Raw genomic sequence first — 288358 nt, 5'->3', positions numbered from 1 at the left:
GTCTACCACAGGCCCATGACATCTTGGTGGCTTCTCACAGATTTCCTCCCTGTCCTTACAGGTATCTCCCAGGTGTCTCACAAATACCTTCTGAGATTTCCCTTACCATTCCCAGGAACCTGCTCCACTGCCACAAAAGCTGAAAAATGGCAAGTGCTGCCAAAGAGATTTAAGCTGCAAATTCCTAACATCATTGTAGCCTGGAGGCTTGCCCCAGGCAAGTTGGCCTGAAGAGTTTTAACCCAAGCTAACTCCAAAACAAGAAGCACTACTGTTTGACAGCTGTAGCTGTTTGAACCATGGAACCAAGTGCACTATGACTCTTCTCTACTACACTTCCTCCTCTCCTGCTGGGCACATACCAGATTATGAGGGACCTCAGGCATCAGCATCTGGAGATCCAGCTGATGAATTGCCTTTATTGCTTATCTCCACATTGCAGTACAGCTTGCACATTACTTGTATTCTAGAAATACCACAGATAAAATAATTAGACAAGCAGGTCTGCCATGCTAAGCAAAGAGCACTCTTCAGCTTCCCACAGGTCCAAGCAGCCCTAGGTAACATCTTAAACTACACCATCATGGTAGATAATGGCACCTCTCTGTTCATTCTCTGCACTCCATGCTTGTTCACTTTGGCTTCTCTCCATTGCCCTCTGCACTTCACCTGCCCTGTGGATCCTCTTGCATCTTCCAGCACTTGCTGGGTCCATTCCAATGCCATATGCCATTCAGGCTCCCTTCTCCAGAGTCCTTCAAATAACCTCAAAATCACCATGAAACAGCACCATGTAGACATTACAAGCAGAAACTAGAGGTTAAGATGCTACCAAGTGTTCCACACTGGTTTTTTTTTGGCAATCACACAAAGCCAGAGGCTGCCACAGCTCAGACTTTTCAGCATTTGAATTCTGCCTGATCAACAGCATGTGACACAAGTTTATATACGATACTTCAGCTGAAGCATCTCACAAGATGGTCCAGCAACACACTTCTCCACACACCCAACCAGCTTGTTTTGCTGTGCTTATTATTCCCACCCACACCTATAACCTGGTTATCCCTCTCCAGCATCTTATCATAGCTGATTTACTGATAAATTAAATTTACCTAAATTAATTTGAAGAGTAACACACACCCTCAGCTGTCTGCAGCAGATCACATCTTGGCTGTCATTTTTTAATGATGCCATATAGAGTTGCACCCCTTTCTTTGAGCAGCAGCTCACTTGCCACTTGTTTAACAGACGTTTTTCTTGCCCTGGAAAAAGTCATGTAAGATTCAGACAAATTATTAAGTGGAAACAGGTTTTTCCTTTCTGCCTCCTGCAGCCTAGACTGTCACATTTTTTAATGACATCTTTATAAATGCTCTGTGCTTTGGTGCTGTATGCTGTACAATCAGATATTGAACACAAGAGCGAGATACCAAAGCACTTGTGATACCAATGTGCCCATAATGACCCGTTTTCTCTTTGTTTCCCTCTTTTGATGTGGGTATTTGGATAACTTAGAAATTAAAATTATATCCTGCTCTCAGTGATCATTCTTATCAGGCAGAATGAAAAGGGTACTTCTTTCCCTTTTTACTACTGCATGCCTTGCTGTCTCCTGAGCACATCTCATTTAATTTATCTGTTATAAATCCTGGTATGTGCATTCATTATGGACGAGGGATTGTTTGTGCAAATGAGTTATGATTCCTGTGGAAAAACAAAACCAAAACAACACACCAATCAAACACGTGGACACAGCTCATAGTTAAGTAATGCTGGATTTACTCCAGGGGCTTCTGCTCTGTGTTGGGTAGGACAAGTTAACCCAGTAGCTTGTCAGTGTTCTGTATTGCCCAGGACAAGAAGCTGTAAATGCTTTCTTGCCTTGTGAGTGACTGATGATTCCATTTGGGTCCTTAAATTTGATACACACTTCTCCCTCATGCTGAATTGAATGAATTGAAAAGCGCTGTGTGCTTTAAAACTCCTAACAGAACACTTATTTAAAGGATGCAAGAGAAGTTGGTACCAGAGAATAGATATATATTTTTTATCTTAGAACTTAAAGACCTATGTAAATAGCACTAGAGATAGTCTTCTCTATCTACTCAAGAGTCAGACACAATTTCAGTTCTTGTGTTAAAATTATCCCTTTCCTTACTACAAACCTCAAATTCCACAGAAACTAGAGGAGAATGGCATTTTAAGTGGTTATAGAAAGGAAAACAGTCCTGTGCAAGCATGGTAGAGACTATAAATCAACTCTGAAAACCATGGAAGAGGATGTGTCATGATTCTACTCATGCCACTAAGTTGAAATCTGTCATGTAATAAGTGGGAATTGTTGTCTGACGGTGCTGAAAGTCTGATTTCCTCATCAAGTCCTCTATGCTCTAAATATACGTCCATTAGGAAAGAAGTGGACAATAACCACCTCTGCTGTTTTGCATTCTTGACTGGAAATAGCTCTGTGCTGAGCTCAGTAATCTTCCATGTATGCTAAAAATGCAGCTGCCTTCATGAAGTCATTCCACATAGGATTAAAAGAGTGTCAAAAAAATGGTAGGTGTCTGCATATGCTCAGATGATGAAGAGGTGATGAGTAGTTTATATGGCTTTGCCTTTTTGGAACATGGTGGTCAACCCCCAACTACATCATCCTCTAGTACCAATACATACATATGCATACCTGTAGGATCTAAGATTCATTGCAGATATTTTAGGCAAGAATTTATATTAAATGTCACACTGGTATTTACTGTAAGAGTCATCTCTGGACTTAAAATTTTATGCTAGTGATTGAATAATCTGTTTTTCAGGATTGTGAGGAGAAGAAAGACCACACTGAAATGTGACAGCTAACTCTTAAAAACAAAAATAATCCACATACTGGGCAAATCAGCTGACAAGCTTCCTCCTTTATTATAGGGGATTGTAAAAGGACATTTCTCTAAAGTTCCATACCCTTTATGGAAAATTATGCAGAGATTAATACTGCCCACTGACATGATATCACATCACATTATCCTCCATCCCAAATCTAAAAGTAGTTGCTCAAACAAACCAATACTTAAAAACAGACTTTGTTGTACATATAGACGTAAGTTTTGAGAAAAAATAAAGTAAAATTTTTCACTTCTTTAGGAACATTGTACCTAGGAAATACTACAAGGAATTCCCCTTTATGCCATTTTGAACACATTCTTACAGCCTTCTTTGGTGCCCCATGCCTTTTGATATGTGGAGCCAGCCTACTAACAAAGCATCAAGGTTGTGGTCGTTCAGCTTTATCACAACAGGAAAGCTCCAGTTCAACACCATTTTGGAAATGCTGATCAATAACATTCAAACAATCCTCTGAATCTCAGAGCTGCTAAATAACTTCTACAGTCTTCATAAACAGATCGGTCCATTCTGTTCTGCTCCCTGCTTTTCAGCACACAGGAGTTCACCATACTTGAATTGCAAATGAGCAGCATAAATGTTAAAAATGTTTCTGCCTGTTATTTTCATTGGCATCAGTCTCTGCAGTGTTTTGGAGACAGAAGAAAATGCGCAAGCTGCAGCAGGGCTGCAAGGAAACACTCATTTCCCCATCTGATTGCCAGAATGGAGAATGAGTTTTATTCAAGCCCTTGATTCTTCCCTGCAATCCTCATTGGCCTGACTAGGGACCTGGTCCTTAACACACCACTGAGTACCGCTGCAAACATCCCCTTTCTACTCCGTGATGGTCAACAGCATCCTGCGTGTTCCAGCAAGCTGGAAGAGACTTTTCTAAAGGCTTCACAGGATGCTTGCTGCAAGTGCTAACCAGGCAACACCGTGGAAGAAAATGATGTGGGCAACATACATGACTGAGCCCCAGTGCGTGCAGAGACAGCACGCACAGGTAACCACCTTCTGTATAACGCAGCTTGCAAACCAAACTGCAGCAGCCACCTAAGCAGTGCCTGTGAAATTAAGCACAGGTCTGCTTAGAGACTTGAGCTATTGGTGCTGTACCAGGGGAGGAGACTAGGAAGTTAGCTTATACTCTTAGAGAACTTTCTGTGTTGGAGGCATGTTTGATTAATCAGCGTTTGTCTGCGTTCTGTAATCCATAGCAATTCCTTCAGGCCGAGGAACCCACACCTGCATCTTCTGGCAGACTAAAGGCTCCCACAGGCTGCCAGGAGGGTTGTCAGGTCCAACACTCATGAAAATTGGAGCATTTTTTTCCTTCAGGAACGGTGCTGCCCATTACAGTTCTAGGGATATAAAACTATCTCAGAATTCAAAGTTTGTCTTGAAGACAGACTGAAACAACTTCCTAGGAAAACAGATGTGACAGTTAGCACTCTGTCACACCAAGGCCTGCTGGTGTAGCCTAACAGCAGTGAGATGTACAGAAATGCCCACAGCAGAACCAGGGCCACACTTCTGACACAACCTCCCATTTAAAGAGCCTCAGGAACACAGAGCTGATCATCAAAATTACTTAAAAGGTGATCTCATCCTTCATTCCATTAAAAGAATCATTTGTAATGTCACTTCTAAGAGGAAAAGGTTAAATCTGAACAGCTTTTCATGCTGAATTCTTCCTTTTAAACACAATTAGTGCCCATTGGTACCTAAGACTAATTCAGGCAACAGCAATGTTTTGGTTTTTTTTTTCTGCCTGAGGAAAATTTACACTAAAATGTGGAATAAGGCCATGTAAAAGGTAAAATAAACAAGCCATCCTAGCTAATGCCTGCCAAGAAAATAAGATCCAGCACTGGAATTCTCTGTACTGCTCAACCACTCAGTCTCTGTTTTTCACATTTACAGCTTGTGCAGATTTTTTTTTTGTAAACTCAAATGTCCACTGGGACTGGGAATAGAAGAAAAGGTATGGCTAAACCCTTTTCCTGTCCTGCTCCATTCCTTGAGTAATTGGATGTAAAAGAAATAAGAAGAAATAAGAAGTCTCTCTCTTCCAGCAGCCAGAGTATTACAAAATAAATTGCAGTTAATCTATAGCAACAGAACTGTCCATTTCTTCCAGGCAGATGAAATATAAAATATGCAGTAATGCTCAGAGCACTTGCTAATTATTTAACAGAGGGATTTTCCACACAAAACACATTTAAAAATTGAAAAGCTTCACTAGTCCTGACCAGAACACTTAAAGTAAGATTTTTATTGGTGATGTTTTAAAGCAGAGGACTGCAGTGACCTCATCTTGTAGCCCGAATTCAGCTGAATCCTACACTGTTATAGACCCTTCTGCAAAAATGTGTTCTTAACAGGAAAAATGACACTATTATGTATCACTAGTGTGGAGCAGGAATGATTTCTAAAGATTGGCCAGGAAGAAGCAGCATCGAGACTGGGAAAGGATTTCCAGATGAGTTCTGCCTCATCTGAGCTTCAGCTACTCACTGGCCTCCTGCTTTCTCCGTGTCTCTGTTTACCTGGCTCTAGCAGTGATCTTTGCACACCCTTCAAAACTCTGAAGCTGAGCTACTGCTACACACTGTAATGTCCGGTGAGTATCATTTACAATAGCATTTTATTGCTCATCATTCAGCATCCCTCTCCTTAAGCCTGCTAAAATTTGCAGGTTGGAGGGTTTTTTTTTCCCCCTTTTTTTCAGTGGAGCTGCACCCAGCTGTCTCTACCTTTATCTTTAGAGCTGATGTCATCACTTCATCACCATCCATCCATCTTCCCCTGCAGCATGTGCTACTTTCCCAGGGCTGCAAATTTCACCTGCCATTAATTTTGCTAATTCACCATGCTTGTTTAGGAAGAAAAAAATAAAACCATGAGGAAATGTTGACATAACTACTGGCCTTTTTCTCCAGACCTTTCTTAAGCAGATGTGTGGAACTACGTGAGGAAGAGTCAGAGACTGCACTCCCTCAGGGTCATAAAAAGAGAACTAGACTGTCCTAAGCTAAGGAAAGCAGAGCACTCAAAGAGATGCGTGGGGAGGTTATCAAGTTTCATCCCTAAAAATATTTGTATAAATTGGGTATTTACCAGGAAAGAGATGGGGAGATTGGATCCTGCTTTATGATAGTAAAATCATGGGATAGATGAGATGAACTCTTCACATTCCTTTCCACCCCTGTAAGTTTATGCCATAGCTGTGAAATATCCATTTGTCTTCCATTTAGATATATTAACCTCTTCTGCTCCTCCCCTCTGCCAACAAATTTAAGGTTTATACTGCTCTAGGGTGAAGGCTCTGTTCAAAGGTTCTTGTCTCCAAAATTAACCACATTCCATCTTGCTGAGTGGGGTGGATTCTTCCCCCTTACAATTTTTTTTTTTTTTTTACCTCAAATGCAACTGGCCATATTAGAGAAAAATTTATTCTCAAGTCAGATCTCATCACTAGTTCTAAGCATTTGAGCAAGATGCATGTGTCAGGAGCAGGGCCACCATGAACACCTCTGCCCAGCTTTTCATCTCTTGCTAATGCTAATTTGATATTTTAGAGGAAGGTAACATTTCCCCAAGTCACCCTGGAAGTAACGGAGCTGGGAACCAGGGGGCGAAAGTGCAGTCAAAACAACAAAAAATGTTATTCCTGAACCTTGTTAATTCACAGAAAATCTGGAGTACAGTGGTACTGATGGACAAATACATCAACAACATGCTGAGTGTAGTGAGACAATCTTTATTTCAAGCAGCCTCCCAAATAGGGAAAACACGGAAATGTCAATGGGACTGAAAAGGCACATGGAGTCAGTTCCTGAAAGAGGCTCTTGCATTCTTCCATCTGACTCTCAGTGGAAGAATGTCCTTAAAAGAATATCAGAATCATCTTGAGGACCCCAAGTTATGATGTGCCATCCCTAACCTCTCAGAAGCCACCTCCATGATCAGCCTTCTGCTGTCCCCTGCTTCTGTTGCCATACCCTGCCACGGCAAAGAAACAAACACACTTGCAGTGACAGCCTCCTTCCTCCTGGCTTTGGTCCTAATTTTCTCATGGTAAATCCTCTTTGGCATCAACAATATTCAGCTTGGGGACCTCCTCTGCATTCACCTTCACCATACCACAGAGTTGCTTTTAGGGAACCACTTCTACGTGTCATCTCTGCATATATCTTTCTGCAGTCATGTAATTTAACACGTATTTTTGGGCAACCAAAATGCCTGTAGTTATATGGGCCAAAAAACTGTGGTCACAGCATACATTCATCTGCAAACTGAGAAAATCTTGCAGCTGTGTGCTCTCATCATGGGTGACACACCTTCGTGTAAAGTAAGATGCTTGCATTTTGGTCACATCATGAGTAAGTTTCCATCACAATTCCAGGGGCAGTGATTCCACCATGTCCCTTGGCAGTCCATTTCAATGTCTAATCACCATTTCTGTGAATAAATTCATCATGCTGTCTGAACCTCCCCTGGCACAGCTTGAGGCTGTGCCCTCTTGTCTTGCCACTGGTTGCCTGGGAGAAGAGACCGACCCCACCTGGCTACACCCTCCTTTCAGGCGGTTGTAGAGAGCAACAAGGTCAGAAAGGAAAGAGCCTCCTTTCCTCCAGGCTAAACACCCCCAGCTCTCTCAGCTGCTCCTCACAGGACTTGTGCTCCAGACCCTTCAACACTTCACTGCCCTTCTCTGGACTCGCTCCAGCCCCTCAATGTCCTTCCTGAGCTGAGGGGCTCAGTGTCACAGAGAGGCACTGCGTGCAAATGAAGTACAGCGAGGGTACCACCCCCCGAACAGCTGGCAGAAGCGTTTGTTTTCAGCGCGGAGAGCGGCCCTTCTGCTTTCTCCGCGAGCGAGGGCTTAGCGCAACCAGAGAGCGCACCCAGCACCCCGGGATTAACCCGCAGCCTCCAGGAGCGACGCCGCAGCAAGTCAGCGGGGAGGGGAGCGGGGCGCTGGCAGGTCCCGTGAGGCGGGGCCGGCCGTGCAGGTGCGCCGGGCCGCTCCCGGCGGAGGGGGCGGCGGCCGGGCTGCTCCTAACGCGGCCTGACAGGCACCGCCGCTCCCGCGCGCCCTCCCCACAACTCCCCCCGCGCTGACATCACCGGGCAGGATTTAAATAGCTCCGCAGCCGCTGCCTCCCGGATACAGCGCGCCCCATTGGCCGCCGCCGCGGCCAATGGCCGCGCCGCGCCGCTGCGCTCCGCCAATGGCGAGGCCGCGGCCGGAGCGCGCCTCCCCTGTCGCTAAGGGAGGGAAATACAGCGCGCGCGGCGGGCTGTCAGGTGCGCCGGGATGCGCCGGGAACGGGGAGCAGCCGGGGTGGGTGGGTGGGTGGGTTCTGCTGCCTTCGCCCCCCCTTGGTTTTCAGCCCTGCTAGGCGAGCTCCCCTAGCCAGCCGCGTTACTCGGCGCGGGGAGGGAAGGGAACAGTGTGGAAAGTGGCTGTTCTCCGCTTTGTTTTAAGCGCTCCGGCGGCGGCGTCTCCCGGGCGGTGAAACGCAGAACGAGCGGCCCCGCCGTGCTGTTTCCTCCTCGGGGAGAGCTTGAAACGAGAGGGAAAGAGAGAGAGAGAGAGAGCGAGAGGGGAGAGCGATCGGTGGTGACTCGGGGGCTGGCCGGGCTGCTGCTGGGGCTCGGCGGCCGCAGACGGTGGATTTGTGGGAAGAGGACGGGATGAGGAATAAACGCACCTGGCCGGCGGTGTTTAGGGGAGCGGGGGCCGGGTGCCCCCGCTGGCTGCCGGAGCCCCTGGACTCCGGACGCGGACCGCCGAGCTGCAATGGACGCTGCCCGCCGCTGGCCGCAGAGCGGAGCACACCCGCCGCCGCCGCCGCCGCCGCCGAGGAGCGAGAGCTGCCCGCCCGGAGCCGGCCCGCAGCGCGCCCCTCGCCCGAAGAGGGAGCGGGAGTTTCCTCTTCGGCATCGCTCCGGTGACCGCGGGCTGTGCCAGCCGGCCGCCCAGATAGGCTGCGAGGCAGCCACGGCGCGAGCGACTAGGTAAACGCCACCGTGTAGATGTGCTGTTTGGAGAGGAGGAGGAAAAAAAAATTAATTAAAGAATTAAAACATGCGAGGATGCGGTCATTGGGCCTGGCACAGGGGATGGGGCTGCACGGGGAGATGGAATAGCCTTCTCTCCCGTGCCTGGCGCGGCGGCGAGCTGTAGGAGAAGGAAAATGAAGTCCTTACGTAAGGCGGGCTGGCTGGATGGCGGGGTACCTGCTGCGTCCTGCATCGCCAGCCGCTGCCCCGCCAGAATTACCTGGGCTTCTCCCTGCCATGCCGCAGCCTGTCACTGCGGGGCCTGTCCTAAAAGCAGACTTTCATCCGCAGGAGCTCGCACATTTAAGGGCTGCGTAGCACTGTGGAAAAAACATAAATCAATTGCACTCCAAACTCAGAAAATTTAACCCATTTCACTTGTTACCAAGCTTACTAGCTTGGAAGAACATGGTAAAAATCTACTTTGCTGCCAAGCCATGATGGCATTACGTAAAACATTGCTTCTTGGTTACTGTTTACTGCTTCACACTCTACAAATATTTCTGACTTATATCTTTCCCGTATCTACAGTGTGTTAATGCATTGCCTGAATATCCTAAAGATGTCGGCCTGCACACTCAAAAGGCAAATGCATGTGTAAGAATTGTAGGAAAAACACGGAACAAGGCTGAGACCTTTTTATTTTTTTAAATTTGATTTCGGTTTCTGGCTCTCCCTGCATTTTAGTGTAGGGTGATAAACTTTCTGCCTTGCTGCTTTTCTTCCCGATCCATCGTCAAATTAAGAACACAGCTTAAGTTACAGTTTTGTTGGAGAGGGTTTTTTTATGTAATCAGAAATTCCTATGCAACATGAAACATTAATTATTGCAGGAGAAGCTGCAAATTCTTGCTGTAGAGGCCCCGGTAAATGTAAAACTAAAAATCCAATTAATGCTTAATCCTTCCCTGAAACAAACCCACTGAGTTATCAGAAATCTGAGGTGCCTACCTGTCTACATCTCTGTGACGTGATGAAGTTTGTGTCAAGGTTTCTTTTCCTTTGGAAAAGGGGAGCCTCTAAAATGAAATCGTTACCCCCGTCCTCCCCCATGTTTCTGTTTCCTCCTTCTCCTTACCTGTTATTCCTGTCAGTGAAAGATGAGGACTGTGAAGCCTTGTTTCCCCTTCTGTTGTTGCAGAACTCCTTGGATGCGTCGGAAGTAAGCGCCGGGAGCATTTTGTGATCTTTGTGGGAGGAAGGCACAAGCCACCCAGGCCCCGTTCCCTCCATCTTGAGCCCTCTGTGGTGATTTGCAGCAGCAGCACAGGGAAGTATGAAGCACTGAGGGGCAGAAGTCAGCATTTAAACCTGACTTCACTTCAGCATTAACGACCACGCAAGTTTCACATAACAGGAGGACCAGGGGTAGAATAGCAGAAGTACTTAAGGTGCCTCATTTAAAAGTTCTCTTCTGCATATCTGAAGATTAGGGAGCTGTTCAGAAAAGGTGATTATACAAGTGTTTTTATTTACTGTCCTAACAGAAGATGATGATCCACATTACCTTACATGCATCCTGTACCACCATATAGATTTCAGGGGACCTGTATGGATGTAAGTTAGTAAAGAAACCCAGTGAAGTTTTAAGTAATCAGAATAATATTCTCCCTCTCTTTCAGTCAGATTTGCCCTTCATGTTACTTGTGTTTCATAATCCTCCTAGCTCTCCATTTCGTCATTACAAGACCAGCATCTCTACTGTAAAAAAAAAAAAAAAAAAAAAAAACAGAAAGAGAGAGGATTGATCACCCCCCCCAGAAAAAAAAAAAAAAAAAAAAAAAAAAAAAAAAAAAAAAAAAAAAAAAAAAAAAAAAAAAAAAAAAAAAAAAAAAAAAAAAAAAAAAAAAACAGAAAGAGAGAGGATTGATCACCCCCCCAGAAAAAAAAAAGTCTTTTTACAAACTGCTTTTTATATCAGTGTTTAAATGAATTTAGGGCACAAAGTGATCCTGGTTTTTAATAGGCCTGTTTAGTTTCGTTTACTTACACAGGTATTTTTTTGGAACCAGAAGCTCTCAGAAAGAGAATGTGTTCGATGCACCAATACCCTTTAGGGTTTTGATAAAAGACATGATATCATAAGTATCATCACCACTTCTGTTATTCTTCTTGTATAGTAGCGACGAGATTGAATCACCATTTTTAGCTATTCTTCAGCAGAACTCATAATCTATCAATGTGTCAGCTCAACAGCAGTTTTCTCTTCACACTAATGTGAACCAGAGGGTCCAGCTATCACTGATTTTGACATTTTTATCTGAGATTGCGTGTATTGCAGAAGTTTGAAGCAGATGAATTATAGGGCCAATTACATTTTCATAAAGATGTACAAAACATAGAATACGTCACCTAAAACATTTCAAACTAATTTATACTGGATAACATTCCTATGCTTGGTGTTTCATAAGCTTTCTGCTGGAAGCACTATTAAATATTTGTCTGATAAATAACAAGAATTAGATCAAGTGTGAGTCCTGTAGTTTTTTGAATGCCTCACATTGCCCTCTCTGTTGTTACATAATGTATCATAAAGAAATACGTGCCTTCATTCTCTTTAAATCACTCCGGCATGGATAGTACTAAGCCTTCCTTCAAGTTCTCGTTATGCAAGTCCTTGCTACTGCTAATAGCTGTCAGCTCTGCATGGTTATTTAAAAAACAAGGTAACTGCAGACTTTTTGTGAAGCTCCTTGCATTTCTGGAATTTTCAGTGAGGTGATTCCAGGTGTGTAGCTCTCTTTCTCAGCTACAAACTAAGTTATTACGAACAAACAGGTTTTCCCCCATTAGAATAAAGTCCCATTCGTTCCAGAACATCAGAAGGTAACCTGTTTTTTTGTTTAGTTGCCTCTGTAAACACATTATGAGTATCTTAATGCAGTTCAGTGTCAAAACAGTGGAGTAGATCAGAATGCAGTAATATTTTCAACGTCTGTTGGAGAATGCAGACGTATAACTAAGTACTGAAAAAATACATAGCACAGTAAAAAATCCATGACCAATCTAGCAAAGCTATTAGGTAACAAAAAATCCATATGGGCATTAAGTACTATTATTTAAAGTAAAATCTGTGTTATAAGCAGCATTCAAGTGAAATTGATGAGACATCTATACAGAACAGAAAGTATCATTTTTTAAAGCTATGATACAACGTTCTGTATTTCTTTACTTGGAAAGTGGAATTTTACTCGTCATTCTGTAAAGGTATAAAATTAACAGCAAGCACTTCAGAGAATTAAGAATGCTGCCTGATTTGTGGAATTTTTTTTCCCTCTGTAAAACACGGAGATCAGTGGTGGCAAAAAATTGACATTTTTTGACCATTGACATCGACAGGAAAAACCTGTCTGGGTTTTCCAATATCATGTAGATCTTGTTGAATATTCTCTCTTTTAAGATGGCCTTCCTTTTAAAGAGACTGAAATAGGAATATTTCAAAATTTATCATACTAACTATACTTAAAAATATTTTATCTTCCTTTTTACTTGTATGATATGCAGGCAGTAACTCAGTGATGTGTCACCAGGAAAGGAGGGTTTGTTTCATATTCCATTAGCAGATCTATTAGTTTAATAATCCTTCATTGCACTTCTAAATTTCTTTACCTTTTTGTTACTTTTGTAAATTTGAGGTACCAGCTTATTTGTTTATTTCCATTTTCTCACTTCTAATTATTTTGAAAGGTTCAACTATAATTTGTTCAGGTTTTGGTATGACACATGGAAAATATTTTTTTAAATTCCTTTTGCAAGCAGTAGGTTGGTGGGAGGAGGTCTGCACTGTAAAATAGTGTACCTATGAAATTGTACTCCAGTGGGAGATTAAATAAGAAAGAACAGGATGACTGAGACAAGTCATTTGTCACAGATGTTCATGCAGTTCTGGTGTTTTATTTTAAGCTGGATTCATCAAACGTGCTAAGGAGTAATTTCTGTTTGATAAGAAGTTCCCATCAAAGGAGACTAAGTGGTTTAAGTTTAAACCATGGTTTGAAAATACAGGGAAATGTTACTGGACCGGTGACAGTTTGATTCGGTAGCCAAAGTGGACACGAGGAGCTAAATTGAAGAATGCTATTTTTGGCCTAAAATACATCAGGAAAATAGATCACTAATCTATTACTGTGGAGCAGTGACTTTACCTAGAAGATGGTTTTATCTATGAAGCACAAAGATTTTACCGCAGGCGTCTGAATTATGTAGATTATAAAGGGTACCGATGCCGTTGGAAAGCAAGCATGAAATGGTGATGTGTGAACCTCAGATATCTGAGCAACATTTACTCACCACTTTCACAGTATTTTGCAAGTTTATAATATAGGTTTAGAATTAATTTTATTTAGTGAAAATGGAGGAGGTAAGCACTAGTGTAATACTGATTTGGGGTTTTTTAGATAGGCCAGTTATCATATTTAGCAAAGTACAATACGAATGAGAAGGCCCAGGACCTTAAAAGGCAGATTTTTTAAAAAATCAGTATTGGACTTATTCTTAGTTTGTATTAGTTGCTCTCTCTTTTAATATAATATAATTTTTTCTTTTGTTAAGTTCATCTCTCTTCCTTCAGAAATACCGTGTCCCAGCTCCGAAAGGGAGAAATATAATGGCTACAATTAGCTTCTGTTTACTGGAGCAAAATGATTTTTTTTCCCAAACTGAAATACATGCATTAATTTGCTGGACTTCCAGCAATTTTTACGTATGGTATTTCTGAGAAAGAGATTGTAATGTCCATTTTAGTGCAGCTTACCACAGTGTAGCAGCTGTAATCGAGCACTTTTCTCTTTGGTAGTCAGATATACAGAATTGTCAGGCTGTTTGCTTTTAAGTACCTGAAAACTGAATCAGAAAAAAGTATTTTTGATACGATAAATTTGGCTTTCCAGTCTGTACTTTCTTTTGAGTTTTCTAGGTAAATGCTGCGCAGATTGATTATCAGAAAAATTGAGGCTTACGTAATCGGGACATACATTTTTCTACTGCCTCCCTTCCCCCACTTAGCTTTCATTTTACTATGAAAAATGAAAAATTTTGAAAAGAAAATTACTATGACATACTGATTATACACACTTTTTCATGAAACTGCACAGCTAAGCTATTTGTATGTATTTAGTAAAAGAAATAGCAAGTAAAACATTAAAACCTTGAGACGGCTAAACTTTAAAATTATCGTCGTCATTAAATACAGCTTTATCTAATATGCTGTACCTAGCTGCATAGCAATAAGTCTTTTTACTTTGCATAGGGAATTAGAGCACTTCTATGTAGTCTTTATTCAGAATAAGAAAAATAAGAACGTCGTACCCCATTTTTTCACTCGTCATAAAGCTGATGCTCCTTTGTAAGGGAGGTGGTATAATACCTAACTTTCAGAGCATAATTTTCAGTGATTGTTGTTGACAAAATATAAGCAAATTAATCAGAACTCTGTCCTGATAGATAATTAAAAACTGAACTAAAAAGGATAATATTAAAATTTTATCTAAATATGTTAACATGAGCTCTTACCCATAGGTGGCAGTCATCTTTCACTGTAGCAGGGATGCCAAACTTTTGGTTCGTGGTATTCACGCTTATGCTGAAATAATTTTGATGAGGTATGCGTATGTACATAAGAATATACATGACTGCATTTTGGAAGAGGGGGAAGGAGGTGAAATTAACCATAAAATTAAGTAGTAATTAGGAGGAATATAAATTGCTGTGTATAAGCAGTAAGATAAGAAATTATTGTATTCTGGAGAAAAGGTAGAGATATTTATAAAACCACAGAAACACATTTTTTTATCAATCCATTGCTGACGCTCCTCAAAACAAAGTAGTGATAATTCAGAAACCAGTTAGCCCTACAAATTGAGCAGAAAGGCAGAGATCTTGCCAGCCTTAGTGAACACAACCCTATATCATGCGCAGTCCTCCAAACCACATTTCTGTCACCCTTTATCTGTAAATTACAGAAGCACCACAGTGATGATGTTACCCTGGAAATCCCAGCAAAGAGGTATCTTAAAATTGAGCAAATACAGAAGAAGTGCTCTGGTGAGGGTGTCCTTTCAGTCATGGAGAGCAAGCAGAACGTGCAGGCTGCTGTGCCATTCTCTGTCTCTCTTTGCTGGGCTGCGATCGACACCCGTGGCAGCGCTGCGCAAGGGGAGGACGCTGCCTGCCCGAACGGAGATCTGCTCAGTTTTGCCATCAGCTTTTTTTAGGGATTTATGTGGTTTATGGGGATTTCCTTTTGCAATACCACTAAGGAGGCACTTGGGACCCCACCAAAACTGGAGGGGATAGAAGGAGCTAATAAGGCCAGGTCATCTCAGGCTAAAACAAACAGAACTCATGAAACTACAAATGTGTCATAGTGAAACGATAACATTCTTCTGAGAAAAGAAGACCGAAACCCGAAATTCCTGGGTAGGTGAAGTCATATTCTTTTTTCTATTACAGCTGCACTGAAACTCTTTTCAGTTAAGATTAATCTAATATTGTGTCAAGGTAGGCCACTGTACACATTCAGCAGAGGTCAGGAACTAGCATTTTACAAAATAGAGAATAGAAAAAATAGACAATTATGTGTTGCTGTTACAGTGTTTCACTGTGATGCAAGATTAAGGGCTCAGAATTGAGCAGAATGGTGCAGTATTATTAAAACAGAAGGACTAATTCTTCTTATGCAAGAGTCACAGCAACACACATCATTGTATAAGCCAAAGCAGGCAGTATGATTTCATAGTCACACAGGGTATTTCCACAGACAGACAACCACAATGTGACTAATTAGATATTTGCATATGCATGGCCCCATTTGCTCCCCAACTGTAATAATTAGGAGTATTGCACTCCACATTAATTTACACTCTTGTGTAACACTATTGAATATAAGAAAGTGGGTGGTGATAAACTGGCCGGTGACAAATGGGTAAATTTGATATGTGTTTTGAAAATCAGAGCTTTCATAGCCAACTTTGTCCTTGACAAAGTGGGCAGGGCTGGAGAAGACCTCCTCTGCTGTGGGGCCTGATCCTCTCTGTCGCAGGCAGTCGTGTTGCACTCTTCAACTTAACATGCAGAGACGCTGGACTCCATTTTGAAGCTGCCCCTGCCATCAGCTTGCCTCTGTTTTTCTGTTCCTCTGCATGGTTAAAGATTTCAGATCCTGTGTATCATGACCAGCTGAACCTCTCACATTCTGCAAGGTCTTCGACTTCAGTTTAAAGAACATTTCTCTCACCCGATATAAAGTCCATTCCCATCTGTCCTCCCCTGAGTTTTTCAGTTTACTGCCGAAACCTGCTCAGCCCGAGTTCAGCCAAACCAGCTGTGCCGTGCCTGTCACAGAGAAGGGTGCTTTTCCCTGACTGTTCTTCTAACCCTCCTTTTTACCTCCACTTCCAGGAAATCTCTTTTAATCTGCGGGGTTAGAAGTAAGCGCAGTGATCCAGATGAGATGTTGCCAATGCCTCTTATGGTGGCATTAATATCTTCCTATGCCTCCTGGATACAAAGAAACTAATATTTTGATTTTTAATGTATTTAGTTTAATATTGAAGCTACCTGCTCTCAACATCTCAAAAGCTGTAAGGATTGACTGAAACACCCAACTTACCCTTTTTTTATGGATACTGACAGCAGATATTCTTCATTCCTAGCTTGTGACCTTGACCTTTGCACTATCATGCTGGTATTGCATGACAAGGGTGTCAAAAGGCTTTTTTTATGAAAGGGTGTCATCACTTTCATACAAGCCACGGGCTTCCCCTGAATTTCCCGGCATGTCCAGATTTGTTTGGGAATCTCTGCGCTTTGCACGACTATGGACGTGAGCTGGCACACGCACACGACACAGCACAGGGCACTGCAGGTGAGCTAGCTTGGCTCATGGCACAGAGCTGTCTCTAGGATTAGGTTACCTCCAGCACATCATAGTGTGTTAGCTCAGGTAAGCCTTCCAGAGTTTGTACAGCACTTCTGACTCACTGTCCTGCATTGGCTTCATCTGACAGCTCTGGGAGCAAGACACCAAATTCTGAAATATTTTACAGGAACAACAGAGGAATGGACTTAGTGTCTCATTATAGTGTTTCTATTGATCTTGTAGGTTAATCTCCAGTTTACAGGTGATGCCTGTACAGTTGAAGGAGGAATGGATGTACAGTTGAAGGAGGAATGGATTGTGTGGTACTCTTGAATAACATCTAAAAATAAGAATTTTCTTTTTTGCTTTTTTTTAATAGAAGAATCTGGAAGATTTCGTTGTTGTGTTTGTGGAAGTTAGCTAACATTATGACTGTCTCTAATTAAACAAACAAAAATATGTTTTCTCTTTTATTTCTTTTTTTATTTTTTTTCCTTCCCTTGGAGCTGGCTGCATAGCCTTTGTATTGTGGCATTTTTATATAGCAATTTTATTTGATATATTTTACTTCTGTGCCTGCGGAAGAAGTAAGAAACATGACCATTTGGTTTGTCTTTATAGTGAAAATACCATACTGAAGAACTTTTCCACTTTTCCTAAGTTTGGCATAGGCAGAGTTCCAGGCTACTGAGTCAAGCTTATCATGTAAAATTACTCTCATGCCCGTTGTTATAAATATTCCAGCCCCACTTTGTGCAGGCAGTACCCCAGCTTTGAATCCTCAGTTGATCACTCCTAATTTAAAGTAGTCAGTGAAAATAACTAGTAAGATCTGTCTGAGATCATTCTTTGAGGAAGTTCACTATAAACTTTCTGCTAGCTTGAGACTTTCCCTACCAAACTGCTTTGCAAGCTTTTATTCATATTAAGAGTTAATTTAGCAACTGCTATCTTCCTCAGTTTATTTTTTTTTTCAATTAGCATACTAACAAATGTTTTCCTGAAATCCAGTCAGATTAGGTCAGCTCACTTCCTTGATGTAGAAAATAGGGTTTGGTTCATTTTTGTAAATGTCTGGCTAGTGTGCCATAATCTATTATTAGGAAAGCTTTGTAGTGTTTTTCTTTTTTCTATTTACCCAGTTTTATCCCATGCATCCTTGCATCCAAGTTTTTGATGGGCGGTCCCAATTTTTCCTCCTGTTAAACTCTCATTACTTCTAAAATCTTAGCTGAGGTGACTGCTCGTGTGCCTGGATTCAAGGACCAAGTTTGCCCACCTAGAAATAAAGAAACCCAGAACAAAACTTTTGGGTTTTTTTGCCATTTCACCTCCATCTAAAGGATTCATGGAGAAGCTCACTCACAGAGACAGTAGTAAAACATGGATTTTCTTGGAGTCTTCAGCATATAGCTGAGAAGACCATAGATATAAGAGTCTCTAAGTCCTGCAATTTACTCCTGCAAGTCTTTCACACTTCAATTCTTCTCCAGCCCAGGGCTGATCATATCTTGGAGGTTTTATAAAGTCTTAAAAAGAATGTGAACATAGCTAACCAACTTGGTCAGGGTTGCTACAAGTTATAAAGCATCCTTTAAAAACCTGAAGTTATGCCCGAATAGAGAAACCAGAAAAGAACATCTAGCTGGCTTGTTATTTATATATATGTGTGTGTGTGTGTATATATATATATATATATATATATATATATATATACATATATATATAAACCCACTATTAACTGTATCAAAAAAGTATTTTGAAGAAAACCAGCATGACACAGGGGAAGAAGCAGGCAGCTTTTGCAAAGGGAGGCGATGCCTCATAAATCCCTCTATGGGGAGGGGAAATCTGGACAACACACTTGAATTAAAGAAAGACATTTAACACCTTTTACCAGAGGCTCTCAAAAACCTTAAGCTGCGCAGACAAAGAGGCAGCCTCTCATGTGGACAAACATCACACAAATGAGAGGAAGCAAAGGTCAGAAACAAATGGTCACTTTTTGTGGTAATGGGAGTCCAGTAGCAGAGCCCCTCCACCAGCATGCTCAGAAATGTTCTGTGAAGAGGCAAGAATAAAAATGCAGAGATTACTGTGAGGATGAGGAAAGGATGAGGGACGAGGCCACAAAGCAGAGTGACCGAGCAAGAAAACAGCAGATGAGCCTTGCTGTGATAAATGCCCTGTGATACACAGAGGGGTCTTGGCTGGCTCCTACCCCTCCAGAGCAGCCTCGTGGGGCTCCAATAAATGCTGCCACAAAAACATCAATGCACAGCTTGGCAGTGGTTCAAAAAGCATGCAAAACATTAGGAATTGCAAAGAAAGGGACAGGGAACAAAATCTAAAAAAAAATAAAATCTCATTATTATGGTGCTGCGTGAAACTCTTTTACCACTTTCTAAGTGCTGCACATGTTTCTTTGGTCTGTCTGCCTTTAGCAAAAAGGCATGGCAATGCCTGTGTTTAAAAACATTGCAAAATCAAAGCTAGAAAGCCAATATCAGACGAACAAACAAAACCCACTGCACTAAAGGAAAACAACAGTTTGCTTCACAGGCTTCTCCCCCACATTTAGAAAAGCCAAAAGGAAAAAAAAATTCAACATAAGAGGAGATAGCTATGGCACTACTGGTAACATGATGAGGGTTGATGAAGGTGAGTATATAGAATACTCTGATAGTTTGATCTTCATTTGCACCTCTCTTCCCCTCTTTTATTCTCATTGATCAAATCTACTAATAAAGGTAAAGCAGTTGTTCAATGTCATGCTAAAAATCATTCATAAGCAAGATACCATTGGATCTGTTGACCTGTAGATGGACAGGAAGGGCATAGTTTTTTGGGGGACTTTTGTTCTCAGACTTCAACAGCCTTCCCTGTCGTAGCTGCTCAGGGACACATGGAAAACTGCAGGTGAGGAGAAGCAGGGCTGGATCCATTTGGCAGCTCCTCCACAAGGTGTGGAGGGTGATTGCAGGAACTGGTGTTTAGCCAAGGGTTCTGCCATATGCATGATGAATAGCAACATTTTTCACTGCTGTAAGGCAGCAGCAAATATTTTTAAGTGTGGTGATCAATTTTGTTCTCTAGCATCTAATTGAGCACCAGTAAATATGTTATTAAGATGCTTGACAGTGCTCTTTTGCAATCAAGGCCAAGATCTGGCCAGATACTCATCTTAATCTTTCGAGACACATTTCTAATGAATTTTTACAGTGCCTAGAGCAAAGGTCCCTGTTCTGAAGTGGAACACCTGGATGATAAAAGCAAATTTTAATTAATAATATATTTTGTTTGTGATGTCAGAGTGTCATCTAAAGACAGTGGTAAAACCTTGTATAGGCTACTGCCAGAACCCTATTAATAAAATCGCTTACTTTAAATCACTCCCAGGGCATAAGATATGATGTTCTTTTGTTGACGGTCCTTTTTCCTGAATATTTATATTCATGGTTATCAAGGAACCACCCAATACTGAGAGAAGCAGTATTTTGAAATAACTCCACTGTATTGCAATATCTTTGCTATCATTCTGTCCTATGAAGATATGGATAAACTTCCATTCTGCTTATCAGAAATATGGAAGAAGGTTGAGGCTCTATACCCACTGCGAAATGCAATTAGGGAGGTAAGCTTATAACTACTTAAGATAGGTATATACTGTCTCCTTGATTACATTCTGCTTATCAGAAATATGGAAGAAGGTTGAGGCTCTATACCTACTGCAAAATGCAATTAGGGAGGTAAGCTATAACTACTTAAGATACGTATATACTGTCTCCTTGATTATTCAGTCCACTATGAGTAATCAGTCCTCACTTCTACAATGGCAACTTTTTAATCTTCTTTTTATTGCTGTGCCGAAGGAACATTTAACTCCAATTTTTTGGAATAAAGTTTACAAGTTTTACTCAAAAAGTCAGCTAAATTCTACCATATACAAAAGCCAATCACTACAGTGATTTCTTCGGAAATGGATTCTAGTTCTGATTTAAATTCACATTTCTAGTCAACATAATTTGACTGCAAAAGGATTTTGTTTTACTTTCAACCCTAGGTTTCCTTATTATTTTTGAACCATTGAGAGAGGAAGGATGGAATCCTAGACCCATTGCAGTGCTGGAAAATGTGCAGAGAGCTACACTGAAATGAGAGCTCAAGGTGTCCAGAGCTCAAACAAAAGCCATTTGGCTATTGTAGTTGGTTTTGAGCAGTCTTCTCAACATTTTAGTTCCAAAACCTATGGAACCAATCTAAAAAATAAATAAATAAAAATCCATGTATCACCTTGTGCAGTAGCCACACATTATTTCAGTAATAGTAATAATAAAGACTGAACCATGAATTTTAGTGGCCTGCCTTTATTTTTTTCAATTATATACTTTTTGCCATTATTAGTTGGCTCCTACATGTGTGAAAACATGTGCATATTTTAGTTTGGGATGTGCTGTGATACTACTTCTGGACAAACAAATAGGTGTAACAGTTTTGTAGGCAATTATCTAGTATTTCACAATCTCCAAACTGCTCCTGGACAGCAGACCTGAATTAGAAAACATAAAAATTTCTTTCATTAAGGTATTTATCAGAAAACCTGAAGTGACATATTTTGGAGTAATTTGTAGCAAATCCTTATTACAAGATATGAAGTAAATTTCCCATTAATTAATTAATTAGTACATTCTTTGGACATTCATCCTTGATCTATAGATTATTTCACCCTTTTTTTAGGAGACAGCACAATGTGAAAAATTTATTATTGTGATAACATGTCAAAAAACAAAAGGCCATAACATGGCAAAAACCCGCCAGAGCTGTAATCAAGGGGGTAACAGGACAAGTCTATCTGAGCTGGGAACAGCCAGAAAAGCACAGCTTCTGTTCCATAAATGCTGGCAGAGTTCAAATGCATAAAAGCAGTGGTTGAACTAAAGCACACAGACCTCCTGAATAAATGGAATTCCTGGGATGATTGGAGAAGACCTTAAAAAGTACCTAGTTCCAGCCTCCCTAGCTTCCAGGCACCATTCTTCCCAGAGGGCTCTCTCAGGAGTTGTCCACTGTGTCCAAGGAAGCCAGCAGCAGAGCAGGACTCGTGTCCCTCAGCCCTGTCCTACCAGCCAGGAGCAGATTGAGTGTCTGGCCCTTTTGCCCAGGTGAAGGTGGGTGAGCACAATACGACTGAACTAGGCTGCAAGAAAAACACGTGATGTCCCTGTTCTGTCAGCCTGATGAAACTCCCACTTCCACCTGCAAAATCTGGAGGCCTGGACTATTTGAATCTGGAGGATTTGAACCTTTTTAACCCTGGGGCATGGCCATAGAGATAAAAGCAGAGAGTGGCAGAGTATAGTAATCTTCAGGATGTGTGGCATCATTATATCCAGATGCTGTGTGAGCCTGACACAATAGCTCCTATCACATCTTATTTGAAATTGAACTATACATTATTTAGGGCAGAGAAACATTTTCAAAATTGCCTGGACATCATAGAATTTTTTCGAGGTATAATATTCAGCTTTTCCATTGATCAATTTATTTTTTTTTCAAGTCACTAGTACACTTTCCCCTCATCTATTTGACTTTATCATAGGGATAGTTGTATTTGCTTACTAGCATGAAATGCTGGAGGGTCCTACATACTTTGTAGTTTCAGATTTTTGTTTATCTTGCCAAAAAATCTGGGTATGGGGATGAATATAGATGCATCTTGTTCATCATATTTGCCTTCTGCGTAGGGATACAAGGAAGCTTTCACTGGATGCAGAACATACTGTATTAATTTCGTAGATTTGCTTTTGCATGTGGTACAAGTATTTGTTTTGCTGGATTCTCAAAACTTCTGGAGAAAAGAAAAGGATTGTTGCCACATAAATGTCTTTCCAGAAAACAGCAAACAAACTGAAGAGCCAAGATCTCCATCGTGGCGCCGCTCAGCTGACCTCAGCCACTTTGCACGGGGCGGGAGCGTTGCCTGTATCTGCTGTAGTTGTTTCACTGCAGATGAAAAGCAAAGGCAAGGTTTCCTCCTACCAGGGTTTTGTCAGAAAGGGAAATCTGCTTTCTGTACACACATTAGCAGTGCCTGAGGGATGAGGCAAGTTTTACTTCCTGGTGGCATGTATGAAACACCCTTTAGTTGTGAGAAAATCGTGTAAGTTTTGAAGAAAGAAGACTAAGGGTAAAGTAGGGAGTATTAACTACAAATGAAGGGGACAGTCCTTAAGAGGATAATTTTCTGCTTTTAAATCTGGTGCCCGTATTAAAATTTCTCCCAGCAGCATGTGCATGACTGATACTTATTCAGCTGATAGCGCAAAGCAACAGTGACCCTGGCACCAATGCCGAGGCAATATTTACAAAAGGATGAACTATTTTCGAACAATGTCTTCAATGTACTAAGTACAAACAAGCTTTTCTTCAGCATCAGGCATGCATGTTGCCTCGTTCCAACGATTTTGTTCATGTACAAATGTATTCATTGTGGACAATGCAAGGAAAATGTCATTCTCTATTTATATCCCAGTTTCCCTTTGTCCTCTTTACAGTATCTTGGGGCAGTGATGCAGAGCAGAATCTTGTTCTAAACTCCTGCTATTTTCCTCCCCATCTTCTTCCGAAGCGCTCACAGTAGCAGAGCCACAGCGAGTTAAAAGGCTCCCTACAGCAGATTTTTTTTTTCTTTTGAGACACAAAGATCGGTCTCTCTCCCTCCGCTTCCCAGCAGAGAAGATCTAAGTCCTGCCTCTTGCCCCATCACTCGGAGCACATAATGGTCTTGGCAGCAGAGGATGTGGTGGTAGCAGCGTTTTGAGCCATGTAAGTGGATGCACCTGGCACAGCAGTGTGAATAAGTGATGTTAAGGCAACTCTCTCACAGCAATATATGAAACCATCCACTTCATGAACAGCCTCTCTGTGATAAAGGCTGCCTTTCTGTTGACTTGGATAAGTTCCCCAGTATGGTCAAAACAGAATAATGGAGGACTTTGAAAGAAGGGTCCTTGTACAGAAAATAATTAATCTTGCAGCAGAGGGGCAGGGAGAAAGATTTAGAGACACTTGAAAACAAAAAACAAATCCCCAAGTCCTAGGACTAAACTAAAAAGCACAAGTGCAGGCTCACACTGTGTTTTCACTGTAGAACAAATCATCTGTCCTGAAAGCATCATTCTTGGGCAGGTTGACCACCATTTCAGGTAGAAATTATGAACATTATTTTAAAGGACATTTCAGGGAAATTCTATTTTGCCTTTCAAGCATCGTCTGATTTTCTTCAAGGTGGAAATGTCCCCTTCACTCAACTGTGGCATTCCACTCTGATAAGCTTCACCTTATTTGTAAAATTATATGTATTGTCTTAGTGCTATAATCATATCTTTACTAAAAATCAAGTGATAAAACTCCTTACTTCTACAATGAAAATAATTTAAATTGAAAGCTCAACATTAAATAGAGTTTGCCTTTAATAGATTTCTGCACTCTTTCTTTGTATGTGTATACAAAGAAAATAGCCATGCATGCCTCAGATGCAACAGTGAAAGGAATGTAACACATTCCACATGTTCTAATAAATTGAAAAACTCACATTTCTGAAGGAAGAATATGTGGCTGTTTTCCATTGGGACACTCCTGAGGCCTGTGCACTCACTTGAATGGATCTCCCAGTAAAAAACATCCCTTATACACAGGATTCACATCCAATTCAAGCATCAAAACATTTACTGATGATAATGGATATTGTAAGAAAGTAACTCTTTCCCCAGATAAAATATCTCAATCAGGTTGAAGCAATTTTGTTCTCTGAAAGAAGAGTTTGAGACTCAATGAATATTACCAAATGAAAAAATTTTAACCACATAATACATTTTATATAAAGGGTATATAGAACACCAAATAAATGAACTCTTCTTGTAATTCATACTTCTAATAATACATGATTTCATATGCTTTAGCATATAAAAGATTAGATAGCTTGAAAATTAGAGCAGTCAAAATTTTAGCACAGTGTGAGATGAAGATAAGGAGTATTCAGTCACCAAAAACGTCTTTCCTTCATCACTGTCTAACTCATCCTTAAGGAATTTTTAAAATTACAATTGAGCAATTCTTAACTACTGTACAAAAATAACTTCTATTAGCTGGAAAACATTTTAAGATCTTTCAACTTTAGGGTATAGAGATAAACTGCCATGTGAAGGCTTGCCTTATCACTCCCATAAATTGAAGTTTGACAAAGGTTGGTAATTCTGACATTTGGAGAGATGATTAAACCCCCTAAATGACTGAAAGCTAAGCATAACCTTCAAGATTAAATGAAGATTAAATGATCATCTATTATGGATGTATGCAATATATATGATTTCAACAGTTAGCTGGCAGCAATCATTCATTCTCGTTTTTCATTAAATTTTTAGAAAGTAGCATCCCCCAGAGTTGATACTGGCATCTGCAACTAAGGATAGTATTGAAATACAAATAATTTGGTTGTAATCTAGTTTACTGTTTTATTTTTTTCAAAAAATTTCTATCACTGCTGCATTACCATATTGAAATTGCTCAGACAAATAACTGATCAGTCCCTGTTCAAATAATGAAAAACCTTTGGAAGTGTTTTAATATGATGTGAATCTTTAGTGAGCAGCAGGAAAAATATGCTCTCTTCAGTAAAGTTTTTGAAAATGTTTTCTCAGTATGCAATATTTGTCAATACAGAAGACCTTTTCTGCCAAAACATAATTTTATCTAAGGGCAAACCTTGGAAAATGCTACTTATCAGGTTCTTTTAATCAGATAATGTATAATGAATAACTGCAGCTAACAATATTTTATGCTTTTGCTGGTACTGAAGCAACTGGTATTACTGCTTTTTGTAATTTCACATTTCTTAGCAACAAAAAAGTTTAACTTCTGTTGTTGGAAGCTATGCTAGGATTATTTTCACAGTCTGCTCAATTTGCCTGCTCTTACATCTGACAATCCACCATAAGCAATTGAGAAATATTTTCTGCACAAGCTACGTTAAGCCTCATAACAATTATTGCTATCTTGGCTGATCCACTCAAAAGCGTTTCTCCACTTAATCCAAAAACCTAAAGCTCTTTCTTTTCAGGCAGCATATCCTGCCTCATGGAAGGCATGCTACCACTACAGTCATGGGTACAGATGCAATGGGAGTTATTAAAGTTATATAGGCTCAATGTTAGATAATAAAGCCTCTGATTATTCCCCTTCAGTGCTGGGTCCCACCCCTGGACACTGTGCTTGACCTACAGACTGAGCCTACAACAAAAGCATGTGGTCACCATTTTTAGAGACAAAAACATTTGCATATGAGATGTCTCTAGCAGCACTTCTTCTGGTGTCACCACATCTAGTCTGGGCACATACTGAAAATGGATCTTTTTACATTCAGTGATAGTTCAGTTTAGCAAAGAAATTTAGGATTCATTGGGCTTAAAGGTATATTATAAACATAAAGCCTGAAATGAGACAAGGGTTTGGGAAATGAGAGACTTCAGCAGAAACGTGTGAGGTTCAGCATCTGAGAAATCCTTTTGAGAGGGTCAGTACTCATTACTTCTCATAGTAGTCGTGAGATCTTTTTTTTGCTCTGAATGGATTCAATAATTTTCAGGCTGTGGTGTCACTTCAGTGTCTGAGCCAGTGCCTTGAACCTGGAGCCATCCCTGTTATTTCTATTTGGAGCAGGGTGCACTTCCAGGTAACACAAATACCCAGCACCTGGGATGTGTCATTTGACACATCCCCCCTTGCTGTAGGGACCCTTCCAGTGCTGTGAGGGCAGAGGAGCCCTCCTGACCCAGGTGGAAGCAGGCAGCCAGCACGGAAACCTAGCCCTGCATTCAGCCACCATGTGCCCGTGCTGTCCCTGCCCAGTGCCGTTAAATAGATGGATGTTCTTTATCTCCTGGCCTTCACTGAATTGGACACACATCCTACAGTTGGCTGTGATTTGTATTTCCTTCAGCACCTGTAGTCTGTGGTATGCACTTGGCCACTGTGATGTGTAAGTGTTTTATAACAACTGGACTTTGTGGGAAACTCGAGCTCTTGGACAGGTGGCATTTTTGATGCTGTGAAACAGATGCAAACTTCCGTAATACAAACTAAGTGGTTGATTTTACTGGGGCCATGAAGTGCAAACATTTTTAATTTATTTAATAATCCAACTTGTATTTTATACTTCAAAGTCAGATAACCATAATAATTTTGCCAGAAAGAAACCTTTTTGAGCTGGCTGGTTCTACAGATGAATGCCACACAGCTGAATTATCCATTCATAAGCCAAAGGTTTTCTTCTGCAACTGTAAGCACCAGAAGTGTTTGGGATCTGTGGGAGAGGCTACGTGACCCCAAGCAGGGTCCATAGCTCAGAAGCCAAGGAGCTGGGAAGATCCTGACCAGGCTGGCTCTGCATGGGGGTTGCCTGCACACCTCAGTCCCAAGCACTATATCTGCTTGGGTTTTTGTCACGCTTACACACAATGTTTCTTAGATAAATTGGGATTGAGAGATGAGATGAGACCTCAGTCCTTCAACCATTTGGGAGCATGTTCATGGGGCTGAAGGGAAACATCGCACCCTACTTCTAGTTTGGCAGAAGCTGAACAGCATCACTGACTTTCTGCTCACATCCTCAGGTGAGAACTCCCACTCTCTCCAGGCAAGATGTTTTAAGTGATGGATAAATTTAAAGTGATATTTACACCAGAGAAGCTAATAAAAAGGAGTGGAGTTTAGTTTTCATTTCAATCTTAAGTGAATTTCAAAGACTGTATAACATTTAAGCAGTAATAAACAAATGGCTAGAAGGGAGAATGAAATGCTGGTACAAACTTTGGAAGCTGGTAGTTTTTAGAAATTTGGCAACCATCTCTAATATTACCATATAGTATGAGTCAAATGTCTTCATACTGATCTTTTTATTTTTTTCCCTGTAGCAAGATGATTTGTTCATTCAATTGCTATTTATTTCAATGTATTCCTGGGAAATAAAGCCTCTAGTCTGTAACAGTGACAGGTCACTGAAAGGTGGCTTTCATGTACTCAAGCACTTCACACGTTCTAGGTCAGGCACCCTTGATGTGTGCCCTTGTGCAAAAGCTCCTGTAGGATGTTTTACTTCACTCCTTAGACAGAGGCATTAAATGTGACAGCAAAATTGCTTCCACCCTCTTTATATCAGTAACTACATAAAGGTAAGTTAGAGCACATGGTTTTAATTTAGCCTTTAGTGGTTTTATTTGGCAGGGGAAAAAAACTATTGAGCACTAACCTTGAATTAGAAGCTGACCTCTGAATTAGTCAGCCTTTTTCTTGTAAATGCGTTTTGTAGAGTATAAACATGAACCATCTATTTACATAACGTTAGTGACAGCCAAATGATTTCTTAGGAGCATTAATGCTGGAAATCCCAAACACTCCTTCCTTGCTGGAGGATGGTTTATAACTCCTGAGAATAATCTCTCCAGCAAGTAACTGTAAACAGAAAAGGCTGATCTTTTTCCAACCGAATTTAGGATTTCTCTAGTATTTCACTAAGAAACCCCAGATAATTATTATAAGCTGCTGTTAAATGAAATGCAGGTCACCTCCCAGGGTGCATGTGGAAAGCTCTGACTTTCAGTGCTGGTGGTGGTGCAGCCTGCTCCTGTACTACAGTGGTTTACAGGAGACGCTGTGAAAGAGCAAAGAAGAGCCTGAATCCAGCTTGGCGCTGGGGAGCTCTGGTGCAGAGTACCAGTGATGAGGGATGTCCAAGGACAGGAACCCTGTGGTATGCCTAAGTTTCCCCACCTGTCCTGTTCCTGGTTTGCCGGGAGCCAAGGGCAGTGAGGAAAAAGGAATTTCAGGCTGCCTAAAGCTGAGATCCTACTTCACCCCAACAGCAGATCTTCAGCCCCCTCTGTTTCCCAGCTGGAGCAGCACAAGAAGCCAGCCTAGCAATGGGTTCTGCCCATGTGTGCAAGCACTGCATCCTACCTGAGCTCACAGCAATGTCTTAGAGTTTTTAGGGTTTTTTCCTCAAATCCAGGTAAAGTGAAAGCCATGAAATGCCACCAGGCTTTGAAGTTCCAGTGTTTCTTTGAGTGTGAGCTTTACTAGTTTTAAGGATAAAATTTTACAAAATGAATATATCAACAATGATGGAAAACAAATCTGAAAAAGATCAGAATAATTTGTGTGAAGTATTCTTCAGGCCAAGGGGGCATTTAACAGGCTTTCAGAAGTAGAAAAGTAAGTTGGCTTGATTTTAGTTTATTTTTGCCAACTTTAAAGAGAGAGTATTTTGTGGATGTCATAGTTTTCCTCTTTATTGTTGAATAAACAGCAGAATGTCCTTTTTTTTAACAGTATTTTCAGAAGGTATTTTTATTACTATTATTATTATTATTATTATTGCAATAAGAGTACATACCCTAGCATAACACTTCATAGCACATTTGTGGGCATACCCTGCCGTAATATGCCATAATAAGTCTCTAAATTAAGATGGTATTTTTCATGCTTTCAGCAGCAGCAGCAAGGTACTCTGCTCTTTGCTGTGTGTTGTTATTATTAGCTCTCCCATGATCGAATTCCAGCCTCGGGCACTGGTTGTGTGATGGGGCCGAGCTCTGATGGCAGGTTTCAGCCCGTGTTTTGTCTGGCTGTGTTTGCCCTACCTAATTCATGATAGGGAACACAAAGACTGGGCTGAACAGAAGGGAAGTGCACAGCCATTTTAGGTATCCTCAAATTACTGCTTAGACTTGTCTCCAAACTAGAGTAAAGTGGGTTCTGTTTAACATAAAAGGTGGGAAGGGTTTCACTCCAGGCAGAGGTTCATCAGTCCCAGCAGCCTCTCTAGTAAAAAAGGAAGGATCTGAAGGCTTCTCAGATAACCAGCAGCAGACCACTTTCCCCTGCCCAGCAGTGTTTTGCTCACTGGCATCCTCCATGGGAGTGCCACCAGGCCACTTGTGCTTGGCATTTGGGGGCCAGGTTGCAAGGGGCACAGACAGTGTTTCTTTGTTTGTCAGTGTTGTGAAACACTCAGTTCAGCAACCCTGCTGCCCTCTTGTGCAGCATAGAGCCTTTCCCAAAGATTTGGCAGGAATACTGTCACTCACTGCCAGTGAAACAAGGCAAACACCTTCCTCTCCCACTGAGAGCAGGAACATTGACTCCTGCAGGTGTAGCTTGTCCTTTCTCAGGCCTCCTTCCTCTGCTGGCCTGCAGTGTGCAGCAGAAAGAGAGTCCTTGAATAGGCCAGCTCTCTCCAGCACTCAGGGGTGACATGCATAATGAATTCATTCAATAGAATCACAGATCCACAGAATGATTTGGGTTGGAAGGGACCTTAAAGATCATTTAGTTCCAACCCCCCTGCTGTGGGCAGGGGCACCTTCCACTAGACCACATTGCTTCCAGCTCCCTCCAACCTGTCCTTGAACACTTTGAGGAATGAGGCATCCACAGCTTCTCTGGGCAACCTGTTCCAGTGTCTCACCCTCCTCACAGTAAAGAATTTCTTCCTAATACCTAACCTACATTTATTCTCTTCAGTGAAAAGCCAATCCCCCTTATCCTGTCACTACGTTCTCTAGTAAATAGTCTCTCTCCATCTTTCCTGTAGGCTCCCTTTAGGTGACGGATGGTCACAATTGGGTCATCCCAAAGCATTCTCTTTTCCAGGCTGAAAAATCCCAACTCTTCTAGCCTTTCCCCATAGGAGAGGTGCTCCATCCCTCTAATCATCTTGGTGGTACTCCTCTGGACACTCTCCAACAGGCTGATATCCTTCCAGTTGATACTCATTGTGCTCATTTTACTTGCTGTGTTCAGACATTAAAGCAGTGTCCCTTCAAAAGTGGAAAAAGCAATTTTTCCGTCCCATTTTAGGATGACATTAGGGAATATAGCGCTGTGTGGCTGAGGTATGTGTCCTGCTGAGGCAGGGGGATATTTCTTAACTTCAATAAAGCCTGTAGAAATTCCATGTCTCCCCTGTGAACTGCCTGCTCCTGAGCTTGGACGCACCTGGGAAATGAAATTTTGCTGCCTTTTTTTCTTTAGCAGATCAGTCTTGAGCTATACAGGGAATTTCTGGCTGCATGCTCCTCTGCTGGTGAAAGAGCTCCTTGTCCAAACAAAAAAGGATTGAATGAAAATTTTAGTGTGATTAAAACACTCTTCTCATGGGAAAAGCCTTTGCCTGGCCAATCAAGGACATTTCTCTTCCAGAATAAGTTAGATATCATAGCAAAAAAAAAACAAAAAAAAACCACCCAAACTTTTCTAGTAGTTACTGATATAAATAAAGAACAGGAAATATTCTTGTCCTTTGCCTGGCTTGCTTTATGTCCAAAATTGAAGTGTTCTGCTTGCTCTGCTTTCCAGTAAAATCTCTAGTGCTAGCAATTTTCCTATGTAGGAGGGAAAAAAGAAGTGTCGGCAAAAATCTCTCAATCTGTCTCATCAGCACCATCATTAATTGAGCATTTTTGGTAGTGGATCAGTTCTTCTGAGTTAAGGAAGTGAGGTATCTTTGTTGTGACCCACATGACGAGCAGGAGCATGGCACAGTGGGGCCCAGGTGAGCTGGAATATCTGCTGCTGTGTTTCTCCCTGTGGCTTTGGAGGGCAGCAGTTGCTCTCCAGGATCCCAGAGCCAGGCCACAGCTGCCACCAGGGTGTCCTTTGCTTTTCTTTTCTCCTTCAGGTTACAAAGCTTTGAATTTTCTTCCAGCTCTGTGGTGGGCGACATAGATGGCAACTTATTTATGCTCCTGTTGTCTCTAGAAACCTCCAATTGGGTTCCTCCTGGCATAGATTAACACGCCTACTGCCTGCCAAATATTTTTTTTTAATCCTAAAAGCCTTTCTGTTGCTAGGTTGAAATTTTTTCTGCCTTTCAGATATAAAGTGACTAATGGGATACATTTCATAATACATCAGCAAGCATAATACTTGTTATTATCATATTTTAGTGCCCTTTAAAAATTACTGTACTGGGAGGATGGGGTAGTATGTAAATTGTACATCATAAAGACAGTAGGGCAAATTCTTTGTTCTTTGGTAATCACATTTTATAATTAGGGATTAGGGAAATGAAGTTAAAAAGTATTGGTGTGGGGTTTTTTAACCAATGTTTTTCAGGAGATGAACAAATGTCCAACAGTAGACATTAGGTGTTAGGACTTGTGTGGAATTTTGATGCTGTAAACTCATCCTGGTCTGGTACAAATCTCTCTCAGGTTTCCATGTTCACAGGCTGGGAACACAAGTTCTCTTATCCTGTCTGGACAGCTGCTGGTTTTTCTCCTCCTTCTGCTTCCTCCTCTGGTTCTGTATTTGTAGACAAGACAGAACCTCAACCCATAGGAGAGCAAATGAATGGAGAAGTCGTGCGGACCAAAAGGAGTAGTGGACACTGACGCTGGGTGACATCTTGGGATAGCGTTGAATGTACATTCAAAATAAAAATGATGAGGCCATTTAATCAATAAATGTTATTGCAATTTTTGTCTTTTCATCTTCTGATAACAACTCTTTGTGCCTGAGACACAAAAACAGTCACTGTAAGTCACTCTCAGTAGCACATGGGATTGTTCCAGCTCCTGAAAACCCACAGGAGCCATGCTGCAAGAATCAGGCTTGGAAGATTGATCTATGGCTTAACAAATAATTTCCACTTATACAGGCTCATGGATTCTAGAATAAATAAGACTTGTCTCCTGCTTGACTCCTCTGGGGACTGTATACATGGAATGGTGCGTTCCCTAAATGTGGGGAAAAGGGAGAGCCCAGCTCTGCACTGGGGAGCCCACCTCAACCTGCTCTGCCACACTTCTCTTTCTGTACTCTTAAAAGTTCCACTGATTGATAATATCCAGTGAGAAACTCATATTACAGAGATTTCTCCATGCAAGTATGTTTAAAACTCCAGGCAATTTCAGTTAGCTGCAGTGCAATGGTTTTGGGCAATAAAGACGTAAGGTTTTTGTTAGTGCATTGAAGCTGTTACAGAATAAAGCTTGGTTATAATATGATCCAGGACGTCTTGCTGGTTCTGTTATGCCTTCTTACACAGTAAGTGAATTAGCAAAATGCCTTGTGAAGATTCCTCTTGAGCCTTTGTTCACTCTTCTTAAAGTGACACCAAGAGGTTGTGGTAATTTTAAATTATTTTCTAGCCATCCAGTTGAAGGTAACAGATTTATTTATTGTAACTGATAATCATGAAAAGATAAATGAACTCTGAGCCTAGTTTTGATTTTTTTTTTTTTAAAGTGTTCAAATCTGGAAGAAGTCTAAATTCGCATTAGTCTATAAAAAATAGAAATTGTGATGTTAAAATATTTTATTTTAGCAACATGAAATAATTTGGGTTGGAAGGGACCTCTGGAGCTCTCCTATGGTACAACCCCCTGCTCATAATTGGACCAACTTTTACACTTGTTCAGGCTCCACGGTGCCTTGTTCAACTGAGTTTGAATATAACTGAGTTGGGATTTTTTATGCTTTCTCTTATTTGAATAATTTGCAAAATAAAAAATCAGTCTCAATGTCTAAAACAAGGGTTGCCTGACAGTGTAGGAATTTTGCTTTCAATGGCAACATTTTGTTTGCCTTTGAAATTCCTTGACATATCTCAATAGCAAAGAGCAATAAAAAAATTCTGTTTATAATCCTGAAGAAATAAAAGCATAGAAAAAGTCAAATCTCATCATTATTTTTAAGGCAAAATTGAAGTGATGATGACATTCTTAGCCTTGAAAAATACATTTCTAGGTATGATTTTAGTCACATGGGAAAACTTCTATGCAAAGTTATTGGGAAAAAAAACCTCAAACAAAAATCCTTGAAATATATTAAATGTACTGTGTACTTTCACAGATTTTAATTCTCAAACTCACATGTGCATGGCAAAACTGAGTGCCATTCAGTGGACTCCTTATGATGACTCAAATCTGCATTAGAAAGAGAACTACACAGAAGAAATGTTTCTTTCTTTGTGTTTTTAACAGTTTTGCCAAATTTATATTAAAAAAAAAGTTTTGTTGAAATTTTAAGTGTTTTTATAAGACACCAACAATGTCAGACCTCTCTTCAATGCTATTTAAAACAAAAGGATCTGAATTAGATTTTCCAGCCCTTTTATTTGTTTTTATTCAAGTTCTACAACTGTTAATATAAACATTTTTTCTCTTTTAACGAAAATATTTTCATTTTAGCTGAATGTCCTACTTCATCTTCAACACTCCAACACCATATGAATGAAAAGGATATTTATCAGCCAGCTTGCACATTCTGGTCAAGGACACAGAAGCCTTATCCAATGCTCTGGTCTTACAACTATCACTCATGTTATTCCTTATATTTTCCTTCCTACCCTTGTCTGTTATTTCTCCCACCTTTCATGACACAGAAAATGTAAGGTAAGTACTGCAAGGGAGATGCTGCGTTTTTTTCTGCACCATGTTGTCTTGCCCACACACATTTGGAAGGATGAATAAGTAAAAAATGTTTCAACTGTCCAGGCTTCCCATCACATATACATTTGTAGTACTGCCAAAAAGACATCTAACACGTGTTTAACCTCTGAAAACCAGAATGTTGCAGCTAAAACCATCTTTCACAACATTTCGATACAGTTCACGTCTTACAAACACATCCTACCCAGAAAACACAGAGGAATAAGTAGGTCTTGAACTGAAAAGCCATCTGAAGCATTTTCAAGGCTAGAAATTGAGAAGCAAGGCATGGGATCAGGGCCATCTCATGTGAGAGCTGAGGCTCAGTGTTGGACCAAATCCGTGCCTGCTACAAGCACGGCAGTTTCCACAGAGTGAGAGTGCCAGTCACCAGCACTCTGGTTTGGGGTCTGCTAACCAAAATGCAGGCTCTGGACTGCATCATTTCAACAAACTCAGATGCACAGCTCGCTGTACAGTTGGAAAGGTCTACGTGCCCACCTCCTGTTGTTTCTGCCACCTGTTTTGGCAGAAACAACAAAATAGGTTTTGTGTCTGTGCCTGTGTGTATTGCATAATTCACCACCCAAACTGAATCCAAAATATTTGGATGGCAGCCTGCCCCACATGTGCTTGGTGGAGCTGGAGAAGTGTGCCAAGAGCAGCACCAACAGCTGGCGGTCCAGGATGCTCCGAGCCCCGGGCTGGAGACACAGTCCAGAGACTGGGAAAGTAAAAAGGGTCCTGGTTTTTTAAATCAGCTCTGTAGGCAGCTGAGGTTTGTGGTGGTGAAAGCAAAGCAAGGGATCACTTTCAGCCCAGACACAGACCACCTCTCCTACCAAAGCTCTGCAGGTCATTCATTTCTTGCAGCATTTTATTTTGGTGGTGACCGGGAATAATTTCACAAATCACTGCTGTTGTACAGGTGGAAGCTCAGCTCAACCACACCTGAAAGCAGCAAGGTAAGGACTAGTAGTGTTTTATGCACAACTGTAAATGTTCTTTTGTCTTTCAGTGCTGCTTGCAATCCAAGATTTCATTTGAGCTGGTATAATATACACTTGCATCATTAACAATTACCAGTCATTGTTCCATTTGGATTTCTCTTGCTAATTAGATTCACTCCGACAATCTGTATGGCCCATAAACACAAGCCCAAAAGGAGTATCTTCCCACAGTGAACAGAATGGAATATGAATAATCAGTTTAATAATTGTATTTGACTTAGCTTCTCAACACCAGAGTGTTAACCAAGAGCCTGCCAGAGCTCCCTGGTGGGAGAGTCCTGCTCTGTTCTCACGAGAGGAGCCGGAGCTTGTCTGACTGCTTTGCCAAGGCTGCAAATGCTCTGTGGGTCTTACACAAGCATTGGGAGCCACCACTTTTAATTTTTGCAGTTTTGCATGAGCACCCAGCTCTTCTCTCTCTCTCACTTACTCTTCTTTCAGATTCTTGCCTTTCTCACCCCTCTCTTTAGAAAGGCAGCAGTGATGGACACAATATTAGCTCCTAGAGGAGCTGAAGGAATTCTGGAATGTAACCTTGCAGTGCCTCTGTGAAAGGCCCTAGAGCACTTCTGCTGACCTGAGTACTGGGGCAAGAAACCTGGGCTGGAAACCATTTCTTGGCCACTTTCTGGGCCGTGTCTGGCAGCTCACCACAGCAGCCCCTCTCCCAGTGCATCTCCAGCAAAGGCAGCAATGTAGCTTCCAGAGCCAGGTTGCTCCATATCTGACTGGCCTGAGGCATAGCCAGAGGGTCAGGTTCTGCTCCTACCTGTTTGGTTAGGCTTCACCTGGGGCCCTCCTGCAAATTCCCTTCTCCACAACACATGTATGAAAACTCTGGTAATTGCTAGGCAGAGCAAGATATAGTTGGTGGGTTTGGCTGTGAATCATGCAGACAGGCAGTTGTTTTTATTCATTTTTTCATTGCTTTTCCAAGCTTTAAGGAAAAACATTAAAACAAATGCAATTGCACGCCACTGCAACTGCTCCTCACAAAATGCCAGTGTTGGAGCCGGACCCCTGATGCTACAGCTCAGCTGCCAGGGACTGGGGGTGGAAGAGCTGGCAGCTCCCAGGACAGAGAGTGGAATGTGGCTCCCAGGTTCATTTGGTACCAAAGCACTGGGAGGCACCACTGAGCTTTTCTCTATCCCCCACCCTCCCCCCAGTTATGCGTCTTGTTCCAGGGGCTGCTTTTGACCCTAATCCAGAGAAAATAGATGTGGGTATGCTAGTGGCTGGCAACAATTGGGGGCTGGCCTTAGGCTGGAGCGGGGAGCACTTGGATATTTGTGACAGCAGGAGGGTGCCTGTTTCATGAAACTCCATCCTCATCACCACATGCATGTGCTCCAGTAACTCCCCATGGCCTCCTGGGAAAGAGGGTCTCCAGGATCCTGGTCTCCCTTGCAGATCTGCTCTGTTGTTAATACATCTTTCCCAAAAAGAGGTGTAGGAAGGGAGGAGAGTTGATCTGGGCACTAATACTTTCTCTATTGGAAATAGGTGCAACATCAGAATCAAGGTGGCAGCACAAATCCCCTGTGAGTATCTAATGCTGATTTTTCTTTTTCCTCAGTTCTTTTCCTAACCGATTCACTCTCTGTTAATAGCAAAAGCCACCTCTGACATCAGTTTTCACCTGCATGACTCTTTGTCTTTTACTTGAATGTCACACTCCTTTTATTACAGCCATTCTCCAAGTGTCCTGCTCATCCTGCCTGGCCTGCAAACCACCTCCTTGCCAGCAGTGCCTCATGGCTTGGTGCAGCACGTTTCAACAGCACAGTGCTCACATGCTCCAGGAGCATGCCATTAAGGCAAACAGTGAAACAAAATTGGTCCCAAAACTCCTGTTTGAAGAACTCTCACAGACAACTTCTCCTAACCTGAGATCTCCAGCCTCAGCACTCATTGTCTCCTCCTCTTACCAACAACACAATTTCTCTAATAATCTATTTTGTCTCCAGCAAGATCAGTGGTTTCTCACTTGACATCACAGCAAATACATTAAAGTAGTCTAGATAAAGGAAATCTGGCAGATATCACCTGTCTGGAAAAATAATTGTTTTATCAAAGAGAACCATCGGGTTAGTCTGGCAGGATGTGCCTTTAGTTGCATTTCATCCCATTTTTGATGTGCCTTTGCATTTTTAATTAACCTTCAAGGCATGTTCCAAGGCCCCGCATACCAGTGAGGTCAGAGCTACAAGGGCGCCGATGGTTGGCTGGATTATTTTTTAACCCTGCACAACTGAACACGTTGTAATGGATATCCTGAAGTCACAGGGTCCCTCTCTGACTTGGCAGATCTATAAAAACAGTTGCTAGTAGACGTGCCACCTCTCATTCTGGTCTTTCCAGAACTCCTGGACAGGCATGACCTGCCTTCCCGAGAGGAACACCGCCTGCTCTTTGAGCACAGTAACAATTCTATTTCCATATCCCTATTCCCATTAACCAGCCTTCTTTTACCCCTAGGATTTGTCTTCCTTAAACCAGAGCAGAGGTAAAATACTCCTTTGATTGCAGGCCATGCCTAAATTATCTTAATCTCATTTACTGCACAACAGTCTGACTTTGTTTTTCTTCCTTTCTTACACTGAAGAAGTTTTTCCCATATTTTTTCTGGAATGCTTTGCAATTTTCAGTTCAGGTTTGCTTCTGATGCTTACACTTACTATTTTTCGGCCTCTAAAGGATAAAGCCCTCTTTCTGCCAGGCTCTCCAGAATTAACCAGAGAACTGAGCATCCCAGTCATGTGGAATGAGCAGGCAGGGTGCAGGATGCCTCACCTCCACACCCCTGTCTGTGCCTCCCCTGCGCAGAAGCCTCCACTTTCTCCACTCGAGTCAGCTTTGCTGAGGAACATTGCCCCACTTGTCAGCTTGCCCACTGGCAAACTGAGCTCAGACACACACATATTTATGTTTATTCTCCCCATTTGCTTCAAACAGTGAGAGCTACTTAGTTCAAAGCTCTGCTCTGTGACTAGATCTCTAGTAACTTAATTGCACATCAAAACAGCATCGCCTTGTATGACTTCACTGATGAAGATGTTTGTTGGTTGTCAAATCCAAGGGTATCTGGGCCCTACCATTGCTAATTTGAAGCATCATTGAGTAATGGAGGTTCCTCAGATTGCCAAAGCACTGAATGAAGATATGAATAATTTCCAAAAGAGTTTTTATCTCAGCCAAAAACATGGACAGCAGCTAAAGGAGTCAAGAGAAAGTGCACTTATGACCCTGCAGCTTTGCTCCTGCTGAGTTTCAGAGGCCATGGGACAATCAGAAGTGCAAAAGCTACTCAGCAAAACACCCAGAAACTTCTTTGCTAGTAAATTTTTGCTTATCATCCTGAGGTGTTCTAAGGCATTTAGAAATGTCAGAAAATTCTCTTTGCTACCTGAAGAACAGCAGCAGGCCAAGTCCAAAGGGTAGGAGAAGGTTTTGCTTGACTGTTGTCTCCAGTGCAGATGTGTGTGTGTTTGCACCCTCTGCACAAAGGACTGTCTGGCCTTGCCTGCATGAGGTTGGGATAAGTGTCAACAGTGATTCTTTCAAAATCTGCTCCTAATTTCATCTATCCTCATCAAATACTGCTGTCCTCCAAATCCTGCTGTCAGCCTAGCAGTAAAAGAAAACATCTTTGCCTCAGGAGACTCACCACAAGTGCTGTCATGTAGAATTCCATAGAATCATAGAACGGTTTGGGCTGGAAGGGACCTCAGAGATCATCTAGTTCCAACCCTCTGCCGTGGCCAGGGACACCTTCCACTACACCAGGTTGCTCACAGTCCCATCCAGCGTGGTCTTGAACATTTCCAGGGATGGGGTTTCCACAGCTTTTCTGAGCAACCTGTTCCAGTGTCTCACCACCCTCATAGTGAAGAATTTCTTCCTGATATCTAATCTAAACCTGTCCTCTTCCAGTTCAAAGCCATTCCCCCTTGTTCTTTCACTTCATGTCCTTGAACAAGATCTCTTGTAACCCCTTTTCGGCACTGGAAGGTCCTGTAAGGTCTCCCCAGAGCCTTCGCTTCTCCAGACTGAGCAACTCCAACTCTCCCAGCCTGTCTGCATAGAAGAGGTGCTCCAGCTCTCTGCTCATCAAACTGTACAAGGGCTGAAGAAGAGAAGTCAGTCCATGCATCCTACAGCACACCCTATAGGGTGCCAGAGGACACCAGTCACATAAAACATCTGAGATGTTCCCATCTGAATCCAAGCCTTAGCAGAGACACCCTGGCATGGCCGGCTCCACATCCCTCATTCCGCACTCAGCAGCCGGATGCGAAACAACAATTACATTGTGAAATGTCATGGCTCTACTGGGAAGCACAAACACATCAATATTGTCTCCTGGTTGCATCGAGCCATGATGATTTTGCTTGACTGCATGCCTGGATGAAACAACAGAGAACACAAACAGAGATGGGGCCAGAGCTTGCATGTGCACTAGTTTATCTTCCTGCCTTTCCAGTGCTCCCATCGCAGCAGCGTCTGGGTGATAAGTCTGTCTCTTTGCAAAACAGGAAGACCGTGGGCTGGCTGGCTTCTCTGATGAGCTATAAATTACAGGGGTTTTACCTGGCTGCCAGCCTCGCTGTGCACTAGGTGAGGCAGGCGCTAATGCAGGGTGCTGCAGCGGCCGGCGATAGGATAATTACTGTTATTGCATTAGGAGAGAATAGCCGGGACTTAAGAGCCCGAGGGAAAAAGAGTCCCAGAAATTGGAGCACCGAAGGCATTGCTAGCTCCGTGCACACAAAGGCGACCGACCTATAAATAATCTGACCTCTTTGTTCCAGTAAAATGGCACAAGAATTAAGACCCCGGTTCAGGAAGAAACTTAAAATGCATGACTAAACTCGGCATAGCTGAGCAGACCTATTGACATGCCGGGGGCCCGAAGGCGTTTCTGCTCGGCGAGCCTTTGTGCTCACCTGTGAGAGTGGCTGCCGGAGGTGTCCCGCTGGCAGAGCTGCTTTCCAGAGGCTGTGGGGGGCCAGCTTAATTACTGCAGGTAAAGGAGCAAAAGCACCCTGCCAAATTTCCAGTGGGACTTCTCAATAGTCTCTGCTCTTCCTCTGCTTTCTAAGTTACAGCTAAAGAAAGAGACCTCTGTTAACCTCAGTTACCTGATAGTAGCTGGCAATTTGAAAATTAAAAGCTGACATGTAGAGGAAAAATATGAAGTGTTAGAACATGAGCCTAACAAATGTAGCCCTGAAATTTTCCAGTAAATCAAACCCAAAACAAATCAGAGGGGGAAAAAAAAAAAAAAAAGAGATTAGCCAACAGCAGGGCAGGTCATCTCTAGATTAGCTTCACCCTGCATGTATATCATCTCTCAAGTTTTGGGAGGAAACCCACCCAAGATGTGCTTGTTCAAATTAAAAGACTTGTCTCAGAAAGCCCTTGGAAGTCTTGATAAAGTAAAACTAGAAGTACTTTTGAAAAGAAATCTTTGATGGTTGCCTGCGGTTCAGAGTAGCACCATTTACAAATATTTGTACCGTAGCTCTTGGTCACAGACTTAGAAAAAGTATACCTGAAAATTATTAGTGAATATAAATATATTAGAAACCCTTCCCTGCCCTTGCTTTTTATCTTTACAGTAGAGGGAGAGTAAATAACTATTTTCCTCATGCTGGAGGTGGGGAGTAAGCATGGAGAAGGTGCAAGACTGACTCAGCATCACCCCCACCAGCCCCTGGCCTGGCCCCCCACGTCTGGGATCCACAACAAATACGTGTCCCAGGGAAGACATATGCAGGGTGGATGTAGGAGCCATTCTGTTCCTTGGGAGGTGAGTAACAGGGTTTGGTAAGCAAACTTGGGTCAGGTGGGGTGTCAGACTTGACTGTGTGCTGCTAGTTCAGCAATTTAGCAGCTGGCTGGCAAAACAGTAATCCAGCAGCCTTTTTCCCAGGTGAGGGGGAAACAGAAGTGATCTGTCAGATCACAAAAAGTGATCTGCCAGAAAGTTTGCAGTGGACATTTGGCCAAATGCAGGAAGTCCAGCCACTCTCATTTGTGCTGTGAACACCTGGACAACAGGGAGCTCTCAGGTGTCCCTTTTGCCTGTCCCTTTTGTTGCATCCAGGGACAGTAAGGGTGAGGAAAGAGCCACATTCTTCTCTTATGACTGCTTATCCCAATCCACAGCACCTCTCCACCAGCCTTCCCCGTGCCCCACACGTATCCACAGTCCCTAAAGCAAGCACTTTAAAACTGGAAGCGTAATCCAAGTCTGCACTGTAATTCTTCCTAGGTAGCTCAGTCATTAGTTGCTGTGGAGCAATTAGGAACTAACAGGTCTAGCAGAGAGACATGGTGTTTTCTGGTGGCTTTTTCCAAGCTCCCAGGACAATTTGGGCTGTCGTCCTGGGTGGCTCACAGCCCCATCACAGTGTTATCTGTCAGAAACTCAGCAGCCCAAAGCTCTGCAGCACAGGCTGTGTGTGCCCTGTGTTTGTACCTGTGTCCAGGCTGTACCCCGGGTTTCCTGCTGGGATCCATGGTGTTAGAGCTGTACTGCCTGCCTGTTTCTCACGCTCCTCCCGTGTGCCTGGCCCCGGTGTCCCAAAAAGCCGCCAGGCTGCCGACAAAGCCAAGAGGCAAAGTTCATCCTTTTGTTCCGAGGCAGCGCCTGGCACAACTATTCCTGGTCCCTGACTCAGAGCACAACCATCTTTGAAATAAATAAAACTAAGAAGGAGAACATCTCTGGGCCTATATTTGACACTTGTATTCCCACACCACTTGGCTTTATATAAACATACAAATTGGTATGGTGGTTATTTTGACTCATCTGCTTAGCAATCTTTTTATTTTAATCAATTTTTATTTAACTCACCAGCTAGACAAAAGCTCCCTAATTTCTTCATCTGATTTAATTGATGTTCCCTGACAGAATGAAGCTAGCCTGGGTAAGACAGTACAAGCTGTGCCAGTCTTCTTTGGTTTGCATCTCTTTTAACAAGTCCTGTGACTGTCGCAGAGCCAAGGCACATCTTACACCTCGCAGAGGAATTGGGGCCATACGTGGCTGTGTACCCTGGGACAAGGAGCAACAAACACACCAAAACAATAAGTGCTGACACAATAATTAACATATTGGTTCTCCATGCAAATTACCTCTTCATGCATTGTGCAACACTTTGCACTGTCAGAGGACTTCAGAGGAGTTCCTTACAAGCACCACAATAATTAAATATGCGTCTTCAGTTGTAACATTAAAATACAATTCTGGGTGAAGGATCATAGAAAGAAACATGCACATTGTGCAGATAAAAATGTATGAGATATGTCTACCTGACACCCCTACACCGAAACGGGCACCATAAATTATATTCCTGAAGGAACTTTCAGACCATGGATATTTCAGGCCTTCTTAGAAGAACATTCTGCTTTTTATTTGAAGGAAATGATCTGTACCTTATGTCACCTCAACCTCATGCCAAGGGTGAGGAGTGGCTGCAAGTTGAAGGATTGCATCACAAAGCTCAATCTTAGCCCAGTACTCCACTTGCCTGGAAGGAAAGGTTCACTTTAGCAAATGCTAAAACACACTGGCTTTCAGAGGAACTAATTTTTCAAGCTCAGTCACAAATGCAGGGGGAAAAATGAACTCTCACATTTACATCAGTGGAATCATACAGTAACTATGATCCTGAAGTCAACACGTGGAAAAGCTTAAGTGAAGCAACCTGTAACTTGCTGCCCAGATTAGTTCATGCTGAGCTCTCTCTGCCAGCATTTAAAGTCTTTGTGAAATGCTAAAGTGTAAAGGGTAGCACCGTCTCTCAAGGCCAAAGTCAACTGATATTAGGAATGGGTACAGTAATTTTACAACCATTAACAGCATTAATGACCCTGTGAGCCAAGACAGAAAGCTGCCAGAAAGACCCAGAACTGCCTCTGCAAGGAGCAAAAATTGCCTTGCCTCTATGAGCATACTGCACTGTTGTAAAAATCATGTAAATATCTCGACTGCAGGCTGAGAGGGCAGAGCTGTCTGCAGTGACAGAGACAGATCCCATCCAGAGACAAATGTGACACCACGAAGCACCCACCAGGACACCTAGACTTGGATGTAAGCTGAGATTCATCAGAGCAGGGTGGTGAGTCCTACAAAGGGAGCTGCTTCACCACTGCAAAGTTTTAGGAGCAGGTCACCACCCTCTAATGGAGGGTCCTGAGGTTCATTGAGAAGACCAGAGCTCACAGATGGTGTCCTTCCCTCTCCCTCTGGTAATGCCCTTTTTGTGTCCTCACCTGTGTTGCCACAAGCCCACACTACCACAGCCTCTTGATGGATAAACGCCAGCTGCCAGCACCTTCAAAAGCTGCAGGTAAGGCTTTGAAGGGGAGCTTGGAAAAGGTCATGGAAAGACCCAGACCCTAATCCTGAGGCCTCCAGGCAACAGGAGACAAATGAATAAATCTCATCTTCTCCAAAGGCACTCAGACCTGCTCAAGATTTGTTCAGGCTGGGTTTTCTACACAAGCAAGTGGTACAAGGTCAGACACTCCTACAGCAGCTCTTGAAACCATTGCCTGTTCTTGGTCAAGCATGGCAGGACTGAGGATCTCTGTAATCACCCAGTCCCTGAGAATTTTCATGCAAATGTTACCCTTTCCTGGTTTGCACAGGGGGGCAGGACCAGAGGAGTTAGGGGAGCTGGCAGAGGACATGGAAGTGCATATGGATTCACTGGGTGCCTGTTCCCACAGCAGAGGAGCAACTGATTGCAGCTGGAATCAAAAAACATGCCTGCTCCAAGGCCAAATCCTGGCTTCCAAGCCTGCACATCCAGAAATGAGGGGAGGTCCCAGCCCTGGGGGGTGGAGTGGCACCATTTGGAATAGCTTTCATTCTGGTCCAAGTGCAATCCAGCTCCTCCACTCTGCGCCCCAACAAGTCCTGGCTGTCAGCAAAAGCTGCCATCTTTGAAAACTGCCTGTAATTGCAGGAATTCTGGGCTTGGAGGGAAAGGGGAGGGACTGGATTAAAAAAACACCTTGGGTCTCCGAAACACAGAAACCATGTCCGAGTCAGTTCAATAGCCTTTCATGGACTCAATAAAAGATTAATCAAATCATCCCCAATGAAAACAAGTTTGGCATCCTTGTGCCTGGGCTAGTGGCAATGCAAAATCCTCATATGCAGTGTCTTGCAATTGATGCTATTATTTGGGAAAGGCCTCAAGTACTGTCCTGTGTGGGGTAATAAAAAACCCTCCCCAAACCCAAAACGACGCACGGGCAGAATAGTGATAGAAATTTGCACTTTTCCTGCCTGTGAACAATAATTCATGCAGATAGTGCTTTATCAGAACTAATTTAACCCAGTTTTTCATTTAGACTACAGAAAAGCAAGTTCAAATAGGTTTCTCTAACACGAAGGACATCTTTTAACCCAACTTTTGCTCCTGTTCACCCCACCCCCACCCAATGCTATTAAATGGCTTGAAACATGACACAAAAATACATGTCTTATCATATCACTTGACTTCTCTCACTGTAGCAGCCCTTATCAACATTCAGCAGCCCTATTAATGCAGTCCCCTTCAATCAGTATGAAAAAGTAGAGCTCCACAGATCTGTGATCCATCCCTTCCCAGTATCATAGTCCATTTCTGGATCCAAATAAAGAGCAGGAGCTCTTTTAACGCCAGCAGCTTGCTCCTTTACATCTGGCCTGCATGCCCATGGTCCCCAGCCCTCACAGCTTGCTCCTCAGCAGATCCCTGGGCTGCCAGTCTCACATGAAGCTGTCCTTCCCCGGAGGCAGCTGCTGGAGCCCTGTCCCACCTGGCTCCTTCCAGTGCCAAGGCTGGCAGAGCCCTGTGCTTACCCCTTTGTCCAGCACGTACCTTTAGGGGAAGGTTTACCTGTGTAAGTTTTACATGTATTGCACTGCTAAATGCAAACTGCTCTGAAAATATATCAGAGATTTGCCTTAATCCTGCACTAAATTCTTGAGAGGTGTGATAGAATAAAGCACTAGAAAACCATTCCTCATTAACTGCCAGGATTTTTGTAGAAAAGAACTGTGGAGACCCAAACCTACAGAGACTACTGCAAGAAGCAGTAGTTCAGGAACTGTTCAGAAACTGTTCAGGAACTGGGAAGTGGACACCCTCAATGGGCACTAAATCTGAATTTGAGTAAATTTGAGTTGAATTAAATCCCACTTACAAACCAGAGAAACCCAGACTTTGGCATCTATACCTCTGTTCCTTTTAGTAGCAACGTGTTTACCATGTTGTAGTCCTCACTGGATATATTGGCAAGCCCTTTACTAACATTTTCCCTTGGGTTATTTTCATTTCATGGGTGGTTGAATTTAATTTAAGATTCCCAAAAAAACTACCAAATAATGTGAACAAGTGTTTTCAAAAAGTGTTTGCATCTCTCCTATTCCCCCCATGGAACTGGGGTGTCCTTGAGATATTACACTGGACCTTAGCCAACAGACTGAGAAATAGGATTGGCAAAAACAGAGGAAGGATGTTGCAACACACCAGCTGAATCTTTTCCCTTGGGGTTTTGAATTTGGTCTGGCCAGAGAGGTTGGCAGGAGGTGAAGGGGACAACCTCTCCACTTTTGCTCCACATGAAGGCAGGTTTGCAAGGAGGAAGCCTGTTTTCTGCAAATGCCTCTTGGGCAGAGTTTACACCAGGTTTGAGAGGTTATTTGGGGTCCACAGGACACCCCAGGGCCGTGTTTTTCCCCTGAGGCTTCATGGCCCTCTTTCAGGGCATGCAGGTCAGGTAGGGAGACACAATCTTTGCAGACAGCTTGTGTTGCAACACAGAAACTGCAATGCATGGTTGCTAGCTATGAAAAACTATCCAGGGAGAAGGTTTCTCTCTTATGAAATGCACCTCCTGCTCGTCCTGCAGAAATCATCCTTGCCCTTGCTGGTGCTGCCATCCCTCAGCTTTTCAGTTCTACCTTTGACTTCCTTACAAGCTTTTAAGAATGTCTCCACCAAGGCTGCTGAGCAGTGCCAGCTTTGCTGCCTTTCCTAAAATGTGCACTTTCAGTTAGAGGAAAAGAAACCCCAACACCAATCTCAGCTTCATAGTACTAGTGCAAATGGTTTAAGCTTTACTGGGGCTTATCAGATAGAATTCTAGCTAATTTAAAGTAAATTTCTATAGCTAGAGTGTTAGTTTATTATTTTAGTGCACTGTTTGGTGGTATAATTGACACATTAAATGGTGAAATTAATGGTGGAATGATCTTCCCTTCAAGTATTTAGTCATGTGTATAAAAGCAGAGAAGTTTGTACTTACCTGACCATTTTGTGTCTCTATTTCCAACATCATTCTCCAGTGTCTGAAGAATTATTACACACAAGAAAGAATCATTCTACAGTTAACTACCTGTGCTTTTTGTAGGAAAGGAGGAAAAAGCAGGTATTTTTATATTGCCTTTAAGAACTGTTACCATTGTAGGAATGGATAAATTTGGACCTAAAGCCCAAACACAAGTATTGCCAAATCGATGCCCTTTTTCTAGACTTCTAGTTTGCATTAGGCTGAACAAGAAACCAATTTCTTCTTAAGGTTCTTAACATTAACCCCCCCACACTTGGTACAACTGCAATTCAAAAGGTGTAAATTGCTAACATTTATGGAGAGACACTTATTTAGCTGTTAATATAGGTAATCATAGGTTCTCAGTGGCCTCTTCATGAAACTCTTCTGTTTCTTACCATCTGCACACATCGTCATCATCAGGGCAATTAGTGGTGATAAGGAAAACTGTAAGAGAAAACTTCTTTCAGAACTTTTGACTTTGATGTTTACAAGGCACCCTGTCTGTCACATGAGCATTCAGTCCACAGAACTTCATATTTATGTGAGGTGAACAACATTTTCTTGGGGAAAAGGAGCAAACCCCTCTTGCCAGTCAACTTATTAGGTTTTTGTCATTGTTTTGATGCAGTGATTGAGGCATGACTGGGGAGCAGGCTCTTCAGGAGCCGTGGATTACACAACACACAAAAAGCTTCATAGTGTCATTACCACACCTCTGTTTTTTTAAATACACTTCCTCCTGCTTTTAGGTTGGGTCCAGTTATTCATAGGGAACACCTGGCTCTGCACAAGGAAGCACTAAATCCTTTGCCTTCAAAGCACACAGACAGCAAGGAAGGTCAAGTATTACTCAGGGATTTCTCACCAGATCTTCTGATCAGATCTCTTATTTTCTCAGTAAAATGCAGCACATCATTTTTGCACGTTCAGCTCTGGAGCTCTTGATTAAACCAGTGAAGCTAAACCACCTCCCTGAATGTCACTAAAACAGGGAAACATAAAAATCAGCATCTAAATGTACCATGGAGCAACTAATCCCACTTAATCCCACCAGCCCCTGGAAGTCCCTTACGGCACAGGATGGGCAGGGACCAGCCGTGTCCTGCAGCCATGGATCATGCCAACCGCTTCACAGCCAGGAATGGCACCTCCTCGCCCAGGGCACGGGGTCTGCAGTGCCACAGCAAGCCAGGAGTCCCCAACACCCCACCAGTGGGACCAGGAGAGCAGTCAGCCACAGGGAAGCTCAGGTTTGCTTGTTTGCTCATTCTCTCCAGAGACCCTGAGTTGCCCACCCCTCAAAATACCACCAGCACGAGGGAGCCAAAGACTAATTTATCATTATTTGGAAGGAACTGCTCTAGTTTTACTCATAGGTAAGGGCAGCTGTGGATGAAAGAGCAGCAAGGACAAGGACAGAGCCCTGGCAGGTTTCTCTCCAGGTCAGTGCCCTGGGCAGGGCAGGCAGATAGGATCTGCAGTGCCATAAATCACCTCACAGCAAAGGGAGAAGAGAAACGGATTGTGAAATGAACTGTAAAATAAACTCCTAATGTAAACATCGCACAGGCAGGGGGTTGTTTTTTCTGTCTGGGAGCCCGAGTCTGGTACAGTTTACTGGCTGACTGTGCTGTGCCCTTGTTTGGTGAGGTTGCTGCTGGGCATGGAGGCAGCCATCGCTCTTGTTTGCCAGCAGCAGAGGAGGCTGGTGCTGCCATGAGCATCTTCTCGTCCTCTGGCATAATTTGTTTGCTCAGGCACCAGAGCTTTGCCCACAGTTGCCATTATGGACTGTCTGGATCCTCCTGGCCCAGAAAGACACCCTCCCAAACACCTGCCTTGGTGGCCTGGCAGCAGTGATGGGGACACCCCAAAAGGCTTCAGCCTGCATCTTTCACCAGGGCCTGGGTTTTCTGATAAGCTGGCGCTCACCCAAAGCTGCCTCTCCCTGAAATGTCCGTGCTCACTCCAGTCCTGCTGCTCACAGTCAGTGGGGCTTTGCTGCTTGCACCTTTTCCTGGTCTGGCCCATTGTCCCTGCCAGGAGGGCCAACACGTGCCCTCAGCAGGGAAAGCAGGCCAACTCCGACACAAACCTGACCCACTGCAGGAATATCTATATTTTCACCTGTATTTATACCTCTGGTCCAGAAGGAGTCAGGCTCCATGATCCTGGAGGGTCCCTTCCAAGTCAGCAGATTCCGTGATTCCGTGATTGTGCTACATCAATACCTCCCTGGGGTCGGGGGCACACCCTGCCTCATGCGTCAGCACAGTGGGACAACATTACCCAATACCTGTTACAGGCAAACCAGCAGAAAAGATAACACTTTGCTACTGTACGTAGAGACCTGTGCCTTAGGTAGGAATGGATAGAAGCCTCTGTGCTTTTTAAAATTTTTTTTGTCTTGTTTTAAAGCCGCTTTAAGTCCTTAAGGCAAGTCATAGGAGGTTAGAAGCGACCTCGGGAGATCACCCTCCTGCTCTGAGGCAGGGCCGTGGAAAATCCAGGCAAACATTTTGCTTCCAAAAAATACCCTTAATGAAGAAAAGTCCACACCTCTAGGAAATGTGTTAATTATCTTCATAGCTAAGAGAACATAACCTAAATTTCCTGTAGATGAAACACGGCTGTGTCCTCTCCTTAGTGGCTATGAAGGGTGGGGGGTTTTAAGTAATTTCCTTCATGAAGTAATGCATGAATGTGTCCCCTCTCAACTTGTTCTAACAAATAACATCAGCCTTCTCCCACTGGTCCCCATCCTCACTGCCCTGCTCATTCTTGCTCTTCTCCAGCCTGGCTTAAACATCTGAGGGGTCCCAGTGCCACAAGTCCACAGCAGCAGCTCAGACAGTTTCCACCTCATTGCTCCCACAACACCTTTTTTCCAGGGATGCTGCTTGAGCCCCACTTGGCGTTTGCCAGCTGGTCTCTCTCCTCAGCACAGCATCTTTGTCTGCTGAGTCTCACCTGGCTGATTTTCCCTCCCAGTTCCCCGTGCTGGCATGTGGTGGCAGTCCTCATTCTGCATGTGGCCCTTGCAGGGTGCTGGGCACATGTCCTCCAGCTGCTGGGCTGCCTCACCCTGCACCAGCACTCGGAGGCTGCTGCCAAATTTTGGGTTTCCAGGGCCCCGTGGCCATGGCATCCAGCCAAGGCTGGGTGGGGCAGGTGGCAGGAGGAGCAGGGGGACAAGTGTGGCACAAGATTAGGCTCACAGGAGAATAGAAGGGACAGTTGGGAGGGGAGATAGCACACAAGTCCTACTTTTAGAAATGCACACAGGCAAGCCAGTAGATATTGAAGTGCCTCGGTGAAAAAGCAGTTGTTATCTCCAAACTCCTCTTCTCTGGTCAAGCACCTGTGGTTTTCCTGCCAGGTGAAAGGTAGAGGGGCTGAAAACTGACAATTGGCCAAAAAGTTTGTGGGACACGGCGGAGAAATCCCCAAAATGTAGGAACTGGTCATTGTTTCCTAGCATAAGAGTCTGCATCCCATAATGGCCTACCCAAAATCTGGGAGTAAACTGCTTAAACACAGAGGGCTTCAGCAGTTTGTCATAATTCAGGTTTCAAACAAGAGTGGTCAGAACAATGTAATTTGGCACCATTTCTTTCTTCAAACATTTCTTTTGTCAGACTCTTGTGTTTCAGGTGCCAGATTCAACCCACATCTAACACTTCTAGTACAGCTTTATCCTGATACTCTGGCACGTGGGTCATGTCTGGGACAAGGCTAGACCAAAAAAAAATGAGTGTGACCTCTGAGTGTGTGTGTGTGTGTGTACACACACTGATGTTAGACAAGTCACCCTTAGATGGTCTTTCCTCAACCATGAGCTCACCCAATCTGCCCGTACGGTAAATTTGACCTTTAAGTTAGTCTTGAAATGCTGAACATGTGCCTACAGAGGGCTGTCAGTTATTGTGGAAAAGAAACAGATAAGCCCTTTGTTAGCTTATGGATGAGGTGATCAGCATTAAATGTTCAAATTCTGACAACCTTCAGTTGGAAAAGTTTGCAGATTCTTGACTCACTGAAATAGAGAGAATCAAAGGTTTTCAATCTTATTTTGCAGTTTATGGCCCAGGGAAGTATTGCAGGTCGCACGTGCAGCACTGCCAGAGAGCAGACACCCCTGTCAACTCTGCAGCTGGTTGTTCTGGGCTGCACCTGAACTGTGTAAAGTTACTTCACAATATTCATTTCTCACAGAAAAACCTGGCAGAGCATGAACAAAGAGAGACATTTCCTAAAAGAACATGGCATTAATTTCTTTCCCATTTATTTGTCTGTGGGAGTTTGCTGTGAAGTGGTGGGCTGGGGTCCCTTTGAGCTGCCATACCTGGTAAGAGGTCCACAAACCATTTGTAGTCTCAGCTCTACCTCTCCTTACCTTAGCAGACCTGTGAACACAGCCACCAGACCACACTGGCTGCAAGCTTCACTATTCCAGGTGAAGAAATGTCCAGGGTTTCGCCTGTGTTAGGAAAGGGTGGCTGATGCAGCTAGAGCAGCAAACTTTGTCTTCAGACTCAGGTGCTGCTTGAAGCAGCAAAACAAGGAGTGTTTCTTCCTAGTGTAGCTGGAATGGTGCGACTTGTGCTGGCAGTGAGTTCTTACCAGGTAACTGTGTTACCTGGGCTTCTTGCTTTAAAAAAAATAACCATGTCCACAATTTATATAATTGACCCAACAAACATTATAATAACTGGCCTTAGAAAAACAGAAAATGTAAAAAAGAATAAATAAAAGAAAATTAAAAAAAAAATAAGAAAAAAAATTTATTTACAAAAAGGGTTCATGAGGACTAAAAGACAGGAAGATCATTGCTGACAGCAATGAAAATCACTGGTGACTTTAGATATGGATTGAAGAATGACCAAAGGGAACGAGAAAATGGCTCAGATGCCCCCATGGCATTGTATCATTTAAAGAGTAGTATTTTACTAAACCCTTTCCACTTGTCACCTTGTTTTTCACTCCCGTGGGCTCACATCTCTTCACATTTCCTCTGCACCCAAGCAGAAACCCCCTTGGATGCATGGTCCATGAGATCCATAAGGTGGGAGCTGCCCACCCCCTTGCTCCTTACACATCCCTTTGTGGGGGAAAACCAAACCTTGAGAGTCTCCTGCCAACAGCAACATCATCTTGTCATCCCAGAGGCGCTCTCTTAATAAGGGAACAAAGCCTTGGCAAGGAAAGGGGAAGACATTGTGGAAAAGCAAAGATGTTCTGGTAGGAGATCTAAGAGGCTGGAAATGCAGCCACATCCCCCAGGACCCAGCAATTCAGGGCACTTTCTGCAGGCAACTTCTCACCTTGATGTCCTTTGGTGAAAAACCAAGTGAAATGGGCTCACCCTGAAGTGCTTGTTATGGGTGAGAAGGGAAGAGCAGCTCTGCATTGGTGTTACTCCAGGGAAACTTCCCACGTCACCACTCCCATCTGTGTGACTTGGCTAGTGCTGGCCCTTTGGTGACAGCCACGTGCCCAGGCTGCAGAGCAAACACAGCTCCCTGCACATCCCCTCTACATCCATGCCTGACCTCCCCTCTGCTGCCTTCCCCAGAGGCAGAAGCTTCAGAGAAGACACCCAAAGGTACTGCCTTGCTCAGGAAGAGACTTTGTCCTGTTCTGAAAGCCACTATAATTTTATAACTGCTATGACAGAGTAGAATTTTAACTTCAATTGTAGCTTTTCCATGGGAGTATGCTAGGCTGAGTGACAGTGCATGGCAAAATCTTCTGTATAAACGAGGCAGCCTCGCCATAAATTCTGACTAACAGATGCACGCTGAGGTTGATAACAATTTGATATTGCAAATATGACTCTCCAGAGAAGTGTGAATGACAATGGGTTTAATTTAATGAGTAAAAGGACTTTGGTTTTTTATTGTATGTCTTTTATGAATTGCTTTATTGCTTCCTAAGCAGTGACTTTTCTCCAGGACATTCATCCATGAATTAGTTAATGGTGTACAAGCCTGGTTAACCTTAAGTAAGAGAAGCCTAAGAGAGATTTAAGATAAAGTGCTGGTGAAGTATGAATTTTCTTCTGAAAGAACAAATCCAAGACAAACACCAGGCCAGTCATTCACAGCAGAGGCTTGGAATGGCTGGACTTCTCCCTTCTGGAGGGGAAGGTATCAGGAGCAGCTTCCTCTGCTGCTCTCCAGGGAGCACCTCTGAGGTGACTCTGCCAACTCACAACACTTTGTCTCCATCTTTTGCTTTGGGGGTCAGAGGTAGAGTACACCTGTATTTCTTAACTAGCACTTTGTAACCAATGCCATCCTTCTCCAAGGTGGTTAGGAACAGCAGAAGGAACCATTGTCCATGCAGCAGGTGAATCTTTAGAGAGGTTATCACACACCAGAGCAAGGTGCTGGTATCTGCTGTGTTTGCTCCCACTGATGTCCTTCCCATCCTCCCGTGCTGGACCTCGCTGCACCAGCCATGGGACAATTGAGGGTTTACAGTGGCCCTCAGAGCATGAAATAGAGCCAAACTCTGACATTCTGCGCTGCCAGGGTCCACAGGTGCCAGCAGCAGCCTCAATGCCCATTGCAGAGAGCACTGCTGGAAAGCTGATCCCCAGGGAAAGGCAACACGTGGGAATTGCTCTGTGCTTTAAGTTTCAGCAAAAACAAAGTTCTAAGGTATTGCCTCAAAAAGAGTGAAAATTGAGAGAAAATACTCCTGATCAGCATTGTATTTGTCTTGGAAGTTGGAAATATTTTTATGAGATGTCATGTATTTTTAGTTTTCCCCCATTTCACCATGTCACTCATAGGACATAGGCATCTTTAAACCTGCATGGCATAATGTAACATTAAAAGAATGTTACAACAGTTAACCTCATTCATGCCAGCTGTTCCTACTGAACTGGGACATTTTATCTCATTTTCTAGATTAAATCAGGTCCTTGGTATGCCATCAAACCATCAAAAAATAAAAGCAGGAAACACTTTGTTCTAGTAAGTAAATGTTTTGACATATGCAAAACTGCTCATGTCATGAGTATGCAAAGAAAATCCAGGTGCAAAAATAAAAATTCCAATCCGGAGATTCTGAATTTTGCCAGACAATTCCAAAGTTTCTCAAAGATTTAAACCACAGTAAAAAAAAATTTAAAAAAGCTTACTTGGTTTTTTTGTTGCTCTAGTGGAATTTTCTATGCTTTGTACTTATGTGATTAATGTATTTTCATTTTTAAAAATTTCACAGGCAGACCCAGTGGGAAAAAAAAGCTCTGTGGGCTGGGTTGGGCAGAGAGAGATGCCATGAGACAGCGCAGAAGCCGCTGGCAGTGGGATGAACGTGTGTACCAGCAAGAGCAGTATCTACTCCATCTGGCTTGGGCTCCACTTCATCCAGGAAGACTTCCTTTTGAAGGGGGAGATTCCAGCCATGATGGCTCCAACCAGTAAAAGAGGTAGCCTCTCAGATTTACTTATCTCAGCCTTCTTGAAAGCACCCCTAACTTCCTTGGCAGCCGTAACCAAACAAGAGCTGTAAAATACTGTTTTCCCTGGCCTGGCTGAACTCACGACTCAGCATATGCGGTGGGGAGCTCCCAAAATAGCTCTCTGTTGCCTCACCAGCCTCAGCAGCAACTTGAAAAGTCTTTTGCCTTCTGGGATAACTTGGAGAAGTTTTAAAATGTTTGGACTTATTTTGAAAGTACTGTGAAAGATAAGAATGATCTATTCCAAGGCCGTGTGAACTGAAGGTCACAGCTAAGGCATTGCACAACAGACCCAAGTAGGTTCAGCACAAAACTTGCTCAGGAGCTGATCAGATCATCTTCGTTGCTGTGGCCACCCCTGCCTAAATTCAGGTTAAAGCTGAGTCCCTTTGACTTGGCACCTCACTAGGCCAAACAATCACAATATCAGTGTCCCAAATATCAGTGCAGCAATACCAAGGCAGAGAGCCCGAGTCCTTCCCTGGCAGAGCCTTGTTGAAGAAGCCTTCTGAAAAAACAAGCAAAACAGCTCTGTTTGTGATGGGAAGCTGTAGTTGCTGCAGGACAAGTGCACTCTCACTCTGGCAAGTTTAATGCACACTTTCTCCTGGTCAAAGGCTATTTACTCTGTCTGGATCTTGTCGTGTTTCAGGCTATCTCTAGTTAGAGCAAAACCTGAACAGCTCTTGCTGTGTTTAACAAGGGATATCCCCAAGCTGCTCTTTATTGCTGCTTACTTCAGCGTAATGTTCCTGTGGGCTCTGCAAGGACACCATCACAGTTTGTCCCCCCGAAGTAATGAAAACCCCCTCCCTCCTGTGATGAAAGGCTCCTCTTTCTTGAAAATACAATTTCCTCCTGAAAAAGGAGTCAAAAAGACCATGTACATCTCTGGCTTCCCATCAGGGTGGGAGAAGAGTTTTTTTGTTGACATGTCTCTCATTTCTGAGCACGCTCTCCAGTGCCTCAGCCAGAGCCCTCAGTATAACTTCCTGCTGAGTCAGGCTGCTGGTTTCATGATCCCAAATCCCAAACGGGTGGTTTCAAGTACTCCAGGCATTTTTCAAAGACAGTCTGAAACCCAGCCAAGCCATGGTGGGGGCTGTAACCCTTCTCTGGACAGGTCTGTGGTCGGATGGGTTCTCTCCCAGCTCAGGCGAGCTGGTCTGCAGCTGCAGCGTGCAGCTGCCACCCCTGGGGACAACCCCCTCTGTCCCCAGATTCAAGAGAACTTTGTGATTTTTTAGCAGTAGTAAATGATCACCCTGGGGGGTATTTGACCACCAAAACTACACTAGCTTGGCTGAAGGATTGAAGGGTTGAGGCCCATGTCAATATGGACTGACAGATATTGCTGGATGCAGGTTGGGGAGCCCTGCCCAGCCCCAAGCACCCCACCAGCCATTTTCACTTGCTGCTTGAAAGTCACCCCTTCTCCAGGTCCTGTGTGTGACACAATAAAACAGCAAAGGCAAATGTGCAATGTAGAGATCCATTATGCTTTATTTACATGCGTCACCATCTCTTTTACAAACTAGATTACAATTTAAAATGGAATACACAAGGCAATATCTACTAACACCAAGTGGAGTAAGCACTGCATCTCTACTTCATTTGGAAAGGGGCAGGTTTTGCTCCAAAACAAACTTCCTTCCAACCTCTGAGTAGCAAGGTAATATATTCCTCCAGGGCAGCATCTTTTTTCTTTGTTTTCTTTTTTTTTATTTTTTTTTTATATTACAAAATCCTCAGTAAGACTGCAACGTGAGAGTGTCTGCTTTCAAATGAAAGTACAAGATAGCCCAAATGAAAAGTATAAACTGTTCAGCTCTTCGGTATGTAAAGACGGCCATGCGCGATAAGGCTGTGGATTTAATATTCTTCCAATTTACATGGCTTGAAACAGAAACAGATAAAACAGTTTTACAGATACTGTATACATATTTTTTCCAATCATGCAACTTTTTAAAAAAAAAGTTAAACATGTGAAGCCAAATGTACAATCCATTTTTTCCAACCCATAGTTACGAAATGTATCTGGTCCCCCTTCGCATCTGTTGGCAATTCCAAAGGTATATTGTGTACTTGAAACACTTACAAGACACCAATTGCCAAGCAATGATATAATTTTGGAGAAATACATGACCTAAAAGGTAACTTTTTTAAGCAGTGGCACAAAAATTTCTGGAGTTAAGCAGTGTTTAACTATCTGATTATTCTTAGGAGAAAATTTCTTTTACAAAATCATTAAATCAAGCCCCAACCTGTGACTAGAAACTGCATAAATAACACCTTTTTAGACCTTTTGTTTAGACCAAGTGTTCAAAACACAACCATGTAATTGTGACCTTGACCTTCATCTGTTTTACATGATTTCACAAGGACAACTTCTAGGCTTAAACATTCAAAGACTCAAAGGCCAAATCTTCAAAATGTAGGTTCCCCAAACTAACTATTCAAGGCTTAATTCTGACACCTAAATAAGTGGCCCTTTGAATTCAGGGAGATTTATTTAGCACCTCTGGAGTAAAGGGCCTTTGCTGGGCACCTCAGCAGGTGCAGAGGGCGATGACCTTCCCTTGGGTCTGGGGGGACCTGTCCCCTCCCCTTCCTTCAAGAAGCCATGAGAGCAGAGCAGCTTGTCCCCTGCGACCACGCTGGAGTCCCTGATGTTTGGTGCCTGACACCAGGCACTTCTGCTTGAAAATTCTGGCCCCAAAACTGAGTAATAGAAACCAAACCAAACTGAAGAGGCTGGCCAAGTCCTTCCCTCTTCAGTGAGTGCTGGGATGTTCTCCAAAGCAGGGGTCCAAGCTGTCCCAGCCACGCCAATGGAAATGCTCCCCTTGACATTGCTGGGGGGCAGGTTAAGCCTTTCAGCCACTAATGCTTTTATTATTTCTTCTTAAAAAAAACTTCTCTGCCATTGATGGGCTGTCTCTAAACCAAGTGTTTTTTCTCCATTTTCTGAACAGAGCAGGCCATCATTTTGTCTCTCATTTCTGCCAGTAGAAAGCAGTTCCTCTGAACCCAAGCAGGCTAAGTTGCCGGAACAGAGCAGAATTTGCAGCCTTTTCATTTAAGTTTTCAACAGACCTTCCCTTGCCTTGGACAAGAACTGAATCTGTACCAAGAAAAAAAACAAATTATGGGGTTTGGTCACTTTGGCCATATCATCGAGTCAGGCTTTACCGATCTGTCAGTGTCAGTGGCTCTTTGGGCAGCACCACGGGTCTCACTGGAGGCTCATCTGTGTAGGGATCAAAAGCTGCACCTCAGCATGGGGAGCCACCAATTGAGCTCTGCTGACAGCCAAAACATGGGGCTGAGGCACCAGTCCAGCCACAGGGCAGCAGCTGCAGAGAAGCCTCAGTGAAAGAAACACCAGAGGGAAGTCCTTCAGCATACACTCAAATTTTGGGGTGCACCAGGAAGCTAAGAGCTAATGGCACACGCTCAGGGGAGGCCAGTGATGAACTCTTGACCGATTTCAGTAAAAGGTGCCTGCAACTGCACTCGGTTAAGCAGGGTGCCCAGCTGTGCCACACAAGTATCCTGGGAAGCTGGCTGGTGATAGACATGGGCAACGTGCACCAGCCAGCTCCAACGAATGCAATAAACTAGGCCACGTGCTAACAAATAAAACCCCTCAGTGTAAAAAGAAAAGAGAATGTTTTTTAAAGGCAAATGATAAACCCTTGGCTGCTTGAAAGAGTTGATATGCTACAGGGCTATGCTAACCACAACTGCACAGAGCCTACACAGTCGTAACTGGGGGGAGAAACCAAGAGGTGCATCTTTATGGGAGAACAGCATGGGGGCTACGGTACAAAACCAAAACTTCCATCACACTAGGAGCCGTTGTTTCACCAAAATCACCTCAGGGACCTGGAAAGTAAGGAGAGAGGAAGGGCCCACGAATGCGTGTGAGTGTTGGTGCATGACTGTGCATGTGTGGTGGCAGTGGCCAGAGGGAATCACTCCACATTGCATGGGACACGGGTCGGTGGGAACTCATGCACTGAGACCTTGGGTTAAAATGCTAGTTTTGTTTTCCTAACATCCATGCATAATGATCCATTTCTGTACATAATAAAATATATTTATATATTTATATGCATAATGCTTTTATGCAAAGGAAAAAAAAAACTTCATATATCGCTTTGGAGAATTATGTATACACTGTCCTATTCAGAACCTCTTCATACCAAATCCTTATGTACCACTGGTGTTTTCCCCTCTTTTTTTGTATCCCTCCCCCCCATATACTAATAAAAAGTAATCAAACTTTCCAGATTATAGAGAGGATCTATACAGCACCATACCTTTTATTCATTATTATTATTAATTATTATTCATTTTACAAAAGAAAATCTTAGAAGCAAAATATATAAAACTGCCTTGTCTTTCAGTGTCATTTATCCTGCTACAATCTACGCTCATATGAAAAGCCATTTGTATGATATTGTGCCATTCCCACTCCTGCTTCTGCCACAATGGATTATACATAATGAGAAGGAAAAAATAATCAAGGATATGTCCAAAACAACAACAACAAAAATAAACAGGATCACTAATGCCATAACACACCCTGCAGTGATCTGTGCCTCAGCTCCTGGCATTGTCACTGCAAGTCACCTGCCGATGCCCAGCCGCTCGGTTTCCTTTAATTTCTGTGCTTCCAAACACATCTCTACAGGTGACTGCATCCACCTCGTGCAGCAGCTCAGCCCGTAACTCCTCAGCAGCTCCCCACGGCAGTGAGGGCAGCTTTGCCAACCTAAGGCAGGAGGGCAGCCTGCTCCAGTGGGCAGGAAAGGGGCTCGTGCCTCGGTGCATGTCAGGGCAGTGGCACCCGCTGTCAGTCCGTCCTCGTGAGCCAAGAGGCAACACTCGCCAGCTTCCCTTGCTTTGCAACCAGCTCTGGGTTGACCCTTACGGAAAACAGGGGTGTACCATTAAACTTAAGGAAAGAATAAGAAAGAAACAAACCAACCAACCCAACAAACAAACAGGCCACGCATATCCCCTCTCTGGAATCCAGCTGGCTGACAGGACTAACAAACGCTGTGCCTTCAGAAAACCCTGACACCTGAGCAGTGCTGGGTCACAGTCATTTCCATGCATGTGCACAGTGCCTCAGATTCCCCAGGGAGAGAAAGCAAAAATGGTTAAAAATCTACAGAAATCAAACTGGAGGCTGTAGGGGGGAGGGTGGGCAGACAGGGAAAACCTCTAAAAAGAAAAGCCAACTTAAAACATCCCATAAACCATTAATATATTGAAACACCACATACTCATTGACAAGTAACTAGTGTAAAGGCTACACAGTGTGTTCTCAACAGGATGGTGCTGAACATTGTCTCCACAGCAGGTGCTTGGCCATCCCAGAAAAGGAAGATTTTGCATACTTCAGAATGAGTTCAATTTTCAACAAAAAAAGAAAAAGAAAAAAAAAAAAAAAAAGAAAAGGGGAAAAAAAAAAGTAGGTTCTCCACTCCAGTAAAGGGCCTATTAACAGTCTGCTTCATTAGGAAAATAATGCAGGGTTCACAAAGGTCGTAAGCTGTAAACAGTATCACTGTCCACTTGCTGACAGCAGATTTGGCAAAGGGTTCTCTCTCTACATCTCGTGTCAGTTTGAGGGCCTGGAGAAGAAAAAGAAGAAAAGACAGTGAGATTATTGCACAAAGGGAAAAAAGAACCACAACAAAAAAGGCAACCAAGCAAACATCCAAACGAAACAACAGCTTACACTGGGGAACATTGCAGGCACATGTTTGCACCCAGGAGCTTCAAACATACAGCAAGGAATAAGATGACCCTGCCTGAAAATACTTTTCTCTTGCCAAGGTTCATGTGTTTCTTTGATGGCTTAGCTGCTCCCAAACAGGACAGCAAAAACCCTCTCTCCAATGAAAAATGACGGTCAAGTCTGATTTACAGAAACCCAGTGCACTGTCTATTTGTTAAACGTATTTCCAGGTAGAAGCAATGAAGGATCTTCCAGCTTTTCTCCATTTTTCATGATCACCTTTTCTCAGCATCACCAAAAAGCTGAATAAATCTGTAAGTGTTTGACATCCACCACCACCCTTGAAGGACAGATGAAGAGAATGCTTAAGACAAACAGTAAGGAGTCACGAATTTCAGTGTGGACTTCGGAGTTTTCCATTTTCCTGCTCACACAACACACCAGCGACAGACAGGGTCCAGTTGGCTTTAAAAACTGGGTTAGGGTCTATCTTATTCTCTAGCCAAGAAACTTCTCTGAGGAGAGAGAAGCATGGGGAAGACACCTTGGATACACCATGGAGATGACTATGAAGAAACATGGTAAGTAGGTAAAACACTGAAAACAGATGAACATTTCAACCAAGGGGGCCAAGGGGACAGAGTTTTAAAGGTACTCAGTGGCTTAGAGATATAGGCAGGCAGGACACAGGGGTTTTAAAAAGTATGTACATTTAAACATTCCCATGAAATCCTCTCACTTTCTCAGAAAGCTCAGTTGGTAGACATCTGTATTGCTGGGCATGTAGCTTCTGGCTCTGAAAAGGCTTCTGAAAACAGGGTTTAGTTCCCTCACACCTCACACTTACTACCTTTTGAGGATTTTCCCCAAGACAAAAGATTGATGACTTTTTATACAGTGCAAGAACAAGGGGACACTGCCTGAAACCAAAAAGCCACTGAGTTGATTACAGGACTGTCTTTACTTTCAAAAGACCCAGCTAGCAGGCACCCTCACGAAAAATGGTGGATTTAGTGGAACTGCTGCTTTAACCAGGACAGGCATCTCCTGCAAGGAGGATCACTCAAACTGTCTCCTGTCTAAGGTACAAGGCACTGATCCTATGATAACAATTTATTAAAATGATCTATTCTGATAATGCTAAATGATTGATGGAAATTTAATCATTTTGTCTCATGGTTATTAAAGCAACAGCGTGACAGCTGCTCCCTGTGCCATTGGGGGAGAACTTCATTCAGCACAGCTTAGGGAGCAGACAGATTGTGCATTTCACCCAAACAAAATTTGGCTTTAGCCTTAATTATGTAGAGGGGTTTGGGGTAGACTGTTTTGTGAATAAAGGGATTTCCAACTGGATCAACATATTGATTTCTTCATTTTCAAAGGGCAAATTAACGCTGGCTGTTGGTTAATGTGACTGCCTGCCGATGACTCCATTTGCTGTGCCCCGATGGCCGTAACAAGGTCAGCAGAAGATACCCAGACAGGCCTGGCAGCCCCCAGTAAAACCTGGCTAGTGGCTCGTAAGCGGCTCAAGCAAGTTCAAGCCCATTTCTCTACTTCTTAAAACCTGAGCACCAGAGGGGGCTGGAAATAAGTGACCTCGCAAAGCACAACATCCTCTGAAGGCAAGGCTCGTGTCCCAAATGCCACAGCCCAGCAAGTCAGCTCCCTCTCAGGCAGCTGCCAGTTATGTTGAGCATGGGCTTAACTGTGGCATGTGTGAGAAGCCTTGCTGACTTTGAATAAAGCTATTGATTTAAAGTAAAGGAGTACAGAAACTCCCAATAAAGCACCAGAGTATTGCTTAACGTTTAAATTAAAAATCTATGTGCAGCATTATACTATGAAACCAAGTGATGAGAAAAAACTCTGGAGGATGGGTTAAGTTGACCATCTTTTGTGGAAGTGGCACCGCCAAATATTTTTTCTTGTGTGACCTGTACTTCAGACAGTGCCAACATTTTGGAGACAGATGCACAGCTGAGGTGTGCATCATATAGCAGAACCAAACTATGTTCCATTTTCACAGCTCTGCTTACATGGACTTTGCAAATGGATTAAAAATGAAAAGAGCTAGATCAAAGTCTTAACCTGCCTACCTTCAAATTACCCTGTTAAAGTCTGTAACAGACTCACACAGCCTTGCTTTCTGTCTCACCACAAAAAGCCTATTTACCCTGACTTAGCAGCCAGCTACCCCACAGAGATGAAAACTGTATCAAGGCAGGGAAATGCGTGCTCCAGTTACATCTTCATTTATCACAGAATCATAGAATTGTTTGGGCTGGCAGGGACCTCATAGATTGTCTAGTCCAATCCCCATGAAGTGAGCAAGAACATCTTTAACTAGATCAGGCTGCTCAGAGCCCCATCCAACCTGGATGGGAGCAGTTTCAGGAGTGGGTCATCCACCACCTCACTGGGCAACCTGTTGTGGTGTTTTACCACCCTCATTGTAAAAAACGCTTTCCTTTTATTTTATCTGAATCTATCCTCTTCTGGTTTAAAACCATTACCCTTGTCCTACTGCAACAGGCCCTGCTAAAAGCTTTGCAAACAGTCATGCAGGAGATGAGATGCCCGTTTCTTCTGTCCTATTCTCTGCCCTCCCATCCTCTACCTTCCCACTGACCAGTTACAAATGCTACTCCCATTTTACTCTGTGGCCAAGCTGACCAGTTCTAATTTCCCTCCAGCAACAACATTTCTTTACCTCTGCCTCACATCATTCCACCACTTAACTGGACTCCCAAGCCCCAAGCCACCTTGTGCACCATCAGAGCAGCTCTGAAGAATCATTTGCCACCTGTTGCTTTCTCCCTTTGATTCCCAATGGTGCCAATTATGAAGCACTGGAAATTTCTTCAGAACAGAAAGGTGATGTGGCAATGCTCCCCAGAGCAGGGCATAGATAATGTGCCCTTGGTTTATCAGTGAGCCAACACAGCCACCAGTACATAAAGTTTTCTGCTGGAAGAAAAGCTGTGTGCTCCTTTACACAGTTATGGTATGAGAATCTGCACTGCCAACACACAGCTCCTCTGTACAGCAGCCTAACATGGATCTCCTGATTTGGCTTGTTGAGTGGACCTCATCTTGGAAAATATCACCCTTTAGAGGTCTGTAAAACAAGCGGTCTCCCTGGGCACCACTCTGCAACAACTCTCCAGGGACAGGAAATCCCAATAACTACTTTTACTGTCTAGACACTTGGGATGCAAACATTTTCAAGGAAACGTGTGTCCTTTAGTGACAGATGTGCATTTGTTCTGGTGCCTCTGCCCTTCGATTTGTCATCACTTCTTGCAACAGAGCTTCTACTCCAAAGTGGGGGTAGGGTCAAAAAGCAAGACTTGATTATGTGTGGTTACAAGTTAATATTCTGCCTCAGGTTTCACAGCTGAAGACTGAAAAATACACAGAATTTGCTTAAAAACAGCTAAGAAAGATAACTACCGTGGCCAGTCTTTCTGTAATGACAAAATTACAGCACGAGATTTGTATTTCAAGCACAATAAAAATTGCAAATCCCAATGCCACAGCAGGTATGCCACAGTGACACCATGCCACAGGATGGCCTGGTGCTGAGGGACAACACTGAGGTCAGGGGACAAAGCCCACGGACAAAAAAAAAGAGTTGGCAACTTAATGTGGCTTTATTTCCTGAACTTTCAGGCATGTTGCAATTTCGCTTTTTCTCTTTCAATTCTGCTCACAAAAATAGATTTTTCCCAGCTCAGAACTGGGGGCAGAGAGTAAGGGTTGAAGGATGGAAAGAGGAAGAATGCCAGCAAAGAACCAGGACTTATGGGAGCTAAAATGTTGCAGTGCTTGTAGCCGCATAAGCATGCAAGGCACAAAAGTGTCTCTTTTCCTTCTGTTGCTGCTCTTCTTCCAAGGAACACTGCAAACCATAGGAGACAACCAAGTATTTTGGAAGTAAATGTAACTTAAGACAGCAGATCATTCTCTCATCCTGTACTAGTGCCCTGGGAAAGGCCAGAACTGTAGTGAGGTGCCACAACTATTTCTAAGCAGGTTATTCTGATATCCCACTGCTCTACAGCACCATATAAAAGTCCAGGCTGGAAGGGATCAGCATCATCTGGTCCACCATTCTGTTCAAGGCAGGGCCTTAGGTAAGATTATTCAGGATCCTGTCATGTATGGAGCATTCCCAGCACACGAGGATCCGCTGCTCCTCTGGGCAGTTCATTTTACCCACAAAGGTGGGAAAAATCCCATCTACCCATTTTACAGTTGAAAAGGAAACTCTGAGCCCTGCTGACAGACAATTACTATTGAGAACCATCACATCTGGCTGGGTTTAATCCTCTGCCCTGGCTAACGCAGGAGAGCTTAGATACAGGACAACTTCTCTCCACAAGGTCATCAGGTTTCTTGCTTGACAACTTTTTGGTCAATTTTATCCCCTTTATTTTGCTCAAGGAGCCCAAGGAGTGGGATGGAAATCCTGCCAGTTATGGGTGACACTGCCAGTGACTGAGAGACATCAGCCCGGGTGTTCAACACAGCCCTTTTAAGGCAGGATGCTGCTGGACTAGATGAAGAAGGCCAAAAAGATTTAAAAAATACATCTTATTTTAAGGGTAAAGCCCATCAGCTGGAATAACTGTGCTTTCTTTAGGCACTTGGGAGCACTGGGAAGGAGATGTCTACTGTGGATCACAAAAAGATGTGCAACTACTGCACCCGTGCAAGACCAGAGAAGCATTTGCTTGCATTTTTGAATCTGAAGAAAAAGAGTCACATTTTAGAGTGAGAGGTACCTGCATGGCTAGAGACATCCTGAATTATGGGTTTATAGTGCTATGGAACATGCTATGTACCTGTTATTCTGAATGTGCTCATAGACAGCTTCTTTTTCTTTGCCAGGTACCAAGCCTATTTTAAAAACATCTTCCATGCTACGGAATCTTCTTGTTTTTCTGTGTGGTAAATTGAAAATGAGAGGCCAATACCATGGACATCTTCTGTCATAACTTACAAGTGGGAGAAAAGACAAGAGAGGAAAGGTCCTACCTCAAACCCAGATTTTATCTACATTTCTATGTAGATAAAAGCCAGGAGATGCAGGCAGTGCAAGGGAAAAACAATGGGCAAGACATTCAGCTCAGCTGTAGAAGTGCATATGCACAAGCCATTCTCTGCAGCATCATCTGGGAAAAGTGGCCTTTTTCCTGGAGGAACGGCAGACAGCCACGGCTGCACAGTGGCTTCCGCTAGCCGAGCTGTGTCCTTGTCCGATTCCTGCTCAGCAGATGTCCCTTTTGCCAGACTCCAATAACTGCCACCCCGTGCAGCAATCTGAATGGAAAAGCTGATTAAACAGCCCCGGCAGACGAGACCAGAGCAGGGCATTCCCACCACCCACCACAGGTACCTGATTTAACGGGGTCAGCATCCCCACACACCACTCGGGACTTGATCAGGGACAGTGCTGATGGGAACATCCTGCTGGAGATCCTTCACCGTTGGCACCAGGAGCCCAGGGTGGCTCCTTCCTTCATCCCCCTTCCCCAGGCTAGGACAGAAAGGCTGGCTATCAGTACTACTCAAACGTGCACTCCCACTGCCACACTGTACCTGGGCTTTTTGGCTGGCATCAACACAAGACCTGCACCTCTCCAGCTGTCAGCTCATCACCTGGGCCGAGTGCCCAATTGATATGAAAAAAGGATCCTGACCTTTCCTCAGCTGCGTGACGCTATGTTTCTAAAAAGGAGCTCCTATTACGCACTTCTTCAAGAAAACATGCTTTCATGGGGGCTACTTAAAAGTCTGGCTCAAAGGAAGGAACGAACAAAGAAAAGCCACCTGTAACCAGCCGAGTTATCAGGCAAACCACATACCGAGGGACCAACACTGATCTGCAGCTCTAAACAATCATTATGGCTCATTCACATGAGACAGACGATTTGCGAAGACTCATTCTGTAACAAAACCTGTGCACTGCTGATCCAAGGAGGAAAGCACTGGGGAGACCAGTTGATGTGGGCTGTTCTAAAAATATCAGTTTGTGCTGTCATCTGGTGAGAGTATGTCATCCTGTAATCTTAGCATCTGCAGGGACAGCAAGTTTCTGCCTAATTATTGCTGCTGAATCACATGACAAAGCATGAGGTTCTAAAAAATACATCTATATAAAACACCAACAGAAGAACACCCAAACCACAGGATAAGACCGCTGTCCTGGCTTCAGCTGCTTTACACTCACAACACAAGCCTGTGGAGCCAATCCTAGTTTTTACAGATCTCTTCTCTAGGTTAATAAAACCCCAAACAATAAACCCAGATTAAAAACATACCAGAACAAAAAAGCCCTACTCCCAGAAGGAGTGAGCAATTCATTTGTGTGTCAGCTCCTGCTGTCTTCACACAGCAAAAGTCACAGCATCCCTGCAAGCCCAGGACTGGCCTCTGTACGCAAGGGGCTTTGATCAGCTTCAGTGGGACCTCATGGGGGGCAGTCCCAATGGGGTTTGTCCCAATTTCCCCTCTCCTCCTCCCCAGCAGCCACAAGCACAAAGTTTGTTCCTGTGCCACTGATGTCCCCAGCCACTGAGGAGCCTGCTCAGGGCAGGCCCTCCTTGGAGATGAAGGGATCCCTATTGCCCACAAAATACATTTTCTACATAGATATTTTTGTTCAAAGAACAAACTTGGCATGTGTGGAGTTCAGGTAGTCACAAAACCATCTTTCAAAACTTGGGCTGGCAGAAACAACATTTAAACGTTACAAGTGCCACCACCTTAACCACTAGCCTACTAGAAACGGAGCAGAAGAATGTGCTGCTCATGAATTTCCTTTTATTTTTTGAAGGCAGAGAGCCCCACCTTAGCTCTGTGTAAGAAACCTGGCAGCCCTATCCCTAAGACCTCATTTTTGAAAATAAGAAAGAAGGCAGAGCAGCTATGATACTGAGGCAGTCACAGGTCATCACGTAAGAAATCCAGTAATTCAGCTTTCACGGGCAGACGTTTTCTGGCAGAAAACAAAAATCATTTTCTTTGTGGCAAACTGTACAGAACTCTCTGATTCAAAACTCCACCCAAATGGAGATCTTTGACTACCTATTTTCACTTTTAAGATGGTGTTGTAAACGTGAAGTCATTCTCAGACCAATTTGTCTTAGGTATGAATTGTACACAGAAACAGGCTGAACACCAAGTAACAAACTGGCAAGTAGTACAAGCTGATATGGACTAATGAAAGACTAACAGACATTTTGTTAGGTTTCCTAGGATTTTTTTTCACCAGAGATGTTAGTCACCAAGTGTGAACATTACACGACATTGCTGTTTGCAGCTTGTGCATTCTGCAATAAGAAGATGTGGGACCTAGATGATACTAGTGGAAAATGAGTGACTTTAACTCACCTGTCAGGTATTTTACATGTAATTTTCAAATAAGTCAACGTGAGTCCAGCACAGCTCTGTTACAGAGCCCAGAGGCACCCTGATAAATGACACATTGAAACCTCCTTCAGAAGATGCACCTCAGATGAGTTTTTCAGCCTATGACACCAACTCAAGAAGTTCCTGCCCTGCTCGTGCTGAGCCTTTCTCCACCCTATGCCTAACCCTGGCAGCACTGCTGCCTACATGATGCCATTGTAAACTGGATTGATCACTGAACATCACTGAAACAATCCAGGTAAAAGCAACGTCTTGGATGGGTTTTGGTGCTAGAGAAAATGTTTGCCCATGCAGCAACTGCTCACCAGCTCCTGACCTTCCAGGCAGCAGCACATGTCCTGAATAGTCTTCCCTGATGCTCTCTTTGGGGATTATTCTTCGGCAAAAGCCAAGTCTCTTTGAACTTGCCAGGTGAGACAGACCCCGGAGCAAAGTGCAGAGTTGTGGGAATCCCAGACTAAGAGAAGGACCCATTAATTTCAAAATAAAAGGTATTATAGAGACAGGTGAGGGAATACTGATGTCTATTTATTGCTAAAGCCTCTGAAATACCAAGGTGATGATTATCTGAGTGGGTGGAGGGCATTATCCATTTTATTTTGGAAAGCAGGTAGAGAGAGAGGAACAGAGGCCCCAGGCAGTATAAGAGGGAAAAATTATGACTAAGCGAACAAAGCAAGAAAAAAAAATTGATTTTCTCTATTCCTTCTTGTAAGAGAAAAAAAACCAAACCAAACCCAAATTCATTTATATGTCTCAATGAGGGCGCTCTGAAAGGCTGGGCCTGGGCAGCCTCATGGGCACAGGTTGGTGGGGTGGGATTGGCCAGGGTTCTTTGCAGGGGCCATGCACAGGCTTGTGTGCAGCAAACGTGCACAGCCACTAAACCTGCAACAGTGGCATCTCCTGCAGGGTTTTTTAATTTCCCTATGAAGAAACTGTAGTTGATTTTCTTCCAAAGTAAACCTCTCTCTATACTTAAGTATGTATAAATTAAATACCTGTGTATTTGCCTTCTTTCTTTTCTTCCTGAAAACTGACTCCAATGTTTCTCTTATTTTTAATAGAACACAGCACTCACTATTCCTAGGTATACCAATAATCCATTGTAACCGCTTTTGCCTGCCTGCAAAACACACCTGTCTACCCTCGTGAAACAGATTTAGCGTAAGCAATTGCCAGGCTGTTCTGCCAAAAGCATTCCCCAGTCTTTGGGCTTGCAAAGATTCATTACTGGGGTCATGAACATTGCCGAGAGAAGATTTTAAATCAGGGATCCCTACTGGAGAAGTAACCAAGAAAAGCAATTCAGAACGATGGCATCTGATGTCATGTGAGAAGCCCCTATCAAAACACGAGATGCTCACAGGGAAGCAAACTCTCAAACAGCGCTGCTTAACAGATGAGGAAAGGTGCATGATGAACCAGCTCAGCAGAAATCATCTGCGCTTGCACCTGATACCAGAGGCACCCCACAGCAGCCGGTCCACTTGTCAGGGAGAGGGAGAGAGTCTTCCACAGATGACTGGACAGCAATCGGCCGAGGAGAGCTGTCTCGTTAATAAATCTGTCCTCTGCAATGAGACTCTGCTCACACAGATGTGTCAGTTCCTTTATTCAGAGGGAGCAGCCTGAAGAAGATCATGGCAGCTCTGCTTTCCATGGATGCCAGAGACCAGGGTGAAGAGGCAGCAGGGAGCATCAGTGAGGTGGGGTGCTGTGTCTCCTCCACACTGCCCACACAGGTCCCCCTTGGTGGCCGCTACCTACATGCAGCACATGAAGCTATGGAAGCAAGAGGCTGCCTTATTTGCCTGTGTCAAGCAAAACCGTCAGTAACATCATTTTTCAGGCCCCATTTGACAGACTGTACTGCTGGATGTTGCACAGCAATAAAGTCCCTACAGCCTTTTTTTTTTTTAAACTTCTGGCAAAGAAGGTTTTTAAATCCAAGCAGCTCACGCACCTGAAGGAAGAGAGAACTGGTCAGCAAGCATGATCTGCTGCAAACTTTTGCTTCCTCAATTTTGAATCAAGTCTCTTTTTCTCCCCCCTTTCTTTTCCTAAATTCTCCACTACCAGAACTGAAGAAACCCCAAAATACATGTTTGGCCCTGGCATTGCCAAATTGCTGCCTTTCTTACGGCCCGTGGGACACAGTGTCCTCTACAGCCCTTCTCTGCAGCCTGTCTCCTGGCTGTGCACTGCAATGCTCCTGCTAAGAGTGAAAAGATGTGCAAGAACCAGAGGAAATCCTTGCACTGACAGAGAAAGGACTGTGCACACCAACAACTCCATTGGAGCACAGCAGCTTTGCAGATCGACTGAAAGGAGGCTGCCTGGGCAGCGTTGTTGTCCCTCACAGACAGCAGATCACAGCACGTCTCCTGAGGTGCTCCGTACGCACAGGAAACAGGAGAACATTCTCCAGGTTCACCACTGCTGCTCACCTACCACAAAGCTTCCCCTTGAACACCTAACTGTGAAACAGTGAATGAAAACACAATTAAAGATGAAAGGGGCAAATTAGGCACTGTGAAGTCAAAGGACACTGACTCCTTTCTGTCCTTCACCTGGAAAAGAAGAAAGCTGGAAGTAAGCTGTAAACAGAATGGATGCCTCATTTAACCTCACCACTGAGATGCTCTACATACTATTCTGAAGTTAATAGAACACTTTCAATAATTTATAGCTAACCTTTTATCCTACTACATTTTGAAATTTACTCCCTTAAACTAATAAATAAACAAAGGAGAAAGGGCCCTTTGTGTGGCACCTGCCCTATGAGTCAGGGAATATGTATGTGTGAGCAGGCAGAGGTATGGGCAGGATCCCGAAGAATCACAAAAGAATGACAGAAACAATGATTACAAGTCCCCGGCTGTGGAAAATAAGCAACGGAAAAAACCACATCAATCTTGAAAAAAAAATAATCTGAAGAAGCTAACATTTGAAAAACACCTATGTCAGAACTCAAACCTACAGATATTCTCTTGGAGGAGTCCAAAAGAAAAAGACAACTACCCCATTCAGGGAGGGGGGGAGAAGGAAAACAGTTATTTCATACTTAAAACACTAAGTAGGCCAGGACATTCCTGAGACCAGGATCCCACCAATATATAACTCCTCCATTTGATACCTTTTTTTAGCCAAGACACATAATTTTACGAAAAAACAAACCCAAACAACTTTGCTAGTGCTGCTATACCACAGCAGCAGCACAACACTGATTCTGTCCAGATCTGTCCCACACACCTTATCCCAAGTGAGTGCTCTGATCTTGCAAAGACACTCTTCCTCCTCCCCCACAGCAACACTGCTCCACTGACTGCAGAGCCCCTCGCCCATCCCTGCGTAACACAGCTTGGCTACACGTGGCATCGGCTGCAAGAGGGAATCCATCTGTTGCAACTTCAAAGAAGACGAGTTAGAGCTCTGTGATTCCTAGAAACCACAAATATTCCACCTTGGTTTGCCTGATTTGTCATTAACATTTCGCATGCCTAATTTAAGAAGGGCGCTGAACACCAGATGCGTGCTGACAGTGTTGCAGTCGAGCAGCTTTTATAGCTTAGCCTCGTTTCCCTCCACACCTCCATGTTTCTTGGTTGTGCCTGTTGCATACCAACACACAGCAATGCCATCACAAGCCAAATTACTATTATTAGTGTGCACTAACTACTAAGGGTTCGGTGCAAACTCCAATAAAACTAAGGAACCAATTATTTTACCATGTCTATGGGGCACTGACCTGTTTGCCCGTTTTCCCTGTTCTCAAAGATTCTTCAGCCTGGTACCCAACTCTGTGATGAAGCCTGTTTAGCACCAGTGAAGTTCCCCACATTCAGACTGACAACGTTCTGAGCTGAGATGAGGGAATCAAAGTTAAAATCCAGCCCATCGGCATCCATGAGTTCACTGCGGATAATGGACTCCATGTCACACTCCAGGCTCCCATTGAAAATATCCAGGTCCAAGTCACTCGGGAACTTCTCATGTCCCATGACCGGGAGGTTCACGCTAGAGGAGTACAAAGAGGAGCCTGACAGCGGGTCAGAAAGTGTTTGCATAGACTGATTGACAGGTGACTGCTGATGTTTGGTGGATCCCAAGCTGTTGGAGTCACTCAAGCCTATGTTACTGATGGAATTGGACAAGGCACGGCTGCCACTAAGAGAGGAGTTGTGGGACTGGTGCTGGTGATGGGACAGGTTCTGATTGACCAAACCGCCCTGGCTGGACTGCGCGGCGAACGACATCATGGGGTCGTTGCGGAGCATTATATTCCTGCGGGAATTCTGGGCGGACACAGCTGTGCTGGCTTGGGACATGAGTGGGTCAGACTGTGTCATCATGACATCGCTGTGACTAAGCGCATCAGAGGTGAGGAGATCCTGCAGCGTCTGGTTGTTGTAATGAGAAATGGAAGAGAAGGTGGCCTGCTTGTTCTCCTGAATTGTCTGCATGGGTGACTGGCGGAGGGAGTTCAGGGACGATGGCCCAAACACAGCGTTGTTGAAACTACTTGACGGGGAGCCCAGCCCTGAACCTTTGGAACCATAAGGAAAACTGGAGCTTCTCTGCATTATCCCTCCTGTGGGTGACTGCTGGGAGGGAGGGAGTGTTATATTGTCCAAGAGATCATCCATGAGGTTATCAGTCAGTCCATCATTCAAGTTCATTGTCCCAGCCATATCAGTCAACCTAGGCAACTCCACAGTACACGGTTTGTTTACCGATGGGGACAAGCTCGATGGACTGCTGTACAGCATGGGAGAAAGTGGAGCATCATCATCTTGAACATCATCGAGCTCGGTGCTTGCCAAAATTGGTGACAAGCGGCCACTGATCGTACTGGCGTTTGAATTAGTACGGGAGCGAAAATCTGTCCACGCATCCAGCTCGTCGCTGCTGCGGGAGGTGGGACTCCCTGGCCACTTGGAGAGCTGGGAAGGACTGTCCTCACTCGTCTCCTGGGCTGTCTGCAGGGCTGCCTTTTTCTTTGCCGCCCGCCCTCTGCTCTTGGTGTACTTGTTGCTGTTGTCCATTGACACAGCACGTCTCCGGGGCGCCTTGCCGCCTTTTCCACCATCTGGATTGATCATCCACCAAGAGCTTTTCCCGGTGCCTTCATTCTGCACCCTGACGAATCGGCTGTGGAGTGACAAGTTGTGCCGGATCGAATTCTGCAGGAAAGGAAGAAAATAAAGCATCAAGACCAGCACCCCACTTCTTTTACAACCCACATCTCAATCATTAAACTAACATCCCATGATAACAGCCACATGAATAAAATCACTGGACCCTCCTGGACATCTTCATGAATTTCTCAGGTGCTGGATGTGGGAGAGCTGGAGTGTGACTGTGGCATGGTAAAGCAAGCCTGTCCTGCTGTAAAGCAAGCCCCAAATTGCACTAGCTGTGCATTCCTTGTGCCCATCTCCACACTCCTAAAAGCTTCATCCTAAGAAAAGACAACATTCCTAAGAGAGTGACGTTCCTGCTAGAAAGGAGATAGATGTTTCTCCTTCACTTTTTACTCAGGACAAACTATTATTATCAGTAATCTTGCTATCAGTTCCTTGAAATAAGAAGTGTGAAGGCACAGCAAAAATCTGGCTGGAGGGGTAGTCACACTCATCACAGCCTCTGCAAATGTCTTTTTAATTCTTCATGGGCACGTGTGCTGTATATTTGTTATAATAATTCCTGAGAAAACTGCAAGTGCTGTTGCTCCTCTCCCACAGGCACTCTGTGCATGACTAAGCTGTACTTTCTCTCTTGATTAGAGGCACCAGAATTATGCCCATACGGCAGTAGCTGGCCAGCTGTCCCCTCACTATAGTATCCTCACCGTCTTCAAAACATGATGTGACACAGTTTGCAACGATATCCCTGTCCCCGTAAGCTGCTGGATACAGAGCTGGATGAAGCTGCTGTGCACAGCCGGATACTCCGTGCTGTACAGGATGCTATGGAACACAGGGCTCTCAGGGGAGCCTGCACACAGCCTGCTCTTGCGTTGTACCTGCTTGCACCAGTCAGCAGTATCAAACTGCCCAAACACCACATTGGCTCAAACCAATGATAATCACCCCAGAATCAGAAAGAGCCTGAGAAACCAGCCCACATTACCCCCAGAGAAACGGCACTGGATATAAACCACAATAACTGAGAAGAAAACCCCACTCCACTCATCCTGCTGATCTTGTGCTTAAAATATGGATCAAAGAAAGGAAAAGCAAATAGTATTTGTTAGTGTGAATGCTTCCAGGTCTGGTAAACCAACTTTTTTTTTCTCATGCGGAAATCCAAAAGATTTTTGGAGCTATCCCATATTCCTTTGAGAAACCCCTTGCGCTATTCCTTTAAGTTTAAAGCGTGTAGAGTTCTTTTTTCTTAAATTTTGGCAATTACCAGGTGTATCTATGAAAAGGATAAAATCACATTTGTCCTATCAACTTTTAAAAACACACAGTCAGCAAGACTATAACACAATCAAACCATTCAGAACAAGTGCCCTTTGTTTACAAAACACTGAAGAAACTCCAGATTTAAATGGGCAAAGAACGAATCAGTCAACAAATCATTCACCAGCACCTCAATATTTGCATCCTTAGGAAACACGGATGCTTGGCATAAATAAACTGGAGATACATATAAAGACGCACAGCCCAGCTTTTTTAAAAAACAATTATTTTCAGTATAAAATGCCTTTCTTTTCCCACTGTTTTGTGGTTTTTGTCAGATTGTGAAATGGAAAACATGCCTGAAATTCTCACACGCAGACAGCAGACATGGTTGTGATTCTCACTTAATGAAAAGAGAAATCATATGGACCATGCTTCAGAACAGCAACTGTTATGTTTTAAACAATTTACACAAAGCAACTGATCAGACTTTGCTGACATGCTCAAGAGAAGTTTGGGTCAGTGCCTCAGCTATAAACATGTCCATTCCTGAGGGACTACCATGCCATCAGAATATGGTGGATTGAGCTGCATCATAATAATTCTTCAGTTTAAGGAGGGAAAAAGCTTTTTATTGTTTATGATGGCATTTTAACAATATTTTGAGTCTGGCAACAGTCTAACTTCTAATAACTAGGTACCACTCCTTACTTTCTCAGGTTTCTCCCTGTAAAACCAGCTGGAGAACCAATGTTTTTTTAGAAAATAACCTTTCTTGATATTCCAGCTTGTACTGCATCTCTGCAGGTAGCTCTCATCCTCACTCCCTGTAACTTCCATGGACAACCACTTGTGAGAACATCTGCATGGGGATTTATCCATGCAAACTCCACGTCAGGTTTCAAAAGCCATACGAACCATGTTGTTCCCCACCTAAAAATGCTGGGTATAAGAATACATGGCATCATGACTCTTGCTAATGAAAAATAAATCTTAAGAGAGGATAAACACCTGAAGTGGCATATGCAGCGTGCCATGCACAGCTTCAGATATAAAAACACTCAGCCAAAGTGCCAGCAGCTAACAGTTTTTAGCCTACAGTATTCTCATAGAAGGGCTTATTTCTGCTGCTGGTATCCGTAGTACGAAAGTATTTGGCGTAAAACCATGAAAATCCTAAATGGTAAAACTGTGAGACTGAGGCACCTTTCAGGATGAGGACTCCTTCATGTGTGGATATGTATATGCACATGTGTAATTTTCTTACTACATCTTTTTGCTCAGTGTCGGTTTTACTCAAATAATAAAAGAATGTAATAATCGTTCTGCACTGGAAATTGCTAGCTATAAAAAATCCAAGCAGTTTGTTTTCCTTTACATTAAGCACTATGCCACTTACAATCCTGCTTCTGTTTTTCTTTGCTTTTCTTCTGCAGGAAGATTTTCTTAAGCATAATTGTGGGCTAATTTATTTTTGTGTACCCCATCTCCACCCTCTGTTCAAACACTGCCTTAAAACCCACTTCTTTCATGTAACCTCCCCCACTAACCTCTTCAGCAACAGTATCTGAGTTTTTTGGTTTCTCCTTCTGTTGGGTGCCCTGCCAAATCAAATCAGGGCTGGATCCTATTATCCTTTCTCATGCAAGTTTTGCTACAGAAGCCACCAGGATTGACAACTCACATCAGTGAAGGCTGTTGCACTGTGCTACCAGGTGGCCATCTGGATGGAAGTAACTGTAATTTCTACCTGTTTTCTGAGCTGTCACAAAATATTCCCATCTGCTTAAAAGACAGGAAAGTATATGGGGACAATTGCTGCTCACAACTATGGGCATTACTAATATATGACCATGCAACAAACCACAAAGGAGGTGTGGAAGCAAAGAAAATACAGTTTATCATTTGAACCCACTGCTGATGAAATTAATGGGGATTTGTCTTTGACTTATGTGGGAGATGAATTAGGCCATGGTGATGGAAACATAACACATTTTTGCATGCCAAAATGCAATGAGAAGCTTTAAAAAATCCATAAAGGAACTTCCATCATCTGTCCTGGAGACCATATGTAGATGGGAGAGATGCTAGCCAGGCTGCAGACAGCTCGGATACCACCGATGGGTACAACATATGGACTGTACTCGAGAAGAGCAAAAAAGAAATATGATGAGCTCCTCCCTTTATTAGTGTTACTATTTATACTGGACTTGAAGAATGTCGTGTGCTCTACTGAAAGCCAGAAGACTGAGGTTCCTGCAGATAACATCTAGAGCATCATGTACTGCCCTGAGGCCAGACCAGCTGGGTTGAAGTCCCCTTTGAAAGTGGTCCTGCAAGAAGAGGGACTGTCCCTGGAGACAAGGAAGACTCAGGGCAGAGGAACACAGAGACCAGGCAGAACTGGTGTGAGCAGAGGTTGGTGCAGTGCCACAGGCAAGCAGTGCTGCTGTTCTTCCTTGGCTTAGGCTGATGGCACCAGGAGAAGTGGTGAGCTGGGGGCCAGAACAGCCAGGGCAGCAACACCAGGCCTTATACCACTTTCCCCAAACTCAGGGACGTGTTCTCAACTTCAACAAATGTTGATCCACTGTACTGTGTTTTATTTGGTTAATACTCCGCGAGGGATCCAGCTACATTTTGCTCGCAAGAAAATCCCCCCAGATCAGCTAGCATGTCCTAATTACACGAGCCTCTCTCAATATTTTGATAAGATTGCAAACAGGCAAGCTGACAGAGAGGACACTCAAGCACTTCCAAAGTGCCCTGTCCCTAATCTGATACAAACAACTGAATGAGTCTCCCAAGGAGGCTGGGACTGTGTGTTATTTCAACACTCAGACTCGGTCAGACAACAGCAGCAAATGTTTGAGCTTTTAAAATGGAGAAAATTCCCCCTCCTTGTGCCCATTTCAGCCTCTTCCAAGCAGTGTTTACCTTGTGGAGCCCGTCCACTAACTCAGACACCAGCTGCAAGTGCTTCCACTGCAGTACAGAGTCTTTTTTGTCTGGAAGCAACATGTGGTATCAATTTATCATCCTCGACAACGCAACAAGGAATCCACTCGCTTTAAAAATAAAATGAGAGTTGTGTAACTTAACTCTTAAAAGTCCCTACCTTTTTTTTTTTAAAAAAAAAAAAAAAGGCCCGAAGATCAGCAAGATGAGGTGCAGCTGCAGCTGCTGGCTGATGAATCCAAGTTACACATTGGTCTGTTTTTCTTTCAGTGTTTTGTAGTGAGCAGCAAATTTGCAATTTCAGATATGGGCTCCTAAACTGTAAAGTTAGGGCTAAAAATCAAAAGCAGTAGTTTAACAAGTGGGATATTAAGACATGGTGGGAGAAAAACAAACACTATCTGCAGACCCATAAATGCTGCTAATGCTCATTCGGGAGAATTACACTTTATTTTATCCTGTATTAACATACATAATGTTTTCACTTCATCATATGAAGTTGTCTGGTAGCCATGCAGCAGAGAAAGGCATCAGATCTAATACCACTGAAAAGAAGCCACGAAAATAACTCCAGCTTATCAGCCTCCAGCTGAACAGAGGGAGTCCAAGTTCTCCATGGTTCTGCTTGCTCACTTGAATTTCAGTTTTCAGCTTATGTCATCTTGTTCAAAATGCTGTCACACAAGTCTCATTTGGGATGAACACCCCTAGAAACAGCTTTCACCAAAAAATTATTTTCTTTAAGAAAAGCCTACTTTTTTTGCATTCAGTGGTTGATGAAACTGGAGTCTGTTAATAATCCAACACATTTTGCCCACCTGTCCAGACCAGTGTCTGTGCCTTCTCATGAAGTAACTCAAAACTTGCTTCAACTACCAGTTTTCACAGAATCACAGAATCACAGAATAAGCTGAGTTGGAAGGGAAACATGAGAATCATCAAGTCCAACACCCAGCCTGCACAGGACATCCCAAGGGTCACACCATGTGCCCGAGAGCATTGTCTGAACACTTGAACTCAGACAAGTGATGCTGTGACCACTTAGCTGGGGAGCCCAACCACCCTCAGGGTGAAAAACCTGTTCCTGATATCCAACCTAACCCTCCCCTGGAACTGCTTCATGCCATTCTCTGCCACTGGTCACTACAAAGAAGAGATCAGTGTCTGCCCCTCCTCTCAACAAGGAAGTTGCAGACTGCAACGAGGTCTCCCCCCAGTCTCTTTTTATTCCAGGCTGAACAGACCAAGTGACCTCAGTGCTCCTCCTATGGCTTCTCCTCAAGGCCCTTCCCCATCCTTGTGGCCCTCCTTTGGACACTCTCTAATAGCTCAGTGTCTTTTTTATACTGTGGTGCCCAAAAATGCACACAGGACTAAAGGGGATGCTGCATCAGTGCAGAGCACAGTGGGACAGTCACATTTTACATTTCACATATTTTACATTTTGTTTGCTTTAAAGTCCCCAAGGAGATTCAGTTGCAAGTAAACAAGAAAACAGATGCAGTGGCTGAAGTTGCCAACTGTGTGCATGCACATAAGAATTCCTGGTGAAAGGGATTTGCAAGCCTAGGGAAGCTGATCTTTAGGAAGCACCAATCTATTGGTTCCATACAGTCCCTTGTTGCCTAGCTGCATAAGGCTGCAGTGCTATACTTCTCAAAGAACCTTGAAGTCCCAAAGTGGCCTCCGAATTTCTTCCTCCTTCCTATGAGTTTTTTCAAACCAGAAAAAAATGTATATAATTTAATAAAGTAGTGAGGGTGCTCTGCAGATACAGAAAAATCAAGAACTAAAATATAAAGAGAGTTCTCCCACAATATCTATGCAGCCATATTGTCCTGATATACCTATTTTCTATATTAAAACAAGTATTATGTGTTCCAGATTGTTATATTTTCCCTAAAGTATGGAAGCTACAGGGACAAAAAAAAAGCATTAAGAAAATTACACAAAGAAAAAGAAATCTTTCCTGACACCCAAAGTGGTTTTGATGCCTGATGCTTAGTATCATCTGCATGCTCCCAAGGCAGCTCTCAAAAATCCCACCAGCTGTTCAGCAGGAGCAGGCAGCCAGAGCACACCAGAGTCCTGCAGGGTACACCCCTTCACACCCAGCTGGCAAAGGCACCATCCTCACACTCCGGCACATGTGGGGTGACGCAGGCTCAGCCCTACCCAAGCACGCCCTCCTTCAGGAAAACGGAAAAAAAATATCCCACAGATTTAAGAAAGTCAGCTTCGCATCTGAAGCGTGGTTCTGTGGTTTCCCCTCCTCATCCTCTCTTCAGAGGAGTTTTCTGACCTTGGTGGTAGGGGAAGAACACCAGAAGATGCCTCCACTGTGATCAGCTCTGCCTGCACCTCTGCCCATTGTCCCCCACCCAGAAGAGTAGAGCCTTGAGGGATTTAAGCTCCTTGGGAGAACAGCAAGTCCAGAAAAGGTTTATTCCCTGAAATGTGCTCGGACAGGAGAGCAGTACATGGATCTGCCTCCTGTGTCCCGCACACGGGGCACTGCGCCGTGCCAAATTCCAACAGGAGAAAGTGATTAGCACAGGGAAAACAAACCCTCCCCGACACGCACACCACGCTTCCCCAGCTGCGCTGGCCACGAGGGCAGGCAGCGAGCCACCTGCCCACCAAGGGGGTTTGTGCCCTCCTCTTTCAAAAGAAAAGCATCTCCAAGCATGGACCTATGGGAATTGAGTCATGACTTAAAAGTTTTTCCTAAAAAAAAAAGTAAGAAAAGTAAAAAAAATTAATTCTAGTTAAAACAACCACTGCTTCACTCTTTGCAAACAGTGATATTGCAAATTGCTACGCTGACGTAAATAAAACTTAGCTGAAAATAATACACTGCCTGGAAATTGCCTCAGAGCACCACGCTTCCAGTTAGCAGAAAAATCTCCAGTTATTTTACAGTCAGACATGCTCTGACCACATGAGGACTCCAATAAATAACATTTGTTTTGCTGTGAGTAGAGCATGCTGGCTGTCATTTACACTGGGTGTTGGGAGACGGGAAGCAGAGTGCAAGGAAAACGCTGATACTTTAACGCAGCTGCGGACCAGGAAGGTCAGGCTCTGAAGCAACCCCCAGCAGTGTCAGGAGCCAGGTACCTCAGCACCCTTTGCTATAGGAAGTCCCCTAAAAAACAAAGTGTTATCCTCTGCATGCTGTGGCAATGCTTTTCCACATTAGAATAGGATTTGGGAATCAGGAGGCGGGCACTGTCACTGAGGTTACTAGGGCACCTTGTCAAGAGGCATCTTTTTCAGTCCCTTCCACCCACTTCATATTGTGGCTGCCCAAAACTCAAAACCACAGCTGATTTAAATAAAAGGATTTAACTTAATTATTACGCAAGAATTTACTGCGAGAAATTGCTCTTGTAAGTTGAAATCCCAAGGGAACTCATCACAGGCTTGACTGGGACATGAACAGAGTCAGCAAGAAAATGGGAGATGTTGCCCTTATTGAACTTAAACCCAAGGATTGCATACAAAAAGGCTGCAATGGACACACAGGGCTGGGTCTTTGCAGAACCAGAGCAAAACACTTGTAATTTCTGTTCAGGAGTGGTATCACCAGCAGATAACATCTTTCTTTTCTCCTATTGTTTCTCAATGGCAAGCCCCAGCATTTCAAATGTTTCCACTGCAGGAACTTTGGAAATAATACCATGTTTTATTTGTGGAGCTCCTTCAGCACAGCATTGCTGCACTTCTCCACACCACAGAGCTCCCAGAGAAGTGCAAGCACACACGAGTAATCATCCTGAACACTGTACATAACAGTAACACCCAAAAAAACAGCTACTCCTGTCAGCACAGCCCCAATCCACCAGCTGCTGAAGCTACTGGAAGAGTCCTCCCAAACCTCAGTGGTCACCCAGACCACTGACCTTAATGAAAACAATGCAATTTTCACAGAATCACAGAATAATGAGGTTGGAACAGACCTCTAAGATCACCGAGTCCAACCTATGCCCTAACACCTCAACTAGACTACAGCACCAAGTGCCATGTCTAGTCTTTTTTTAAACACATCCAGAGATAGTGATTCTACCACCTCCCTGGGAAGAGCACTCCAGAACTTTATTATTCTTCTGGTGAAAAATTTTTTCCTAATATCCAACCTACACCTTCCCTGACCTATCTTGAGATTGTGTCCTCTATCCTAAATTTTACTGCAAGGCAGACTTTCACCACGAAGGCTTTGGGTTTATATTGCTAGAAAGAAGATCTAGGGAGGAAAAAAAAAAAGCCTCTGTTTTTCATTTCTTAGATGCAAAGATCCCAGCACAACTCTCACGCATCATTGTGGAAGCCAGAGTGTTCAATTCTATTTTTACTCATTCTCAGCATATGGCTGTTACTATACATTGACTATTTAGAAACACGTATGGGCGTTCTTTCATGCCTTTATAAATAAATGTGAGTGATGCTACTGCTTATAATAATTCACTAAAAATAGCAGCTTCCCTTGGAAGATCACAAAAGCCTCTCACTGCTGAATCACCTATTATAAATCCTCATTTTTTGAAATCTTTTGCAGTCATGGGTTGATTTTTTTAACACTTTCTATGAAATGCAACTAAACCAGCAACAACTCCCACCACACAGTGGCAGGGGAAGAATAAAATCTATGTGCATGGAGACAGCATTCCAGGGCTCCTGGAAGCCAAGCTCAAGGCTGCCCTGCACACAGCTCTGCAAAGTGCTAGCTCTGAAATGATAGATTGTTAAACACCCAGCCTGGATTAATTGGAAGTGTTGAGCTGCACACACTAAATTGTGAATCTGGTGACAGTTACAGCAAACATGTGACTGATGAGAGGAATAGATCTGATACACTGTCGCCTGACTGAGTTTGATCAGGCTGCAGCAAGCCCTTCAGAAGCCAGCACAGGCACCTGAGACCTTCTCATGAGAAAGCCCACAAGCAACCTCCAAACCAGCCCCCAGCATTTCTGCTCTGTCAGCTAATCTGAAACAGGACCCCTCTCGTGTGCTATTTTAAGCACATAATTACTTTATTATTGAACCAGAAGATACTCTGTCATTTAAAAAAAAAAACAACAGCTTTTTAAAATATGATGTGCTTCTGCTGGTAGCTGAGGTGGCAAAGGGAATGGTCCTGCCCCACAGACCTGAGCTCTGGGGGAAGCTGGGAATGCACCTAAGCGTGGCTCTCAGTGGGTCTGACCCACTGACTTTTACAGGCAAAAAACCCTTGGGAGCCTCCCAAAGGGCAGCTGGTGTGGGAACACGCAGCTGTGACTCCAGATATCCTCCGAGTTATTGCAGCACTGCTGTGGACAGGGTGTCAATTAGGAGACAAGGGATAAGTGAACAGAACAACTTGAAAAACAGGTATCTCCTTCATGACTCCAAACTGGACAGCTACCAGTAAATACCTGAGCACTCTTCAAAACGTAATGGCAGCTGTAAAATATTAATGCCTTTCTAAAGTAGAAAGTGATCAGTTTTCCTTCTGATGTATTCTGATGTGCATTCTGCTTTCATCCTGAGAATAACACGTGTCCTCCCTAGCCTCTTGCTTACATAGATTCCTGTATTTTCCCCCGGCATTGGGGAACATGTTTTAAACACTGCACTTAGCAGTATTTAATATTTAGTATTTAAAGAATCCTACAGATTTGCATTGGGGAACATGTTTTAAACACTGCACTTAGGAGTATATTTAAAGAATCCTACAGATTGGCTTTCTGTATACATAAACACAGCTCATGCTGTGCCAGATGACATGGGTGGACAAAAATATCCATCTTCACACCGTTTTTACAAGAACAGCAAGGTGGGTTTACTCCAGCAGTCTTTCCCCAGCCCATTCTTTGATCTCACTTCCACTGATACATTGCATCAGGGCACTCAGTTCCAAAACCAGGTCTGCCCAGAAACTCACCACCCAAGGCACATGGCGTTAGTTTCCATGCTGTGATGACCTGGATGTAATCTCCAAGATGACAGCACTTGATTCTTTTTCTCCTCCCTATGGAAAAAGCCTTTCTGCAGACTTAAAATCTGGGCAGCTCCAGGTCAGACCTGGAGCTAGTGACACCAGCAACCCTTGGGAGCCCTGGGGAGAAAGGGGCACTTCCACCAAACAGGCCCACCAGCCTGTCCTCCTGTTTTCATCCAAGAGCACCTGACCCTCTCTGCTGGTGGGAGTAGATCTCATCCTCTGGCAGGCAGGTTTTGGGATGGTGACTCCCAGTGCCTCCCAGGGCATGGCAGCTTCAGAGAGCTCCTCTGTACGCAAACCAAACTCTACATCTCCACATTCATCCCAGCCTCACCTAACCCCACTTATGAACTGTTTTAGTTTTCATTGAACCTCACCTGACTCAGATGACTTGCATGTTACTGGTTCTACTGGATTTTTAAAATTTATTTTCTGTTTACTGCAAGGGCAAAATATACCCGAGGAGCTGACAAAAGGGAATATGACACTTATTACAATGCTAGTGAATCAGACCTTTGCTGCAGCAAGCAGGACATTCCGGTTTCGCACGTAACTGGCAGCAGCACCATCCCAGAAACCTCACAATCCAGGTAAATGCACAAGTATGAAAGTCATCTTTTTTTTTTTTTTTAAAGCTGTTTACCTAATTTGAGAAAATAAGACCACCGTCATCGATACAATCATAATCCCAAGTGCTGAATGTTGAGCCTAAAACTAGACTGCATCAAAATGCTTCAGCACTCGATGTTTTGTTCAAGCCCCACCCCAACACCAGAGCCTGAATAGCAGAATGATGAGTGGAGGAGCCTTTTCATGTTCTGGATTTGAACCTGTACACATGAGTAATCCCTCCTGAGGCCAGTACTCGGGCCACAATGGGGTCCTTGTATTGCTCCATACATGCCTTTTTCAGAGGCAGCTGTGGAGCCCTAGGACAATGGGTTTTAGAACCTCAACTGTGTCAACAGCAAGAGCCCTCACCAGGTAATATGACAAGAATTATCTACTCTATAGGATGCAGTCTGGTTGAGCTCCAAGTGTGGGAAGGACTGCACCAGTAGAAGACACTTGCATGTGAAAGTTTACAGCCTCAACAGGCAGACAAAGAAGCACTAACTCCATAAAGATTCTACAGAAAATAAAATCAAGAGACTTGTTTTGCTTTCATTTGCTAGCACAAACCAGCCTTGTCTTCCCTACCCTTTGGGACAGGCCCTGAGCCAACTTCACAGACACCATCTTATACCCCAGAAAATTCAAAGTTTTGACTTGCTGAATCAAAATCTACGCATTTTGGGGTTGCAGTAGCTGTATGCACTTTGAGATGCCCCTACAATTCCTCCAGATATATTCTCTCTCAGATAACTTTCTGCTTCTTAGAGAAACTAACCCAGATCTCACATGGGTTGGGTGGACACAGGCCACATCTGGTTTTTAGGGGAAAACTGATGTGTTTTATTAGTGGAACTACACTGCTTGAAATAAGCTCTTTTTCAACACCTACATGTCCAAGACACAGGGTAAATTTTAAAGGACAATGCCAAGAATGATGATGCCTTTGTACATCATCTTTTTCTTATGACACTGTTCACAGCATTCACAGTTCAAGAATGCAAGGCCTCCTAAGTATGCCAGGTATCATTTTCATAAGCAAAGTACACAAGAAACAAGCACCTTCAAGTTGCAGTTGAATAGATGTGGGCAAAAAGAAGGAGCAATGGCAAATACTTCTGGGGATATTTTCCCTCCTTTGGAAGGGGAAAGAACCCACTACACCAAGAACCCTGAGATGTTCTTACTTTATGACAGGTCTGCTAACACTTTTGCAACATGAGACAATATGCAAAATATAAAATGGGCTTACTAAGCTTTGTGCTTTTTCTTTCCTTCTTCTTCTGCCCCCCCCCACCCACCATTACTGAAGTTTAGAGGAGATGGGATATCTAGAAAAAAAGAAATGAACCAGCCCTTTTCTGATCAAAGTTAGAAAAAGGGGAATGAAAAAAATAAAGAGGTGGAAGAGTCCACACTCATCTCAAGTTTGACTTTTTTCAGAGCTAGTGGAAATTAATTCTCTTTACGAGGATCTGCTCACATGCCTGTTGCAAAGTGAAATTCTCACCTGCAAAGGCTTTTTTTGCATGTCTAAATGCATATGAACTACTTTGTGTGCTTGAACAGGAATGCCCTCAATGAGTAGGGTAAATGTGCACCAGCCTTTGCCGGACTCTGCCTTGTTGACAAGGATAAACACAAGGAGACATACAGAAATTTCCAATTTTGTTACACAGGGAAGCTTCAAAGCTTGAAAAAGTTAATGAAAACCTTCTAGTAGTTTTGTAACAGGCTCTTTTTGAGGTGAAAATGCACCATATTAATTATTTTCAGCAGAAATGGGTTTTTGGTGCCATCCAATCACAGCTATGACACCAGCAGCCCTTCCACAGGAGAGTGACAGCTGAGTCACTAGTGCTAAAACAGGGATAAGAAAAGGAAAATGAAAAAGAAACTAGGCTACTTCCCCTGAGGAGCTAAATACAGTATTTAATGGCATATTTCTATAAGGTTAACAAATCAAATGCTTCAGCTGTGAATTGTTGCCATCATTGTGACTACAACAGGATGACCCCGAACACCCTATCTCCATCTAGGTTTTTTCCTCCTGTGATACATAAATAAGGAAGAAGAGGCTGGGAGCAGCCTGGCCTTTCACCATACTCTGGTCTTTGGGGAGACAGGTTGTGATAGCCACACAGGACAAACAGCTATGCTGTCAACACGGGGGGAAGGCGCAGGAGGGAGCAGCTGAGTACTGGTCTTTTCCTGCATCTGCAGCAGCTGCCGTTTTCATCAGCTGCTGCCCCGTGGCACTCTGCCTGCACGAGCTGGAGCAGGCAGCACTTGGGGTCCTCTTGTTTAACTCACACGGAAGAGCTGTGTCCCCTCCCCACCCCACTACCCTTAAATGAGTGTGTCAAAAGCAATTAAAGTCAGGAATGCAAGAAACCTTAAGGCTCTGTGTACAGAGGAGCATCTTTTTACCAACACCACGGAAGTGTTGGGCACTTTGGACTCCATGCTGCAAGCTGCATTTTAGTAAGTTGCATTTTAGTGAAGTAGCTAAGAAATATATGCATACTCTAGAAAATATCTGTTCAGCAGAAAAGTAAGGACTGAAGCTAATTCTACACAAAATCAACTGACAAGGCCTTCTGTGTTAGGAGACCCTATATACAGTCATAAGGTTTTAGAACACAACAGGATGAAATTTTTGCTTGCTTACACAAGGTCATGTTTGCCAGCAATAGCCCTGGATCAGGGCTGCACCAGCAGAGCTGCTTTTGCACCTTCGGGCCCCAACAAATGGTTCCCACTGCAAGAGCCAACAATGTAATCACAAATGCAACATGATCATGGGGTGGTTCAGAACGCTGCCTCCTGATCTGATAGCCAAACACAGGAGTGCACAAGATACTGGCACGCAAGGAACTGGGCCACCTGGGCAGATAATTCCTGGAAAGATCATGTGCTAACCTTCCTTCTTGAGGGCAATGCCAGAGAGTGCACATTGGACACTGGTGGCACTGCATTTATATATTCTTTTTAGGGAGGCACTTTCTCTGAGTCCTAGAGTTTAGCCAAACCTAGCCACGCTTGCCAAACACACAAAATTTCTATTTAATTAATCCCATGCATGTCTTCAGCAGACTCCCTGTTGAGCTGGCTCAAAGCACCCCCTCCAGGCCTTATCACAAACTCTGTGTTTTTATGACTACTTTAAGCATAATTCGAGCATGATGCCAAATAGCAAATAAGTCGCTGTTCGTGCAGAATGTCTGGCTGACCTCTGCAGGACTCTTCACATGAGAAAAAGTTTGCAGGATTAGGACCAAAGCCTGGAAGCAGGGTCATCTCTTCCCTCTGCCCACACCCCCTCTCCCTTGGCTCCAGTATCCAGTACATGCTGTCCTCTTCATTACTTCAACACAGTCCTTAAGGCCTTAGACCTCAATGAAGAAAACGAGCAAGCTCTGCGATTCAGGATATTTAAAAGTGGAAAAAAAGGGCAACTGTTAGGCAGAATCTGCTAGGAGGAGGAGAAGGAATAGGCAGAGTGCCAAGAGACAAGAGTCCACAGTCTTCAAATTTCAAAGGTTTTCAGGATAGATGACCTCAAGATACTTTCACAAGCTAGTCTGAACAAGTCACAGTTTGGTAGTCTGTTGGTTTTTTCCTCCTCTTCTTTTTTCCACCTGGATAACTTTGGATTTTTTCACTTGGTGAAAGACAAAATAACTTTAATAACTTCAAATAACTTTACTCCCCCGTGGCGCTTACATGTCAGTTAGCTCTGGATTGCTGCTATATACAGAGACAGTGTACATGCTTGGGAAAGAGTCCCTGGGAATTGTGACACCATAAAATGCCTCGCTGCTTCAACCCTACCCCATCATTCTGGTACACCAGTCAGTGAACACAGAGTGCTTTCTTCTGCCGTGCCCCTCTCTGTCCCCCACTCCATCCACGGAATTAGGACATTGCTGCAACTCAGCACAATGCTATTTGCAGCCATGCATATTTGAAATAAAACATGAAGTCCAGGATTGTACCTCAGGCTGCCTGAGATTCAGCCCCCTTCTGCTGCCCAAAACCACAAAGACAGTGCTTGCATGTTTAGATAACTATAGCAAAATGAAGACTAAAACTGTAAGCAATCCCTTTTAAATGCAGACAGGGCAGGGAGTGAATGCCAAGACGCACTGGCACTAACCAGATGGAGCCTTATGAACATTTGACTTGTTTTACTTCCAGGTTTCCACCCAGAGTCCCAGGTGCATGGAAGTCATCTGAGGACACAGTTCGGTTTGTTATCAAAGAACTCCTGGACCCTCATGTGTCAAATGACAATGAGCTGTGCTCTTCTGGTGAGGTATTTTTAACTTCAGGAAATACCTAGAAAAAAGCTGGGGGGTGAGTCCCATAAGCCAAGATTCAGGGAAACTACTGATAAAAAGAAGAAAAACGTCTGGGAAATGTCATGGTGTCATGTCATTGTCCTTTTAGATGGATTTTTGGACATTGCCACACATGCTTCAGCAAGGTTTCCACCTCACAGCCCAAGCACTGCAATACAGGCACTGAACGGGTTAAATCACATCAGTCCTCCAGATTTGCAGTGGTTGATAGAAACGGTCTTCTTCAGGAACACGAAAAATCCCAAGCATCCTGCAGGACACGATCCACGCTTCTCCATGACTGTCCCAATGCATAAGGGTAAAATGAAAAGCCTGGAACAGACGTCAGCAGCTCCCAGAGGTCTGACAAGCACTGGAAAGGAGAGCTTTCCAGCACCAAGAAAAGGCTGGGAGTATCACCTTCCCCTGGGTACATAGCAACAGTTGCTAGTTTTGGCAGGCAGCGAGATGCAGTGCAAGACGTGAGGGTGACATCATTTGATTATCACCTCGCTTCCCTCAGATTCAATTGGATTCCAATAAGAAATTATTTTTAGAATCGCTACAGACAAAAGCCTTGAAAACTAATTTATTACAGATTTGGGTAGAGGAGGCTGGGGACTATATTAATAGCAGACAAAGCCTTAAAAAGGCCCAAGTATTTGGAACCCAAAACCACAGCAGGAATAGCGTGTACATATTAACACCAAAGGTAATTAACCTTCTCAAAAACACACTTGAAGATGGGGTGGATTCTCCATTGCCTTAAGCTTTTGCATTTAAGGCTGGATATTCTTCCAAAAAGTGGGATGAAGCTGAAACTGAATTTGGGATTTTTAATTGAAAGATCTGATGGGAGCTCTGATACTTTTACTCTGAAGTCCTGCCCTTAAAAATACCTAGAAGCCTGCTTGTTGCCTGTGCTTGGGAAGTTAAGTCCTAGTTTGCTGATACAGGCATTTGTAGTTTCAAAGGAAGTTAAGAATTACTAGAAGATATAATGACATATGAAGTTAACTCTCCAGAGAAAGCAGTACAGGGGAAAAAAAAAATAAGAGCTCTCCAAAATGTTAAACCTGAGGTTCATTGCTTTTGCCCTGGACACAAGAAATGAGTAACATCATTTCTTGTTACTCATGACACTGAGAGCTTGGAAGTAATTGATCTTGCCTCCAATTTCAAGTTAGCCAAGGTGTCTGTTTAGGAGAAGAGGCTCGCATGACAGGCTGGAGCTTCTGAAGGAGACCTTTCCCTGAAGTGGTAGCAGCTCTCTGGAAATAAATAACTACAGGGATTCCCAGGCAGTTGTGGAATTGTCAGCAGCAGTCCACTGCTTGGTGGTGCACATCACTTCTTTATGTTTATGCAACTACAGGTATTAGTATTTACAGCAAGAGGCTTCTTTTTACATCCCTTACTTTGAATATTTGATATCCTATATGAATTTTAATGGACTGTTGTACTGTCTTCTGTTTTTTAGCTTGTCGTTTAGTATGCTTGTACAGTGACAGACTAACAAACTACTGAGTGATGTGAGGAACCACGTGGTATGCCACAACTTGTTTTGTAAATTAACATGGCAGAGCTTTCTCTACTTTTATAGCAAGGAAACAGTCTCTGCTCTGCTTGCCCCAAACAGTGAGAAAAAGTCTTTTGAGCAAGAAGGAAGGAAAACTAAAAAGCAGAACAGAAGTGAAACTGCACTGTCAGGTTTTCACTCTGTTAGATCCCTTGCAATCAAACCCAAGAAGGCTACCCAGTGAAGGGAGGGCCCTGGGCTATCACATCATCCCCACCACAAAACTTCTGACTGACGTAAGCAATTGACTTGTCTGCTAATTTGATTTCTACAACTCACTGCATCAGGACGTGACTGATAAGAGCTGACTAGGAATTCCCACAGATAGGGACTTTGCAGAGCCTTGCACGCCGTACAGTGCGGCCGACTCCACCCATTTCTTTCTGCACATGCCAGTGTCACCCACAAATCTGAGGCAGACACACACGACTCTATCAGCAGGACCATATGTGTGTGCAGAGATAGCAAAAGCCAGAGTCTGCCATAATTTAGCCAAATAAACAACTTCACATACAAGAAATGACATGTGGCAGAAGAGATCCAGGAAAGGACATGGTTTAAGCCTCCTAAATTCAGAGGCTTTTTGCTTCAAGTAAGAGAGCAGAGGCAACAGGCAACCCAATAGCCAGATTTCTCTGCAACACCAATTTCTATCAGGAAGAAGTCAAGAAAGACAAACCATACCCAAAGGAGAGAATACAGACTTATTCAAAACTGATGCATCTAAATTGAGGATTTTTTGTGTGTATGAAAGGCATTGGATAACTATTTGGGTAAGAATGGGGAAATGGATAGGAAAATCAGACCAGTAACAGGAGTAATGTGAAAATATTTGGTGGGGTAAAGTGGGCAATAAATTATGAACCATCTGGCCCATAGAGATTTATGGGAGACTGTCTGCCAGTGAGCTCAAGCAACTCCTTCTTCTGGAGTGCGATAGGAGAGGAAGCACAAGAGCAAAGACTGAGACTCTTGTCCACTGGAAAAGTAGATTTTTAAAAACCCTCAGAGAATGCAGGAGCGACTTCAAAGCACACTGCAAAAGCTCAGGCCTCCTGAAGCTACAAGCCTTAAGCTGAAGGTACATGTCACCATGACTGCCCCAAACACAAGATGCAACACTGCTGCTGGAGGGCTGGGAGGTGCCTGACCTTATCTGTCCAAGTATCATTGCACCCTCCTTTTCAAGGGCCTGCAAGGATTTACTGCTTCCCCTGGGGTATGCAGGGGTCATAGAATCAGAGAATCCTTAAGGCTGAAAAAGACCTAAGATCATCAAGTCCAACAACTAACCTAAATCCAGCATGTTCAGCTCTAAACCATGTCCCTAAGTGCCACATCCACACATTTTTTAAACGCTTCCAGGGGTGGTGATTCCACCACTTTGCTGGGCAGCCTGACCAACCTTTAACTGAACAAAAAGGGTCAGTGTGCAACAGAGCACGAAGCTGCAACAGACACTCTCCAGTGAGGCTCCATCCTTTCTGCCTGTGCAAAAGTGCCCACTGAGGCTCTGCGACCACAGCTCTGAGGAGCAGCACTCAGAGACCTTGAGTTCTGTTGGCTGCTCATGACAGTGACCCCATGACCCATGAAACAGCTTTCTCAAATCAAGATATGATTTACTACTAACAGAAGGTAGTAGGCAGTGTAATGCTTTCTAAAACTGATTCAAAAGAGGGTATTTGTCTCTCCTAGCTTGGTCCCATGCCAATACATGTTCTAGGAGCTGCTGAGAAGCTGAGATTCCTGCAAACTTACAAGCAAGGTGTCTGATCCTGGTGAGTGGCTCTCGAACAACTGCCTATTTTCTGCCTGAAGAGTTTTTTTTTTTTTTTTTTTAACTCTTGGCAGTTCCTTTGATCTGCTCCTCCTTAACACTGGCAAAAAATCCCTGAAGCTGAGGAGGTAGCATTTTCCCAGTTAATAGCTTCAGCATTGTATCTTAATCCCTCCTGAGGCACCTTCCCGAAGTTATTTTACCAGCAGCTGCTGTCTTGCCTGTCTGGTTGTTCTTAAAACTACTTTGATACCAAACCAACAATACACACATCCCTGAAGCAACCATCCCAGTACTGGGGCATACACTCTCTCCATCCTCAGCTGGAGATGCATGCCATGCTGGGGATAGAGGGCAAGGAAAAGAGGGACAATCCCCACAGCACACCTTTAGGCATCCTGGATGTCCAAGCTGGGAGCTGAGACTAGTGAGGCATCCTGGCACTTGAGGTTTCTTTCAGAGGCCCCAAGATCAGATGTGCCCTGCTGCTCATGTGAGGCACAGAGACATCTGAAGCTGGACCATAGTGATTTTCTCCTCTCTTCTCAAAAAATACCTGAAGATATTTTTTTCTTTGAGTTTCTCCCTTTTCATTGCTGGGATTATAACAGCTGTGCAAGTTGTTCTCATCCTTGCATACCCAAAGAAATAAACCAAATCATAATAATAGCATATGGAAAAGCAGAAATTTATCTCAAGACCATGGTGTTTTTATTAAGGTGAACGGAGGCAAACACTTATACCGCAATTGACAGGGAAGGCAGGCAGGCAGAAAGGTATGGGAAAAGGAATTAGTAATAGAAACAATCTGATAATTCATCTTTACCAAAAAAAGGTGCTACAGACTCTCTTCTTGCCCTTCTCAAATAAATTACTTGTAACAAACAATAAAAGTTTTTCTAACAATAAAACAGACAAAGCACTTAATATCTGTAATTTCAGCCTCAGAGAATAAACTATTTAATCCTTCATTTTTAAAATTTCTTTTACTTCTAAAAAAGATCACTAGCTCCTCACTCTGGTGCTTCCACAGCAATTTAGCAGGCATCAAATGACGAGATAAGAAACTGATAAATCTCAGTCCAAAGGAGAAATCTGCCTACCCTGACTCAGAGGAGAAACCTTCCTATTCGACTCCTTCTTGAGAAAAGCTGGCATAAATAAATACAGTGCTTTCCTACCTTCCTCATTTAGGAAAAAAACACCATCACCACCATGTGATACAGCCTCAAGACCACAGCTTTCTAGAAAGAAAGGTCAAATGAAACAGTTCTTCCTAAAGAGCTTTCCTGACTGCAGAACCAGGATCACACCAAGCAATGAGCAGCAGGACAAGTGCCTTAAATCACACATCACAGGTCCTTCTCCATCCTCCGTGATGCCAGCATCATGGAGGACAGCAAAGGAGTCGGGAGGTGGGGAGGAAATACATGGCTGCTGTCACAGTTTTTACATTGACCATACTTTCGCCTGACAGGTCCTGGAAAAGGCAAGGCCAGCTGGCCACCAACAACCACCAGGCATTGGACCAAGCCAACAGAAGCCCTCAATCTCCATTCCACTGAAGTGGAGGCATGACCAGGTAGAAGAGAAGGCAGGAAGCAGTAATCAACTGGAAAACTACCACGAACAAAAACCCAAGCACTACCACAAAAACATGAAAACCCAGGGAAAAAAAATCCTAACAAAATACTGTAATAGGTTACCTTTATGTGAATGACTCTTCATGCTCGCCTAGACTGAGTCACTCTGGGAACTGCCTCGCGGTCCATCTGGCTGCCAACTCCTGGCTAAACTTGAACATCCTGTGACTGAAATGAATGCATCAAAGGCTAAGGCACCGCAAGGTAACAAGGTTTTCTTTGTCCAGCACTTCCAGATGCACCAGCATTCCCCTTCTGCTAACTCTCACATATCCTCTGGGTCTGTGTTTGGTACATTTCTGACTTTCAGCAGCTGTAAAGAAAGGGTAGACTTGAACTTTTCCTCTCACTCTAATTTCATGGACCTCCTCAATCCATCTCTGGCCATGTATCAGTGACAGTATAGTTCTGGATGTAAAACTGTTTACAATTTTTCATTGCTCTGGACATAAAATTTGGCTACCACCTATGTAAACAACTTTCAAATACTGGAGGATGTAGTTGCTGCAGACAAATGTAGGCATAGAAACCACTCTGACATGATCTTACAGAAAGTGAGACTGCACTGCTGGATACTGCACTTCCACAGACTTTCAACCCACTTAGTTGCAGTGGAAGGGGGAAGGAAATAAAATATATTAAAAAAGTATTCTTTACATTCCCAGCTTTCCTCTCCAAATCAGGAACACACTCCTATCTCTTAGGTGGCAATATAAACTTAAATAATCTTTCCTGCCCTCACTAAAACTATTTTTAAACCAGTAGTCAGGTACAAAACAAATGTCCCATCTAATGCAATGGGTATTACTCAGTGATGATAAACACTATACACCCACCTAGACTTTTCACTTGATGTGGTTGGAAACTGCTATGTAAGGTGGAAAAAGTAAGGCAGGCTGCTTTATTTTTGGCATTTACTTTAGAGTTTAGGCTTACTGCAAGAGTACATTTACACTGGCTCGGTGTGCTGCTTCTAGCCAACTGTGTAATGATATTTAGTGGCTATTTTTTTGTCATGAAGAAAGACACCCCCCCCCCCCCCCCCCCCCCCCCCCCCCCTTGTGTCTCCTACTTCACCACACTGCCAGGCTGCAAGAAAGGAGCGTGCAGGGAGGGGACCTTCTCCTTCTCATCTGACAGAGCAGAGCTCAGCAAGGTAAAGCTCTGTCTAGCCAACAAAGCTCTTTACCACGAATATCCTTATTAAACACAGCCTTATCAGAGACCAGTTTCTGCAGTCTGAAGCAGTCAGGAATTAACTCTGTCAATATAAAATTTCAAGCCAGGATTAGAGCCCAGACCCAAGGGGATGTGAGCAAGCGTTCAAGCCACAACAGAGTCACCTGACCACGTTCACACCATGGCAGGGGGCTGCCCAAGGGGCCAGGGCTCAGACTGTGCACCCACCACCCTGGTGCTACCCCAGCCCCCCGAAGGGCTCGCTCCCAGGCTGCTGCAGCAGGGGAAGGGGGATGCTGAAATTTGTCTGTCTAGCAGGATGGAAGGGAAAGGCTCTGCCAGTGCTTCCAAAAGAAGACAGGCTGAAGGAAGACCCTGGTACAGCAGCATCACCTGTGTGCAGAGGGCATGAAAAGCCAGCCTGGAAGGGGCAGACTGCACTCCACAAGTGTAGCTCAGGACTGCTGGCATGGAAGGTTCACCAGCACCTCCCAAAAGGTTGCCACCATCCAGCAAAGTGCATGGCCAAGATACAGATTCATTCAATATGCTCCTTTGTCAGCCTCTAATCCCCACCCACAGGATCAGGCTGTGTCTCCTGCCTTATCCACAAGATGAAGCTGTCTATCCCCGACACAGCCCTCAGGGCTGTGGCACCAGTGCTGCCTCTGCCTTTGCTCCAGGGCGAGCCTCCTCCACTGGCACGGCATGGCACGGCACGGCTGCCTGCCTGGCCTGCAGAAGGTGTGAGCTTTGCCCACAACTCCATGAGTCAAGGCCTCAATGGTGACCTTGCTTCTCCTGCTACATATTGAAAGCTGCCAATGCTATTGATGGGGACTCCGTGAAACATGTTTGTAATACCGAGCTAATAAGGCAGCAGTGAGCCTATAGTGCCCTGTCATTAGCAATCCCAGTGAAAAAGCCTTCATGCTGCCTTTCCCTATAAAATATCTATCCACCTCCCAGTAAAGCAGAAGTACATTTCAGTGCGTGCCTAAACGACAGTAATTTTTAAACTCTTTCCCTGAGCTTATTTTACAGCAGCTACTAAACGGTTAAGCTCATTACTGAGTCCAAATATGAACGCAGGGAAAATACTTCCATTGCTTTTGGCACAAAGTAAGTGCAAAAGTTGCCTTTCTGCTTGACTAAAAGCCTGAAAAGCAAACAATGCACACAGCATACATTGTTCAGGAAGGGAGTGCAAACAAGCCTAAAAGCAGATTAACTTTGAAGGTGCTGTGCGGGAGCAAAGCAGGCAGCATCTACTGTTCCCAGCCCAGCACCTGAGACAGCGGGTGCAGAATCCAGCACCAACTGGGATCCTGACTATTAATCTCCTTGTCAACACTGGGAAAACCAAGGTTGCACTTCAGAAAACAAGCAGCTATTAAAAGAAATTAAAATTAAAAAAAGAAAAAAAAAAGAAAAAAAAAAGAAAGAGGTACAGTCCTAAGAGCTTTAACAAGACAAGACCTTCACCCCCAAAGAGCAAGAGCACACACTCCTTATTTTAAGACTTATTCATCCTTTTCTAAACAAAGTGAATAAGCTTTCAGCTGGCCAAAACCTTTGGGGAAATTTTTAGTCACCAGAGGCAGTAGCACATGCCTTGATTCCTACTCAAGTCTGCAGAAATCAGGTGCCCAACCCATCCGCGCCTCTGAAATCCCCTCAGTAACAGCTTAATGCTACAAAAGGGAGAAACAAACGAGTTTTGTCTATAGGCTGCTTCTCAAACAAAGAATACAAATTGCATGTGACATGCTGCTGCACAAGTTTGACTGCATGTGTCTATGTGCAAGTGGAAGGGCTAATGGAGAATATGCCAGCTTCAGAAGGGCATATTGCTGCCAGTCATTTTTAATAAAATAAAGTAAAATAAAGTAAAATAAAATAAAATAAAATAAAATAAAATAAAATAAAATAAAATAAAATAGCATCCCAGAGATTCTGTATGCCCCATTATGCAAGACCACTGATTTGAGCAACTTGCCATTTGGAAGTAGCATGCACCACTGCCTGCGCATGGCCATGGACCCCATGGGCCACACAGCTCAACCATCAGAACTGGACTTGCCAGGCACAGAGCACCAACAAGACTTCAGCCTACTGTCCTAAGAGCTAACCCCAGTCAAGCCCAAATCTTCCTCATTTTCTTTGAAGGCATTTACCTCCATGTCACAATGCATCTGTTTAGAGCAGCACAGCAACTCCATGGCTACAGCTGTGCAACAACAGACCTGCTGCCCAGGCCTGCCCCTGGACTGTCCCCCTGGATTTTCTGGAGATGATTAGGTGGTTGCATGAGTGTATTGTTTTCCACCTGTAGCAGCTCCTTTGTCTAGGGAGCTGCCTACCTGCACACAGCTTCACCACCAAGATGAGACTGCAGGCTCATGTTGGGTGGCACTGCTCCAAACAGGGTTCCTAGAGTCCACTCTCTTTTTTATTCTTCTTCACTCCTCTCTGTGCTCTGCATCGTGCCTCAGTGAGCATGAGACCACCTTGGGAATTCACAGCCACAGCTTCGGATGAAATCAACGAAGCACTGCAAATTCAAGTATTTTTTTTAAAAGTTTTGGTTCATCTTTCAAAAGCAGAGAAAGAGCACAATTCAAAATTTAGATCTAATTTACCTATGTAGGATGCCAGGACTCAGGTGGGGAGCCAAGTCAGGCACCTATGAATTCGAGTTCTCACCTGGACCTGCTAGCTTCCAAAAGGTTCTTCTGCTTGTCACTTCACAGCACAGCAATTTAACTATCACCTCCCCCACCTTTTATCTTCTGCAAATCTCCCTGGATGATAAACAGTGAAGTTTGTAAACACACTGGCATTTTGATGTGGATTTTCAGTTCAAAACTATTCAAAGTGACGCGCACTTGGCAGTACTGGAGAAATCATATGCAGAAGGTTCCATCCTCACACTGAGCATCTGGGGAGAAACATCCAGCAAGGCGTTGGGTGTGCTAATGTGAAATCAGTTTGTAAGGGCCAGCACCTCCCTCAGTTGTTAGCATTTAAAAGAGGCCACGGCTTTCAGAGGGACCCAAGACAGACTCACAGAATTTCAATTAGTTCTTCTAAATCAAGGCCCTTCTAAAATCAAACCCAGTGCTTACACCTATAATCATACCTAGGTTTTGAAATACCTGTCTCCTTTTGTATGTGTGCAAGTCTTTATTGGGGAAAATCTTTTATGTGGATGGTTAACTACAATACTTAAGTATTTATTGAAGTAAACACAACTTAAGCTCATTTAGATTTAAGTAGGTGCTTGCCTGCTTTCTTTTCTGAAGGCAGATGAACTTAATTACATGTGTACCTATTCTTCTATAAATAAGGGCCTTTCGGACATCTAGCATTACTTTTTGCTATTTTTTTTTTTTAATCAAGATGTTCACGCCACACTACAGAGTTTATAAACACAGTTATATTTATATCCTTATAATATTCTCAGATTGGAATATGTGAGTACAGAATATACTTACTTAGAATACATTAATTTTCATCTGAAGAAAACCATTTACACATACCCAGTTTCACTACAAATTCAGGCAGTATACGATTAGCACTAATTGTTGGATGTGCTGTTTTACTGTGTAATAAACTGATCTTCTAAAACCTTGAATTGTAATGTTTAATAATCTTTCCCTAAACAGGGGTCTAAACTTGGCTTCTCCACATGTTTTGTCTTACTATATTTGACTTGTTAATTATCTGCCCAAAAGCAGCACTAAAAGGAAAATAAAATGTAAAGATCCATGTTAAGATAGGCATATTTGGATTCATCTCGTTGGAAATCAGTAATGCTAACTTTCACATTCTAAGTAATGCTTAGATGAAAGACAGGCACTAAGTACTTTCCATTGAAGTGTGCAGAAGTCCTTGACAATACCTTGTATAAGATTTTTTTTTAAAAGGCACAAGCACAGGAGACAATGAATGACCACTCTCCTACACATCTGTCGAATTTCTCAGGAACTTGTACCTTGAACTCGTACAAGCTTGTCCAGAGGACTGCTGGGAGGGCCCAGGACAGGTCAAGGCAGGGACAGTGACTGAGGTCAGCTCACTGGCTGTAACACACTCTGTTAAAATTGCAGCTGCGCCAGAGCGGAGTTTTATGCAGAAAAGGAAGCGGCTCTGCCCTTTTGCACATCTGCGATGCAATGCACTATTAAGCAAAATTAACTGATTATGTAGCAAACATGGCAAAATGAAGCCCTGACTCCTCTGACAGTGCTATCTCCTTTTTTAATGAGGCACAGAACAATCTGTTACCAGGGTTAGTGCTGCAGACAGTGTTTATGGTAATGGGCCCCAGCTCATCTATTTTTTTTTATAGTTCAGTAGGTACTGCAGATGCCAGAGGTACCATACATTAAATGCTGAGCCTACAGGGGCACAATATTTGGCCATGTCACTGGATATTGACAAACTTGTACAAAGGGCCTCCAACAGTTTAATATGTTCCATGACATCTATTCTACTCATCCCAATCTGTTCCTCCAGCTTGCCTCACTAACACTCGATCCAGTGCATTCACACCTGTATGGCTCATCCTCCTCCATTAGCTGGAACTTTCCTTGCCTCACGTACGTTGTGCTGGCCATGCCTAACTTATCAGGCTTTTGTAAGCCAAGGAGCAGCTGAAGAACATTGCTAGGAAACCCTACAGGCAACTGCAGAATCAGCTGAACTGTGCACAAAATAGGTCACTTCTGCATTATCAAATGCATTTAGTGCAATTACAATCATCAGAGAAATTTTAAAAATACAGTAAAGAACAGAAAAGGAGGGCAGGCCATCAACAGCAAGTGTGAAGTCTTGTTTCTTCACAAGAGAATGCCATCATCAGGTCACCCTCTCTGGTAAAAGAACAGACTTTAAATTGGACACGGTTTTTATCACATAATTAAAGGCTGCAAGAGGGCATATTTAGGTTTTTCAGTACTGTGATAAACATCAGAAGCAAGAGCATGGAATAAAGCATTAAAAATCTGTAACAGCAGTTTCTGGAAAGGAACCTGATAGGATCTGCTACCTGTGAAAGAAACCCACTGCCTTTCCACAACGCCTCCTCATCCCTTGCAACTTCTCAGAGGAGCATGTTGCAATGGGGAAAAAGGTACTTTGCAGGGGTTTTAGCCCATGAGATAAGAGTAAAAAAGCAGTTTTCAATTCCCAGTTCTTGAGAGGCCATGCATCTCTGAAAGACTGTCTCCAGAATTTTCTCCCCAGTGACCATCAACACCAGCTCTTCTGCCTGGATATCCTGCTTAAAATTCACATCCTGCTTAAAATTTGCACCAAACTAACTGTAATGAACAGCTCTCACTGAAGTGAGGCTGTTCCCCTAAGGAGCCAGAAAGCCTTGCATTTAACATACCCTGACATGTGAATGTCCTGCATTAGCAGAGCAGGTTGACACAGGACACAAGATGACAAGCGCTTCAGTGAGGATCCCTTCCTGCACAAAGCAGTCCACAGACTGCACTTCTTCCCCTTGCAGACAGAATCACCTGCAATCCATTACAGCCTTGAGTGTTTTCATTATTTGAAGTCACAAATGTAATTTAACACCTTTAAAAGCAGTAAGGGCTCACCTTGGAAGTTGGGATTCAAACCATTTTGAGTAACACAGTGTGCCATGATGAGTACAACTCTTGCTGTGGGCTCTGCAGACTGACAGGAAAGAATCACAAGGTAGGGGGTATTCTATGTCACCCAATTTTTTTCATGTCAATTATCAAATTATTTCATGGCAGTCAAAATGACTCTCCTCTCTGTTCTTAGGACACACTCCAGACAGGCCATAAGCACCGTATTTGTCAAGTGAAGTACTGAAAATAAGACACCCATTTTGTTTGCTGCATGATTTCTTGTGCAAGGTGAATGCTTTCATCACCTAAACACGTGGGTTTCATAAATGAAAAAAAAACCTAAAATGAAAATAAAACTATTCTGATTGCTTGGTTGTTCTCCATACTTCACTTGAGAAATACAGATATACAAGACAGCACTGATGCAGAGGGATTGTGACACCACACCAAACCATAATGAGACAAAATCCTCCATCTCCTCCTAATCCCTCTGAGAATGCAGGATATTTACTTCTATTATCACCATCACTCCACTTCCCAGCCCAGACTGCTGGTTACTGTAGTACAGTATGTACTCTTAGCTGCTGAGTCAAAGAAAAAACAGCCCAAGTAATTAGAAAACAAACAAACAAAAATAGACTTTTCCTTCTGTCACTCCCTTCCTCCTTAAATAAAGCAACATCATAGACTGTGAATCACATTGTGGCCATCATATGACCATATCAAAAGCCTTATATTTGTTATTTCTTTTGCTGTGCACGCAGACAAGATAAAAACGTTTTACTGAGAGCTAGTCATCATAAAGTACCCACTGAGAGAATCATTTATCTTTGCATGCAAGGGATCTCAAGATGTAGATTGCTGTTTACAGACTACAGATTTTTTGGAGGAGGGAATATTAACTAGGGAGAAGTCATGTCATATGTTTGATCCTAATATTTGCTGGCTTTGGAGCAGCATGGTTGTGTGGGATTTGTTCAATTTTAAAACAGAGCTGCTAATACTGAAAGTAAATGTCTTTTCACAAGAAAACCAACAAATGTACTGTGTATATATTATGTAATATACTCTCTCTCTTTGTGCCTCAGTTTGGACCTAACACATAAACTGGACCCCTTAAAACTTCACTTGCACTGAAACTTAAAATTAACAATGTGTAAGCATGCCGAGCGGTACATGAACAACAGTCACTATTTAAATAACACCAGAAAAACTGGAATCAATTTACAGTAAGTTTTCAAAACCAGCATTTAACACAGCCCTGAAGTCTCTAAGTGACACAAGAAGGCCTACTTCCAGGTAGAGCTATGCTATGGTTGTGCTGAAAGGCATGGGCAGAACGGAAAATGCGCTCACTTCAGCCAACCACTGCCACTTATTTCTCTCTAAATAAAGCAAATGACTGAATTATCAACTGTAAATGACTTCTGGGTCACAGAAGGAGGTGGAAGGGTTGAAACCTTGAACTACAGCTGCTGATGCCTAGTGTCTTTATCTCCCTGCTCCCTATGGCATGTAGTTGCTGGTTATCTCAAAGGATGAACGACCTGCCTGCAATGAATTATGCCTGCTTATCTTCCAGACAGGCAATACACCAAGTCATTAAGTCATCTAAGAGTATAACCCCAAGGGAATTACCAAATGAATGTGAAATCCTGTTCTGCTCTTAGCCCTTGTGACAGACTTCTCCCTGCTTCTGGTGCAGGCACCACAGGGAGCACGAATGAGACTCGAACATCTCTCACTGTTGGCGTGGCTCCTTGTTTTCTGATATTAACATTTTCTGCTTCAAAGGCTGCAAAGTTAGGTGATGTCAGAATAGTAATAACAGTCATTTCCTTCAGAGGAAGGGAAAACACAGCCCCTCTCTGACCACCAGTATTTCCAAACCTCCAATGTACCAGCTGAGACAAGCAGCCAACATGAGACTAGCAGAGAGCTTACGGCTATCATATTTGTGTTGGGATATAATGGATTTTGTCCAGATGAAAGGGTGCACTTCTCCTGAAGAGCAGCACATTTTTTTAATTAAAAGAAATTGATTTAGTGACAGGATTTACAATTGGTTATCTGACAAGCCCACTGACCTTCACACACATATAGAAACAACTGAGGCTTGATGCATTCAGATAAATGAATTCTCGCTTGGAACCACAAAACATTAAGAATACTGACTCCTACAGAACCCAAGGAACCCCTCTAAAGCAGAGTGTATCAAAGGAGACTTAGGGTAAAGATTGATCTGCACAGCGAACCTTTCCAGATAACATTTCATGAAGTCAAAGGGATAAATAACATCTTTAAACAGAGAGAGCAAAGCAAGTCTGACAAAGACTCATCCATGCTTTATTACAGCCTGGCAAAGCTTTAGCTCACCATTTGCCTGGGATGCTGTATTTACTGTCCCTACTCCCATTGTTCCTTGTACTGAGTAAGTTGTGCAGTAGTTAAATATCTCCTTTCAAGTATTCCCAGTGCCCACACAAAAGAAATAGGCTCAGCAGCACCCTTAATGAGAAGAGACACACTAGCACCTCCAGACAGCGCTAAACAGTTTGGCACCCAGCCTCTAAAACTGTTTTCAAGGGGCTGTTGCTCAGGTTTGTTTTTAGTTTCCTATTATCTGCAGCCAGGCTAATGAACACCCTAGGAGGTGTTTCCTTGAAAGTGGTGGTACCACAGCCTCTGTGTTCCACCCTGGCTGAACAGCAACCAAACCTGAGTTTTACTGGGAAGGAAAATAAGCAGGATCCTCCGTGAACAAACGAGCCCGTCAGAATGGAAATCTGCACCTTCACAAAGGGGCAATGACAATCTCTAACCTTCTGCCTGGTGATGCCTACAAAAGACATGAATGAATGATGCTCAGCACCATTTCAGGATCCCCTTCTAAATTTAAAATTATAGATTAAAAATAATTTTTTTAAGCTTGGTTTTCTTTATTTACAAGCTTTACTGAATGAAAACTCCTCCCAGCCTGGTCAACTTGATAGGTTTCTCTGAATGCTACAATATAAAAAATAAAACCTAATCCTTGCTTGAATGTTCCTGGGACAGGGCCAGGATATTTATATCTTTCCAGGGCAAAACTCAAACTAGGCCTTGTGCTGTGCCAAGAAAAGTCCTGCTAGGACAAGGAAAGAGGAAATTGCTCCCGTTTCCATGTGGACATCAGAAAATGTTGTCTGGAAAACAGAAGATGCCACACAGATGGTCAGAGAGCAACCAGACTTCCTTTAGAAATCTACACACAACACTCCTCCCAAAACTTTTTTTTTTTTTTGGAGGATGGCTCAGGCTTGTTCTTCTATGTGTGTTTTGGTTTGGTTTTTTTTTTTTGTTTTGTTTTGTTTTTTTGTTTTTTGTTTTTTTTTTAAATCAGAACCTTCTACATGAATAAAAAGTAATCTAAGTTTCTTTTTCAATCAGTACCAGAGACATACCGGGCAGCTGCACAAGTGTGATTTTAATCTTATCTTCCTATGCATAGTGGTTTATATAAGGACTTAGGTTTTCTTCTCTTATATAAACCCTATTTTTTCACACTATACCTCCAGCCACTGCCATAAAAGAGGAATTAAACTGCATGATGGTGAAAAGTTTTCACTAATAGACCAGCTTCTAAGCCTGCAAGCAGTCTGCTAAAGGAAAAATAAAAGCAACAGATTTTCAGTTTTAGTGGACAAGGACAGCAAGGGCTCCCCTGTTAGCTTCTATTTATGGTCCCACAGCAGATGACCTGAATCTCCTCCATACTCATCCCCCTCTACAGAGCCTATAGCTTAGATTATTCACTTCTTAATGAAAACACCACCTGCCAGATGGACAAGAGAATAATTACATTACACTTACATTATTAAAATACATACAAGTCCCATTTGCTGTGCACAGAGCAGTGCTATACATCTGGGTCTCTGTACAGTAGAAAGACTTTCAGAAATGGGATTTTCCTTGCTGTATTTTATGGTAATAAAGATCAGCATCTGATTCAAGCAATTGCCTGATGCAGATCTACCTGATGTGGGAAAGGCAGCTCTTGGAGTAATAAGCTGCCTTTCCTTACCATCTGAGCTGGCTGGGTTTTGTAGGCCAAGGTTGAACTATTGCATCCAAAACACGGTGGCATTCCCACCTGAAACCCCAAACAGAATGGAGGAGACACCACCAGGAACTACACAGAAGGGCAGAGTTCTAATGGGAGTCATACAGAGGTAGGGACCTTATCTGAACTTGATAAAAAAGCTTTGGATTTAAGTCTAGGGGTGAGCAGAAGTTCAAGCCAATTATGCTCCCGTATCCCTAATACCATCCATGGCATCAGCCAACAGCATGTCCTGCCCTGGTGGTGTGTCTCAGGAAGCATTTCCACACCTCTGGTAAAAGCATCATTATTCATATTTCTGGGAGCCAGGAGTAGAGAATTAGAAACCAAAATGTCTCAATGGGCAGTGTAGCACATAATAGTTTCATCATTAAAAAGATGGCCACAGAGTGAGTCACCTACTGTATGGCCACAGCTGCATCTGCATTGAACTGAAGAGTGCAGAAAATTGATTTCCCCTCCTGAGAAACATCCTGAACCTTTAATAGTGTTTATCCAGGAGGGCGAGGAGACCAGGGAATGCTTTCTGCTTGCTGAACCCATTTCTCTCTTCCCCCAAGAGAAGCTACATCGCCATGTTTTGTTAAAAACATGTTTTAAAGTTTAACATCCATAAATTGTGCTAACATAGAAAATTCGGTAATACCTTTTCTTTCTCCTGTCCCACTACTGCAAATACTACTCAGAAATCCTACTCTGGGGCTAATGAGACTTTTCCAGCCTATTCCTACTTTCTTGGCTCTTGTTCCTCAGATGGAGCACAGCTGTAAAAGACCCTTTGGGGACGTATCAATGCATATTTGCAGACACCCAAGGAAACTACTGGTTGGTTTGGCTGAATACATAAATTCTGCCATTCAGCTCAGTGGTATCAGAAATGCTGGATGGCTGTTGTCCTCACAGGGTGAAACAACAGGAGCACAGTGTTCAGTGTACACTTGCTTCACTGCCTCTGCTACTGGGAAAAACAGTAAAGTTTCTCCTTAGAAGGATGATCATGTTTTGGGTAAGTAAATAGGATGGAAGAAGTCCAGAGCTCACACTAAGCAATGCTACAAAAACCTTGTACACAAGCCATCCTGTCTTTCTGGCTGACAACTAAACACATATTTCCTTGAGGGAAGAAAACATCTCAATCAGTTTGCCTGAGACCCGAACTTCAGTCCTAGCCAGACAGCAGTCCTAATTTCACCAGGAGCCAGACTCCAGCCCTGGATGGTTTCCATCAGGATTCCATTAAGCCTGTGCATGTGCAGTTCTCATAATTTGCAAGAGCCACGTGTGTATTCAAGAGCAGATTTGGATGTTGTGTTTGTTTCTGGCTTCGTAATGGTTCTCATGCCCCTTAAGTAAGTCTGTTTTCTGGAAACTTAGTAATTTCTTAAATATGTTCACAAGTTTATCCCTCTTATCTGGCAAACAAGACTGAAATTATCAAATGTCTGTAGCTTTTGTTTTTACTTTTGAAGACAAAAGACTGTTTCTCTGAAGGAAGATGTTGGTTAGACTGCATAGTTTCCTGCTCAGGAATCTTTTTCCTTCACCAATACCAACGTCTGCACAGGTCTTGCCACGCACAGCTCCTAGTTTGTCTCCTAGGCTCCAGTGAGTCAGTTTAAGGTGTCATAGAACTAGACTAACAACTATTTTATGAAACCAGAAATTACCTCAGAACACAGAATACCCAAAGAAAAGAACAACTTTGCACAAGAAATAGTTCAGGTAGCCTGTGATCCCAAGCAATTCCCATTGTTCTTGGCAAAAGCAGGGTATAGATCTAAATTCCCAAACGCAGCAATGTTTATTGCACTAGCTTGGTGATTCACTAAGTACAGGATGTGCCCAATTATTCTGTGTATTTTTCCAATCCTATTTCATAAACTTCAGTTGCACAAGTACAGGAATACATTCTTTCTTTCTTGTCCATTAAAATTAATTTAAAGAAAGGCCATCTGACTTGAACAATAAAATCACCAACTGGCTATATGTGTGAGGCTTTTTTGTTTTGTTGTTGTAACCATGGAATCAAAAACCTTGGCTGTTAAGTGCATATATTCTGTGATACAATCACTTTATTTTTTGTCTCAACCTGCTGAGAAAAGTTTTGCTTTTAACTTAGGATGCTGGGTTTGTTCCAGATTCAAAAATTAAAAACAGCAGTTCTGAAGGACATGGATATCTAAGCCAACAACATTTGACTGTCTAACATAAAAATTAGCAGAATTGTTATTACTAAAAACAAACTATTAGATCTTTCCAAGATAAATAAAAACTTAGAATTCTGACTATCAGTCCACAAACAAAGCTTCTAATTTAGTTTGTTTGAACACAACACCATGGATAAAAGAGATACAACTTCAATTTTTGTATTTGTAGGTTAATTTCACTAGCTTAAGCAAGCTGGCTGTAAACTGAAGATTTGCCTCATTTTCCTTCCAAGATGTCATATTACAAGTAAATACAAGTCTTTGAATTATCATCAAGGTGACAACCATGCTCCATTGCCACACATTCAAGATTATTTTATGAATTAAGTGCGGGGTTTGCTGCAAAAGTGGCAAAGGCAACAACATGCAAGATGAATGCAGTGCGAGGTCCCCAACTCCCAGCACAAGGCACGTGCAGCGCTTATGAAAACCCCAGCAGCCAGGATGTGTCCATTCAGCTGGGATGAAGCAGGTTTCACCTGGAGAGCTCACATCATCTACCTGAAGCAGATGGGGCAGCCTGAGGTGCAGTGGCTTCCCATAAACCACATGGCTCCCTTTGGTACCACAGATGCAAAGGAAACCTGGGTTTCTTAAACCTGCAACTAGGATCACCCTGGCTGTGTCCACACACGAGGGTGGTCCGAAGCAGTTCTGAAGCAACCCCCATAGCCATCCCTCCCACTGCAAGCTGGCTTTCTTCACAGGGTGGCTCTGCTGGGCCCAAATGAAATTCCTTTCAGAAAAGACTAAAAAGGAAATTCAGCTCCAGGGATGTATCAAATGCCTTCACATCTTGGAATTAAGATTGAAGTATAGGAAACAAGTAGTGCTTTGGGCAGATTCAACCCACACATGCAGTGGGGACATTTAGTCCAAAGGACCAGACAAAAATCTAGTCTGGAATAAAATGTTCCGTTTGAATATCCTGTAGATACAGGAGCCTCTGTACCTGCTGCTTTGATCTACTCATCCTCTCCCACTGTGCCACACAGCAGGTAAAGCTCCTGTCTGTCTAGCATAGCAAGTTGACAGGCCAGCCAGTGCCTCTTGCCATGTGCGCAGGACAGACATCCAACATATTTTTCGTGAAAAGCCAAGTATTGCACTAACAAACCATTTTATACTCTAAATGTGAGGTACAACCTTCACACCCCAGATCACAAATTCAAAGGCAGATCAGAGTTCTGATCCAGCTTGTATGAACTCCTCTCTGACAGGACCTGCACATCTGTTGAACCCCATCACAGAAAGTGCACCAGAAGCGGCTCCTCGCTACAAACCTGAGGCATCTGCACCCCTGCACAAGGCCAAGCAACACCTGAATCATCACTGATGTGAGCCATGAATGAGATCACCCACTCTTGCCAGCAGCGCTCAGACAGCTGAGCCCAGGCTGCCCTGAGACACTCACATCTGGCAAAGCCATGCCATCCAAAACACGTCAGCCAGTCTGAAGCAGGCTCACCCCCGCTCCTGGCAGCAGAGGTTTACCTCCAGCAGCTGCCCAGCACTTCAAGGAAATAAGTGTCACCTCACCACTCTGTGCACACACCCCGCAGTTGCAGTCACTGGTCAGGCTTTGCAACCTCACTGGCAAGAGACACGAGAGTAAGATAGGCCAAATTAAAACCCTAAGCCCATTAATCACACCCTCATGACTTCAGATAATGCAACGTGCAATGTGCACCATATGCTTATGTAGGTCTTGCCCTTGGCCATAATCTAGATTACGGAATACACTCGGAGCAGGGCTGTGGTGAAAAAATGAAACACAAGGCAGGAGGGATGGGCAAGAGTCACGTGAATTCACTCCCTCGATGGAAGGCAGTTATGCAAAGAGTTCATACCTGAACTCAAATGGCTCAATTAACATTCCTGAAATGAAACTCATCGATTCTTTACATAAAATGAGACCAAAAGTGATGGCATGTACCCACTCTTCGACACCTCAGCGCTTGAAGTGGAGCTCAAATGGATCATTGCTGCTTTGCTAAGTTCTCTGTGAAGAACTGCCAAAAGAACAAAGTTATGTGAAATATCACTTTATCATTCCTATAGTGGAAGCAATCACAGGAATGGCAGTGGAAGAATGCAGCTGAAGTAGTTTCCTCTGGCCTGCTGCAAGGCACCGAGAAAGCTCTTCAGCCTCACTGGAGAATTGCAGGGATCTCTGCATTACAGTCATTTCATGCCTCTATCTGCAGACAATGTTGCATGATATTTGTAGAGCTGCATTAATAGAAGTTGTTTAAATAAACAACACAAGTGAAAATTGGACATACTCAAATTGCACAATCTCCATGCTATGCTAAATATTAATGCTGTTTGATATAACTGTAGACTACTTCACATGGAAAAAAACCCATTACTTTTGAGGGGGAAATGATCCATGTGGAGATATACAAAGATTTAAAATCAAACACATCAGAAAATGAGTATTCCTATTTGGACCAATTGCTTAAAGTAATTTTTTTTCTATAAAACTGCTATATTTCCAACACATACACATCTGATATAGCAGGTTTACAGTGGGTAGATGACAAGTCCCAGAGGGAAGCTGTCCCTGCAATCCTTTAACACTTAACATGTTACACAGAATCACAACATCTATTAGGTTGTAAAAGACTTTTGAGATCATTGAGGCCAACCTATGACCTGACACCACCCCTTGTCAACCAGACCATGGCACTGAGTGCCACATCCAGTCTTTACCTGAACAGCACCAGGGGTGATGACTCCATCACCTCCTTGGGCAGCCCATTCCAATATCTAACCACCATTTCTGTGAAGAAATTCCTCCTGATGTCCAAACTAATTCTCTCCTGGCACAGCTTGAGGCCATTTCCTCTCATCCTGTCACTGGTTGCCTGGGAGAAGAGTCCAACCCCACCCAGCTAAAACCTCCTTTCAGGCAGTTGTAGAGAGCAGTAAGGTCAGCCCTGAGCCTCCTTTTCTCCAGGCTAACAACCCCAGCTCCCACAGCTGCTCCTCACAGGACTTGTGCTCCAGACCCTTCACCAGCTTCACTGCCCTTCTCTGGACTCGCTCCAGCCCCTCAACCTCCTTCTTGTACTGAGGGGCCCAGAACCAAACACAGGATTTGAAGTGTGCCCTCACCAGTGCAGAATACAGAGGATGAACAGTCTATCAACAGCCCTATTCTCCAGATACAAATCACTTGATTTTTCATTCTATCTCCCAGTGTATTTTTTTTGCCTGCAGATAGTGAAAGATTGCTAAGTGATAAAACTGTTAATTCCTGCAACTTCACCTGGCAGAAACAGCAGGACACTTTAAACAATGTATTCTGCATGTAAGACATTTACCTTACAGGTGACTTTTAATGCACACAATAGAAAATGTCCTTCTATCTTCATCAGAAGTTGCTGTCAGCTCAAAATCCAATCAACTTAATAAAATAAAGGGAGGAAAAAAAGGGGGAAAAAAAAGACAGAGCGAGGTTGGCAAGAATAAGGGTAGGACAGAACCACCCAGGACTTCTTTTGTATCTGAAATCCCCTTCAGCCCACCTGAAAGGGCTTGTTTATACCTAGGTAGAAAGCCTAGACTGATGCTAGGATGGGGAAAGTATCTTCTTCTGACCTAAAGAGACCAAATTTAGACACCTGTGGTACCTAAGTGCTATAATGGAAATATGGGGAGTAGAGTGGGTTTCCTAAAGAGAATGATTCAACACAGCAGGTGTGAGCTGTGCTGTGAGCTCTCCTTGCCTGCAGAGAGCACCTTGGACACACAGAGCCATTGCAGTAACACCTGCAGGAGCTGGTGGGGGAAGGCAGCCCCAGGTAACACTGCTTCACCCTGAAAGAAGCCTGGAGTACAGCAGGCACAGTAAGAAACACTGCGGAGGCAACTATTTTGCCTGAGCTTTTCAGTTTGAGTAATCTTAGATAATATGAGTGGTAATAGTAGGTAATAAAAAACCACATAAATATACAACCTTGAGCCTCCTGAACTCCTTTGATCTCAACAAACCACGCTGTCAAGCACTTGCAATGCTGTAAACCTTGCCAGGATGGTGGGGGGAAGACACCAAAAACACACCACCAAGAATACCACGCCTCTGAGAGCAGATCAGTGCTATCTGCTCTGCTGAAAAGGAAGCTACAGAGCAGGGGAAAGGAGAGCACGCCCTCCACAGCCAGGGCTCTGCCTGGGGACAAACACCAGCTGGCATTCCCATTCCATGCACCCCCCAGCTGCCACTGCACAGCATGGGTGGGCACCCTGCCCGTCCAGCGGGCACGGGAAAGCCACATTCTCTTGTGCTTGGGGTAAGCAGACTTAAAAATCAAATACCCTTCTTGGACAGGAACTACAGGCACAAAAGCACAAGGCATGACTTTTATTAGCGATCCCTGTGCTGGAGTAAATGCTTTCTCTAAACATGTCGATATGCACCGTTGGAAGTGGACAATGCTTCTACCCCCACCCTACCATTCTTGTTGATTAAAACACAAAAGCATTCTCTTCAGCGACCTTCCTCTTTTAACTCCCCCTCAAGCCAAGAGTAGCCAACCACTAAAAATAAAGGTAAAAGCTGCTCCATGAAGGTTCCAAAGACAACAGCAGTGCTGCATGCCTCGAAGGAATCATTTGTCCTCTAACATTTCAGGCATTCAGACAGAGATGGACAGAGAGAGACACTTGGCTTAATGCTCTTTCCCCTCTCCCCTCCCCTCCTTCTTGGAAATGGTATTCTGTTTGAACAGTTTGCTCCGAGTATCCGTAGCCATTCTTGGCTTTAAATGCCTCCTTCCTCCAGGAGTCATTTCAATGTAGGCCACTCTATTTATGCTGCTCTTCTGTAATCAGGGGATGAAAGAATATCGCTTGCAAGACATGCCTGCCTGGTTCACAACCTATCTCCAGGCAGTGCCAACAATAGGACTGCTTACAGCTAATCCATTTACTTGGCTTACCTGTTATATTCCCATTCCCTTAATAAGCACTACACAGCAGCTTCACCAAACTTGGAAACTGCTAAATGACCCGTAGTAACCTCCCCTGCGCCACATACTTGGAAAGCTGTGGATTTGCATTTACACAGAAGCAAACCAAAATTGTCATGGAGCTTCTAGTGGCCTGCCATTGAGAGATGTCTTTACCCTTCCCTGTGTGGAGACAGTGCTGGAACCATTCGTGGATACAAGCACCTCCCTCTCCATGGCTAACCTTCAAGGAACAGAAGCCATGTACAACAAAAAGAGCAGCTCCCTTTTCAATGTCTGAAAAAAAAAAAAAAATCACATGATACTACCTTTTTCTACACCCTCATGCAGGCAGAAAAGGTTCCCAAAATGCTGCTGACTTCTGTGGTAAAAGGGCATTTAGCCTCCTGCAAGTAGCTCTGAGATGTTGGAACTCAGTTTCCTTTCTTCCTTTCAAGAAGTAGCAGCTTCAGTGATGCTCCTCCCTGAAAATTGCTGTGCAAGGTAACAGGCAAACAAAAAGCAGCAGAAAACAGAGACTGGAGCTCCAGTAGCTTCAGAAGAGCTGCAGCTCCTGCATCTACAAAAGCCCAAATTCTTCATCACATGCAGAACAAAATAGGGAAACGGATCAAGAATACATAATGGAAGACCCACATTATTTTTTACTTAAAACAAAACACTTAACCTATTTGGGTAGGTAAAGAAAACTATCTTTCCCAACACAGAGGTCTAGAGAGGGAAGTGGGGATTTTGGAACTCTGGCATCAGAAATGTATTCAATTACAATGCTAAACAAACAAAAATCCACAAACTAAATTCAATTAAAAGAAGGAAAAAAATAACCAAAACCCCCACAAACCCTGATATTGACTATAAAAAAATTATTAGCAGAAGAAAGCTTCTAACAGAACTGAATTTTAATGGAGACTCCAGCTAGGTGCTGCAGAGCAAATGAAGAGACTCATATACTATGAAGTGTGTTTGCAAGCACATTTCAGGATGCACTGAAGTAGCAATACTTACATAAATTTTATTAAGAAAAGGACTACCAGAGTAAAGCCCTAAAAGGTACAACTTTCAGGAGAAGCAGGAGGAGTCCAAGGATTCAGGTTATCTAAGAGAACACCTGGTCATTTGTACCTTCTCTGTGCAAAGTTCTCTGATATCAGACATCAGCTGATGTTAGCACACAAAAATGGAATACCAAGAAACCCAAACAGTGGCTTGACAAGTTCAGAAAAGAAAAGAAGTACCAAACTTCTTATAAAAAAAAGAAAAAAAAATGAAGGTAATTAACCACTGGGAGAAAGAATTCCAAAAGCTTCATCATCTTAAGTCTTTAAATCAGAACTGGATGCATTAAAAGTAACCTCAAGCTCAGACAGAATTCACATCCTTTATGCAGGAAGTATTAGATGAAATTTGATGTCCTGTATGTCACACAGACATCAGATAGATCATGAGCATAATCAGTCCCTCCAGCTTTAAAATCTATTAATTCTGTTCTATATGTGCTAGGAACTCAATTACATTTTGCAACCATCAAAACCTATACAAATATTATCACATTGCTGCAAAAGACAAGCTAAAGAAACAGTTCATAAATCACAAAGCATTGCAAAATGAGGCTTATTATCATGATGAAAGTGTATTAATAAATCAAAAATTTTTTTAAAAAGGTGCTTTATAAAACTCATCTAGACCTACGCCAATTCCTCCTCACACTATCCTACTGTTAAAACACATTTTTAATGTGTAAATGTAAAATTTCATGGTAAACAAATAGTATCAATAATCGTAACAAAATGTGTTCACCTATTTTCTGCTGCTTGACTGGAAAGAAAAAAAACAAACAAAAAGGGAGGAAAAGTCTCTTTTCAAATCAAACACCTGGACCCTAGCTGATAAGAAGTGCTCTCTTTACAGATGCTTCATTCCAGAATGGAGAAAAAAAATTCTTAAGAGAATAAAAAATACTTTGAGTTGGAACAGCAATTTCCATTATTAGCACTAGAACACATTAGCAGTTAATGTCTTTCTCATAGGGATGCATCCTCCCTTGTGGCTGCTGTGGATGAAAGACTCACAGTGCTGGGTGCTACCTGAACACAGAGTACCAAGAAATGTCTGCTCTTTCCAGCAGCTTGTTTAGAGCAAGCTGCCTTTTCCCCACATCTCAAGGAAATGCAGAAGGCAGGTGAGAGAACCGTACTTTCTGGAAACTGCAGCTGTACCTTGTATCACTCCAACATCTCTCTTCCCTGTCAAGCCATCACCTCCCATCCCCTCTTGCTAAGGCTGAACAGTACATGCTTACTTAGACCTGTGAGTAGATTAATCATAGCTCCTGATACATTAAATGAAGTAGATGCGGCTCTATCATATTTCTACATTAATGCCACTTTACTTAATCCAGTCTCTTTATTTCACTCAAACATTAGGCATAGTTTTCAAATTTGCATTTTATTATTAATAGAAAGAATTTTATGGTGATTTTTTCCCCTCCCTAACAAAACAGAAAAAAAAGAAAGAGGTCTAGTCCATTTTTTTGAGAACAGGCTTTTTCTTAGTAATAGAAAGGATCATATGACAACAGTTTTGCAGTGTATCGTGCAAGCTCTGCTGGAGTCAATCCAATTTCTATACAAGTGCTGCCATTTGGACAACAAAGCCGCCTTATTGAAACGGGCAGGCTTCATCTTAATTCTGGCACTACTGAATGGAGAATACACACTAGCTGGGGAACAATGAACCAAGAAAAGAGTTACAAATCTCTCGTGACAACTGCACGCCAAGGAAGAGAAGACGCATTATGATAGTGTTGTTTGCTCTGCTTCTTCCCAAGACCACTTTCAAACAAAGGTGGCTTTTTTGTGCTCAAAGCTGAAGGCTCTTTCCAGATTTTACACATGTACCTTCCGACCCTCATCACACATCCACTGCGACCCTCCACTACTGCGCCACTCCTCGGACAAAGGTGAGGAAAAAGAGGCTCCCACCTTCCCACTCCCCTTCTTCTCCTGCCTGCTTTATCTGTCACCCCTCCTATTTGGAGCCTCCCCTCCTATTTTCTCATTTAAAGCACATACAGCTTGACTGTTGTATTGTTCTGGAGAAAAAAGTATTTACCCTTTATTAAATTTACTTAACTTACTTCTCAGTGAAATTTAACTTCTGAATTCCTGAGATTTTCTGAAGATAGGCTTAGTTCAAAAGTGCCTGCCTTGACCTCGGCTCCTGAAATGAGCTCACACTGGTCCCCAGCTCACCTGGTGGCACAAGCAGAAATTCCCCCCAACATGATGCATGTTGATGAACCATTAAATAAATGCTAAAGTGTGTATGTGATATGATATATTGTGCAAGTGTGCACTACAACTCTTACAGAATAGTGTAAGAGTAAAAGCATAAAATCCCTTACAGAACAGGTCAGAAAATGCTGTGACCTTCCTAGTGTTTTCTCCCCACATGCATTTTTAAATGGGAATGTAAGAAACCAATATAACCCCATACAGGGGGAAAAAATAAAATTAAATAAAAGGTAGCAGAAGATCACATACACATCACTTAGTCCTGCCAGTGATTCTCAGGTGACAGTGCGTGACACTACCAGGGGAACACACACACCTGGGCAGAAAGGTGTGTGACTCCAAGCCTGGCTCTCATTTGTAGTGAAGTTTTCCATTTCTCTTTAGTTTGCATGGAAGAAACTGAGATTGCATCCATAGGAGCAGACCAAACCTCTTCCTGCAATTCAAGGCAATTTCACTAGCGTTTGCAGGAGTTTCAGAAAACCTGGCAATGGGTATTTCTCCTCACCACAGATGACTATGGCTCTTCAGGCTGCTAGCTTTTTGGTAGGGTAAACACAAGGACATATATACACCCATATAAACATGCACACACATAGGGAGATAGGCCAAAACCTTGTGAAACCTGCGAAACAGGCCAGCTCAGTCCATGAGCTTCACTGTAATGAGGTTCTTAAAACCTTTCAGGTATTTACTCTGGCAAATACAACCTGATAATACAGGTATTTGTAATATAAATCAAATGCAAGTAGGTGCATGTTTTTTTTTTAATTAAAGCAATTACAATCTTTTAAAGATTTGAATATAAAGCTTTGCCTAGTAATTCTGGTAAGAAGGATCCAGGAAAATACCAGCTTCAAAGACTCCTGGAGAGAAACACAACTCATCACAAAATGCTAGACATTTACAAAGAGATCTTTCAAGGACAACAGCACAGCTTTCTCTTCATATCCCACCAGTAAAGGCCAACAGGAGTTGAGAGACTAATTCTTCGTATACCTGAAAATATCCTCATTACTCTTCAAACTGAACACTGGAAAGCATGAATGACTTTAAATTAAAAGGCATTTAAACTAAAGCCTTTTCTGTCACACCTAGTTTCAGAAACTTGATGATTCTAATGCTGATTTGTACAAAATGTCCCATGGAAAGGGGGAATGGAGGGTCAAAAGCAGGATGAGTACCCTTGCCATGGCCACACATACGAGATGAGATGAGAAGGAGAAAGATCTGGCACTTTCTTTTCCTTATTAATAAATAGCTTTGGATTCTCACTCAGCAAAAAGGAATTAATTTTATCTCCAGTGGATTGCAGCATCTTGGCAGGAAACACAGAACAAGAGTTTAATCTTTCTAGACCAAGTCCTCAAGCTTGGCTGATGTGAACGAAAATATGCAATGGGAGTTTTACTCTCTGCAAATAATTGTATGGGAGGGAGATGAAGCAAGTCACAGACCTAATGAGCAGAATTGCTCAGCTCAGCCATTTTGCTGTCCTGCAAGAGAAGCACAACTTTTGTTTTCTTTGACAAATGGGAATCTTTTGAGACTAGGAGCCTGGGTCCACAGTCCAACAACCACTGCTCTCTTACCTCTAATATGGATTAATTAAAGATGGGGGGAAAAATAAAAGCCCAGGAAGCCAGGAAATCTTGAGAACATCAGAAAAAGGTAAAACAGTAAGAAGTCCAGTCACTCAAAGTACCTGGAGAAGACCTTGGAGCTAGAAGGAATGTGGCTTGGAGCACATGCTTCAGGCTGGGGCTGTCCTCCCCAGCTAGATGCAAAGGGTACAGAGAGACAATGACAGAGCTGGGCCATGCCTAACACGTCCTCCTACCAAAAGTGAATTACAAAACACAACGTGAAAGGTACCATAAGGAGACAACTACTAACCTGCTAATAAAGGCAAAGGTTGGCTGTGTTCAAAAAGCTGCTAGACCAGCTACATGGAGATCTCAACTCTCCATGGAACACTTCCCTTGAAGACCACAGCTAAAGCTGGCTTATACAAATCAGTCAAGAGTTCACCTTTCTGTCCATCAGAGCTGGGGCTCACAGTGCTTACAAACCTGTAAATATGGGTACAAGACACTGCATGGGGCATGCACATCACAAAGACAGCTGAGGTCCCCAGCAGCTGTCAGGGATCTTGAAAGCCTCACAGCACTCTTTGATTCCCAGGAAATACATCCATATCAAGATGATTTGCGTCCAAAGGCTTGGACTCCTCTGGGAAAAAAAACCTCCAAGCTGTCATCTCCACTGTGTCAATCTTGCTGGAGAAGAAAATGCAATTATCCAATCCACCACAAATTCTAACTGAGAAAAATTGCTGATCAGAAAAGATACCAGGTTACACATGAAGGATACAATGTGCTTTTGTTAAGAAAAATCTACTCACTTGCTCCCTAAAACTTTTGATCAAAGTTTTGAGAGGAAACTGAGTGCTGAACAAAAGAACCTACTTCATCACTGTTTAACACATTTAAATCCACAGGTAATAATTCTGATAAAATATACGAGATCTTAGACTCAGTTCTACCTCCCTGCTTGCAATTTCAAAAAAAAAAAACCAAAAACAAAAACCCTAGAAAATAAAGAGCACCTTGCAAATTTATCATAACAAGTCCCTAGAGAAGAAGATTCAGCATACAAGGTTACAGCTGCCACCCATCCTTCATGCAAAGGAAGACGGAAGGTGACTGCTCTGGCGTCTGCTCTTTTGTCCTCATTCAGGTGCCAGTGATTGAGAAATGCAATGCAATTTAAAAAATCCAACCAAGTGAGTTTGTGTATTCTATCTGATTATCAGGTGTTTTAAGATTACACTTGAGTAATTAGATTAACAATGCAATAGGAAAGAAATACAGCTTTGACATAGGGTGCTTTTTGGCAATCCTTTCTGTTAAAGGATTGTGGAAAGCACAGATAAATTTCAAGCATTTTCTAGCACAGTAATACTGGAAATGTCCTTCATCTGAGTCAGGAATTCCAAAAAGGAAAAGAGGGAGAAAAAAAAAAAAAAAAAAAAAAAAAAAAAAAAAAAAACTGAAAAAAAAAGAAACAAAAAAAAAAAAAAGAGGGAAAAAAAAAAAAAAAAAAAAAAAAAAAAAAAGAGAAACCAACTGTAAATAAGGAGACATTTAGAAATGCCCAGTCTATTCAAGGGAACTTTTAAAGTTCACGAACAAGCGCTTTTAAATCTTCTGCATCTGTCTTTGTTTCCAGCATTACAAATTCAGCCTAACCAAAGGGAAATTAACACAGACTCAGAAAGAAGTGCTGGGGAAATAAGATGAGCTCCTTTATGTTTCCCAAGTGAGGAAAGGTCACTCTGTAAAACAATGTAAAATATGGTATTCATTTCAGTTGGCTTGTCATAACTCACTGAAGGTCTGAGCCACTTTTCAGCAGCCCGCCAAGCCAGACTGAGAACTATCATAATAGAAGACCGACTCCCAAGTGACATTCCTTTTGAGCCCAGAGGCTCCCAACACAGAGTGGCAAGCGGCAGAGCCTTTTGACACCAAATAAGCCAGCTTTTGTGTTGCCTTAACAAAAACATTGGCCGCATGCAGACATGTCCGGCTCGGTTGCAAAACTGCCCCATGCCCCAGTGATGTCCTCTCATCTTGCCCCTTCCTGTCTCAGGAAGAGGAGGCTTTTGGGAAGGTGTTTATCATCCTTAAAGCACTGCCTAAACCACTCCCCATGCCCAGCCACATTGACTCTGAAGGAGCAATTATCATGCTAAAGCAAAAGTTTGTAAAATGATGCCTAAATGCGGTAAATGAAAAATCTCAGTATGTACTTTTATTGTCTGGGAAAGTTGTTCACAGTGTTCCTTAAGAACTTTTCACTCTTCTGTGAAAAAAGAGAGTTGTAGTCCAAAACTGATGTCACATTATGATATTAAATCAACTTTCATTCCCTCCTTTCTGAGTCAGAAGACACAGAAGAACATCTTGCATTAAAGCAAAAATATATTAAATATTTGCTACATATAAGACTTCTCTGGCATAATTCTGCAGCTGTATTCAGATAAAATAAAAATGACAAATATGAAATTTCAAATTAATTTCCTTTTTTTTCCTGCTTAGAATCCAAGTAACTGCTGTTGGGTAGCAAACTATGGCCACCACACACACTGGGCTAATGAAACAACCTCCCACAAAAATAATCTCTGGAGACAAAGAAAAGAGAGAGCCTACTGGAAGGGAAATAAACCTAACCATTGAGAAGTACCTAAAATAAGCAAAGGATTACAAAACTGTTGTCAAAACCATTCAATTCAATATGAATTCTGAAAATATTTCTGTTGAGTGGGAATTAGTTCACCTAGCATATTATGCACCAATATAATTATCAATACATCTTCATCCTGGTACGGAGAAGCAGCTGAAAAGTATCCTGACAAAAACAGTGATCCCACGACAACTGCAACCCTCTAATATTTGCTACATGAGAACAATGCAGAAAACACCTAGTCTGTTGTTTGTTTGCTCTGAGTACACCTAACTGCCTACAACAGAATGAAATTTTTAAGATCTTGCAAAGGAAATGCTCAGGTTTTTGAGTTACCTGCTGCACTCTGCAATGAACAGAGCCTTTGGGTCACACGGCTTTGATTGTGCCTGCTACCTCCCACCTGAGGGAGGACAGCTGTAAATCACACCCCACCAGACCATGTCAACATCCTCCACCTTCAAACAGCCTGGTAGGATCATCCCATACCTGGCAACACTTCCAGCAGCACATAGGCAGTTGCCTCACAACCTTTAGGATTAAAATGATTAAAATTTTGCTGGCCCAACATGCAAGGAAGACAGAAAAGCTCCCGAAACGTGCAGCCTCTTCTGAGCGAAACCACTTGCACAATGTGGAAGAGGCTGGAAGAGAGGGGAACATCTTTGGATTTTGCTCATCTTGCAAAATACTGAACAACCTTAATTGCTTCACATATTAGAGATAATAACAAAGGATCTGAGTTGACTCTATGTGGAAACACAGCACTAATTTGAAATGAACACTCGGGCTGAAAAGAATAAACACAACTCCCTCAGTAAAGAACTGACTGGAGGCGGCAAAGATAGGAAGGCTGGACAACCGTGTCCCAGCACTGTAAAGAACTATTTATTCCTAAAGAAAGAGACTTGCTTTCCCCAGGTGGTTGGGGAAGAAGAGGCAGAAGGTTCCTAAAGACAGGTTGCCTCTGATCCTCTTAATACACTAGATTAAAACAATTTCATTTCTTTTTGCCAGAGGTCTTGGAAACATCTATATCTTGGCTAGCTTCAAGATACTTAAAAAACAATTCAGTCCCATCTCTTGCTATTTATTTCTTTAAATGACAGCATGAGGTATGAAATACAAGTTCTTGCAGCCAAAAGGTATTTAAACACAGACATGCTATCAGATTGAAATATCACATGCATTTAAACTCTTCCCTTTCTGGCTCTCTAGTTCCTGACTCAGACATCTCCTCACAGGATAATGGGAGTCCTGAGGATGATGGGGAAGTCTCCACCAATGGATCCCCCAAATGTCTACAGAAGTCCTGGTGGACACAGCACCCGTAGCCTACGAAACCACCCTAACTCCAGCATAGCAGCACTGATATGTTTCACACAGTGGGGCCAGGCTCTCCTGGCAGCTCAGGGTGGGGCACCCCTGCCCATGAAAAGAAAAGAGATAGCAGACACCAATTATCCTTTTGCCATCTTAAACATTCTGCCACTGATTTGGCCAGTTTTAACATTAATGCATGTTTTAACAGGCAAGGACTCAAGTTCAAAACGGTGAGCAGTAAGAAGTATTTTCTTGGCTTTGAAGAAGAAACTTGGCCGCACAAGAACTGCATGGGGAGTGTGCCAGCCCAAGATGCCTCTTCTCCTCACACCCTAAAGGCTGACCATCATCTCCTCTTTACAATTCAACCCCCGCCTGTAGCAAGAGAGGGACAGATTCTCAGTCTGAGTGCCCCCCTAACCTTGCTGAACCTACAACTGCCAAAACACCTGTATGAGAGGGTTAGCCAGCAAGGGAAGGAAGTGCCTATGGAACTGGTAATGGGGGTGGATATTTCATACACCATCACAATGGAGCACTACATAGAGCAGTGAGCTGGCCCTCTCTATGCCCCTATTTGTGTTTGCAACAGCACGCTGGGGAGTACAGATCCTTTTCTTTTGGTTCTCCCTAGCAGAAGTGGGGAGACCCCACCAGAGGAGATGGAAAGTTGGCAGCATCCCAACTAAAGCTGCTCTGCCTGGCAGCATCCTCCCCAACAACCACGGGCAGCAGGGTCACCCCCAAGGTACCACAGCTGCTCCAAAGCAGCAGAGCAGCCTCCGACCTGGCACAGCCCTGCCTCGGCAGCCGGGCCTGCAAGAGGCTTGTATTAAAAACAGGGTGGTAACTGCAAATCCTCAGGATCTTTCTGGCTCTGCAGAGCCCTTTCAGAGGCATTAGGCAGGGAAAGGCTGCTGCCTCGAGGGACCTGGAACCACACATGGGCAGATAACCACACAAATCCACACACACAAATGGGTGCACAGCTAGAAAAGCCAGGGGTGAAAGGGAATCATGCTTAACGTTAAAACCAGCAACAAAAATGAAAAAACTTTCCTTCCTCCCCACTAAATCCTTAGAGGGCTTTGAATTCCTTCAGAAATGGCATTTTCACACAGATTCTCTTTAAGTAAACAAACTGCTTTTAATGAATTTTTTTAACCCTCGCAAGACATTCATTAAATGCACAGAAACTGCAGGATGCAGAGGTGACAGTCTTACCTAGAACCTTTTTTGTCTAGGAAGCTAGTTCACTTGCTGCTGAAAATCAATTTGCACTTTGGATCAAGACCACTACTAAAAACACTTCCTTCTTTTGGAATGAAAAGATCACAAGCTTCTAATTGTGCCTTTTTCAGAACCGAAGTTCAAAAATACAGAATACTAAAACTCGCTGGTTAACAACCAAAAGGGTTTCTATTCATCACCAAGATAACCACAGCTGCTTTTCCTAACCAAAGCAATCCAAATTCACCCTGTGTGGCACCAGCTCAGCCCCTCTGCCTCCTGACAGGCAGACAAGCTTTAGCCTTCATATGCAGCATCAACCTGTCCTGAAGCCCATGGAAAACACAGAGGCTCTCAGTTGTTCTTAAAAATGTTGTGAACAGCTGTTTTAATTCCCCCTCCCCTTACAATTACTGGAAAGAGGGGAAAACCACCACCCTGTGCGGCGCAGCCTTGCAGAGCCACAGCACCCTGAGGCACACAGCAATGTCTCAGGTGAGCTGGGAAGGTGCCAGATTAAACAAAGGCAAGCACGGGACTGTGCAGGGGCCGAGCCCAGGTTGCTGTGCTGACCTGGCACACACCTATCTGCACACCCTGGCAGCTGAGTGGGGCTCAGATCATCTGGGCATTATGCAGGGAGTAGACAGCAAAAACCTTCAAGCAAGCAGTCTGTGCATCTTAACACCAAATTTCTTCAGGTACACAAATAAAAAATCACATTCACTGAACAAATAAAAGCTACACCTGCATCAAGCTTGGCTTCACGTGGCATATTATCCGCCTCCAGCCTTTCAGAAGACCTCAAACACCAGGGGAAATGCTTGGGTTGGGTTTGATTTTGTCAGAAACCACCCACAAAGTGTGGCAATAGACCAGCGATGGGGAAGGGCCTTTCATTTCCCCAGCATCAGACCAAAATCCTACCAAGGTCAGCTTCTGTCTGACAGCTGTTAAAAAACCTCTGTGAAACAAGTTGGCTGTTTTAATCCAGTTTCAAGTGGACTGTGCGTAGATCCCGAGGTGGTAAAAGCTTTACCAATGCAGTGGACAGGAGCATACCCTTCACATAAAGCTCAGTACAACAAGTACTAATCAGGAGCAGCCATGCAGGAGAGGAGCCAAGGACGGAGAGGAGGCTGGAAATCCAGTTACCCACTCCATTCCTAGAAATGATTCAGCTAGATTGGACTTACAGCAAATGGGCAGAAGCACAACAAGTAGCTTGTCTTTGCTCCCTACACTTTATGAATAAGTATTTCAGCTCCTGAACCCTTGATCTTTCTTCCCATAAAATGCTATTGCAAAAGCCAACTCATATTTTCCACACACATGGAAAAGTATTTGCTACCCATTCAATTCCTTAACCAAACACACACACACTTAATATACCAGCAGCTTTCTTCCTCACCCCTTTTGCATTTTTTCCTTAAAAAATGCTTAAGTTTCTTCTTTTTGGATATTTCCTTTCAATATTACAATATTCTTTTTTGACTGCCATCACTAACTTTTGGGGGCAGTAGAAATCTTCAGGACGATGCAGTAAACATTAATACCAAGATTTCTGCTGTTTTCAGTCTTATCAGAGCATGGCGTTTTCCTGGGAGATTTTCAGTCTTTTAGAGCAGTCGACAAGTGAATGAAAAATTAGTAAATGCCTTGACTGCACTGCAATAGAATAAATTTAGGAAAAAAGTCTAAAACCCCCTAAAGCACAGAATATAGGAGGGGCAAAAGGGAGTGTTTTGGAAATTGAACATGTGCAGTCACGGTGCGTTACTTCCAAAAACATACTTCCAGCTGTTGTGTATAAATATTGGCTTGAAAATGAAGCCCTAGACGACGTGCTGGCACTTGGTTGGATCTGTTGGCTGGTGGGGCACTCTCGGGTGACACCACGTACATGCTGTGCTGTCACAGAACGTGCTCGTCCCTCCCGTCCTGGTGTGTCACCGGCATTGCATCACTGCCAGTGAAATAACGCAGCTGCCTCACTGCTTTTTTTTCCCTTTTTTTAAGTGACAGCAAATTTCAGTGCAATAAATCCCTGAGCCTGTGCCAAGCTTCTCTGCTTTGTAGGATCTTTCTTTGTCCCTCAGCATGGCCTCATTTGAGGAAAGTAACATTCTCACCACCTGAAAGATGTCGTGATTAAGCTTAAAGTTTGGCAGCCACGTTATTGCCTGTCGTTGTCCCTTAGGCTCCTGGGATTACAGCTTTCACTGGCCATTATCATTGCCCTCCCTGGAGCAAGTGAGTTAGATAGTCTATCCAATAACATCTACAATTCACCACAAACCTGAACGCTGCTAAAAGGCCCCAGAAGTCACTGACAAATCTCAGCAGCAAAATACACAAAACTTTCCTGGAGTAAACACAGCAGCAGCAATAGATGTGGTAAGTACTCTTACCAGGCTGCTGGCCACAGCCAGGTTGTCCACATGGCTTTCAAAGAGCACCTCACTGCCATAACCAACATGCAGAAAAGTTCATTTATCCAGCTTTATCCACTACTTACCCACAGCAAACCTGCCCAAGTGTCACGTTGTATAATGGCAGAGCTATCTGTAGCCACTACTTGTCATTTTAGTAGGACACCACAGTCCATCAAAACATCCTACCATATAGTTCAACCACAATTTTACAAAATCCACTCAGTTACCAGCAAAAAAAAAATCTTTTTTTTTGTATTTTGGCAGTGCAGGAAAAACCCACTTTGTGTGGGTCTCACTTTGTATGAGCTTTCAAAAGGGTTCCCAAATGATGGGCACACAGAAAACACTGCTGATCCCTCCAGAGCACCCTCTTTTCATTTTGACAATTAAATGCATGAGCATAGGGTTCAGCATCGTCTGCAGCTGCAAACACTCTAGCTGAAACCTGCAAGCTACGTACTTGTTCAACCAGATTCATGTTATTATCTTTTCCCTTTCCTTTCGTTGTGGCAAGAGTAACAATTTATGTAGACAGGGGAAGAAAAAAAAAAAAAAAAGCCCGTATTATTTATAACTATAGCGCAATACATTATTTTTAGCGAAAGGACTCTTGAGAAAGAAATAGTGCCCAGACCGATTTTCATGTACAACTTCCTGAATTTGTGATCCACAGTCAAATTTCAGGGACAAGTTTAATTTAGGTTTTGATCCTTTTGACCTTGGCACATTAGCAAGAGCTCTAGTTTTAGTGCCTGCAGCTTTGCTTCTTCTGAGCTCTATAGATTTAAAGCTCAACAGGTCCAATGGCTGCAAAACCAACAACACTTCAGAAAAGGCAGCCTTTGGAGAAACAAAGCTGTCATCCGACTGTGGCTCTTGGGGAAATTTGGGAAGTGGGGAGCATTCACCCAGGCACAATACCACACTGATAGGAGCGGGACGTATCCCATTACGGGAACTGCGCGTTCACAAACAAGTGCCAGAGTCACAGGCTGTTCTGTGCCACGCGGCAGAGATAGCACCGACAGGCTTCACCCTGCAAATCCACCCTCCCCAGCCAATTTTTTTTTTTTAACCTAAACTATATTTGACTTCACTGTCAAGTATTTCAGCACAGCTGCTATTCTCAGGTTCTCCTAAAATACACACAGTGGGTACTGTACTATTGCACATACAAACATCTACCTTCCTACCACAGCTATTTATGATTAAAATAACTTTTCTCCATTTCTGATTTCATTTCCTTTCCCTGGGCCCTGTTTTACATTGCACAGGAGGTGCTTTCAAAACCAGAACTAGCCTCTAGCATGTAATAAAGAAGTAAAATGTTAGCCTGGTTAGAAGTTTAGAATTTAATGTCCAGTTTCCCTTGTGGGTGACCTATAAGCAGGACTTACATCTGATGCCTCACAGATTAGGGAAAAGAAAGGACTGAAAGTCAGCAATTGGCTAGGGGGTGGTGGTAAAGAGGAGCTGCCTGTCATCTGCTGGTCCCTCAAATACCACCACTGCCCATTCCAGTCTCTGCTGGGTTTGTAACATATGTTCCTAGGGCTTGCACAGCCCAAGTCCTTTCTAAAGATCTTCCCCAAGTGCAGCCATCATTGTCAAAAACTGTGCAGGTGCACAACAGCAGCACTAGCAATGGTGGATCTTACTCTGTCTAAAAACAAACTTCTTGGGTAAAGAACACCACACATGCTTTTCAGTTGCACTGAAATAGGTTGAAATGGTGGCATGCAATTTAGCACACTTTTCTACCCTTCTGGGACACTTCCACGGTTCAGGGGTTCTCTGCTGATATGATGCAAGAAAAAGAGCCATCTTTGCATCTGGAAGATGGCCTCTCTGCATTGAAACCCACAGTATCACCTTCTAAACTCGCCCATATGGATTGGAAAAGCAAACACACCCTGTTTTCATCCCCCCTTGCACCAGGCAAGAGTGGAGGTAAAGCATTAGCACCACAGTTACAGTGCAGAGGAGGCTGTACACAGGAGCAGACAAAGTTTTTACTGAGTTCCAAGCAGAAGCTCTGTAAGTGGTTGGGATGTTCCAACAGATGTTCTCAGCACCTGGTTCTTACCCAAACCCTTTCTTAGAGGCATGTGTTCCACTCAAGACGACCTTGCTTTCAGTGCATGTATTCTTCCATAATTTAATGTGTTGAAGCCCAAAACTTCTTTACTCCCCAAAGGTTTTGCATGATTCATAACTTCAGCATGACATTAGCTCTGATGCTGCTGGAGGGCCAAGCAAAACCCCTCCTACTCCCTGAAATGTTACTCTGGACATAGTTGACCAGCCTCATTCCTTGTCCATGATCATCCTGCCTACTCAGCTGACTATTAAAGAATTAACCCACACTGAGGCAAAGGCTCCTTTCTGCCTTATGGAATGGGGCCTCAAGTTTTCAGTGTGAAGCTCCTTTGTACTGAACCCCGTACATCCTAGAAATCTTTTTGTGGGCAGCTGTACTCTGTATAAACAGTAACATAAACAACAGAGATTAAAGGGGTTCATCTCTCGCTGTTAAAGACAAACAAATACAACTGTTACAAATCATTCTGAGGTGATAAGGGATTTGGGGTGAGCAAAGCTGAACCCTGACTCCATGACCCTGTGGCATGTATCCAAGTGCAGTAAGAGGAAGCTCCCAGTGGTCCTGAAGCTGGGCCTACAAGCCATGCCAAAAGGCACTAGTGTGCAAGGCTGCACTTCAGCAGCACTGCACTCCACTCTGCCTCCCGTTTGGAGTCGCCTCCCCTCACTTACCAGTGCTTAAAGTTGGCTGCACCAACTGAACCTTAATCCCAGGTTTTAGCACAACCCAAGCAGTTGGATACCTTCATACACGCACACACTCTGAATCTGTCCTTTCCTTACACAATGTGGTAGTTTCCCCAAACAGCTGCTGCTTCCAAAGATCCTTAGCCCTCCTTCTCCTTGCTTTTAAATTCCCTTTTATTTAGAATTCAGGCATTTACAATTCTAGGATGGGAAAAGGACATTTGTGACCAGATGTTCAAGACACCCCTATACATGAGAAATCAGGGGACAGGAGTTTAAACTGAAATACCACACTACTACTGGTCTGTGCTGCCTATTCTTCCTGCTCCAAAGCCCGTTGCTGGAGGAGTGAAGCTGCTGCTCTCCCTGGTCTGGCACTGTCAGATCCCCAAGGCAGAGCAGGGTACCCTTCTTGACACCTGCCCATTTAAAACAACTGCTGGATTTGCAGTCAGAGAAAACCCCCTTTCTTTGTCCTGCCCTCAAGACCAGACTGACAAGGAAGGCTGTTTGAAGATTTTTTTTTGTCTTGACTTCCCAGCAGCAAAATACAGAAAACTTTCCTGGGATCTCAGTGAGATCCTCTGGATCATTTAACAGACATGCTGCACCTGCAAAGCCTTCAGTTTTTTCGGGTATCTGCACACAATACATCGCTGTTGTGGTCTCTGTCTTGTAACTACAGGACTTTGGTTTGTCATAAGGTGACAGAAAAATGCTTTATCTGACGTGCTGTGGGCCAGATTTCTGAGAGACTTTGGAAAAAGATGCTCATTGGCACAGGTGACTAGACCAGGCCCATCCACTTCAGGGCCTTTGTAGGCCAAAAAAGTGCACATTTGTTTTGCAAAAAAGAAAATTACCACAATGTCAGAACCCAAAGTAACATGGTTTTCTTTGTATTTTACTTACTTTTCATGTCTTTCTACTGAAGCAAGAGGTTTACAGCACGGAGAGTTGCATCAAACAAAACTCTGCTCAACAGCCTTATCTCAAACCCACAAAATGTTAATTCAAGGTTGTTACCTCTTCCATCTACTTTCCTTGCACACTAGCAAACAAACAAAATACACAAAGGGCCCATGGAGAAGCCTCAGTGCAGTACAGACAGGACAGATTTTCTGATTCAACTTCAATCTCTTCACTTTTTTTTCACAGACACTAAGATATATGTACAATTCTTGTATCTACCTAAATTGCCCATTTCTAACTGATGCAGGCTTCAATAGATGACCAGCAGCATGGAAAACAAAAGTTACTTAAACTCCTCTACTCTCCATAAATGCAAAGGAAAACCTCAGCTGGCAGCCAGCACGCTGCAGTACTGAAGCTGTTCCTAAACCTACAAACCAGTCCTCAGCATGTGTTGCTGCAGACACTTATCTGCACTTTAAATGTGTACATTTGAATGTGTTTGAATGTGCAGAAACCAGGCAAAGTAAATAGAAAAGAGTTTTAACATGACACAGAGACACAGGGTAACGCTCCCTCTGCATTACGCAGCTAAAGCTTCAGCCGACAGCACGGGCTGCATGACAGAAATGTTCCACCAAGCCAGAGCTACGGCTCTGCAAAACTGTAAATGATTACAGAATAACGCCCTGCAATCAAAGAACAAAATGTGTGCTGCAGATTAATTACTTTCCAAGATGGGAAAGGAAAGATAGGCTTGAGAGATAAATCTGGCTGGGGTGTTTATGCAAGCGTATCATGCTCCTTAGTACTGAATGTCCCAGAACTTAGAGAGGAAGTAAACAATGTGCTGGGGGGGTGTGCGGGGGGTGTGCGAGGGGTGTGCGTGTGCCCGCGCTCACAACCCCAAAGAAGACAGCTTGTGAAAAATGCTGAACTTTCAGCTATGAAACACCGGCGTTAGGAGTCACTTCATTGCCAGCTGTACTGCTCCTGCCTGGGAAAATCTAAAACAAGGAGCCCTTCAGACACAGCCAACGCTTCCCTCTGGCATTTCAAGCTTCCCTACAAAACTCCACAAGGATGCCCACGGACTCTTGAGCCCTCTCCCCCACGCTGCCTCAGCAGCTACAGCAGATGGGCAGTGCATTTGAAGGCAGGGACTGCGAGCGCTTCTAGTTGGGATTTACTTCTGGAAGCACACACTGGCAACCTACATTTTCAGTGTCCCTCTAGCATAAAATCACACCGCTTTTGGCTGTTTAGGCAATGCCAGCTTTCATGCATTCCTCTTTTCTCTGTAAACATATTTACATTTGTAACTCCTAACTGGCTTAACACTACACAGGCATTTCGAGGAAAACTCTACCAGCCCTTGAATTAAATGCAGCACATTGACAATCAATTACAAACACAGTAAACTTACAGCAATGGGTGCAGGAGAGGCTGGTGGTATGGATTTAGTTCAAGGTCTGCACAGGTTTGTTGGGAAGGCTTTCTGCAAAAGCTCACCAGAGGCCTACACCACAGTAGACTGGGTCACCAAAGTGACACATTACAAGAAAGTTAGAAAATCTTCATGCTAAGAGTTTTAGTTGTCATTAATGGCTTTGGAAGAGGTAGGGACACCATGCTGCAATTCCTCACCTGAAGATGACAGTCTTATACTGGAAAAATTTATTTCCACACAGGAGCAAATAAAAATTTCCCAAAAGCTAAAGTGAGAAAGAATGCTGGGGTATACACTGCATCAGTGCTGCATATAGTGAAAATACTCCACAGAAACCAACTACTGAGGTTCCTTCTCCCTGCAAATATCTGGCTCTGCATTAAAACAAATTAACAATATGCTACTAATAAGACTGTGATACAGCTGTGAGGTTCCCCTAAAGCAAAATCCTACCAATGCTAGTAATTGATTCAGCAATGTGCACCAGTGCAATGGCACAGGCGTCTCCAATTCTTGGGGAACATTACATCCACTCTAATTCTCCCCCCAAGGTCACCACAACCATCAGAAAATCCCCATACGTCATGACCCAGAGAGCTGTGTCTAAACAGCCATTATCAATAGCCTGGGAAACTGAAGCACTGCACCTGAAAGGCATCAGCCACCACAAGTAAATCCCTCAGCCAACCACCCTGCCAGAGTGGCTCAGGGAGCAGTGGCAGAGAACAAACTGTAGGGGAAGAAGCAGGGCGTGCTAGATTTGCCTTTGCACTGTTTGTTGCAATGTGTGCTTGCATACACTTTATTGCAATGGAAAGAGGACAGGACACCCTGTTAACCTGATTAAAGTTTCGAACTTTTATCATGAAGGAACAAGAGACTCATGGATGACACACTCCATGCCCAAGCTCTTTAACAGGTCAATACAGGGTTATTCACACCAATAAATTACTTGGACTAGCTAGCACCACATTTCAGTATGAGTTTCTCAATCTAATTCTGATAACAAAACCACTGTCATCAGCTTCCCTAGATGTGAAGGCATTTTTCCAGAACCATTAAAGACCAGGCATGAAGTCAGCATCAGAGGCAGAAGGTACAAAAAACCATGAAGCAATATTAGAAAAGGTCAGCTATATCACTGTATTTTCAAGTCTGTTTCTATTCATCAAGTCAGAGGGTCCTTACTGGAGGACACAGAATGACTATGACTATGGACTGTACACTTTCAAGGCTTCTATTTTTTCAGTGAGGAACTTGAATGTCTCCTCTCTTTTCACAAATATGGAAGGAAAAAGGAACAGCCCCTCACCATGGAAATAAGAGCAATTACTACCTAAACCATTAAATACTTTAGGGACAGCTCAGTAGCCCTGTGAACTGCAGAATTTCAGATGCTGTTTGGTGTCTAGGTCAGGCCAGAGAGAACTAAAGACATCCAAGTCTCTCTGAGGCAGGATCCTCCATCTCTTACACAAATGAGCAACCTCTCAGTACCCAGTATCGGCAGAAGGAACAGGATTATCCCAATGGGTAAGGATTTGCACATTGACAGCACCAGGACTGCTTACCTAAGGGTGGATCAGTTAAAAATATAAACAGTGTTCTAAATTATAGGTGGTGCTGTGAGCCCCACCTACACCTTGTATTGTCCAACACTTCCCACATAAAACCCTGTTTGTTCCTCAGCACTAATAACTTTGCAAACCTGAACTGAAACTGGAATTAGAAACAGGATAAGTGGTCCAGGATAGGCAAGCAAGACACAGGAAATACACAGTCCTGAGGCAGGGGGAAATGTGGAATGGGGAGCTGGACAAAAAATCCAGACAAGTTGGTCAAGCAGAACAGATATGAAAACTAGTGGTGGTGGGCGGAGGTGGGGAAGGTCACAGGAAAAGGAAGGAGGGATGCATGGAGCAAGACGGAATCACAGAAAAAGAGACTGGGATGAGAGAACATAGCAAGGAGCTTGGGGAGGGGAGAACATCTGGTGCTGGGACAGTGGAAGCCCCTGGATACTGAGGAGGCAAAAGACACAGACAAGTACACCCGGAAGGGCGTATTTCTTTACTCAGAGCCAAGTGCAACAGCTATGGCACAGGGCCCACACAGGGAGCACAGGGGATGAGCTGAAACCCTGAGCACCCCTTGAAGGATCCAGCCCACCAAGGAGAGCGGGGGTGGACAGAGCCTGTGAGCTCCTTACTAATAACAGCGTCATAGCTGGCATGAGAAGTAATTTCAAGTATTAGAGGCAACTGTATTTCTGACATTTTGTACTTCCCAAGTGCTTGACTTTTATATTGATACTTTTTTTTCCGTGTAGATTTTTGGGTAAATAAAGAATGCTCTTATATGGTACTTCTGCTTGGCCCTTTACCAAACAGTGAGAACTATCCACAGAGATACTCCAGTGATCTACAGTTTGTGGTCAAACCATGCAAAATCTCCCTGGCAGCTCCTAGAAAATAGGGAGAAATCATCACTGGCATTGCTCAAACCCACTCACTTCTAGGGAGAAAGCTGCTGACCCCCATAAGTCTGTAATCACCTAGAAGACTTTGTAGTCTGATACCTGATACAATTTCTTGTAAAAAATAAGGAAAATACCACCTCTGTGGCAATGAAAAGCTGGTTTTTTTTTGTTTGTTTGTTTTTTTGTTTTTTAAACCAAACACAACCAACAAGCACCAAAAAAAATGTAAAACCAGAAAGCAGGCACTCAAAGCTGGATAAATTTAGTAAGATGTCATGATTCAACTACAATTGAAGGAAATCCATACTTAATTTCTCAAACAACTGCTATCATACAATTCAAGCAGTGTTTTTCCTTCAGGCTGAGAAGATATGAAATACACACTATTTCCCAATTTACTACTTTTTCCCTCTTTTCTTACTTTCAATTAGAGAACATTGTCATTTGACATGCTTAGTACAAGCCTGAATAGAAATGACATGTGAGAAGCTTTTGCCAGGGTTAAGTCCTGACACAGCTGTTGGAAAAACCCAAAATGAACATTTCATCCTGGCCAAATCAGTGTTCTTTTCACTATTTATACTCTTGGATCCAGCAGATGCAAGTGACACTACAGGTCATGTTGTCCAAAATGGACAGGGAATCTGAAGACTCTCTCAAGTTTTGGAGGCTTCTACTTTTGGAGTTCCTACTTCTGTTCTCCCTCTCAGTGCTTCACAGCACTGCTACACCAATGCTAATTTGCTGCAAGTTTTAAGTAGAATACCAAACTCTGGTCAGAACAGACTTTTCAGCTAAAATTTCCATTCTTCATAAAAAAGTGCCTTTTTCCTGCTTTCATTTTTCAGCACCATAGGATCAACACTGGCTGCTCAGCTGATAATGCCCCTCTTTATTTGAAATTATTTTTCTCCTTTCACCACCCACATTCATCTGGGACTTATTCAGTATTATTCTGCCTGACACTGGTCCAAAACAGCAAATAATTTCTGTAACTGCACAATAAGCTGAGAAGACCCTAACAGAGCTGCTTCGTTGTCTAAGAACCCCCTTACATACTGAAAATGAGGCTGAAAAACTAATAAGGAGGCTAGATACAGCTGTGCCTTTAACAACACAACCTCTCTGGTATTTTACATTTGGCATCTGGCATTTTACAAGCAGGGAAACATTTCTGCTGTACTTTGGCCTTCTGTCATCAGAGAGAGGTGGAGATTTATGCCCTTTCTCCTTCTAAATTAGACTACTTCAGTGCCCTATTTTATATTCCTCCTGACAGGTCCCTATTTTGTATAAAACAAAAAGTACTACTGTTGCTGTGTTGCATGGCAAAAGCCCTTTCCAGCTGGAAGAGAAAACTCCTGCCACCAAGTTAAATAGCAAGATGTAACTTTGCAGTTAAAACTGTGAGGATAAAATAACTTTGCCCAGCAACATATTAATTTCCAGGAGGATTTGATAAAATTATAATTCATTGTCCAGAAAAAGTCTAAAACATTAAACATATTATACTGAGAAAGTCAAAATAGGTCATTCAATTGGCGTTATTCCCCCTTCATTTCACACATAATACAAAGCAGTTAAGTAGTTTCTCTTGCAATTAGCATCATCTTTGTCTCCTTGGTGTCTAAAATACACTGGAGAGATGAAGCTGCTCTGACTGTACTGCAGCCCAGGCCCTGCTTCCCACCATCACCAACTCCTCAATAAATACAAAGGTAAAATCCTGTCTTCAATTATTTCAACAATTATAATTTTCTTCTGTTATTCCAATTTCCTGGTCTATCATCTCAAACAATAGGCCTTTTCCCTCTGATTAAAAAGGAGTACAGGTGCACTCAGGGAAGAACCCCAGCATCCTCCAACTGCTAATGCACATCCCACTCCACCTTCCAACCAAGAGCACTTGTTACCTGGCAGAGCCCCGCAGAAACCGGGCTAGAAACAGCCTCCATGAGGAACGGCGGGGTTTTAAGAGATCTTTCCTGGATAAGAGAAGTCTGACATATGCTTCAAATGCATTTTAATTTAGAAGAATGTTGAAAAGATTTTATTTATGTTTCTAATTAGGTAAACAATATGCTTCTCCCACCTGCTTTGAGCTACCCCACTAGGCCCAGTAGACATCAGGTGCCCATGAACATACATCAGGTTGATTTACACCCTACTGCTAGCTCACAGAATCCTTCCTCCTCCCAGTCCCGTATGCCACTACCTTATGGACTACTCACTTCCCCTCTTCTTTGTATGGAAAATGGCCTCACTATTGATTTTCAAATACCCTCCTAAGCACCACAGCACCCTTCCCCATAGCTTTACATAGTACAGTTCCTCATAAAAGATTTCTCTCCTACCCCAAGCATGCAAACCTTCTAGCACATTTTAATGAGAAGTATTTTTGCCGTGCATGAATCAGGATGCAAGAGCACTGGGGTAAGAAATAAATCTCAACATGCCATGGGAAGTGAAAATCACACTGTCAACATCATGATGAACATAATACGAGGTCGGAGCTTTTGGCTGCTGCACAAACTAGGCTGGAAACCTCTGGCCCAATTCACGCAGAGCTCTGACATGACTTCCATTTGCAAATCGAAGATTTTAGATGTAGCCCACTTATACTGGGCTGAGGCTTCGAATTCAAAAAATGCTTCAGAGTTTTTACAGCTCCTCAGTGGCAGCATCATTATCAGTGCCAATGTTCTTGTCCTACAAAGGCACAGAAGGGTCAGCAGCCTCCCATTGTAGGTCTTGATGCATACTTAAAGAAGCACCATTCACTCTGAAACCTGACGTCTCACACAAACGGTTTTGAGTTCCCCCATACACTGAAACTCTCAGGCACAATAGATCATGTTGCACAAAAACAGAGACAGCAGTTCCACATGTCTCGGCTTACAAGCATCTCAGGACACGACTTGAACTGGCGTCACCTTCTTGTACAAATTCCTGAAAAAAAACATTCTCTGAAAATTAGTCAAGGTCCAGAGCAGTTGTGCAGAACAAACAGTAAGTTATAGGCTTTCAGGAAACCACATCACTGCTCTCTGCACAAAACCAGTCAGCAAAAGTGCTGATAATGTGAGAGCCTGTGAAACACTCACAATAAGACATTCTTCCTTGAGCACTGTTCTCACTTGTCAGATGCCGAATTTTATTTACTAAAGCATATCTAGAACTTAATACGTGAAACTGGTAAATCCTCCATGAAGTATTAGCAAATATATTTACACAAGATTGGGGTTCACATAAAGTCGGAAACTTTTGATCTGGATTAAGTCTCACATTTAAAGGTATGTTTACACTGCAAATTTCAAGTAAGAAAGTGGGGTTAACCTTGGTCACAATGTGTCTTTGGAGAGCTGCAATAGGTGTTTGAAGAGATAGCGTGGAGAGAAAAAACCCCAGATACAGCAGGATTTAAATGCACTGCTATGTGAGTACATATCAAGACAATTCAGTGCACATTCTAGACAAAACAAATATGGCCCTGGAGTTCGGCCTATGTCCTAAAATTATTTCTTTAGAATAATACATTTATTCTTCTGCATCCTATTTTGGAAAAAGCATAGAAACCAACATGATACAGCATGAGAAAACACTACGTTATAAGGGCAAATGGTCTCCAGAATCAGAGGTGCTGACTGTCTAGACTAGGAAAGCAGCTTGTATTAGATATTACTTGGTAATTAATGCATTCTTAAACAAAGCTTTGTTTACTTAAGTATGACACTGTTACTAATGCTCCCTGGTCATACTCAGTCCTCACAAGGGCTCAGGCTCAGCTGCAACCAGGATTCTGGCACTGCTGGCTTGAGTCTGTCTAGCACTAATGCAAATGGGTGTTCCTGCCTTGACACGGCCTTTAGCAGGGATGAGACTCAGACCTGCCCTCTTTACTTCATCTACCCATGAAAGTTGCACTGCCATAAACCTAAATCCATGAAAACTCTTCTTCATTCCCACTCCCCACTGAGCAGTCACAACAGCCAGGACGCAGAGCAAAGCCCCAGCAGACAGATCCTCATGTTTTTGGGTGTTCCTCTATCTATCCTCCCACAGCAGTCTGTCCTCATCAGTCTTCCGACTTATCTGTGGTCTCCCACTCCTCTAGGGCTGGGATAAGCAGATGTTACCTCCGCGTTCAAGTCCTGGCAAGAAGCCCAGACCTGCCCTTTTCTGCTCACGTGGCTCAGGAGCCAGCAAACCTGCTGGAAACTCTTTCCTAGCACTGAGTCCCACCCACTGATCAGAGTCCCGGGAGTGCCATGGCCTCCGCTGCTCCCTAGAGAGAGACAAAGAACTGGAAGGCCAGGGATGGGGAGTCAGGCTGGCCTGAAGACACTGCAGGGCTGAGGACTGGGTTATGAGGAGCGCCCAGGCAGACCCACAGCACAACACAGAGTGTGAAGGCAGCCTGAGAGGTAGGTGTCAAAGGAGAAAAATGGCTTCTTTGGCAGCACTCCTCCCTCCTGCCCTCATTCCAGAGCTCTCAACTGGGTCTTGGCGTGGAGACGTCAGCACGGACCCACCCTTCACCTCGGCACGGGCAGTGGGTGAAGGGACGCAGGAGTGGCATGATCCAGTGACTCACCCCATGGAAATGCACCTGACCACGGGCAGCACGCAGGTGCACGGCAGCCCCAGGCTGCACAGGCAGAGCCCTGCACCCACAGCCTCCTGACCCCCAAAACTGGAGGCACACGCTGCAAGGGCCCTGACAACAAGATGTCAGCGCCACACGGCATCATCCTCTCTTCCAGTGGTCCTTCCTCCACCAGTTCCTCCAACAGTGGTCCGTGGGCTGCCTCTACCCTTCTGTACCAGCATGCACCATCCTCACACCTCTCTTTACATGCAGTGGGTGGAAACTTCACCATCAGGGGAAAAATAATAAAGAAAAGCAAAATAATACCCTGCCAAATAAACATTTTCATGTGAAACCCAGCATTCCATAATTCAGCTGTAAAGTACGTAGCATGTTGTGATAGAGCAAGCAATCCATTTAATTTGTTAGCACAAATCTGTTGCAAGAGCTAATTTTCACAAGGCATTTCTTTACTAGTACAAATCCACAGAAGGATATTTCTCTGTCTGTGAAATCTTAAGAAGGTATTTGAAAAAGTATTTAAATAGCCTTTATTTTTAATAGGTACCAGCATACAGATAAAGAAAATTGCCCCAGTAAGCAAAGTCCAGGTAGGACACACACAGTTATTAACACACATCAATGCTACTAACTCCCAAAATCCCTCAAATTCCCTGCAAAATCATATCAATCTTTGAGCAAATGTGCAAGGTGGGTGGCCCAAAGAAAGGGACTCTGGCTTTGCAGGGCAAGAGGGGCTCCTCCTGAACCTCACAGCCAAGCACACCAGCAGGAGAAACCACTCTGGCAAAAAGCAATGCTCTTCTTCAGCCCTACTGGAAGATAGCTCCCTTGCTATCTCACACCAGGGATGAGGCAGAGCACTGATGCAATCACTCACTTGTTCCCAACTCCTCACACTGCGCTGGCATTGCTTTTCACCAGTCCTGTAGACGAATCATCTTTTAGCTGTATCCCCAACCAAAACTGCCAGCTACAAGCCAGCCCTCCACCTCTCATGGAAGTGCCACATGCAACCCTCCCACTGGTGTTACAAGTGGGAAGGATGGAGAAGGTGAAGTAGGATGTAACATCCCTGGAGTCTCCCAAGACAGGAATGAGAAACTGGGATATGGGGAATTGAGGCACAGAATTTTATTTTTTTTTTAAATACTGGTATTTGGAAATCGAAGAAGTCCTCTCTGGCTCTTAATCCCCTCACAGGTTCTAGACCAATCACCTGTGATAACCCTTACCCAACACACTGCCCAGGAGATAACCTGGATAATGTAGTTGAAGAATACAGCAAGACTCCTGCTGTTGTTGGAGATTACACTCTGCTCCAGCAGGGGCCTGTTCTCAATGGCTGCAGGAGCCCTAAGGTCCATCATCCTCCTCCACACAGAGCAGAAGATGACCTCCCTGCAAGGCACCATGGTGTGCCCCAGCAACTCCTACATCCCCTCTCCAGCCTTGCACACGTGAGCTTTTCCTACTCCTTCACCCCAAAGGGGCTGAGATCACATCACCACAGGACTCCAGATACCCCTGCAGTTCCTAGCAGACTGAGAAGCACGGCTCCTTCTCTGCTGCCTCAAGCAGACGAGCAAGAGCTGTACCCACCACTAGCAGAAAATGCTTGAAAACATGCTAATTTGCATGGGAAGCTAAGCTGTTGTCAAATAAATGCCAAATACACACAGGTAAGGAGTTGGTGCCTATCAGTGGTACAACTGTATCCCACACGCACAACTAGAACATCAGGAAGCTGGTACAGCCATGCAGAGAAGCACAGGATACCCCAACCTGACTTCATCTGAAGCAAGTTAGAACAAAACATCTCACTCTGAAGGAAAATCCCCTTCTGTAGACAAGCCACTTTTTAATAATAAGTGCTAAATGGACTATTCAAGCAGGTAATTAATGTTAATTAACATATGTCAGGCCATAAATTGGCTAAATGCACCTCATTTTCCAAGCTTGGTGTGTGGCAATGCTCAGGAAATTGTAACAGAACAATCTGAGTTTGTAGAAGCACAAAAAGAAGAGCAAATAAAAGGTTAAGCATAATCTTCACTTAACTCATGGTGTGCTGAGCCAGCAGTACAGAAAACTGCATGACTATGCACATTACTCGAACACTTCATTTTGCTCCTGAACCGCTGCGCTACGCACATATTGTCAGTCCCAAGAAAAGCCACATCCAAAAAACCCCTGCAGCTCCCTGAGTGCTGCTATCGGCCAGGCCTTTATCGGGATCGTCGCTATGTGCAGGACCTGGATGCACCTTCCGTTCCAGGGCCTGGCCAAGCTGTGCCCCTTTCCAGAGCCAATTTGAGAATAGCAGTTTTCCATGGCAAGGGGAACAAATGGATGTTCAGAGCCTGCCCTTTTCCAGACAGAGTACCCCCAAACGAGGAGGGCCCCTTGCCTCTAATGCAAACTAATATTGCCATTTTGTAATGCTGCCCTCGGGCACATTTTCTGTGACAGACAAAGTAGTACGGCTTTCTTAAAAAGTGAGAGAGAAACAAGAACATGCAGAGACTTTAGTCTAAGTAGCAACTTGCATTAGGAAACACTTTCAGTTTCTCGTTTGGCAATTCGCCACTACACCAAGACTGACTTTAATTGCATTGCAAATAAGAAACAATCCTCACAAAAGATTTTCCATACTTCCACGCAAAATAGCTGGCTGCTAAAAATCTAGTAGGGCACCTTTAGGAGGCTGCCACCTAGAGAAATGCTTTGGCTGCTTATCCTCAGTTTTCCCTATCTCCAAGGCAATCCCCTCGGCTCCCTCTGAAGCCAGCACACCCACTGTGGTTTTCTGGGGTGGTTTCACACTTGTTCACCCCGTCCATCCCAGGCGAGCTGGCTGAAACCCACCCAGCCACTGCAGGAGGGTGCAGGGGGGCTGCCCCAGAACTGCCTACCTTCCACTCCGGGCTGCTACTTTGTCCACATCAGCACAAAGAGCTTTCACAAAACCACACAGCTAACCCTAATCACTCGCCTTTCTAAATGCACCAGCACGTGCCCAGCCTCCCCTAATCTCCCAGGATTACAGCAAAGTAGTGTAGCACCACCAAAATGACCCGAATACAAAATGGCCTCGAGAGTAAGACACCGGTCGCTTCACCAGGACAACACCAAGCACAGGCAGGATGTCCCAGGGCAGGAGTGCCAGGACATTTCTCCTCCCCAGCCTCATAGTCTCAAACAGTGTTTGTTCAAGCCAGTACAATACATCAGATATAGCTGCCACTAAGGTGATTTAATTTTTACTGGCATTAACTGTGTACTTTCAAACACACAGGTAAGAGAAGCCAACCTCTGACTCTCAAGCTTCCTATTTTAAATATGCTCAAATTTTAAATATGTATAAATATTGACACTAATTAATCTATTATAGACAATGTCAATAGCTGCATGACTGTTTTAGGTAACCTTCTGTCTCTGAACAATGGAGGGACATTGATTCCAGCTTTTATCATGCAGTCTACCTGGCGGTGATAACTATCCAGCAATACCACACCATCACTGATTGGAAGTTTTCCATCCACATCAAAAGTTGAGTTTAGCAGAGCCTGTGATTCTTACCAGCTGAAGACATTCACCAAGGTGATGTGTTTATGTCTGCATTTAACAAGTCCTTCAGTAGAGGTGCTCCTCACTGTCACACTGTGGACCGAACAATGTGAGTGACTCTGAGAGAGCTACTTACTCTGACTGCTCTAACAGCTGTCACCTGCCTCCATGAGCCGGGGAAAAGTGAGATCTCTGATGTACATTACAGATATGAAATAACAATATGTGCTAATATCTACATATGGTTTCTTCTGGAAAGTTTAAAAAGTCATTTGTTATTGTGCTACTGCAGTATACTCCTCTTTGATGCAAGACATTTGTTATCTAGTGGTTTCAACCACTGGAACCACACATCTCTTTACACTGCTCAGCACAAAAGTCACTTACAAATGTTTCTGAGTATTTTGTTAAAGCAAACATAGTAAGGCTTTGATCAGGTAAGATGCTTAAGCAGCAAGTTTAAGCACACAAGTAATCCCAGTGAAGTCCCAAGGATCCATTCACATGCTTAAATCCATGCTCTCCTTGGTAGGTCAAAACTTAAAATAATCAGGCTGCAGCTTGTAACTTGAACCCTTCTGTAGAGATGAATAAGGCAACACAAAAATATACTTAAAAAAATATAATAGAAGGCTGAAAAAAATATTCCTACTAGGAGTTAATTGGGAAACAGAACCTTTAAAGAAATAAAAAGAAGTCTATAGGTCAATAGAGGAAAAAAAGAAACTGACACAGACTCCAGTTTTACGTTGCCACTCCTGATAAAGTCATTGTGTGTCAATCCAAGGAAGGAGAAGAAGAAAGAGAATAGTGTTACTTCCTCCTCACATCTTTGCAAGATGATAAAAAGAGTCCGACACATCTTGCGTTATCAGCATCTGGCTAACAGATTTAGACATCTGTCTACATCACTGGCAAATTTCTCAAGCCTTTTCAAGTCTCAGTAATTAGAGAAGAGACTCATGCATTTGCTACACTGAAGGGACTGCAGCCCTTTGGTACATACTGGCCAATGAAACATGATAAGAAATGTACAAAGTTTACAAAAACGTCCCCTTCAAAGTACATACCCCAGCAGCTAGTGTTTATCTTCTATGGGGAAGATGAATAAAACAGGTGGAAAACAGAATAGGCTTCTGATATGAAAAACAATTCAAAGCAAATCAGCTACATTTGAATTTGGGATTTGCTGGTATCTCTGTATAAAGGACAAGATTCATAGTCTTGCCATATCGCTTAACAAAGAGGAAAATAGTCCCCCTAGTGTACTCTCCATGTAGAAAAGACTGTTTCACAAGATAGTGCTGCAAGAAATTACAAAATAACATTGTGGGAAGAGGTATGGAATTACTTAAGCTGTAGTGAAACTGGGCATCTCTACTACGCACACGAATCAAAAGGTTTTCCAGTTTCCTATTTCAAGATTATTGAGGGAAGTGAATGCTTCACCTTAAATACTTGCGAGATAAAACTTGGTTTTTAAGTCAGCACAGTAGTTTTGTGACTGCAGGACTTCAATTGGGTAACAGATACCTGAATGAGGAAAGATCTAGTCATCAAGGAGCTCTGTGGAAGTACCTGGAACAGTTGCCTGGCACAGTGAATTTCACAAGGGTGAAACCAGCTCACCCTTGTATCTGTTCCCCCCTCCGGTAATGATGAACGTAATACCGACCTTTCCTAAGTATTCAAGACAGAAGCCAATACAGGAACATGCATGGAAACCCTCTCCAGTGGTTTGGAAGTGTATGGGATTGTACCAACCGGGGCAGCCCGTGGCACACAGGAGTGTCTGGAGTGTGGCACCTCTGCATCACTGCACCGTACACTACTGCCCTAGTCAGCTCCAGGCACTATTAGGTTAGCCAATGTCCCACCAGGGCCAGGGGGAGGGGGAAGCAAAGGAGATTGTTGGGGGGTGTATTGGGCAAACCTTATCCAAATTACCGGAAACGTAATATATGCCTTCCTAACCACATCTGAAATATTCACTTCTGCTTTAATGCCCTAGGCAGGGAAAGAAAAAAAAAAAGTGATAGTTGTAACTTTAATTTATAGCTCTTAAAATCATTGTTTGAGGAGAATAATCCTGGCTATGTTTACGGATTATGGTGTTCAGCACATCTCGCTGGAAACCGTATTAATATTTCATATACAATAATACATAAGGCAATAAGACCAAGGTATCTTTTTCCCTTTGTTTAAAATAACAATTTTCTCACTCACTGGCAGAGCAGAATATTGTTAAACGGGTTTACTGCCTTCAACAATTAACTTAGCTGTGTAAAAATATCCTAAATTATGATGAAAGCCTTCTAACACAGAAGTATCTTCTGTTCATTTAAAGTCTCGGTGTAACTAGCAATCTGAAGAAGTCTAATGTGAAAAGCTGACATTAATTCCTGAAGAGTTGTATTCATTACCTGTGAAGGAAACAAAGATGACAATTAAGATATAATGTGTTTTAACATCAGGAGACTAAGATGGAGTCCCCGTATAACAGTGTTGCCTCTGCACAAACTAAGCTACTCTCCAGCCAAGAAACTGAAGTAGTCCTCTTCTGAACATATACGCACTTGAAAAAGAAATCCTAGCCTTGCTAAGGAATTACATTTTCCAGTTTTAGATGCCTGGCAGATGATTAGCTCCTGACCTCCCCTTTGCTCCTTCCAGTATGCCCCTACACCCACACACAACAGCACCCACCTTTAGCGTGACCAAATGCCTTACCCTAACTTCAGAGACCGCTCACAATCATTAGAGGCAGAATTTGCTGCTACCAGTGTGCCAGCATCTCCTGAGAAAGGTCATCCTAAAGGCTTGTGAGAAACTTCTGAACTAAATTAAAACAGAAGAATCTCAAGGGATCCAAGTTTTTAACATTTTAATTAGCTCCAAGTACCACTTAATGCTGCTCAGCAAAGGAATCAATATCAAATTAACAGCATAAATTGTCAGAAAAACTGTGACGGTATTAAGGATACTAATCAATGTAAGCACTTCATATTATGGCCCAGATTCTGCTTCTGCAAAAGTGAAAAGGAGTTTTGCCACCAAATTCAAAACAGTGTCAGCCCCATTGTTAGCTAAATCTTCATCTGAATCAGATACTGAGAATTTACTGAAAATTCAAAGTACCAGATAAAAATGCTAGATTTGTCATAAGAACTGACATCTAAAGCCACTGCTTCTGTGTGAAACCAAACAACTCATGAAGGCACAGGCTGTCACTGGAAGATGTAACCCTTTATCACACTCTGCGTCACACTTGTAAAGTCAGATCAAAATTCAACACCTAATACAGACACAAAAGCTGTAAAAAGAATGTGTGGTTTTAAAAGCCTTGTCTTCAACTAGCTACGCCAGAGATAAACTTTGTGTTTGTATTTTCCCCAGTCTGAGACAAGTCTGTCAACTAAATGCTTCCTCTCCTGTGTTTCATTTGGAAGGTAAAAATCATACAGCCGCACTTCAAGTCCTAGCAGCAAGTCCTACTCAGGCACCAAAATATAAGACAGGGCTGCTAGTACAGAAACTGCCAGAAATGTTTCATCTATACAGTATTTCTGACCAATTTGTATACTGAAAGTTATCACCTGGTCCAAACCTAGGTAGATTCAAAGAGAAAATTTAATTTCTCTGTAAAAGCATTGAACTTGCTGGCAAATTCACCTTCAGCCATCCATACAAAAACTCAGCGTCAGATGCCGCTAGTATCGGCCCTCAGCAGCAACTGAACCTTGCCGGGATTTCCTTCTGCAAACAGCGTCGGCGTCAAGCAGCACCTGCATTTCTGTACAGCTGCAAGTACGTGACATTTTGGCATCCAACAGACGCTGACAGATGAACAGGAAAAAGAGAAGAAAAAAAAAAAAAAAAAAGCAGTTCTGGAAATCACTTCAAATGTGCTTTACGTGCAGTTCTGGCTCCTGGTAGGCCTTATAAGACTCTTTCTTGAGGGTCAAACCCTGCCTGCCTGCAACGTGCTTTTGCACGCGCTGAGTAAACAAGCCACAAAACCAAATTATTTTTTTTTTCCCCCCTGACTTATTAAAACGGTAGTACTCTTAGCTGCTCACTGTCGCAGTGCTGGACAGAAAATGCTGGGCTATCAGTAGACGGTGCTCTCATACACTGGAAACGCAGGAATCACAAACCAAGCATTCCAGGGGCTGAACAGCCAATAACTCCATGCTTTGATTAACTTTATGAAGAAATGTCAAAACCCGAATTTCCCTCTACTGCCTTTGAGGAACACATGGGCAAAAAACTGGGGGTTTCCTTGACAAAAATAATAAAGTCGTTCTGTATTTGAGCTTTGAGACTGACCATACATAAAAGCAATTCTGCTCGTTTCCAGCATAAGTTACCTCTAGTGTTACCATAACTTTAAAAAAAAAAAAGGCAAAACAAAACCCACACACTTTATAAATATTTTTCCTTTTGCTTTCTCTCTCTCCCTCTCTCTTTCCCTACTTATGTGCTGGTACATCACAAAAGCCAACTCCGCTCCAGCGTGTACTCTGCCCCCAGAGTCAATAGCCCTCACCGCCTGTACACAGCAACAGGAAAGACACAAAACTTTCCTTAATCTCCCTCTTAAAAAAAAAAAAAAAAAAAAAAAAAAAAAGCAAAGCAGACAGGGCGACCACCATCACCACGACCAGCACCAGCGGGCTGCTGTCGGGGCGAGCCGCCAGCACCCCGCTCGCGGCCGCATCCTCTGCGGGCAGCCCGCCCGTCGGGGCACCGCGGCGGGAGCGCCGCGGCCCCGGGATCCCGCCTCACCTTCCAGCCGGCCGAGCTGTTGCTGTCGCCCTTGTCCTTGAAGTAGGGCACGCAGCGGACCATCCAGTCGTAGATCTGGGAGAGAGTGAGGCGCTTCTCCGGGGAGCTCTCGATGGCGCGGGTGATGAGGTCGGCGTAGGAGAGGTTGCCCCACGCGTTGCGCCGCGACGAGCACTTCCTCGGCGCCGCCGCCGGGCCCCCGCTCAGCCCCCCGCCGCCTGCCGCCGCCGCCGCTCCCCCCGGCGAGAGGCTCGGCCCCTCCGGGCCGCCGCCGGGCAGCGGGGCCAGCAGCCGCGCCGCCTCCTCCGGCACGGCGGTGGTCGCCGCCGCCGCTGCTTCTCCGCCCGCAGGGGCCGCGCTGCCGACGGTCATGGCCGAGCCGCCCCCCTCCTCCTCGTCGTCCTCCTCCTCGGGGATCATGGAGGCGGCGTCGGCGGTCGACTCGCCGGCGGGCTTGGCTGGGCTGGCCTGCAGCTCGGGCCTCTGCAGGGGCCAGGTGCAGGAGCGGGGGCGGCTCTGCGGCTCGAACTCGGGGTCCAGCTCCACGTCCAGGGGCGAGAGCGGGGCGGGGGGCGACGCCTCTGCCATCTTGGCCTCCCCCGCGGGCGGCTGCGGGGCGCTGCGACGGGGCGGGCGGGCGGCCGCCGACCCCGCTCCTCCTCCGCCGCCTCCTCGGTGCCGACGGGAGCCTAGCAAGCGGGGGGCTGCCGGGCGGGCATGCCGCGCTCCGCTAAGGGCTGGCCGGCTCTCCGCTGCGCCCCGAGCTCCGCTCCCCGCGGGCGATGCGCACGCCGGAGCTGGGAGGCGGGGGGAGAAGGGGAGGGAGGGGAAAAAAAAAAAATCAGATTAGGAGCCGGAGCGGCCGCGCAGGGCGGCAGCACGGGCCGGGCGGTGCCGGAGGTGCCCGCGGCGCTGCTCTTCGCGCCGGCGGAGCGGCGGCCGCTCCCGCGGTGCGTGTGTGCGTTTGTTTATGTTTCACTCCATGCGGATGCCGAAGTAGCTCCAGCGGGAACCGCGCTATATCCAGCCGGGAGAGGACCCCCTCACGCCCCCGGCCCCTCCGAGCTCGCTCCTCGTCGCTTCCGCAGATATCTTGCCTTTTGCGGGGGGGGGGTGGTCCTTCGCGCCCTCCGTCGGCAGGAGGGCAGGGAGAGCAGTCCTTTGGGTTACGCCGAAGACTTTTTCCTTCTTCAAAACGCCCTAAAGGGAGCCGAAGTCTTAGCATACATCCAACTGCACACCAACGTAAACCTGTCACTTTGCGGTGCCCCAAAGCCACGCGCAAGCAACCCCCCAAAATCTCACAGCTGACGGACCAGGGGGCAGGAGAAGGCCACCCCGGGGGCTGGTCGGTTAAAAAAAAATAGTAATAAATCCTCCTTCTTGCAGGGAAAAAGCAAACACAACGGGAACAAATCAAATCGCCAGTCTTCCAACAGGTCCAGTAGCTTTAAGCCCTCCCTAGGGCTGCCAAAGAGAATAGGTTTTGTTCCAGCATCAACACCACATTCATAACCTCCTTGCTCCTGCTGCTGCCATCTTGACAGTTTTTCCCCCCTTCACTTAAGTCATTTAAAAAGCGCAGGCAGACGAGGCAGGGAAAGCCACATCGGGAGGGGCGGGAGGCGGCGGGGGGGTGCTGGATCGAGAGCCACCTCCACAACCGGCAGCAATCGAGATCCGAATTCACGGGAGGAAGAAGCAGCGCTGCTGCATGGTTCCTGCTGCTCCTGCGCCTTCAGCTCCAGAGAGCCTTCCCTTTAAAGGCGAAGGATGGGAAAACGGCAGAGCGCCCGCTCCCCCTGCGAGCAGCCGGCGAGAGGCAAGCGATCCGCCCGCGCCCAGCCCGTCCGCCGCCGCAGCCCGCCCGAGCAGCCTGTCACCCTGCTCGCCGCCGACTTCCACATCCCTCCTCCTAACAACCACCGGCAGCAACACAAAGTTATAGACACACGCAGGGAGACTCAACCAAACCGCACGGCTCGGCACGGCCCGCCCACGGGCGGGCGGAGGGCGGGCGGTGCCGCGCAGGAGCCGCCCCAGCGGGGCGGGAGCGCCGGGATGGGGGGAGCCGGACGGGCTGGAGAAGCTGCCGGCACCTGGCAAGGGCAGCGCTTTCCTGCTCACCGTCCCTGCGGCTCCAGAGCCCTGTCCGGCCGGTGCGGTGGAAAGCGCTCAAGCCTCTCCCAGTACCCGGTAAATCTTTCCAAGGGTTGTATTAGCCCTGTTTCTTTTCCGTACTTGTTTTCATTGGTCATAAATTATTGGTGCACAAGCTATTCTGGTAAACTTTAAAATATAGATTCTAATTTAGTAATTCTTTGAAAACTTTCACTCTTCTTGTGGGTGATGCCAGGAACATGTTCAGACATGTCCACACGTGAATACAGTCCCGCTGTTCCTCCTCCTTGAAGGTTAAAATATAGATTCTAATTTAGTAATTCTTTGAAAACTTTCACTCTTCTTGTGGGTGATGCCAGGAACATGTCCACACGTGAATACAGTCCCACTGTTCCTCCTCCTTGAAGTCCATGCCCTAGCAGAAAGCCCTCCAAAGTAGCTCACTTGAAGATGTTGTTAATTATGGGTTGAATAAAGGGGTGGCCCACAAAACCAGAGAACATAAGAGCTACTAATATGGATGTAGTTATAAATACTTCACATGGCAACTTCTATGTATCAGTTCTCACCTGGCTTGATAACGACCTAGACTGTGGACGAGATTTAGTCCAACAGTAGCATTGGCTCTGAGACAAGATACAGACAATAGCATGGACTGAGAAGCAGTGTGCTTCTGAAGCTTTGCTGGAAAGAATGAGCAGACAAATTAAACTATTCCTAATGAATTGCATTATAGACAAGTAGAGAGATTTGAGAACCATTCAATTTTAGAATTAGAAAATATCAAGGCCTTACACTGCTGCTAAGTAGGGCCTAAGGCCCTAAGGGTCTAGGTAGGTTTTGAATTCAAACACCACTGAAGTTAGGAATAATTTAGTGTGATTTTATTACAAGGGACAGCATTTCAGTATGCATACAATTAACCCCTGGTTATCTAAATATACCAGGAGACACTGAATTAATCAGAATGAATGCAGGTTCGAGTAATGTAAACAATTTCACTGCAACTCCATTTTGGGTCACAATGTTGAGTGCCTTGCCATGGCTTTTGTTGTAACATGGTCCCTACAGGAACACAAGACAGCTCAAAAAGACACCAGCCACTCTGCAGTTGTGACACCGGCATTCATGTATATGATATGATGAGCAGTTAGGAGGGAGGAAAACCACAGTGGCATTGAAGAGCCAGCCACCAAGTTCAGACAAATAGGCATGGTGAGAAGACGCTTAGTCCAACACCACATCTCCAAGGAGGCTTTTCTTGTGGCTTTCAGCAGTTAGCCATAGAAGGCCGCCTGCAAAACTGTGACTGGTGCTCAGCCCTTTCCCAAAACTAGCTACTGCTTGGGGCTGATTTTGATCACTGCAGAAACCTCCACATGGAGCGCATCCTGACGTTCCAGGGAAGCATAACACTTTGACCTTGGGCTGGGTTGCAAGCAGCAAATCTAGCCCTAAATGATATTATCATCTTCATTTATTTATTTAATTGGCATTGCATTACTCTACAGGCACTGCTATTAGGTCTCATTGCACTGGATGAAGGCCCTGCACGTGGTAAGAAATGCTCCACTCCCTGGCAGAATTGCAGTCTAAGTGAGGCAGAAGAGGGCGGGAGAAAGGAAATAAGTAAGTAGTAACCCTATTAAAAAGATGATGGACTGAGGCACTGAACAATTACATGACTGTACTGAGGTCATACAGGAAGCCCATGCCAGAACTGAGAAATAAAACTGGATCACCTGAGTGCCAGCCTTGAGCAAGATTATCTGTCCTCTTCAGAATTCACTGGTGTATCAGTTGCATGGCCTTTATCATACGTCATGGTACCAGTTCTTCACAGCTCCATGCACCACGTGTGTGCCCATGATAATGCAGTTTAGGGGCATAAATAAAACCACAGTATAATTTTTCCTACAGGTCTTGCTTATTAAAAGTGTATGAGCAAAACAGAAAGACACAGGAGCTCTGCTTATTGTGGTTCCATGGCTGGGCCCACTGAAATACACATAAAAACTGATCAAAATTGAATCTAAAGCCTTCACAAGTTTCAGTCTCTTCCTTTAAGTACTTTCATGCCCCAAGGGTGGGATTTTCCAAAAGGCTCCATTTATGGGAGTTTTATCACTGACTTCAACAGGAATAAAGTTAGGCCAGCCCTCAGGCCATTTGAAAGCCAGCTCACTTACTTTGCCTACTTAGACTGCGAGTGTTTTAGGGCAGGGCTGCGTCTTCCTCTGCCTCTCCTTTTATCTACTATGGGCGCTCAAGCTGATGTGGGGAACCTGTGCCTATCACGGTGTCTGGTTATATGGATCTGGCAGGGTCACAGTCACATGGCAGCTAGAGAAGTGCAGGTGACATTTCTGGCTTCACCTCTCACACAAATATCTTAACTGCACAAGCAGGGTTGGAGATAAAGTTGCATGGGGGGCGGGAGACCTGGAATTTCTTGTCAGTACAGCATTATGGACATCTCCTGTGAAGTGTACTGCCGCTCAATAAATGAATGTTGTATTGCACTTACGTTAAACAAAGGCTGCATTGTCTACGTGGACCTCACACAAACAAGCATATCATGGGTTGTTTAGCAAGGCACCTGCAGCCTGGTCTCTGAGCAGTTTGTCCCCTGCAATAACCCTGTGCACCCCTCCCATTCACACCGTGAGAGAGTGGCTCCCTTAGTGTGTTTTTGTTCTTCCCACAGTTCCCTACCGTGTCCTTTAAACACAGACTGGGCAACAGGCAATAGGCTGTGGCTGATTCAGAGCAACCCGGATGCTGATGATTAGGAAGAAATGTCATTTATAAACCAGCCAAACTCATGCCCTGAGACTTTAACTTTTTGGCTAAAACTGGCTAATGGGTTTCGCAGTTCTTATGGAAAGATGGGCTGACTGGCAGACACAGAACAAGGGTCCAAATTGTGCCATGGAAACTTGATGGGTTTGCCAAAGATGGCCACAGATTTCTAACTATAAAATTTTCCCTGAAGTGATGAACAGCAATTTAAAGATCGCTTCAAGTTGGACTCTCAGCATTATTTATGAGGCCTGCAATAGTGGTATTTCCCTGATATCCCCCTTCTTAATGTCCCATTGGAGGAGCATCTCAGCTTCCCCTTTAAACCAACAGCCAAAATCTTGATGTGCCATGGATGTGACTCAAATATGCTTTGAGGGCTAGGAAGAAAGGTTAAGAGATGGGGAAAAAGCAAAATCTAATTGCATATTTTAACCTGCTCTTTAGGCTGACATTGCTCAAAAGCTTGCTTCATAATTTTTAAATACTTGGGGGTACATGAGTTTATACCGTTAGGATGCAGTCAAATTGCTGAGATACAGCAAAAAATTCCACTTTTTTATTATTATTAAGCTTGGATTATATGAAAGAATTTTGACTTGTAAAGATAGACAGCTCTCTCCCTTAGCTTGGGCTGGTCCGAGTGACCAAACGCCGTTCTGCCCCGCCACTGACTCGTTGTGCAACGCGGCCGTGTCCACTTAAGCCTGTCTCGGTTACCCCACGTGGGTTAATTAGACCCACTTATCGCTTAATTGCTCCATCATTATAACTTAACACCTTCCTGCTCCCACACAGCGCGGGGAGGGGGAGCGGCGCCGCTGGCCCCGCCCCCACCGCGGTCCCGCCCCCACCAAGCTAGGCTGCGCCGTGCGAACTGAATGATGTCATGCTCCGGGGCCGCGCGTGACCGCCGGGGCCCGCCCTCGCCGCCCATTGGTCGCAGCCCGTCGCCCGTCAGGCCAGCGACGCCTCCCATTGGCCGGCGCCTCCGCCCCGCCGCCGCCCCTCGGAAAATAATAAACAATCGAGTAAAATGCGGCGCGGGGCGGGGGTCCGGGCGGGCTCCGCGCCCCTCGCGCCGGGCGCTGCCTGCAGCCCTGCCGCCAGAAAAGCCTTTCCTGAAGGTGCCGTGGCGCTCGCACGGAAATTGCCTTCAGCCAGAAGCTACTGCTGCACCGAGGACCAAGCAAAGCCATCTCTCGGCTTTCCCCGATCCCCTTGTCTCAAAGCTAAGTTGTGCCAGGCTGCAGGTGCCCTACAGATGTGGGTTCGAGGCGGTGGAGAGCTGTGTGCGGTGGGACGGGAAGGGACTGGGTGGGTACGTGTCTGGCAGCCAGGTGTGCCATTCCAGTGTGCCAAATGCCTAGAGGCAGGGCACCGACAGGGAGACCTGTAAGCCACACCTCTGAAACAATGTCAGTGTCGGCTGTCTTCACGGGACAAAAACGTCCCCGAGGTGACCGTCCTGTCCGCATGGTGCTGGGCAGAGATGCATCCTCAATCCTTGCTTCGTTGTGGTGGTGCCTACACAGCACAGCCCCAAAATAACTACCTCTCACAGCCCTGCTTCCCTCTACCTGCAAACAGAAGGCGCGCTTGTACAGCAGGGGATTTAATCGGGGATCAGGTGACGAGAATGACGGCTGCGGGAAAGGATTTACTTTTTGTCGGGCTCGCAGCCTGGCCTCTCCTTTTGACAGCAGGTGCCCAATACGGCCTATTTCGCTTCCTCCAAAGAATTAATTATTTTCTCCCGTACGTGGCCCCTGGAGGAAGAAGTCTAAGCACCTCCCTCATGCTGTCATCCTGTATTTCCAGTGATCAGAGCACTTGTTCAGGAGCTGAAGATGTGGCTCCTGGTCCTCTTCCCAGGACTTTGTGTTTTCTTCTCTGACAGATGTTTGATGTAAAGTACATAGAGCACACTTTCAAAAGGGGACTGAAATCCAAGGCTGCTCCCCTCCCTTCCCTATGGCAATGTTATTATTGCTGGGTCATGGCCTCTCCTTGATTGCTCCCGTGAATCCCGAAGCCCCACCCTCTCCCCCAAGCAGCAATACGGGTTCAACAGGCTGGTTGGAAATGGAGTGCGTGTCAGGCTAGCCTGCGTCCCTGGTAAAATACTCTTCGGGAAGGTCAGAGCCAGGCATCTGAACCCCGGCGGGCAGAAGGAGAAAATGACCTCGTGTTCCTGGTGTGAGGGGCACTGCAAGGCACACAGGGGGAAGGAAATCTCCCCCGGGGAGTTGAGGAAGGGTTCAAAGGGGCCGGTGAAGTGTTAAGCAAAAGCAGTCAGCGGCTTAGCACATGGTGGAGAAGTCGACTATAAGCATTTGCAGCTGGTTCTCTCTCTCCTGCCTCGGAGGAACTGGGTAACTGCTGACTCAGGGGCTGCATCGAGTCGGAGGAATGGGAAGGGGCTCATGTTTCCCGAGTGCCTGTATGCGCCGCAGAGCGATGGGATAGCGCCGGGCACCTCCTACCTGCTGTCCCGTCTTGGAAAAGCGATGCCAGCAGCGTGCTCTAAGAAGCCAGAGCCTGTTGGTATGTGTTGGATGTGCTCTGAGCAGGCTGCGCAGCCGGGGCCGTGGGTCTCGTCTTGCATGGAAACGTGTCCGAGCCACGAATTCCAGCGCTGGGTCCGGGGGAAAATTGGCACAGAGCTGCCCAACATGGGGTGGTTGTGTGTATGTGAAAGGCAGAATATCCTGTATCGTGAGATGCTGACAACCTAAAAATAGGACTTTATTGCCTCCAGGATTAGGCATCTAATTAGGAGCAGGGAATTTTGGGAGGACAGTTCTGAACTTTAATGCCTCGGTTCTGCCCCAGTACTGTTCTGCTGTTCAAGACTTTACATTCCTTGCAGTTCATGTGAGCGTCACTCAAACATGCCCAGGGCGTGCAGTTATAGCAACTGCCCTGAAAAATCTTCCTGGAATCTGAAAAGTTGAATTCTTCCGTTTGCACACACCCTTGCCTGCCTTGCAAAATAATTTCCTTCAGTTTAGCAAACCAAAACTTCAACTGAAGTAATTCACTGCCAGTTTACCTATGGAGAGGCAATGACAGCAAGAGTGAGACCTAATATTTTGTTCGTTTTTAAATTTTTTTTTTTTTTGGGTACCATTTCAGTGAGCCCATCTAATTGAATACATGCTAATCTGCTAAAGAGCTTGCTGCTTCTAAATACTGTAGCTACTCTTCATAATAGGCATATCTAGTTTAAAATATAAATAGAGGTATTATAAACCTTGTTTAGCCAAAATGGACTTTTTTCCTTGGAAGTAAACAGGGAAAACTGGGGGAGGAACTCTAGCTGAGGTCTGACAGATGTTCAAGTATGTGAAGCTTAAAGAAGAACGTGTGCTATTCAGTTTGCTCACGGAGCCTTTGTGACCTGTGTCTTCGCAGTAATGATGACACAAGCTTTTTTGAATAAAAGGAAGAAATTAACTGCCGTGGCTAATTGCACCCTTGCTAGCTTGCTAACCAAGGACACCATTTGACTGTGAAAATTGTTGGTGTACCCAAATCTCTCAGCTGGAGAGAATATCCAAAGTGAGAGTGTTCCCATGTCTGTGGGTTAGAAGGGCTATTTAAAAAACTTCCTTTAATTGGAAAATTAAACACTATTGCTTTAAAACAGTGGTGCACTGCTTTAAAAAATTAAGATCATATGGAATCATTTATTGTTTTTCAATATGTATTCAGTCTCTGGTGCAATTTTATGTCCTCGCTAATGGATAAAGTCTTTTGGAGCAGGAATAAAGCACCACAAAGCATGATTTAATGCTGTAGGGTCACCAGATCTGTTTCACATTACTGGATGTTTCAATCTGCTGAAAAGAAGGGGCTGTCCCTGAACCAACGAAACAATGATGGGGAAGTGGGGGGGAAGCCCATCAATCTGAAACACTTTGGAAACATAGTGCACATATCAAGAAAAACTTTTAAAGGATTCAGTGGGGATTTGGCTGCATAAGAGATTAAAATTATGTAAATTTATATTAAGAACAGGAAAGTTAAAGTATTAATAGTACAATATTTGGTTGCAGTTTAAGGTGTCTTAATAAATCATGTTTTCAAACAGTACAGGCCTACATAAGCATGTGACTGTAAGAGAAAATAAGAGCAAGTAATCCGGGAGTGCACAAAAAACAAAAGTGCTTTTGTTTTTAGTTCTGTGGTCACTGGAAGTGCCTATTCTTGTGCTTATTCACAAACACCTCTGGCTCCTTCTTCCAGAAATCCTATCCAAACGTTTTTGTTCTGACTTCGTTAGAGGACTTTGTGCTTCGGTTCTTTTCATATGACTTGTTCAGGGTTCAGTCTTACAATGCCTTTCCTCTGGCAAGGGACTGAGATGGGTCCGATGCCTTCGCTGCCTTCTTTTTTTGGTTGTTTGTTGTTTGTTTTTTTTTTGCCTTTTGCCTTCTTTTTCCCCCCCAGAATGACAAGCTGTGGGGCAATTTTTGCTCTCAGGGCCTGGGCATTTCCCTTTCACTGGTTCAGCAGGGATCAACAAGAAGAGGCCAAGTCTGACAAGTAAACCATGCATGGTTTGAGCCACCTGGCAATGAACTCTGCAGGCATGGGAGGCAACCTTTCTGTTTTTATCGTGAACCTCAGAGAAGTATAACTGGCTGGCTAGTTATAATTTGACAGAAACCCCACTTTTCATCTTGCTGTGGTGGTATGCTTTCTTTTAAATGTCATCTGTAGAGTCTCCCAGTGAATGGGAACTTCAGTTTTGCTTTGTATTTCCTACAGATACTGACAAAAACTAGTCCACCACATTACTGAATAAGAGCCGTATTTCTTCTTAGAGGCCTAAGCACACTAAAAAGAGTTTGCAGTAACTTTAATACTTCAATCAAAATATTTTTCACTACATATTTGTCATTTATAACCAATAGAATAATTGACTGGGTTTTTTATTAATTTTGAAATCTTATATTTCCAGCTTTATTAAGCAAGTAAATTAATCTTCAGCTTTCCTGTAGCACTGGAGCTTGTTCATCATGGCTGTGCCTTCCATCATTCTTTGGTAATAGATAGTAGTAATTTCAAGTAAGTTCAGCTCTTTTGTTGAAAATAAACAGAGTATGCATGTGTCTTCTGGATCAGCCCCTTAATGTGACCTCTCCTGTCTGCTCAAATTATAGTATCAAAATAAAAATCTTCAGAAAAATTTGAGCCAATTGAATGAATACATCATCAGTATTAAAACCAATACCATGAGGAATTATTGCTGTCTTCAATTAACTTTTGCCTAGATCCTGTATCTTAGCCATTGGAAAATCTTAAATAAAGTCCTCTTTAAAGTCCTTTCAAGCTTTTTCAAAAACAGTTATCAGTTTAGGCATATATTCCTACTTTAACTTGTGTGTATGTTTGTTAAGACTATTGCTTGTCTGTAGATGGCAATAGCATTACAGTGCTGAAGTAGCCCCCAGCCTGTAAAATAAGGCTGTGATGCTGGTGAGCATTAACTTTGAGAATGAAGAGAAAAAAAATCTTGCCTTTTTCTTTTCTGTTTGTTTTGTTTGTTTGTTTGTTTAATGTCTGCAGCAGTGGCAATGGGGACTGTTCTACTTGCAGGAATGTTGGGACTAATCATGTGAGAAAAGATCCTGGAGTGATGAGGCAGCATATTTCCCATGTCTGAGGTCAGGATTTGTTCTGTGAAGCTGACCTTTAAAACAGCCTGAAAATGAGGAACGTGGCACCAGAGAGCAGAGCAGGAAGCCTGAAATTATGTAAGATATGTTTCTTCTGCATATGAAATACTTTTTTTTTTTTTTTTTAAACTCCAGGTTTGTGATTCAGCATTTTCTGCCACTGAGAGATACAAGAAAGGGGAAAAATCTGTAGCAAAAAAAGAGTGCCTATTGTTCTAATCAAAACCTAATAAAATATTAGCCATCAGGTATTTTTGTTCCCTTCTGATGAACTGGGGTTGAGATTATATTTTTCCAAAATCACTCTCCCCTCAGCCTCCTGATCTGAGAACTCTGGAACTGAAGACAAAGTTTTATTTGGGCACAGCCTGGGCACCTTTTCTATATATAATCTGTGTGAAGTGCCTCCAGCTTTGTTGGCTTTGAATTCCTGGGTGACTGCTGTTTCAGCTCTGCCAAGCAACTGCAGGACAGGCCTGTGATGAGGAAGCTCCAGGGTGCTGGTGCCCAATGGATGTTTGGTGCAGGACAGGCAGGTCAGGGAGCCCCCAGGGCTAAAGCATCAACCTTGGGTGAGGTTGCCAGCCTGGGTTTGATCCCAGCTGCATGGTGATGCAAGCCCTAGACACAAGATCTCCTCTCTGAGCTTATGCAAAAGTGCCTTCACTGCCTTTTTCACCTTCTTGCCTTTTCGCCCTGTGCTCTTTCCCTTGCTGAGACGCATGAGGTTGCATTGAGAGGTTTGATGCAGCTGCTGGATGCCCCAGCCTGTTGCTGCCTCCCTGATCTTAGAAATGCTGCTGACCTGTTTGGAAGGAGAAAATGAGGGAGCCTTTTCATCCTTCTCCCTCCTTGGAGACTGATTCTGTGTTAAGATGGCATTTACCTCTCTTGATAAAGGAGGTGGCAGTGGTGTAGAGCACTCCCAGATAGTGGAGCTCAGCTGGGTCCCTGGCACAGTGTTGGCCTCAGGATACTAGCAGTTTCCCAAACAATTCCCAGGTATGGGCATAAAAAGTCTGCAGTCACTACCCTTTGATGGGTAAGAGGGTTTAACAGCCTGTACACAGCTAGTCTGTGCCCACTGGCTCGTTTATCCCTATGGATGTGGTCTGGGTGTGCCTGGGGCGATCTGTGCTCAGAACAGAACCCTGCACAGGGGCAGCCTTGCTTCCCAGTGTTGAATTATGTCACAGGGAAGAAGGAAGACAGCTTTGTCATGCTTTCCCTTTACCTGCTGAGATGGCAGCAGCAGCAGAGGCAACTGATGGCTCTTTTTTGGTTGCTCCAAATGCCAGACAGAAGGAAGCAGGCTTGCATCTGCCTCAGACTCTGAATAGATTTTTTTTTTTTTTTTTTTGTTTAAGAGTCCTAAGGGAGAAGCAAATGGATATAAGCACGTACTGTATTTGTGAGACCAGCACTGGGATGGCCTGCATGTTATAAATTGATGTTGAAAAATGGGCTGTGGAACATTAGAGCCACACAAAATGATTCAGAGCCTGAAGAAAATGCTTTGCAATGGGAGACATGAAGCACTTTGTCTCTTTAGTTTATCAAAAAAGGCTGAGCAGAGAATTGATTATGATGGTGAAGGAACTTCCTTGGAAGAAAAATATCAGGTACTGAAAGGCTCTTTAATCTAGTAAATTATGGGAATGTGTTTCAGCAAGCTGAAATCAGATACATTCATGTGAAAAACTGGTCACAAATTTATTGGAATGAAGGTGGTTAATCACCATAACAAGCTGTCAGGGTAGTTGGAACATTTTCCAGATGTGCCCAAGCCAAGACAGGCCTGTTTCTGAAGGGTGTGCACTAACCACAGTTAAAAGCATGAGGGACACTGCAGTCAAGTCTCAGGCAAGGTAAACAGGTGAGGTTTGAAGGACTGTGATGTGTGACAGGCTTGACTAACAGCTCCCAAAGGAGCTGTGAAGATCTAATGGTTCCCATCTGTCCTTAACCTCCCAGAGACTGAGAAAAACAGCACTTAGCAGAAAGTGGAAGGCAGGAATCAGAATGACAGCCTCATTGCTGGCACACTCCTGTGACCTCTGTTTCTGGAAGGACTGAGTCTTTCACCTGCTTGGGGCTTTGCTAATGTTTGCTCTACTGCCAACACAAGAACAACCTCTCTCCAGTCTGCAAGCTCTCTGTACAGATTGGCATCAGCACCTTTCATTTTAGGAGAGCATGAGTAAAAATTTGTCGTGCTTGGCAGCTCAGTGGTAGCTAGGATAAGTAGTTTCCTTTTTCAATTTTTTTTTTTTAATTCCATCTTCACAAGCTTTGGTCTTGCTTGTTCTTCACACCTCCTAGTTTCCCTAGTATTTCCTTGTATTGCCTTTGCCACCAGGCTCAGTGTATTTTCCTGCACTGGTAATCTGTGGTGCAGGATGTCTTGGAGGGTGCTTCCTACCTCTAATTTGACAAAATAAACCCTGTCTTTCTTGCACAGATTTACATGGGATGGGTATGTCAGTGATGTGCTGTGTAGACAAGAGCTTGTCAGGAACTTTTAAATGAAGTACCTTTCATCCAGAAGTACAAGTTTGTATCTGCTGTAGCTATTGACAGAAACACATTAAGGTGTCTTTGCAAAATACCTGCAGTCTGTATCTCGAGAAGTGCCCTAATCTAATTTTAAAAACAAGGCTCTTTTTCCAGAAAACCATTTGGTGGTGGAAATCAGGAATTTCTTATCTCCTGTTGCCTTTTCTGGGGTCCCAGTGCTTTTACACTTATTGCCCATCTGCCAGGGATGATGCAAGTATTTTATACTCTCAAGCCCTAAGACAAGTTTGCTCACTTTTTCCTTGCTCCAAAGGGCAAGGTACAAAGTCACAGCTGAAACAAGGCAAGCGATTTCCACACAGCATCCCTATCTTCAAATTGGAGAGGCACGGATTTGAAAGGTGGACTGTTTGGTAGATAAGGCATTGACTGGATGGATGCAGCCAGAGAGTTGAGGTCAAAGATTCTATGCCTAGGTAGAGGCTGGTGCAGAGTAGTGTCCCTCGAGGCTCTGTCTCTTTAGTATCTTTATTCATGACAGTAGGACCAAGTGCACCCTCAGCAAGTTTGCAGATGGCATAAAGCTGAGCGATGCAGTTGGCACAACAGAGAGAAGAGATGCCATCTAGGGGAGGCTGGACAAACCGGAGAAGTGGGTGCATGAGAACTTCCTGAGGTTCAACAAGTGCAAGGTGCTGCATCTGCATCAGGGCAATCCCAGACAGTACAGACTGGCAGAAGAACTCGTGTAGATCAGCCCTGTGGAGGACTTTTGGGTTCTCATGGATGAAAAGCTGGACAGGAGCCACAGTGTACACTTGCAACCCAGAAAGCCAAACACATCCTGGGCTGCATCAAGAGGTGTGGCCAGCAGGTCAGGGGAGGTGATTCTGCCCCTTTGCTCTCTGGAGTGCTGCATCCAGCTCTGGGGTTCCCAGCACAAGATGTGAACCTGTGAGAGTGAGCCCAGAGGAGGCCATGAAGATAATCAGAGGGATGGAGCACCTCTCCTGCCCAGACAGGCTGAGTGAGCTGGGATTGCTCTTCTCTTGATGGAGAAGAGGAGGCTACAGGAAGACCTCACTGCAGACTTCCAGTACTTAAAGTGGCTTATAAAAACGAAGGAGAGAGGCTTTTTACATGTAGTGATAAGGCAAGGGGAAACGGTTTTAAGCTTAAAGAGGATAGGTGTAGATTAAATGTTAGGGAGAAATTCTTTACTGTGAGGGTGGTGAGACACTGGAACAGAGAAGGATGAACACTGGAACAAAGAGGATGCCCCATCCCTGGAAGTGCTCAAGGTCAGGATGGAGCTTGAAGCAATCTGATCAAGTGAAAGGTGTTCTGGCCCCTGGCAGGAGCACAGGAACTAGATGATTTTTAAGGTCCCTTCCAACCAAAACCAGTCTATGATTCTATGAATGAAGGGATGGAGTTGTCATGCAGTTGTCATGCAGTTGTTGTCAATACCCACAATCCATTAACCTGGCTAATGGACTCTCTAAACACAGAAGTTAGAGGTAGAGCAGGGTTTTGAACTGACATCTCCAAATAGAGTCCTGAACTTACTTTTGTGCAGGGAAAAAAAAACCTTTGAAAACTAAGAAATGTTGGGTGGCAAGGGGGGTTCTGTTTGTTTTAGATTTGGGTTTTTTTTCGGAGAACGCACAAGAAGTTTTCCAAGTAGTTTTCCTGAAGCCCACATACCTCTGGAAAGTAGCAGAAGTATCTGCATGAGCAAAGAGCTCCAGCACAGGAAAGTACAGAGGATGTAAGAAGAATAGGGGTTTGACTGGAGAGATGGAAGTGGTGAAGTCCTGCAGCCACTGGTAGGCTTTTCTGCAAAGACTGCAGTTGCAAACAGAGCCAGGCAGGAGCTCACTCAGACTTTAAGAAACATTTTGTTTTAGAACTGAAGAACCCATGTTTTAGTCTGAACTGAACTCATGAGTCTAAAACTCCTTTAAATTCTGGATGAATGTTGGTTTTAATCTTGCCCTGTAGCTTGGATCCATTTGTTTAGTCATCGGCCAGATGAAGGTTATTCTTTGTCTCAGAGAAAAGATTTACCTTTGCTGTCTGTCTCAGATTAGCTTACTGTTGTCCCCACAGTTCATCTGCTTTTATATGCATATCCTGTTGCTAAATGTGGATAAAATTAGCAGATAGTCCTTTCACTCTCTTTCCTTTCAGCTTGTTGATCCAGGATTCAGTCATATGCATGGTAATGTGTAGCTGAAGGATGTTGGCCCTGCCCAGCTGGCTTAGACCTCACCTCTAAGCCTGTACTCAAAAAAAACTACCTATTCTGAGCAGCATGGGAATCTCTCCAGGGCCCAGAATGTGAAAATTAATCAATTCTTGTAGAAATGTTTCTGTAATGCTGTGGAATCCAGCCAACAGACATGATGAATGTGAAAACTGTTTTCTAGGACATCCAGTTTCATTTAAATTTGTCAAGCCCAGAGAACTTTTCAGCAAATGTCTGTATCCTTCCATCCTGCATCCTTTTGTGATGTGGTTACCCTGGCAATCCAGGTGACTTTCCAGAAAAGCCAGCTCCATCAAAGTTCATTGACTTGCTACATTAAAGGCCTTCAGTAGTCTTCAGCACCTATTGATGCCAGTTCTTCCATGGGCTTGGACTGTTATGAGAAGAGATCGGCAGAGAGGGTTATGCTCTAGCATGGTTGATTTGAGCTGATTTTTTCCCTTGTTTCTTCTTCACTCTACATGGACCAATAATTTTGAAACATATAATAATATGTTTAAAACCAATAAAACCAATAATTTTTCTGCATATCATCAGACTTCTGTTCCAGCAGATTCTCTATAGGGGTAAAGTGTTCCACTAAAGGTCTCTTCTTGTGTACCTCCCTTCAATGTGTTTGTGCAATAGTTTGACTTGAAAAAATCACAATATAATTTCTTCCTTTAGGCAAGCCACAGAGGGACCAATGTTTAACAAGTTTGTCTATATTTTCTACTTGAATTTAGCATTTTTTTAACACTTGAGATTAAGAAATAGAGCCTAAAAGGTACTTAAGTATGTAAGAACACTGAGCATTGAAATGCCTGACTCCCTGAGTGCCACATGGAGTGCTTGCACTTTATGAGGGGAAAGTTGGGTGCCTCAGAAGAACAGAACCTGAATGCACAAGGAGCTGCTTGCACCAATCAACAGAAGGATGAGCCTGGAAGGGGAAATCACATGGGGAAGACCAAGCAGACAAGAGCTGCTCTCATGATAAAAAACAAACAACAAAATAATTTTTAGAAACCCAAAGTGAACAACAACCCATGAAATGTTAAACAGAGGTTGACCCATCCCCTCTAGTACCTTCTAGTTTCTTTGCTCAAGTTTTTGGAAATGATACAGTCTGTACATTCTCCTGGGATATTGTCAGAGGGTAGGATTTCTGCAAGCTGAACCCTATGGGAGGAGGAGGAGGAGAAGTGGAGACACTGATGATGAAGGGGTGGAAGAACAGGACTAAAGGAGCTTATTGAAGCTCTTAACCATAGTAAGCCCAAGCAAGGGCCATCTTTTTTTTATAAAGGCCTGGTCCTGGGGGTATTTTTGAGGAGCCTGGCATAAGCTGAATCCTACAAATGCCCCGGATTTCAGAGCATCAGGGTTTCAGGCTTGTTCAAAACCAGACTCCTCTAAGTCTGTTCCAGATATTGTGATTTTTTGAGAACAGGATCCCAGCAAAAGACAACCACAATAGAGAGATTTCTTCACTGAAATACAGAGATACAACTCATCAACACAGCCGCCCCTGAAGTTATATGAGTCACCGTTTCTCAAAGGACGACCTGTATGTGCAGCAAGCATCCCAGAATTACTTCAATCCCAGGAATAGGTGGCACTTCCAGCTCCATTTGCCAAAAGGTCCCCACATGCAGGGGCAGTAATAACCCCCACCAAGAACTTCTGCATTCCACGTGGAGACAGCCTTCCATCACCCAGGCAACACGCTGCCAAATATATGCTAAAAATGATGAGTTGGAGACTGGGATCCAGGTGGATCCCTGTCACAAGGTAGCCATGCAGAAGCTTTCCAAAGGTTTATTGGGGGCCTGCATGTGGCTTTGCTCAGGAGCACACATGCCCTGTACCCTGCACCAAAGGATCCTGCTGGTGCTGTGACCGGGAGGATTCAGCCTGGACCACTGCAAGGCAGCATCTGGCCATGGGGAGAAGGCTGGGATAGGATCAAGCAACATGAAAGGGGTCACAGCACCAAGAGATTTCAGGAAGTTTGGACAGTACTCTCAGACACATGGTGGGACTCCTGGGGATGGTCCTGTGCAGGGCCAGGAGCTGGACTCGATGATCCCTGTGGGTCCCTTCCAACTTAGGTTATTCTGTGATACAAGGAAGCCCCAATTTCATGGAAGGCTTTGCTTCCCAAAATCAGGTTATAGTTGACTGGTTGTATATTGAAAACATATATGTTTAAAAACATAAATCATGGAAACATGGTGAAGGTTGGGTCATCCCTCTCCCATGGAAGGCTCTGCTGCCCACCTGCCCCGCACTTCCCTGTCCAGCAGCCACCCTGCAGTCCCTCACCACCCCTCTGCCCCCCAATTTTGTGTCCAGCCTGCCTGACATGGGACACAGGGCTGTATCTCATGCTCGGAGTGTGGGTGCTTGATGCCTTTTTTTTTTTTTTTTTTTTTTTTTCAGTACTTCACAGACATTTTTGAGTTGGACGGTGCCTCTGGAGATCATCCAGTCTGAGCCCTCTGCCAAAGCAGGGTCACCTAGAGCGGGTGACACAGGAACGTATCCAGGTGGTTCGGAGTCTCTCCAGAGAAGGGCTCTCCACAACCTCCACGGGCAGCCTGTTCCAGTAACATAAGGAAGTTTTACCTCATGTTGAGGTGGAACTTACTGTGTTCTAGTTCATGTCCATTGCTCCTCATCCTGTCACTGGGCAGCACTGAAAGTGCATCATCCTTTTGCTTTTGAAACAGACACCGAACGGAACTTTCTGAAAGGGATCTCAGCCCGGGCTAGTAGCGTGTGTTTGCCTGACTTCGTTCCCAGCCTGGCGGTGACACTCTGGGCTGTATTTTTACCCTCTCCTTGCCAGGCCGCCCCTCCCCGCGCGCCGCCGCCCGGCCGCGGAGCGCGCCCGCCATCTTGTGGGCTCTGCCCGCCTTGCAGGCCGCCCTCAGCCCAACCCCGGCGGCGGGAGTTTTCCCGAGCAAATTTAAAAAATGGAAGATAACTGGGACTGGAACAGGTTTCTCAGAGAAGTTGCGGATGCCTCATCCCTGGAAGTGCTCAAGGCCACGTTGGGTGGGCCTCTAAACAACCCGGTCTAGTGGAAGATGTCCCTGCCCATGGAAGGGGTGTGGGAACTTTAACGTCCCTTCTATCCCAAGCTATTGTATGATTCTGATTCTGTGATTTTGCAAACAAGGGTAGGAGAAAGCCGAAAGCAGTGTCCTAAGACAGGCATTCCCTTTTATTACTGGGAAGATTGCAGAGTGAGTGAATGTGTTTCCAGAGCCCCAGCAGGTGCAAGTCCTGTGGGGAACCTGGGCTATCTGGATGACTCTTGTTATCCTAAAGACAGGTATCCCCACAAATCCTTGCCAGTCTAGGATTTAATAGGCCCACCCTGCTAATGTTTTACCATCAGAGAGGTCAGCATGTGCAGATTCTGGGGAAGATGGGCAAAGAACAGTTAATGCGTTTTGACTGGAAGTGCCTCTGAATTACAGAAGCAATGAGTGTGGTTGATGAGAAATTGCCTGCTTGGCACTGCTACAACATCCTGCTGAAGAGAGAGCGATGCAAGTGCATGCACACTCCTCTAGGAAAGAGTGAGGAACAAAATTTTTCCTCCCCTGAGGCAAGAGAAGAGATCCCAACAAACAGTGGAGCCAGATGATGGCGTATGATGCGCCCAAGTACAAAAGTATTCCTACAGAATAGGAGCTGGCTTTCCTTTCTCAGTCAATCTTTCATGATAATTTACTGTTTATCCTGCCTTAGCCCGGACTCTCTGCTTTGCCTGGCTAATGGAACAGTGGTGTCTTAATTCACTTAAAATGCAGCATTGAACCTGTCTGTTGTCACTGATGGTAGATGCACCAAAGTTAGGGGAGAGGGACCCACAAATCCTGACAGCTTCCCTAACATCTCCCTTCAACAGGAGCATCTCAACCCAAGTGAAACAGTAAAATCTCCCCACAACCTGTAGCACAACAGGGCTTTGTACACCACCCCCGCCCCCCCATGCAAGGTGGGGGATCTCCCCTTCCATGGGAGAGCTGTGGAGTGAAGTTAATAGGAAGATGGAAGCTTGTGTCTGTTTTAAGCCAAGAAATTAGAAGCTCTGCCAAAACTCACTTTGCCCTGCTTTTACCCTCAGCTTACCCTGTTAATATGCTAAAAATATTCAATCATCTTTCTGTTTGAAGGACAGGAGCTATTAGGGTCCAGCTTCTCTTTTTTAAGGACCCATCTTCCACCCTAGTCAAGTACCTAAATACATTGGAGGATTTTGACCCAAAGGCTGAGACTTCTGAAGCTCATTTCTTATTTAGCACATAGGCAAGAGCTTGTGGCATTAACAGCTCAATGGCTTCAGCTCTAAATGAACTGGCAAAGGTATTCTCAGCCCAGAAAGATTCACTAAGAAAAATTTCCAGTTGTAGTGGTTGATCAGAGAAGCAGTTTCTGCCCCTCCTCTTTCCCTTTCCACAGCACTGTTTTCCAGCCTCTCATTCCCCAGTCTGTCCATGCATCCAGGGTTGCCCCATTCCAGGTGCAGAATCTGCCACTTCCTTCACTGAACTTCCTATCGTTGGTGATTGCCCAGTCCTCTGATTTGTCAAGGTCTCCCTGCTCTCGAGGGCTTCAGCACATCCTCCCAGTTTAGTATCATCAGCAAACTTACCCAGGATCCCTTCATACTCTGCATCCCAGTCATTTATGAAGATATTGAGGAGCACAGGGTCTAAGATGGAGCCCTGTGGAACCCCAGCAGTCAGGCCACCAGTCCAATGTCACCCCATTCCCTGTAGCCCTTCGTGCCTGACTGGTGAGCCAGTTGCTCATCCATGACATGATGTGTTTATTCAGCTCTGTGCTGGACATTTTGTCCAGAAGGATACTGTGAGAGAGTATTGAAAGCTTTACTGAAATTCAAAATGATTACATTAACTGGTCAGCTAGGTGGGTTCCCTTGTTGTAAAATGAAGTTTGACAAGAAGGACCTTGCCCTCAGGAAGCCATGCTGGCTGGGACCGATGAATGGTGGTTTCCTGCTTGGTCGCTCTCTCCTTGCAAACCTTGTTACTCTTCCAGACCAAGTCACTTATGACACTTTGCTTCTGATTCATCATTGGTGTCTCATTTTGGAAAACTGAAATAAATGCTGGACCAAACCAGGCAGAACTGCAGGGCTGCCTGGGTGCTGTGCTGTGGAGGAGGGTGGTTAAATAGCAGGCAGCTGAGTGTGACAGAAGGAAGAGCTGAGGTGGAGGAGTGGGATGGAGGGTGCCCAAGCAGCACCGTACAGCCCAGCAAGGGCAAGCAAAGGGATGGAAGGCAGTCCCTGTTCAGAGAGGGAACACTAGTTAGTCTGAACAGGAAAAGGGAATCTGGCAAGGACAAGGGCACAGTTTTGTAATGGTACAGGGGACCCCTGGAAAGACCGTGAAATGAGAACAATCAATTAACAAGCTGCTGTGGCTTCAGAAAAGACATTATAGACCTACTGGTGTAATGAGCACATCTGATGCACAGAAGCTATTTAACCTTCAGCCTCTTGCCTTATAAAGCACCTCTGGGGCAGTGGGTAAAGCTGTTAATTATTAAGGTCAACCCTAGCAGACAGAGGTGTCCTCAAGTATGGGTCGTTGTGACACACTCAGATAATTTCTCCATTATGTCAATAACTAATTTCCTGAATTGTTCAAGAATTGACAGATTAGCATCCATTAACCAAGTCTTAACTCATGGCTACGGGAGCAGTTACAGGCCACAAGGACAGCAGAACCCATTTGTAACTCCTCGAGCACATGTAATAGATACACACAGACAGTACTGCAGCAGCTTGGTGTTAGTAAAACAAATAACCAAGGTGTGTAAAAAGGCTGGGCAGGCAGTGACAGGCACTGGCTTGAACAGATGTCTTGATGTTTGCCCTCAGGTGCTCTGAGAGCACGGGATGAAGCCACTCTGAATTTTAAAGAACTGTGTATTGAGGAATTGTAAATTAGCAGAATCACAACTAAACCAAAATACCCATTATATTCACTACCAAAAGGGCTTTTTCCTTTTTTTTTTTTTTTTTTTCTGGAAAAAAAAAAATCCACACAGCAAACATTTCATGGATTTGAGAAGTGTGACTTTTTACAATGCTCATCCTTATGCTGCAAGACAAATCTCATTGCTTTTATTTATGCAGGCCATGTAATTTTGTGCCTAAATGCAAACTTTTTTTTTCCAAGCAGAGCCTAAGAAGAACCTTCGGAAACTGCAATACAGGTAGGTAAGAAATTCCTTTGCTTCACAAAGTGGTTTTATAGTTGCCTCTAAGCCAAGCACGACTGGAAAAGCAGCTGTCCTAAGTGGAGCTGTTGTGAAGGGACACGGGGGGCACAGTGCTGAGGCTGCCTGAGCCTGGCACACCGGCTGCACCCAGCTCCTGGAGGAGGAGGGAATGGCCGTGACTGCGCCACAGCGTTACCTGTGTCTGCACTTACCTGCCTGAGACTCTTCTGGCTGACTGCCTGGAGGCTGAGGAGAGACAGGAAAGAGAAGGAAATGAAACTATGATGGTGATAAAACCTACTAATACCAACATTCCTTTAGGGGATCGGTGGGAAGTGAGGCACTGGAATAACTGCTGCCAGCCTGCTGCCAGAAGGGTGATGAGCTGCTTTTCCAAGGCCAGCAATGAACACCAAAAGATATTAAACCCTCCCACAGCACAGATGAAAGAGCTGGAGACTGGGGGTATGGAAAGGAGGTCAGAGCAGCTTCTTAAGAAGAAACATTACTGGACTTGCAGCTGCATCTGGGTGTCCCACCAAAGCTGGGGATGATGGGCTGTGCGAGGGGATTTCAGGGGCTTGTCTGTGCTGCTGAAAAGGTGGAAAAGGGGAAGTTCCAAGCACCAACACTTCCCTCAGACTTAGGCTTGTCTCCTGGTTTGTGGCAGGCTTTTGGCTGTACTGCCAGCTGTTCTGCCCCAAAAGAAGAGTTTCAGCTGTCCACTGCAGGCTGTTTGGAGGGGAAGGGATTGGCAGGCAATGCTCAAATACAGCAGTCCTGTTTAAATGCCAACACAGGGAGTAGAGCGGGCAAGACAGGCAGGGGGTGCCAGCCCAGTCACAGGGTGGTGAACATGGCAGCAGCCCTCATCTCCTAGACTTGTGCCCGGGGAGAAATGTCAAAGCTGGAGTGGGTAGGGACACTGCTCCCTTACCTGGAATGATGTCTGGCTTTTTTTCCCCACCCCAGACATCCTCTACTAGACCAGTCACTACCACTTTTCCTCACAAGCCTCATCTCACTTGTATTCCTTAGGCTGCCATGACCGCAGCATCACTGCAGTACCTTTGTGCAAGGGGCAGGTGGCCGTGGGAGAGGCCACAGGGAGAGAGCAAGCCCAGGTGCACCACAGGCTGGAGCTGTCTGCCCACCGAAACTGCCCAGGCGGCTGTGACTGAAATTTAATTTGCCTGGTGCATTCCGTGGACATTTTAATCAGCATTTCCTACAATCTACTTGGCAAAGAGGCTCGATTGGCAGCTGCCTGACTGAATGGGCTTTGCACCCAGTCTAACCTTCTCCATTCGCAATTTCCAGTGCTGGAAAACCTCTCTGTCTCACTTTCAGAAGTTTCTATAGCAATCACAGCCATCCTAGTGAAGCACTGGAAATGGCAGCCCATTCAGATTGTAATTTCGCTGGACAGTAATTGCTCCTCTCTCCACTGGCCTCTGAAATGTTACTTTTTGGGAGATATCAACTGCAACTGGAGGAGACTGGTCCTCTGCCTGTGTTTCCAACCAGCTTTGCTCCCCCTGTCCCCTGAGGATCTTTGTTAGCTGTTTACAGTGTGTGAACCTTGATTAGCAGGGAAGTGTTGCTGGCACATCATACCTTGGCTACAGGAAAGACCTGACGTGAGTGATGCTCTTAACAGGCCTGCAGGAACAAACCTCACCACCCAACACAGCATGCTGTGACCTGAACATTATCCATCACTGCATGTAGAAAAAGTTACACAAATGTGTGTGCCTTTGCTAATTGTAAAAGACCAGAGCACTCAAAGGTTTTTCCTTCATGTCGGTGAGCTTACTTTTCCTAGATTTGTTGACTTCAGCTTAAACACTCACTTGATCTTTTGTTCCATGCTTCAGTTTTCAGTGGCTGTGATTGCTCTTAATTACTGTGACACTGAAGAACCATGCACTGAAAATACATTAAGTAACTTCTTGCAATAAGAGAATGTGGTAGAATTATCCCACAGCTTGTGAAGAAATCAGTTAACCATTTCTTAAGCTCTTGTAATAATCTTCCCCTATACTTTTATGGTTATTGTTGCCTGCTGGAAAAATTAGCTTAAAGCTGAGTAAGGGGAATTGTGGATAAGTGTTTGCAATTTGGCTTTGGACTGACATAGTGTGGTTGCACTCAGAGAATTTGAAGTCTTTGCTCTGGCAGCAGTACTCAAATCTGGAAATATAGGATTCACATTGGAAAAGAGTGGATTTTTATAACTATTTAAATGAACAATTTCAGCTAGAGAGTGGATTAACAGAGCCAACTAAACCCTTCACCCTGACAAAGAACTGGCGGGAGGACTATAGAAACACATCCAAAATTTTACCAACATGAATGCAGAGTACTAGGTCAGTGAGAAGCATTTCTGTATTTTAATGGCTCTCTTAGAAATCAATTCAATTTAAAACAAAAGTTGTTTTACAAATATGTGGAGAATGCAGAAGGCTGGAGAGGGAGCAAGTGGCCTGCATCTTCCATCTGCTCCATCCTCCCTCTCCTCTCGCACTAGGAACTGCTACTGCAAGTCCCCCTTCTGGGCAGACAGAGAAAAAAGCAGGCAGCGTCCCAAACCCGAGGGTCAGAAGTGTCTCCCATTCTGCAGGTGCATGGGTGCACCCCCAGACCCCACACCCTGTATTTTACATGTGCCAGAGCTCCTGAGGCCCAAAGCCAAGCAGCAGGAAAGTCTAAGCCCAGAGGTCTTGGGGAAGCTGAGACAGAAACCTGTGCTTCTCCATCAGAAATGAGGTTACAAAACAAGAGAATATTAAGTATCCCAGGATGAGAAGCAATCTTCACTGACAAGAAATGGACATGTTGGGGATTGCTTATCTGTGAGAGGAAATGGATCAAGATGACACAAGAGAAGCATCCACCGGACGAACAAAACTGCAAAGGCAGATTGGCAAAACTTTGAAGAATTTCAGAAGAGGCAGCAAAGCCTAGGGAATTTTTTTTGAGCAAAATTTCTAATTAAACCCTGACAGCTTACTGCTGCAGGATGTTTAAAGGGAAAACAGGATCTTAAATTGATCTGGAGAAGGGTCCAGTGTTTCCATGAGTGACAAGGCACATCTTGAACAGTAAGAATCCCAAATTATGGGGGGGAAAAAGCACTTTAATTTGTCTCACCCTCAAGTTGTTGGAGGAAAGTGGTGGAAAATAGGATTCCAAACCCAAAAATTATGGCTGCTGGCAGCAGTAACTGAGGGAGACAAGTTTAAACTACTTCTGGAGGAGGACCTTTCTGACAAGCCATGGATATTTCAACCAAAAAGCTGAACCATGTGTAGGGCAATGGCTACTGCTTGTGCAGGCAACCACATGCCCAGAAACTGGCACTGCTGCCAGTCCAGGTTTGCCCCCTGGATACAGAGATCTAAGAAAAAGCAATCACACCAAGTCATGAAGACCAAAGGGCTGGAGCACCTCTCCTGTGGAGACAGGCTGACAGAGGTGAGATTGTTCAGCCTGGAGAAGGCTCCAGGGATACCTTACAGCACCTTCCAGTACCTAAAGGGCACTGCAAGAGACCTGGAGAGGGACTTTTTACAAGGGTATGCAGTTACAGGACAAGGGGGAAAGGCTTTAAACTGAAAGAGGGAGGGCTTAGAGTGGCTATTAGGAATAAATGCTTTACTGTGAGGGTGGTGAGGCACTGGAATAGGTTTCCCAGAGCAGCTGTGGATGCCCCATTTCTGGCAGTGTTCCCAGACAGGCTGGATATGGCCTTGAGCAACCTGGTCTAGTGGGAGGTGTTCCTGCCCATGGCAGGGGAGGTTGGGATTAGATGATCTTAAAGGTCCATTCCAACCCCTTAATACTCTTATTATTCTAATTAACAGTGGGTCTGTCTATCCAGAACACATATCTAAAATTATCATGAGTAAGTGACAAGTTTATAAAATCTGGATTTATTAATTTTTCTTTATTACAAGATAAACTATTCTCAAATAACAGATGGATTTGACAGTGTTCAGTTTGTAATATACTAGATTCAAAATTATGTATTTAAAAAAATATTCTCTGTATACAAGGAAAATCCCAACAGAATTTACAAAGCCACTGTATTTCAAATGTATAGGATCTGAGATTGTTATCCTCTTATAGGAAATTTGTTATTACAAGTAAAAGAAAAACTACACAAATGGTTTACAGTTTTAATCACAAATCTCAATTTTTTTTTCTTTAGATTCTTAAAATAGATGCATTAATTAAAACAAAATCACTACGAAGAGGCACATGGTGTTTAGTGGATGACATTAATTCTGTAACCCAAACAAGGAGACTAATCCACTCTGAGTAGCTAAATTATTTTTTGCACTATTTACATACTTTACTGAAGTATTTTCATCCCAGAGCCTCAGAAAGCATCTTAGAATGTTAATAAGGGAAGCCTGGCAGCATGCCAGAGTTAACAAGTAAGAAAGTAACATCATTCCCATTTTATCCACAGGGAAACTGAGGCACCAGGCGTATTCAGACCCAGGAAACTGCAGAAAGAAAAATCCTGAATCTTAATTCTGTTAGCTGCGTTATGATGAAAAGACTGTTCTTCCTCCTTGTTATGTGGCTGGTGACCCTGCTGGGCACTGTTTGAAACCTGGTCAGTTGCTTTTATTCATGTTTAGATTGCTGCAAACTAGGTGACATCTATCCAGCTGTGTTGTCATCACAAACACCTTTACTAAAAGAAAAGCCATTAATGGTTTTCCTTGTTAGATCAAAAACCAGCAACAACAAAAAGTGCATCTTCAATCCCTCCAAAGCCTTTGGAAGGCTGTCTTGTTCTACCCAAAATACTGCAATTGTTCCCTCCATCTGCACAGTAACAAATACTGAAAACCAGTAACTCTGAAAGACAGAATTGCACTATTTATCATTTAAAAAAAAAGAAGTTAAATTTTTGGGCATTGTGAACATTCTTTGGTCAATCAAGTATTTGAAAGAAGTTAGTTAAGAGATTCTCAGCCAGGATGTAACCTTTAGAAAACATGAAGTGTTTCACATGGTCCATAATCCCCAGGCTTTTACTTCCTATGACAGCAAAATATTCTACCACATCAATAAAGGTCACTTGAAAAGACCTTTAAAAATAACTTGTCAATAATGTTTGCTGAACGACTAAAGGAAATAAAAACTTGTTGCAGATCTGAGATGACATGAATTCACAAGTTAAGGAAAACCTAAAAAGCCAGGACTTAAAACTCTGGATAGAAGCATCCAGCACAAATCCAGCAAATTTTAAGGCTATTATGGAGTGTGCATCATTTAGTCACAGGCATCTCATTGTTTACTTTTTGGCAAATACTACATCTTCATGTGGGAATAAAGTCATGGACTGTTGCTGTCTCACAGCAGCAGGAGCAGGCCAGGCAGCAGGGGACAGGACAGCTGGGAGCACAGGTGGCCCAGGACCCTGGGGCACAACAAAACCACTCTTGTCCATGGTGTCCACTGAGATTCTGGCCAGCACCAGTTGCCTGGAAGGTGTCTGACCCCAGAAGCAGCACCCCCAACTCAGCACTGGAAAAAGGCTTTATAAATGCTACAGCACCCTAAAATAAGCAAATAGGGCCTCACTTTCTTCAGGGAGGTAGATGAGCATAAATGTGCTGCTTCTGTGGTTACTGGGGCACCCTCTGCCCTGGCATCTGGCCTGGCTGAGAAACCAGTCCAATAAATTTCCCCTTGTGGACCTGACCCAAAAGTGGCAAACCTCCCTCTGCAGCACAATCACAAATACAGCACAGTGATTTAGGCAACTTTCTTTGTTTTCAGCCTCAAAACGCTTTTGGACTCTTCCCAATTTATTTTCCTTGATTATTGATGGTACCTTCCAGGGACTCCCAAGAGACAAATTCCTTGCTGGCCGAGGAAAGACTGCACTATGGTTTTATTTAGCAATATGTCCTGGAAGCAGTGCTGGCTCTGGAAGCTTTTGGGGGACTTCCCTCCTGTGTTTTCACAGAGCTCACCTATATCCTTAGAGGCTTTCAGTGGTACATCAGTCCCACTGCATTCAGGAGCTTCCAAAAACCTGGGGTATCTGAGTTTGGGGTGTGCATTCAGACTGCAGAAAAGCCTCAAATACCAATGGGCAAAGCAGCAGCAGTTTGAACACAAACAGGGATCCTGTGCTTAAAGGAGCTTTGTCATCACCCACACAGACGGTGGAGAAACACCTCACTTCCCTGGCCTGAAACAGTCTCTGTGGGAATGAAGAACCTGCCAGGACCTCCTCTCCCATATGTCCCAGACATGTCATCTGTGTTCTGCAAGATTACACACTTCCCCTATACCACCTGACAGAGAAGGACATATAGGCTAAATATATAAACAGTTTTTAAGCAAATGTAAATAAATATCCAGGTGCAAAGTGCCTTAGGTTATCTACCACCATCTCCCATGTTCCTACAACACATTCTGGTTCAAGGCAGGAGGCATTTGAAGGCTACTCAAAAAACGTCAAGGCTGAAGCTTCAGGAGAGTTATCAGCGCAGTACCAGGCTGATAAGTATAGAGTGCCACATATAAATACAGAAACACACACATTTAAATTATATATATTAGTTTTATCTAGATTTATATGTACATGTATAAATTAAATATACATATGTGTTTGTATGTACAGACACACATGCATGAATGTCAATAGTCCCTCAGATGAGACACCTAATCCAAATCTCTGAAAGCATACAACAGTTATTTGGAAATTCTTAAGTATAAACAATGTATTCTGATTGGAGTTTTCATAAATATGCATTAAAATTCTCCATGGTAGTCACCCTTGTGGGAATAATAATACAGTTCCATTAGTTGCAAACTATAAATATAGGCTTTAAAAAATAATTTAAAAAAAAAATTATTTGAAGAGCAGGTATAGCCAGAGTAAGTAACTTCCAGGACAAGCGGAAGGGATCAGAACAGAAAACCAGACCTGAGCATGGGTTCCCTAACAAAAGTAAGTGCATAGGACCTCTCCAGCCCTCTCTGCTGCCCAGAAGGCCCTTTTAGAAACTTTTTGTAATTGTGATGGGAGACAATTTGGTAACAGACAGAAAAAGGTCATGTTGCAAAATCCAACAAAACCTCTCAAAGCTGGGGACAGTGTGTTACATATCTCCTCCCTAGGACATGAGGGCAGTCTTTTCAGTCCATCTACATGTTTTTTTTCTACTCAAAGTTTCTAAATATGCTCTTAAGATTACTTTATAAAAATACACAATAAGCCAATACACACAATACCATGTTTTGTTTCAGTTAGATTAAAATCAAGAATGACACCAAAATATCTTCAACTAAAAGAGAGTTTCCAACTACAAACATGAGGATGGGTCATGTGTCTTGAGGTATCAGTTACTATCCTATCTTTTCCATAAAACACATTCCTATGGTACCATGATGAATTGCCTCAGTAGTACTGAGTACTGCTCCCCCCGGATCGGGGCAGATGTGTCAGCAGCAGTGGAAGGTTTGGTGTAGAAGAAACATAAGAAAATTCAGGGTAGAGATGTAACTGGTGTAGAGGCAGCCTATCCAGGCTTGCAAGAACCACAAAATTTAGGAAGAATATGAACTTGCACTTATTTGTTACAGCATACCCTGTCTTATCAAGGTCTCTTTTCTCATCCATTACTTAGATCTTAATCCTGTGCAGCTTCAAGTATCTTAAAGCTCCTCCTCAGGGTTCTCTCTTGGTTAAAACCATTAGCTTTCAATGAACCAGACTGATCAACAGTATGATTTAAAAAAAACTCCTGGAGCCTGAATGTCAACACATAGCTAGACTCAGAGAATAGAAAAAATAAAAACAAAACCAAAACACACTACAGAGGAGTTCCAGGATTCTAGCATGGACAATATCAGGAGTTTCTTAAAGAAGCATTTGATTTTTCTTTTGTGCAATCAGCATTGTACATGACAGAAGCAGTGCATAATCATTCAAAGTGCTCACTTCAATGTGACATCATAAAATGACTCTGCATAGCCCATTAACTTTGTTGGTAGACCAATTCTCCAGAAACATTCTAATCCCATCAAACTTCCTGAACATCAAAGGTATATTTTAGAGAATCATTAGGGTTGGAAAAAAACTCCAAGATCATTGAGTCCAACTTTTGTCCAAACCTCATCCTATCCAGATCCAAACCGCAGCTCTAAGTGCCATGTCCAGCAATTTCTTGAACACTTCCACGGATGGTGACTCCACCACCTCCCTGGGCACTCTGTTCCAATACTAGACAACACTTTCAGTGAAGAAATTCTTCATCATGTCCAACCTGAATCTCCCCTGGAGCAGCCTGAGGCTCTGTCCTCTCATCCTGTCACTGGTTGCCTGGGAGAAGAGTACAACCCTCACCTCATTACAACCCTCCTTTCAGGTGGCTGTAGAGAGCAATAAGGCCTCCTCAAGCCTCCTTTCCTCCAGGCTAAACACCCCCAGCTCTCTCAGCTGCTTCTCACAGGACTTGTGCTCCAGATCCTTCACCACTTCACTGCCCTTCTCTGGACTCACTCCAGCCCCTCAATGTCCTTCTTGTACTGAGGGGCCCAGACTGGACACAGCACTCAAAGTGAGGCCTCACCAGTGCCAAGTACAGGGGAACAATCACTGCCCTGGTCCTGCTGGCCACACTGTTGCTGATACAGGCTGAGGCTCCATTGGCCTTCTTGGCCACCTGGGCACAGCTGGCTCATGTTCTGTTTAGCCCCAGGTCCTTTTCCCCTGGCAATTTTCCAGCCCCTCTGCCCCAGCCTGTGGTGCTGCCTAGGGCTGTTGTGACCCAAGGGCAGGACCTGGCACTTGGCCTATGTAGAACCTCATACAACTGGCCCCAGCCCATTGATCCAGCCTGTCCAGATCCCTTTGCAGAGCTTTCCTACCCTCCTGCAGGTCAACATGCCCACCCAACTTGGCGTCATCTGTGAACTTACTGAGGGTGCACTTTGATCCCCTTGTCCATACACCATGCATAAAGATATTGAAGAGGGCTGGGCCCAGCACTGAGCCCGGGTAAACACCACTGGTGACCAGCCACCAGCTGGAGGTAATTCCATTCACCACCACTGTATGGAGCCAGACATCCAGACAGGTTTGAAGAAGAACGAATGAAGGCAAAATTTCACATATCCACACACTGGTGGTACAGACAAATAACTGAGACCTCATGTCTTAAACTCAAAAAACTATTGATGAAAGAAAACATGGTCCAGATGATAAAGTGCAATTATTATTCAAGTTGTGCTAAAAAGCTTTCCAGTGCTTTTCTGAAGCTGTTCCAATTTTTCTTCTTGGTGATTTCATGCTGTAGTTTTACTTCTTGGTGATCTCATTCAACTTTAAATTATGTTTTTTTGCTTCTGTCCCCATCATTCCAGTACTGTTCAGTTTGCATTTCTGTGAGCCGTGAAAGAGTACGCTGAAAGGCAAAGACTTCCTCTTCTCCTGTAAACATGGAGAGTTCTTTGGCAGAATCCTACATCAGTACACAAGAACAGTAGCACACACCTGTGAGACTCATGGCTGTACTGAAGTGCATCCTGTCTAACTCAGTGCTTTACAAGCTTTGACAAAACAAGACAGCAGCATGGCACCAAAAAATTAAAACCGATGTCTAAAAATTAAAGAAAAGCACCTATTTCAGCTACATCATCCCCTGAAGGAATACAGCAAAAAGAATAATTTGGTTTTAAAACAGCACAGTAACAGGTTAACCATCTATTTTTCCTTTTTTGTAGACTAATGGTACCCCAATTAAAAACATTATTTAAAAAGTCATTAGCAATAACTGAGCCACAGAGAAAAAGAAAAACAGAATAAACAACATGTAAAGTAGTACTGTTTGTGAGGAGTTGTGAGGCTGTCCTGTAGTCCAGCAACAGGTAGAACAAACTACCTTTTATTTCTGTATTTTAAATGTAGGTGCCAAACTTAAATCAACATTTTCATATATGACTGAACAGATACAATGATTAATATTCAAAATGACCCTAAAACTTCCACAAAATGGTTCTACATATAGTGACATTTTCTTTGACTATGAATAAGTAGCATAACATGTAATTATCAGCGTGACAGAGACACTGCAAAAAAGCAGCATATCAATAGTTAAGTTTTCTTGATTCCCCCTCTTAAAATGCTGCTGCAATTATGAGACTAAACCCAATTTTGTTACAAAAGGGAGACGATGTTAAAATCATGTACCTGGCTCAAGTCCAAATCATCCATCAACACTCTGTTGTCCTGCAGTTCACCACTGTCGTGTTTCACCTGGAACAAGCTTTGGAGAGGAGCTGCTGCAGAACAGATAATGCGCACCTGAGAGGAGGAGAGCGGGCAACAGTATCACCCCTTGGGCTTTACAGGAACGGCTAAAATACAGCGTCTATGCACAAACTTCAAGTTAAATCACCAGCGGTTTTTCCCCAATGATCTTCCTTTCTCTTATTAGCACAGCTGTTACAGATTTACCTGACTTAGATGAACTATTAATCTTACATGATCTTTTTCTCAGTAACAACTGATGTAACTTTTACTCAGAGAACAGAAGAACTGTGCTATCAAATACTCAGAATATCTGCTACACAGGCAATGAGCTCAATGTAAAGTTTACTTTCTAAAATAACAGCTGTATAGTAAGCAATGCTTAGTTTTCACCCATAGTGAGAGTCCTCTCAGTGGGTAGATACACTGCACTATTTAAAGAACACTTAAATTCCAAATTTCCCAGAAGACTGAGTGAAGCCTTTCTAGCCTTGATCTGTGCTACTCCAGTGAGTTATTTGCTAGTAAAAATAATGATGGTGTTTTCATGTCTGCTGGGAAGAGGCACAACATGCAGTGAGAGATGGGGGCTGCAATGAAGATAATTGAAATAAGAGAAATAATACTATAGAAGACTCTTGTTGAGAGCATACAGGCAAGATGTTTGTGTTGTGGACAGGCATTCACAAATATACTTAGGTATTTTTCCCAACTACTTTTGATGGCAGTTTAACCTCGTGTTTTTCCTATGGAGGAAGTAATAGCAAGTGACTGCTTGCAATTCTTAATGACAGCCCAAACACAGAGCAGACCATACCCCTATTTCTAACACATTAGTTTAATATTAGCATATTGTCTTAGCAAATATCCACTTCCCAACCATAAAGAATAAAGAATCTGGCTAATTTGAATGACGCTGATTTGAATCTGGCTGATTTGAATGAGATTATTCATACACTGAGTTAGTTCAACACCTTGCTGAGCTGGGGCCTTTCTGATCAACAACCCACACCAGAACATTCTCGATAAGAACCAGCCTCAACTGACACTTCCCAACTGCATAAATATTTAAGTGCGTGCAAATATAATCATATACAAGAAAGTATTTCAAACCTTCCATCACTTAAAAAAAAAATCCCCTTAAATAGGAACTTCCCTTTGTTTTAGTTATGCTGATTTTGCTTCCATGATTGAAATCTCTGTAAATCCACAAGAAGTGCTGCATTTATCATTATTATTCCATAAGCAATTCTGCAATCTAATGTAAAGCCTACAGTGACTGTTTCCTTTAAAATTTATGATGTAATTGTGCTATTAACTCCTCCTTCCTGATCAAAAAGGCACTGATTCCTGACCAACTGCCCATGCAGATTAAAATCTAAAAAACTCCATTTCACTCCAGCACAGTTGGCAGCACAATCTTTCATTATTAAAATAATGACATGGCTTCTGTTGTTTTCCTGGGTTAGGAAAGAACATCCCCATTCAAAAAAGGCAAATGAGCTCAGGCTTATATTTATGCTCATGCTTAATACTCACAGAAACTAAAAAAAAAAAAAAAACCTGTTTATTTGCCTTTATTGAAATGGGACCCTTTTTTTTGTGTGTGTGAAGCTGGAATGATGTTTCTTTGCAGTGCTACTTCATACTGCTTATGTTTTCCAAACCATTACTACAGAAAGCCTTATTTCAAACCAATAGTAACAGTCAGTTTTAGGACTCCCAATATTATTTCTATGCATATAGGAAAGGCTTAGTTCTCACCTTACGCTCATAAAAGGTATCAATAAGAGTAATGAAACGACGAGATTGTGTCCTTTTTGCTGTTGTAAGAAGTGGTATGTCACGAACAAACACTGTGTCAAAATGCTTTGATATTTCCAAATAGTCGCTGGCTCCAAGAGGCTGAAACAAAACAAACCATAAGCAATGGAAACCCATGATAGAATGACACAAACTCTGTATCTTGACATACAGTAACAGAAGAGAGCTGTAAAGTCCTGATTATATTCTTCTTTTTATTCCTTTGTATCTCGCTTGAGGAATGCTCGATTGCCCTTTAGGGACATAGGTACCTGTGGGTGTTCACACTCCTGGCTTTACATGAACAGTGAGAGTGAAAAATGTGGTTCTTCTGCACCCAGACAACATTATGATCTCTCTCTGACAACCTCAAATAAAATAATCACTATAAACCATAATCCATAGAAGACATGTGATTTCAACCTAAAGCATAAATAATCTGAATAGCTATTATCATGCTTTCTAGCAGCAAGATTTTAAAATGCAAATTTATAGGCTAGATCTAATCCTAACTAGATCTGCATTTAGTTCACCTAGGACTAACCCAGACCGAATAAATATCTTATTTTTTAAGTATGGAAAACAAGAGGAAACAGACAAAAATACCATTTTGCAGCAGTTTCTTTGTTCATGGTTTCTCCTGTAATGAGGAAATAAAAATCTTCAAGAAGAACTCATTAGTTTCTCTTTCTGTATCTGAACCATCAACAGAGAATATGCACAAACAGTAGTAGCTCATTCAAGTACATTCCTCTAAAACTACTTTTTCATTTCATGGAAGGTATTTTTTCTGCAAGATCTGTCCTATCAGTACCACAGGCAGTACTTTATCATGAGCTATTAAAATTTGTACTCCGGAACTCCTTCCATCAGTTTTACTTGTACAAATACTTCAGAATCTTGTCTGCAGCTACTGCAGAGAACAAGTTCAGCACCATTTTGCGTGGTCACAACTCCCTTCTCATGGGAGTAATCACATGCACCATGTGCTGTACCAACTATAATACTGTTATAAAGTAGTGCAATATTGCTATTATCTTAAAACCGGTAAATATAAAATATTTTCTTTAACTGAAATTGTGAGACTAATTTGTTGTAGGCCACATATAGCTTCTTAACTAGAACACTTCTGCAAAAAGTTATTTTAAGCAATTATCAATTATCAGTAGCTGCTCATGAACTGGACTTTATTTAGATGCTAGAATTAAAAAAAGGTGTAGAAATGGTCTCTACACAAGCACAGGAGAGAGAAGCCCTGTCTTCTGAAAATTAATGGGAATAAGCTAACCTTCCAGGTACTAAAGCCTGTCACTCTCCACCAGCTCTCCCACTTGCAGTCTCATGAATCACCCTGCTTTCCCATTCCCAAGCAGTCAGCTTCGCTGTAGCATCTATGGAAAAGAATTATTACAAAACTTTTTGATTCTTTTGAGCAGTGTTTAAGAGTAGTATATGCTGTATTCTCCCCTTGGAATTATATTTAATGCTTATTTTCTCCCTCTATTTCAGTCCCCTAGTTACTACTATGGACTTAATCAGTGGAAACCAAAAACTCATCATCATGAGGGCCACCAGCAAAGCTGCATGCAACACCTCTGGAAAAAACAAAATCCTGTCTGCATAAACCAGAGTAGCTGAACTCAAAATGTTCTGATGAAATAAAGCAGGAAAAGGTTCAAGAAAGCGGAAGGAACTGATGGATGGAAACAACACAGAGCAAACTCACTGGACACTTTGCCACCAGAGACAAGTGATACATCTGGACAGCCAAGAGTATCAAGTGCAAAAGAAAAACAATGGGAGCACTAAAAGCAACAGAATCAGGATGCTGCTGGAGATTTTAAGATTAGTGATAAGCAAATAGTTTTGGTACTGGTAATTTTATTCCATACTTAGAACTGAAATACTGTTAAACACAGAGGAGATCAAGTGTGCCTGTGTGATGAGTACCTCTGAGGGAGAACAGCAGTGATCTCATTGTACATGAGAAAGGTAAGAATTTCTCATGTCTCCCCTTAACTAAGAAATTACAGACATCACTACTATGCTGACTCATTAATTTATCACATGAAGAGCCCAAGCAGTCTTCTGCTGAAACCCAAAACCCTGAGGAATTATTCTGCCCTGTCCCAATGTGACACACTTTCTCACACAAATCATACCAATACACCTTCCTCATCTCAAAGTACCAGATATTAAAAGCGATTTCTAAAACAAATAAATATGAAACTAAAAATTAAAGAGTACAACCTTTTGCAAAGTGGGCAAACTGAAGTGCCCAACTAACGAGCTATACAGCTAAGAACTTGGTGGGTACCTTGTTTGGTGGATATCCAAACAGGAGAATAAAAAACTTGGGTAGTCAGAGGGAAGAGACAGGTGGAAGACAAAAATAAGGCTAATGTATTTCAAATGGGAAGAATGGAAGATGTAATACTTGTACTGCTTTTCATATAGACATAAAATCATGGTTCATAGAGGGTTACAATATGCATCTTTATCAGTCAAACAGGAATTCAATCTACTTCAGCAGTGCAAAAAGCAAGCAATTCAAGAATTCCTCTAATTAAGGGCATAAAAGGCAGAACGTTTCAAGCTTTAACAATAACTTCTGAAACATCTACACCAACACTAAGTGATAATATTCTGTGAATGTTGGTAGAAATGTGCCTTTGGAGACTCCAAAATCTTACACTCAGAAAGATCTGAGTCTAGCAGCACGAGTACTTTACTAGAGTAAATTTGGTACCTCCTTGACAAGATTCAAGTCTAGTGAGACACTACTGAAATGCCAAGTCAGCCATTCTGCTGTTACCTATGGCTCAGCTGATATCAGCTGTAGTCCCTTACACAGAGGAATTCTCAAACCTCCCTGCTTTTGGAGTTTAGAGACAGTCCTGGAGATGAAAGACAAAGCTTTTAATCTTGTTCCTAACATGACTTACTCATGTCTTGGGAAGCCCTGTAGTTTCCTTCTGTCTTACTCAGTGTAAAAAGAAGGAACAACCAGCCAGTTTGCAAATGCTCTGGTGATAGATTAGAGCCCTTTTTTGTGTACCTCTGTCCTTGCTATTGGCCCAGTTTCCATGCTCCCTGTAATTGCTTCAAAGTTGGTCTAACCCACCAGCTAACTCAAAATGCTCCAAATGCAAGAGACCATGACGCAGGGGCACCCTGACAGCTCCTCAACTCCCATTCTCACTGGCCTGGTGCCCCCCAAACCTGGCATGAGGCTGGCACAAGCACCCACGTACCACCTCTGCCACACAGGAACAGAAACAGGGAAATGGTTCAATTGCACCACTGCTAGAGGCTCTGGCTGTACAGTCCATATACAGAAGCTCCACCAAGGAGCAAATTTCTGCTGTTCCAGCAGCCCACAGCCCTCCCCTACCTTCACAGCACTGCCTTACTGCCTTCAGGCCCTTTTTCCCTCACCTTGCAGCAAGCACTCCTGATTGCCAGCAACACCAGCTCAGACTAGGTTACAAGACTAGAGGCACACGATTTTAGACACATAGCACTGTCCTCTGTATAACCCTCTGTATAACCCTCCAGGGCTGAAATTTATTTTGTGAATCTCAACCAATCGCAAAAAGTATTTCACTTTCGTCAGCAGCATACATGAAGGTATTTCTTCCTCTGAAGTTGCTAATGAAGCCACAAATCTTCCTAATACTGACACATATATATGTAATCCTCTTACTAAAAGTTTAGCCTGATTAATCTCATCCTCTGAATAACATTGTAAAAATAACTTCATTTGGTGTGTGTTTCTGGTACTGTCTGATCTCTTTTGTTTCATCAATTATTGATCAAAACTCAACAGCAGAACAATAAGACATCTATGTAATGACCATCACTTACCATTTGTTACCAGTTCTTTCACATACTACAATATTATTTTAAAAACTCAAAACACTAACAGATAAGAATCTTTCTTATGGTATTATTGTTCCTGAATGTGTATATACTGTAAAACTGTTGTGGATTTTTGTCATTAGCTCTGATGTCAAGAGTCAGTATTTCACAGGCATCATGCTAATGCAAAACACATTAGCCCTGACATGGGCTGCACTCCTGACAAAGTGTTTACTCCACTTCAACCTGCTTGACTGAGTTCTCACCTTTATTTGCTTCTGTTTCTCTGTCTACTTAATGCATTTTCAGCTACCATCATCTCATTTCAAGTAGGATGTTTATTATTTGGAGCTCTCTGTGTGCTGTTTTAGAGTTAGTCGTCTCCTGTTTCTATTACAGAGTTCATTTAATTATAGTATAAAGCCTCTTTTTTTCTTTGTTGACTCATCAGTGGCCCAGTATATCACCTTTAAGAGACTGTCTGAAGAATACAGAATGTTTTACCTATGATAGAAGAGGATATGTCATCTCAATATGTATTTCTTGTTGATGTTGCAAGATATTCCAGGACCAGTTCCAGACAATCCTGAAGACTTGTGATTGACAGTAACTACAATTTTGTGCAGACACTCTTAGAACTCCAAAACTTCCTATAGACAACACCCAGTTTAAGACCAGATAATATTTACAACTTAATCAATAAGTATAAACAAACAAAAGAACACTCTGTTGTTTCCAAATGAACAACACACTATCACTAGGTAAGGCTCATAAAACAGAGCACTGAGATAATGTGTCAAGATCATAATTTCAAGAAAGGAACAGAAAAACCCAAGGCATGATATATGATGCCACAGCATGCTAAAGTTTAAATAAAAATGGGAAGAGGTAGGGCATGGCTAACTTGGTAAAAAAATTTAAAGCTACTGATGGCAGTGCAGATCATTGAACCATAGAATACTCTGGGTTGCAAGATTCCTTAAATATCATCTAGTTCCAGCCAGGAGAGCAGGAATCTAAGATCTGTAAACTCTGGAGTGAAAGATATTTTCTGTACCAAGCACAACCCCTTGCTCTCTCAAGTTATCTCACCACAGAATCCTGCTAAGAAGTCATTTTCCTTGTTCTTACAACAAAAGTTTTATAGTCACATTTTTCACAGTGGAAAGTTTTTCAGATCTTTGATTTTCTGCTTAAGAAGATGCTTGTAATTTCCTGTTCTTTTATTTACTTATGTATTTATTTGAACAATATGCTCAAAGTTGGCTGAATACTGGAAGCATGGAAAAGGCATGTTTCTGCTCTAAAAGCTCTCACTGCTAAACTTCCAGTTCCAACTCAAAAGTATAGCATTATCAATTAAATGGGCTCCAAAAATAGTTAAGGCTTAAAAATATATAGGTCTATTTAAATATTTACATGTACTGTTAAGATTTCAAAACTATGATCAAAAAAGCTTTGAAAAAGAGAGAGAACTATTTTCAAGAATTTAAGAAACAAAAAAAATTTAATTGAAAAGGCAAACCCTTAAAACTCCAATGAGCTTCAAAAAGCTCATATTACTTGGTCTATAAAGTATAGGATCTAAACCCTCAAGGTTTATGCAGCTTTCATTGAAAGGAGTGCTCTCTAAAAATTAACCTCTGATACCCATAAAATATAAAACAGAAAGGTGGTTTGACTAAAAATATAACTGTATTGCAATATTTCCACCTGAAATAAGTTTCTTGAGTTATAAAAAATGTTTATAAAAAATGTTGAGTTTATAAAAAATGATTGTGAATAAGATAAGCCAAATTTTGCAGGGGGTAGAGAACCTGATTAAATCTTTAAAGCAAATGTAGCTAATAAAAGACAGACTCTCAGTCTAGAGCTTAAGCTGCAAAAGCTAATCTCCTAGGAATAAAACTAATATCACAAACTAAGGAAAACTATGATTTTAAAAGGTTACTGGAAATAGTGCTTATCTATGGTATGTTTATTTACACCTATACCTGACAATCCTACAAGCCTAAAGATGACACCAAATTATACTGTGGATACATTCATCAGCTTTTAATGATGATAGTTCCCTCAAAATTACTCAGAATCATCAAACCACAAATGGAGCTGAGTTATGTCATCATGTAGAACAGACGTTCAGCTCACTCAAAAACAGACACTTGCATTTCTAAATTGCTTGATGCATTTGAAAATGGTGAGTTTTTTCTTTTCTTTTCTAAAGGTTAGTTACATCTTTTCCTTTGAAGTGCAAGATATTCAAGTTAAGAACTAAGAACTACATCTTCCTCCCGGTTTATACAATGTGCCTATTGCAATGGAACAACAACCTAATAGAAACTGTTCACCACTTATTTGTTGTGTTAATCTACAAAAAAATTTTATTTTGCCAGTTTCAGAAACACTGAATAACTACTAAGAAAAAAAATTCACAGTCCGATAATCTTTTACAACCTAAATACTGATACTAAATTTATTTTCAGAGTTTTAACGCTATCATATGTTAGCTAATGGTTAGTATCATGCTAAGACACTACATTGATCGGTACTGGGCAGCGGGATGAAAGGATATATTGGATTCCCTAGTGGAAAGCCTACAGGATGCACGAACCACAGCAGCGGAGCCTGCGAGCAGCAGCTGCCACGGCCGGCGGTCCGCAGCTCCCGGCAGAGGGCAGCAGCTGCTGCGCACAAGGCAGGGCAGCGCCGGGAGCAGCGCCGCAGCTCCAGAAATTACACCGGATCACACCGTCACTATCACCAGTTTTCAAGGAAAATTTTTAAAGGGAAGTGAAGAAAGGGAACTGGTAGAGAGTGATTTTTTCAAAGATGTAATTCTAAGGTGTAATGAACGTCATGTGTGAACACACTAAAATGGGTAAGACTTACATTTGCACAATTGCGTATATGCATATATGTAATATATATATATATATATAGGGATTTTAAAATCAAGTTAATATATACATTTTATTTTTAAAGGCATCTGGTGGTCTTTCATTCACACATTTAACTCAACTAATTATGTTTTGCAAGAATCTAACAGCACTGGTAGTGTTTCCCTCATTGTATAGATGGAGAAACTGGAAGAAAGGAATTTAAGGCCCCAAAGAATGGGAGAAGTCAACGTCAGCATGAAAATTCGGGAACTGTACGTCCCTATTCTGCCTGGTGCCTGTCCCAGCCTCCTGTGGCTACATTTTATTTTGATGAAAACCAAGCAGAGTCCTCCTGTCTGATTACACTGGAGAAGCACATTCACAGGGCTCCGTTCTAGTACTGGTAACTGCTTCATGCCCATGACAAAGGCCACCGTGTGCCACTCTGCCACATAACCCCTGGTGTGTCAGGTCTGAAAAACTGCTTCTCCTTTGCTTTAAAGCAACCAAAATAGATCAGTATCCTCTCATCCAGTTTTTTGTTGGTTTTCCACATGTTCACATAGCTAGTAAAGAAAAAAAGCAAAGTGTATGAATTTGATATTAATTAAGTTAGCCAAAATTTGGGATTGACCTCATCTGGGAAACCAGGATTTACAAAATGAGGCACACAATAGCTTAGCAAGTCAACTGCATGTCATATCAGCATTGCATACAATATACTCTCTGTATTTTATTTTTACGAACATTAATGGACAACCAGTAATTACCAGTATCTGATGCATTATTTTAGATAGAAATAACTCTTTACACTCTTGACATGAAAAAGTTTGATGCTAACATATGAGACAAGAATGAAATATTGTAATACCAGAAAGGTATCAACTCTTAACTCCCAAGGTTCCAGGTATTAATTAAAAAGCAGCTATTATGAAAATTCTACTTAAGCTAGGAGATGTTATAAATAGTATCAAGTTACCAATTGCTGATTTGCTATTTTCATCTATTAGCTAACATCTCATTAATTGTGTGATATCAAAGTGGAATATGTTTCCACTTATATCAAAGTGGAAAATATTTCCCCTTAAAACAGAAATTTTATTTCATTTTAAAGGAAACTTCAGTGAAAATAAAGAAGTTTTACAGGCTGTTCATATGAAATATTGTATTACTAAAATCACTATGTAAATTTCAAACACATCTCCTTAATCCTACACCAGCAAATGTAGATGTTTAGGTCTGGATATTTATCCCTTGGAATGCATTGTAACAGTCACCCAAGACCAGACCAGAATTGCAGCAATGAAGTGAAAGCAGAGTCACTTGAGTGATAAGCTATTTTGCCAACACAACAAAAGCATCTATCATTTCACATGTTGATTCTTGCAAAACTTACTCTTTTTTCTGGAACCCTTCGGGGTAACGGATAGCCAAAGGAATCAATTAACCAAGTTTTGAGTACAACGTTGTTGACTCATGCTGCAATGATTACTGACACCCACATGAGCAGCAGTGTACAACAGTTTCAGAAAACTCAAAAAATACTTCTGCAACTCCAGGATAATACTGTAAATTGTAAGTATTTCCATGATGCAGACCAGATATGTCAAATTTGGAAGAAAGGTTGCTTGGTATGGTGGCAACATCCCATATACTTCCTGTGAAACCCCTCTCAAGCCCAAGGAAGTTATAAGCCTTGGAAAAACTCAGTCTGATCTGACTGCACAGATTGTAGACTAAAAAACACTGCCTACTCCCAGAAGTATGAAGGAGATAAGAGCTGGTTATTCCCTCAAGATGGACTCGGCACATTCCCCTGCTGGCTGCTGAACTTTTCACTGCATGTGCAGGCAAGTGAGAGCTGCCAACAGGCAGCAGGGACCCTGACTCCCTCACATCCCTACTTTCAGGCACTTTAAAACCAGGAAAGATCATGGGGTACTTCAAGTTCCTGCATTTTAGAGATGGCTAAGCCTAAAAACTAGCATGTAGCTCAAACCCAAAAGCCTCCTCCTAAAATGGCATCCAGTTTTGACCAATACACAGAAAAGGAGGCTGTGTCTGCTTGAATGCAAAAAAACCCCAAAAATGAAACAAACTCTCAAAAAAACCCCCAGAAAACAAAAACCCAAAAAAACCCACCAAAACCCCAACCTTTTCCCCAAAATATCAGTTCTGATAAGAAATAAACGGCACACAGCATTCTTGTCTTCATTGCTCCTCCCCCATACACACAGTACTCTGTATCTACAGCAAGTTTGTATTCGCATTTGTTATATTCAAAACTCCTGGGGAAAAAAAACAGTTACATCAGGCTTAGTATAAAAATGTGCTCATGAGAAATGCTACAAACAAAAAACCATCAGCAATATTTCTTTTTATAGGTTAATTAACTAACTTAGCAACCCATTTAAAAAATACTTTCTTGAGACTGCATAATGCCACTTTCCTAATAAGAATAGCATCTTCAAAACTCAACCCTTCCTATAAAGTCAGGGAGACTGGAGAATTAATTTCATTTCCATTCTTTAGTCATCCATTGTATGCATCCAGAATCAGCTTCTCCATTACCCTTCCTGGACTAAAATCTCACCAACAGCCTGCAGTTCCACCCATCATCACAAGCATGGGTGAATTTTACTTGTTTGTTTTTTAATACTGACACATAGAGCATTCTTCTAGTGACATGGAATTTCTCTTGCACTTTAACATTTATCAAAAATAAAAATCTAGTCAGAGATTTCAGCCTAGTTTTACAGGATTCCAATAATACAAAATGTATTTGCAGGCTATTTTTAACATATGTTAACTACATAGAGACTGAAAATTATTTCACTATCCTTTAGTAAAATTACTATTTCACTCTACTTCACCTAGAACACTTATCTTTTGCCAAACTTTTCCCTTTTTCCACATCGTTATTAAATGTTCATCCATCTCCAGCTAAGAATAAGCCAGTAACATTCAGATAATATAAAACATCCAAACTCCAATTTTACTTAAGTCTTTTATCTGACTGGTCATGTTTGCCCATGATCTTTATTTCGTCATTTTCCTGCACTTCATAACTAGTTGCCATTCATTCTGTATTATTTGAGTCTGTCTCAACAGTGACACAGGAAATACTTTCACTATCTTCCTCCTCAGTCCTTCTTGGGTTTGTGTTGCTCTTTTTGTTGTTGTTGTTTATACTTCACTTTCTATTTAGTCACACTTACCTTTTGCTTTTGAAAATTACTCTTCCTAAACACTCAAATACGCAACTTCGCTGTCTGGAATCTCTTTTGGTTTCATTAAACATTAGAAAATTAAGATTATTCCTACGTAACAGAAATTTCTAGATTAATTCATCACTGTAAACACCAGCCAAATGACCTTGTACTGGATGTAGTACATTTTATGCTAGAAAATTATCATTTGCTGTTTTCTAGCTAATTACATTTCACCTTTCCCTGTGTTTCATCTACAGTGTAGCATACAACAGTGTATTTTCTTCATATGCTTCTTATAGCCAAGTGCTCAAGGAGCAATCCACCTCATGTTCCATTTGCAACACATCCCTACGAGTACTTTCCTTACAGGTTTGTTAATTAGTAGACTGATACATACTCAAGAACCTTGCATTAATTAACTTCAAGGCAGGTACCAGTACCTTCAATGTTGCACACTGTTCTCCACCTCTTTTAGCCACTCTGTCTTTAAGCAGGCTGTAAGCACCCATTCTGTATTATTATTTTATGAATTGTCCCAGAAGGTTTCAATAATAGCAATTATCTCTCATTTTCCCCCATTAATGAGAATTTCCCATTTATCATGCTTGTCACCACATCTTAAAACTGTTACAAAACCAACTGCAAATCTTGTTTTCAGTTCTGTTACAAGTTTAATGAGCTCCTACAACACCAACTTTACATTTCATTTATCTACCTGGAGGCTTGCCTGAGCTGAATTAAGCTTCACCATGGTTGCAACAGGCTCCAGCAAGGAAGATTTCCTGCCCTATGTCGCTTTGTACAATCTGCCTTCGCATGGGATTTTGTCCCCATGTCATGCACAAAGAAATCTGCAGATCTGCTCCTCACAAATCCAAAAAATTCCCCTCCAGTATTTTCTTTTGTCAATCTTGCTTTTCATTACGTCTTTTTCAGCTTTCTGTTTTACTTTTTTTAATGGCAGCACTTATGATGCCCGCCAACCTATCTACCATTTGGCTTCACAAGAAGTAGCAAATACCTTGTTGCTATGTCCCCTACAGATTTCTGCTGTATCCCTCCACAAATCACTCCCACTACTAGCAAGCTTACTGGAATATATACAGAAGACTTTATACTTCCAGTCATGTTGAATGTCTCCTCATTTTGAGTAATTTTTTGCTATAAACCACCAGTGCACTCTTCCGGATGTTCCCTATGTCTTCTGTGATGTGTGGGAGCAATTTTCCTCTCTGACTGTTTAAAAAAGACACTGCATGTTTAAATTTTTACATCAAAAATTTAAAAGAATTCATGAAAAAAAAAAAAAAGAAGAGGGTTTAATGGGTTGACAGCTGCCTTTTTCCTTTTTTGAAGTTTTCCTTTTAGCAGATTTTAATGGCAGCAGGTCAGGCAAACAGAGCAATGGGGCAGTCAAGGTCCTAAATGCAGCTTATACTGAGTGAAATTTTCTATCATTGCTATGAATCATTTGCAAAAGTTTACAGTAATGAAAAAAAAAATCACAGTGGAGGCAACTCAGGCCATTCACCTAAATTTAATAGACAATTCTGAAGTTCATGACTATACTTTTCTGCTATGAAGGGAGCACACTGATACCCCTTACCAACATACTGATGTAATATTTATGAAGATACATCAGTGATCTAAAGAGAAAAATCAGTGATAACTGAGGAAGTTGTCAAAAGAAAACCATTTACTGTCTGCCATGTTGTTTTAGTTTTAAGCATGTGATTTTGCTGTAAGAGACTACCATAACACTTCTGCAGAAGGTATCTGAATTGAGACAAGATTTCCTAAGTCCTGGGTGATCCATGTAAGAATGATCTGAACCTCAAATAATTCTTGAACAGGATGAGAACCTTCAGACCACTGACATGTGAGCTAATCAGAGCACTTCTACTTAAAAGCAACTTATTATCCCATTTAAGTACATAAGGTATTTACTGGACTAAAGAATTGTACTAGTATTTGCTGACAGCATAGCTTCCCCATGCTTTAAGAGGCAGAAGGCAGAAAAAGTCTCAAAACCTTTAGTGAAAAGCAAACTATTCTACCCATGACACACCTCTACTCTTACAAATGGCTTATTGGTTTTGTCTGAAACTGAAAACCAACGGTCTAAAACCTGCAGTCTGAAACACAACCAGTGACATTTCTGTCCAAATAGTTATCAACTCCGTAGCTGCAAGGAAGTGAAAGCAAAATGTTATCACCAAAAGACTGGTCACCATCCTGAATCAAAAGTGCTATTGGCCCACTTTAGGGTTGTGATCATTTAACAGCAACTTCAGACATCAGTACAGAGATCACTGAAGTGCAGTGCAACTCCTGGGAAATTGTCTTCCAACCCACTGGAGGTCAAATACAAGGAGAACTTTTCAAGATTCACATCTCACATGTTTAAGCAGAGAATGTGCCAGTATTTAGCAAAATCTGGCATATTTTGAGAAGGCCTAGGATTAAACATTCCTTGTACACGCAGCTGAAACCAAAGCATGGAAGAGAGTGTTACTCTAGTGGTGCCAGGATCACTGTTCCTTTGCTTGAGTATCAAACTGAAACCCCAGATTTAAAAAACAGCATTTGATTGCTATTTACACATTGAGAAGTTACCACCACTCATATACCAGCAGTGATGTTAGGCCAGGCATATATTGCAGTAGGATTTTTGCAGATAATCTGTGATACACCTAAGAGTGAATTTACTATATCATTAAAAAGAAAATTAGTATGGTTCTTTTGAAAAAAGGGGCTTTTTCCTGTTAAATTAAAAATATTTCTGTTCTTTTAAAAAAGCCTTTTTAATTCAGTGCATCTTGGGAAAATAGCAAGTTTGTGTGGTTTGAAATTTTTTTTTAACTGTGAAAAGCCCGAGCATTAACTGATCTAGATTGGACTGGGTACTCACTCTGTCGCACAGCTCTTCAAACGTGAAGTCTGCAATGGTTCCACATGCTTTATTCAGCCTCAGCTCTCTGCCTTGCACTTTTAGAATCCTTGGTCTAGTTACTATGGGAACATGAACAAAGACTCAATCTTCTCTGGATAATTACTATAAAATTCATCTCTTACAGATAGGAAATGCATAGCTTCATGAATAATAGCACATGATTCAACACATAAATTAGACAAAATGCTGATACAATGACTGCCACTTGAGTGTGGCATCAACCCATATACAGCAATGGAACTTATTAATTGGTCAGTGGAGATTGGGCATTGTGTTCTAAATGTATTCTCTTTCAAGAGAAATTAACTTACGTACAATCATTTTGTTTCTGAGCCAGCTCATCAAACAACTTATCCATGACAGCCTCCACATCAGCTTCACTTGTGCTACAGTGAAAAGAATAATAGAATATGAAATTAATAACACTTGAAGCCAACATCAAACAGCTGCCTGAGCCTGCTTAGCTTTTTGCCCATAAAAAAAAGAGAACAGGATGTTATGCTCTAAATACAAACATTACATTTAGAATACACTTAAAAGTAGAGAATATTAACTCTCAGGTAGATGATTCTGCCTTATTTGCATACACTGAAAGACTTCTGTGTTTTGAGCTGTTTCCAGTAATGAGGCAATACAGGCAGAGCAGACCCATTAACACTATGTGTACACAATGAGAAAAAAGCTTCTGGCTCTATCTTGCATGCAAAATAAGAGCAAATAGACAAGGCAAGGCAAGGCAGTCAAGCACCTAAAGAAGTATCCTTTGAAATTTGTGAGAGGGGACTTTGTGAAATTAAATGTTGAAACAGATTTTTTTTTTTTTTGCGGGGGGGTGGGGGGGATGGTGCTGTGTTAAGTCAACCGATTATATTGACCAAACAATTTGCAATATTAAACTGTGAAATTAAAAATACCACTATCATCTCTGTATTAGCAGTTTTAGCAGTTCCCAACCTCTGTTCCTTATACTGCTTGGGAAAAGATCAACCACAGATGGTGAAATGCAAAATATCTGTGCTGATAGCTGAAGTAAAGTTTACATTCATCTTCTGGGCCACAAGAATTAAAAAATCAGTCCAATCAGAGAACTTTTTTTTTAATCACTGAATGGGGTAGAGAGCCAACCTTTCCATGCCTTATACATTCATCTTCTGGGCCACAAGAATTAAAAAATCAGTCCAATCAGAGAACTTTTTTTTTAATCACTGAATGGGGCAGAGCCAACCTTTCCATGCCTTTTTCTTAAAGATGAATAGATAGATAGAGAGATAGATAGATAGATAGATAGATAAGATTTCTAGCTGAGAATAATAAAATAATGTTATGGTAGGCAACAAACTAGAACTAGGATATATAATGTTTCACTGAAGTTTGTGTAAACTCTTCTGGTGTGAAATCTTATTTTATAGATCTTGATGCACTGAAATTACACTGCTGCACACAATTCTAGACATCCTCTTAACTGACAAATGAATATCAGCTTATTAAACAAATACTCTCCTGCTCATTAGTCCTTAAGCACCTTAAAAATGTTAACAGCAGAACTGAAGAAACTACTTTTCAGCTAAAGCTTAATGATGACAAACATTGTAGATACAAAGAATTTGGGAAAAAAATTTTAAAACTCAAAAACTTATACAAGTGCCATTTTGAAGATGCTAAAAACCTTTTCTGACTAGGAGGTTACATAAAATTCTAGACATTTCTCTCAAAATTGATATTGATGTGAAGCATTCCTCTGACAAAATGATAAAGAACAGACAACACCAGAAAAAAGAAGGCCATAAAAGGGGGTAAAGAGCGTGTGCATGTGTGTATAAATATATATATCCATATATCTGTATCTATCTCAGAGAGTATGTGCATGTGCATGCATGTCAGTAACAGAAATTTCAACTGAAAGGCTGCCAGAAGAAACAGGTGAATATGATGCTAAAGTGGATATTTGTACCTAATTGCCAAGAAAGTTTGTTTTGAAAATAGACACCTGAGACTGAGATCAATGAAGTTGCTTTGATCAGGCATCTTGTAATCGTGTTACACTGACTGCTCTCAGATGAGTATGAAACAGCTTTAAGTAACCCTCAGTTACATGTTTTAAATGAAGACAGGACTAGACAACATACGAAGCATCAAGAGGATTCTTAAAAAAAATGTGACAATGATACTATAGCCATTAATAGAAGAACATATACGTGTTGAACAAGAACATTTTCTTTGGGGGGACAAGATTGCTAATTAAATTTTAGAAATCTGTAGCAAAATAGTGTACACAGTACCTAATTTTAAAACAAACCAAACAAAAGGAATTCCCACATACTAAACTAGTTCTACAGGGTTGAAAGCTTCAATGAACCAGTTTGAATAGAAGAATGAATGAAGAAGAAAGGACAAAGAAATAAGTACCTAATTCCATTGGCAGCTATGGGGGTTTTTAATAATTTTTCACCCCACTGCTTCTTAATGATTTGCACATCAAGTTCTGAAGGCAACCAACATCTTCCAGTAAGAGAACATAAGACAGAATTATTGCCAATCTCTGCCATGCACTTGATCAGAAGTTTTACAGCAGAACACAATGAGGTATTTTGGCTGGGTACTACTCCTGGAACTTGTTTATATTGCTTCTCCTCTGAGAGCTGACACCACAGGCACCATGTGTGGCCTATTACCTGCTAGAAACCATAAACATCCTTTTCCTTTCTTCAGAGTACGGACAGTGAGATAACCATGTGGCAGGTGCTCTCCAGTGTCCAACAGGGTCACAGAGCGCAGCAGGCCCAGGGAGCAGCACCACGGCAGGGACAGCAGTGCTCAGAACGAGGGCCGTGATGAGCACGGGTATCGGCGGTGCCTTCAGAAAGAACTTCTGAGCAGGTGTGGCAAAGCACTGAGCAAGTGCAGCCAGGCAAGAATGCAGGACAAGAGCTGCTTTTCTCAAGTTCATATAGCCACAGTTTAAGGATACCGAACTTGCACTGGACCTGTTTTCCACATATGAAATTCTGTCACTTCCTTTCAAAAGCAGGAAGAGTTACCAGTTGTAGTTCTACCAAGCAGTATTCCTCCTTCCAGACAAACAGCTACCACATCTAACTGCATTAAAAAGTAGCATGGACATACTTGGTTTCAAACACCTGCCACACCGATGAAAATACCCCACGTTTCTTATTGGAAACATGATTTTTAAATCAGTATTTTAAAGATACAACTGCTTTAAATCTAATATTAAGCTATTGTAGTCTGCTTGGTTCAGGTTGTCACTGATTAAATAATATTACAAGAGAAAATACAAGATAGAAAAATGTTTGCATTGCAAAGGTTTCAAAGTATTTAAGAGGATGTTCCTACTAGGCAGATTCATGCTGCAAGCAGAAACACAACTGTGAATATATTTTAAAATATATTTATTTGCAAATATAAAGTGCTAAAGAAATTTTGTCATGATAAACAGAAACAATCTGTCAAAACAGAAGGGTGTTGGGTTTTTTAATCCACAGCATTGGAAACACCCAAAATTAAATAAATCCTTGTCATTGGATTTCTATAAATACTTAATTACTTAAATACAATAAAGATGTTCTTCTATTATAAGAGAATTGTGCAATCTCTTACAAGAGGATATTCATTACTTTCTAACCATCTGTCACTTCAGTTCTCCAAACACCACACCTCCCCAAAAAATCTAATTAGTTTTTATTCAGTCACACATTATAAATGATGCTAGTGTGGTTACCAAAAATGTAGTTTAATGAAGTTAATATCAAGGCATAATGGAAGGCGGTTTGCTGAACAAAATGGACCAGAAAGCAAAGAAAGGAAAAGTCACACCCTGCTAATTCTACCATACATTTTTCTTTTCACATTGAATAGGAATTTTTTGGCTAATAAGAAAGAAGAAGAAAGCTAATACAATATCATAGATAAACTTACAGGTAGTAAAGTTTTCCAGCAGCTGGAAGCACTCGTTTCCTGTAGTCTATTCCAGAATCAAGCTGGACTGTGCTGCAGTATTTCTACAGAGACAAGAAAGAATAGCTTTTCTTGAGCCAAAGCTGTATTTATTATTGTCTGTGATACAGAGAAGACACATTGCTGTGATAAACCACCAGCATGAATATAATCTGCACAACTGAAATCTAAGATGTAAAAGCTGGTCTCATTTGCAATTATTGAAGCAAAGAAATAAGCTGAAAATCACTCACATATGCAAAACAAAAAGGCCTATCACAAGTCCATAAACTAAAAAATTAATATAGATTAGAAGTACATGGGATGAAATGAGGGTGGATATTACTTATTCTCTCTAGGCACTGCTTTGTTGCAAAAATTATTTTCACAATAAAATATATACCTTTTGAAATACAAAATTAGAAGCACTAGAAGTTTAACAGAACACAAACAAATTCTATCAACAAATGAAACTATTTCTATTTTATAAGCTAAAAATAATTTTATCTTTTTCTTCTACTAAGAAGAGTAAAGATTTTATAATACAAAGATCAAATATATGAACCACACCAAGTTTTGCTGCAAAATGAACAACAGGGGAATAATCAAAGCTCTATAGCTAAAAGATTTTATTTCATTTGCAATGTCTGAATTAACTCAGAAAAGGATCTTTTTTGCTCCCCTTTAAAGAACCTGTTGAAATTCTAAGTGTGATACAGCTGTCCCTGAGTAGCTGCAGTAATTGCTTCTGTTAGAAAACTTAAACCCAGCTGTACTAAAGGGTGCTTTTTTTATTCAAGGCCTGAGGCTGAGAGCAAAATTCTCACTGCTATCAGTAGGATCAAGATTTTACCCCCCACCCTGACAAAGGGAATAGCTCTGCTTATCTGTTATGACTACTTCAAACACACTTAACTTCTGGGTGTTATATACAGCAAGAAGCAAAAGAAGCTATAGAAGAAAGAGAGGAGAAGTTTAAGCATTTTAGAAAATATAGCTCTATTAACAATTTAATTAAAGCAATAAAACTTTTTTAAATGTAATTCAACACCTGTAAAATTCTTCCATTTGCTAGAATCCACTAAACCAGTCTGCTTCCTCACTGCACCATGAACTATTGGTTTATCTTTAATATTCTCGTTAAGTGTTTCATATTCTGCATGTTTGAATTTTCAAGGCCTTCTTGAAGCTATTCAAATAACAAAATTGGAGATGTCAAACCTCAGTTACAGCAACTACATTGCAGGGAAAACATTTACAAGAACTACCATCAGTGATTTAAGGAACAAAGGCCCTTTTGAACAAATGTATTGCATAGGACACATCACAAATATCTGCAGGAATTACTGTGCTGACTCACTGCACTGATTTTTTGCCCTTGGCTATTAGTGAAGGCTCTATACCTACTTTAAACCTCCAACTTCTCTGCAAAGAGATACAGCTGAAGAAAGAAGGTAAAAAAAAAAAATCATCCTGAAAGCACAGAATCCCAGGAAAATCCATGTATTTTTAATTCCAGTAAGTGAAAAAGCCATGCTAATCAAATCATTATCTCGGACTAAGGCGACTGCAAACACAATAGCATTGGTGCTACAATATTATTATAATCTATTCCCTTTCTTTTCCTAAGAGCTCACAAAGAAAGAGAATAACAGAGCAGAAGAAAAAAGTTCCAGAGGCATGTAATAATAATATGCACAGGGGAGGGAGGATGTTTAAGCTTTTCTTCAGCATCTGTCTGGCAGCCAAGGCCAGAAGGAAGATTACTGAAATTTCACAGCAAAGCTAGTTCACTTAGCTTTTCTTTGCCAGCATCTTTCCACCTAATGGTTTATTTTTCCAAAGTAGTAGATTAACTGAAGTACTATTTTCTTTATGTTAGTAGGGGGAAACCCCCACATATTACTACTACAGCTTTGAGGACTATGAGATTACTTAGATTAACTTTAGATACTTGCAAATGTAGTAATGCTGTTAATCACTGTGGTTTGTTTCTTCCTGGAAACAAGAGATGGGACTTTTACATTAATTCAGCCTCATCTCTGGCCTTCAAGTCAGGTTTATAAACTCTACTGCTCCCTCAGGATGTTGTGTGGCACATAGTGAAAAGTGAACATAGACCCACATGCACTTGAGAGCATTCCATGGTTATGGTAGGGCTGAAAGAACAAAAGCACACCTGAACACCGTAGCTGGTGTCAATTTGTTCCCTGATATTTACAGTGGTGCTGGAGGCTCAGCTGCTAATGACAAGCAGGTGTCCTGTGCACTCAGATACAGACTTGTACTGGGCTATATTATGCAGGTCTGTGCAGCTTGATGAAACAGAAATGGGTGCCCAGTGCTACTTTGTTTTAGTCCACTTGTGTTCCACTTACCAATCTGTCACTCCTTACATGCACCGACAGCTTTTATGATTCCATGACATTACACTGAATGAGTTTTGGAGGTAAGAACCATGAAACTGAAGATGTAAATACCACCAATACAGCTAAAGAGAAGATATCTTTTTCTTTTTTTTTTTTTCCTTCCTTCTCTTTTCTCTGTCTTTGAAGTAATTTGTATGATCACTCTTCAGGAAAAAACACTATCATCAGTGACTCTAGTTAAAAAGAACTTGTGTATTCAAAAAATTATTTATGTTTTTGGACCCCTTTTAAGATTCAAGCATTGCCTAACAGAGATATTTCCTTCCCTATAAGCTTTGTTTGTATGTCTGTAATGATGTACTATTTTTGATTCTAATATGATACAATATGACATAGTTTATTTCAAAAAAACCTGTTAGATGTAAGCAGAATAGCAGAATCCAGTTCAGAGATCTATAAAATACAGTTAATATAGTCCTAGTGATTTTTTTGCTTCCTTAGGAGGCAAAGGTCAACTGAACCAAATGTAAACAAAATGAAAAAACACAGTTCTGATGTACAGCAGTTTTCTGTAATACACAGTGCAAGCATAAAAGCAGAGGACAGCTAACAGGAACTGAGAAATATGTAGTCCTTTTGAAAATATTTGGCATTTTACTCCTGGGAAGTTGCTAATTAATTGATGTGTTTGGTCTCTCCAGACTGATGGTCAGTTCAGGAAGGCACTATGGCCATTTAGATATCATAGTCTAAATACAAATAAAAGAGCCTCAGGAATTTCCTAACCTTTCTACAGGCTGAGGTGTCTATCCATACTCATTGCTAATTATTTTCACTGAGACACTTCAAAGCTCACCCACACCTATTGTGTTAAGACACTCTATGAATACACATAAAATGAACGGCTCCTGCCATTCAACTCAAACATCATAATCTGAATCACAACATGCTCTCAGAAAACAGCCCTTTAAGACATGATTCCTGCAGTTAGATTATAAGCTTTGCAGGGTAGGAACAACCTTTCCTTAGGTGAATATATGATGAGTACAGATCTATAGGTGCTTATGGAAAATAACACAACCAAAAAAACCCCAAACCACCAAACAGAAGTGGGAAATGTTATTTACAAAAATGAGCTCGGCACAGCAGAGGAGAGAAAAGGTGGGACAGCAGCAGCGAACCGAAAGGCAGTAGTAGGAGGATTGCTCGCGCTGTCAGAAAATAACACCACCGTGTCTTCTCCGAGTTAAGAATACACCCTTGGAGATAGTTCCAAGGGGAGATGCAGCACATGGTCACCTTTGCTCAGTCAGAAAGGTCACAGAGAAGTTATGTGCTGAGTAGAGATCCAAAGGTTTTCTTTTTGGGGTTTGTCTACAAGGGTACCCACCATGGTTCTTTGTTTCTGCACACATAAACATTTACTTATCTGTTTCACAGGAAAGCAGAAGAAAAAATATTCATATTTACAAATTTTTTTTTTAGGATACATGCTTTAAATGTTAGAAGACAGTGTATAATCAGAACATATAACAAAAGAAAATAAAGCACACCAAAATAATGTAAATGTCCAAGCTAAACACTTAAAATACTAGTATTTGGAAAAAAGAAAACCAGATGCATGGTTGCATGGTATGGAAAAACAAATCCTGCTCACAAGTGTAAGAACGAAATTCTAAACATCAGAGATGGTGCCTATGTGAGTATCACCATGCATCTTGTCTACCCTTCACAGGTATCAGCAACATTATTCTCCTGCATCATGGTACTAAAAAATCACTACTATAATTTAAAAACCCTGGAAGTTTGGAGAGGGGTGAAAAGATAGGCTTCTCTACTTTTAACTGTTCAGCTTCTTACAGCATGGGGAAAACCCCTCTAAGATTACATATAGAAGTTTTACTTTCTCCATCTTTGGACTTCCTCATCCAGCACGGGACTGATTACACCTAGGGATGTGATTGCATTCTCACACTTACTAATCACCATGGAATCCTAATCAACAGCCAAAGAACTAACTGGAGTGCTCAGGTTGTTAGCACTTAATTGCCAAACCCATAACTACAACAATTGGTTTCCATTTCTTAAGATGGAATTTTAAATTTTCAAATTTCATTTTGGGCTAAATTCCTTTTGAAATAAATACTTAATATTGAAGCTACAGGTAGTCTAGTGGAACCATCATCAGTTCCAACAGATTTTCTATTCTATTGAGAAATTTAAAGTCTGACTTACCCTATTCAATTCAAATGCATAAAATTAATTCGTTATACAATTTATTTTGAAGTCATTTATGTATTTATATATACAAAGAGCAAATACAATTACAGAATTGAAAATGCAATTACTAAGTTAAAAATGCAGTGTAAGCATGGACTCATTCCCACTGAGTGGCTCAAAAAATTTTATTTCAAAATGGAAAAAAAAGGTGAAGCCTCATGGCTCAACTCAAGACACTTAAAACAACCACCTTTAGACAGAATAGATAAAATTAGACTGTCAACAGACCTACTCTAGAAAGTTATTAAATAAAGACTAACAAATACTTTTTTTTTCCAGTAAGCACCTCTGATATTCCTTTATTGCTGCAATCAAGAATGGTAGCTATTAAAATATTTAACTGCTCAAGAAATTATAAGCACACGACAGGATAGATTATTATGAAGAAAGAAACATCAGAAAATTTCAAAAGGCAATCCAGGCTAGCTAGATAACCTGCAAGTTCTCAAGACATGTGTCACACGTGTGTCCCCTGTGTCACAAAAAGCCCTGAAATGCTATAGATGGCCTTGTGGTCCACAATAAACACCGCACTAAGTACCATGTGTCCTCGGAGCTCACTTACTGTGAGCAGCTTGTAACACTTGATAATGCAGGTTACTAGATACTTTTTAACCTTGAAGATCACCCTAAGTTAACCCAATTATTATTCTCTGTTCTGAATTTTAATGGTATTAGAACAAAAAGAAAAAAAGCCATATAAATCATCCTATTAGACCACAAGAATAGACAAACTAATCACCCCACAACTCTAATCAGCAGCCAAAGAACTAACTGAAGTGCTCAGATTAGCATTTAGCTGTCAAACCCACCCATCTGAGGACCTCCAAAGAAGGTGTAGGGGAATAGAGATACAAGAGTGCTTTAATTTAGGAGGATCATCACCTTAATTCCCACATGTGCTGAGTTTCCACAGCCTTTCAGGCCTGGGTCAAACCAGACACTTGGAAAATGCAGTGGCAGCACTGGAGTATCAAAAGCTCATTTTCCATATGAGCAAGGAAGAGTATAGTTCTTTCCCCAAGCAGACAAAGCTGCACAGTTCATACTCTTGGCCTCTGAACAAGCCCATTAGAACATCTACTATTAGTAACCATGCCTATCTAAGAAGTGCAACTTCCAGCCACTCTTTCTGAGGAAAAGGAATCACAACTTTCACATAGATCTCACCCTCCTTTTCAAATGCATCCTCTGATTTGGTCTCCATTTACAATACAATACAATACTCCTTTCCTCCAGCAAATCAGAAAATAATTCCATGTTCATGTGCAATCATTCTTCTCATACATTTACATTCAGCCTAAGATGTTCTCTCACTTCACACAACATGTAGACATGTGATGAGAATCACCAGCTAACAAGAGAAAGAGTTCCTCAGGTAAACAAAGCTCACTAGACTTAACTTTTTTTATTTTTCAATATTTAACTCCATACAGTGTTGAATTATCAACTAGAATATTATTTCTTTCTTAATATTCTTCCTCAAGCAATTTAAAGAAAAGGTTTCTCCATCCAAAAGATACCATTACAACTGGCATTTTCTACAACTATGGTAGAACAAGAATGATCTTAAGCAAAACCGTAGTATGTAACAAAAAAAAAAAAAAAAAAAAAAAATTGCTGATATACAAAGCATGCCCACAGGTTTTTAATTGAGTGTACTCTCAAAGTCACCAGCATGTGACAGTCACCAGAATGTGAAATTTCAGAATATGAAATTTCAGAATGTGAATCTGGTCCAGCTCATTAGCTGGACAGGTCTGTCCACGGCCTGCTGAGAGAAGTGTACAAGGGTAAGTGCAGTTTCCTCTGGTGCAGCTCTACAAGGAGTTCAACCAGGCTGTTAGTCAGGAGCCTGCACAGTACAGGTGAGGCACCTTCAAAGGGCTGCTTCTTTTCTCCTTTTGCCTTTCTTTAAAATAAAAAAAAAAAAAAAAAAAAAAAAATAAAAAAAAAAAAAAGGAAATTAATCAAGTTTGTAGTACTCCTAACTTTCTGCTCCAATGATCCATGGGACTGAGATGTCCTCAGGGAGAGGGGGAGGGAGAAAGGTATTTGGTGGTGAAGAAAAACTTCGTCCAAGCATTGTTGGATATACATATAGTTTTTGCCTCCTTGTTCAGATGTTGTTGAAACAGTAGACTTTAAAGAAAATGTCAATGAATCCTCATAAGCACTATACATGACCTCTGGGGTAATTAGCAATCATTCAAAAGCAACAAGACTAAAGTGTTCTATTCTTTATTACTGTCAGCTCTTTTCTTGATCAGCATTTTAATAAAGATGGTTCATTGCTAAGACAGTTTCATGAATCAGTCATAATTACATTCTGACATGCAGTGAATAGTAAAGCAAAACTAAGTATCACTTCATCAACCTTTCTAACCTTTGTGCAAGTATTAACTGTAAATAATTTTTACACAATCTTACAACAGAAAATCTGCATATTTCTTAGCTTTGTACATACTCTACCCTAACTGAATTTCCTGTGACCTATACCTGAAAAAAGCCCCCAACACTACAATCAGGAATAATTACTTATCTGGCATGGTATTCAGGTACTGCCTTTCACAGACCAAATTAACTTCAAGCAGAAAAGGCTATTTGTTCTACAAAATAGTGCAGTGCTTTACAGGGTTAACTAAGGGTTTTTTACAGTCTTTTCCCCTATATTCTTCTGCAACAATGAAATATGGGAAATTGTTGCAATAGCGTCAGATGATTCATGTTTATCCCAATAGCAAACATGGTTACAAAACTAAACTAAACCAGAAAAAAAAAATTAAAAAAAAAAAAAAAACCAAAAAAAAAAAAAAAAAAAAAAAAAAAAAAAAAAAAAAAAAAAAAAAAAAAAAAACCACCAAGAACCACATGAACAAATTTTGAGGAAAACTTTCCAAATGTCATCCAAGAATCCTGTACAATATCAGGGAAAGTAATCAATCATTCTCAAGCTCTCAAGTTGATTTGGGATAATAAACATTTTGCTTGTGAATTATTTTTCCATGGTTTTAGAGCAAAAATAGCTGGGAAAATAAATATTGCCAAATACAACTTCTTCAATCAAACTTTTTCTTACACTGGTGACAAGAACATTTAAACTTTAAACTGAAGAGTTTAGCAGAGATAAATTGAGAGGCAAAATTCATTCAGTGGAAGTTGCACAAGTTTACATTACAGCCTTCAAAACTTTAACAACTAAGAAACCCCACCATTCTTGCTACCACAAGGAACATACGATCTATTGTACAACTTTGCAGTAACTTATTTTAATGTCTAGCTACAAATCAGCTACCCCCTAAGAAGAGGAAAAATAGACAATTAACTTGTAAAATAATGGTGCATGAATAAAAAGAGAGACTCTTAAAATGTACTGTTCTGTGAATAGTATTTCAGATATTCAAACAAAAGTGAAAGAATTCAGGAGGTACAGATGTGGCTGTGCCGGCTCGGAGACAAGAAGCCTCTCCTTTTTCCAGTCAGGGAACAGAAGAATGGCAGAGTAAACTTCCATGCACTAAGAATTACACTGAACAGTGCTCCCCATTTCCCATCACTTCAGAAAAAATCTTCCTTGCAGAATAAGAATAAATACAAAAGAAAAAAAAAACCCACCTGCAAACCACAAATCACTGCATAACACCCAGTTTTGCTAAAGGACCAGTAATGACTGTAACTTTCAATCTCCTAATAAGCAAGCTGTGGCGTTCTGTGAGAAACAAATGCCAAGAGTTCACTCTGAATTTATAACATGATGTTTTGTAAGCTAAGGGTCAAATTCAACCCAATACATGTACTTCACTGGAATTATACCCTGGACAAAGTTATTTGTCTAGATTTCTTTTATGCTGTTGTTTTTCTTTTTAACATTTGATTTGTATTTCTTTTCCCCAGTATTAGCCTTTGCTCCTGCCAGAACTGTTGGCTGGCAGGAAAAAAAAAAGGAAAGAAAAAAAAAGTAGTCATGATTTACAAAACTGAATTTCCCAGAATAATAATAATAAAAAAAGCGATTAAGATCTAAACAAAGGCTAAAGATGGCTTACGCTTAGCTCTGATGAGGTCCACTACCTCATTACCCACAACTGAAAACTTCTGATGCATTTTGTTTCAAGGGAATCCAAAAGTCCTTGCTGCAAAGCAGGCTGGGGGGTGCAGGGTCCATTCACTCTTTCTGTATCACAACCATTATGTAAGAAGTATAAAACACTGCCTTTATGCTGCCAAACCACAATGACTCTTCTTACATCAAAGGGTTTTTGCCACTAGGGTTTTTTTTTCTCTGAAATTTATTCAAGGCAAGGGCAGGGAGACAACAATTCATACACGCTAATTACACCTAATTATCTATTCCTTTTTTTCCCCCTTTCCACCAGCTTCGGCCAGTGTTATTTGCTATCTGGGTTTCTCACAACCTCCCCTTGCCCTGTCCATCCAACTCAACAGCAAAGTCTTTGAAGAAAACAGTTGTGGCTTCTTAGAATTTTAACAATATAAGGTTCAACTCAAATTAAATTATTCTATTATTAGTTTTGACACATTTATGTGTTAAATATGAAGGCCTCTTGGTTAATTTGGCAAATTCCTCACATCTCTTCACAACTAGAATTGCTGGTAACACCCTCTCTTGTAGGAGCTTCTCCTCATGCTTTCTTTTCATGATCTAAATGAAATGTTTATTGGATTAAAGTTCTTCTCTGCAGACCTCCACGGTGGCCTGTGACAAAGAGCTTAAAAGCTTTATTAATTGGCTCAGGCTTTTCAGGGGGAGGCAGGACCTCATTTCACATTACATCACAAGCAAACAGAACTGCCACGTGTAATTAGACTAATTTACCCTGATACAGCAGGAATCAACTATTCCATATCTATGATATGCTTTCATTTACTCATTTTAATCAAGGAGCAAACAAACCATCAAGAGCTCAGGAAATCCTAACAATTTAAGAAAGGGAGAAGGCAGGAAGCCTGGCACAGAGTTACAGTAGCAACTATTTAATCCTAAAATAAAGTTTTGATCTGCACCTAAATAAACCATCTAGGAGAAAGTGTCTAAGGCAGATATAAAAGGTAAACAAACTGAACAGTTCATCCCTTGAGAATGCAATAAAGCAATAGGTACATTATAAAATATTGTAACAGTTACGTGCTCTGAACTAGAGAATTCAAATAACCCTTGTGTTTAAATTTAACACACACACACAGAGGCTTAGAAAGCTGAATGCAGCAGGGATCAGTAGCTTCTAATCTGACACCTTGCTTTCTATGTACAACATTTTATTACTTGATATTCTCACAAATTTATCAAACTAAGATTTCCCAGAAATTATACTGAGGTAGAAAAATACTTGCAGCACAAAATACTTGCAATCATGCTGTATTTCCTATTTTTATTTTTTCTATGTTTAATTAGGTACACTTCACAAAAGATGAGCACTTCTATTACTTGCAGAGAGAGAGAACAAGAACAAATGCTCCTTCTACTTAGGAGTTTGCTTGGTTACATACTAAGAAGGGAAATAAAAGGCCCAACATCTTCAGTAATGAAAAAGTCAATTGATAGGCGAAGCCATCACAATATCAAAGGCCTAATCCCTGCAATTCTGACTCAGGTGACAGTTCACAGGGGTCAGAGTGGCTGACACTGACCTCAAAAGCAGGTTTTAACTATTCAACATACTGAAAGCTGCTGGGCTATCACACCATTAGACTGGAACAAACTGACAAATCAATTTCATCAAGGAGATGACTTTTTTGGGAGAGGGGGGAGGAGAGAGGCAGATCCGCCACTCAACAAATCCCTGCATTTCTCACACAGGTGGTTGGACAAAAGCTGACTGCACCATCAAAGACATTTTATATCTACCAAATGCCTTTGTACAAAACTAACTCCCACAATTTCCTTAGGGGCAGCTCTAAATGTTTTTAAAACAAGTATTTTTCACATTCTCATGCTAAGCTATTGACAACTAAATTCCTCAGTTTCTTGCTTTGTAGGAAAGGGTGCACTTTAATTAAAACCACAGCCGGCAACATTCTAAATAAATAATCATTAACTGATTTCAAGAAAGACAGGGAAATACAGTGCATAAATAATGCATTGCTTTCTACTTGAGACAAGTGTACAATGCTTACTTACAGTTAAAAGTAATTTTAACCAGTTTTAAAATAAATAATTATTTGGTCCCTAATAGCAGAAGAAAAACAAGAAGGGAAAAAAAAGATGCTGAAAGCAATTTCATGTCCTACTGACAATAGATTTCTAGCTGATTCCTCCCCTTCACTCAAAGCAAAACGCAGGTAGTCAAAGCCAAAGACTTTTTTTCTAAAATTGGGCCTTTTAAAGTTATACTCAGACTACGAAAGGCCCTAAAATTTTTTGACTTTTAGTTAAAATTTAGTGTAGTGCAAGTCTATTGCATGAAGAAAACCTGACAAAACAAAGAAGTTACATACTTGGTACTTCAACACAGCTTGACATTTGGAAGCTTCATGCTATGCTTCCAGGAAACCTTTGGAATTGCAAGAACTGCTCACTCAAGTTACACACTCTACACAACAAATTATTTGAGGAGCTTTCCTTACTGATTTTCAGAGAATGAAACATTGAACTAGCCACTGAATTAGAGTTAGGATTTCAGAACAGTTAAGGGTTGAAGTAAATGTCTTCATTAAATGTCTGCCAAAATTAAAATGTTGTCAAAATTACTGCCAAAACATTAAAGCATTAAAGCATTCTTTTTTCCCCTTTTTTTTTCCCCCAAGAGCCTCACATAATATCTTACATCAAGTTGTTAAAGATTAGCACAGTGTTGATCTGCCTGGGGGCAGGAAGGCTCTGCAGAGAGATCTGTACAGGCTGAATCCATGGGCCAAGGCCAGTGGTGTGAGCTTCAACAAGGTCAAGTGCTGGGTCCTGCACTTGGCTCCCAACAACCCAGGCAGAGCTACAGGCTGGGGAGAGAATGGCTGGAAAGCTCCACAGCAAAAAAGGACCTGGGGTTAAAATTTCTTCACCAAAAGGGTTTGTCAAGCGTTGGAACAGACTGCCCAAGGAAGTGAGACACCATCCCCGGAGAAAGACATGCAGATGTGGCACCTGGGGACACAGTTTAGTGGTGGACTTGGCAGCGATGGGTTAACAGTTGGACTCAACAGTCTTCAAGGTCTTTTCCAATCTTAACGATTCTGTGACTCCAATATACATAGCTTTATTTGTAAATCAGCTTTAAAACATTTAGAAACTTTGTATATTTCTTTTAGGTTGAGAGTAACAATTTTTGGAGTATTTCTGCTCTCTGCATTTGAACAAAGTAACTGTGAGCAAGCAATCAATGGTTTTCTCAAGAACTGTCTTTAAAAAAAATCACATAGGAATTCCACACACTTTAAAATGCTCAGCAAGAGATCCTGTGAGATTAAAAGCTCAATCAGAAGAGACTGAATCAAATTATAATTATAGAATTAAAATATTTTTCTTCCTAATACTTCTTTTCACTGTAAAGCTCTGTCTTTGTAAAATTTCATGGATTGAAGAAGCACTCTTATCTGTTGCAGAAACTAAACTCTTTCATAAGGAATATGGTGTCCCAAAGAATCATAGCCACAACAATGAACTGATCATTCAGAGTCTTCCCCTGTTTATAAAGCTTTGAGTTACAGGATTAAAGAATTGCTGAAAAAATAAATCTCAAACTATTTAATATTTCAAAAGAAGAGAACACTGGGATAAGATCAGAATTGAACTGGGAGCACACACAGGGCAAAAAAAGCTGCCAGTGGTGCTACTGACCTGCCCAATGACACAGACCTGGGGCTTTTACGTGGCTACCAGCTGTAGGACCAGAAGTTTTCATGTGGCTCTAAAAGTTGGAAATTTTCACTTGCAACCTCACAAAACAGTAACTTGCCCCAGTAATCTACCACCTAGAAAGAAAATATGGACAAACTCTGGAAGAAAACTGTATCTTCCCTAGAGTGCTATTTCACCTTTTTGCTTATTCCACAGAAGCTGGTTTACAGTTATCTTTATAGAACACAATAGATACACAATAGAACACAAACACAGACACTGGAATTACATAGACTGCAGAAAATAAAAACAAAATTCAGGATGAACATGGGTAGCTCTAGATCTGGGGAATAAACCATTTCTTTTGATCATTTGAAGACAAGAAAAGATTTGTGTAACAGTTACCCAGGTATCTAGAAACTACGTGTTCCACTGACAAGGAATGAAAAGAGCCTGAAATCTATTTCAAGTGAAGCATCTCTTCACAAAAATATACTGCCAATAGTTTCCATTCATTCCACCTTCCCAAGAACATTTAAAGGAATTTGAAATTCCTGTGCTGAACTTGAACTACTTTTAGTGCTCAAGTCTTATTTTAAGGTTTATGATCATAAGAGTTAATTACTGAAAAAAAACCAAACAAAACCAACCCACCTATTCACTCCCACTGAACCCCAAACAAAAGCCCCCTGGGCAGCTCTGAGCCCAGAGAAAATGACGACAGGAGTTAGTCCCAGCTGTCAAAGCCAGTACGAGGGAACAGGTCAGATGAGACTGACATTACCACAGACACACATGGCTTGGAGAGAGGGAGAGGTTGAGAAGACAGTAAATCAAACATTTGCAAGCAACCAATGCAGTGTTTTCCTTCATATTTTCACAAAAATCCTAGAAGAAATCATATTTACATATTCTAGTCAAGGAATTATGCACAGCTGAGGCAGAAGCTACTTTATCCATTCACACCAATGCCATCACACAGATTCTACACACATCAGGGAGGCCTAAACCTGCTTTTCTCAAACCACCAAAGCCAGAGTATCAGTGTTTTATCCACACCTTTGTAACATAAAGGTTAATAGTTAAAATCTTATCTAGAATACATTCCAGCGTGATTTTTAAATGCTGACTTCTGCTATATTGAATTAAAAATGTAGATTTTGATTTTTTTTTTTTATTAATAATTTTAATACCTTGCCCTTATCCTTCCACTTTCCAACCAGGGTCAGAGAAGCGTTTTGTGAATAAACTTCCTTGGATCCAACTTTTGGTCATTATATCTTTGGGAAAGAATAATGTTACACTGGTAATATTTATTAATGTGACATTGAAGGCACATATATTTAGAGCAGTGTTAAAACACAAAGATGCTGGGAAAAAGAACAACAACAACAAAAAAATCCAGTATTTTAGAAAGGCCCTTGTGAATTATGTTAACATTTGTTTCTCCCTTCATTCATCTGCCTCTAGTCTGGGTTGTGCTACTTGCTTCGTTTGGCAGTACTCCATTCTCTAGACTAATCCACCTTTACTGCTTCTCTCAGCATTCCATCTGTTCCCTACTAAAAAATTTTTATTACCTTCCCAGTCCTGATGAGGTGTTCTGATGCATAAACTACATTTCATATTTTTTAATTCAGCTAGCTAAAAAGACAAAAAAGGAAACTATAAACAAGCACACATGATAGGTATTCTTAAAGCCTGACGATCACTGAAATTAAAGAGCCCTATGTTTATCAGGGAGAAAATTAGGAGTCAACAAAGAAAGGCATATAGAAAAGAATTATTTGCCATGGTTGCTGAATTTCAAAAAGCAAATGCATATTAAACTACTTTTATGCTTGAAAATACTCTGTGATTGGGAATTCTCATCCAATGTAGTCAGCTACAAAATAAACCCTTTTCAAGAATCTGAAATGGAAGTGGTTTTTTTATTTATTTTTATGTTCCTTACTTCTCTAAAGCCATCCAGGTAAGAACCACTCTCACTGGTAACCTCCCTGACTTCATACACAGCCATTCTGAGATGCACCTGAGTGCCATAATCATGTCAATGGCATATTAACTTTTAAATCTGGTAATTGTACAAATGTCAACATTAGATGGGATTTTCAAAGGTTCTTAGGCAATTAAGCAATCTTATAATTCTTAAAGGGCCCACTGAAACTGCTAGGCACGGTCAGCTGCTTTACTGCTGACCACTTGAGCAGAAACATCCAGTCAATGCATCAATTCAGCAATTCCAAATCTCCTATCACAAAGCCAAACCTACCTAAACTCTATCTTACAATTCTTTTATCCTAGACACCAACATAGTTAACATTATTTATGTGTTTATGCTAGCAATACTTCTGTGAAGTAGGGAAACACTGCTATTTCCATTTTACATGTCATGTCAATCCAGAGCAGGATAGGAGACCTGTATGTTAGCCCCAATAACACAACAAGACAATTGTAGTTTGTGAATAAAAATCTCCACAACTTGTCCAGAACTTCTAAGTGTCATTTCAGCTTATATTCTTTTTAACAGCAAAATAAGCACCAATTGTGTTATTCACAGTGGAAGGATCCTCCATTATTAATTTAAATGGGTAGTTTTTGACCTCCCACAACACAACATGCAGACTGAAGGAAGCTTGCTTCAGAGCTGCTGCTTGTTGAACATTATGTGAAGCTTCACAAACAGCCATTGAAAAACACTACTTACACATGAGAAAGACCCAGAAACAAGGCAATTGAGGGGTACAGAACAAACCCTACTTTCCTTATATCAAAGCAACAGCAAGCTGTTCTAGCATTATAAATGTAAGATATCCACAAGTACAACACAGTATAAATGAGTAGAGGGACACTATGTTACACAGCATACCTGCACCAGCAGGAAAGTCTTATCCAAACAAACACCTTCTGATGTCTTAGATAAAACAGTAGTTTTTTTTGTCATGCTAAAAAAGTACAGCTTTAAAAATATGTTAATTCCAGAAGAAAAAAGTCCCTTCTTGCCTTATCTTCAATTAGTTTTGCTCCAAACAGTTAAAGCAGATATATAAAATGTGGAAATTTGCATCAAAGCAATCCTCTACAAATCTTCTACAAACTGATTAATAAAGCAGGCAAAACTGAAAAGCATTGAACAAGTGGCTCTCCTTACCTTCAGCACAGCAATGAATGGTACAAAATTAGCCCTCTGAAGACCATTTTTATACAGATCTGAAAGAAAAGAAATCAGCACCATTTTGCTACTTAGTCTTAATAATGTCAGCTTGTCTTCTAGTCTAGCAAATAGAACTCAGTGCTGCTAGAGACAGGAGGAGGAACAAAAGGCAGAAAAGGAGAGCCAAAATCCATTTCTCTTATTTTACTATATGAAAATTCAGTACAATCTTAAGGAAGAACGGAACATCCTGAGAAGTGAAAAGACCAGGGAGCAAAAAATTACTTAGATCTCTAATGACATATAACTAATTATTGCAGAAGAAATTAGAGCAGCATCTGTTTTAAAGTAAGGGTATAAAAAATATTTGCAATGCTGGGTATACATTAGTATAGATTGTAAAGCCAAACTATGCAACTGCTAAACCCAAGTATTTGGCAGAGGACAAAAACCCCACACAATCTAAAAATACACAATTTGTCTCCACTAAGTTAGCACCATTCTTATTTGATATACTGTGGTACATTTTATCTTCTAGCAATTCTGCCAGGTATACCCCCTCCTCAAAAGCAAGAAAAAGGATCACCCCTAAGGCCAAAAAACCTGAAAATTAAATTAATATGTAAACTTAGGAAAAGTTGCTAAAAATACAACTGAATAAAGAAAAAAAATAGTATGTTATGTAACAAAATGCAGATCTGCATCATCAAAAAAATACAAATTAACAAGACTGAAGTAGCATTTTTCATCTTGCTTATTCTCTAGATATTTATACAACATAAACTTTTCTTCTCTGGAAATTAACCAACTGCCCAACGAGCTCATAACACAATGACTTGTTTAAAAACACAATCACTTAAAACTGTATGATGATCTACTTTGTTTCATTAATATTCGGAAGCCTTACAAAAAGGCAGCTTAGCACCTATAACTGACAAGAGGACTGAATAAGAGAATACAGACAGCTGGCAAACATATCAACAAAATTCCACACAAAGCACGTGCCAGGTTATGATTATCCTTTATACTCCCCATAAGGCCTGAAGGATACAGCTACACTAAAGTTTTTACGCTTTACCAACACCTCACGGTGGACAGAAGATGCTGCATCCACGAGACAGCAACAGGGCACCTACACAATGGTTTTCACAAAATTGGATAGTATGTGGAAACATTTAGAAAAATTATCAGTAAAGGCAATTCCATTATCCTAATTACTAACAAAGTTCTAGGAAGCCATGTATCATGCTCATTCCCAACTGAGCAAATCAGGATAGTCATACATTTGTTAAAATATATAGCAATCAATTGAGTATTTACTTGCAAAAATTAGTGACCATGCAACAGTAGTGTAAGACAGCTACTCCCATTAGCTCTTCTAGCTAACAGGACTGTAAGTTGTGTATTATGTCTCTGTTTCACGAGATCAGAAAAATAAACAGTAATTTTGGTGGAGAAAAGAAGCCAGGACTCCTCAAATACAGTCTCAGTACGTCCCCTCACATTCTCCTGGGGCAGGAGTTGAACAAAGTTACGTGTATCACTAATGGTCAGCAGCTGGGCACATCTGCTCTCTAATGAAAAAGCCATTTCTCCCTCTTGTATCCACAAGAAACAAATCTCTCCATTCAGTCTTACACCTTGGTGTAGCATACTACACTAACCTGACTCCCTTTCATGCAGGGCATGTCAGACACACCCTGAGCATTCCCAAACAGTGACCAAAGAGGGGCATCAGCCAACACCCGGACTGCAACACAGCTCAGCTCTGGAAATGTTGTTCTTGTCATTCTCTGGGATACTTAATACAGGTGGATGTATTCAGGCTGGTACAGTGACTTAATATACATGAAAAACACCCGTACAACAATAAAGGTCATGAAACGACATCTTGATTTAAAACATTGGCTACAATCCTCAAGTTATGGTAAAAAATTCTCCTGAACTTTAAAGAGTAGTGCTTAAAAAAAACCCCAAGGATGGCTCTCAAGTGAGTAAAGCACCAGCATTCAGTTTATCTGTAGTCAACACAACTACAGTAGTTACAATTCCATCTTGTTTGTGCAAAAAAAGGAAAATAAGCCAATGGGAAATAATTTTCTCCCCTAATAAAAACATTTGGGTGGGTTTTTTTGATTGGTTTGGTTTTGTTTTTTTGTTTTTTGCTAAGATAAAGTTCATTGTAGAATTGCCCATCATTAATGATTGTCTTCTACTCAATTAATTTGGGTAGGAAAATTAATGGTTGTTACAGTTAACAATTAAGGTAACTCTTCAGTATTTGAAATTGATCAATCTGAAATGTCATTAAAGTTTATGCATTATGCTAACTGCTAATGCTCTACAACACAAACATTTTCCTCCTTTACAAAAAATTACAATTACTGTGCGGTTAAAATCCATACAGATTTGGGAACTTTGTAGAAGGATCTACTTAGCTAATCACTAGAAATGACTAGTCACTGTAAAGAAGAGGTAGAAATTTAAACAACTCTCCACTTAATTCTCTCAGACCAGCATGTAAGAAGGTAAGAATGGCATCTTGGTAAGTGGCTCTCCTTCAAGCTGGTAAACCACATCTGCAAGTTTCTGAGTTAGGAACTGGGAAGGAATGTGGTATCATTTCCCTTCTTTTGCAGCATCTGATCTTTTCCTATCCTTAAACACACTCGATACAGGCAATATTTTACCCCTCCTCAACTGCCCTCCGCCCAAACACCCTCTCACTGGTTTGGATAAAGTAGAGGAGATGAGAAAAGAGAAGGTTTTGAGAGTGGTGGAGAAAGGAGTACTCTGAGTTTGAGACACAGGAGCGGTAAGATTAAGTGGAAAAACTTTCCTTCTTTAAGAACAAGAAAAACCAGGGACAAGCTGGACTATCTCTGATTCTTACAGAGTTCCTTAAATACTGTATGATATAAACACAACTGTTTTGCAAGATACTGAGATTCACTGGATTTGGGTAACACTGGTAGAATGTTTGTTTTTACCTTCTGGCGGCCTGTTAGATGTTGCCACAACGACAACCCCATTTTGGAAGAGATTTTCAAAAAGCTGCTTCAGAATCATGGCATCAGCAATGTCAGTGACCTGAGAAGACAACACATTTGTTATATCTTGCTTTCAGCTTCTGCTGCAATAGATCTGCAAGTGGCTTTGTAGCTAGGAAAATGCTTGTTAGTGAAAGCCATGGAAAAAGATTCTAATTATTGCTTGGTGAGAAAAAAATAAAAGGGATAATTAATAAGCAGTGAATGTACCACAGTCTTTCAAAACTTGCCCACTCTTTATTGCAGAACTCCACCATTTCTTTACCAATTGCTAAATGATTCCATGTTAACTTCTATTATAAAACTACAGGTGGGAGACACAGAAAACAGACCTAAACATTTAAGAGCCTACTTAATTAGTAACAACATGAAAAAAAACCCAGAAGATAAAAAGAGATACACACCGGCTGTTTTACATTTCTATTACCTTTGAGGCAAAGGTTTGCAGAGGTGAATTTAAAATGGTCATGGGACTTCAGAAATAAAGACAAGTAGCCAACTATACATAATCAGCTGCTGTTGAAAATAGAATGATATGACATAGATACTATTGTGTGATTGTTGCAAAAAACAATTCAACAGATGGCCCATCACAAAAATAAGCAATTTCATTGTTCTTTTTAAGTGCCTTCTATTACTGTCCATGAATAATCAAAAGGCAGGCAGTCACTTCCAGCACAGTCAGCCTCTTCTAACCTTCAGGCACAAAACACGAATGAAAAATAAAAATGGGTAGGACAAGTGATACTGGGGAGGGGTAAGGAAGAAAAAATTACTACAAGATAAGCCATTAAGTAAAATTTCTATAAGTATCTTAATTTTAGCTTAACAAATTTGCTTTATAGTACCAAGAAATAAAAGGATCCAGGAACAATGCTGTAAAGAAATAGATCAAGTTTTTCTGAAAAACCAGCAATTCCTCTTTCACAGGACTTCACCATCTTAATACATAAACCACCTTTATGATCATTACACTTGATTTTCCTGCAGACCCTGTGGTTATTATAAAGACACTTGTTGCATTTTGGCTTGCCAAAACAGACCCCAGTTCTGAGGAAATAAACCAGCGGTGGCATGCTGGGAGTTATATATTCCCATTACACAAGAGATTGACAGACTGCTGTGCTTTCACCACCTCAGATGTGTATGCTGTGATGGCAACACATGTGCCATCACAGAAAGCTTTACCCAGCACAATGTTTTCTTCTACTCCACCTCCCATAATTCTCCCATTTCTAAATTACATTTCAGTGCAGAAAAAAAAAAAAAAAAAAAAAAGATAATTCTACACTAAAAACTTAGGTAAAAGACTTAGGTTACATTTCTGGCAGCTAGTTTTGAAGCAATAATGTTCTTAATGAATGATACATAAACACTAGTTTCCTTCTTCCAAAGATTTTTTTCCATTTTGTTTTGTGAATGCCTTAATAGGGATTATTTTTCCTTTATAAAAAACAAATTTTAAACAATTATTCATGCCTCAGATTTGCATATCTCTGCTCCCTAAGAGGTGATATTAAAAAAAAACAGTAATTCACTATCATACCATATGTTTTACACACTTATGTTTCACTTATCAATAATTTATTTCTTCTGGCTACCAAAATTTATGAATTTCTCCCATTCCTAAGAACACAAGACACACAAGGAATCACTACAGATGTGCATCTTAGGGGTAACTGAATTTCTTGTACCACAAAGCACACGTAAAAGCCAACTTTTAAAAATCTATTATAGAAATAATTTTGTTACAAACCTTTTTGTTTAATATTACTACAAAGCAAGCATGCTGCCTTTAGCAAACAGGGAATGAAAGAGTAATAATGCTCACTTAAAAAAAAACAATAACATTCTCCTATTAATGAGAACTGGTTTTTGATGCAGAATTCTGAGCTCCATTACAAAAACAGAAAAGAGAAACACAAAAAATCCCCAAGAATAACGCACAAAAAAAACCACCAAAAAACCCACCAAACAAACAAACAAACCAGAAAAACCCAACAAACCTCTTGAAAGTTCTGTCAAAAAGCAAGAGCCATTTTGAGGACCAGGATGCAAATGTGAACTCTTTTTATCTAATACACTTCAGGAAAGATAAAAAATTTCTACAAGGTAAAGCAGGTAGAAGACAGTAACTAAAGGATTTTAAGTTCTCATGTTTTTTACTGTATCCAGCATTTATTACAAATGATAACAAAAGCAAACTCTACAAATTACCAATAAGGAGAGCCTGCTAGAGGAGAGAATGGAGAAATTTCATTAGCATTTAAGAGAAAAAAGAAAAAAAAGCAAAGACACTAGACTAATAGTTAATTTACATGTTTAAGTGCCTGAGACTCAGTCAGCCACTGATTGGTACAGTTCCACGTAATGAATGACAAACATAAGCATGTATTATCAGCAATTAGTATTAGCACAAAAATAAGAGCCTAATTTTTATTAGAGGCTTTTAATAGAATGCAGGTTAGTAAAAACTCCCTAAATTGTTAGTTCACTTTTGTAGTCCAAATGATACTATTGGTACCTTAAGGTTAACACTGCATCATGTCTCAGCTTCTCAAGAAGGAGGGACTCTGGTTTTATTATCAATATTAACAAAGGTTACAGTCCTGTGCCAAAATGAGAGCTTCTAACCACCTGTGTATAGTTATTTGGTCACTGCTAGCTACCCCTGTGCTCTGAAATCTCATAATTACAAATGGCTTAATTTAAGGGTTTTTCTTCAAAATGAAGACATTTTCAGAATGGTTTAAGAGTTTTGTGATTAAAAAAAGACTTGAATATTTCCAGTAAACTGTATGACAAAGATCAGTAAGACATAGCAATGCTTTAATAAACTGACAGCCTGGAGCTCAGGCAACTGCTGACAAAATCTTGCTTCAAAATGGACAAACACAGAAGCATAGTGCTGGCACTGAGGTCCTGGCCATCACACAGTATTTGCACAAAGAAACATTAAAGCAATTTTTTTTTTAAATACAACAATACTTTGGAACACAGAAAACTACTTTTACAAGAAGTATTGAAATATTTTTCTAGATCAATTAGTCAATTCTCCACTTGCTTAATAGTTCTCTGGGTTTTGCAGGAAGATTTATTTCAGAATACTTCTGTTTTGCTTTAGCCCATTGTCAATGAGGAAAATGCAACCTCAACAATGCTTTTGTCTTCTGAAGTTCTGCATTTCGTTTCCTCTGCAAAATGAGCATTAACAATATGTTCTGCTGTCCCTGTTTAAAATACCACTCATCCATGTTTCTGTTCTTAAGATAAATGAATAATTAATTTCAACTTATTTCCTTTTTTTTGTTCAGCAGGCATCTGAAAGCAACTTGAAGTGTTTAAAGCAAATCTCAATAGTTTTCTGATGTTGTCTCCACACACTATTATTTTGCAAAACAACCTCACTTTTCATCTGTCAAAACAGAGAGCTGCTTTGTCCACAAGTCAGAGCAGTGTATGTTCTAAGCGTGCAGCTCTTTCCAGTTTCATTTTCATCTAGCAATTCTTTAAATGCTAGTAAACCAGACTGCAGGGAAATAAAACCATGATCTCCACTGCAGAAATGAGCTGCAAACATCCCAAATTAAATATGGCTCCTTAGTATTAATGTTAATTGTCTCACCATGTGAGCTCCTCTTCCAGTCACTGCACTACTTCATGACTATTCAAGCAGAGGGTTTCTTATCCCAAATTTGCCTTCTGCAAAATTTCAGAAAGCTGGAACTCCTCTTATCAGGCAAAACCTTCGTAGAGTTCCATGTTACAGAAAATCGGGCAAGAAATCCAGCCATTCAGAAATCTGTGAATTTAGAAAATTAGTATATCCAAACCAAGTAGATTTTAAAAACTCACTTATTAATGCAAGGTCTTGGAAACACATTTTAAATGTATAGTTCTTGTATTAATTTCCCAGCTGCGAAAGTTCAACAGAAGAGATGATTTTTACAACTGAAGTCATTGGTGTACCTCAAGCAAGTCAGCAGGGGGAGCAGGCAATCAGCTTGGGAACAAAATATACCACAGCCTCTCCCTTTACAATGTGGAAATATGACAGACTGTCTGTAAACACCACATGAAAGCGGTGAGCATTTATACAGAAAAGCAGATATTTACACTAATACATGGTACAGCCATTTTCTGCCATTTGGGCATTTCATACCGTGGAGTTAACACTTCCCTCTCCAAACCTTCTCCTTTCTTCACCATCTAAGTACAATTGTCTCTCTATTTAGACTTTACAGTCAAGTTTTGGAAGCCCAGCATAATCACGCTCACTGGACAGAGCACAAATTAAATGATCGAACAGCAGCAATTGCAATGACCCCACACATTCTGAAACTACCCCTGCTTGAAAAATGCAACAGAAACTTAAAACAAGAATAACTGTTACCTGACCAAAATTCCCTTCATGGGAGCTGACCATAGAACAATTACTTACTCAAGTGTGCAGGTTTGCAAAATAACAGCTAGGAGATATAAACTGCTCCACCCATTTCTGCAAATAGCATTAATTTAACACCATAACAGACAATTTCACTTAACGGATTATTTTACTATTGGTGATTCGAGAACTAACACAGATCTGTTCGTATCTTGCTCTGCATTTTCCCTCTGAATTAAAAAAAAATCTCAGCTGATTAAAGCTGCCAAGTACCCCTACTTTTTTATTAAACATTTTTATAAACAATTTAAGTTTGTGACATGCCCTTAATATGCACAAGCTGTGTGAAACAAATTAAATAATCAAGCTGGCTTGGGCAAAGATCATTTCATACATTTATTTTTAATTTTCACATTTAATTCAGTAGAAGTTTCTTAAAATCCTTAATCACATTCAGAGTGTTTGTTGTATTATATGAACCACAAAAGCAAAGATCAGTGGCAAGCAAGCATCAGCTGGCACTGTACAGAATCAGTACAGGATGATGGTCCCTGTCCTGAAGAATTCAAGAGCCTCTAGACAAACTCTAATACCTCCTTGCACGATCAATGACCAGACTGGCAAACAAAAGCACTGCAAGGGGACTTACACTGCTAACTTGCATCTTGAACGCTGTGGAAAAAAACCCCAAACCCTACCATCCTCAAAACTGTGAAGTGACTTCTAGTCTTTAACTTCTACCAGTCACTAGTGGCCAGTGATTCAAATACTGTATTAGCAGTAACAAGTATCGTATTTTAAGATCAAAAGTAATTTTATGAAGTTTCCCTTGAAATGAAGGAGTAATCTATGACTTCTTACCTGAAACTCATCAAAACACAGGAGAGCAGCCTCTTTGCTTATTTCCTCTGCCACAGGTGCAATTGGGTCATATGATTTGGCCATAAATCCTGCTTTTCTCTTTGGTAAGTTCTGCTTAAGGCGATGTATTCCTTAGATGATAAAACGGAAAAGAACAAATATTTATTATTTCTTTTTCTAAGATAGGAAGAACAAATTATTTAGCTAACAAATGAAAGTAAACTGGTCCAGTAAAAATAAGAAAGCTTCAAACTTAATCCAGTTTCAAGAGGCTAAAACACTTTACAGCCACAACCACACAACAGTAAAAATCTCACAGATTTTGTGATTCTTATTTTGTTTAGAAGGCTGTAAAACAAATGTCAAAAACATCTTGAATGCTATGCACCGATACTCTATCTTCTATAAAATGATACAAATTGCAGTTTTATCTTGCTCTGAAGATATTCTTAGAATGCATTTAGCTAAAAGAAGGCAGATGTAGCAACACAGTGATACTTCAACACGTGAAGATGATGATAATGGTGTAAGGTAAGATTATTAAATCCATACTTTACTGTCTCATGGATTGTATTGCATCTGATTATAAACAAAGATTGAGGAAAAAAAGGAGCCTGCAGAAGGAAGCTACCTTTGCTAGGATTAAGCACAAATGACAAGAAATGGAAACAAAATCTCAAGCGACCCAGCAATGATTGAAAAGTGGGCACTAAAAAGTGGCTCGAGTTATTGATACCAGTGAAAGCTTCCCAAGAAAAATGCAGCTGTCACAACACTTGTAAAATACAGCAATAGCTAACAATTTGACAGTATTATAAGGTCATAAAATTTAGAAACAGAAGCAAGTTTTAAAATATCTAGAACAGCATTCCTGTCAAAACAAAGTGCCTTATTCAGCTGATCAGAAAATTTTCAGAAACTCAGGATGTACTTCTTCCTACTGCTTTTTTCCTCTAAATTACTGACAGTTATTACTAAGTTACTCAACCAGAATAGTTTCCTTTCTCCTTGGCATTTATATCTAAGTTACTCAACCAGAATAGTTTCCTTTCTCCTTGGCATTTATATCTGATTTAGTTATTGCTTATCCAAGGTACAGAGTGAGTTTAACCTTTACATTTTCAGTTTTAGCAATTTCCTTCTTCAGATTCCAGGTAAGCTAATTAGCACCTGGAAAACAAACATACATATACAACCAGGTATGTATATTTTTTTTTTCAGGAAAGATACTTGAGAAATAATAAGCAATTAATACCTATGCTGGTATGATACACAATGCTAACATGCTTTAACTTTTCTCCCATTTTTTTTTTTTTTTACTTTTCTTTATGCTTATATATTTAAATAAAATTACAGTGATTAATATGAAAATGAGACAGTCTTTTTAATAGATACTGTGTTATATAAAATTCTTGTCAATACCTGTGTCTGCACTTACTCTGGTGTACATCCAACATGAAGCCATGAAAATGGACTCTCTTCTTCCTTTCTGCTTCTAAGTGAGAATAGAACATGTCCATCACCATTGTCTTTCCTGTGCCTTCAAGTAAGAACAATAAAAAACACTCAACAGGTAGTTAATTTAAGAGCAGCATGTACTGATTACAGTAATGATTGTTTGTTAGCTTGGCCCTAATGAAACTCTAATTTTCCACAGGGTAAGTACAAGACCAGGCTGCTGTGAGGAACAGTTATGTTTTCTGTTCAAAAACTTGAAAGAACTACATTTTTATTTTTCTATTTTGAAATACAGACGTGGCCCAAAGGTTGCACAAATTACTCCCCATACACCCATAAAACATGTTAATATTTCATTTGGAAAGCACGTATGTTTTCATGCTGCACTGTTACAATTAGAATATATGAATTCTCTCCCACAATTAGTTCCCATATTCTTAAATTGCATTCTTAAGTATTAGAGAATGGGTAACACTGAAAACAACTACACATAGTAATGTGGTCCAATCAAACAGCTTCCAGCATTCAGAGTGTAATTACACTAAATAACATCATAATGTTACATCCAGTAAAATTCATTAAACTAATAAAGCTACATAAACATACAGCTTTCAGACACTTCAGAATCTGAATAGATTTAGGAAAAAATCTATTGGATGCAAATGATACTTACCAACATCTCCATAGACATAAAGACCTTTTGGGGGGTTGGTTTTGGCAAAGAGCTGCAAGTCAAGAGAAAAAGAGTAAATATAGATATGGGGTAAAATAAAAGCAAGCACATGGCTGTGATAAAGAAAGTAGCTACACTTAACCACAACAGTAGCATTAGGCAGCAAAGTGTAACTTGACTAAATCATTAGCTCAAAATCCATAAGTAATGTTATCATTGCGCAAATTCTATTTAAGAAGCAAAACACACATGCAGGGCTTGGGATTTGGGTTTTTTTTCGATCATTGTGAAAACACCCCCATCCCCGGCCATAGTACATGTGCCTTTTTATCAGAACACATAAAATGATTCAATGTTTCCAAATCCACCTTCATCAAAACAAATCCTTTGCCTCATTAAGCCATTTGAGCAAATAGTTCCAGGAAAAAAGGATATAAAGTTAAGCAGTATTGTACTATTCACAGATATATGCACTAAATACCTATTAGAGCAGGTCTGATAAAGAGATAAACGATTAGGACTTAGAAAATCAGTACTGCAAAGACCATGAACATTGTACATCTTTGAATATTAAACCCAAAATTATCTCTGGTTTAAACATTATTAAAATCAATAGAGTCACAGTAAAAATATGTATCTATATACACATGCATGTGTCTGTATATGTATAAATATACAAACACAAAAATATACTTTCAAAGTATGCCTTTTATTAACCATTTTTTCAAGTGAGTTACTTTCATCTGGAATCAATATTGCTTAAAAAATTTTAATTTCTTAACATTATTCAGGACATATGTTATGACACCTGATATCTATTTTACTCAAGTATATATTTTTATGCAAAAACTTCCAGTAATACTAAGACTTTCAATTTGAAATAGTCCTCTTTCCCCCAGTACTGTGCACAGCCATTTCCAAGTATAATTCAAAAAAGAAACCGTTTCTAAAAAACTGGAAATCTTAAAAAATTCAATCAAATCCATGAAACTGAATTGACATCCACAAAATACACTGCAGAAGAGTATTAGCTTATTTTAAAGTGCTCCACTTTCAGAGCTCTATGGGCTGAGCCAACACAGAAGAAAATTAAAATTGCAACCCTGTGGTCTCATTTGGAGCTGGGTAATTGCTAAACAACTTGAATTTAAAGCACTTTTTCAAAATACAGTACCATGGTAAAGAAACAGAGGAGTCAGTACAAAACACTAATTAAATATAAAAGAAAATGCATGACCAAAAAGTAGAAGGGTAATATCTCGGGTCTACAGTACCAGCTCACTCAGAAAATATGTAAGCATGGCTCTTACAGAAGAGCCCCTTTTAGATTTAATTTAGATCTCTATTAATAGGGTAATCAAAAATTTGTATCATCAATCTGTGGCTGGAAAGGGTTTCAGATGTTTGAAAACTGTTCCATTAATTGACAGGGCTGCAACTATTTGCTAGTACTTTGAAAGCATTGTAAGACAATTTAATTGTTGAATATTTTTCAGCGTGTACTTTTTAAAGAGCTTGCACTCAATAAAACTACTGATGCTCAAAGTCACAGGAGAAAAGGAGACACACACAAAAATCCAAATGAGACATTTTCAAAAGAATTTCTTTGGGTTTAGATTTAGATCACCAACAATCATTTTCACAATATAACAGACTATCACATTCAATTTATTATACAGAAAGGCTGTAATAACGTGATTTGCAGTTTCACAAGAAGCAGCACAAAGCTAAAAAAACAAATCAATCTGTAGAGTACAGCTTCACCTGTTTTTGCAAAGGTTACACAACCAGAACAAATAATAATGCCTACATTTTTATACAAATATTTTCATTGTAAAGCTTTTATTAATTACATTCAACTACTTTAATATTTGTCTTTTTAGGCATACTTATTTCCAGGTAACATGTTAGAAAAAAAGGAACTTTTGTTTTGACTAAAGGAAACAAATATAATGGCTTGGGCTCCATAAAAATTGACTTAAAAATTTAAATTTGCTTCCCTTTGAAGACAGCAATTTTTGAGCGATATCTGATTGCTAAAAAGGATGGATACTGTGGCAGATCCAAACATATTTGTTGATCATCTCTAAAAACAAATCAAATGTCAGAAAACCTTTTTTCCTGTTTCAGCAATTAAAGAAGTTTGCAGGAAATATTTTACATATAATTCTAAACATCACACTGTTGATAGCTTTAGGATAATGACTTCCTCATTCCTGTCAGATATTGTATAACTCTAAGAATTTGTTTTTATATTCCTTGGTTGTTTTGGTTTGGTTTTTTTCTTAATACACATTTTATTTCAAAAAAGTAAAACTTTAGCAGTAGATTTTTTTTTCTTTAATACTGAAAACTCAGATATCCTACCAGTCTCAAGCTATTTTGCATGATCATAAAATGGATTTTTTTTCTTTTTGTTTTAGTTATTCTAATGCATCTTCTGAAGCCTGGAAGTTGTCTAAGAAAAAGGGAAACTTCCACTAAGATTGCTGATAAAATCCCATCAACATTGGATTCAATTTAAATCATAGCAAGCAGTCAATCAACGGTATGTGGGGGCAAAGAAAGCAGAATACTGATCTTGTTTCCATGCAAACATACACTCTGCAAGAAGCAGGGAGGAGATCTAATGCAGAAGATCCTCCAGTCACTCTAAAATAAGGACATTCTACTTTATTTCAGGCAGAAAAGGGAGAAAAGTAAGAAATTTAGGAAGACAAACTAAATTAATGATTTCTCCTTGCTCATTTCCATACTATCCTGAGGTACCCTTGGGGTCCCAGCATAACAACGTTAAATTTGTTGACAATATGTTTTCTTTGGCAACAGTGGTAAGATTTAAGTATGTTAAAGTTAATATTTAAAAGCTACTAACCCAAAGATATTAAGTGATACACAACATTTGAGTTTGAAGGGGAGAATACCTTTAGTAACATGCAACATCTTCCCACCTTCTCCCCTGCTCAGACAACAGAAGCGAGCAACTCATTTCCTGGCAGTATTTACACCCTGACTGGAAAAACTCTTAAGTGCAAATGCATGTCAATACTAAGATGGTTAATTAAAATATGCAAAATTCAAGACAAGTCTCCCAACAGAAGAATTTTTTTTTAAATCCTAACAAAACTGCCTTTTTCTCCCACTCTTTCAAGACTCCTTTTTGGCTGTTGTAGCTGAAGACATTTTCAAGGTCTTGAATGGTGTTTACTATTGTTCATACCTCTTTTCAAAACATGACCTCACTTATAATTGAGCTTATTTCAAGTCATTAGTACAGCAACTCAACAACTCTTAAGACGTCCCAATTGGTATTATTTTGAAAAGCTGGAGATCTGAAATGTCTATGCAAACTCTTACAGCCTTGAACTTCAATTCAGAGGATCTCAAAATATCTCAACACACAAGGCCATGCTTTCACCAAGTTGAAGATCAAAGTCCTTGTTCAAATTTGAGAAGTAACTTTAAAAAACAGAGGCCTACTTGGCTGGCAGCAAGACTAAATGTTTTTTCCCCTGAGATTCATTCTAAGCTGATGCCCCAAAAAACCTACATCATAACAAAAGAGAATTTTATTACCATGAAGAAAATGGCACCTGGCGTGTCTGTGTGCCCCAGACCACTCATTTCAAAAAGGTTTGGCCTGTGAGGTAGCACAAGTATTCTGGGTAAAAAAAAACCCTGAAAGGCCTCTATTGTATCTGATATAAATATTTGCTCCCTAATCCTACTTTTACCACAATTCAGTGAATAAAACTATTTAGAGAAAAAGTGACAAAAGAAGAACCAAGCTAAAACCAAAGCAGACCATTCTTGTAATGGTTCAGAAGGTTCTATTTCTGGAATAGTTTCTGCTGTTTTGGAAGAGGCTTCTGTAATTCTATCACAGAAGAAATCAAGCAATAAAATAAGGAATATCAGACTATAGAAGAGGCTGGTAGAGAGAGGTTTCTCTTCCACTGCCCTTTTTTCCTCACTACAACCTCTTAACCACATTCTCTTCAATAACAGAGCCAGGAAAAATGAGCACATTTGAAATGCCAAGCACCACTATTTTTTTTATTTTGTAAAAGCTGCCAGTAGATTAATTTCTTCTCAGTACAGGAGATTTCATACTAGAAGTGGGCTATTCAAGTTGCTAGAAACCTCCTGTAAAAGCAAGTAGTCAATTTACAAAATACTAAGTATAACAGAGAAAGTATTTTATTTTTTCAAAATATATCCTTACTTAGTTTAAAATACACCAATTTGTCTCACTTACATCTATTAAAACTCACCGTGTACAAAACAGAAAGGAAATCCAATGGTTTTATTACAAAAACATGACAGTGTTAAAAGTTGCTAAGTACCTGGCCTCCATGAGAGGAGACTGCCAACAAGCTATTCACAAACACAGGATTTACCTGCATCATTAATATTTCCTGGAGAAGCCTTCTACTGGTCAGAATGAATTCCACCCATAAACCTACACAAATCCTATTCAACCCAGGCCAGCTACAGACAGCAGTACTCAGCACCAGCTCTTCTTGGCATGAAAAGCCTTAGCTCTAACTGAACCTGCAACAGCATCACAACACTGAAAGTCCATAACAAAAAACCAAGTATACTGCTTACTTAGGAAACCCCTCCATAGATGCAAATATATGGTAAGCATAAGATTTTACCAACTACCTAGTCACATTTGTGACTTATTCTGGGGAAACCTTCATTAAGATGTTGATTACAACTTTGCTGAAGCAAAACCGGGCCTGCATTGGAATTTAAACTATCATCTGTTTGCCTTCATTTTATCTCATAAGGAGCTCTGTTTGAACTGGCAAATTGCTTCCTCAAATACAGCAGAAGAGGAGCAAAGCTGTTGTGACTTCTTCTCCCTGAATCATGATTTCATTTAATTACATAAGCTAGCAGATTTTGACAGATTTATGCAGAAGTCACTGCTCTCCTCCTTTTCTAGGGTTTTGATGTATGGCATGGCACTATATTGCTCAACCTGTTACCAATCTTAAGATTTCCATATAAATATCAAACTCTAGAAGAAAAACCTGAAACTGCAGTAACACTTACCACTGTAGCAAGTAGTTCTTCAGCTGCTTCTCACTGACTCATTAGTTCATCAGCGAGCCAGGCAACAATTTTCAAAAGTTGTTTAAAATTAAACCAATGTTAAATGAAGAAGTAGAATGCTTTAAAGGAAGTAGTGAAAAACACATTCTCAAGTAAAAAATGGCATTTAAGTAAGAAAGTGTCAGTCTGGCTTTAGTGCAATTAGCTCTGTTACACAGGGACATAGCAGCATCATATTTCCTAAACAGAGTAAGGCTGGTATTTGTTCTCTGCAATACAAGCTTTCTTCCCTATTCACACTTACCAATCAAAGAATTAGTAAATAACAAACCCGCATAATGCTTGATCTACAAAGCCATGACACCCGCTCTAACAATGATTTGGGGTGCTCCAGTTAACACAAGTCAGCTCTCAAAATTATTCTCCAGGGCAGAGCTTTTAGAACTTAATATCCAAATGTCCACAACTTCTTGCCAGAAAAGATCAAAATATACTAGCTTACTGATCCTCAGGTGTGGCAGTCAAGGCAATGCCTCCATCATAACATTTTTTTCTCGGCTGTGGTTCCCCTTATCTTGTGCTACATCATTTAGTCTTGCTCTGCAACCTGCAAACATGACAGTATTTGTGCCAGGAAAGAGAATGATCTGGTATGGTTAGGTTACCAGTTTAATAGTAGTGTATTTAGATTTATGCTCATGAGATGAGGAGTGTTGTGCAGTGAATGCTTAAAAAGGCTGACATGGAGATTTGTTAGCAAGGATTGCAAAAGACATTTATTGACCATAAATGTTAAAGTTACTTCTGATGAAAAAAAAACTCCAAAGTTGTGCAAGAGAAGAGGGAAATCAAAAGAAAAACTCAGAGTCTAGCTGGGGAAAACGCTGGCAGATTCCCTCCTCCCAGGAACAAGGAGGTCTCTCCAGTTCTGGCTGGGAAAGTGCAGGTGGGACAGTGATGCATATTTTGCCATGCTTTTTCCCCAGCACTATACTTTTATCATCAGACTAGTCGAACATCCCACTCTTGTTGTTTCATCCTACCACAGCTTACAACTGTCCTGACTGAAATATGTTAATCAGATGCAAATGAAGAACATTCACTGGGCATTCAACTTTTGTGCACATCTATGCCCAATATTTAGCAATGAATTAAATGTCTTATCTGCTTTGCTGGGTGCTACATTTGGTTTTCTGGGATATAAACTCAGATCTACAAAAGAAGAGGCAAGGAAAGCTGAAGAGGGAATTCCCACATCAGTTCTAGTTGCTTCCCATGAGAACATGCTATGCCCGTGCTATCAGTATTTGCAGGTGCAAGGCCACCAGAGCAGCAATCTGAGAATAACAGCATGAAAACAAGAAAGGCAGAAAACACTGTCAAAGAGAGTCTAGAAAACATTGTGTCAAGAGCTTCAGGGAAAAGTTACAGAGATGCAACACCTGGCTAACAGCACTGTGATTGTTAAGCAACGTGCAACCAGGATATGTCTAAAATTTGTAAATCCTTTGAAAAGAAACTGTGATGCTCCCAAAATCACAAGAAGAGTGCAAACTATACCAAGGCCTTCTTTCCTTACCTCACCTGGAAACTAGTGACGTGGAGAAGAATTGTTTTTAAAAGTCATGTCTGATACACATTATAATGTGGAATTATTTGTGGAATATCTGTTAGAACACAAAACATCAGTGTTCAGTTTATGTAATCCAAACACACAAGTATAATACCAGTGCTTGAGAATTAAAACCTGATTTAGGCCCCTCTCTCCTATAGCCAAATGACGTTTTTGGAAAAGTAGGCAGTGGACATAACTAAAACCACATTAGATTTTCTTACAGAATTTTTCAATAATATCTAATCTGGCTACTTCTGGAGTGCCACTGGATTTTACAAACCAAAAAAGAAAGAGAGAAACATGAAGACTGATCTACCTGGAAAGCTGCATTTGCAAAAATAAAATTTGTGCTCTTGACAGAAATTTATGCATTTTAAGTGCATTCTTACGAGCAAATATAAATGTAAAAAATATTTTTATCATTGTAAACCCCACCTTTGAAAGAACATTTTTCGAATCAATGCTGTAGCCTTTAAGGCTCTCATGCAATTTCTGCAGCTGCTGCACAACTCTTCTTTGTTGCTCGTCATTCTTCAGCTCTTTATGCTTAATCAAAAAGTCATAATGTTCTAAAGGTCCATTGCAAACCAGTAAGGCTCTGGCATGAGCATCTGTAGCAGTAGCAGGGCCTGTCTTCTCATCTGCCTGAGCTGTGTAGGCTGTAAAAATAAAAGTAGCCAATTAATAGAGAAGTTCTTAAAAGCATCTCCTTATAAACAACACACATTCCTAACAGGTTACACGAAGACATATATACACAACTTACCTATGTAACCACTGGTTACCCCTTCATTTTCCATTAACTTGATTTCTAACTTTTTACTAACTCTAGTAGTATGTTTTAACATTCCTTTATTTATTTTTAACAAGCATACATTCTAAGAAGTACAGCTAGAGAGTTGGTAAGATTTGGCTGAGTTTTTGAAAGGAAAGCTTTGACCCTTTTTTTTTTTTTCAAATTGGGGTAAAACCATTTAAAATTTCCGAAGTGCATTCCTCTAAATAGATAATCCTTTAGGAAAAACTTCAGAAAATACTTAAAAGTCAACAAACAAGAGACCAAACCAGGAGTTCTCTAAGTTCTGTTGAAACAACTTGTCAAACACCACACTAAGCAAGGCAGCAGCTCTGAAGCCCTGCAATGCCACAGCCTGATCTGCTGGCATTATCTTCTGCCTAGAAGAGACAGGGACAAGTCCAGGTAGGAATGATGTCAGAAACAAGACATTAAAAAAAAAAAAAAAAAGTCAGAATTGCTAGACATAAAACAAGACATAAATAGGGAAAGAAACAATGCACAAGATTACAAAGAAGGCTTGCCAAATCATTAATATCAGAAACAATGGCATACACTGGAAAGTTGTTAAATATCTTCTTTGCTTCCAGTGTCATTTAACAGGTTAAGTATAATAAAGAAAAATATGATTTCTTAATGGGTAAAGGAATAGCATATTAATTGCAGTAACGCTGTTGTCACATAGCACTGCCATCTATAAAGTAGGAAAGAAAGTTGCAAGTGAAAGTACTTTTAAGCAAGTACAAAACAGCTGGAAAAAGCATATGTAATAAATAATTACTACACTTAAACTAGGTGTATATTTGCTGTAGAGTTTCATAGAGGGCTCAAGATCTCATCTTGGTGCAACCCTGAATTTCCATCCATGCCATATATGGCAAAATAAAGAAGACAGACTGGGAACACAAATAACAGAACATCAGGAGAGGGCTGCAGACACTCTGGAAGGAAAGTAAATTCTGACAAACTAGACAAATAATCTAATAAAATTAGGATGTAATTCAACAGGGACAAGGCATGTTATTTAAAGGAAATAACTAACTCAGGAGATGGGGAATGACCAGCTAAAGAGGACCTCTGCAAAAAAAGGATCCAACAGCTACACTGGATCAATAAAAATGCCAGTGAGACAATATCATAATACTATTAGAGGAAAAAATAAACTAAAATAAAATAAACACAAGTCCTCCAATATAGATACACACAGAGAAAAAAAACCCTATTCTACTCAATGCTGGTATAGTCTGCCCAGGAAAACACTTTTCATTTTTCACATCATATGTTATGAGAAATATGAACCAAATGACAGAGTAAATAGAGATTTTTAATTTTTTAAAATATTAGTCACAACCCACAAGATGCCATAAAAGGCACAAAAAGAGTTTTAAATAGCTATAAGAAAGAATATTAGAAAACAATAAAACTGAACTAGTAGATCAAATTATGCTTACTTATTGCAAGTAACAGTTTCTCCATAAAAACAGTCACTGTTTATATCTGCAGCCAATAATTGCACCAAATTCTCTTGTTCCTGGAGGAACTGAGTTGCTGTTTTGAATTAAGAACAATTAGCTCATCCCTATCCAAAGAGGTCACATAAAGAAAGTTGAGTTCAAAGTCTGTTATTGCAAAAATGTGAGTAAAACCTGTAGAGAAGAAAAACATATAGCTGTCTCCAAATACATACAGCATACTGATAAAATGAAAGGCTATGGTATTGATACAGATAACGTAATAACTGTAATTAAGGTAGTGAAATAGATCAATAGTCTAGAAGCTAGGAAGTAAAACTTCCAACGATTTGGGGTGAATTTTAAAAATAAGTTTGACAAAAATCTGTCAGGAAACTGGTCAGCAAAACCTGACCTGCCTCTGAAGGGAAGGGGAAAAGAAAAGATCACACAATTACAGAATGGCTTGGGTTGGAAGGGAGCTGAAGTATCATCTAGATCCAACACTCCTGCCATGGGCAGGGACACCTTCCACCAGACCAGGCTGCTCAGAGGATCTCTCAAAACTTTTTCATCTTGCTTTCTACTATTCCACTCCCGAAAAAAGTCAACCTCAGTCCTGTGATCCATACCTCTGAACTATCTGTGCCTTTGCAATACGTAGAAGTTGATGGCCCCGAGAGAGAGCTTCAGTGTGCCCCCTTATACCTATGCTGCTTACCACAGGATCAAAGAAAACAAAAAATAAGCTGATTTAGGGGTAAGAAAGGGTTTGCGGCTCATGACTTTCCTGGCCATGGAAAAAGCACACCAGCAGGACTGCTCAGAAGCATGGAGTTTGTCTCAGATTACATGTTCTCACTGCTAACCATCCTGGGAGTGGGAGAAAGTACTCTGTCATTAACATGTGACAGAGGTGGAGACTATGCCCAAATGGCCATAGAGGGTGTCCTGGCACAAATCACTCACTGTTCTAATATAATATTGAACACTGGGATTTAAATATCATGGGAGTACCCTATAGTCCACTACCAGGAGACACCCAGTAACTGGTTAAGTGATAAACTCACACCTGTAGCTGCAAAAAAAAGGCAGATGCTACTGAAGAGCATGTGGGGTTTTAGAGATAAGTCAACAAAAGGTAGCTGTACAAGTGATACAATATTCTAAAAGACAGAAAAAAAATGTGCACCTTCCATTCTAACCTGCATTTTGTGGAACAGATTGCAAAATCTATCACTCAACTATAGGAATCGCCTATGATTCAGTGTACTAACTGTAGTCCTACAGCCCTCTTCTCCACATTGCAAAATAGGGGTTTTCATTTATTCCTTACTGTTTCATTATCCAATCTTTGTATTACAGAAACTGCTACTCTATTATTTTCACTTCTGAAGTCTTCAAATATCACACACAGAAAAAGGTCCTCTACACCTATGTAGTGTTCTGGATACAACTATAGAAAAGCACAACATCAATTCACTGTTCACATAGTTTTACATAGAACAGTGTAAAACTAGACATGGTTATCCATAACCTACCTTTCCCACCTTCAGGGTGCAGGACAGTGTTGGATGTTACCACATTTAACCTGACGTTCCCTGCTTCTTTAAATCTGACACCAAGCTGCAACTTTTTTCCTAAATTCCTCTTCCCAAAACATACATATGTCAGTAAAATCTCACTTTATTTCATATCATATAATTACGTCTTTGCATGTGCCTTTCTGCCTTATCCTTACACATATAAGGATCACAGACACAGCTGCAGTGAAGATCTACCGTGACACACCCAAAGAAAAGAAAGAAATCAGAGGGGAAAATCTCACCAAGGCAAATAAAACTTATTTTAAAAAATGCCAATCTGCAATTATAAAAAAAATTCTTTCAAGTGGGGGACTTAAGACGTATTTGGTAAACTGACATTAATTTACCACTGCAAAGATAATTAATGCCTACATAGAATTATAAAAAGTGTTCTTAACTCTAGGGACTTTCTGCTCTGGAAAAAAGCAGCAAATTGGAAAACTGATCAATGTGTTGTTGAGTTTTTCTACTGCTACTTAGAACCGATGTCTGAGATGACACAGAAAAAGGCATGTGAGCTTCAATGACACAGCTTATGAAACAACAGTCACTTCTGAGGCAGGCACTAGTTACTTATGCAAGAAGACAAACTGAAATGGAAGTTGAGTTGTGGCATACCAAAACTGATCCTGACAGCAGCCAAGAGGTTGAGAGCACAGAAGGGTAACCAAGCTACAAGGTAGAGAATTAACACTTCCCCCTTCCTCCTTTGCTGCAATGGTTAGTTACTGTTTGTCTTAAAAACAGAGAACATTTCCAACTGCAAAGAAATGCAGAACTGCGAAGAGCTGTGAGAACTGCATCTAAACCTAACTTAAGGTTACAACTGCACCAAAATTCAGCATCCCAAAATCACCCGAGTGCCAGTTTTGCTGACAGTCACGATCAAGAAGCTGGAACAGCTTCTACTAAATCAGTGCTAATGCAAGGTACAAGGATCACATCTGTTTCATTACTGCTCTGCCAGCACAATCTGCCCTGAGACCTTTTCACAAACTCTGGAATTTGTGTGGAGAGAGGAGAAAAAATAGAAACCAACTTTTAAAAACTGTCATGCTTTCAATAATCCAAGCTGAAGTTGAGAATATCAGTTTGGGTCACAATGAAACGAAACAGCTTCAAACCTTGAAGCTCTTAGTGTAAAGCTGTTAAAACTGCCTATGAAACACAACTGCCACGACAGAAAAAGAGGACTTGGAAGTCAGAGGGCACTTTCATCAACAGGCAGATGGTGGTACCAGAGACTTAAACTAAAGATTAAGCTGGTAACAGAACAGCTGCAAAATGTTTCCTTCTTAGATGACACCACAGTGACAAGGAAGGGCAATTGTACAGTCTTGTAGCTCCAAAGGTTATTTTCCTGCATGAAAATAGGAGCAAAGGTAGCAAAATATCAGAAAGTTTTTTTATGCTAGTACCTGTAAACAATAATCATGTTCTCTTGTCTCATCTTTTATTAAATATATATGCAAGTTTTGCAGAATCAGTCTCAAACAGGTAAATTTCCCCAAGATGTACAAGGATTTGGATAAATTAAATGTGTGTTAAAGTTAAGCACATGAATAAACCTGCAGAAGAACAAAGAGTTGTCAGGTAAGCTTCTTGGGAAAGAGATCATGTGCTAGGCATAAAGCTAAAAATACATTTATAGTCCTATAATACACAAATGCTCCTTTCAAAATATTGCACTATGATTAATGACAAGAATGTAAGAGGAGGTGATCTGAAAAAAATATTTACTTTCCAGTGCTTAACAGAAAGCTTAAAAAAATCAAAATCAAACTGATCATATGGGGGGGGGGGCATACACACTAAGTTATCTGCATGAATTGAAGATGGTAGGCCAATATCATGTAAATTCATAAAAGCCGCCCACATGCTGAAATTAATGGTTCAAACCAGAGGAAGCAGCTTGCAACTAAGACATAAGGACAAGGATTTGCATTTTTGTCTCGTTATATGACCTCAGATGAATCACTGAAGGCCATTCATTTGGGCAGCATATGGCACAGTATTTAAACTTCTAGAGAAACATGAGTTGGAACTAGAATTCTACTTTTTGCATATGTGCCTGATACATTATTCTGCTAGAAGATTACTTGTATTTTTTCCTTGCACACCCCGTTTCACAACCTGACCTATAGATGAAAGTAGGGAAAGAGAAGAGAAGCATACCAGTGAAACTGGGACTTCACACAGATAATACCTGTCATGTCTTTACTTAATTAACAAAAAGGTACACACTGTGGAAAGCAAATCACAAAAACAAAGAAGCTACTATAAACCAGTGATCATAAAACCAAGATTATAAATCAATACCATGATGGCAGCCCATCCATGCAGTCTGATGTCCTCAAACAACATATGCAAAGACTGCCTTTTCTTTAACACTGAAGCAGACAAACTGCCTGAAGCCCCTGGATTTGCTCAGACAACATTCTCTAAATGCTAGTTTCTTGGTTACAAAAAACAACCTACACAGAGTCCAAGTGTTAGACCAATATAAAATAAAACACATGCAACTACAGTACTACCTGCAGCGCTTGTCTATTTTTCTTAGGATGTATAAATATTCTACAATCACAACATCATGTGTGGATGTGAACATTTATCAGTCCTGAGGCCTACCAGTCACCAGCTGAATTCTCGCACCTTGGCCAGACTGGCAGAGGACAAAGAGCTCTCATTGAAGAAAGAAGACCTCTGCTCCTAACCTAAGCCTCAAGTTAACAAAACTCCATCAATTTTTGCACTGAAGAGGCTTTCAAAGCAAGGCTGTGAAGACAGAGCACAGCTGTCGTTCGTTATACACCGGAGGGTCCCTGAGGGAGAACAGTCCCCGAGACACCCCCAGGCCCGGCCGCAGCGCTGGCAGCCACTCGCCGAGCGCCGGTGCAGCCGCGAGGCTTTAACCAGGCAGCGCGCACCGAGGCCGCATTTCCCAGGGGAAAAGCGGCACCACCAGCTCGGGAAGCCACGGGTCACCTGGGTGACCGGGGCCGACTCTCGGTGCCACCCCGGCAGGCAGGTCGCCTCAGGGGCTCGGTCGCGGACAAGCCCAGGCCGGGAATGCGAGGACACCGGCATGGCAGAGCGGCGAAGGCCGTGCGTGTCCCGACGGCTGCCGCGCGCCCCGCCCGGCACCGCCACTCACCTCCCCTCCGCCGGGGACAGACCCGCGGCACGACGGGGAGGGAAGGCACGCACCGGCTCCTGCGACCGCTCCTCGATGCCCTTCCTGCGCGGTGCCCCGGCGGCCTGTCACCCGCCCGGGCCTGGCGAGCCCCGGAGAGCCGCGGCGGCGGCACTGACCTCTGTGCGGCGGGAGCAGGCGGCCGCGGCACCCCACAGCCCGCAGCAGGCAGCGCGCAGTAGCCAAGGGCGACACAAGGGCTGCCATCTTCCCGGCGCGGCGGCGGCGGCGAGGGCGCGGGGCGCGCTGGGAAATGGAGTCCCGCGGGGCTGTGGGGGAGCCCGTGCGCGGCCGGTGCTGGGCGAACTGCTCCCGTCTGGGTCACGGAATCACAGGGTTGATTAGATCGGAAAAACCCTCTGAGATCATCGTGTCCAACCTATGACCTAACATCACAATGTCGACTAGACCATGGCACTAAGTGCCACGTCCAGTCTTTCTTAACCTCCAGGGATGGTGACTCCACCACCTCCTCGGGCAGCACATTTCAATATCTAATCACCCTTTCTGTGGAGAAATTCCTCCTCATGTCCAAGCCAAACCGCTCGTGGTGCAGCTTGAGGCTGTGTCTTCTTATCCTGTCACGGGTTGCCTGGGAGAAGAGCCCAACCCTCACCTGGCTAAAACCTCCTTTCAGGCAGTCATAGAGAGCAATGAGGTCAGCCCTGAGCCTCATTTCTTCCAGGTTAAACAGCCCCAGCTCCCTCAGCTGCTCCTCACAGGACTTGTGCTCCAGACCCTTCACCAGCTTCACTGCCCTTCTCTGGACTCGCTCCAGCCCCTCAATGTCCTTCTAGCAGCGAGAAGAACCGAACACAGGATTTGAGGCACAGCATTGCCAGTGCTGAGTACAGGGAGACAATCGCTGCCCTGGTGCTGCTGGCCACACTATTGCTGATACAGGCCAGCATGCCAGTGTCCTTCTTGGCCACCTGGGCACACACTGGCTCATGTCAACTAGCACCCCTAGGTCCTTTGCTGGTCCCTGGCTCCTTTCCCCTCTTTTCCCCCCATACTGTGCCACAGGCAATGTGGGAGCCCCCAAGGAGCCCACCTGCCTGGCTGCCCCAGGGGTGCACTCCCTACACAGCCATTTCGACCACTTGGTACAAATCCACTTTCCAAACCCACCAGGATCTCCACACAACACCTTACTGCCCTACCCATGCACTCCAGTTTCCAAACTGAACTTCCTCGTCCACCTCAACACAAGGAAGAGCTTCTTTACACTGAGGGTGGCAGAGCACTGGAACAGGCTCCCCAGCAAGGTCATGGGTTCTCCCTCTCCGGAGACATTCAAACCCACCTGGATGTTTCTGTGTCACCTGCTCTAGGTGACCTTGCCGTGGACTAGAAGATCTCCAGAGGCCCCTTCCAACCCTAACTATTCTGTGAGTCTGTAATTTGTATCGTGCTGCACCATGTCTGTATTGGGTGCCACAGCTGTCATCAGGGAGTTTTGGCAACTGAATTTGTATTTGTGGATAATTTCTGTCTTGTGCTATTTGCTTTTATCTCTAAAAACAGGAACCATAAAATACTAAAGATAGATTTTCGTAAAATATTAAGGACAAACATCCCTGGCCAGAGTTACAACCTATCTGCACATCAGCAGTATCAGTTTTACGTCTATCAGTATAATTTTTATGCCTATGAACATATATTTAAAATGCAACAACAAGATATGTTAACATAAAAGCAGATTTCTCTGGAGATAATTCAAACCCTAGAGGCTGATTTAGTCTCAGTGTCTGGTTACCATCCAGTAAACCTTGTCTTTGGAATCAGTTCAAATACCCACGTGTGATTTCTGAGAACTCCTCAGGAGAACGCTGACCACCTTCCTCCTTTGGTAGGTACCTGACTGCCTTATCCAAGCACCTCCACTGCAACTACAATGTTCTTTTGACAGAAAGGCACAATGAATAAAAGCCTGCACCCCAAGGGAAGGACACTGGCACTCAGGAATCACTAATCATAACATTGGCCAGCCTGTCAGTCCTGACAGAAATGCACCCAAAGGCCAGGATGGGGCTTCAGGAGAGGTTGCCTGCAGAGTGCATTGTGCAAGAAATAGTTTACAAAGTGTCTGTTCCTGGTAAAGCACGAAGGAAGTGCTTAAACTGACTTTTGGTTTTGCAACATCAGAATTCCTATATGTCATTCTAGCATTTAATATCTATGCAACATGAGAAAGTGAGCAAATAGTTTTCACAGAATATCAATGAACTTTTTTTTTAACAAAACTATTGAAAAACGTTGCTTTAGGGAACTATAGAACAGCTTGCAAACAAAGGTTGATTATATCCTGAATAGTATTGCTAATTCTAAAAATAATGTTTATGATCTTGAAAATATTAGCAGTGATTGAAGTTACACTCTAACATGTTCAGCTGTTTAAAATATGTAGTTGCTCCAGACACATCTTCAGCACTATATACCTAATTAAGTAGTGAATTAAAGTGCCTATTTATCACATCCTAAAAGGGCTGTTTTCAGTGCATTTTCTTTCATCTTTCCTCTATTGGGCATTTATTGGTTTTGACTCATTCCAGCATATTATAGCTATCAACACCTGTGCCCATTTAGGAATGAATTCCAGTACAAATCATAGTGAATTGAATAGGCATCTCAAAGATGCATCACAATTGTTGCAATATATTTAGAAACTCAAACAAGGAAACAAACAAATTCTGTAAAAGTGATTTAAATAACAAATAAGTTATCTTTATAAACAGCTTATCTCCTTGAGAACAAAGAATAAACAAGGCAACAAGAGCTGGGTTTTCTTCCATTATTAACTCAGATCACAATATGAATGGGTGAAATGTCAAGAATAATTGGAGAAAATGACAGTATAATCTTCAGCAAAAACATCTGATTTATTTAAATTGTCACTGTTTTTTTCTTAACCTTGCTATGCAAGGCAGCATAGAAAAACTTCTCATTTGGATCTATTCGGACATCTTCTACTTAAATGAATAAACCCTCTGCAATGCTATGAACCTTCTATACACTGGCCAACTGAAATGCCACCATGCACTGGACTGCACATCATAGGAACTCACTGTCCTTTAGCTGTAAGCACTTGGCAAAAGCAAGTTTTGGTGTTAACCTAAACAAACAGGACTTTCAAGTACATTTCTGTAGATTACTCTGGTTTATGTCCTGTAACAGGTACAGATCCATTCTGTGGTACTTTTGTACCCTTCATTTCCTGTACCTGTGCCTTTGCCCACATTCAAAAATGTGGCATTGAAACTGTGTAGAAATTAAATTGGCACTTGTTCAACCCTGCTGCATTATTACTCTGCCAGCTAGCCAAAAGTGGCTTGTAACAGGAATAAAACAGGAATAAAAATGAGGGGTAAAATCAAACCACTCCAGGTGTCTTCTCTGGCCTCTGGTGGTATAACTGCACTGCTTTTAGAAATTTGGATGTGCTGAACCCTCTGGGGATGGATGTGTCCAAGAGTCTTTGGGTCTCTTCCAGAACCATTCCGAGTATCTGCAGAAGGAGGGCTGGGTTTACCTGGCTGCAAGGCTCCAAGATATGCCCACCATGAGAAATATCTTTGGTTCCCAAATACAAAGATGCTTTTGATATAGAACTGACTGTTCACTCTGTGAAGATGGATTTTGTGGGTAGTTTCCATCAAAAGTAATTTTCCTGGGACTATGTCAAGACACTTGGGGGTAGAGACACTTGGGGGTAGACTTGATATTAACCTCATCTATATTGAGACAGTCAAATATGATTTAAAAGTCTACATTGCTTATAAAGCCTCAGGTTAATAAAGCCATAAAAACGTTCCCAAAATTATGGACTTACATGCCTTTTCACCATCTGTTTACAGTTTGCATCTCAGTCAGCTCAAATAGCTCAATGCTTTAGAAATTCACTGCAGTATTTCAGCTACACAGTATCTCTCAGAATAGGAGTTCACAGTAAATGGATGTATATATAAATGGAGATATTACAAATTATGTTTAGAAGCTTAATATTACTATTTTGCAGGCAGGAGCACAATGCAGACATTCAAACATCGTGTTTCAAAGCACTGGCAGCTACCGCAGGGATCAGGAAGTAATTTTTCCACACAAGGCATTTCACAATTAGTTCAATGCCTTGTGGGTTTTGCCTTATCCTGAGTCAGCATTCCCCACAAGTTCTAACAAAATATGCCTATGCTGTCTAAAATGTGCTAACCTGGACACTTGTCAGAAAGGCTGAAGGGTCTTAACTGGATAATGGAGAGATTTGGTTCCCTTTCCTGTTAAAAGTGACTCTTTCTTTCAAAAAACAAAGAAAGAAACAAAAAACTACTGGAGAAGTATTACTATCCAAAATTCCAGAAGTAATCATCCATTAATATTGCTTGTATCAGTTTGTGCTGTGAGACTCCGATATCCATTTTGCCACTTGAAGTTATGCCAGAAAATCTTTGTGTCATGGTTTAATAATCAAAGTGTAATAACAAATTATTGAGTACCTGGTTGTTAAAGAATTTAGGTTCATTAGGATTTTTACTGATATGACAGAATATACTGACTTGGAAGGGACCCAGAAGGATCGAGTCCAATTCCAGATGCTTGATCTAATCTTTGAACCTACAAACACAGCTGACCCTCTCTCCCTCCAGATTTGAAATTTGGCCTAAAGTGCATGTCAGAAACATAATTAAAACTTCATTTGCTGAGTTCATGCTCACCTTTATGCTGAGAAATGAACCTTTCTAGCATGAAGAAACAACTACATATAGCATAACACTAGTCTCATGATCACAAACAAACCAAACATGGAACATGATTCAGAGAAAACAAATGCATTTTCTGAGGACTGGAAAGAAACAGAGGCTCAAAGGACTCTGCTTTTCCCCTACCTTTATTTCTTCTCCTGGCCTTATTAGCCAGTGTGGCATTTATGCTTTCTTGTGAGGCTCTAGTCATGAAGCTGGGCATCTTCCCCTTTGTCTCCCAGGTTAGAGGAGTTGTATTTGACTTCAGTGGGAAAAACAGAGACGGGACACCTCATCAAATCACTGCAACCCCTTTATATGCTGTTGACAAGTAGAGACTAAAACAGTCACTCCCTGCAGCCTCCACAAGGCTCTCCACCACCAGTCATCCCTGACAGGAAAAGCAGACAAAATAGTGGTGCTGAGAAGGTGTGCTGTGAGAAAAGCATTCAGCTTGAGCTCACTCTTAGTAACTACCCAGCATGAGAACAAATTCTTTATTCATCACAGACACAGCAACTTCCCAAACATACAGGACTGGACACTTTTTCGTTGCTTTGAACAGATAATGAAACCAGGCTTGGCCAGGAGACAGACAACGTACTATAGCTGAGACAACACCAGTGCTCTGTTTCTATTTCACATTTGCAGTCAGATGTGGCAGCATAGGTTGTGTAACAAACAAAACCTTTCCAGATGCATACGTAATCTCAGTAGAATTAATGAGTTTTTTCTTGCCTTGCAGCATGACCAGTTTAATAACTAGCATAACTCAGGTAAATCTCCCCTTCATTCCTGCTTTGTAAAACTCGTGTCAGCCTCATTTCTGTTTATAATTATAAAGTGAATAGTTAGCAGCTATTACTGGAAGTAAGGAAGGTGCTCTAGTACGTGGGAGAAACAACATTGAAGGACTGATGACAAGGAAATTCACGGAAAAGTTACCAAGCAAATCACCCATGCTATACTGGTTATGGGATGAACTATTTTGAACTTTGGGATCATCTCTGCTTTCTGATTACCTTTTTATTAACACAGACAACAGCTAACCAAACTTGCCATATGTTAACTTTGTGTCTCTGAGATATGATTTGTGGGCAGCCTGCCATTTTACCTACTGCCTACACAGATTTTTGGAAAAAATATCACTAGTTTTCACACAGTCTCATTCAACCTGGATAGTAAAGGAACACTACTAGAACTCTTTCATAAGAAAAGGTGGAAGGAAAATTATATATGCTTTTAATTATTGGAGGGGTACTTCTAACAGGTATTAAAAAAGTCGTAAGTCCTCCAAGATGACAGAAAAATTTAGAAGTAATAGCAGATTGATATAAATTCAACTCACTGATGTTCTAAGTAAACATTGCACTACATTCAGAAATACTTCTTTTATCATAACATACCACTTACTTAATCAGATAATGAGAAATAAAGACCTTATGTCTTGGAAGGGGACAATTCTGTCATCTCTGCTTCTCCCTTTCTCTCCCTCTCTTTCTTGCTCTCTCAAGTATTTTAATAACTTACTCTGTAAACACTATTTTCCTTTCCTATCCTTTTAAGAACTCTTTAGCTTTGCAAAGCTAAAATCTGACCCCGTTGGTAATATTATTATTAAATGTGTATCACTTGTTAAAATTGCAGTAAGTTTTAAAAGGTTTAAGGCTACTACAAACAACAGCGTCACCTCGATTGCAGCTTGGGTTAATGACTTAAGACTTTGTTTTCAACACAAAGCTTTTGGTGGGCATCTCCATCAGCCTACGTTTGCAGCGGGCTGATTCCTTTTGCACAACACCTTGCATATACAGCATTTCGCACCCAGTCTTTTCAATTCCCAAAGAATGAGGATGTGCGAGAAGAGAAGAGCCGAGCCTGCCCAACTCCACCGCCTCCGCCGCCCGCACCCGGCCGAAGGGTGCTGGCGGCCCTGACAAATCAGCGCTCTCGGCAAGCGCGGCGCTCTCCCAGCGCCCGCCGGGACGTGTAGTTCAGAAGGCGGGGGACCGCGCCAGAAATAAGCAAGCGGGGAGGTCCTCGAAAACTACATTGCCCAGCATGCCTTGCGCGCGAGCGCGGGCGCCTGGTGCGGGTGCGCGTTGTCGGACAGTCAGCTGGGCTCAGGGTGACCGGTCGGGCAGCGCGGGTGGCAGAGGCAGCGGCAGCGGCGCTCGGGGCTCGGTCGCTGGCTCACGGGAGAAGGCGCCCGCTCCGCCATGGCCGAGACGATCGCAGACACCCGGCGGCTGATCAGCAAGCCGCAGAACCTCAACGACGCTTACGGGCCGCCCAGCAACTTCCTGGAGATCGACGTGGGCAACCCGCAGACGGTGGGGGTGGGCCGCGGCCGCTTCACCACCTACGAGATCCGCGTCAAGGTGAGGCAGCGCCGGCCCGGCCCGGGAGCCGGGTTGGCGGTGTCGGGCTCTCGTGTCGCCCGGGGCTGGCCGGGGTGGCGGTGACGGGCTCCCGCAGCCGTGTCCTTCAGGACCAGTGTCACGGCTGCTGCGGTGCGGGGCGCTGGGGGCGGTGGCAGAGCCGCAGTGCACTCTCCATCCTCGGCCTGGGGTTGATAACTCTGTGACGGGCTCCTGGTAGCTAAGGCGGTGCAGCTCGTTTCAGATAACCAAAGGACAAGTGCTCTTTCTGCTCTGCTGTGCACAGCTTGTCCTCAGACTGAAATCTCGCTGTACTGTAAGCAGTTGCTTGTCTGTCTCCAGGTAAATAGAGGAGAGCAAACTCTCCACTCTCTGAGATGGAGTAATGTGGGTGGATCTGCCCTGAGGAGGAGGTCAAGTTCAGGCTTCCAGTGGCCTCGAAAAGTACATAGAGAAGGTGTAAATAAGTCTAGTGGGCACAGGCGCTTACATCAGAGCCAGCTGAAGTGATAAGGTGTGTGTGTATGGAGGAGGGCTTCCTGGTTTTTTGTACCTGAAATAAAATTGTAGTGCCTAATAAATAGAGCTGTTTCTCACAATGTGCTGGTGTCCAATATTTCTTCTTAGTAACACTAGAATCCTTCCTAGCTGGAAGGGCTGTGTTCAGTGATTTGCCCCAAAGGCTTAAGCTTGACAAAATCTCTGTGAAGTCATTACTGTGTTCCCTGGGCTTTCTAGTTTCATAATAGGGGCCAGAGGAATGGTCAAAAAATGCAGTGTGTACAGCACAGTCCTTGCTGTGTCTGGTAGGGCCTTGAGGCAGGGAACCCTTTTTGGTCTACGTTGCTAGAAATAAGATGGGTTGAAAATGTTGCACACTTACACATGAGGTTTTTTGTAGTTTGTGGTTGAGTCTGCTACCTTGTATAGCTTTGCTCTGTTACAATTGAGCTCTGTTATAATTTTGTTCTGTTATAGATGATTGAACCTATTCAGTTGTTACAGTCAGTAATAAAGTGAACGTGAAGCTTCATTGATTCCCTGCACACATTCTCTGCAATATGTGTTCTTCACAGCAAAGAAGGATACAGCTTAGGGCTGCTGCCTTGGTCACTAAAATTCACCAGACAAGACTTAACCTTGTGTGAATTTTCTGGTTTTAAAGGTCTCAGTCCCCAGCTTGGTGTAACTTTACTTGAAAAAGAAAAATTACCTGAAATCTAAAGCTACTAGGGAGGATATTCTTTATTTCTGATGCTTATAAATTGTCGTGTTGAGTAGCTATTTCTGTGTTTCAGGATGTGTCTGTGGGGCAGGAAGAATATACTAAAATGCTTGTAGCCTGTGTTTGGCCTCAGTGTGAAGTCAAACTAGAATTTGCAGATTTGTGTTGCATTGCACTGCCCTTATCAGAACCCTAGCAATCCACTTAAAAGAAAGATGTAATTCTATCTTGCTGGAAAGTATTTGCACCTTAAGTTCCTGATGACGTTTCTTTCCATGAGACTGAGCATTTGGAATGGTTGGATCCAGGGAAGACGATCCAAAAGGGATGTGGCCATGATATAGCCTTGGGAATTATGTCAAACTTCCTGTGGTTAAAAAAATAACAATTTTTAAAAATACTCTGCTGAAGTTCTTCATCAGAAAGGGAAGCAGAAAAACAGGTTTTGAGACATGTTAGTCTTAGCCCACCTGGTGTTTAGGGTAGAAAATTCTGGATTCCTGTTGTAATGAAGACCAAGAATGATTTGAGCAAGTGTACACTGTGATAGTACTGTGACCTTCCTCTGTTCTTCCTCCCAGACTGACTACTATGTAAACATTGCATCCTCCACCCTCCTTGCTCGCATCTGTACATGCCAGTATACAGGACTGTCTCTTGGATCATTCCCTTTCCAGCTGTGCAGTGCTGTACACATAGTTCATAGCTACCATGAACTGTAAATTTGAGTTTCATGTCTCTGTGTGCTGGAAGGCTACAGAGCAGGTAATACAAGTCATGCAGAATTATGTTCACTGTCTAAACTTGCATCAATTAACTGCTTCTCAGCAGAACATGGACCATGTTGCTAATACACAAGTTTTGGCACAGAAGAAGAATTCAAACATGGATTGCTGTGGTATTGTATTTGTGAAAGATGGGCCTAGTACCATAAGCTGCTCTTGGAGTGTGTCTGACAATAGTCACCAGTGGCCTCTGTGGTTTGACAAGTGCCTGTGGTCACAGAAAGTGAGAAAGTAGCAGCTGATGTGCAGTTTCCTTCAGCAGTGCTGGTAGCAGCAGCAGAGCAAACCTGAGAAGATGGTGTGAGTTACCTGTATCATATCTGGAGAGCTGTGTCTTCGAGTAACAGCAGCAGTAAAACGTTAAGTGTGCAGAAAATGATGGCTTAACTGCTGCCACATTCTGGTGAAAGCTAGAGGACTGCAGCCTCATGTTACATCTGGAGAGCATTCTAAGCCACAAACATTGTCAGAGGGGACGCTGAAATTCAAGTTTGTGTTGAGACAATTACACTTGTACCATTGTCATGGTGTTTACAGACTCTGTAATTCTATCTTTGTCTGAATCTCAGAGCTTCACTTTTGGGATTTTTTGGAAAGACTGAACTTGCTAGCTGACTCTTGAAGTGATATCTGATAAAAAGTATATTGCAAAACATATGTGTATGAAATACTGCAGAGTTTCCCCAAAACTTTTATTGGCAAGCTTTCTACTGGTACTGCAGTTGAAGCATGTCTGTTGTCTGGAAAGCAGCAAGTGGAACAACTTCATGCTTTAGTTCTTGTAATGCTGTACTCATCAAGTTCTGGTGGAAGTCGGAACGCCTGATGGGGAACTCTAAAGTTTTGGGTAGACTGCTCAGCAGTACGCTGCTGCATAAGCAAGGCAGTAGTGTCTTGGAACTTAGGAAGGTTTGCCACAGTGAGTGTCTCTGTGCAGTGTGGCTGTGTGTTAGGGTAGTTGCATGGTGCTTTGACAAGCTTTTAAGGAGTCTTGAGAGCAGTGCTGCAAGCAGACCCTATGCAAGTACTTCCAGCCAGGCAGCTTACTTCACAGATGGACAGTTGGCCAAAGTATTGACTTTCTGAGCCTGAGCCTGTGCATTAAATAACAGCCTGTTCTTGGCAAGCTGGACAAGGTGATGACAGAAAGCTTTCCACTGTAGCAACCACTATAAGGCACACAGTGTGGCAACGTGCCACTACAGTGCAGCCTGGCAATGAAAGTCAAATATCTTGTTCAGAAATAAGTGATAGAAAATGCCATCCTGCTGTGCTAAAATAGGAAATATGCGTGGGTCATGTTTTTGACAGGGTACTTGAGAATTTGCTTTCCATCAGCAGCATCAGGCAGAGCATTTGTACCGTTCTGAGGTGTCCTTTTTGTGTGAAGGCTTAGGGTGAGCTAGACTGGGAATAATGCAGCAGGGTATAAAGGTCTAAGTGCTTTGTCTAGCAAAATAAAACTTGATAAAGTACTTGTCTCATCTGAAGGTATCTAGATGATCACGATATGGTGATTGTGCAGCATTTAAAACTAACTTAATCAACTAGACTGCCTGCTAAAGGAATACTGTAAACTACTTAATTGCCCTTTCCTCTTGAGGAAAAATGTGAACCAAAAGTCAGGTTCTCAGTGTAAATACCCCTGTGTGCCGTTTCTCATAAGTCTTTATTAGCTCTTCTCTTCATATTATTAAACCTTTTCACAGTGGGCTTGTTCAAGTCAACACTCTTGAATAAGAGCATGGGAATACCTTTACTATTTATGGACTAAAAGCCACTTCTCTCTCTGAATTCCAGGAAGCAAACAGAACAAATTACAATTATCATATTAGCATCCTACAGCATGTATTTAGTCCTCAGTCCAGTTCGAGGTATCATTTGTCTTCTACTGTAGTTGAGACATAGTTTTCTTGATAAGTGGGTCAAAAGGAAGGTCTTTGCTCAAGCAGATTCTGTGCAATAGCTTCAGTTGTTAAATCCTTTAAGGAGACAAGACTTAAGCTTTACAAGCTGACTGATCCAGTGGCTGGTGTCACATGTCACAGCCATACACCCATTGTAAAGGCAGTGCCATAGGAGATAAGCACTTTGGTTAGAATACTGTCAACAAAGCATATGGGTATCCAGGAACTTGCTACATTTTGGGAAGTATCCCTTTGGCAACTCTGAGAATAGCTCAGTTGGTTAGAGTATGGTGCTAAATAACACCAGGCTTGTGGATTCAATCCCCATATGGGCTGTTCTCTTAAGAGTTGGACTTCATGATTTTTGTGGATCCCTTCGAACTCAGAATATTCAGTGATCTGGAAATAAACTGTTAACACTATTTCGTCTGGTTTTGTTTCTGTAGAAGTGACTTCTGTGCTGCCCATTTTAGCTGGGTTTGTCACCTAGACTGAAGGGTTAAATCATCTGTTCATGGTTAGTGAGAACTTGCAGAGAAGTTATTGATATCCAAACTGACAGTTAGAAGTATAATAAAATACCTGTTACAGGAGCTATTAGTCCAAATAGTTAAAGAATTCTTTTTTGTCAAATCAAAGCCAAACTAAAAGCCTTTGTCATCTTAGCTCTGTTCTTTAAGGTTCAATGGCCTCTTGCCTCTAATCAGTATTACTAAATTTCGCCCTAAGGTATACCTTAGCTTTCTGATATTCCATAGTGCAGTTGCTTGTCTTGTGGTGTAGAAAGGGAATGTCTTGCTGTGCTTCCATTCTGAAATGCAATAGTTGGGTGGTACTAGTGCTCTTTAGGGCACCAGTCAGGTTTCCTGTATCTTCTGCAGAAAGACTTCTGTAGACCTGCAGAGGTGCTCAACTGTGTAGGTCCAGTGTGGGGAAGGAAATGAATACACAGGCTGTGAAGTGCCTGCAGTATTAAGAATAGTATTGGTTTCAAGGGATTGGGGAAGTTTATCTGAGTACTGCTGAACTCGAGTTGCTTTTGAAAGTCCTGTTCTTTCCTTAACCATTTTCAAGACCTAGTTTGGATACAATATTTACATTTCAGCATGTTTATAGTGGTCTGGCTTGTGATTAACTGATTGAAGTCTGACTGCTGTCATCAAGTTGGTGTAAGGCAGAAAATGAACTGAAAGTCAAACTTGCTCAGAAAGCACTTATCTTGTGCCATATTTTGAAAAGTGGTGCTCTTGAATGTGTTTTTGAAATGTTTTGTCCTCGAACAGTTCCAAATGTCCTGTCCTTCATGTTTGGCAGGGTTTGAAGCTGCAAATTCTTCCCCCACCACAAAAATAATCAAATCGGCCATTCCTGCAGTTGACTCCATCATTGTACAGTTCAGTAGTTGAAGCTTGTGGTGGAGTCATGACTAAACACTGACTCACTGGGGGTGTGTTTACGGATGCATAATCAGCAATAATTCTCTATTTCTCTACTACTACAAATCTTGCATAACACTGCAAGTCTGCACTAACTGTAGTAAATTGTGCTTTTAAAACCCATTCTAGACACTGCTACCAGTTAGGTATTCTCAGACTCCTCTACAAAGAATAAAAATGCAGTGATTCAGGTGATTGTTTTTCTGTTCTACAGCCTGGGTACTGCATCCTCACAAACATTAACTGTTCCTTCAAGCAGTAATTCAGAAAAAGATAACAGGAAGGCTAAGAATTTCCAAGGACACTGATTAGGGAGACTGAGAAGTAGAATGGCTTGGATGAGCTTTTTTCCTTCCAAAGCAAGGAAAGTGGATTTACTCTTGAGCAACTTTTTTTTTTTTCTGTAGAGGTTTGTAATTAAACTAGGTTCAAGAGGCTGGTCCAAAGGTACTGAACTAGTTTGGCATTGGTATCTGTTACTGCGTAAGTAAAATAACCAAGTTTCTGAATAGTGCTTCTTATTAATATATTAGTTTAACTGGCGACTTGCATTCCTTTTATTTTAGTGCATACAGTGCAGCCCGTGATTGTCATGTTTTAGGATTGCACTCTAGTACAGTGCAGAACAGACCAAATCAAATGGCACAATGACTAATCTTTATAGGACAGATGGCTGTAGTCCAGGTAGGCATGTGATGCCAGGGAGTTTTGATACATGTTTATTTTTAGATGGCTTACTGAAAAAGTGTCAGCTTGAACTTTAGAGCAGTCTGGTCTCTGCTGCTTTTCATCTGGGGAAATAAATGATGCAGCAGAGGTTTATGTCTTCTAACAGTAAGGGAAGTATTTTATTTAAAGTTTTTTCACTTGGTAAAGCAATGCAAGTTGCACTACTGGAGGCTGTTTTAACGAGTGCATAATCCAAATACCCTGTGGAGCTGTAGCACTGAGTAAAGGGTCTGAAGTTGCTATTGTTGCTCTAACTTTTAATACAAAAAGGATGGAGAAGCACTCACCTTCTAGTCAAGGTATAAAAACAAGTGTTTTACCAACAGAATGCAGGTCCATGACATGTTCTTTCTATGGTTATTTCTTTATAATCCAATTAAAAATCTGTGTTGTACCCCAGAAGATTCTCCCATATGACAGTATAGTTTGTGTTGGCCACAAAGCCTATTTGAAAGTATAACTATAAGCTAGTGTGTAGCAATTTTACTCTAAATTCCAGAAGAAAATTAAGCTATATATTAAATGGTTTAGAGCCACCTCTAGACCTGGAAATAAAGCATTAGAGATTATTTCTATAGGCCTAAGCTGTAGCATCCTTTAAGTGTTAAGATATGCTGCAGATTAATTAATAGGAGTTGTAAGCCTTTCTATAGCTTTTAGTGGCTACTTAGGAGTGTTGTGTTACTGCTCCAATAAAACTGGAAATAGGAATTTTTTGCTACTTAGTAGACTCACTTTTAAGCTAGTTAACTTACTGATTTTTTTCTTGTGTATTTGAATTATGGGCATGCTAGACAGTCTCTAGCTCACAAAGCATATTAGAAGTTTAATTTCTGATAAAAAATTAGCAACGTCAGCAATTCACTGAATTTTTTTTATCCCCATTTGACTGTAGCTGATAGATGTCAGTAATGATGCTAAAGCATCAACTTAATGTGATCCCTTTTCAGTCATTCCTAATGAGGGATGAGTAAGAACATTATAGTAGGTCAAATCAGAGCTGTATGACTGTTATACCTTGAATTGTGTAAAAGTAGCAATCCCTTCTCTTTCAAATGACTATTTGGTATTTCACAGGAGGCTTTGACTTGCTAACCCCAATCTAGTTACTGGTTCTGTCTGGGTGTTGTAAAAGTCTTTGTCCAAATGTGTCCTCAAAGCAGGCTCCAGTTTTTATTTTTGGCTTCTGAGCATGGAGCCTGAAGAATAAAGAATCACTAAGCAATCTCTTTTTCTTGCCTCACCCTATTTAGAGTCTTTTAACCATGGCATACCATAATTCAGCTGTTTATGGTGTTGTTGAACTTGTTCAGGTGATAGTGGTTTTTTGTGCAAAAATACAGGCATCCCTATACTCATTTTTCAGAGAGCAACTCTGGACTCAAAGCACTGGATTTGGCAAAGGTTATGATAGTCTCTGTCATTATGTTGCTATTAGGATTTTACTGTCTTCAAGGTAGAAAGCATCCTGGCTCCATAGCTCCAGTACTGCAGAGTAGGAAGCTCAAAAGTTCTTGGTATAGTTTAAGTCAGCATTGTTTAAAACTTGCATGGTCAGATTTTTCAGTGCTCTCTTAACTTTTTTTAATATGACGTATCTTCAGTAGATCTGGACACCAAATGGAGAAAAGGGGAGATAGAACTCTGTTTTGATGAAAAGGATTGAAACTTAAAAAAATAAGTCTCTAGTCTGACATTTTGCAGTGGAGAAGGAGCTTTCCTTCAGTAATATACCCAGCAAAAATCTAACCTTCTAGAAAGTGAAGTTTAAAGCATGTTTTCCTTCATTCTTGCTTTTTATAATTGTAGGAAATTGAGAGGTAGCTGCTTATGTCGAGTCGGGAAGGAAACAAACCACTGGCAAGGTTTCTGCAATAACAGCGGACTGCTGGAGCCAGTTTCTTATGTTAAGAAAATTATAATGCTTTTTTTTATCCACCCCGAATGCTCTTTACTGTGATACCCCAGAGCTCCCTTTGGCTGTAAATGTAGTCACAGGGTGTAGGCTCTTGACAAAGATTACAGCTTGCACAAGATAGTCAAGATGCTTGAATTTAGCTTCTAAGAGTCAAAGCCACAAACTTTTATCAAAAGTGAGCTGTGTGCTTTCTTTCACTCTATTTTAATGGAAATAGAGTTCTCTCAAGGCTACCATAATCTACTTGAAAAGATGACATCAAAGTAGGTGCTGTGGCAGCAGTGCAGCTCTATTCTCAGTCTTTTAGGAGTGGGAGACACAAGCAATCCAGTGCTGCTGCTGAGTGTTGTGGTGGCAGATGAAGAAATTAACCAAGTTTTCCTCAAACTGTGCTGAACAACAGCATCTAGGGAGTTTGCTGTTGTGGGGATGGCCTGGGCTGCAGTGTCACACAATCTTGTGGAGTGTCTTTTTTTTTTTTTTTCAATAAATGGTATAATTATTACACGGCTGAAGAAAGAATTGCTGCAGAAATTGTGCTGAAATTATTACAGGAATGAGCTGTGCTCCAGGGGCTGTTCCATGTTTCATGCTGTCATGAGTTTTGTGATAGTAGACTTAGCAGCTCAGCAGGCCAGAAAGTTGACATTGTACTGCTGAATGAGCTTGGGCAGAGATGCTCATAAAAATGAAACTAGCCTGACTTGAAGTTTTGGGCCTTACTCTTGTCCCTGTTCTAGCAGACAACCAAAGCACTGGCAGCGCTCAGAATAACTGGTGGCACCTTAGTGACTGAACAAGAACAACTTGACATAAAATGTCAAGCAGAGAAAAACATTTTTGATAGCCTACATGGTCTTGAAATAACAATTAAATAGAAAATGAAAGTTTCTGTTGGCTCTTCAGGATTGTCTCCTTCTACTAAATTCTTGTCCAGTGAAAGCCCATGCTTCAGGAAGGGTCTGGCTTTCTTAATGAAAACTGTCTGTCCATGGGAGATGGAGCTGGTAGGGCATGCAGAAGCCCATCCTACTGAAGCAAAGGGTAGTCTGCTCAAACAGGGCAATAATCCTTTGTGACAAAGGCCCATACAGTAACTTCAGATGTGAATATAGCCTGAATTAAAAATAGGGACCTAAGATGTAAATAGGTTAAGCGCTATAAAACAGGACTCTCAAATTGCATTTTTAAATAGATCCTTCCTAACAGGTGCTTACCTTAGGAACACTGTTGTTTCAGTACTTACTTCTAGAGGAGGGAGAATTGCTGCAGTTTTTGGATTTAAAGATACTTGATGTTTAGAAATTGATCTCAGTAGATAGCTCTAGTTCGTATCCAGACCAGGCAAACATGTACTTTGTTTTAGAATATAGTTGTCAAGTTGTGACTTGCAAGACAATTTAGTCGATGCCTTTTGACATACTTTACAGTCTGAATATTTATGGTACTTATGATCAAAATTTTTCAACTCACGGGAAAAGCAAAGAACTCTGTCCTTTTCTCCAACTTGCTGTCTGGGCTAGCATGTCAAAAGTTGAAAAGGGAATGTAGAAGGTAAAGTGAGCTCAATTGGCACTTCTACCCCCACATTGTACTTGTAAGCCTGATATGTTGTTTAGAGATTAACTTTATAGACTTCATGCCTAGAAGCATGAAAAGAGTTCCTGAAGACCTGGGAGCTTATGTTTTTTACCTGCTTTTATCCAGTTCTAATCCCTTTTTTAGTAACTTGAGAGGAGAAATGAGTATTTTTTGCAAGTGGGAACCTGTATGTTAAATATTTTAAAGGACTTTCTACCTGAGACACTGACAAAGAGTTGATGTTGTACTGTGTAATGGTGAACTTGGTTAAAAAAAACAATAGCTGAAATCAGAGGAGAATAATCCAGTACTTAACTTCTGGGAATCTCCTTCATGCATTCTGGGGAACCTTGCTGTATTCACTCTTGAGTAGAGTATTCTTACCATCAAGACAAGACTGTTTATTTATAAAGCCTGACATGTGACATAAGTCTTAAATGCAATTTTATTATTAGTCGCTAGCACAGTCAACAATATTTTACCTGGGAAAGAGAGCTTGAATGCTTTTAAACATTTAGCAGTAAGATACCTTAACAAAATATTGTTCTAAACTTTATCACGTGTAAATTATGAACTAAATTGCATAATGTGAAAGTACACAACTAACTTATCAAGTACTATTGTGTGAGAGCCAGTACTGGCTGGCAGCAGTACAATGACCCACAGTCATGGACCTGCCTAGTGCAGGAAAATATATCTGCAATTAAACCTGTTTTGAGCAGCCAAAACTATTCCCTAGTGATAGCTTAGGCATAACAAGCTACAAATGATATTGCACAGGAGTATCTACTCAAACAGTGACCAGATCCTGAGTTAGGTGGCCTACAAGATAGAAACCAGAGCAACAAAAAGTAAAAGGCAGTAGCTAAGAATGACTACTGTGCATCTGCCATCAGGAAAGCTGGAGGTGAGTGTAGTCCCAAGTGAACATCAGCTTCCTAGGGTGCTCCTCAAGAGGCTTCTTTAAAAGTATACGAAGACTGTTAGTGAATTTGTAGTCTGACAAGAGTAGGCATTGTTCTGTGACTTCTGGTTGTGTATGGTAATTACAGGCTCGTGCTCTTACTTTTAGGAGCAGTTACTCCTTAAAGGAGCTCTTACTCCTAGAAACAGTTTTGTGGTGTTCTAGCCAGGATGTCATTAGGACAGGATTCTCTCAGTGTCTACTTTTAAAATAATATGCAGGTTGGATTGCAAAAGTGGGATAACACTGCACCCCAAGAAAGAACAGAAGTAATGCAGGCTCTCACAAAAGTTAGTATAAGGACTTGTAGCAGAGTGCCTGTGTATTTAATATGGTCTTGTGCAGGATTATAACCTTGTTCCCATGCGATGTCCCTTTCAAGGGTGTTAGGTTTGGATGCTGCCTCCTAGCCTTGCTCTCCCTAGTCACGCTCCACTTGGTTTAACTCTGTAGTCAAAGAGTCTGATCTCCTCAGCACTGAATGTTGTAATGCATCTCAGCCTTGTTGGCTTCTCTGTAGCTACCCAAAGTTGGCAGCTTGTGCTATCAAATCTTCATCAGTCCTGAATGGATTCACTGGAAGACTTACAGGTTTTGCTTTTGAAGATGCTGGAGGCCATGTTGTATCAGGGAGTAGAAAAGTACAGGAAGTTTGGTTAAAGTCCTATGCTGATAGCTGAAACATTCCCTTGGATGCAGTAAGAGAAACTTATGTGGAATAAGAATTTCTTCCCCCTTCCCACCTCCAATTTTGTATATATTGGGAATCCAGCTCCTGAGACAGTGAGAGCAGCAGATGCTTCTGCAACCTTAGAAACATCTCAAGTGGCCGGCAGGTCAGATATTCTGCTTGGTGATACCAGTAATTGGGATACCATATAAATGAGGCTCATAGCTGTGCAGTTCGAGGCACAGCTTACTCATCTAGCTTAGAGCCTTATTTCTATTTCTGTATTTTGAATACTTCTCAGTACTGCTATTGTTTCTTCAATGGAACTACTGAGTAACTTAACGGCTTGGCTCTTGCTTCTGCTTATCAAACCTTCTAATCTGTCTAATCAATAGCTTGTGTTCCTGTTTTCAGACAAATCTACCTATCTTCAAACTGAAAGAGTCTACAGTCAGAAGAAGATATAGTGACTTTGAATGGCTAAGGAATGAACTAGAAAGAGAAAGCAAGGTGAGTGAAGTGAAAAGTAAACACAAGTCTTCATAGAAATACAAAGAGTCATGATGCTGAAATGTTTTCATTGTGTTATAAAGCATGTATCATATAAAGCAGATACTGTGGTTGAAAATGCCCAGAAATAAACCAGTGTACCAGTCTTTTTATCAAGCCTCAGTGCTGCAGTGCCAGAGGCTTTTTGTTGTAATAGTTTTGAGTTTTTAATTCAGAGATAAGCTACTTGGTTTCAGCTTACCTGTATGGGCAAGTACTGTTCTTCTCTACTCATGTTTTGTTACTTCACTAGGAATGTGACTGGTGAGTTGGGTCTTCTAGGAGGAAGAGGTGGATGAACTTGCTTACAGACTGCATTTAAGGACACTTCTATAAATCTTTCAGGTTGTGGTACCACCTCTACCGGGAAAAGCTCTTCTCCGCCAGCTCCCCTTCCGAGGAGATGATGGTATATTTGATGATTCCTTTATAGAGGAAAGGAAGCAGGCTCTTGAACAATTCATAAACAAGTAAGTGTTGGATCTAGTTATTTAGAGACAAACCTGGAGCTCAGCCCTGGAAAACTGAATTGAAGTACTAATACTCCTAAGGATGGTAACTGCACTAGGTTCAGAATATTAATTTTCACATAATCTTGCAGTAGGACATACGAACGTTACTTATCCCATGTTAGGTTTGAGTATCTTAGTGCTTACCTGAACAGCTGAAATAACTGTTAGTGTTGTTGTTAATTTATGCAAATTGCTACTAAAATTATAGTGTTCAGAATAATTCTACTTCATAATTTCTGGAAAGATATCTTCCAACTGGGTGAACAGTAGAGTTTACAGTGGACTTAAAGCAGTTTACTTTGATTGCAGATGTGAGATATTATCAGTTTGTGTGATGATGCATATTTTCTCTAATCATCTTGAGAATCTTTCTGAAGATTCTGAAGTAAAAACACTACTCGAAATATGCACACATATAGTTTGAAATAGTCACTGTAGATCTTGTCCCTGCCTTTCAAAAGGTGAGCAGAAATTATAGTAACAAAGTCTTATGATTCTTTTTCCACCATCTGACACTATTAACCACTGTCTGTACACTGACCTGAGTAGCTGGTTTAATCTCTTTAACAGTGTAGATCCAAACAGTGGGTAAGGAATGTTATCAATTAACCAGCTCTTCTGGTTAATGCTGTTCAGACCAACTGGATTTGGGACTGCTCCCTCAGGGAGTTCAAGCCTGTCAGTTTCCCTGGCATTTTAACCTTGTTCGAATAGTAAAGCAGTTTAACAGGAAGAGAGGATGCCTGTGAGTTGTGCCAGAACTTAGGAAAATGTACTTGTCAGTTACTGTTAGTTCAGGCATGTGTCTTGGAGGTGCAAGTGACGAGTTCACTAAAACTGTACAAGTTGTCCTGTATAAGTAAGTGTGACCATATGAAATCTATGAAATTTTTCTTTACATAGTTGCTTCTTAACTCATTTTAGAATGGTTCTGAACTGGTGAAATGCTTCAGACTGCTCTTTTTGTTGTTCAAAGACAAGTGTAGTGAACTTCCAAGGCATCCAGTAGTAAAATGGAATATGTTTGGGTTTGCTGTAAAATCAAGGCAGTCATAGCTGTAAAGTACAACCTTTATCCATGCAGACTTGGAACTCTATCTTAAATGGAGCAAAAGTGCACTTACTGAAAGTTTTGTATGCTGAGTCTAGCAATATGCGTGGAAGAGGACAACTGGTGTTTTGAAGCAGCTGATGTAAAACAGTCATCCTCCCTTGTCACTCTGAAAAACTCTGTATGGCTGACAAAAATGGAATGGCCAGTATCCATTTTTGAGTCCTGCTGCAAGTAATAAATTGATTTTGTGGAAGTGTAAAACTTCTTGGTTAATTTTTCCTCCTTTGAAACATAAATGGAGATTAATGTAGATACTGATGTAATGGCTGAGTTGAGTACATCTGGAATAAAGCTTTCCAGGCACAAATCACAGCAATTAAACTCATCCATGTAGTCTTATGGCATAATCAACTTATTAAGTAAGTACTACTGAAGTTTTGAACCATGTAGAAGCTTTAAGGCTTCTACCAAGTACTCTGGGCAGTAGTGAACTTATACCTGAAGGTCCTTTGCATAGTTCATTCACATTATTGCATAATCAAAGTTGATCTTTGCTTCTGGAATTAAAGAGTCCCTCAGATAACTGATACCACTGGAACAAAAAAAACATCTTGGTGCACCGATGCTAGTTCTTAATACTTAGGAGTGTGATATGGATCTTGTTGAGAAGCTTTCTGTGTCTAGATGTAAAATCTGAATCACAGCAGTGCAGGTTGAGTCAGTTCTCTTGGGCCAATTTGCTGGCACCACCATCAGTACTACATACAGTGACATTCACAAGGGTGGTTATGTCTCAACGCTCTTGTCTGCCTCAACCTGACTTTGAAATACATGAAAATTCTTGAAGTAGCAGCTGCTACATGTAAGGGTCACCTTGGTGAAAACTACTGAGGGAAAGCCAATGCAGAATGAGGTATTCCTGTGAAACCAAGAGCTGAATCAGAGATCAGATCTAGTCTTGCAATTCAGCCACCAATTTTCAAGCCTTCCTGAAAGGAAGAGGAAATTTGCTGCTGCCTCATCCTCTCCTATATATCTTGTCCTTCAAGTTTAACATCAGTAACTTCATTCTGATGGGGTAAGAAACTCAAACTAGTTACTCTAGACTGTCATCCTTATGAACTAGTGCTTGAGACTGCTGGCCTTTTACTAGAACCTACCAAGATGGATACATTTTTATAACTGCTCTTGAAATAATCTGTCAATACCGAATAAGAGAGCTTAGCTTCCTCATTATAGGTTGCCCTCAATGACAAGTGAGTAGTGAGTATGTTGTGTGGTGAAATAAACACCAATAGATAAATTTGGAGATGATGCACAGAACTGCTTGGAAGTGGTGTTGAGCCACTGGAGCTGAATATGTTTTGCATGTGTTCAACCAGATGCCTTCCATTATGGGTAGAAATGTTCTGACAGATACGCAGGCCACAAGGCTTACACAAGCTGCCCTTGGGACGGTGAGGAAAGGACTTAGGAGAGGACTTTCTCTCCTAAGAAAGAAGTCTGTCTTGATTGACCAACTGGATGTAGTTTTTTTCAAACCAAACTGCATTAGGCATTTGTGTCCATAAATGCTGAACTTTCAGCTATCTGATTCTTTTGGATTTTTACCTTCACAGAAGTCTACATGGTATTTTAAGGGTTCAAGTGCAGTCCCTTTGATTTTCTTCCAGGCTTGTGAGTGTCTCCTAATTCAATTTCAGCTCCTTTACTGTTAAAAGGATGGTTTTTTTCAGCTTAAATTAAATCTACAGTAGAGATGCTGGTGTTCCCTAGAACAGGCAAGCTCTGTCTCCTGTGTTTGCAAGCTACCACATGTGCAATGAGCAGAAGAACCAGTAGCCCCTGGCTGTGTGCAGTGCTGCCCATACAGGCCAGGACATTGGTTAGGGTCCAGTCTCTGTCTGGAACAGTGCCCAAGCCTTTGGAAAGTCTTCGCACCCCCTGCTGGAGCCAGGGAGCCAGGGTGCACTCAGTGACACTGAAAACGGAGGGGATAAGTGGCCTTTAGAAGGGTGTCCCATGGCAAAGGTGTTAAGACCTTTTTTTAAAAAAATCCTCTTGCCTTTCTTAGCACTAGATTTCCTAATGCTGGAATGAGCACTTACTTGGATAGTCCCATCAATTGCAGGTGACAGATGATGTAACATGCTTCCAAGGGATTCCAAGGTAGCTCAGAGTTCCTATGGACTGACTTCATCTGGGGAAGCATGATAAATCTTGCTACTAGACAGCATTCTAGTGGTCAACAGTGAAGTGAAAATGGGATCTTTGCCTAAGTGCAGAACAACAGGTTATTGATACAAAACCTTAAACTGCAGGATAGGTGCAAGTAGGCTCAATTGGGTCACACTAATGCTTGGTTTTTTTTTCTCTCCAGGGTTGCAGGCCACCCACTGGCACAGAACGAGCGTTGTCTTCACATGTTCTTACAAGATGAAGTAATAGATAAAAACTACACACCATCCAAAATAAGACATACTTGAATTTTAAAAGTATCTCCTCAAATATTAGTGGTTCTTATGCTTGGTTTTAAGAGGTTGTAGTTTGTCTTAGCATGCTGAGGATGAACAGGCACGAGGTCTCCACTAACACCAGTACACTGCTTGGTCTTTGCATATGCTTTATAGCATTTACGAACTCACTTGTCTTCTAGCTAAATCCCTCTGAATCCTTGATTTAAGAGTATTATACTATGAAACCATCCACCCCTTGCAATGTCTCACAAACCTTTCCACTATTATTTGCAATGAATTAACAATGTTTACTGACTTGGCCTTACTTGAACTTTCACAACTGTAGTGTCATGTGTTCACTTGTATTTGACTAAACTGCTATGCTGTTTCTGAGGTAGTCACCTGTCTGAATGTCTGTAGAAAGACTGCTTTATTTCTGATATCCTGTATGAGAAACACTTATGCAATTGTCTTCAAGCTTGTAAAACACTTTATACTGAAGTAATGAGGGAATTATCTTTATATTCTGTAAGAGGAAAAAATTGAATTTATATACTAAAGTAACTTGTCTAAAGTTTTGAAATAAAAGTGAAAATGCACTTCAAATGTTTTGTCACTCTTGACCTTGAGTGTGGAGTGTTTCATGCTTTCTGAGGAGGAGGGGCTTGACTGTGCTAAGTGAATTGGTGTTACAGCCTCACTGTGATGCTCTTCCAGAATGTAGTTGTGTATCACTAACAGCCAGCACTAAATATCTTTAGATGCTGGCACTCACTCTGGAAGTGTTAAAGAATACATAAAGCTGTTCCTGTATTGTGGAACCAAAGCTGGAATACCACTCATGAGAGGCAATCAATAGATCTGTGACTTTAATTTGGGAAAAGAGTACCTTTCTACCTGGCATGAGAAGCATCAATCCAGCTTCAAATACGTAGTGAAAACTATGCCATGCTATAGAGACAGGAATGTTTACATAACTTATATTATGACATTATTCCTAGATTAAAATAGCTCTGCTCTACAAATAGAATTAGGAACTTGAAGTCATACAAGTCTGCTGTAAGATGTGATCCCAGACCACTTCCCTAAGCACTGAAGGAGGGGTGAGCTGTAGCATTGTGCTGGTTTGACCACTGGTGCAATGCAGGTGCTGGATGGCTGAACTGCAATGCACAGGCAGCACTGCTGAAGTTGTCTTTTATACAGGAGGGAAGTGAGCTAGAGAAGCTTCCTTAGTCTTCCAAATGTGACATTGAAGTTGCCTATCCAGATGCTCTTGACAGCAGATTCCAGAGTATTCTAGTAGCAACTTACTCTAGTGTTTCGTGCTGTGTGTTGGCCTAGACTCAGCTCTGCTGCTTTTTTCCTTCTTATGACACTTATCTCTGTAAAGAGCATCCTACAAACTTCCTGGCAAAATTAGTAGCTTCTTTTAAGTAAGACCATTAACCTCATTTATGGAAATCTGAATGTAAAAGACTGAACTGACAAGGCAGTGGTGGCTGGCTGGATTACACATAGTACTAATGATTAGATGCACTGAATAGATAGATGTTTGAATAATTGCTCTGCATAATTTAAATTTAGGTGGAAACCTCATACTTAACTGAGACTGTGCTTATTCTCTCTAACTGTTCTATTCATGAAACCAAGGACCAAAACCGACAGTCCATTTGCAACCCAGGGCTGTTGCTTTTCAAGATGTTTTTGATAATGTAAATAATTTCCAAATTTCTCTCTCCTTGTTGAATCACCCCTAAAAGTTGAGTTATTCTTGAAAAGTGGGAAAGAAGGATTGAATATATTGAAGTTTCATTATGTAGGTTTAGATACAGAGTAAGTTATTTTTCTTTTCTCAAATGTTATTTTCTGAGAGAAGCTTCTTTCGGAAATCAAAGTAAATGCCACATCTTAAACCTGAAAGATGATGACACGATCTCTGTCATTTGCCATTTAGAAAACTAAAATATTTTAGCTGAAGAGTTGAAAGCTGCATGCTTGATGTCAAAGTATTCCTATTTCCAAAGTGAGGGCTTCGGAGCATTGGTCTTTTAGAGTGACAGGACATTGGCACAGCACTCTGGGATCCCACCTAGCCTTAAGTCCTTCAAGGCTAGCTAGAGACCCTAATTCTACTGTAGTGTAACTGGCTGTGCTTCAGTGCAACGTGCAGCAGTGGGAGCAAGATGTAGTCTGAAGATTAGCTGTGCCTAAACCATAGGGATCTGGGCATTGTTCCCAGCTTGTGAGTCTGCTCTGCAGCTGGGCCAGCTCTTGCAGGTAAGAGGATGAGATATGGGTGTGGTGCCATTGCCCTGCCTGCTTTGCCGGTACGCTCTGTTTTGTCCTCTAGTGTGGGCAATGTAGGGACTGCAGCAAACTGCAGGGTGTGATTGCCTTGTTGTCTAGCAGGGTGGATGTTGTTCATGTTTATTGCTGCTCTGGGACAGCAGCATGAATCTCACTGTTCTGTGATGGATTCTGTGCACTGGGTTTTACTCCTCTAGCTCATAGCCTGAATTGTCACAGAGTTGGAGAACCGCAATTGATTTTTCTGCCCTATTATATTCCTTTTAGTGTAGAGAGCAGAAAATAGTTGAAGATTATTACAGGTGCAGGAAGAATGGATTATAAACAGTTTGTTGCTTTCTATCTAAGAATGTGCTCTGCCCTATGGTAAGTGCATTTTTAAGTGCTCCAAGCTAGTTTGTATAGAAGATACTTTGAGGTCACATAGCCTGTGACTCATCTTGTATATTTATGATCTGTCTTGGAAGAGATAGAATGTGAGACCCAGCAGAGTGCAAATGGAAGAGAGCTGGGGTTAAAACTTTGACCTCTGAAACATGTGAGATTTTTGAGCTTGGAAGTCAGCAGAGCTAGGATTTCACTTGTGACCTGTATTCCTTGACACTGCAAACCAGTGAGCCATCAATACACACAGTGTATTTCTACCTGTCATTTTAGCAAGCATGGTTCTTCAGTTACTCATTGCCATATGAACAATGCATTTCCCTCCTACTCTTGCCAAGTTGTTGTGTTGATTGGGAGTTGTTTCCCTCTTTCTTTGGTGTGATTATACAGTTAGACACCTTAATAAAACCTCAGTCTTTTTAACTGAAGCAATATTTTTTGTACTCATCACCTTTTGTTAGCTGCACAGTTCACTGGTACTAAAAATTGTAATAACGTGCAACAGAAAGCACATACTGGGGTAGGCCTCTGATGCACTTAATGTTGTATCCTAGAAAAAGCTACCTGACACCTTCTTGAGAAAGAAACCTTGCAGCTGGTATTTATTTGAATTACAGAAAATAGCTCCATGTAGGATCTCACAAGGCAGGATCACCTAAGCTATTCCTTTAATGTTTGTCTAATCTGTTTTTAAATACCTCTGATGACGGAAACTCCACAGGATCTAGGACAATTCATTTTAGTAAGGAATACTTCTATTCCCTGGTAAGTAGGAGACAGTGAAAGAAGCAGATTAAGGACAACAGTTGAAAGAACAATGGAAATTAATTTAAATTCAATATATTTTTATTCTTTGTAAATACAATGAGTACAACTTTTTAACTTCACAAATCGGTTAATCCACTTTGTACAGGAAAAGTTTTACTCATTCTATGATAGTTCAAGTGCTGATCTTTCTCAGTGCTAGTTCCTAATAACAAATCAAATTTTGAAAAGTACAGCAGCTATCTTTAAATGGTTTTTTTTCTACATTATTCGTACATCAAATAAGCAGCTTGTAACATTTTTGTGTGTGAGAGGGTGTAGGCGAACAAGGCTTCAAAATTAGAACCTGGAGTTTTCTAAAAAGGCATTGGAGACTTTTGGAAATTGTTAGCATTGTATCAGTCAACAACCTTTATTTCTTTGAAATAAAATTCCTTCCATTGATTTTTTTATAGTCATTTCGTTTCTCTGCACATCTCATTGACAAAGAGTTTGGCCACCGTTGCCTTTGGTTTCAGCACTGTGCCAACGGGACAGCCAGCAGATCACTGAAGCGGTCATCTCCATTGTATTTGGTTTTGCTGTTTTAGTCTTCCTTTCTTGTGTTGTCTCTTTTCAGGTGTGGGTGTGTGTGTGTGGGAGTGTGTGTGTGTTTCAATTATGTCTGTGTGTGGAAGAAGAAGGAGGGAAGGTCAGGGAGGAAATGTATAAAGCTCTTCTGTCTTTGAGATGTTAACCGAACAAATTGTGGTGACATCTGCGTCAAAGATCACCAGTTCATTTTGTAGGAAGAATGGAGCTGCCGTCATAAGCTACCTTTTAATCAGTTCTGAAGGCCACTTCATGATGCATTATAGCAGAAGCAATGTTTTGGTAACTTGGTCTCAAATGTTGCCTATCATATTAAAAACATTTTCCCAACATAGGCTACTTTTAAAACAATTCTGAAGGCCACCACATCTTGTGTTACAACAGAAGCCAAGTTTGGTCACCCAGTTCCAAATACTGAACAAGCTAAAGTACCTTCTTTCACATTTTGTCTCAGATCTGCCAGTTGAATGAGAGAATAGCAGAGTCTTTGTTAACTATGACTGGCATCTGAATTGCCTCCATCCTGTAGTAACAGGAATAGCAGCCAAATTCCAACCACTTTCACTTTTTCTGTAGAACAAAGCATTCTCTCCATGATCTAAATCACTCTGTTCAGAGCAGCAGAATCATATCTACTGGGGTATTTTTTGTCAATGAGTTTAAGGACTAAACATTCCCAGGCTTATGCTTCCTGTAGATTTTGTTAGTTGAGGCTTATTCTCCATAGATAAAAGTTCTTCTGAAACTGTCCATCCTGATTGTTTATTTTAAGGTAATTTATATGTCACTGGATTTGTACATATCTGAAAGCAGTCTTGTAATTGGTACATTCCCAATGGTCTTTTTGAAAAACACTTCTTCTATTGTAGATGGACTAATTGAACGTAAAGCTGGTAAAAGCAATAGAAGTTTTCCAAAACGACAGGGTTGTGTGGGATACCTAGGAGACAGAGAGAAAAAGAATTTTGTTGAAGTTTTACAGTATTTTTTGAAATTAAGGACTTTATTTTATAGAAAAAGACCAATATTTACTAAATTGCACAGGTGATGCTACCTATGTGTCCCAGTTTGAGACAAATTTGGGAGGAAACCCCATAATCTCAACCTAAGTGCAGTCTGCATGGTCTAGAATGACTCAGAATCTAGTGGGATACTATTGTCACCCCAGGACACTGTGTCAAAACCCTGTGTTTTGTACTTGTGTGAGCAACATGGTTGACTCCAAGGAAAACTCTCCAAGGCAGTCAGCAGAACATAGGACAAGGTTTCTGAGTTTTGTTTAGCTCCTTTGTTCATTCCCCCAGAGCAGTAGGAATACAAAAACTGGACCTGCTCTGATGTGTCCCTCATACAGCAATGTTCTCAATGCAGTACAGGGAAGAGCTTGACTTGTAGTAACTGCCCTGTCATTTGAAGTACAGTTTAGAACTAGCTGGATTGTCATGGTAATCACTTTGCCCCCTTTTGTCTGGCAGATATATTCAATACCGATTGACATTTGTAAGGAAAGTTTTTGTTAAAGAAGCTGTGCTTTTCCCCAGGTAATGTGTTTGTGTATAGGATGTTTTCCATCCTTTCTCCCAGCTTTTGAAGGCAGCACAGCATAGGATGTGCATTTTTAGCTGTGCTTATGCTGTGTTTACAACAGTGATTCTCAAACTTCTGCTTACAGTGTCTCCCTAAGGGGAAGTGTAGGTTGTTCGGAGAAACACGCTGCTTCCCCAGACTGCCCTCCCTTGCATCCTCTTGAGAGCAACTCCACTGGGATCTAAGGGCTGCTGCTGCAGTGACATTGGCAGGAGGATAAATTCAAGCCTGAGGATGAAACACACAGGCTGAAAGCCCTCTCACCATGGAATCTGAGTGAGAGTCCTGTCAGTGGACTGCCTTTTCCCTTGTAAGAAAATATTGTTTACAACATGCACTGGGTAGCACGGTATCTAAATACTTCCAGCAACACAGAAATGCTGTGGAAAAGTTGTTCCCTTGGAAGGGAAGACGTGGCTATGTATTCCTCCCTGGCTTCTCTCTCCAACAGGCCCTATTTCATTTAAGGTCTCCAGGGCACAATCTTCATGGAAAAAGCCTTCCTTAAGAAAAGGAAGAGACTGCTATGCAGCAGCTGCTCAGTTACTCTTTTTGCTCTGAAGCAGCCATAACTGGATGGAATTTGCATTTTTACTTCCATCCCCAGTGCAGGCCATTCCCTGTAGACTAACAGAAGTGCTTCAGAGACTGCTACCATCTAATCTGTGGTACTGATAGGACTTCTGCCTGACAGAGCTACTATGATAGCAAATAAAAGTTTCAGAGGGAAAAAATTGTATAAAACTTCCTCTTCCACTTTTCCATCTCCAACTGTTTTAGTCTCATGGACTTCCACTGCAACTAAATGCACTTGGCTGTGGCACCACAATGAGATTCACAAATTCTGGGGTTTTCATTTGAACTTGATCACAAATTCCAGGCAGCATCTTGGAAGAGCTACTTAAGCTCCTTGTGTCCTTCTTTCTGTGTCTGCAAAATGGAGGAGGTTATATGGGAACTGGAGATCATGTGTGAAAGGCACTCATACTGTCTGAGATGCAGTGTTTTGAGCATTACTTTTAGTGGTATCTAATTGAATAAAATGTAGAGGTAAATGTAGCCCTCTGAAGTAATTGCACAGCCATTATTACTTCCCAGAGCAAGAGCTCTCCTTTTAACACCTTTCTGTTTGTTTAAAAACACCGATGTGCTCGAGCACACTTGAAGAGGAGCAACAAAAGTGGTTAAGGGTCTAGAGCACAAGTCCTGGTTAAGGGTCTAGAGCAACAGCTAAGGCAGTTGCAGTTGTTTAGTCTGAAGAAAAGGAGGCTAAGAGGAGGCTTTATCACTCTCTACCTGAAAGGAAATTGTAGGGACGTGGGTTTTCGTCCCTGCTCCCAGTCATAAAAATAAGACAAGAGGAAATGGCCTCAAGTTGCACCAATGGAGGTTTAATTTGGATATTAGGAAAAATTTATTTCCCAAGAAAGTTGTCAAGCATTGGAACAGTAATGCACAGGGGAATGGTGGAGTCATCATCCATTGAAACGTGTAGATGTGGCACTTGGGAACATGATTTAATGATGGACTTGGCAGCATTCATGGTTGAACTGGATGATTTTAAGGATCCTTTCCACATTTTCTATGGTTCTATTTCAGAAATCCCAGCAGGCTGACAGCCAATGTATACTCTCTGTAGCAGCCTGGTCCCCATTTCAGTCAGTGCAAATGCCACCTTCCGTGCAATCAGAGCAGGATTTTGCCAGAAGCATTGACAGAAGACACCACTGACCTGGTGTGAATGTAGCTGTTCAGGGTGAGCTGGGCTTCATCTTGAAGGGCTGCTATGGCGGCAGCATTTCGGAAACTCCTCAGTTCAGAACCACTGTGTGTGGGCACTGGAAAGCAGATCAGTTACTAGTTCAACTTGACTCTTGGGTGGATCAAAACAGTTCAGCTAGTGCTATCAATGGAAATTAAACATTCCCATTAGTTCCCCAGCACTCCACTGCCAGCCCTTTCAAAATGCAGCAGTGACTATTGGAATTCAATGGGGAAACCTACTGGGTGATTCAAAGCTATGCCTGGTTTAAAACATCACTTTAAAGCAGCAACCTCAGTTATCAGACCAGACAAGTGAGAGATCTTTTCTGCTTACCAGCTTTAAAAGTGACAATGCATTTGAGACAGGCAAATTCAGTAGCATCTAGCCGAAGTTGTCTAAATCTAGCCACAACCTCCTGTAAGGCCTGTATTTCTGAAATAATTTTATTCAGCTTCTGAGAATCTGTATTGTCACCGTTCATGCCTGAAACAGAAACAGATGAAATAAATAATATTAAAGGCATTTGCTTTATTTCATATTGATTTCTGACAAAATCCTCTGTATCAATGTCCTCTCTATTGTCACACTTGTCTATCTGGTTCCATGTAAACTGACTATATTGTATGAAAGTTAATATAAAATCTTCTCTTGGATGATAACAAACACAGTAATTTGCATTTAAATGACAATGCAAGCAGTCATGAATACAACAAAACAACATTATTTGCATTTAAATATAGATTTATAAATGACAGGTATGCTCTATTGTTCAGTAGGAATTTGTTATTCTTTACATGTTGTTCTTTTTTCAGTAATGTATTTTTATGGTAATTTTTGTAACAAAGTCATTAAATTGTGCAATTCTTACCAGATACAGCCAGTAGAGTGTTAGCATCAACTGGAATGGCCCATTGTGCTATTCCTAGAACAAACAGTTCTCTCCAAGCATCTTCCAAAAGCATCAGCTGTCATACAATAGATGTACAATATAACATAGTGTATAATTTATAGATTTATAAACAATTTAAATATGTAAATTTCTGTTATTTTAAAAACTACTTTAAATGCCTGTCATGGTATTTCCCCCACAGCATTCATTAGCTCTTCTCTTAGCCTTTTGAGAAGGTGTCTAGAAATAAGTCTATGCATTGTAGAAAAACACTGAGGGTTGGCTCACTGTGCACCATGTTGTGGACTAAAAGGGAAGAGAAAGAAAGAGAGAACTCTTTCCCCAGAGCATTTGCTCACAGCATGAACACACCTGCTTTATCAGCATGGTATGGGTTCTCTTCTCATCTCAGCTCTTATACAGCTGTTCTAGGACAGGTATTTCCTCTTGCTCTCTGGGGATTACACTCCTTTCCCTCGGGAAGGCAGAATTTTGTGAAGAAAAGCCTGGATAATATCCTGGATCAGTGTAGGGATCAGTGCTTTAGAGCACACATCCACCTTATAAACCCTTCCTTACTAACCAGTTTCTATATCTGTCAAGCACAGCATCTGAACACACAAACAATTTCTCAGTGTCACCTGTTTTTCTGCTTTTTTGTTTAAAATCACTCAGAAATTCCAGGCATTAAGAGCTGTTTCCTTTCAGAGATGCGACTATCCAGGCACTTATGCTGACAGCATTGCTAGTTCTCTGCAGTTTTTGCACACTGCATGTCTGTATGGAGGATGTGTTTTTCTCTGTTTTTTTCTGAGGCAATGCTTGTGATTTCCCTGAAGAGGCAGTGGTGCATCTGAAGAGGAGACGAGACTTCTGGAAATGCAGACTAGCAAAGCCAGAACAGATGTGTTTAGTCTTGAGGGCATCTGTGGATTGTTAGCCCAGACCAATTCTTAAGAGAGGATTGGAGGACTTCTGGTTCAGCTGAAGTGCATGGCCAAAGGGCAGGCACGTGGTGGTGTGTACATGTTGCCGGGACCATGTGTCACAAAATAGGGTGAGAGAGATTTGAAGGGGTGAGAACTGTAGTGGGCTCAGAAGGTACCTTCTAGCAGCTCCATGCAGTGGAAGCAGATTGCCCAAAACTCAAGCAGAAAAGAAAATGAAGCCACCAAACCAAAACCCCAAAACCTGCAATCATTGATGTTGTTATGGTCCCTGAAACTATCAGCAGCTTAGCTTATTAGGAAAAGAGGAAGAGGGTATGTAAAGAGTCTGTAAAGAAGAATAAAGTAAAAAAAAGATGCTGTACCAAATTAATGATGATATCCTTGGAATCAGATATGTGAAAGTAGTAGGTGATACAGAAAGCATCAGTAAAAGCAAATCCTTCATCTGTGTGCAAACTCTTAACAATACTGCTATTCAGGACAGTGATGCTTCTTGCCAGCCACTAGGACACCAGGCAGGGGGCAGAAACTGCACAGGAAATTCTACCTGAATATGAGGAAAAACTTCTTTACTGTGCACCAAGCACTGGAACAGGTGACCCCAAGTGGTTGTAGAGTCTCTCTCACCAGAGATATTTAAGAACTGCCTGGACACCGTCCTGTGCCATCTGCTCTGTGATGACCCTGCTTGAGCAGAGAGGTTGGATCACACGTAATCCCTTCCAAGCTGACCCCTCCTGTGATTCCATGATTACATGGAATGGTATTGGATGGTATTAAACCATTCTGTTCCAATCTGAATTCTCAGAGTCTCTGCTCTCAACTTGTCACTGCAGGGTTATATGCCCCATTAGGGCCTTTTTGCCCTGTGTGCTTTGCAGAACTTCTCCATTAACCTAAGGAAATTGTGACATGATGGTACTCGTGTCTCTGCATGCAGTTGTCATTTGAAACACAGTGGATTTTACAGTACCAAAAACTGCACAGATTATTGCCTGAAATGGAGACAGGGAGGGGGTGCTGTGTCTGGAGTGTAGTGCCCATCTCAGCTTTCTTCTGAGAGCAGATGAATCTAGTCTTAAGTTTCCTAACGACTGCAGCCTGCAAACCCAGTCCCTCCTCTGGATAATTCCACCTGAGGGTTGTGCAGGTGTCTGTATGACACAGGAAATTATTTGCCAGCCTTTCATTTGCTTTTGTCATTTGCTTTCATTTGCTCTTTTTTTGTCATTCATTCATGCAGATACAATGGCAATAAATGGTGGTTCCTGGAAGATATCAATTTCATATTTTGTTTCCCACTAAGCCTTTAAAGTCAGAAGACTTTAGAAATAAGAGACTCTTCCAATAGCTAAAGCTTTCTTCATGCCTATGCATAAGTCTGTAAAACCACCAATTAAAATAATTCATGCTGAAGTCATACTCAGCCCTCCTTCTTCAAAGAAACAACAAATACCAGGCTTTCTGAACAACTGGTTTTGCTTCTTAATCAACCCCATCCTTGGTGTGACCTTTTGTTGGGGACCTGCATTGGGTCCAACCTGTCTCACAGATAAGGTGGGCAGGTGTGCAGGCCAGCAACACTAGAAGCATGACGTTTTTTGTTGTGTGGTTTCCAGTTTAAGATGGACTTATCTGTATGAATCTAGGGAAGGGACACAGCCTCTGTTTTACCAGAGGTAAGAATGCAGCAATACTCTGACTTGTGTTTTATCAGTAAATTGGTTTCTATTTATTTCCCTGCCTTCAAGATAAAACTGCCCCAGAGTCCTGAAATTACAGTGCACTTGCCTTTTTAGAAGAGCAGAAAAAAAAAAAAAAAAAAGGAAAATTCAGGAAAATATTTTAGTCTCTCCTCAGCCAGATGTCAAGGACACCAAAAGAGAAATGCAGACATTTACAGCTGGGCCATTGTCAAATTAAATAAAGCAATAGCAATGTTATAAAAATCATCTGTATGATTATTCACGATATAAGGGGATTAAAATCAGAATTATTTCTTCTCCAGCTCTCCTGATGGGAATCATGCAGGAAGAGGCCCAAATCAAAGCTTTTGAGCTGAGCAGCTCTGAGTTTTGAGGAAGCTGACTTGCAAGGAGCTACAGCAAGTGAGAGTGATGTTAAGGAAAGGCTGGGTTTTTAATATGTTATTCACTAAGATTAGTCCCCGCTATGACAGTGAAAGAGGAAGTGGGTTATTTAATGGGAGCACTGTGGTGTCTATGGTAGATAAGCAGACCTGTTTGAGGTGTGCTTGGTCACATACCATGGAGATGTCCCCTGCTTCCAGATCCTGCTGCCTCCTCCTCTGCAGGAGATGATGGTGTGAGGAATGCCTCCCTATAATGTCAGATAAACCCTTTGCCTAGGGAGCCTCCTGTGGACATCACTGGCCCAGAGATGGACCCAGTGTGCTCCTGTGTGCTGGGGCTGCTGCTGGAGCAGCGCACCTGCTTCTTGTTCCTGACACTTGAGCCTGTTTCTTTGGTTGCTCATTGTCACAGACGCAGTGCTCCACAGGACTCCGTGGCAGCAGAAGACACCATTAGAGAGCAGCAGGATGCCACACTGGGATTGCTGTCTTCCTACTGGCATGTGTGACCTTCCAGGCCCCATCTCATCTCTCCCCTCATCCTCACTGCATAGCAGGACTGCAGGTAGAGCTGAGCAGCATTCCTCTTTGACTAATTTCACAACGAGGATTTCAAGATGTGGGTTTGGTGCTAGAAAATGAGCATTTTTATATACCTTAGCTTTATAACACATTGTGACCATCATTATTTACCTTAGATTGAAAACATTCTTGGTTTTCTAGGAAGCTTTTTTCTTGTAGTTCAAAATACATATTTGCATATCAACTGCAACACTTGTGCTTCTGGGGAGAGGAACTAGTTCCTCTGATGACTGCTACGTAACATCTATGGCACAGTTTTTCTAGTTACCATTTTGGTAAATTAGCTCAATCATATCAAAGTAGTAGATGTCTTTTATGATTGGAGCTTTGTGTAGATTTTCACCCTTCCATTTTACAATTATCTTTTTAAAAATTGGTGCATTATACAAAGCACACTGAGTCCTCATCAAGAATCAAGTAATTAAGAAATTGTTTCATCTTGTGTTGTTCACCTATGATTTACTTGAGGCAAAGGGAAATTATCATAGAGGAAAACAAAACATATTAGGGACGATTTTAATTAATGGTAAAAAATATTGGGGGCTGGCCAAATACTGCTTCCACCTTATTGATATAATTGTAAGCCAAGGTGAATAAGGAAAAAATGTGTAAACAGTTGAGAGGAGAGGAGAAGAAGAGGAGGAGGAGAAGGAGGATGAGGAGAGGAGGGGGAGGAGGAAGAGGGAGAACTGGTAGAGGAGGAGGAGGAGGAGGAGAAGGAGGAGGAGGAGGAGGAGGAGGAGGAGAATTGGTCTTCAGAAACCTCAGTCATATCCTGAGACCATAAACTTAGCTAAGCATTTCTCATCCCTAAATAGCAAAGTAAGATGCTATTCCCCATTTTATGGAAGGAAAAGTTGTCCTACAAGTAGAAAAGCAGTTTGGCATACTACGTTTTGTCTGCAGCCTGGTGATTTCTCCTCTAGCAGTTGTCTTTCCATAATATTAGTTTTATGTTAGATTCCTTTTTCCTGGCTTGATTTTTCACTTGCTTCATAAGATGAAAGTTGGAGGAAAGCAGTTTCTAAATCACTGCCTGGTTTTCAGGGGCAGACTGAAATGCTACGCTGAACTTCAGAGCTGCTGAAGTCCATTACAGATTTCAAAGTCTAGGGCTGGAAGTCCAGGACCCAATTGAAGTCTGAGCCTTCTATAACAGGCAGGCCTGGCCGTTGCCACTCCCACTTGCCATTGCCTTACCTGGTCTTGTAAGGACAAGGTGGAGAAGGCTGGGACACTTTTGGCCCACTTGATGCTCATGAACAGAAGTCTGGCTGCTGACTCGCAGACGGATTCAGTGGCCACTTCGTAGAGATACATAGGGGTGCCGTTGACTTCATGTGGGTACTAATGTCAAAGAGAAAATAAAGCCATTTCATACAGTGCCACCAAGGCAGCCTGCTCTTCCTCTCCCCTCCATTCAGTGCTCCTGCTCATGCCCAATACAGAGTGTGCACTCTCATGTTCTGCAAGCAGAGGGCATTGCTTGCAGTGGGCTCACTCCAAACTGCTCCTTGCTGCTTATCCGTGTGGATGAGCTGTACTAAAGAAACTGTTCAGAGCAGGAGGTTGAAAGGAGAATGAAATTATTGCATGAAAGGGGAAAATTGTACCAAAATTATGTCACGCTTTACTCTGTTACACAATAGAACACCTCTGATAGCAGAGTTAGAAGAATAAAAATTTGATTGACAACATGTAGTTTGTAACCTTGCTTCAGAAGCTGATTTAGCATTCCAGCCCTGCTCAGCAAAGCAGTAAATATTCATTTAGCCTAATCCTTCATCTTGCTCCCTGACTGCAACAGGTTGTAAGTAGATGCACAGAGCCAAGCATAACTATCTAGAGGCTGTGTAGGCTTTGAATGGAGTTATGTTTTCCAGTGTGTGCTACATTTTCTTGCCAAATAAATTCTGATTCAGCATTTTTCAAAATTACCACGTAAAACTAGATGCTGTGACCACGTTTATGATGGTTCTACCAAGCTATGTACCAGCTCTGAAAATGCAGAACTATTTAAGCATCTTCTTCTGTGATTTTCTAGATGCTGTGAAGACACAAAATGCCATTGCAAATGGGCTAATGAAAAACATCACCTTTCAGCTAATTCCTGTGCAGTTGAGGCCACAGCAGTGCTTCCACTGGGCTGCTCAGGAAATGTCACAACCAAGAAGTGCAGAGAGCCAGCTTAGCCAAGTTTGGGTTTTGTGTCTGTGCGGACAAGCTGCAGGCTTTGGTCAGTACACAAAGTACTTTCTGAACTACACCACCATGGAGACTGGCATTTCTCTGAAGAAAACTCATTCACAGGGATTGCATTCCTTGTGAAACAAGGTTTAAAACTGACTTGTGGATGGGCTCCAGGCAGGAGGAGCATTTCTGCATCCATGAAGGTATAAGAATGCATGAGACAGGATTTGTATGGAGCAGGTTATCAGTTGGTCCTGCTGCATACCGCTTCTCCAGAGGATGTTGCACCTCATCTCCTCACAGCCTTTAGGGGTGTAACAGAAGTCCCCACCACAACCCACAAAGCTTCAAGCCTTGCTCTTTGCCATGCCTACCCCAGAGGCAGGAAGGAGCCTACAGGTTGCAGGCACCTCAGCAACAAGGTTTGCAGCCCGCCGGGGGCCAGGACAGTGGCTGACCTTTGGGGTGGGCTGTGCCAGGCCCACCAGAGCCTGTCTCTCCGGGGTGCCAGTGACAGCGGCCAGCTCCAGGCCATGGGGCTCCAGCTGGGAGACGGCGGTGAAGAAGGCGGGTGCCGGCAGGGCGGCAGCGGGGAAGTGCGGGGCTCCGCCGCTCTCCTCCTTGTGCCCGCGGAAGTAGAGAGCCACCTGCTTCCGTATCGTCGACGTCCGGGGGCCCCGCTCGTGCTGCACCGCTGTGGGCATCAAAGAGAGGCGAGGGAGTCACCTCGGGGATCCGGACTTGGGCGCTTCCCTCCCTCCTTGCAACTTTCTGAGGCCAGCCCTGTGCCCCCCACCGCCCGAGGGCTGTCTGGGGAGCAGTGTCTGAGGGCTGCCGCGGGATGGGAGCGTCATTTGTGGCCGGGCCAAGGAGACACCGGAGTGACACAGCGCTCCTCAGTTCAGAGCAGCTCCCTCCTGCTGCCCCGCCACCCCAGCCCCGGGAGAGGGGGAGCAGGTACCATCTTTGTTCATGTTGACCTCCAGGCACTTCTTCAGCCGGCAGGCTCGGCACTGGTTCCTGTGCGTCTTGTCCACCGGGCAACCTCCCTGCAACACAGCCAGCCGTCGGGCCGGGGGCAGCAGCGCTCCCATCCCGCCGGCCCAGGCGCAGGCCCCGCGGCGGCGGGAGGCGCGGAGGGGCCGGCCCTGCGTGCGCCGTGCCGGGCCGTGCCAGGTGCTCGGCCCCGGGACAGGGCGGGCCGGGCGGGGCGAGCCGGGCCGCCTTCAGCACCCGAGACAGCGACGGCGGCGCCGCCCCCTCGGGGCTCCGCGCAGCGCCTCGCATCCCTCCGCGATCCCAGCCTCACATCCCCGCGGGGACGCTCCGGGAGTGGGAAAGAGAGCGGCAGGAGCAGAAGGGGAAAAGCGGGGCTGCCTCCGCCTGGACGCGGGCACGACACACTGGCGTGTAAACCCATGGCTGTCCATCGCCTGGCCGTGCTGAAGCTTACCGGGAGGCTGCCCCTTTCTGTCCTCCCATACCCGGGCGATGTGCTGGCTGTGCCTCCCCCTGCCCGCATCCCTCCTTCTCCCTGCGCATCTCCCCCATCCTCTCCGCTGGGCTGGGGAGGGCGGACGTGCAGGGGCAGGCGGGCTGGGGCACCCAGCGCCCGGCCTCGGCCCGGGACTCCCTGGCAAGGGAGGGTGAGGCTGCGCCGCTGCTGCATCTTGCTGCGGGAGTCTCTCTGTTGGTGGGGCAAGGGCAATGCGGGCCCCTGGGGAAATGCAGGGTAGGGGGTGCAGGCGGTGCGGGGACTAGGCTGCTGCTGGTACCTGATTTCCTGATTTGCAAACATAGGTCCTATTCCTCCTGATGCTCCTCTTGAAAAATCCCGAGCACCCATCGCAGGCGTAAACCCCATAGTGCTTTCCGGAGCTGCGGTCCCCACAGACTTTGCAAGGGATGTCTAAAATGCGACCTGAAAGCAGAGAAGGGAAAGAGGGAGAGAGAGAGCTCTCAGCAATCTGACCTCCGGAGGGATTAGCCCCAGAGCCGCAGTACAAGCAAATAATGAAGTGATTTTATAGCCAACTTTCTTTTCCTTGAGCAAGTGTCAGTTTTCTACAATAAGCATTATTCATGCCCCGCTACGTTTATTTGGATCTTCTATAATCGCCAAGACCCATTTTGGAAGGGAAGATTACAGCAGCGGGAGCAGCAGTCTTGCCTGCAAGAAGTGAGGTTGAGGGGGGAGGGGAGGGAATTCGTGGGGTTTGGTGAGGGGGTGTATGTTTCTCTGGCTTTCTGGCGCTCGCCAAACAGGACGGCACTTTCCCTGGGCAGGAAAGCAGTCAGGAGACCGATACACAGAATAAACCAAACCAAAACAAAATCAAATGATCGGGAAGCCAAGAAACCTCCTGTTCCCGCTAGCAACCCTAGCGAAAGGGGGCTGATTTCCACGGCAGAGAAGGCGTGCCATTTTCTTCACCCCAAAACCTGCAGCAAAACTTTCCGTCTGTGTTTTGGGCGCGGAGGAGTCCGCGGGGCTGTGAGCCTGGCGGGCGGGCAGTGTCCCTCCGTCCGCTCCGCTCCGCTCCGCCTCGCCCGCAGCCCCCGCTCCGCCGGGCGCTGCTTTCGCACCGGCTTTGACAAGAATTGCAAATACTCTCAGGGAGATGCAAAAACTCGTACAGAGACGATTGCAGCCCGGTTTAAGAAACCCGCCAAAACCCCACTCGGCTTCTCCCTTTTCTCCGTTTTTGTTTTTGGTTGTTTTTCTTTTCCTTCTTCTCTCTTCTGCTGTTTCTTTTTCTTTTTTCTTTTTCCTTTTCTTTTTTCTTTTCTTTTAATTTTTTCTATTTCCTTTAATTTTTCTCTTTTAATTTCTTTTCACTTTCATGTTTCTTTTCATTTTCCTTGCTCTCTTTTTCTTTTTGCTTTGATTTTTCTTTTCTTCTTATTTCATTTTCCTTTCCCTTGTTTTCTTTTTCTTATTCTCTTCCTTTTCCTTTGTTACTTTTTCTTTTTCCTTTAATATTTTTCTTTTCTTTTTCTTTTCATTTTCCTTTTCCTTTTTTTCTTTTTCTTATTATCTTCCTTTTCTTTGTTTACTTTTTCTTTTTCTTTTCATTTTCCTTTTCCTTTTTTTCTTTTTCTTATTATCTTCCTTTTCCTTGTTTACTTTTTCTTTTTCTTTTAATTTTCCTTTCCCTTGTTTTCTTTTTTCTCTTCTCTTCTCTTCTTTCTCTTCTCTTCTCTTCTCTTCTCTTCTCTTCTCTTCTCTTCTCTTCTCTTCTCTTCTTCTCTCCCTCTGCTTCAAACAGCCTCCTTCCCTCTTACCAGAACTTAAATTAGAAATTCAGTCCCTCTCATCAAACCTTGGTCTCCAAACTCCAATGGAGAGCTCTCGCTATATTTATTTGGAAGTAGTTCAGGGATAGCTCTGGCTACGGGTGGGTGAGGATGGAGGGGGAAAAGCGGCAGCGTGCGGAGCAGTGCTGGGGGGCGGAAGGGGGGCAATGGAAACAGGCCGCAGGGGCTCCTCTCGCTCCCTAGAGAATTTAGGAGTCCGAGATACTTTCAGACATGTCTGCGCTAAGGTTCTAAGACAATGCCTGCTGGCAGACAATAGGGACATTAGATAAAGTGTTAACTTAATGATTTTGCCCATTGAAACTCGTTTGACTGCCTCCAATGAGCACAAGCTGCCAGCTTCTCCCCTAAATGAAACCCGACAGCTGCTATACACAACACGGCGAGAGGGACGGGGATTAGGTTAGGGACTGCGAGGGGGGGGGGGGGGGGGGGGGAGAGAGGTTAAAGAATAGAAAAGTTTTGCGCAATTAATAAGGAGCGCAGCTGAAGGATGCACCCCCCCCCCGCACACCACTGCCTGCGAGCAAACTGCGGCTTTGGAGCTGCAGGTAGGCGCCCGTGAGGAGGGCTGAGGCCAAGGCACGGTTTCTGGGAGTGTGTAATTACAAGCCCTCCTTGCCACCTGCCTATTGGGGCACCAGTGACCCGTCAAAAAGTGTAGCATGGGAATTCGGATATCGCACAATGCAAACGGGGGAAAGCGACCGACTTCCCTCTCCAGTCCTTAGCATCCACGGGGAGAGAGAGGATCCACACGCACGCACACAAAGGAGGAGGAGGAGGGGCAGGCTGGGGGTGGGGGGAGAGACACTGAAGCGGTACGTGCAGCGCTGGTGCATCCCGGAGCCGAGCCCCGCACTGCCGCGCTGCCCCCGCGCACCCCGTCCCACCGCCGCTCCCCTTCCCGCGGCAGCGGGCCCGGGCTGCCACCCGTGTGACAGCCACCCCCCCGGGGCACCGGGCAGCCACGGGGTCCCCGCTTCCCCTGCCGGCCTACGGTGTGGAGCGGCCGGCTCCTCTGCCGGCCCTTAAGTCGGCCAGTGGAGACGGAAGAAACTTGTGTTAGTTTTCCCCACACAGATTTTAAGTTTGGGAGCCGCTTTGGAAAAAAAAAAATCCTATGCACTATGTATGTACATATCCACACCATGCATATAAGCATAGGGCTCATATATTCCTTACACGTCCCCGTATTCCTGCCGTAGATCGCGAGCACCTGGAGCACCTCACCAAACCCATATAAGCACGTTTCCAGCCGCCGGAGCAGCGTGGTCGGTCTGCCCAGCACCGTGGCCCCCGGCGAGGCGGTGTACGGGTGGGGGGCACGGCGGAGGGAGCGGCTGGAGCCCCCCGCGTCCGCCTTTGCGGGGCCGCCCCGTCCCGCCGCCCGGCCGGCCGCGCTCTGCCCACCCCCTCCACCCCTCCGAGCCCCCAGCCCTGCCCCGCGGGGGCTGTTATGAGAAAACTTTCTTGCTGGGCAAAATATGAAATAAATAGACGGGTAAGACGCAGGGCGGGGGGTGGGAAGGGAAAAATGTAAGCTTGACACGGGGTCATGCGATAACTGATTAACTCTGTTTAAAAGCGCTCCCGTTCCCCGAGGTACCGCTTCGTCTCAGAAGTTTTAGCGCTAAGAAAATGGGATTTCTGTTCAGCAGGGAAACCGTTTTGAACATCCCACGACAGGGGGTCCTTGGGGACTTTTTTTGTGTGTCATAATTGCTTAAAGGATATATGGCAGCCCCGATTACTTGGATTACCATCAGAGGCTGTTGAAAGAAGTTAGTCTGGGCTCGGGAGACGGCGGGATGGGGTCTTGTTACCACCCAGGCAGACATCGCAGTTGACATCGCCGGGCGCCCACCGGCGGGCAGAAAAGCCAAGACGCAGCCCCCTCGCCCGGGAGCCCCTCAGGACCCCCGGGACGCTCGCCCAGGCCCTGGGACAGCTGGTCGGGCTTTTGCATGCGCTGCCGAGGCCGGCTGGGCTCGGGCCCCGGCGCTGAGGAGACCCAGCGTGTCCCTATCCCCGTGGGGTTTGACTGGGTCGGTCCTCGGGGTCCCTTTCGGGAGGTCCCCAGGGGTCAGGGGGTCATCAGTGAAAGCGGCGGTGGTGGCCGGGGGCTCGCTCAGCGCCGTGGGGCCGGAGGAGCGATCCAGCCTGGCGGGTTTTCACCTCCGTAAAATGTCTCCGGCAGAAGCTCCGCCGCCCTTTGGGGACAAGACTCCCCGGTGCTTCCTGCCCCTTCCTCATCACTCAGAAATCTGCCAGGAGCCCCGATAAGTCCCGGCGCGGCTGCCCACGGGCCCGATCCCGCTGCGGCTGCCTCGCACCACCCGGGCAGCCTGGGGAACGCAGTCGGCCGAAGCAGCCCCGGCCGCCGCAGGTTTTTTAGCCCCCGTCCCCTTCCCCGATTAGTAGTACCTCGACTACAATTTTATTTCCTTCCTCGCGGGGCTGGGGCAAAAAGATGCCGCCCTCAGCTCCGCGGAGGAAGAGGACAAGCCAGCGACGCCGAAGCGGCGGCAGCTCGGCCGCAGCGCCGGGGGCTCCGCGCCGCCGCCTCCTCCACGCGCGCCCTCCGCGCCGCGGCCCCGACCGCCCCCGGCCCCGCCGCCGCGCCCCCTCCCTCCTCCCTGGCTTCCCGGCCCCCGCGGACAAAGGGCGGACTCGGGTCAAAATAATGGAGGGCAGCGGCGAGGAGAAGGCCGCGGGGCTGGCGGGGGGCGGCCGGTGGCAGGTACCGCGGCGGGAGGGAGATTTGCCTCCCTTGGCAGCCGCTCCGCAATCCCGGGAGCCTGTCGGAGCGCAGAGGAAATAGCTGTCCGATCCATCACTTGTCAGACATTAAATTGGATTGGGTATTTTTCCCCCCTTTGTTACTGACTCCATCCATATTACAAACTCCGAAAGTCCCGTTGGGATTATACGAATTGAGCCATTCTGTAAGAGCGGTTAGTCATGCTTTAAATTCCCCAGTTATGAGGTGCATGGATTTAGGATTAAGGAAAATGTGACTTTTAAGTTGTTTCTGCTTTCCTCGTTGCAGGATTATTTGTTGTAACTGGGAATGGTGTGCAAAGTATTGCATTTAAATCCTCCTCCGACTGAGTTGCTTACGCGATTCCGTGTAATTGAGTGACCGGAGTTTCAAACTCTTAAAAAGAAATCATTATGTCGCAGAAGATTGCATAAAGTCCGTGAGAAAACCAGCACGTTTAAACGCCGAAATACCTTTTAAACCCAAACCTTCCCCCTTCACCCCTGTGCCTGAGACCCGCACGTACCCGGCCGCGTCCCGGCGGGACCAGCCCCCTCCCCGCCGTCGGCGGAGTCGCCTTCCCGGGTGCTCGCTGCCCACGGGCTTCTGCCCGGTTCCCAGCCCGGAAAGCAGGGGCACGCAGATGAAAAACGGCTTTTTGTAAGCCCCAGGCCCAAACTCCATCGGGGCAACCCCGAGCCTATATATTCGTTGCCACTCCGGTTGGAAATATACACTTCTTTTTCAATTGGGCGCGGGGTGTGGGGGGGTGCAAACCCAAGCCACAACCCCCCCTCCCCTTCCTCTCCCTCCCCTCCACCTCCCGCCCCCCAGGCCAGGCTGCAGCCGGCTTCGGAAAGGCTGTTCGAAGCCTCCACCGCGTTATTACCCACTTGTTGATCCCGCCGGCTTGCTCATGCTCGAAGCCCCCGTGAGTCGCTAAACTCGGGGCGAAGTGTCGGCGCCGGGGCGAGGCGGTGCGGCCCCCCCGGGGGCCCCCCTGCTCCGCGGGGCAGGTGCCTCCCTTGGGTGCTCACTGCTGGCTCCGCCGCGGGGGCCGGCACATCCTCGCCGCAGCCCCGCTCCCCCAGCGATGTCCTCCTGAGGGAAGGGGACACGCTGCGGGGACGCGAAAAGGGGCTGGGGGCCGCGGAAAGAAAAGTGGAGCAAAACGAAAAAAAAAAAAAAAAGGAAAAAAGAAAAAGAACAACGAAGTGACCCAAAGTCGGCGGCCGCTGGCTTCCCCTCTCCGAGTAGATGCTCTCGGGACCCTGGGAGGGTGCTGGGGGTGCGACTGTGCTCGCCACCGCGCTCCTGGAAGGCAAGCGAGAGCCACAGCAGCCAGGACAACAATGAGGCGAAGGTAGGATAGGGAGCGGGGCTCTGCGCCGAGCGCCTCGGTGCAGCAAGCAGGGAGATCAGAGCCTGGAAAAATAATGGAAGGGGGGAAAAGGCGTCAGAGGAGGCAGTCTCTGCCTCTCAGAAACTGAATGGTATAAAAAGGGAAAGGTTTCCAGAAGTTCATTACACTGGCTGACTTCGCGCTTTGAGCTCCAGGCTTCGGCCCCTATAATATCAGCAGAGAGGCTGTGACAGGCAGCGGCGGGGAGGGGAGAGGGACGCCCCTTGCCCACTGAGCTTCCCTCGCTTTCCCCCCAACTCCTGCCGCCGCGTGACGTCACCCCGCGCTGCCAAGGGGAGGGGGCAGGGAGGGGGTTAAATGCTAATGATATTAATGAACCCCCGAGCGGCTTCCACACAAAATGCAGCGGCTGCCGAGACGATTCCGCCTCCTCACTCGCCTTGTGCCCTCCCTGTCATAAAAAGCGACAACTCCCCACCCCCCCGCAAAAAAAAAGCCCCAAAAAACCAGCAAAAAACCCCAACAAAATCCCAGAAAAAAACACAACAGAAGACAAAAAGAAAGCAGAATGAACGGATCAAGATCCCGTTTCTTTTGCATTTTCCCGTGCTGAGGTGGAGCCCGCCTGCGGTTCGCCCCTGCCCTTGCCCTTGCCCCGGCCAGGGCAGCGCTGTGCTGGCAGCCGGCGGGGTCGGGCGGGGAGCGGGCCGGGGCTGTGAGCCGGGCCGGGCCGAGCCGGGCCGAGCCTCCAGCCTTCCCTCAGGGCAGCCGGACCGCCGTCGTGCCGCCCTGCAGCGGGAGCCGGAGGCTGGCCCGGGGGGCGCGGGGCCGGCCGGCTCCTGGAGGCGCTCGGCGGGCTGTGCTCCCGCTGTCCTGCGCCGGGACTTGTTGCACGGCGGCCGTGCGAGGGGATCGCCCTTGCCCGGTGGGGTTGCTCCGACCCCCGGGCACCGCAGCCCTCGCTGCCCCTCAGCAGCTCGCCACCCCCGAGCGTCCCAGGAGCGCTGCCAGAGCCGCGGTGCAGGGGGCCGGCGAGGGGCCGGAGGAGGGACCCTTTCTCAACTCTGCTTTCACCGGGAGGCTGCCGAGCTCTCCCACTCCCTCTGGGAACTAAGAGGTGAGAGCTGCTAGAGCAGCCGAAGGATGGTGAGAGGTGCGCATATGGGGAGGAAGGGAAGATTATCTCTCTTGCCGATGCAAGCTGGGCCGGCAACGGCGCCAGAGAGCAGGGGCGGCAGGTGCTGTCCCTCGGTCCCTTCTTTCTCATCCCTGTCACTCGTGTGAGGTGTTGATGCACCACAGCTGACTTCCCCCTTATGGGTTGTGATCCTGGGAGAATGTGGTGTTCAGCCCAGTCCCAAACACACTGTCCCCATCCTCCTGCACTTCATATTTCATCCTTGCATCTTTCTATCTCAGGTTAGGGGTGACTCCTCTTGTGCTGATACTGTAACTGTGTCGAAGGGCTGCATGACTCTGGGCAGCCCTGGAATCCCAGTGACTTTCTGCTCTTTGCTCCCCACGAGACCAGTGCATCCATGACACAGAAGGAAGCCTCGAACCAGGACAAGCCTGGTCCTGCCTAACACTGAGGGATATGGTCCAGAGGACTGGGAAGTTGCTCAGGGCGATCTCAGAAAGCAAAGAAACTGGTGGATCAGAGAATGCAGACAAATTCACTCCAAATCTGCTTCCAGGGAGGCAGGGAAAAGTTCACCTCCTTGAGCAATGTGAAAAGCAACAGGGAAGGAGATGCTGCATTAGCAAGGTCTGAAGGCCAAAAGAAAGAGGATTAAATGGCAGCAGGGGCCAAATCTGGCCCCAGGCATCCCCTGCTCTAGAGAGACAGATCTCTGGCCTTATAGAAGCCACAAGCTGTTTGTGTTGTAAACTCAAAGCCACCTCAAAAACATTGCAAAGGCTGATCAGACCATGTCCACGGGTTTCAGATGCACCTGAGAGAGGCTGCTTTGAATGCAGGCAGGGTTTTCTCTCCCATGTACAGAATCAGGCTCTGCCAAGAGAAAAAAAAAGAAGAGCTCAAACAGCCCACCTCTCCACCCAAAACTCCACTAACATAACCCTGACACCCGAAGATGGCTCTGCATGTGGGCTGGGGCTGCAGTTGCTGTGGAGGGAGAAAACCATCAGCCCTTCCGTGTTCCCTGGGCTGTGCCTGGCATTGCTTTGTAAACCTGTACCAGCTGAGGTTTGTCCTTTGTCTCTTCAGAGCCTTTCCTATGGTTTCTGTGACGGACAGAGATATCTCAGCCCTGAAAAATAAGGCAAGAGTACTTCCAAAAGTAGAGGGTAGAGGTCTCTCCCACCTCCAGCTTTTTGCTGCAGGTCCTATCAAAGCTGTTTCCAGGGCCATTTGGACAAAAAGTATTTCAGCTTCCAAAAGGTGAGAAATTGCAGTTAACATTCAGTACTTGTAATGATTACCATTATTGCTATTTAACATTTACCATATTATCCTGGTTTTTGATGAAGTAGTAGTTAATTTTCTTCATAGTAGCTGGCATAGTGCTGTGTTTGGGATTTAGGGTGAGAATAATGTTGATAACACACTGGTGTTTTAGTTATTGCTGAGCAGTGCTTATCCTAAGTCAAGGATTTTTCAGCTTCTCATGCTGCCCTGCCAGAGAGTAGGCTGGGGTGTGCAAGAAGATGGGAGGGGATGCTGCTGGGACAGCTGCCCCAAACTGGCCATAGGTATATCCCGTATCATACAGCATCATGCTGAACAAAAAACCTGGGGGGAGATGGCAAGAGGAGTGGCTGGGCAGCAGTCAGTTGGTGGCAAGCAATTGTCCTTCACTTTCACTGTATATCCTTTTACCATTATATTATTTTCCCTTCCTTTCCTGTTTCTTTAAGCTGCCTTTGTCTGAGCCCTCAAGTTTTACCTTTTATTTTAATTCTCTTCCTCACCCCACTGTGCTGGCAGTAAATGAACAGCTGTATATTGTTTAGCTGTCTGTTGGGTTAAACAGATTTTGTTTATTAAGCAGGCTTACATATACAGAAGATACTAACACAGCAATGAAATTTACTGTCTCCTTGTACTGCCTTGGAAGTACAAATACTTGTCAATCCTGCAACAGGAAATGGCATGTGTTCCCTTCCAAGTGTATCTCCTTCAGGACCTTGGACTCTACTGTTACATGGTGATATTTCTCAGCATTGTGCCATGGTCTCTTGCCAGGTATCTTTTCTTTTCTTGGAGTATTGGCAGCAATAAAAATCCAATGTGTGACCCATCTTCAAGTATAGCACTCCTTCTGCCTTTATCTTGCTTTTCTCCTCTGGTCTTTGGATGGGGAGCCAAAAGGTCTTCAGTGAATAAAAGGAAAAAAAAGGAAAAAGTGAAGAAGGTCAGGTGAGGAAAAAATTTAAGATGCCAGAGGTGTGTGGATATAGCAGCAGAATATATGGAAGTGCAGTTTTCACCTGTTTCTCTCAACAGGAAGCAGGTGGATAAGATAAGGCAAATCTAACATACCTGTTTTCTTGCAAAGGTGATAAGGAGGGAAAGGATAGAGCTATTTTCTCTTGGGAGGAGGAGCTGCTCTTGCTTTGGGATACTTGAGAAGCTATCTCCACTCCCCTCCTTTGGTGCATGTGCTGGGTGATATCCAGAGATGTACTTTGGTGCCCTAGGCAGCCCTATGCAGGGAGCTGAGAGCAGCAGCAGCCTTGCAGCATAAATACCTTCAGGGTTTAGTTCTTTCAAATCACCCCAGAAATCTAAGGTGCCTTCCCTTCTTTGTAGGTCACAGTCCGTGTTTTTGTGGCACCACCACAAATCCTTTCTCTGTATCCCCCTGCATGCAGATGGATGGGCAGCATCACTGTGAAAGCTGCTGAAGAGACCGTGCTTCTCCTTGGCTGTCCCACCACACTCCTGGTCTGTAACATGGCTTTGCTTGGTGCCCAGCTCCGGCTGCTCCCTGTGTGGAAATGCTCTTTTGCAGTATTGTGTTTGCCTTGCAAAGCCCCTGCCCCACAGATGCATTCCTGGGAGGGCCCTGCACTGTACAACCAGCAGTGGTGGCATTGGCCCTCCTCTTGTTCTTCCTGGGCCATCTCACTGCGCTGGTTTTGGCCCTCCTCTTGTCCTTCCTGGGCATCTCACTGTGCTGGTTTTGGCCAAGGTAGGTGATTTTCTTCACGGGAGCTGGCATAGACCTGTGTTTTGGATTTGTGCTGGAAACAGTGTTGATAACACAGCAATGTTTTCATTACTGCCGAGCAGCTTTTACACAAAGTTAAGGCCTTTTCAGCCTCTCCCCCCATACCACTATAGAGGGGGTGGGGGTGTGTCAGGAGCTGGGAGAGGATACAGGACCCCAACAAACTAAAGGATATTCCAGACTGTATGGCATCATATAAAGCTGAGAAGGGAGGAGAAAGGGGAGGATGTTTGGAGTGATGGCACTGGCCTTCCCAAGTCACTGGTTATGTGTGATGTAGCCCTGCTTTCCTGGGGATGGTTGGACACCTGCCTGCCCATGGGAACCAGTGAATGAGTCTCTTGTTTTGCTTTGCTCACATGGAGGGCTTTTGCTTCACTTATTAAACTGCCTTCATCTCAGCCCATGAATTTTCTCAGTTTTCCTCTTCCCATTCCCTCCCGTGTTCCACTGTGTGGGAGTGGGCAAGTGGCTGCGTAGGACTGAGATGCCACCTGGGGCTAAGCCTCACCACACACCCAACGTAGCTGATCCCAGTGGCTGGGGATGCTGTGTGGCAGCTGCCCTGGCAGCCACCATGGGTGCCCTGCGGCCAGGTTAGCATGCTGAGAGCCCCAGCTAACTAACAAAATCCACAACAAAACAAAAGTACATCACAGTCTGGTCCTTTTCCTGGTGAATTTTCTCCAGGTGAATCAAGAAAAGGCTTTTTTCCCAAAATGTGAAGATCTAAGGCACAGAAAGATGACCTGGTGAAGTCTGTTCTGTGAGCACTCCCTCTCTCCTGGTGCAAGAGGGATTTCCCTGTGCTCATGTACCCTCTGTAAAACAAAACCACCTTCTGGCTGCAACTGGGGATGACTTTCCCTGGGCTGGTGGCACTATGTGTTCCATCTCTGCATGCTGAGGTGTCCCACAGTGAATGTACCTGTGGTGGGTTTGGGCTTGAACAGATCCCAGCCCATCCTCCAAGTGGGGTAATTTATCCAGCAAAGCTCTGGGGAAGGCCTGTGTCCCTGCAGATGCCAGTGAAAAAGTGGTGAGTTTCTCCCTTGTGCGTGTGCGTGCTCGGTTAAGTAAGATAATGGCTGCAAGCAACAGCGACTGTACAGCTCAATTTCCACATGTGCATCTGGAGTGCACACCAGCATCGTGCAGAGTAGCAGGGAAATTTATACCTAAGAAAGATAACTGGGGAAAGAGTATCGCTGTAAGTCATGGCACTTCTCCTCAATACTTGTATTCAGGGGTGGAACAAGCCTGAGTTCACTTGCAGCAATGAAATGCCCCATTAATCACGTATGCCTTTGAAAGGGATATGTCAGGCTTGGCTTATACGCCTACATTGGTACCTGATCCCATCTAGACAATGCCAGACAAGCGCTTAACAAAGCGGCTCTAGTTAGTAACTTGACTTATTTGTTAGTTTGCTAGTTAGATATAAATCAAAGTGTCGTAATAAGCCAGTGATGTAGCAACAGCTGCAATCTAATTTAGAGAGAAACGGCCTCATTTTAGTCTTCCTGACATGAACACAAAAGACAGTATCAATACTGAAGCTGGCAGAGACACAGCTGTATAAAAGAAGTGAAAGGTCCAAATAAGAGGGCAAATAAATATATTATAAACCCAATAAAAGAAAACTTAAAATAAGATTGGTCTTTAACAGTTTTAATTTGTCAGCAAAAGAATTCTAACTGCAAGGAATAAATACATCTTGAAGCTATGCTGTAGCATTTAAAAATCATTTTATCAGTATAGCAAACAAATAGCTCTGGCTACATCTTAAGTACTTGCTTGTGAATAGGAAAGACTTGCCTCAGCTATCACCCTGATTGATTGTCCTTTCAATGTAATAATTTCTGTGGTAGACTGGCCTCCCAAATTTTGCTGTAGAAGCCTATTAACAAGCTGACCTTTGAGGCAATTGCAAAAAATACTGTTAGTGGCAGCAAAGAATGCTCTTCGGAAGGGCTGTATTTCTGGCTGGCAATGCTGGTAATGGCTCAGCTCCATTGATTTCAATTTATCTATATCTCTTGATTTTGGCTGGAGACCAGATCTGTGGTATCTATTTTGGGAAATGAATTTAAAAACAACAACAGTAAATACTTCCAGATGCAGCATTGAATCAGCATATCATATTCAGCACTGCTTGAAACTATTGAGTCAGTTGGTGCAGAGAGATTTTTGAGAAGATATGTACAGTTTAATGACTGACTAAGAAATTTATAGACAGGCTTGCTTTATCTCTTGCTTCATAAAATATAGGTCACAGAAGTATCCTTGCAGGCAGAGCAATCAGTGGCAAGTCCAAGAAGAGGAGAGCACAATATGCATCACTCTGCAATTAGCTAAATCTGTTATGAGGTTGGTTGGGGTTTTTTGCCTTTTGAGATTTCAGACATTGATGAGAGCAAGATGGTGAGCTTGCAAAACCAGTGGCCTGAGCCTGTGTAGCAAAATCTAGCACTCTTACCTAGAAGAAAAGTAGAAAGCAGAGGTCTGCCATATTCCTCTGTAAAGTGAATTAATCCTGCTGCTGTTTACACTTGTCCTGCCTGAACAGAAAATGTAGTCCAGTGAAAACACACCACTGAGGCAAATTCTGATCCCGCAGTCTTCCCTCATAAATATGAAATAAGTAGTATTTTAACCAAATTCATCAGGATTGATGGGGTGCATGAGAGCTGAAAATGTGACGTGAACAATCAAAGTTTTAGGCAGCCTATCAAAGCTTTTCCAGCCTGACTGGAAGAGTCCTGTCAGTCCTCAACTAAGATTTCACTATTACAATACAATGCATGTCCTTTAACTTGCGATATGTTTTGGTGGTTTACATTCCCTGGTGCATGGAGTGCTTTCTTCAGTGTGGAGCACTCAGATGCTACCAACCCAGGGATTCTGAGCTCTAAATGCTCTTAAAAGAGACTTTAGGTATTTTTACTCATGCCCTTACATGATTTTTCCAGATATATTTCTGCTGCAGTTGTCACAAAAACATTTCATCACCATAAATATAAGGAAATTACAGGTGCATGTATATAGGAGATGATATCTCTCTGGTGAGGTGTGATCCACTATCTCTATGTCGCTCTCTTTTATGAAGCATGGCTCTATTAAACAAATATAAATCAGGGGAAAGTGTTATGAGAATGCCAGGACAGGATTTTACCTTGTGACTTTGTTCTTCATGCTGCAACACAGAGCACAAAGTGTTGAAGCACTGAATCAAAAACTCCGAGGATTGGCATGGATGCCAATCCACCATGGAATAGTGCTTGTGATTAATAACAACTAGTAATGTTTATCTTAAATGCTTTTCATAATTACTGTGTTCTGTGACACTTCTGACATTGGTAAGCAAAGCTTTGTGGCAGATCGCCCCACAAAATCAGTAGAAATCCAATGTACTGACTGTTGCTCAACAATGGTTTTATCCCAGCTACATGTGCAGAGATTACGCTCCATAGTAAACCATGATGTTTAGGAAACACCAAGAGTGATCCAAATACTGTAATTTTGCTGCAAACACACATGGGAAGTTCTTACAAACCTACTGTGTGGTTGGTCAACCAGTTTTGTACTGTCAGGAGCATTTGTTTGATTCTTATTTAAATATTCTATTTAATAGAATATTAAATAAGTCAGTGTTAGCTGATATTGCTAAAATCTGGACAGCCCTTTTGCTGGCATGAGGTTGCTGTGATTCAGAACCTGACAGACCAAGAGAGGAAATGTGATCTTTTCCTGTTCTTTTTATTATGCACATGGTAAGCCCACTGTAGCTAGTAGAATATTTTCTGTCATACCCAGTAGTCTTTCTTTTCGTTTATTGAAAATCACAACCAAAATTATTACTGAAGAAAGAGGAGTTTTGGTCTTGGAATCCCATCAATTTGATTGATAACCAGGCCAATCATGCTAAAGGAATAAAGGGTCGGACAGCTAAGCTTCCTCAGGAATACCATTGTCCCTGGTATCGGTATTCCTCCCATGCCAGGAAAGAACAAATGGTAATTTACATGTGCATTTCCATGACAGTTGAAGGAGTGAGGCCTCCACTGGAGAGATGCCTTTTGGAGAAAGCTGTGTTTGCATGTATTTGCCATTGTACTGCTTGACTTTCAGCTCATCTCAGTGCACTGTGCCAATGCAAGTTGTGTCCATCCTTAATCACTTGCCCTTATGGTCTCTTAAAATTCCTCTGGAAATGGGGAAGGTCTTAGCTCCTACATCTGCCTCCTGGGACTGAGGATGTTGCTGCTCTGCCACTCTTTGTCCCCTGAAGTGAGAATCTAGAACATGTGACTCCCACTGGTGTGGATGTATCTCGAAGTGTGGAGCCCAATGTTTCAGTTTTAACTCAGACTTTTAAGTCAGTTTCAGTTTTAACTCAAAGCATTCTAGATCTCTTGGAAACCAAATCACATGGAACAGACCCAACCTAATAGTGAACAAACCCTGCTTCAGGCTGAGTTATAATTAGGTTGCAGCCACTTGTGCCTTTTTCCAAGAGCAGGTGTAAGCAGGCTTAGGGGAACTTGGTGGGTAAAAAGCACGCTGGTGACATTTTTGATGTCAGTTTAAACTCAGTCTTCATATCTTTGGCTTTCAGGAAATGCCTTGGGAAGGCCATCAAATAAACAACAGTGGGCTGGGCTATACTCAAACAATAAGGTTCTTTGAGTAACATAGATAAATCCCATTTTAGATACAGTGAGACAAAATACTCTGACAGAAGTGCTGGACTGCCCGTCACCCAGCAATGGAGTTTCCAGAGTATTTTCAAAGTTTTAGGGCTACCTAGCTGCCTTGCATCCATTTCTCATGCCCTCCTTTAGGTCAGATGATTGCAGCAGATCTACATGTGCAAACTGGATTTCTTCAGCTTAGTTTGGGCAGCCAAACTGCCAGAGTGGCAGCAGATAAGCACTAAGACTGCAGCAAAACCACTTGTTCTCCCATGAATTTGGCTCCTTTGCCATGCAGAGACCTCTGGGGAAGTGCAGGCTATACTTTCTGTGTAGGTGATTAGATGATGGTTTCTCATATGCAAAAGGCAATTCGTGTCAGGCTGAACAACCTTTCCCAACACTTCCTAGGGAAAAACAGGGCTCTAGATTTCAGCACCATGGTGCTCACAGGAATGTGCTAGCCCCTCACCTCCCTACCTGCTCAGCGGGTGTAACAGAAGGTGGAGTCACAGGTGAGAGTAGGCACATTTTTTCCATTTTTTCCAAAATTTGTGCTATTAGAGAGATTGGGAACTTCCCAGTTGCTGCTCTCCAGTGCAAGAGCAAGGCTGGAAGAGTCTGTCTGTACATGGATGTGGATCTGCTGGAATCCACACTGTAGAGAGAGTTTCCTGCACGTTTTCCTGTTCTGGTTTTGGAGTATGGGAGGAAGTTTTGTGGGGAAGGGCAGGTTCCATATGTAAGCCAGGGATATTGGGCAGTGCTATGCTCTGAGGGTGGGAGCAAGAGCAGTGCCTGTGAATAGCTGCAGTTTGCAACAGAGCAGGTTTGACTCTGT

General features: G+C 42.6%; 4 protein-coding genes and 4 long non-coding RNA genes across 19 annotated transcripts; 3 read left to right on the top strand and 5 right to left on the bottom strand.

The window, feature by feature from the left end:
• Positions 1-46631: 46631 nt before the first annotated feature.
• LOC121359265 lies at positions 46632-49739 on the bottom strand. The gene is made up of 5 exons (XR_005956022.1): positions 49629-49739; positions 48798-48954; positions 47524-47640; positions 47054-47102; positions 46632-46674 (listed from the first exon to the last, which is right to left on the bottom strand). It is a non-coding gene; the product is annotated as an uncharacterized LOC121359265 (long non-coding RNA).
• A 5871-nt stretch (positions 49740-55610) lies between these two features.
• Positions 55611-144544, bottom strand: FOXO3 (forkhead box O3). Of its 2 annotated transcripts, XR_005956011.1 has the most exons (4): positions 143848-144544; positions 71082-72516; positions 59430-59780; positions 55611-59066 (listed from the first exon to the last, which is right to left on the bottom strand). XR_005956011.1 is itself a non-coding variant. In XM_041478014.1 (3 exons), the coding sequence occupies exons 1-2, from the start codon at positions 144433-144435 to the stop codon at positions 71116-71118; spliced, it is 1989 nt and encodes a 662-aa protein (XP_041333948.1). In that variant the 5' UTR covers positions 144436-144544; the 3' UTR covers positions 55611-59780; positions 71082-71115. The 2 variants fall into 2 exon arrangements, 1 of the variants encoding a protein (XP_041333948.1); XM_041478014.1 differs by having other exon boundaries at positions 55611-59780.
• LOC121359216 lies at positions 89757-93570 on the top strand. Its single transcript, XR_005956012.1, has 3 exons — positions 89757-89994; positions 90920-91002; positions 92479-93570. It is a non-coding gene; the product is annotated as an uncharacterized LOC121359216 (long non-coding RNA).
• LOC121359217 lies at positions 141089-143838 on the bottom strand. The gene is made up of 2 exons (XR_005956013.1): positions 142732-143838; positions 141089-141482 (listed from the first exon to the last, which is right to left on the bottom strand). It is a non-coding gene; the product is annotated as an uncharacterized LOC121359217 (long non-coding RNA).
• Positions 144545-149765: 5221 nt separating the features above from the next.
• LOC121359312 lies at positions 149766-182109 on the top strand. Of its 9 annotated transcripts, none has more exons than XR_005956033.1 (7): positions 149766-153846; positions 154348-154535; positions 155825-156079; positions 161671-161867; positions 165459-165492; positions 165820-170125; positions 179099-182109. It is a non-coding gene; the product is annotated as an uncharacterized LOC121359312 (long non-coding RNA). The 9 variants fall into 9 exon arrangements; XR_005956032.1 differs by lacking the exon at positions 179099-182109 and having other exon boundaries at positions 165820-168975; positions 169976-174009; XR_005956030.1 differs by lacking the exon at positions 179099-182109 and having other exon boundaries at positions 149768-151317; positions 153226-153846; positions 165820-174009.
• Positions 174040-234390, bottom strand: AFG1L (AFG1 like ATPase). Of its 2 annotated transcripts, none has more exons than XM_041478189.1 (13): positions 234291-234390; positions 227581-227804; positions 220467-220518; positions 219774-219875; positions 218336-218466; positions 213031-213130; positions 210038-210096; positions 194428-194510; positions 190810-190880; positions 190453-190553; positions 177551-177691; positions 175727-175840; positions 174040-174998 (listed from the first exon to the last, which is right to left on the bottom strand). In XM_041478189.1, the coding sequence occupies exons 1-13, from the start codon at positions 234376-234378 to the stop codon at positions 174867-174869; spliced, it is 1398 nt and encodes a 465-aa protein (XP_041334123.1). In that variant the 5' UTR covers positions 234379-234390; the 3' UTR covers positions 174040-174866. The 2 variants fall into 2 exon arrangements, with proteins under 2 accessions (XP_041334123.1, XP_041334124.1); XM_041478190.1 differs by having other exon boundaries at positions 174040-174967.
• Positions 234391-241008: 6618 nt separating this feature from the next.
• SNX3 (sorting nexin 3) lies at positions 241009-257683 on the top strand. Of its 2 annotated transcripts, XM_041478074.1 has the most exons (4): positions 241015-241291; positions 252921-253016; positions 253401-253525; positions 257002-257683. In XM_041478074.1, the coding sequence occupies exons 1-4, from the start codon at positions 241130-241132 to the stop codon at positions 257105-257107; spliced, it is 489 nt and encodes a 162-aa protein (XP_041334008.1). In that variant the 5' UTR covers positions 241015-241129; the 3' UTR covers positions 257108-257683. The 2 variants fall into 2 exon arrangements, with proteins under 2 accessions (XP_041334009.1, XP_041334008.1); XM_041478075.1 differs by lacking the exon at positions 253401-253525 and having other exon boundaries at positions 241009-241291.
• Positions 257684-261904: 4221 nt separating this feature from the next.
• NR2E1 (nuclear receptor subfamily 2 group E member 1) lies at positions 261905-278182 on the bottom strand. Its single transcript, XM_041478073.1, has 9 exons — positions 278158-278182; positions 272958-273103; positions 272144-272231; positions 271641-271876; positions 270193-270339; positions 265348-265444; positions 264813-264962; positions 264447-264552; positions 261905-262067 (listed from the first exon to the last, which is right to left on the bottom strand). The coding sequence occupies exons 1-9, from the start codon at positions 278180-278182 to the stop codon at positions 261905-261907; spliced, it is 1158 nt and encodes a 385-aa protein (XP_041334007.1).
• Between the last annotated feature and the right edge of the window lie 10176 nt (positions 278183-288358).

This window comes from Pyrgilauda ruficollis, unplaced genomic scaffold (assembly GCF_017590135.1).
Source record: "Pyrgilauda ruficollis isolate IOZ18807 unplaced genomic scaffold, ASM1759013v1 scaffold43, whole genome shotgun sequence".
Classification (NCBI taxonomy): Eukaryota; Metazoa; Chordata; class Aves; order Passeriformes; family Passeridae; genus Pyrgilauda; species Pyrgilauda ruficollis.
This window is presented reverse-complemented; position numbering and strand designations above follow the sequence as displayed.

Bases quoted from the DNA above. Each gene is read 5' to 3' on its own strand.
- FOXO3 (XM_041478014.1), bottom strand. From the start codon at position 144,435: ATGGCAGAGGCGTCGCCCCCCGCCCCGCTCTCGCCCCTGGACGTGGAG. The intron at 72,517-143,847 runs GTGAGGCGGGAT...CCTTTCCTGCAG, and splicing joins ACAGCTCGGCCGGCTGGAAG to AATTCGATCCGGCACAACTT.
- AFG1L (XM_041478189.1), bottom strand. From the start codon at position 234,378: ATGGCAGCCCTTGTGTCGCCCTTGGCTACTGCGCGCTGCCTGCTGCGG. The intron at 213,131-218,335 runs GTAAGAAGTCAT...TTGTCTTCTCAG, and splicing joins TGTGTTTTGATGAGTTTCAG to GTCACTGACATTGCTGATGC. The intron at 177,692-190,452 runs GTGAGTACCCAG...GTTTTGTTTCAG, and splicing joins TTGAAGAGCTGTGCGACAGA to CCTCTTGGAGCCAGCGACTA.
- NR2E1 (XM_041478073.1), bottom strand. From the start codon at position 278,182: ATGAGCAAGCCGGCGGGATCAACAA. The intron at 273,104-278,157 runs GTGGGTAATAAC...CTCTGCTTTCAG, and splicing joins CAAGCCGGCGGGATCAACAA to GTCGCATTTTAGACATCCCT. The intron at 264,963-265,347 runs GTAAGAATTGCA...TTTCTGTTTCAG, and splicing joins CACTCTACTGGCTGTATCTG to GCATGAACGGTGACAATACA.
- SNX3 (XM_041478074.1), top strand. From the start codon at position 241,130: ATGGCCGAGACGATCGCAGACACCCGGCGGCTGATCAGCAAGCCGCAG. The intron at 253,017-253,400 runs GTGAGTGAAGTG...TAAATCTTTCAG, and splicing joins AACTAGAAAGAGAAAGCAAG to GTTGTGGTACCACCTCTACC. The intron at 253,526-257,001 runs GTAAGTGTTGGA...TTTTCTCTCCAG, and splicing joins CTTGAACAATTCATAAACAA to GGTTGCAGGCCACCCACTGG.